The sequence below is a fragment of the Chroicocephalus ridibundus genome, chromosome 10 (assembly GCF_963924245.1).
Source record: "Chroicocephalus ridibundus chromosome 10, bChrRid1.1, whole genome shotgun sequence".
Lineage (NCBI taxonomy): Eukaryota > Metazoa > Chordata > Aves > Charadriiformes > Laridae > Chroicocephalus > Chroicocephalus ridibundus.
In genome coordinates this window covers 14633683-14881047 of record NC_086293.1, presented here as the reverse complement: position 1 = coordinate 14881047, position 247365 = coordinate 14633683, and the positions used below count along the sequence as shown (strand labels likewise).

General features: G+C 44.5%; 6 protein-coding genes and 1 long non-coding RNA gene across 20 annotated transcripts; 1 reads left to right on the top strand and 6 right to left on the bottom strand.

Annotated features, from left to right (window-relative positions):
• Positions 1-11314: 11314 nt before the first annotated feature.
• Positions 11315-16920, bottom strand: LOC134521463 (uncharacterized). Of its 2 annotated transcripts, none has more exons than XR_010072768.1 (5): positions 16521-16920; positions 15101-15263; positions 14002-14117; positions 11537-11787; positions 11315-11408 (listed from the first exon to the last, which is right to left on the bottom strand). It is a non-coding gene; the product is annotated as an uncharacterized LOC134521463 (long non-coding RNA). The 2 variants fall into 2 exon arrangements; XR_010072767.1 differs by having other exon boundaries at positions 11331-11405.
• A 1437-nt stretch (positions 16921-18357) lies between these two features.
• EOGT (EGF domain specific O-linked N-acetylglucosamine transferase) lies at positions 18358-38204 on the bottom strand. Of its 5 annotated transcripts, none has more exons than XM_063348183.1 (17): positions 38133-38204; positions 37163-37216; positions 36099-36325; positions 35040-35140; positions 34383-34491; positions 34197-34291; positions 32990-33094; positions 31737-31843; positions 29839-29942; positions 27108-27200; positions 26270-26341; positions 25640-25726; positions 24436-24504; positions 23061-23122; positions 21963-22082; positions 20959-21061; positions 18358-20580 (listed from the first exon to the last, which is right to left on the bottom strand). In XM_063348183.1, exons 3-17 carry the CDS (start codon positions 36306-36308, stop codon positions 20434-20436), a joined length of 1584 nt encoding a protein of 527 aa, XP_063204253.1. In that variant the 5' UTR covers positions 36309-36325; positions 37163-37216; positions 38133-38204; the 3' UTR covers positions 18358-20433. The 5 variants fall into 5 exon arrangements, with proteins under 5 accessions (XP_063204253.1, XP_063204255.1, XP_063204252.1 ...); XM_063348185.1 differs by lacking the exon at positions 38133-38204 and adding an exon at positions 37658-37943 and having other exon boundaries at positions 36099-36328; XM_063348182.1 differs by lacking the exon at positions 38133-38204 and adding an exon at positions 37648-37942.
• A 583-nt stretch (positions 38205-38787) lies between these two features.
• TMF1 (TATA element modulatory factor 1) lies at positions 38788-61077 on the bottom strand. The gene is made up of 17 exons (XM_063347870.1): positions 60752-61077; positions 56558-57795; positions 52168-52271; positions 51158-51284; positions 50043-50148; positions 49291-49433; positions 48545-48711; positions 48227-48383; positions 47637-47729; positions 46873-47029; positions 45911-46103; positions 45510-45579; positions 45325-45417; positions 44148-44258; positions 43347-43493; positions 42789-42914; positions 38788-41918 (listed from the first exon to the last, which is right to left on the bottom strand). The coding sequence occupies exons 1-17, from the start codon at positions 60891-60893 to the stop codon at positions 41775-41777; spliced, it is 3318 nt and encodes a 1105-aa protein (XP_063203940.1). The 5' UTR covers positions 60894-61077; the 3' UTR covers positions 38788-41774.
• Positions 61078-61522: 445 nt separating this feature from the next.
• Positions 61523-77204, bottom strand: UBA3 (ubiquitin like modifier activating enzyme 3). Of its 5 annotated transcripts, none has more exons than XM_063347655.1 (18): positions 77132-77204; positions 76952-76993; positions 73911-74031; positions 72871-72951; positions 69769-69851; positions 69121-69201; positions 68448-68491; positions 68087-68151; positions 67086-67241; positions 66857-66959; positions 66238-66351; positions 64750-64803; positions 64251-64287; positions 64090-64171; positions 63120-63220; positions 62917-62980; positions 62768-62822; positions 61523-62296 (listed from the first exon to the last, which is right to left on the bottom strand). In XM_063347655.1, exons 1-18 carry the CDS (start codon positions 77149-77151, stop codon positions 62208-62210), a joined length of 1392 nt encoding a protein of 463 aa, XP_063203725.1. In that variant the 5' UTR covers positions 77152-77204; the 3' UTR covers positions 61523-62207. The 5 variants fall into 5 exon arrangements, with proteins under 5 accessions (XP_063203725.1, XP_063203727.1, XP_063203726.1 ...); XM_063347657.1 differs by having other exon boundaries at positions 77121-77170; XM_063347656.1 differs by lacking the exon at positions 76952-76993 and having other exon boundaries at positions 77132-77188.
• Positions 77205-78014: 810 nt separating this feature from the next.
• On the top strand, positions 78015-88288 carry ARL6IP5 (ADP ribosylation factor like GTPase 6 interacting protein 5). The gene is made up of 3 exons (XM_063347660.1): positions 78015-78301; positions 86041-86258; positions 86560-88288. Exons 1-3 carry the CDS (start codon positions 78126-78128, stop codon positions 86730-86732), a joined length of 567 nt encoding a protein of 188 aa, XP_063203730.1. The 5' UTR covers positions 78015-78125; the 3' UTR covers positions 86733-88288.
• A 2024-nt stretch (positions 88289-90312) lies between these two features.
• LMOD3 (leiomodin 3) lies at positions 90313-96358 on the bottom strand. Its single transcript, XM_063347956.1, has 3 exons — positions 95921-96358; positions 92742-94109; positions 90313-90840 (listed from the first exon to the last, which is right to left on the bottom strand). The coding sequence occupies exons 1-3, from the start codon at positions 96206-96208 to the stop codon at positions 90814-90816; spliced, it is 1683 nt and encodes a 560-aa protein (XP_063204026.1). The 5' UTR covers positions 96209-96358; the 3' UTR covers positions 90313-90813.
• An 11513-nt stretch (positions 96359-107871) lies between these two features.
• Positions 107872-244305, bottom strand: FRMD4B (FERM domain containing 4B). 5 transcript variants are annotated; one of them, XM_063348068.1, is made up of 23 exons: positions 244176-244305; positions 171475-171540; positions 170617-170711; positions 168353-168445; positions 163934-164018; positions 151878-151934; positions 150876-150898; positions 136940-137023; positions 135684-135749; positions 134583-134640; positions 133543-133629; positions 123946-124022; positions 122715-122853; positions 122056-122197; positions 121095-121228; positions 120880-120999; positions 119400-119628; positions 116132-116188; positions 114655-114802; positions 113291-113416; positions 111718-112523; positions 111004-111136; positions 107872-109585 (listed from the first exon to the last, which is right to left on the bottom strand). In XM_063348068.1, the coding sequence occupies exons 2-23, from the start codon at positions 171538-171540 to the stop codon at positions 109465-109467; spliced, it is 2946 nt and encodes a 981-aa protein (XP_063204138.1). In that variant the 5' UTR covers positions 244176-244305; the 3' UTR covers positions 107872-109464. The 5 variants fall into 5 exon arrangements, with proteins under 5 accessions (XP_063204138.1, XP_063204139.1, XP_063204137.1 ...); XM_063348069.1 differs by lacking the exon at positions 244176-244305 and adding an exon at positions 206541-206588; XM_063348067.1 differs by lacking the exon at positions 244176-244305 and adding an exon at positions 192803-193377.
• Positions 244306-247365: the final 3060 nt, after the last annotated feature.

The window sequence follows — 247365 nt, the reverse complement described above, 5'->3', positions numbered from 1 at the left end:
GCCAAAGGGGGACAGGGGAATGTACCAGTTAAGACAGATATAATTTCAACACACAGTGAAGCAGAGAGACAAATACCTATTTTTTTCCCATTTTTCTAACAAGGAATTAATTTTTAAAGAGAAGACATTAATGTACACATTGCTTGGTTTTGCCAAGGGATTGACTGAAAGGGGGGAGCGTTATCTAGGGGCAGAGCCTGAGCTACACGGGACCCCCCACTGCTCAAAATTCATTTCCCAAGTTTGGTGATGAAATACTCTAATAGATATCTTAGTGACATCCTTTCCCGAGAAACAGTCTGGGGCAGTAATTCTAACAGGACAAGTCAGCTGTAATGAATCTCTTTCCTCGGCGCAGATGGGGCCTCACTTTACTCACATGCAGAGCTTCTTCCCCTTCCTAAGACTACAAGGAGACAAAAGCAAGTGGCTCTGGCCTCTTATCTTACCTGCCTTAAACAATATAGTGGCAATCAATGAATGAACTTCATTTTTTTTAAATATGCAATTACATGAAATAGATTTTAGACGTGACAAAACCCAGAACAACTCCGCAAACACAGAGCTGGGCTCTGATTTCTATCAGTATGAGATCAAAGTAGCGTAGTTGCTCATTTACAGCTCAAAGATGCATTATTTTCCCTAACTCGGGCTGTATTGCTAGTCGACTGAACTCTGTAAAGCAGAAATATCAAGCCGTCTTGATATTCCTTCCACAGTAAATAACGATTTACAAAGGAGGAGGAAAATCTCCCTTCCCCTCCCTCTTTCAATTCATTAAGTTCAACTGCAATAACCAGTGAGGCGTACAGGAAAGGGTTAGGTATCTCTGCCTCTGAATATTTAATTCGGGACTAAATGTAATGCACAGCATCCTTATACCCCTGGGAGTTCAGCAGCCAATATGCCAATGAATATATCCTGACAATAGTGATATTCTCTGCACTTTGGAGGCATGAGTGACATTTGCTCGCCACATATGTTCCATCGGATGCTGAGGTCTACACTTGTGAGAAATTAATCAGATTCCATCTGTTTCCCTCTCATCCTGGACAATTTCATTACAACTTAACCAAAGATTATAGGATTCCCATGTCTGCGTCCCCAGCCCCCAGCCCAGTCTTGGTGTTTCCATACTCAACGATTAAAGCTGCTTAGTTTAAGTAAGGTCAGAAACAATCTTCCTTCCGGTAGGGAAAGGCATAATGCTCATGAGCGGGGTCCAAAATCTGCTCTAAATTACATGTAGGTAAATCTAGAATATCCCCACTGAACCAAAGCGGCGTTAGATTTATCGTGGAGCAGAATCTGGACCTTGATCCTCCAATGCCTGTTTCTGGTGGCTGATTTTGATGGGCATCGGGCTTGAGATGGCACAAAGCCAGTCACTCGGCAGGTCCCCTGTTACATTTTCATTTACCTGTCCAGGGGGTGAGCAAAGGGATGGCTCAGCCTTCCTGCTGCGTAGTCCTGTGCTACTGCTGGGGAAAGAAATTGCTCTTTCTTAAAATGTTCCCTGTACTTACACATGCAGCTTAGCAAATTCTTTGCTTATATCTTATTTATTAGTACTTCTTTAATTCGAGGTAATAGCAAGGAAGAACTGGACATAAAGATTGCTTGGACTCAGCTGATTTATAATGCTAAGTGTTGCACAAAAATGGATGTATTTGCTTAAAAGTGGGGCTTTCTAAGAGTTCTTTGGACGAGGCACAAAAACACAAGGTATAAATATTGGTGGGAATCTGGTACCCGATTGCTAGGTAACAGTTGCAGCCAAGCCTGCCAACGTGAGGTTTCCTGAATGACAGAGAAGACAAAGCTACGAACCAAAAAGTGAGGTTTCCCTTACAGGAACTATTGACAGAGAGATTCTGAATGGGAGGCCTGGGAAAGCCCAGTAACGAGGAAAATGAGTTCCTGTGATAAGGAGCTGAGAGGCAGGTGTAACAACACCTGGGCTTTACGTGACAGGGAGGCAAAACTCAGGATCCAGAGGGCTGGAGACGGGAGGCTGGCGGCTGCTGCACGGGCAGGAGCAGGGGCTGCACCACCAACCCGTGCGGGAGATGGCAGGTGCCTTTTTAGGGGAGCAGCATCTCCTGTACCTGCTACCAACCCAAAGGCCTTCAGCCACTTACCTGCGAGTGCTTTTGCTGCTCGGCCAGAGCGATGGAGGGTACTCAGAGACGTGAGCTTTTCCACCAGCTACAGCAGGACCACTCACCTCTTCCAGTCGTGGCTGGTCCCACGGTGCAACTCAAGGTCCAGACCCGTGAGATGGCAGAAAGCAGGCGCTGGTCCCACTGAACATCGAGCTGCTGGACAGGAGCAGCAGGACCCCAACAGCGTTAGGTTAACATGGTTGCCCTAAACTGGGCAAACATCTCCCAGCACAGCAGCTTCAGGGACCAGTCCCAAAACCTGAGCACACTGGCAGTGGGAGAGGAAGGATGCGACCAAGCAAAGCTGTGCAGGACCAGCTGGAAAGAGCAGCTATAAGCAATAGGTTGTGGCAATGAGGTTTATCTGCAAGCAGAGAAATTCATCCAGCGGTGGGGAGGTGGCAGCTGAAGGCAGATGAGATCTGCAAAGCGAAATGCCGTTCAGCCAGTCCGAGATGGGAAACCGCGTGAAGATCCCTGACCCCGTTTGGAGCCGTGCTGCCTTCCCCACTTCTCAGAGCTATTATTCCAGCTGACTTACAGATACCCAATAGTTATTTTTGAAATGAAGGTGCATTCAGCTCAGGCTGTCACAGCCTGTCTTTTCAATCATGAGTTACTTGATCAGATGCTTTTTTGCTGTAACATAATCACATGATGCCAGGGCTTTAGACAGGACCTATATTCTAGCTCCAGTGCTGGGTACTTCCTTGCCAGAAAGATATTGACACGTTGGGAGATAGCTATAAAAGAAAAGAAAGATCTTGCATAAATTAACTTATGTTATTTATAGACACGGAGAGCAGTCTATCCATGGGACCATCTGCTAATCTATGTCCCATGGCAATTAAAGTCAACATTTCACCATATCTTCTCCATCAAGGGCTCAGATTATGCACTGAACTCTTTTTTTTGTGTAACACCGATCTTACATCTGTGCTGTTTAGTGCCTCTTCCAACTTCCCATAACACTTCCCATATCCAGCCTCTGAGTGCCTGCTACAAGAAAGAAAAAACTCAAACTGTTTATTTTTATTACTATGAGGTCGAGGGGCCAGCAGGTGACAAAAGCTCTATTTATTGCATTGATTCTCAATTACTTTACTGTTTTAACAAAAAAAGGAAATGGACATTATGTGCTAAATTAATGAATTTATAGATTAGATACAGAGTGGACTTCATACAATTTAATCTTTTCAGTGCTCCTTGTTACAAACATCCCACATACATTTTCAGAAGTGACTTACGATTGCGGACACTATGTTTTTAAGCATCCAACCCAAGATGCTTTCCAAAATTATCAAAAACCTGTGAGCAGATCTCTCACCGTCTCATTTTTTTCAAGGAAAGCTGGAAGCGTAAAAAGTATGGCATCAGAACATTTTGCTTTAGAGAACATGCAAAGACAAAACCCAACTCTATTTAATGTATAGCTTGCCCATGTTATAGATACTAGAGAATTTTCTGAAGTAACTTAAAAGATTGTGTCTTACTGCCTTGTTCCATATCTTTTTATACACAACACATTTTTATTACTCTATGTAATTTTAATAAGTTACACTGGCACCGTCATTTTAGCAACTGCATTCGCTACATTTAGCAACAGGAATTACTATAGAAGCAAGGAAGAAAATCTAGAAGACTCAATTAGCAGGAAGATTTGCCAGAAAGGCAGCCTTGCAGCAGGACTGAAGGACTCGTGCTCAGGTGAAAGAGTATTTTACAGAAATGGAACTCAGAGATGCACGTTTCATGGCCACTAATACATTTGGTTAATTAAAAAAAATAAAAAATTAAAGGCTTTCTTAGCTAGCACGTTGATCAGTCACACGAATGACATCTCAAGCAGTGCTCCACCTCTGTCATAGCTGATATTACAAAAAGCTTCTTTTTTCCACTTACAGGGGGACGTGCGCGTGAGACAGAGAATTTGAAATGTTAAGCAGCGACACAACCAAATATTTTCTATTTTGGGCTGAAACTTATTACAGTCACAAGACAATTAGAAGTCGTGCGAGCACAGAGATACCCAAAATGTTTTGCTGCCTGAGCCACTCTGTATGGGAACGTTCCTCTCCCAGCTCTCCCTTCCCCTTCCAGCCTCCCCAAAATTTTCCTCTCTCTGGTTTCCACTTTCCAACACAGGATACAAAACCTCTGAGAACAAAGGTGCTGAGGATGAGCTTTACGACCATGACCATCTTCCCAAAGGTCTACACTCTCTGCTCAGAACCTAAAGGTTATTACGCAAAGTCCTAGAGGAGAAAAACTGGTGTAATACCTTCCCCTTGGCATCTAAAAAGATAGAACAGACCATTACTGGCTACGGATATAACATATACAAAGTCTATCAGGGCACAGATGTATTTGTGGAGAGGTTTTAAAGCCATTGTTGTCCATTTTTGCACATTAAAACCCACAAAGAGATTTATTTAGAGCACTAAATCATTTCATTTCTCTCTGGCTACATTTTTAACTATTAAAATATTCATCATGCACTCCAAGAATCTTGATGCCAAGTATTTATTTTATTTTTTACAACCTTTTAAATAGCTTCTTTAAAATATCTTCAGGTATACATGTTGGTCTTAAAAAAAAAAAAAACCACTGATAATGAGAGCTTATTGTAAAACATCAAAGAGAGAAGTGAGGCATCGGGCACTGCTGAGACTAGAGAACTGCCCATCTGCAGTGGCCTCTGACCACAGTACAACAAAGGGGTGGATTCCATGAAATTCAGTGCTCAGGGTAAACAGAAAGGGTATTTTTTTATTTTTTTTTCCCAAAGTGAAATTCTCAGGGCTTCCCATAACTAGATGTAAATTTCACCTGCCAAGAAGGCTGGGAGGGTAAAAAAAGGCTTCTATAAAGGGAATATTTGTGTCAAAACCCCCCTTTTAGATTTCCCTTCAGATGGATGATATTTTTTGTAAGAAGGATAGGTGGCACTGAGAAATATCCCTATTTTCTGTTTGAAAAACCTCCCCCTCATGTTAGTCTCTTTGACCAAGAGGATACCCCCGGCCCCGAAACACTGCTCGGAAGCCACCAGCCCCCTGTGCGCGCAGGCCGGGTGCTGGGCACGGTGCCGGTGCTGCTGCTCTCCCCCCTGCACCCCAAAAACAGTCCGTGCCTCCGACTTTCTCCAGCCTGACTGAGCGGAGAACTGCACGTAGGTCCTGTTCTCGGTAGCCTGACGTAGGCGGCACCGATGGGCCCAGGCTGCGTTTGTCAGAGGCAATTACCGAGCTGCCTCATCCGAGGTGAGTATCATATGGCCGTGCACGAGGTGCTGTTCCCACAGCCAGCTGGCCCCGCGCGCCTGTCACCGAGGGCAGGAGGGGCCACGTGCCGGCAAAGGGGATCTCTTACCCACAGTGTGATGGCATGAAAGGCACGGAGTGGTAATAGCTGGGTCTGTAGCTCACCAGCTCATCCCAGCACAGGTTTCCTGGCCAAAAGATCAGCAGCACCAGGCAGACTCAGCCCACCTCGCCCTGGAGCTTTCAGGACGGTGGCTGAACGAGCATTTTCTGCCCGGAAAGACACTTTGGATAAAGCCTCTGACAGAGACCGAGGCCAGGGCTGGCTTGGATGCCTTCACACCCCGGTGACATGGCTGCTCCTCACCCTGCAGCCTCCTCAGCTGGAGATGCTGAATGTGACCAAATACGGTTTGGCAGCTGTAAAGCTCAGTTACAAACTGCCTGGGAAGAGATTACCTTCGGTTTCAAGAACATTTCTTCTAATCTGAAGAGAAGCAGAGACCTCCCCTCTCCTCCCCGTGAAGCCTCTGCTTTACGCATGGAGCCAAGCTCATTCTCGAGCACTAGAGTCTGAACCATTACATTCCTCTCTCTATTCCCACATGTGATTTAACTTCTTCCACTTGAAAAAAAAATTATTTTAACTGTTCTTCTGTTTCTTCTCACAGAGAAAGGAGTCAAAGAGTGAGGCACGAACCTAAAAAATGATACCAAACTTTTACCAACTGCTTTGGCATCTCCTCCAAGAGCTCTCTGGCCACCGTGGCTCCTTGGAGGACAATGGTAGGCAGCACCTTCAGGCAATTCCATACAGAATTTGTGCCGTTGCTTCTCTGTCCAAAGGGGTTTCATTCTGCATCTATATTAATGTAGAAAGCTGAAGAGACTGTTTACCATTTACAGTCTCCAAGGAATCAGGGATGTGCTTGCACATAGTTATTCCACCTGTTTTGTTTTCTCTCCCAGACACGGAGATTAATGAAAAAAGGCAAGTAAGACTGCATTTGTAGACACTGACTACATTATTCCTGAACACAGAACTTAACACTGAACGTCTGGGTCATTTAAAAGGTGACACGCATTTGTGAGAAAACGCGTTTAGTTTATTTATGGATAGAGACACACTGGACTCACTATATCATAGGCTTTCCCAAGCGAAAGGCTCCAGTCAAGATAGAGTAAGTGAAGATGTCTCACAACTGGGGAGGCAGCTTGTTCTTTTTCAACAAATTGCAGGTTATATGGCATATTAGGTACCATTAATGGATTAAACATCTTTTACTGAAACATGACCTGCTATTTCCACAAACAAGTCTCTTACCTTTACCACATTTATTTCCTACAAACTCTTTGATTTTCATTTAATGTCTATCTAAAAGGCTGAAGACCCAGGCACTCCACTTAGTTGCACTGACATTATCTTTTAATTAGCAAAGGTCACTTAATGCTTTTAGTACAATCAACAGTTGCTTTCTTTCCATGATCAACTGGAAGAGCATCACAGTTAATGCAGACTGATTAAAACTTGAAAATTCTTTAGCATAGAAGTATCTCAGGACAAATATAATCAAGCCATTGCATGTAGATCATTTTCCTTGACAGCTTTGATTGCCACTCCATTAGCCTGGGACTGATTACCACTGTGCAGTAGCGTTTTATAGAAAACGCCCCGATTTGCGCAGCAGTGCCAGTCGCAGGAAGAACAGCTCGGGATCTGCGGGTAAATGGTCCCTCTTCTTTACCGTGGGTCTCGCCAGAGGACTGACAAAGCTGTGGGTGAAATTCATCCCCAGGGCTGTCTGCGGCTGTATGTGTCCGACATCCTTTAAGTGCTTCCAAAACCTTGTCTCAGAAGAAGGAAAACTAAAATTAGGGTTCACATGTGATTGGTGAGGGATAAATAAAGCTCACATTGGACAGACATACACAGCTCGCTGCCCGGCATTGCAGTTGAATGCAAATATAAAAAAGGTGACCAATCGTATAATGTCTTGCAAGTATAAATCAGTTTCCTCAGACGAAGCTGGGATCCTTGTCCGATTTGAGGAGACAGACCTCTTGGGTGTTTGGTGGCGAGAGATTTGTCTGCAGTGAATGAGGTTTTGGGGAGTAGAGACCACGTTCCATTCAAGAGAGTGCCAGGTCGCCCCACTCCAGAATCACCTGCTCTTTTAAGAGACAAATTTTAAAAGCTAAAGATAAACAGATGGGGCTACTGTCTCCAATACCTAATAGTATTGTTAATCCTTATCCTTTTGACCCATGCACAAAGAAAATTATTCCAGGAAACCACTGGTAAGAACTCCTTTATATAATCCCTCTATTATATTATATTTGCCACCGAGTTTGCAAAGTCAGTAAAATGAGAAGAGCTCTTAGTATGCCTGCTACAAATTAACGAAGGCTTCTTAGTCTTGGTAGCTTTTTATTGCTAGACAAGGAGCATATGTCAGAAAACATATGGCAAACAACAAAACCAGGATGAACCAGACCCAAAAAAACAGAGCAAGCATTTCTATTTAAAAAACAATTACATAAAGCTCCCTTGGAATGGCCACATCCATCCACGAACCAGCCGTTTTCATCTCCTCTGCTGCATTTAGGTTATGAAAGGATTTAGTTTCCCAAGAAAAGTATTTGAGACATAAGGAATGCGGACAATTTTAAATTAAACAGCATGACTATGGTAACATCTGCAATAGATTGGGTGCCCTAAACACAGTACAGGAGATAACAGTCGCCTTATCTATGGTTTGGTAAATAATTTCTCCTACCTCAAGGGTCATTACATCTTCAGCTCTTTCTGTCATTTGTGATTCCACTGAGAGGCTGAAGAGTAAAGTCTCTACAGGTGCTTATGGTGCAAGTGAGCAGCTATAAATAACATCCGCGCGTTCAGCTGTGCAAGGACAAGAAACCTCATTCGCATCCTGACGTTCCTTCATTATACGCCAACTTTCAGCCCTACAGATCTCGGCATCTCCCGACATCAAATTTGGCAGGTGGCCACTAAGCAGCAATACGAGCCATTAGGGAAAAGGTTTTCTGCTTTCCTACATCCCCAAAAGCTCCATAGTCCTCTCCCGAGAGACATAGGGAGTTGGGATGGAGGGGGGAAATCCCACCAAGTGGCATTTTCCCAAACCCGTGAATCCACAGAAAAATCTTCCCCTCCAGTCCTAAAATTTGAACTCGTTAGGTGGGGGATAACATCAGCCGAGAGCAGATCCCCACTGCGGGGGTAACACTCGCACATCTTCCCCCACGCTGCCACTGGGTGTTTATCATAGGATCACAAAATGGTTTGGGTTGGAAGGGACCTCAAAGACCATCTAGTTCCAAGACCCTGCCATCGGGGGTGACACCTCCCATTAGACCAAGTTGCTCAAAGCCCCGTCCAGCCTGGCCTTGAACCCCTCCAAGGATGGGGCATCCACAACCTCCCTGACCAACCTGTTCCAGTGCCTCACCACCCTCACAGTAAAGAATTTCTTCCTAATACCTAATCTAAATTACCCTCTTCCTGTTTAAAACCATTACCCCCTGTCCTATCACTACACTCCCCAGTGAAGAGTCCCTCCCCACCTTTCCTGTAGCCCCTTTAGGTACTGGAAGGGGCTATAAAGGGGCTTTTGCTCCAGCAAAGTGGAGCACGAGGCTCCCTCCACCCGCCCAGCCAAGGACCGTTGGCAGTTCACTCTACGGCTCTATTGCAGACTGACACGTGTCAAAACAAACCCATAGGTCTGTGCCTGGAGACTGTCTTTCTGTTACTGGGGAAAAGATCTAAGCCCGGGGTGGTGCAGTAGTGTCCTCCCTGATGGTCCCCCCCACCCTGTGGACACAGGGTCGGCACTGCCTGCGTGAGGGACCGGCACAAAGAGCAGTTCAAGCACAAAGCTGTGGAGGTATCATTTTGCGTCGCTGCTGGTTTTTGGAGAGTGCCAAAAAAGCAGAGGGTCACCTTAACTAAAGAGAAGGGGGTGGAAGACCAGCGAGATTTAGGTGTTAAAACTAAAAGCTGAGGAGAAGGTGAGGGGGCACTTAGATCAGGCAGGCAGAGCTAGACACGTAAGTGATGCACAGAGATCTCATGGGACAAGGTTAGGACAGAAGTGACAGCTGGTCAGAAGAAATAGCATTTTAAGATCCAAACCCCTGTCAGGAAGACCCAACCGTGCGGCCGACAGAGAAGTTCAATAAAAACGGGCAGGCAGAAAAAGGACACGAGGTACATAAATACATGCTTATTCAATAAAGCAAGAAATGGAATGGCAAAATTGAGCCAAGAAGGCTGCCTGGTGATGGGAGACAGCCTGATTTATTTGCCTTGCTGAAACACGGAAGCGTGGAAAACACAGCAGGGAAACTGTGTTGTCTCGGTAGGAATTATTCAGCAAAGGAGGGTTAGGTCATGGCTAGAGCACCAGAAAGAGCCTCTGGAAACCAAGTTTCCAAGGGAAGAAAAAAAATCACACAGACAACACATAATTGATGCAGATGCACCAGATGCGTTGTACGGGGGGCTCCAGGGACAGAGAGGAAAATCATTTTTGAAAAATCAACAAACAGTTAATAATAAAGCAGTAGTAACTCCTAATTACTTGTATGCAACTGATGACAGCCCTGCCAGAGTGACAAGCTGTTTCTTAGCAACTCGGAGTCAGCTTTTGGAAGTTCCCATCTCCTGGGGACCAAAGTTTAGCAATAAGCTCTGCCCGGACCATTAGGCTTTAGGGGCTGCAGTATATTACACTGACATAATTTACCTCCCATAGGAAGAGATCACACTAAAAAGAAAAAAAAAAAATTGGGAACGTGGACAGGAATCAAGCAGTCCTGTAAATGAGGATATTCAAGTCTTGGATTGGGCATCGGGGATGCCCAGGCGTTTCTGGCAGAGGAGAGGTGCCAGCAGCACAGAGGAAAGTGCAGATTTCCAGGGCCAAATGGCTTCACCCAAAAGCTCTGCAAGGAGAGAGCAAGTGAGCCGCTAGCACAGAGACCCCTTCTCATTATCATCAGGTGTCGCCCTTTTTTGAGTGAGAAATGCTCGAGACAAATCCATTTCCCAGCCACGATTTTTTTTTTTTTTTACCTTCCACAAAGTAGTTGATTATTTTGAGAGGTCGTTACACACACCAAGGTGTGCAATATATTTCTGCAGAGGAAAACCGCACCTTTCCGCAAGTTAATCTGCAAAATAAGGGCAACTTACATATAAATCGTGTGATCTTTGGAAAGGTCTTGGGCAAAGGCAGTGGCGAGGGTCTGTTGATGAGCTGAAGTATCCAGGAGAGAGGGAGTACGGCCGTGGCTCAAGAACTGCTTAAGAGACAGGCATAGCTGGTTAATTTTTAAGGGGATCAAAGACCTGCATCACCATTGATGTTTTATAAATTAATGAGCTAGAAAAGCACACAAAGAACAAATGTCAAATACTAGAGAGAAGCTAGAAAAACTCCAGGGGTTCGGGAAATCTGCATGAAAATACAGAAAAATAAACACACACACTCAGAGCACGACGCAGCCCTGCTCCCCGGTAGACATTAGTCTCTTAATTCATTGGAAGCTGCTTTCAATAATATTTAATAGAGAAAAAGAAAAAAAATGAAATTGAGCTCCCTTCAATACCCCTGCCAAAACTTTTTTCTGTGACGTGCTGGCTGGGAGAGTGGCTGCTAGAAATGTCACCATGTAAAATGACATCAGCCCCTTCCTTTCGCGCAATCTTAGCACCGCTGACGTCCCAGGAGGGGCGAGTTGTAGAGTTCAGTGTGGCCTGTGCCAGCCCCCACCCTCCAGCTCGGACTGATGGCAAAAATCCAAAGTGTACCCCCTTCCAAAAAAAAGGAAAAAAAAAAAAACACCTACCAAAAAGCAGTCCAGGTTGGTTAACTCCAAGAGGAGACAGGTGACAGAATATCCTGGGGATAAGTTGACACCTGCCCCCAGGGAGAGAAACTCAGCATCTCTTCTTAGTAAAGAGGGAAAAAATAATAAGAAAAAAAGACTTAAATAAAGAACTTCAATGACAGGAACTTAAAAAGTAACGGGAAGATACACTGGGGGACAACAACGCCGCAAGGAACGTGCTCTACTTACTTTACAAGACGTCGGTGTCCAGCAGGATTTCGCCCACAGCAGGATTTGCACAAGGATCTACACAGGGTCCGCAGCCACATTCCTATTTATCCTGCTTCATTTAAACGTCCCACGCACAAAGTCTGATGAGCAAGTCGCTGTGTTATTGCATTCAGGAGAAACCTTTCTGGTACAGCAGCGCTCTGATACAGCATTGCAATGCCCACATCCTCGTGAAAAACACTTTAACAAACTCCTCGGTTAAAAGTAATCTGCCAACAGAAGAGTTTCAATTGTGTAAATACGATATTGGAGTAGTTAGAAAGTAAATATGATAACAAGTAAACATTGTTTTATGAGGAGGAGACAAATCCCAGAAAGTCTTGAAAATAAGCAAAATTGTTAAGTGTTCGTAAAACATAAGGCAAAAAAATGTAGCTGAGGACTCGAGTCAGTGGGGTCTGAGATGTCCTCAGCCAAGTCCCTTCTGCTGAGCCCAAGCCGCTGCCAGGCAGACGGGGTTTGTACTTCCCACTATTGTCTCCAAGTCACAACAGCATCCTCAGCTGATGTCATTGCTCCTAGCTAATATTAAATGCTTTCAAATCTCATCAATAAAATACAATTTACATTAAATGACCAGAAAGCTGTCAATTTTGTTTTTTAATCCTCGACTTTCTCATGAGTTCCTGACTTGAAAGGAAAACATTATGGTTATTAAGTAATGATTGATTTATTACATACCTTTGGGAAATGTTTTCTTTGAAGCATAAGGTAAAATATTCCCAAGTTTTTCTTTGGGTGGAATGTTAAAGACATCGAATAGATAATATCCAGGGCAGTTTTGCAACCAAGGGCACTAGAAGGACGTTTGGAGTATCTGTGCTCCTCTTGATTTACTTTGCTTTTTTTTTTTTTTTTTTTAAGGAAATGTTTTAATATTCTGCATTGATCTAAGTACACAGTTTTCTTTGTTAGGGAAAAGTAGTGCTACAAATAAGCATGACTCCTTCCTCACTCACCATTCCCAGATGTAGACATTACACACAAAACTGGGGGGGGGGCAGAAATGGCACATTTGGCATCAATTCAAACACGACGCCCAGGGAGCAAACGGATTGCTGGCAAGAATTCAAATCAAAGCATCGCTCAGACTTCAAAATGTACAGACGCATTTTTCAGCTGCAATGGTTCCTGTTGACAGTTATCCAACTTTGTAATTAATGACAAGGCAAGGAATACTTTGTACTCCAAGCGGAATCCCCCGCATTTCAGCGGTGATAATGCAGCCGCTGCTGCAGGACGCGATGTGCCAGGACTGGAGGTCCCAGCAGGAGCGCGGTTCCCCCGGCCGGCCGGGTACCGAGAGCCGCGGTGCCCCGTTCCCTAAAGTGCCACCAAGACACTTCCTACTCAGAAGAGCTCCTGGGCTCCAAAGCACCACACAGCTGAGCATCACCTGAGCACTCCAGTGCTTTGCTGGAGTTGTGGCGCTCCAGTTAGTTCTGGCTGCCCAGCTCCTTTCGCCAGGGAGTGAGGGCAGAGGGACCGGAGCATCCCACCCTGCCCCTGGCCTGCCGGAAAGCTGCTGACGCAGATACAAGAATAACCGATAACATTAAGTTACCGGGGAGGAGGGCGTTTTGTAAAGCAGAATGCAGGCTGCTTAAATAATGAATTAAGAGGCATCAAAGAATGCGTATGTAAAAGGACGGAGAGGGAAGGTCTGATATTTTAGACTATGCTAGACCACAATGAATAAATTATAAGAAAGGCTGAATACTTTACTAAGTATAAAGACGTCTAGCAAAAGAAAAGTTCCTACACTTCTCATCCCTCACTGGGTCCCACATGAAGACAGAGCTGGGGGCTCAGCCAGTCCGTGCGGGCTCTTCCATGCACATTTTCTTCTGGACTGAGGCATCTACATTTAACAGCAGCCGTCCTGTCTTTAAGCCTTCGATCCTTTTACACCAGAGACGAGCTTGCTTGTTTTTCTGACGCTACTGAAGTTCTCCCAGTCATAACAAACTAAGAACACCCAGTCAGTTTGACGAAGACGAAGAGATAGGTAGGAGGCATATTTCATTACGCTATCCAGGCTTTGGCGTGGTAATTGGTGAAGAAACAATTCCGAGCTGTCAGCTCGACACACACGGCTTTTCACTGACTGACGGGCCAAGTCCTTGACGGGGTAATGAATGATGTCCAAGGGCTGTCACCGCTGTGCTCACACCCTCTTACCTGCGGCCCTCATAAAGCCCTGAGCAGCACGACCATCCCTCCCCACCACGGACACGGCCCCTCAGGGCCTCCTGCACATCCCAAGGGCACGTTCCTGTACCTCACATGTGACCCCAACAAGGATTTTAACTATCTGCAAGGTGCGAGAATCAAATGCCAAGCAGGGATAACCCCTGCTGCAGCCTCCACCCGAGCTGCACACAAACTACCTTGCGCGTTCAGGGTCTGCCCATGTTCCTCACCTGATGCAGGCCCGTGGGTGACGGCGGAGAGATGCCAACTCGTGGCAGTCAGTTCTTGACCTTCATTGTCCATGGCGGCCTCCCTCTTCCCCCAGGGTCTGCCCACCCTGGCACCACTGAAAGGAAAATGGGAGTTTCCAGATTTCATCGCGTGTGCCCATAGAGGGACTCCAAAGAGCCCCAATTCAAACACCAAAGTTAACAATGGATGTGTTGCTCCTGCGTCACGGAAAGGGGAGCATCTGCCATCTTTCAACACTTCCATTGTATTACAAAACTCACCTGCTTTCCATCATTCTTCCTCAGTAATTCAAACAATTACTACCCTGGATTAACTTTTAAAGCTTATTTTTATTTTGCTCAGATGTTGAAAGCTGCAGGTCAGACGTCAGGCAGAGAAATCAACTCCACCAGCTCTAACCGAGGCACTGGGGCAGTGTGGGACACCGCACCCCTCCCCAGGGCAGCTCGAAGGCTTTCAAAGCCGCAAAGAAAAGTCAATCAATTCCGTTTTTAACGACTAACTGTGGGATAAGTTTGGTAAAGGGGAAAAATCTGCAAAGCACAAATATTTTTATTTAAAAACAAATGCCCTCACAGTAACTGGGTTTTTTAAACAAAAGAAAAACTGCCATTCATTTTCCATCTTTTTTTTTTACTATTTTCTAAGTGTCAGTGGTCTACATTTTCAATGACGTCAGATGCAGCAGATGCACACGCACCCCTCAAGTGAACTAAGTGGGATTAGTAATTAGGTACTGGAAGGTGCACAATATATTGCACAACTGAGTAATGTATTGCGTAAATGAAAGTCAAGACTTTGCAGCAGAACAGGAATTGCATTAACTGCTAAAAATTGATGGTTTGGCACAAAATGTTTTTACCGAAGAAAAAAAGAGAAAGAGCATTTTGCTACAAAACGATTAACTGAAAATTCTTTTCAATCACCAACTAAATTGCTTGAAGGAAAACCGAAGAAAAATATTCTGATATTACAGCATCCGAAGAACTCTAGGCTGAAAAACTAAACTGTCCCTTGATTAAGTTTTCCCAGGCATTTCCTTCTACAAACAGGACGAGGGAAAAACAAAATCCTCACCTGCGGGAGCAGCTGGGTTATTGCAGCCCTGGGCGAGCTGAGCCTCCGCCTCTGGCAGGAGATTCCCTCCGCACGGCCAAGAGCAGGTGGGAAAGGGCTCCAGTGCCACCTACCGCTCTCCGCTAAGACAGCCGGTAACGCCGCTCTGCCTTCCCTGGAAATCCTGCCAAATCCAAGGCGAAACGCACCTTAGAGGTTATACACATTCAAAACAAATTCAAGTATTTTTCTGCTAAGCAATAGTGCCATTTTTCTTTTTTTTTGCTACTTCTCCTCCTTTTTGATTTGCCAATGGGAAGATAGGAAGGGGAAGGAAAACCAAGAAAACGTAAGTGGAAGTAAGAGATACAGTCCGCTCTTCATTTGACTTTTATGCCCTTATCCAAAAGACAATGGTAATAACAGAAATAGCTGAAGTTATACTATATTTTGTATATATTTATATCTATTTTATTTATTATATTTTAAAATGTTATTTATATACTAACATTATTTTTATATTTTATCTATTTTTATATATTATAATATATCTATTTATATATTATAAAAGTATTTCACTTTTCTAAGAGAGGACAGCAGCATATAAAAAAATACATTGGAGAATGTGCTGTCAGCTCTCTCAAGCTGTGGCAAACCCCCCCGGCCAACCTCCCCTGCCCCCTGCAGCACAACTTCCAAGTCACCACCCAGTTTTCCAGCCCCGGCCCTTCTCCCCGAGCCCCACCTGGCTGGGGATGCTGCCCCCGTCCTCACCCAGCTCAGACTCAGGGGATTCAGGTCCTTTGGTTTCTCCCTCTGTGCAGTTTATGACAGAAACATTCTTGCTATCCTCATTCTTGGCTCTGTCCCAACCGGGTTTCCACACGCTTCACTGGATTTATAATTGCATTCACAGAGGTCTTCTGAGCCTCGGGCTTGGGAGTGACTCTGTCCATTTTGCCCCTCTGCAGCCTCTACACTTACTCATTGCTTCCTCCTCACCCCTCTCATTCCCTCTGTGCATCTCCCTCCCCACCTCCACAAAACACTTTTATCAGTCGCCCACTGTAAATTGCTCAGTTCCACCAACACAGAAGCTACTAAAAGTTCAGACCTGGGCTCACCAAGACTGGCTCAGTCGTTTTCTTCCAGCTCCAGTTTCTTCTGCCCAGGGAAGCTGTAGAATCACCATCCCTGGAAGTACTTAAAGGATGGGTAGGTGTGATGCTGAGGGACATGGTTTAGTGGTGGTTTTGGCAGTGTTGGGTTGATGGTTGGACTCAATCTTAAAAGGTCCCTTCCAACCTAGATGATTCTATGGTTCTTCTAGAACCTTTAGAAAGGTTACCCCAACCACAACCAAGACCCGTCTACCTGCTCCAAGGCACTGCCACACCAGAGGAGCAGCTCACACAGCCAGCCCTTACACCACAGCCCTTACCTGCAGGAAAAGAGTGTCTGGCCAAGAGTTGAAGCTGCAGGTTTGTGCTATGAACCAGCTGGCTCGGGCTGAAATAAGGCAGAGATCCCTCACTGAAGTTGACCGACACAGTCCGTAGACAGGAGGAGCGGCTCCCATTCAGACTAGGTCAGTAGCTCCAGTAGCTGCAGGCTTTGCACCCGTGCTGTGAGATGAGGAACTGAAATGCAAGAAGGATGACGAGAATTGATGGAGGGATCGTGAAGAGCCATGCTACTATGGCTGTTTCAGGGCCAAAGCCAGGAGAGGGTTTAGTAACAGTTCTTTAATTTTGGACAAAAAGCCCAATCCATGAGAAATGTGTGTTCAGAGGAGCGGAAGTAAGAGCTCAACTTCAAGGCAAACACTGCAAATTGAAACAATTATTCAACGTTGAAATCAAAGAAAATTATCCCCTCACATTTTACCCTTCTGAGGAGATGAAAAGCTCTCAAGGAGAACGTTTCCTTCAGTTTCTCTCCTGCTTAAAAAAAAAAAAATAAAAGATAAAGAGACATTCTAAACCCTGAGTTACCTTATTAATGGTACAACTGGCAAGATTAACAGCAAAAATTAAACAATTTCATTATTATTTAATTGCTTTTAAAAATGTATTGCCTTAATATTTATAATTGTACTCTTAAGATTAATAATCCTGATTTGCCACCTCCCCATCACAAACCATTTCTCACACTTACCCAACTTCTACAGAACTTCTCCAGAAAAAAACTGAAAATACTTCTTGAAGACTTGTGAAGTAAAAAGGAAAGACACCATGTGCATCCATAAATTTTTTATTTCTGATCCAGCTCTCGGTTTACATTGTACCTGAAACACAGGCAATCCTGCAGGCATTCAGGATCAGCAGCACTCGTTATGTTCCAAAACTAAATACATCATGCTGATGCGAATGTGTTGGTTAAAGACAAACTCTGAAGTAAACTGGAGAGACACAAAAAAAACCACCCACAGAAGTCACAAGGAACAAGATTCCTATAGTCTGTTAGGAAAATATAATCCAGAGCTATATCCTGCCTAAAGAACAAGCGGCCCAAAACTCTCATGGATTCCCTCAGTTCCCAAGCCAAGGCAGACTGAGATGGCCCAGACCCTCTTCGAGAAAGCCACAAGCCAGATGTTTGCTGTTGTCCAAATCCTCTCTCGGGATTTATCGGCAAAACCCCATTAATCCAACAGAACCTTCTTCTGCTGCCAAGATAGTTTTGTCATTTTTTTTGTAAAGCTAATCAACCAAAACAGTGTTTTCATCCCAGTAATATTAAGCCATAAAGGCTGAAGAATATGTTGGCCATCAACTGTCAACACTGCCCTCAAATTTGCTGAAACTGGTGACTGTTGGCAGGACGTTTTGCCCTTGGATTAAGTCCCCACAACCCCTCCTCCACCCACTCAGGCATATGTTTGACCACTTGTTTTAGCGACTCCCAACATCGCTTGAAAGAGAAGCTCCTCATCAGCTGCTTCTGTAGAGATTCAAGCACATGCCTGCGTTCACACACTGGCTTCAACAGCATCATCCGCAGCCCAGAACGTTAAACGCATACAAATATTTTCCACAATCCACTCTTAAAATATCTGGCAACAAAGCCATTGGTGCAAGGCAATGGCGTTCTCTCGGAATGATTCCCAGATAAAAAAATCTGAATACCAGGTTTGAAACCTCAGAACATCAGGTTGCCATAGCAGGAAAAAGCAGACACACGTGACTATGCAATTAATAGTATTTAAAACATTTGCTTCTAAAACCTGGCAAACTATGACCAAAAATTTTACACCTTTTTTTTAATTAAAAAACTTTTTATTAAAAAAAATTATCAGATATCTGTGCACAGTTCATAGTTAAATGTCTTCTTTATTTTGAGTTGGTTGCATTTGAACTCAGACATTTTACTGACTTAACGTTTTATACATTTTTTTTCTTTAAAAATCCCACAAGGTAAAAAAAAAACCCACACATACACCACATATACAGGAAACTGTATTTTTCAAAGGCGCTTTTTTTTTTTCTTTTTTTCCCCCATGTCAAGAAGTGCAATTTCGCTTCTACGATTCTTTAAAGTAAAACAGTTTCATCCATCAGTAAAACAATACACTACACCAAGAATTGCACCAGATACCTTAATATATCTCATGTATCAGCTGTATCTCGCTTCTCCTATGCACTGGTTAAGGTCGTGAGAGATCTATATGAAAATTATGCTTACAGTAACTCATCTTTACCAGTATAGGCAGGTCAGTAAATGTACCTACACTCTGTGAAATTGCCTATGACTGTTGGAGAATGGAAGTCAATAATATCTACAATTACACCAGTGAAATGTTTACATTTACTGTAACCGTCTTACTTTTGCATACAACTGTGTGCTCTGCTCCAAGCCACTGAGACCTTATGATTGTACTGCAAGTCTATCATGGGAATACATTCTCAAAAAAAATCCATAATTTAACATAGAATTCTGGTTTTTATCTCACTGAACGTGATTCTTCCACACATCCCTCTGGCCTCTGGCTCCATTTAAAACAACAGAACTACTCCCTTTTTTTCCCCCCCACCAGCATCAACGTATCAGCTCTGGGGAAAATTTCATAAAGAACTCTGCTTTGGCTTAGTATTTCCTTCACTGAAAACAGTGAATTACACTACTGGCTTTGGAGGGATTTTCAGAAGTTTTCTAGATTGATTCTTCCACATTTTGAGAAAACAAGAATATGAACAGGCGAGGCTTTTAATGCCTCCGAAACCAAGGTTCCTCGTGACGTCATTTCCTTTCGGCTCCAGCTGAAAGACACCCTGTATATCTTATCATAAGATGTGTATTTTTTAATTTGTCATGAAAAACTAAAGTCCATTCCCTTTAGCATCCTTAAAAAGATTCGTTTTATTCCATTTTGCTGAGTTGTTCCATTGCAGAACGCTGGTTTATGTGAAAAAGTAGGAAATGCACAAATTACCTGAAGTTTTAAGTATTCACTTAGGAAAAGATTTACCTGCTTTGAGATAGAAGACTGAACTAAACCTACTGAGCAGACCCGTTACATTTTAGCATTTAAAACTACAAGAAGAGTCAAAGTTTATGTTTACGTGCACAATCATGAGACTCTGCTCTCCAACTTGAAAATGTTTTTAACTCGAGATATAAGTTTGCAGTGTCTGTTGAATCAAACGACAGAAGTTAAAGCTTCCTTAACCACTTCGTTCTTACGACCACTATTTTACAAAGAAAGATTTTCAAACCTAGGAAGAACAGAGGGACAAGCACAGCAATGACATGGGTGGTGATGGAAAGGAAATAACCGGCCATCCCAGCACCACTGCATCATGTAACTCGACTGCAAATGACACACTGGGCAGTGCCTTACAATAAGAAGGCGATTCCTGTTCAGACTTTTACTTACAGGTACAGGACTATAGTATAAAAGCATCCAGCTTCTTAAAAAAGGGGAACCAAGAAGCTCTGACAGGTCTAGGTCATCCCAGACCATACTGAAGCTGTAACCCTCTCCATCCTCTAGCACGTCCTCACATAATAGTAGGCATAAATTATTACAAGATTAGTATCTACCCCAGAAAACCCTATGTGAAATGGATGGACATATCTTTGTCTAGACAAGTATTTCAGAACTTGGAATACAAAAATACAGTGCAAAAAACCGTAAGAGTTCTGAAAAATAGTTTTTACATATCAAAAACTCCCAGAATTAAAGAGAGGGATTATAAAGATAAGGTATGGTGCTAAGAAGTGGTTTGTCAAGTTAATAATGGATTATTTCCCTCGTAGAGGTTTACGCATTTCACACCAGCATTTTGCTTTATGTTGTTACAATATTTTTATGGAGCATTATTTAAAAGTAATAATTCAGTCAGAAGTCTAATTTAGAATTCATCATGTTTTACCCTAAACGGCCACTTGGAATGCTGTGAAACATGATTTGCAGCCAGAAGCACCAAGTACATAAATTCTTCCACATCAAAGGAGTAGTTCGTAAATTTTGGATGTTCTCCCAGTGTTGGGTGGTGTCCCTAGAAAAATGAAATAAGGCCTTTTAAGACGGAAGAAAAAAAAAAAAACAACACCTCTCCCATTCGAGAAGCAAGAAAAAAATTGAGCATCTGCCATTTTAATTTATTATTCCTGATCCACTGATCCGCTCTGAGGCAAAAGAGTCAGCAAAAGAACTGCACAATAGCAATGTTATGGATTAATGGCCAATTAATTTAATTTCTCTTCTTCCCTCAGCCATTAATATCAAATGATTTCTTGCTCATAACAGGGAAGTTAATTTGGTCTAAAGAATGAAAATCATATTTTAATTATCAGAACACAGATAGGTAAAGCAAGCTCACCTTTAAATGCTTCAAGTTATAGCACCCCACCCTTCCCCCAGTGACCATCATTACCTGATCTTGAGGGAATACTTTATTCCTTTTTCGCCAAGTGATGTAGCGAATGCCTCTCAACCTTGCCAAATCCAAGTAACAACGTTCATCTTCACAATTGTATCTATGGGCAGGCAGAAAAATCATATTTACCTACAGAGATTGTGCTGAAGTTTACCAGGGTGAAACAGGAAAAAAAACCCCAAAACTTCAGGCCAAAGTGTTTGTTGTCCAGTTCTAAGGCTCCGAAACCATGGACAAATTCTACTCCACCGAAAACAACAACAAGGGCTACCATCTGCTCCTAAGATGTGGCCTAGGAGGCAGTTTGAGGCACATCAGCACGTCAGGCATGCCCCGTCCAGCTGCAGCGGCTCTTGGGCAAGGGGTTCTGAACTTATTTGGAGACTGGACAAAACGCCCTCCAGCCACGAAGATGGGAGACTGGACTAGCTGGTCTTCAAGGTCCCTTTCAACCCAAAGTATTCTGTGATGTTAAGAAAGTAAGTTTAAAAGAAAGCTACCAGAGAAATTTAGGTAAAACAGAATGGACAGCTAAGCTTGGCCAACAAAGCTGGTGCTCATATCCTGAGCGCAGAAAGGAGTATGTAACTAACCTTCAGGGGGATCTTTAACACCCTGGACATACATCCTATGTAATCAATTCACCTGGATCACCAAAATACTACTAAGTCTCAGACTCAGCAGCCAGAATCTGGCCAGCGAAGCTTTCTCTTTTTTTCCCATTTTCCCCAAGCAATTGCTGACCAGGCTGCTTTTTACTTATACCACAGCATCTTAAGAAATCACAGGCTAAACCTATATGATACAGTTACACTATATTTTATAATGAAAGCTTCCTCGCATTCGATTCCCAGAAGAGACTGTCAAAAATGAAGCCTAGACAAGGATGCAAGACAAACATTCCCTTGCTAGTGTTTGACTATGAAAGTGCTTCATTAACACATATCAACAGACATCAGCAGTTGTGGTATAAGAGGGGAAAGAGAGAGAAACAGACTTACAGTTCAAAAACAACAGCCCAGTCCGGTAGAAAGAGCAAATGGGTAAGCCCAGCTCCATGCATCCCAATGAATATATCAGAATTGTGGGTAATTCTCAATTGCTCCGAAAATTCAAGTTCCCTGCAGACAACAGAACAAAAATGGTGATGTGGCATGCCTATCCATCTCAGCAAGAATTAGTTACATGAAGAAAGCGCAAAATTAACTTAAGGGAATACTGAAAGGGAGAATTGATTTTTTAGGCAACAATGCTAAGAATCACAAATGCTGCAGCCAGCAATAACTCAGCATGTAATTAAAAGAAATGCAGACAGTTTTCAAAACTTCACAAGAGTCTGTTGGTTGGTTGGTTTTTTTTAACAAGTTAAAGTTTTTGTAAGTTTGAGGCTTTTTTACTTGCTGTTAAAAACAATTGCATCACCTCCTCAAAAAAAAACCCCAAAAACCAAAAAACAACAAGACAACAACATAAAAGACCTAAACTGTTCTTAATGTAATGTAGAAGTATACAATTCCCGCAATTAAGATGTGGATATCGAAGCTGAACTTATGCATAGGGCATCAAGCAGAAATAAGGAGGCCAGGCTTGTTTCAGCTCCTGGAACTGTTACTCTCTCCCATCCTTTGACTGTAAGCTCCAAATAAAGTATTCTTTTTAAATAACCAGGCGTTCCCTGAGCACACAAGGAAAGAATGGACTAAAGATACTTAATTGTAAGAGAAGACAGACAACTGGAAAAGGAAATTACAACAGGTTTCATTTGTGTACGAACAATTCATACGTTAAGAAGGAAGAGAATAACGTCCTCTCTGACCATTTGGAAGAGAGCAGAAAGAAAATGCCTTAAACTGCAACAAAGCAGTTTAAACTGCTTAAACTGCTGTAAGGGCAGACATCAGAGAAACCTTCTAACTATGACAACGGTGATGCTGCAGGATAACCGTGGAAATCTGTAGTGCTGAATGGCACTACAAACAGTTTCAACAAGCATGGGAATTCTGGAAGTAGCACTTGGTCATGCTTTCAAAGTGGGAAATGACTGACAACAGCCACAGGCAGCATGAGATCACCCCAGTTTCTTCTACCAGCTTACGTACTTGTATTTGTAGTCTACCACTTTGACCTCCAACGTTGATACTGTTTTCAAAGCATTCACAAGCTAAGGAGAAAAATAAAAACACAATGATTAGGTATTCTCCCTCAACTAATTCCTCCCCTGCGCTCCTGATCATTTTACATGCTCCTCCTCCCCACCAGGGAATTACAATGAGTGAGACAAAACAAAGTGTCACTGCCATATAAAGGAGCAGTTCCCCTCCTTTTGTGCCTTCCCACCTAAGATACATCCATTATTCCCAGCAGAGCAGCCCCTGGAGGGGAGACCTGGATCTCCTGCACTCTCACAGAGGCTACTGCTGACTTTACGTGCTCCAGGACCCAATTCTAAACCACTCAAACTAGCAGGAGTTTTGCCAGGAATAGTGGGAAGATGTGGTTGGATTTCCAAGAGATACTCCAATACCTAAAGAAGCAAATCGGTAGCTAGAAGGATTTTCAAAAATACCTCACTAGGCCAGACTTCTACTCACATGAGAAGTGAAACCAGGTTAGAGCCTGGGCTTCTAACCTAAGAGGGCTTTTTCTAAGTCTCCAATCCATAGCCAGCAGTAGAGGGAGAAAGAGTGAAGTATTTTCTTTTACGAAAGCATAGTAAAGGTAAGATTGACTTCTCCCTTTCTGTCATGTGTACCAGAAAACACAGCACACGTAGCAGCACTAGGCGTGCGCTGTGGACAGCCTAGCAGATGAGGCACAAATACAGACATCTGCACTCCATCTATTCTGCCACTAAACTGTTGCATCAAACAAGCCTCAGTTTCTCCCTACACAAGGTGGAGGTGACAATGCCAATTCATTTTTGTCAGGCACTAACAGCTAAGAATAAAGACAGGTATGAAAACATTAGGTATTATCATTTTACCACAAGAGAAGCTACACCATAAGTCCACTAAGTTGCATGACTCAAAAGCGTGAATCAATATGAAAATTCATTAAGTTTTGAATGCACACACTCAGATAGAATAGCTTATGCATTTTAATCTGCAAGCATAACAAAGCTTTTTGTTAGAGTCTTCAACACTGGGGATGCTAGAAATAAAAGATAATTAGAAAGCGAAATAATTTAATTTTATCAGAAGCTCTGCAGCGTCTGTTTGTTAAGAGGAAATACTTTTAGTATTACATCTCTAATCTTCCACTGGTTTTTTAAAAAGGGCAGCAAGGTTCAGTGTCTGGCGTACAGAAAAAAAGACCGGCTAGAAGACATATTAGAAGAAATTAATATTAGCACTGAACATATTTGTCCGAGATTTGCCAGCAGATAGATGTCTCGGCTGTACCTGAAAAAAAAAAAAAAAAAATCAAGTAAATGAGCAAAATTTAAATTTGTTTTAAAAATAAAAAGGACCGCACCTCATTCTGGTTTAATATTTTCCGGTAATCTGTACTGCGTGCAAGTATTGTGACTCGAATTTTCCCATCCTAAAAAGAAAGAAGCAGCGGTGTATTAGCTATGAGGCAGACCTCACCAAAATAAAAACCAAAACAAAACCCTTCCATGTTTACTTTTGGCTTTTTTTGGAGCAACTAAATATGTTCCTTCCCCGTGTAATAGATGATGTAACCACCTTAAAATTCACATCATATTTTCCAACAGATTAAAAGTGTCAAAAAATTTGTGCAAGTCCAATAACAAAGAATAAAACATTTTCTGAAATATCTATTTTATTCAGTACAAAAGAGCCTTTGTGTTACACATTATATGGCAGTTTTTGAAAGCAGGAAAGCAGCTTTCAGGATGGCTTGTGCACAAGATCCTTGAAAAAAAATATTTTACTTCTACAACAGTTCCTCCTTTTACCTCTTTAAATTAATTGGACTCACAGGGGTAAGTGTTCCAAGTGACATAAAGAGATTTAACTGCATGACTCCCATTAGTGTCAGCGGGAGAGGCATAACTAAATGCCTGTGCAGTGCTTTGAACGTGTGCCCCTCAGCGATAATATGAGGCTACTCTCTAGCAAATACTTCAAGAAGCCCAGAACTGCCGTATCCATCAATGCAGCCATTGCAACAATTTGCAGCGTGTACAACAGAGAAGCCCAGGGCCAGACAGATGGTACCGGGCAAGGATCGGAAGGACCAGATCCAATCATTTCCTCCTCTGATCTGAGCTCCGCGGTACCTATGAGGACTGATAAAGAGCAAGCACTGCATTGCGCTGTGGGATCCCCTCTGCTGCACCCAAGGACAGCACCTTGTCAGCATGCTCCAGAAGAGACCATGCACCATGTATCTTGCTTAACTAGGAAGCACACAAAGGCCTTGAGCAAAGAGAATGGAGATGGGGAAAGCAATCCTAGCATTGGAAGGAGGATGTTCTAAAGGCTGTCCCATGGAAATAAGACAGGGCAACTCTCACACACATATACAAATGTTTGCTGAAGGCCTTTATAGAACAGGCTGATTTATTGGGGAAAAAAATCCCAAGCATCACAGCAAAGGACAAAAAGCGCATGATACGTCCTTATTCCGTACTGGGTCCAGCTTGCTAATGCTGTTTCTCTGGTAGGAGCCGTCAGCTCCATATTACAACTTTATTATTCAGTTATCATACCTTGGGTCCTTCTTGTGTGATATTTAATCTGTGTAACACATGCTGAGAAAATGCTCTAAATAGCCCTGTACCGTGACAGCCAGAGATCTGAAATTTAAAAAGTAGCTGTTAATACAAAAAGTTATTTTGCTCAGAAAACCTCTCTTTATGATCAGTCTTTTGCCATTCTTGTGGAACAAAAGCCTAGTATCATGCACTGTGCTAAACATGTCACTATTCACTGCAACACAAGTGGCACTTTCATTTAGAAAGAAATATAACACTCTAGAGTATTACAGCCTGAATGCATGAGCTAATACCCTGGAGAAAGCCCGTCATGTACAAGCTCTTGTGCTCTGCAAAAATACCAGGAAGTCCACAGTGCCCACCCATTAAAGAGGAATAATATGATAATATGCGTCTCAAGAGCTGTGACACAGGAGATTGCACACAACCCGTTACTATCAACCAGCCAAAGTAACTTCAAAATCCTAATCTTTAGGGAAGACCGTTTCATTTGGAGTTGCATAGACCTTCAACGCAGTACATTTCACGATAACTCAGCTAGATAGTTGAGATATTCTTTAGCTCAGATTTTATACTGTCACACACACATCTACTTAACACAGTGGATGGATAAAAAGGACTTACCAATGGTGTGTTATAGAACAAGCCATATCGCATTCGAGGCAGTAATGAGAAGACTGCTTCTTTAAAGCATACCTGCAAAGGAAGATCACAAGAAGTTACACTGCACTGCTACCTTCCGCTGGCACATCCCCTGCTCATTCAGTGAGATCACTGCTTATAATGAGCTAGCAATTACACACTCCTGTCAAGAACATCCTCACTTCCTTGACGGCGCAAATGAATAGAACAAAGACAATCCTGATCGCAAAAGAGCTCTCACTTCGGATGCTACAGTGCAAGTGCAGGAAGAGGTAAAAAAAAAACACCCCCAAAACGGAACAAACAAGAACTAAATAGAAGAAAACCAGTCAGAGAGTAGAGAGTTTAAGACAGGCTTTAAGGGATATAAGAGACTAAAATGAGCTCTGAATGAATGGGTACATATTTTGGTAGGAGTAACTTTTTTTTTTTTTTTTAAAATGATGAGCAGCAGGTGTCCTAACAGTTGCAGGGGAAGATAAACACCTCAGTAGGAGCCAGAAGACTTAGAAAGACAGTAACATTTAAAAAACCCTTAACTGTAGTAGTAGGTCCTGCAGAAGAGAAATCAATACATAAATACCACCTCTCATAAGACACAAAAGTTAGGTCCATCTATATAAAGCATAGACACACCACAGAATTAGGTTACAGCTCTGTCTCTTGTTTGCAAGGTAGAATACTCACATTACACAAATTAAACATGCATGGAAAGTATCAATGCTTTCCCCTGAAACACCCATATCCACAAGCAGCTTGAGAAGCTGTCACATTTGCTACCTAATGACTACAAATTAAATCAAAATATAAAATTCCATACCCTTTTAGAGTCAAAGGTTTTCAAGTGTATTATTTCATAGTCAGTAAATACCTTCCATGTCTCACTGAACAGATCACCATAGCCATAGGAGCTCTAGGAGGAAAGGAAAAAACACAAGGGCATAACGATTACAGAAATGCATATAAAAACTCTTTTCATGGTTTACAAGTTCTGTATATGAGTTTTAATACACAGTTCATATGCGGTGGAGATGATGACCTCCACAGGACCTAAGACAGCCTAGCACAGAACACAGACATTACAGAACACCAAACCCTGTGTTTACAATGGCAGTTAACTCAAATCGCCTGTCAGTAGTTAATTTTTTATAAAGCAGTTCTATAAATTAGCAATCTATACAAGTTCTTCAGCAGTAGATTAGAATTTCTGAGTTAGAAGCAAGGAGTACGTAATACTTTCCCCAGAGACAACAGAACATAAATTTGAAGTAACAGAAACATTGGGATGGTAGAAGGTTTGAACCTCGACTCCTGAGACTAAAAAACCACCTGGGAGTTCAAACGCAGCAGTAATGTTTGAAGTAAAAAGTCACAACAAGCCTGTTTCATATTTGCCTCTTTTGGGATCATCGCTTGCATGTTGCACGTGTATCACAAATTGAAGGCAATGATCTGATTTGATAGAAGAAACAGCCAGGAAACTATGTTTTGCATTACTTTGACAAGCTACCAAGGCATTTCTCTACAGGGCAGTATAAAAAGCTTCCCCCTTTGCAGCAATGCTCTATGGAACCTTTTAAAAAACCATGCACCCCCTAAAACATTGGCCTAGCAGCAGGGGCGCTTGCCTCCGAATTTGTAACATTTCCTACACACGTGAGGGCTAAGTCACCATCTCGTGCTCTTTGAATACAATTAAATGGGACCTCAGTAGCCCTGGTGCAGATTCTCACTTAAAGCTTCCTTTCGACTCTGGAGCTGGTTCAGGCTGCTCAGACAGTTATATGGAAACATTCTCAACAAGAAATTTTGAAAATAAGACTACAAGTGACTGCAGAAGAGAGCGGATATCTAGTGAAATGTAAAAGAATCTACAGGGCGCCAGATTTCCTTCAGTTGAAGGGGTGCTTCCTTCCCCTTCTTCTGCCATTAAGTTTTAATGAATTTTACGATCCATACTGCTTTCTGGCCATCTATATTACAAGAACTGCTCTTCCAGATTAGAAGAGAGAGCTGATCTTCAAAGCTGGAAGTACTACTTTCTAACCCTACCTGTTCTCCTTAAAAGTGCTTTATAAACATTGCTTTCCTGCATTTGCAGAGACAGTCTGCAAATCAACACCCAGTGGATTTCCTACTCATTTTCTGCTTTGTTTAACCTACATCTAAGGGCATTACTGTTTAATAAGACCTGTGCACTGATTCTACAGTAGCTAGAAAGTATGGACAAATCTAATTACATCAAGGGGGGGGGGGGGGGGGAAGAGAATGACTAATAAGCTCAAGTCCATCTTTCAATCGGCACAGACAGTTCATCAGCAGTTAGTTGGTGCCATCATCTGGTTGTATATGGTAACGAACACAAGCAGACTGAGCGGTTAAGACCCATTTAAAATGACAGTACTGTGACAGTACTTACTTTGAATGGTACAGTTGAGTTATGTGGTTCAACAACACGATATAAGACAAAGAGCCGCTTTTCAAAGTAATTTACAATACTGACACACCTGATCTTTCCAGAAAGCCATCAGAGCTAGATTAACAGGCCCCTGTATAACATCTAAGAGATCTTGCTTATCTGGAAGGCATTTTAGCTTTCAAAGTGTAAGAGAACTAGAAAAAAAGAGTCTCTTCTAGCCAAAGAGGTTTTGCATTAAATACCAAGCAAGGGATATTTGCAGTTCTTTGTTGAATATTAGTTGTCCTAGCAGTAAATACTCAGAAAGAAAACGCAGTATTTTATGAGAATAAGACATGGGACAGTATCATAGTCAAGAACTGTGTTATTTCTGGACCTGATTATACATGTTATCTGGCATATTACAAATTGCCTCGTTTTTCGTTATTTAGTTTAACACTTTCCAACACAACATAAACATTGGCCCGTAAAACTAATATTACTCTTAAACACAGTAATGGTTTCACCTCAGCAGTACAGCAGAAACAGCCCCACTTAAAAACTTGTTTTATATGTCATTGTGGCATTCTAAGAGGTGACTGCGAGTAATAACTGCAAGAAGGCAATTTAAGGGCATTAAGTATTACACTCTGTTTTGACATATTCTCTGATAGAACAGATTCTACAATATCTAAGGATTTTATTTAGTTGTTTTCTTTATTACAGGGTGCACATTACTGATTTAGAAAGATACAAGGCTGCATTTCTTTTTAAATCTAGAAGAAACAGTTTTGAGTAAATCTACTTCAATATTATCAGAGAAAAAAGTCTACAGAAAACAGCATTAAATGTTCTAATGCTACGTATTAGAAATACAGATCATGTTATTTTTGAGATCACACCAAAAAAATGCATGATTACGTACTAGCAAAAGATGAGCTAGGGAATAGCGTTCAAACAGCATATGGTTTATTGTAGAAAATCTGTTTCCTAACTATTGCTCATGCACCTGTATTAACAGGATCCAAAAACTTATCAGTTCCACATGGCGAAGCCCACAAGAAAGCTAAGGATTGGCTACTGCAAGCTTCAGAGTCTCTATAAAGCAGAAATACAACCCATTAGAAACATGTTAAAAGCACAGCAGACTTACAGTGTCCCACATGACTATGTTGACATCAGTACTGAAGGAATTATTGATATGCTGGGTAATATAAAGATTGACGAAATCACAGAAGTGATGGTACATATTAACACCTGGGAAAGAAAGAATTGTTAGCGAAATACTACATTACTCACTTCACTTTTTATTGGTTCATGCATTTTTTCCGTAGTAGTGTCCTGCATTTTATATTAGTTTTCCCCTGCTTCTGACTGAACATTTCTTATACACCCTAAAAAAGCAAACCTTTAAAGGGAAGGAATCAAGATAAGAAATCTTAAGTAAAACATGCTTTTAAGAATTTCAGAGAAATCAGAAGAGCAGCTAAAAGACAGCATAAGAAAGAGGTAAGTTTCATGTGCTATTTCTCAATAGAGTCTGCAGCTGCTTCCTGAAGTGTACAAAAGCAACAACTGCTTTACCGATAGCTAGTTAGACATAAAGGAAACATTAAAAACAGGCCTTCAGCACTGATCTTTGTTCTGCTTTAGTAGGGTTAAGGGAAGCTCTGTCTGCAGGACTACAAGACAGAACTTGTACTTGCACACGAGCCAAAGCCTCAGTAATCCCTCAGGTTTTCTGTCTCGGAGCGTTCTTGTTCATTCTTGGTTTCTTAACCTAATACCTTAAGACCAAGGTGCATAAAGAAGTACCATGAAACAAAGGAGGTAACTTAGTCCAGTTTCCTTGCTAGTGAAGACCGGATCCCTGTTTTGGAACCATGTGTGCACAAGCCCGTGTTTCTAAGCTTCTGACCAGCAAAAGCCGTCACGATAGGAACTGGCTGCCAGGCTTTCTGTACTGCTCAAACAGCAATTTTCCCCACCTCCCCTAAAACAAAGGGGTTGGACAAAATCTCCTCATGAGCCACAGTTAGACCACGCTGCTCAACAGTACAGACTGACAGCACAGCAACTCTTCCACGGTACCGGTTATGGGGTCTGCAACGACTTTGCTTAAAATATAAGACACTGGCCTGCAGGGGAAGAGGGGCAACACAGTCTACAGTTGCAGTCTCTCACACGGTCAGAGCACAGCAGACAACTATCCAGTTTAAACCACAGCTCACCCCACAGCAGCTTGTCTGTGTGGCTACAACCCAAACACCCCCTTTCATTAACATTTGTCTGCAAAATAAGCTGCATGAACAAAAAGATTCGTGAGCTTCAAAAAATGTCCGATACCACTGGCTGATTCATGAAGATGCTTAGGTGCTGCCCCTCTTGTGAATTTTGGTATAGTGCTGCACAGCATTCACCACAGCTCTCTGTAGTGAGATAGCTAATTTCTTTCTTTCTAGCCTTTCACCTAAATTTGAAACTTTAAGATTGAAACAGGATTGCTTTTAGGTTTGTGTGTTTTGGCATTTCTGGGGTGGGTAAGGGGAAGTATTTTAATCAACTATCAGAATTTATTCCTTTGAACACCCCGCTTCCTCTTCCATATCATTCAATACACATAGAATCCTCAATTACTGAACACATACTACAAGACAGTATACTATACTTTGTGCTTCATGGAATGAAAACTCATCCAGAAACAGCCAAAATCAAAGATTCTGTACAGAAGAGTCTTCGGAACAAGCTCAAAGACTCTGTCAAAACACAGTCAAGACTCAATGACTGTGCTAAACGAGTTGCAGGATTTTTTTTCTAATTTATTTACTTATTATCTCTGGCAACATGTAAGGATTTAAATGTAGGTTTCCAAGTTGATGAAGAGAACTACAGAAAAAAGGAATTGAAAAGTCACATCATTTTTCAATAATAAAAATATATTACAAGTGAACTTGACCATCACAAAGGCATAAGGTAGATGGGCAAGCTGGATATGAGGTCTTTTTACTGCAGTACTGTAGGATAAAAAAAATGACTAAAGATACTAATTACCTGCATCTAATTTCATGAAGTATGTTGGCTTTTCAATAACAATGTCACACTTCCCATCTTCCAGGGGTCTGAAGTTTAATGCAGTAAATGTCTGGAGTTCTGCAAACCTACAAAGATTCAATCACACAGAACATGCTTTGTCATTAACACGCTTAAACAAACGTACTTCATACATCTAAGATTTAGTAACTGTTCAGCCAGTCCATTTGATTTAACAGGACTGCTGAAAACTGATAGAGTCTGACAATTAAAATGATTTGAAGTTGTAATGGAAGGTTCTTCAGGTTATGAGCTTCAAGAGGTTAACCACCACCTTTGATCTCAGGAGCAAACAGCATCTTTGATCTACAAATCAAGGCAGCAGAGATGTAACAAAGAGCATTAGAGCCTAGATCTGTGGGTCTAACCAACTTGATCTGCATTGCCAAAGACATTTCAGCAAGATCTTCATGCTTTGGTCACAATAATGAGTGCAGATACAATATTTCTTATTCATGGATCTAAACAAGGACGAGCAGTTGAGATGACAAGAGCAGGTAGAGAAGAAAAGTCTCTTCCTATTCTGCAGCTATTCTTAACTGAAATTGACCATCACTGCAAAATGAGAAAAAAAAAAAAAGAAAACAAGAGAAAACTGAATTCTTATATGGACCTTAATGACTCCAATTCCTTCACGTTTCATCAATTAACTGGCAATGAAGCTTTGAAGTGCTAACGTGCAACCCATGATACTTAATTGGCTACCACAAACCACCTTCTGCACCTCCTACTCAGCCTGTAGACGGTTGCCCATTTCACATTCCAAACACAGGCTCCCTGGGAACACCGTATGATAACCATATATCCAGATCAGTTGTTGCATTAGCCCCAAGACCACCAAGGACTGTGTGAACTAAGACACAAGTGCAAACTTTAAGGCATTTCACAACAAAACAATTCTCTCCTCCTATCAGGCATACAACTGGCACCTTGTCCAGAAAACACCTGAAGGTTAGAACTTCAAGTTAGAAGACATTTTCAGATCTTTTGCTGCCGTAAATCAGGCAGTACACAATTACACATAGCATAGTTCAGAACATTCTGCATAGATGTAATTACCAGAGGTACCTTACACGAACTCTCAAATTGACCTTAGAAAGGAGCAACTACTCCCCCAGTATGAAATTCCCTACACACAGCTGCTAGTGCCAATGACAAAAACATAAAAGAATTAGTAAGTGGACTTGGAAGCAGCCTTGACAAGTGATTCTTACCAAGACTGCAACGGGCTCTTGCGTTGACCTTCAGACAAAAACGCTTGAACGTCAAGGGTGCAATGACCTCCAATTTCTCCCTTCTGTAAAAAGTCTTCTTTGAATCTAATGCAAATTAGTAAAAGTCTATCAGCTTTTGTGCAACAGTGCTACAAGTGCTCTGCAATCTTGATTACATACTCAAGCCAGTGCTAGTCAGTCTCACCCAGCAAGGTACTTCATACATATTTAAAACCTGAGTATTTTCTTCAGCATAAATAAGTATTTACCACAATTCCCAAATAAAGACGGTGGTGACCTTGGAGTTCCACACATCAATTTAGAAAACAGCACTAATCCACCCAGAATGTTATTAGGAATCATTCTCACATACCCAAATGAGTAATTTGATTAGATTTTGCTACATGATTACCTACAGGAGCATCATTAGTTAGGATTTTTCTTTGTTTGTTTTAATAACAATTTCTTACTGAAATTCACAACCCAAGAATTTTATACAACATACGAAGAGTAAGATGCAAGAACCAGTTTCATGAAAACAAATTGCCAACTAAAAGCACCATCTAAATTCGCTTTTAGGATAGGCTGAGAAGATGACAAAACCCATTCTGAAGAGTATCAGCATCACAGTCATGAAGCAGCTCTTTTCGAGTCAGGTGCCCAAGACACTGACTTCAAAGATAAGGCAGAAGGAAAAACGAGTGATGCCAGCATTAGTGGTATGTGGTTTTTTTACCCATTTTTCCAATACGTAGCATTTTGTGATGTGGGAGATCCAGGTTCAGATCTCTCTTCAGTCTCACTGTACCTAAAAATGCAGTTCCCGGTTCTGGTATAAAGGCACCTAGCACAGGAAGGGTCTTCCTGGCACCTCATACAAAAACAATTCTACTTTGCACAACACCTGATCAAGAAAGGATATGACTGAAAACACAGGAAAATCTTCCTCTCTTCCCCCAGAAGGGAGGATTTCAATCACACATCATCACTCCATAAAACTGAGAGTTTAGCTTTTCAAGTAAACCTGTACTGCTGACAGCAGCAGCAGACAGCAATCAAGAGGTGTCAATCTCAACAGGATATCAGCAACAAGCCTCTGATCACAGTAAAGCCCATGGCAACAAGCACATCAGCTTTGTTAAACAAATTCTGAAGTCCTTTTCCCTGCCATCCCTTGGTTTTACTATAACATAAGCAAAACAGAGACCTGTCATGGTTTCTCTTTACAGTTCGTAAATCAATGTACAAGTTCGTTGCTCTGCAATGCTGAAGGTACTGAGAACAGGACAGAGATGAATCTCCCTGGTAAGAAAAGAACAAGTAGGATTTTGTCAATAACAAAAATTATGTTTAAGAACAAGTGGAAAGTATCATATCTATCAGAAATACCTACTGTTACTGCAGGCTTACAATGGGTTTTCATTTCATTGAGCCTCTCTCGAATGTAACCAAAGTCAGCTTGTTTCCAGAATATCTGTTGAGCTGTCTCAATGTCACTTGCCCTGATGTACAAAGGAAAAAAAAAAAAAAAAAAAATCAAGGTCTATTGCTAAATTCTAGTAATAACTTTAACAGATAACATTTTTTCCACTGAAAGTGGAACAGAAGAGCCAGCCTGTTACTCTTTGACATTTGAGATGCAAAACAGGAAGCAACTTATCAGCTGCATGTAAGTGAAAACATCAATGACAATTTAAAGCTATTCTCCCGTAAAAGGGTATAAATCTTTTTTAACATTTTTTCCTCTGTTTTTTAAAGCTAAGAAAGGAAATCCAGAGTTATTTTAGGAACCTGAATTCAAAGCTAAACCAGAATAATGAAAACGTTGTGGCAGGAAGTATTTCAAGCAGCATTTTCTTCCTTAAAAAGTCAAATTTTTAAAATCATGTTGAAAGATGTAAGTTATCTATAAAAACACACATATCTCCACAAAGAATCATCCTTTAAACTCTAAATATCACAATAATGTTAACTTCACAGCTAATAGGAAAGTGAGCACCATACCCTTTTTTTAACATACTGTACTGTATACATTTTCAATGAAACTTACCATCCAGTTTCAACATAATCACACACTGGGTAACTGAATCTGTAATCTGATTTGCAAGATTTCTCATAACCCCAGCAGGATCTTAGTTTCTTCAAGTATTTCTGTAACACAGAATAGCTGAATCAAGTTATGCAACAGCAAAATGGGAAATGGCTTTAGTTAGTTGTTAGCTTATAAACCACCTCTTGATAATAAATCTTGCATTAAAGGCTTTTGGTTTGGTCTGTTTTCAAAGACAGCTTCAGAAATAACACACAACAGAGGCTGCAAAGAGGACACGCATGCACAGCGACGCTATCCTTGTCTTTAAGATGTCTGTTCCAGGACAACCACTTTTCCTGACCCACTGAGTAGGATTCCAAAATTTTAACATCGTTAACAGACATAGGTAACAAAGCTAAGTTCACACAAAGCACAGTGCACCAAGCTCCAGGCTGAGTGTACCACCGCTCCCCAGGCAAATCTAGACGCATCAGCTTCTGCAGTGCTGTAGAGAGACAGAGAAAAGAGAGCACAGGTCCCGCTCCCAGCCCTACAAAGCGGCTCCTGAGAGACAGGAGAATTGCTCCCGAGCCACGTATGGCCCAGATCCTCAGGTTCACAGTCCCTGCTTCAGGTGAATGAATTACATGCAACCACAGGATAAGATTAAATCAGCATTTCATTGATTTGCCTACACTCTTGGCACTTCCACAAACGTACTACTACTGCATGGTAAATATCACAGGTCTAGAAACTCCTAACTGTACTTCGGACAAACACCTTTCACATGCACAACAGTCATTCAGATTAAGACCATCATTTCAGCTCTGTAACAATTAGAAGGGGGGGGGGGGGGGGAAACGTTGCAAACCAGTACGTTAAAAATATAGTCTTGTAACAGCATCAGATTCAGGGAGAGCCCTATACAACTATTTCAAAAGCAGCAATTCCAATTCCCAGTGGAACCGACTCATCAGCAAGGAGACCAATTCATTACCATCTTTAACTGCTACAACTCCAAAAATAAACCACCCCAACATTACATTTGAACAACGAAACAAACAAAAATAAACCTACTTTATATGGGCAATGAGAGTCCTGCTTACAGACGCCAGCAATATGCTGGTTATTGTGCAGAAAGTACGGAATATGCTCATCTGGCAAGTTGAGCGCTTTGTAGCTATATAACGGCTCTTCTGGAATGTTTTTGAATTCAGTAAGATTTTCAGCTTGGGAATTAGCCAGAATTTCTTGCAGTAGCAATCCAAACGCAAGCAACATGAACATGGCAACCTATGAGTTCTCTACTTAGATAAAAAAAAAAGGGAAAAAAAAAAAAAAAAGACACTTAACGTATCTCCAGCATAGCACATTTCGAGCATAATAGACAATATTCAGCCAAAGTCAGTCATATACTCAAAGAATTTGTATTTGTACTGGTGTGGTTTCTTTTTCCTATGAAAAATAAACTCTCACTGAGAGACTAGACTGTACAACCTCAGGATTATCTTTGAATCATTACTCATTGAGGGTTATTACGCCCTACCAACTCACAGTCAAACTAAAATGGGTGTGTTTACTTTAGCTAAATCCCCAGGGATCCTGAGAGTTCAAATGTGGAAACGAAGCATGGAGCATATAATATCCAGACAGTGGGGAGAAAATGTAGAAGTATTGTGGGGGGAGGGGTGAGAAGAGGAAGAATTTTAGTTTAAAAATATGTATTAAAAAAAAAACCAAAAAGCATTCTCAGCTTTGGAAGAAACTAATCATTAGCTGAAGGAAAACTACGCGGCCATAAATAAGTGGTCTAACTTAAGTCTGTTTGAGGATGCTTGTTTTTAGTAGTTAACATCATGTTAAAGAAACTTTGAATACTGAATTATGTATTTAAAATTAACTACAGGCCCACGCATATCTATATACTCCACGGCAAACTGGATGCCTTTCTGGTAACACAGCCTTCCCAGCAAACACCCCTGCTTGGAACCATTAAACTTCCCGAGGGGAAAAAAAAAAAAAAAAAATTATGGATGGCCTGTATCTAAAAATCCTTTTTTGGCATTATAATTTGCCAAAATTTGCATGCCTGCTTGCAACCAAAGCCTTTAGCGATATTCCTACAATACAAGTAGTTTTACCTGTTTAGTTTGAGGAGAACTGCTTCAGATTTCCCAAGTTCCCAAACCTAGAGGCTGGGGGGGGGAGGAAAGCGGAGTTAAACAGGTCCTGCCGAAGGCGGCTTCCTCAGCAACTTCTTGAGGAACCTTCACAGGAATGAGAGCAACCTTCCAACAGCCCGGCAGCCTTCCTGACCAGCCTGGGGGCTGGGATCGAGCAAGACAGCGCTTCCCTTTTCCTACCCCATCCCCATCCCGAACGCCTCAGGGCCCTGCGGTGCCCGGCTCCCCAGAACGGCGTCACCCCTCACCCTGACTGAGAGACGGTCACTTCGGGAAGGCTCCCGACGCCCACCGCCATGCCTGAACCAGCGCCATGCCCACACTGGACCCACAGCCGGACTCGGTGCCTGGCCCACTCCGGCCAAGCCGGACCCACCCAGGCCCACGGCTCGCCCCGTGAGGCGCCGCCCCCCGCCGCTGCTCGCCCACGCCGGGCGCCTCACCTCAGCTCACCTCAGCTCAGCCCCGCCGGCCCCGGGGAGCCCCACGGCCCATGGGACCGGCCGCTCCTCCCGTTACGCGCTCGCCGACGGCCTTAATCCTCATGCCGCCGCCGCGGCAGCTGGCGGCCGTGCGGAGAGAGGCGGGGGAAAGAGCGCCCGGCCCGGGCTCCTCCGTGAGAGGGCTGCGCCCGCCCCTCCTTCACACCCGCAGGGAGCGGAGCGGGGCGGGCGGCGCCGCCACACCCCGACCCGTCCCCCGCAGCGGGGAGCGAGCGCGGCCTGAGGAGAGGGCTGCCGCCGCCGGGCCCGCCCCACCTGGAGGCGGCGGGAAAGGAGGGAGGAGCCCGGCCGGGCCGGGCCGGCGGCGCCGCTCGCCGGAAACCGGGCGCGCGTCGGCCTCTGCCGCCGCTTCTTTCTCAGCGCCCCGTCAGGTGGAGACGCGGCGGAGGGAGGCTGCGGCCGCCCGGGGCCGGGCCGTGCTGTACCTGCGGTAGCGGGGGCGGGCGGGCTGCCCCCCTCCTTCTGCTGCTGCCGCCGCCGCCTCGCACCGGGACGCGGAGGAAAAAGGCCTTTTCCTGCCGCCGCCCCGCAGGAAGCGCAGCCTCCGGGCACCCCATTGTTCGGGGCGGCCCCCCCGGGCGGAGCGGAGAGGTTCCTTAATCCTCCCGGTCAGGCTGCCGGCATCGCCCCTACGCGGCCTCGACGGGCGACACGCAGCCTCTGTCGCGGGTTTTTTTACACAATTCCCGCTTCTTCCAGCGCCGCGGGGGCGGGGGGCACCAACCCTCGGCTCCTTTGGTCCTTCCCCCGCAGGGAAGAGCCCTTCTCCCCTCCTTGACAGGTGACAGACGGCCGGGAGAGCCGCGGGAGGGGCGCTGACACCACGTCAACCAGCCCTTGTACTTGAATAAAGGAAATAAGTCTGAATTTCACATCACCTTTAATCCCATTACTGCGGTGTGTTTATAAATAAACCAGCCTCTGTCACCTAAACCCACTGGCATTTGTAACTCTAACTTCAAACTACATTTGGTATATTCTAACTTCAGCAGTATTTTCCTTTCATACCACCGGGTTCAGACATACCCACTCACCCACCAACTATTTTTAAGCCTTTTCTCAAAGAGAACCAGAGCACACTCTTAGCACAAAATTTTATTTTACCCGGACCCCATGCTTTTTACAGTTTATACACATTTTACAACCAGAAAACCAAGGGTTCCAATTTCACCATGTGATAATCCATTTTTGTTTTGTATTCAGGATCTTTATAGCCCTTAGTAAAACACAGGTACATAAACTGCAACAAACTTGTAGCAGGACAAAAAATGAACAGTGCTAACCTTCTCTCTCAGGTGTGGACACATAGGATTTTGAACGCCACCATCTCCTGTGTTGGTAAAGGATGCAACACAACCCCCAGAGAAGCGGGTACGAGCGCAGGCTGCACCTCATCCAGACCCACCGGCATTACAGGAGGCCTTGCCGCAGACTAGAAAATACCCTCCTCTAAGCTTCACGTAAACCTTTAAACAGCGTTTCTTCATACTTGCATATGCAGTGAAAATGAGGTATAAATTAGTTGCTTTCATAAGGAATATTAGTATTCTGACCTAAGCCCTTTCGTTCTGCATGTTACTTTTCTAGGTAATCTCAGTAATAGCAATGAAGTTAAGGTGTCCAAGCAGACATTAACGTTTCTTTAAAACAAGAATACAAGATTTATACCAGATGATCAAAACAGAACACTTTAAAGTCTATGTTACCTTCAAGAGCCACTTTGTTTCCTAAGGCTTTGATGATTAAGACACAGTAGGCCATCTGATTCTCATGGGATAGTAAAGGTTGCACTAAATGGGAATAAAGAATCCAAAAACAGTCAATACAAATATTTACATCTACTTCTGTAAAATTTAAAAATCTAATACTCTGACAAATGCTTTTATACCTAAAACAGTTAATGCTGACTGCATGTTAAAATTTCCCATTTACCTAAGCTCTTCCTGAAAACCAAAGATAGTCTGAGTGGCACCTGTATCAGCCCTTAAGGAGTATCCACTCACACAGGAAATGGTACTTTCAAAAGCACTGGCAGCAATAGGTTCCAAATAAAAGCTCAAAGGATTAATTAAAAAAAAAAAAAAAAAAAAAGTGCTCCATTTGTCTGCCAAGACTGTAAAAAAAATGGTGAAAAATCAGCAATTTATTGATTCGCTGTAGTAGAAAAAAAACTTAATAGAATTACTAATCTTTGACCATCATAAAAAGTTGTTTCCTTTTTTTTAAGAAAAGCCTGAACTCTAACATTTGCACATCATAATTCTAATACGCAGCAAATTAGTAAGTTCCAACAACGGGTTTTATACTGAATGTGCTTTTGGGTTTTTTTTGTGTGGATTTGTTTTCTTTTGCTTTTAAACTTAGAGCAACTATCCATGCTTCAATACGAAGGCAAAGTGTTGAGTTTTTTAGGAGAAAAATGGTTTCACCCTGGTTTCCAAAACTGAAACTAAGACAGTAAGAGGGTAGTTCCTTCCAACCTCCCCATGAAAAAAAAAAAAACAAAACAGTCTTTTATTTTATTAAAACAGTTAAAATTTCTATGACAGACAGGGAGTTAAGACAAATTTTAGTGTCCTTGCTCTATGGCTTTATTGAAATCCTTAGAATAAGTGCCTGAATCTCAAACTGAACTAGGCTTTTCCATGAACTTGCCTGTGTAACTTCAGTGACTAACTGCTCTCCCAACAAGGAACAAAATCCCTAACACTTGTAGAGAAGTCCTATTACCAAGAGGCTTTTCTCCAGAAGCAACTTCTCATCATTCACATCCTTTGTCTCACTCAGTCCACTGAATACACAAGCAGGAAGAGAGTTCTCCAACACAGATAACGTGCACAGATGTGCAAGAAACCTCTTACAATAGAGGCAATGGTACGATAAGCAAAGAATTTCAACTGCTGAGTATTTCACACGAGTACCTATCACAGCCACAGTTCTGAGAAGTAGCAAAATAGTTGCTGCCTGGAATGCAGAGAGGAAGATGCAAGCTTCTTCCTCCGATTCTTAGCATTCCCAAGGGTCCGATTCAAACACTTCCTCTGACATTACCAAAAATGTAGATCAACATCATGCCATGTGGATGCTATTTGACCAATGCCTTAAGGAATGACATGAGAAATACTTTGCAGCCACTGGAGATTTGCTTGAAAACTATATTAAGTCACAGTACAATTATGGAAAAAGTCTAAACCTTGCTACTTATATACTAGGAACCGTAAAAGCAGCAGCAATAAATTTAAAAAAAAAAATAATTCTGCATTCTTCTGAACTGCTTTAACTACTGTTAAAAATCAGCATCTGGCCCTAAAATAAATATTGAATAGTTCAGATTTCTGGTGTTAAATGTTAAACACATTTAGAATTACAAGCAGAGCTACCATCTCTAGACAGCTCATGAGACAACACAAGCAATATACAAGATGAAGCTGTAATTTAAAGTCTCATCCGAGTCCCACACTCTGCTTTAGAGGGCTTAGTGTAAAATAGTCAGACTAATCTGATTTGTCTAAGAATAGAGAATTATCATCCTAACATGTTCAGATGTTGTGAGTACAAATACGAGATTTTCCTGTCATAAAAACATCCACCAATTATGCTTCAGACAGCAAGCCACTGCTATTGTGTTATTAAAAATTAACTGATGAGATTTTAGAGAAACAATCATATTAAGAATACTTAAGAAAGACTTCTAATGTAATTTTCATAAGTATACAGAGTTTATGAATCAAGGGCTGCTTTAGTAAAACTCATGCCTTCCAGTGCTGTCTCATGAGGTAACAATCATCATTTCTGCTACTGTTGACAAGTAAAATGATCCGTTTAGCAAAATCTTAAATAAAGGGATGACTGAAAAATATTTTAAATATTGCACAAATAATTTAACTGCAGACAGTACAAGACACTTAAAGCATTGATTTTTTTGTCAACATATGAACTCTATTATATAGTCACATTTTCTATAGTACAGGTTTGGGTTTTTTTTACAAGACATTTAAATTCAGCATTTACATAAACAATTATCTTTACAATCTGTTATAATATAATGTTAGGAGTTCCATCAGGAATTAGTTTTGCCTTTGTTTTAAAAGTTCATCAATCTGAGTTTTGTACATGTTTTTCACATCTTCGAGATCTAGTCGGAGTTCTTCAGCTTCCTCTGCTTTCTCTCCATACATCTGAAGAATTGTATTGTACCTTTGATCCAAATCCTGCAAGGACATGTAGTTTGTTATTTGACTGTTTTTCAACATAAAAAAAAGTTGCTGGTAAGATAGTGTTTTACACTATTAGGAAAAATAAGTGTAGTGTTATTTTATCAAACTACTTCACAATGACGCACATAGTAAACTCTTCAAAAATACTTTATGCTTTGATTCTCTGAATATGGTTAGATTTGTACTCTACGTATAAAAGGAGGATACTCCAAAGACAAAGATCCTTGACTACAAAGAATTAGTGCTGGCTTCAGAGGACATACTGAAGCACCTTGAAGTTCAGCTCCTATAAGCATTAAAAACAGCTGGCAAACTGCACTAAGTTTTACTACAGGAACAACCACAGTTTGTGAAATGCTTCATCAGAAAATTTAACATCCTGTATTTACAGAACAAAGATCATTTCCAAAATTATTCCAAAGCTATTTGCAATATTTCTACTTAAGTTCTTAAACATTCAGAGGATTAAAATATTTGTCCTAGTACCTGTATCACTACGGCACACTCATTCAGCTTCTGCATCAAACTCTCATAAATCCCCACTATTTATCAAAACCCCCCCTTTACTACAAAGGCTACTTCCAGATAAGTATCTTAAATGAGAGAAACAAAGAAGTTGTTCTCTCCCTGACTTAGCACGCCACCTTATGCACCGCACGCATTTCTAACAACTGCATTTTGAAGTGACTACCTAGCCATGGAGTAGGCATTTTCAGATTCTACTACGTAAAAAAAAAAAAAAAAAAAAAAAAAAAAGGCTCTTCAGTTATTTATGATTAGGGATGGATTTGAATGTAGGGGTATTCCTAAAAAAAACCCAAATCTGTTGATTTTACATCAGATTTATAACAGAAATACACTTACCTTTAACTGTGCACGTAATTTTGGTATTTCCTTCACTTTTTCTTCAAGTTCATCATTTTGATTTGTTAATTTAACCAGTTCTTCTGCCATTATTGATCGAGTTTTCTCAAGGTTTCCAATTTCCAGCTGCGGTAAACACTTCGAACAATTAGGGGGAGGCAAGAATTTACCGTATAAAAATATTTTGATATGGTAATTAAGGCTGCTTCTTAAACCAGACTATGAAATAGCACACCCCAGAAGCACTCTTACTTTCTTCTCAATCTGATCAGTGGTTTGATATTTTTTTCTTTTTCAGATAGACAAGTTAAGTGCTCTGGATAGGTCATTGCCAAAACAAAAAAAGGAAGCAACAAATCCTTCTCTTACTCATTCCTACGCATACCTCCAGCAGCTATTCAGGTGAACAGAGTTGTCATGAAAGCGGAAAAGTGAATGCACTCTGCTGTGAGGAGAGGGACCAACTTTTTGAATATAAAACCAACAATATAATATTGATTGCATTAGTATTTACACATACAAATGCTGTATTTGGTTATGTAAGAGTAACTAAAGTACCTGTAGATGTGAAATCTCTCCTTCTCTTAGTTTTAGCTGTGACTGAAGGTTTTCAATTATACTTGAACCTGCTCCCATCCTTATAGCATCATAAAGATTGCTCCCACTAGTAGCAATTGGCCCAAATGAGTGATCATGAGGATCATCCTACAAACAAAAGGTTAGAGAAGCTTAAAATTGGACAAAAATGCGCACCCTTTGGAATCTTCCCTCTCCTGAAGTACTACATCATTTAACATTTAAAATTACACTGTTACTAGGCAAGCATTTCAATGCTTAAAATTTGTTTTTAAAACAAAAGCGTATAGTGAATAGGTACAATTTGATATAGCTCCTTACTGGCAAGTTCTCATATCACCTGTACAACTGTCATTTAACTTGGGCATTAATAACCATATACACAGGAAAGCAGCAGAAGCAGTAGACTTCACACAGACCACAACAGTCAATGATACTGCCTAGGGAGCAGGGCTGTGCCCTGAACCAGGATTGCTAGTAAAAATAAATCAATTTACTTGACTCCTACTAGTGTTATTGAATTCTTCTAGATGAAATTAGACGTGTGAACTCAGTACCAATACACATAAATATTATTCTGCAATAGAAGTTTCACACTTTCACAGATGTTTTACCATCATAGACATCTTGTAAGCAGGTTTTAAACAAGGTAATTCCTATGCAGAAATGTCTAAGGCCAATATACTCTTGAAGAGTCATTTTCCACATTAATAAAGCTTCTAGAAGAGGAAAGAAAGCAGTCTGTTAAAAAAAAAAAAAGCCAATATAACTGATATATGATACCTGTGAGAGGAAAGATGTCTGAAGACCTGCCATGTCAACTCCACTTATGGAACTAGAGCGTGACATAGTTGGAGTACTTGAAACAGTTTCAACTGTAAATGACTTCCGATCCTTAAAAAAAACAAAAAAACCCCACACAAACAAAAAAGCCCACCACACCATCACCAATTAGATAAAGAAAAAACTTTATAAGATAGTGAGAGACAGATTCTGTAAAGAACAGACTGCCCTTTTCCACCAACAACTACAGAACACAACGCGACCGATAACCTTTCCCCTTCCCCCATTCCTAGAACATATAAAACTTCAATAAAGAATTACTGCACTACTAACACTTACAGCCTATGTTCAAGTTCTCAGACTTTTCAGGAAACGAAGACAGAAGCTTTAAATTACACCAAAAGAATTTCTTTTCAAGTAGCCAAAGGAGATTAAGAGGCAGTTTTGTATGCCCAAATGTATTACAGGAAGAATATCCTAAACCCAGAAGTATGTCTCTTTTTAGAATGCATGCTAATACTATTTTTTTCTTTTTTTTTTTCTTTAAATAAAGTGTATGAATTAAATTCTGAGATTTCTCACACGCTAATACCTTACTGATATACCTTCTGAACAGACTGACCTCTTTTTACAGACAGCATCTGAAAGTATGCTAGCCTCTGAAGGATAAAGCACTTAGATTTTAGAACTGGAGATGGTAAGAAACCAGTAATAGAAACAGTTTTACTTGAGTATCAATTGCTAATTAGCAGTAACAAAATTAGTGACTATTGAGGACTGTTCTGACTTGTGACTTAAGCTGGAAACGCAAAACAGGAATTCAATGGAAGCAATGCTAGTAGCCTAAGCAAAGAAAACAAGTAGCTTCAGAAGAAAAAGAATCCAAGCGCGTTCAAAAAATCAGAAGATTAAAACAATCATTATCTATATATTTGGTCTCTTCTCAGGTTAAATGGACTATTACTCAAGACTCATTTCAGTGAGTATAACACAAGCCCTTACTTCACTGGAAATAAAAGGCAGCCACAATAAAGAGAAAGCCAAGTCGCTAATGCCTAGGCTGACAGCATATACTGTACTGCTCTAAGTCCGCTTTGCTGCTTTCAACAGTTTCAGGCTCTAGATATCTCCTTGAATAATGATAGTATCAGTAAGATTGAACATTAGCTTTTAGTACCTTCTCCTTTGCTGCTTCTTGCATGAAAACTGCTTTCTTTCTTTCCTGTTCAACTTTCATCTTCTCCATTTCCAACTGAGTAGCTAGCAGCGTCTACAAAAATAAATACAGGTTGTTAACCTCCTGTTAGCTCTTCAACAACAGACTTCAACAATAACATAGATTAAAGCTGAAGTAGGCAATACCTTTTCTTTCTTTGCATCTTCCAAGGTTTTTGCATACTCATCTTTGAGCCCTTCTAGTTCAACCTCATACCTACACAGAGGAAAGAAAGAGGTAGAGAAAGTCAGTAAATAAGTATTCTGTGTTTACTTTATATTGATACAGTTTTAAAACAAACATAGCTTCAAGGCTTTAAACCATTATGAAAGTAACATGCTTCAATCTTCAGCATGAAACAAGATATCCTTAACAAGCTGGGCAACTTAATCAATAGCTGACAACATTTTCATAATTGTATTAACACTCAAAAGAATCAAGTCTTTTGACTTGCAAACAGATCTGCTGCAGATGGTTATGTCAGAGACAGCTTACTCCAATTCACTACAATTTTAAAGAGATGCTGTTAACCAAAAATGCAACTCACCTACTGTTTTCATCTTCCATTTTCTTCAATTTGTTTCTCTCCACTTCTAGCTGAGCCTGAAGGCGCGTATTTTCTTGCCTTAAAAGACTGTTCTGAGACTCAGTAGAAGACATCTGAATTTTATTAGAAAGAAGTTCTTCTGTAGCAGCCCGTTCTCTCTCAGCAGCGGCTGCTAGAAGAGTTTGAGACTCACCTAATATTAGGTAAAGAAAAACATGGAATTTAACCTTTTTGATCAAACATCTATAACGTGGGCCAATTATTTAAGCATCAAAACGGAATTTAAGATTTTTTAGAGTAAACTAATGTTTCTTTTTCAAACAAACAACAACAACAAAAAAAGAAAACCAAACCCAGAACTGTTTTCTGTTGTGAAGGAAATTACATATTTTCCACCATACAGTTAGAAGAACAATGCAGAATAAGGAGACATCATACTCTTTCAGAACACAGCAATATACCACTACAGATTGCTTCCAGAAAAGAAGCAATTTCTCTGGGTCCACCTTTGTCCATTTTATGCATTTTTCATTTAAAATAATATATTACTGCTGTATCAACAAATACATGTGTCATTACCCATGCAGTTAGGTAAGTAAATGATTCAAACCTTTACAACACAGAATCTAAGCAACAGGCTCGACAACTGAAAATACCGGTGGTCTTCCAATGTCTCAGTGTCCATCCTTCCTTTAGATGCTGTAAGGACATGTACATCTTAACACCTCTGTCCTACGATCTTATGTTACACCGTGTTTTAAAGAGAATCACTGAATTACCTGTCCGAGAACCTTGTCAGAATATCCCACAGACCATTTCCTTACAGAAATGCATTTTGTGCTCATCTCTCCTGACCTACCGCCTACGCTTTGGGCAAGTGTCAAGCCCTTTTCATTTACTTTCAGCCATATTGTGTCCTCATCAAGAACCTCATTGTTCAGTAAAAGCTAAAAACATCTTACCAAGTCTGTCAGAAAGGTTCTTTTCCAATTTTTCCCACGCAGAGGTCTGAGCTCCTAGTGTGGCTTGCAGATTTTCTATCTGCCGGAGAAGTGGCCGTGTAGCAGACGTAACGCTTTGACTTAGTTCTTGGTTCCGGCTCTCTGCTTCTTGGAGTCTCTGAAACCACAAATTAAATGTAACTAAGCCTTAAAGTCATATGAGGGATTAAAAGATTTATACAGAATTCAGCTAAACATGTAGCAGTTGCTTTATATTCTAAAATTTATATGTTGAGACTCACAATAAAGTATGAAATTTCAAGACAGAGGCCTAAAATTTTTAGATAAATGATAGAGCAACAGCCCAGAAATCTGCATCTCAAGAGACCTCTGGACATCACTTGAAACATTTTGGCAACAATCTATCTATTTTCTGGACCTTAAGAACAAGGCCCTTAATAACAAATGTTGTTAAGAAGCACCTAAAGAGTAAAATGTATTTGCTAGCAAGTTTAGAGGCCTACTACTTAATGGCTGTATTTTGTCTTATACTCGGAAGATAGCATTACATTTAAAAGGCATCATAAAAATTATGATTTTGTTTTCAATATGTGATTAAAAAACCCATTTCCATTAAGATTTTTATTGTTGTTCTACACCGGACAAATACTGCAGGTAATGAAAGCCTCTTTTTCAGGTTATCAGTGTCACACTAGTGTTTCATTTTTAGCTTTTAGAAGCCCTCTTTGCAGATACAAGCTGTCAGCATCTGTTTGCTATAGTACCTGTTGTAGTTCACCGATTTCTTGACGTAAATAGTCTTCTTTTCTTGCTGCCTGCTGTTCTGCACGTTGTAGCGCTAGCCTCAGGTCTGCCACCTAAATAAAAAAAGACATCATCACTAATCCCTTGCCAAAAGTTATAGTACCAACTATTCATTGCTACAGTCCTACACCATTTTAAAACACTGTTAGACAGGGTATGTCTATTTATAAGTTAAAGGCTTAAGTTTTGCATGCACACAAATAGTTATGCTCATTTATCTATCACTAAAAATTTTGTCCAATTACATTTCTTGAACTCTGCATCACGGTAAGACCACTACAAACTTAACATAGAGCCTGTCAAAGTCACTTAGTTTAGACAAGTAAAGTTAAAAGTATTTTTAAATAAAAATAATATTTTAAAGCTTAGCACAACTACCACTAAAGGCTGAATAAGTTCACAGGAAAGAAATCCACTGGTTATTTGCTAAGTACGCAAAAATAAGTTCCACCTTATATTACATCTGGTTCATTATGTCAGATGCATACACCATCCAAGTACTTTCATTTGTTCAATGAAAAAAAATGTATTCACTGCATTTAAGACCCACCTGAATTGCCAAAGCTTCTTGTTGCTGCCGCGCTTCATCCTGGGCTTTCTCCAGAGCTAACCCAAGCTCTTCCTTTGCCTTCATTTCCCGACTTAGGGCTGCTTCTTGTGCCTCACTGTCCTTTGTAGCATTTGCTTTATGAAGATCCGCAAGTTCCCTGGGGAAGGACCGGGGAAAGCAATGCACTTCCAGTTTATACAATGCCAACAGTGACCATGAATAACTTTCTTACATATTAGCATTTCACAAGCATCACACAAGAAATAGACACAGAAGCTGAATGTATGGTTGAAGACAGGCATGCAAATATCTGCTTACTTGTATGCACTGTCAAGTGCTGCCTGGACACTTCTGTTCCGTTCTTCAAGGTCTTCCACTTCTGCCTGAAATTTAGCCAGATCCTTTTCTTGTCGCTCCACAACACTGTTCAGTTGTTTAATGCTGTCTCGATGCTGCTTTTCAAGGTCTTCCTTGCCATCGAGCACCTATTAGAGTGCAAACAAGAAGCGTGAGACTAATCTGAGACTAATCGCAGCACGTGGGGTAGACAAAGCCATCTGAGAACAACGACAACTGGGACAACCAATTCAGGATGAATTTACACAAAATTACTAAACCAATCTAACACTTCACCAAAAGAGAAAGGTTTTGTTCCCTGGTCTTCCCCAAAACAGGGGGCTCTTCACCACAGTTTCATATGCGTCCTCATACTGTGTCTGTTGCCTCTAAGGTCTTGATTCAATCGCTAACTGAACAAAAAAAAAAAAAAACCTGCCCAAATTCTGCTGATACAGGTTTTCCAACTGAAATTTAGTGAACAGAATTTGGTCAGCCCACCTGAAAACCAGCAGTGCAAGTGCAAACAAGCAGCTGGAGAGATACCTGACCACAGCTGTAAAGTGTTCTGAGAATACACCCAGAAATTACATCACAGCATTCCAATAGTATGAAATAGAAAAGTCTCTCGGAAAAGAAAAAATCTGTCTATCTAGAGCCTCGCCAAAAGGCTACTCTGCAGCTAATATTTATTTTTATTTAAAAAAAAAAAATTTTTTACGTCTCACCTGTTTCAAATGCTGCAACTCCTCTTCCAATTCCTTAATCTTTTTGTTCTGTTTTGTGTTAATATTTTCTCTCTCTTTCTCCTTGGCTCTTAATTTCTTAATAATGTTGGAATTGTGCAGCTGCTGTTTGGAAAGCTTTTCTCCTGGGAAAAAAATTAACACAAAGCTAGTGCATATTGCTATTATTCTATGAACTGTTTCTATTTACATCTCCCCCTGCTCTTCAGTCCCGTGAAAATAATAAGCAAATATATATTGAAATACTTACTTTTATATTTTTTCATGCAAGTTCTTAAGATTTAAGTCTACCTTATCCTGAGACAACCCTGATATAATAAGCTATAGTGACATAGGATAGGAAAAAAATCAAAATGGCCTGCTCATTTAGTAACTATATTTTACTTTCAAAATTAAAAAGCAGTAAGGGAGACACTGTAGAAATGCCTTGAAAGATGCCCTACTTAGATTTCTGCTGAATGGAACATGGATTGTTATACTGCATGCTGGTTTTATCTCACAGGACCTTTAACGCACGCTGCAGAAAGTACCCCCCCAGCCACCTCTATTCGACTGATCGTTCCTGTTGCTCTTTGCTGTTAACTAGGTGGTTTAAATGTTCAGAAACATCTAACATGTTTCAAATAAGGGTTTCCCCCCCACCCCCTCTCACAAAGAATGCTCATATGTGAAGGCAGTACATTTCAAATTATTCTACAAATTTTTACTATTGATTTTTCTTTTTTAATTCTCACCTTCCTCCAGTAATCCTTTGATTTGCTCTTCTTTTTCTTTCAGTAATTCGGCAGTTTCATTAGTATTAAGTCTAGTAGCCAATTCTTCTTTAACAGTCTTTACTTCCTAAATAATAGGATAAATGCTTAAGACCACTTATTAAAATACTTTGCATTTATGCATAAATATAAGTTACACTGATCACCTTTTTGTTCTCCACTTCCTCTCGAAAGTCTTTCCTCCAAAAACAATTTAGATTGGAAGAGAACTCTGGGGATTATTTGATCAAATCTGATTCCATCAAGTTTTAAAAACTTCTAAGGATTGAGACTCCATAAATTCTCTGTATAACTTGTTCCAACTCCTTCTTCCATTTCACTTTCTATACTTTAAACTTTTGCAATATATTAAAACCAAACTGTTATATTCACACACAGGTACCAAATATTTTTTCTATTCCAGCTTACTACTGTGGCAACACAGTGACATATACAATGACAAAACAACTGTGAAATTTTTTTTTTTCCAGTTACAGATTTGAATTTACTTTTTGGAGACTAGCAATAAGCTAGAGAAATGTAATGCTGTGATACGAGGTCAAGAACATTTAAAACTCCATAAACTCCGTTGCTTCAGACTTCTGTGCCTATTCCAAATGAATCAGTCTTCAGTCCCTAGTTTGCCCACCAGTTAATCCTCTAAAGAAGCCATTCCCATTCTTGGTCACTTCCCCACACCCCCAGGCCATTCTTCTCTCTCACACCAATGCAAATGCATATACGGGTACAAGGGAAATGAAAGCAGATGTTAAACCTTTTTCTCCCCAAAATCAGACTAACTTTAACTTAAATAAGTTCCCTAACTCGGTTGACAACACAGCTGCAAGAATAACATGTGTCAACACAAGGAAATAACAAGCAGCCTCAGAGGCTAGAATCAACTTATGCTAGTTACTAATACCATGAGATAGACGTGTTACTCTTGTGCTTTTAGAATCATAGAATGCATTGGGTTGGAAGAGACCTTTAAAGGTCATCTAGCTTTCCCTAGCTTAATTTTTTTAATTAATCTACCTCAAGAAATACAATTTTGTTCTAAAATAATAAACATTAATTTCACTAAAAAGCCAAATTACCTTTTTAGCTGCATCTCTTTCCTTGCAGGCTAGCTGAAGCTTCTTTTCAGCATCCGCAATTCGCTGAGCAAACTCTTCTTTAAGAGATGAAAGACTACTGCTCTCTTCTTTCATTCTAAACATTTCACTACATTTAAAATTAACATTTCAGAACAGTTGCATGGTTATGCGACATTCCAAGCAGTCTGAGATAGGCTGTCTTAAATGCTTTTAAAATGTGTTTTTTTTATTTTACGCACATTAACCAGAGTCAAAAAACACATCCATATTAGAAATACTAATCAAAGATCTTTATTAATTTAGTAATTTACCCATGAAAACAATGAAATGCTTGATTTACCTTAAATGTTTTGCCCCTTAAACAAGTTCTTTCTGATTAACCATAGCCTGTATCATATACAGGGCAAATGATTAAATGTATTAAGATCAAGTAAGTCATTATATAGTAAGTTAAGATCAACTTAGTCATTACATATTTATCTGTAAATTTTTAAACTTGATATTTGATTAGTAAACTGGTAAATCAAACTTTTCATTTTTTTTTCCTTTTAAATAAATTAAATAAGGAATTCAGGTTTTTCCCTACAACCAGCCCTTCCACCACACTTTCACTGCCTCAATTTTAGGCAGTAAATTACTTAGTAAATCAAGTTCATCCATCTGTATCAGAAAAGTCAGTCTCCCTTAATAGCTGAATCCAGTCTTATAACAAAGGTCTTTATTAATAACCAAGTCTGACTCTACACATCTGTTCGTTATTCCTACTGCTTACTCACTGAAGAATCTTTCACCAACCTCTTCCCAAAAGAGACTTTGGCCCCAAGAAGTAACGTCTTTTAAAAAAGACCATCACAGTACATGCAATCATTATTTCCACCTTTCCCAAACAGTGCACATCCCTTGCAACCTTTGTTCTGGTTATAAAGCTACTTGTTTTACAATATTGTCTACTGATTGTATCACAGCAAAGTTACAGTTACACCCAGTATTGTGTATCTTTTCATACTTACTCTTTTAGGTTATCATAAGCTTCTTCCAGGCGCGCCTTTTCTTTACTAGTACTTAGTAACTGTATTTCCCTCTTCTCCAGTTTCTCAGTTAATGAATCAATCATCTGGACGATGTTTTTAAAGATAAAGATCAGATGAATGGGACAATTAAAACACAAGAGGGTCAGGCTTCCCCTTTCCCCCAAACCATTCCCTCCCAACACTATTTAAAGCTAAACTTGTCAATGTTTTTAGGAATTTGAGGTAAAAGCCAGTGAAGATTACCACATTTCTGCCACATTAATTTAGAACTACGCAACATTTAAACACAAGACACCTGTTTTCTACAGATGTAGAAATCCTACTAAGTAAGCACATGTGGCTCAGCTAAATTCCCTAATAAAATCATGAAATAAAATATATTTAATTATAAATTAAGTTTTAAAACAGAGCTGATAACCTATAAAACTATAGCTAACATTAACCATTAAGACTCCCAGTGCTCCTTCTACCACTCTTTACAGAATCACAGAATAATTTACACTGGAAGGTCTCTTCTGTGAAATATTAGCACAAAGCAGCAAAACAGCATCAGATTAGGGAAGAAAGCTTTCAGGGAGGGTCAAGAGATCTCAGGTCACACCATCAAAATAATTTTTAATACCAGATTTTAGAAAGCTAAATATAGAGAATGAACACAAACATACATGCAAATATAGAAATATAAACAAATGAAACATATTCTGTAAGTGTAGATCAATATGGCCAATGAAAGACAAAATTTGCCATGGTCCATTATAATGTATAACCATTTAAGTTAGGAAAACTTATGGATGACAGTCCATGGCTTTGGAGTTCCTTAAGAAATGTACACTGACATTCTCTATGCTTCACACAAAAAAATGTTTTCCTTACAACACAGATTACATTGGGGTCTTATGAATTCCCATAAGCAACTGCTTTTCCCTTATTACTGTTAGAAACAGCATCAGTGTTGCAAACATGCCTACAGGGCAAGGCCATGAGTAGGGCCCATTTATGTCACATACTAGGCACACAGACTATGAGCAAAGCAAAACGCAAAGAAACAGAACACACCTCAAAGGAGCTCAGAAATTAAAAACAAGGATAGACAGACAGGAAGGTGACAAAGGAAATGGAAAAAGATAGTGCGCACTATACATTGGTGGAACTGGACAAAACACATGGCTTCATAGCTACAGTTTAGCCTTCCACACACTTGAGTATCCTACTTTGCCATATTTCTAGTCATTCTATTCATCTAAACTAGCCATACAAATTTCTTTTAATCTATTCACTATTCATAACTATGCTTGTCTTCATTAAAAAGCCTAGCGTACCTTCTTTTTAAAAGTAAATATTACTTCTGCTAAGTAAACCCCATTAATTTATCTAGTAAAAAGCCCTCATTTACAGTAACTACTGCTATCCTCAAAGAACATGCATAATGCTCCTGGAATGTAATCAAGTTTTGAGGGTTTCTAAGTCTGTGGAAAATACGCTTGCAAAATATTATCTTGATTATTGCTGAAACACTAAAGGCTTGTAGTTTCATAATTCTAATTAAAACACTTAGGAATCTCCTTCACCTTTCACAGAAAAAAAAAATTACAACAGAGAATTAAAATAACACATTTAACCTATCAAGGCTTCCTGTTTGCTAGCACTACTCACAATTCACAATAATAACTAGGTGGATTAGGTGCAACCTGAAGCTATTGCTGGGAGAAGTCTCAAGATCGCGAGCTCTTGTCCTCGTGGGGGACTTCAATTTGCCAGACATCTGCTGGGAATACAATACAGCAGGGAGGGAACAGTCTAGAAGGTTCCTGGAATGTGCTGGGGATAACTTCCTGACACAGCTAGTGAGAGAGCCAACTAGGGAAGGTGCCCTGCTGGATCTGTTGTTTGTAAATAGGGAAGGTCTTGAGGGGAATGTGAAGGTTGGAGGCTGTCTTGGGAACAGTGACCATGAAATGATAGAGTTTTCAATTCTGCGAGAAGCAAGGAGAGGGGTCAGCAGAACTGCTACCTTGGACTTCCGGAGGGCGGACTTTGGGCTTTTCAGGAGCCTGGTTGACAAAGTCCCCTGGGAGGCAGTCTTCCAGGGCAAAGGAGCCCAGGAAGCCTGGATGATTTTCAAGAAGGAAGTCTTAAAGGCGCAGGAGCAGGCTGTCCCCATGTGCCAGAAGACAAGCCGTCGGGGAAAAAGGCCGGCCTGGCTAAACAGGGAGCTAGTGTTGCAACTTAGGGAAAAAAAGAGGATCTATGGCCTCTGGAAGGAAGGGCAGGCCACTCAAGACGACTACAAAGAGGTAGTTAAGCTATGTAGGGAAAAAATCAGGAGGGTCAAAGCCCAGCTGGAGCTAAACCTGGCTTCTGTTGTCAAGGACAACAAAAAAAGCTTCTATAAATATATTAGCAATAGGAAGAGGACTAAGGATTATCTCTGTCCTCTAGTAGATAGGGCCGGCAACATAGTGACCAAGGATGAGGAAAAGGCTGAGGTACTTAATGAAGTCTTTGCCTCAGTCTTCAGCAGTAGGACCAGTTGTTCCCTGAGCACCCAGACCCCTGAACTGGAAGACAGGGATGGGGAGCAGAATGAAGCCCCTCTAATCCAAAGGGAAATGGTGAGGGACCTGCTTCAGCACCTGGAGGTGCACAAATCTATGGGGCCGGATGGGATCCACCCAAGGGTATTGAAAGAGCTGGCGGAGGTGCTCGCCAGGCCACTTGGTATCATTTATGAGCAGTCCTGGACAACCGGGGAGGTCCCAGCTGACTGGAGGTTAGCAAATGTGACACCCATCCACAAGAAGGGCCGGAAGGAGGATCCGGGGAACTACAGGCCAGTCAGTCTGACCTCGGTGCCTGGGAAGGTCATGGAACAGATCCTCCTCAGTGCCATTACACGGCACATGCAGGAGAACAGGGTGATCAGGCCCAGTCAGCATGGGTTTGTGAAGGGCAGGTCATGCCTATCAAACCTAATATCCTTCTATGATAAGGTGACCCACTTAGTGGATGAGGGAAAAGCTGTGGATGTTATCTACTTGGATTTTTGCAAAGCTTTTGACACTGTTTCCCACAGCATTCTCCTGGAGAAACTGGCTGCTCATGGCCTGGACAGGTGTACTCTTCGCTGGGTAAAAAACTGGCTGGATGGCCGTGCCCAGAGAGTGGTGGTAAATGGAGTTAAATCCAGTTGGTGTCCAGTCACAAGCGGTGTCCCCCAGGGTTCGGTGCTGGGGCCGGTTCTCTTTAATATCTTTATCAATGATCTGGATGAAGGGATTGAATGCACCCTCAGTAAGTTCGCAGATGACACTAAACTGGGCGGGCGTGTTGATCTGCTTGAGGGTAGGTTGGCTCTGCAGAGGGATCTGGACAGGCTGGACCGATGGGCTGAGATCAATGGTATGAGGTTCAACAAGGCCAAATGCCGGGTCCTGCACTTCGGACACAACAACCCCATGCAGCGCTACAGGATTGGGGCAGAGTGGCTTGAAAGCAGCTCGACAGAAAAGGACTTGGGAGTGTTGGTTGACAGCCGGCTGAATATGAGCCAGCAGTGTGCCCAGGTGGCCAAGAAGGCCAACAGCATCCTAGCCTGTATCAGGAATAGTGTGGTGAGCCGGACTAGGGAAGTGATCATCCCCCTGTACTCGGCACTGGTGAGGCCCCACCTCGAGTACTGCGTTCAGTTTTGGGCCCCTCGCTACAAGAGGGACATTGAGGTGTTGGAGCGTGTCCAGAGAAGGGCTACAAAGCTGGTGAGGGGCCTGGAGGACAAACCTTATGAAGAACGACTGAGGGAGCTGGGGTTGTTTAGCCTGGAGAAGAGGAGGCTGAGGGGAGACCTTATCACCCTCTACAACTACCTGAAAGGAGGTTGTAGAGAGATGGGGGCTGACCTCTTCTCCCTGGTGACAAGTGATAGGACGAGGGGAAACGGGTTCAAGTTACGTCAGGGGAGGTTTAGATTAGATATTAGGAGACATTTTTTCACTGAAAGGGTTATTAAACATTGGAATAGGCTGCCCAGGGAGGTGGTGGATTCACCATCCCTGGAGGTGTTTAAAAAAAGGGTAGATGGGGCCCTTAGGGACATGGTTTAGAAGTGGCTCTTGTCAGGGTAGGCTAAAGGTTGGACTCGATGATCTTAAAGGTCCCTTCCAACCTCAACACTTCTATGATTCTATTTCATCAGAAATTTCACCAGTATTATTCCACTGCAGAATATCAACGAGTTTTCTACAAGGTAAGGTAGTTCAGCATCAATTAATTAATTCAAATAAGGTGACGCTGATATCTACATAAGGAGATGATAGGAGTTTCATTTGTTTGAAAAAAAGGGTGCATTTGCAAAACATATTTTACATGTTACCTTTTTAAGCTCTTGCTTTTCAGTGTCCTCTTCTAACAATTTTTCAACAGCATCCTGCTGCGGCTCAGTCTGCTCTTCCACAATCTGCTCTTCAACAGTTTGCACAGTGGCAACCAAAACATCTGGCTGCTCAGAATTAACAGGGGTCGCGCTTCTCCCACTCTCTTCCATCTCAGCTTCCTCAGCATGTAAAACAGGAGTGTCATTCAAGTTTTCAGATTTATTTTTCGGGGCATCAACCATTTCTGTCTTTGGCACAGAAGGACTGACAGCAACAGACGCTGAAGCAGAAGCTCTGCCTGATAACTCATCATCTGAATTTATTTCGCTTACACTTCTACTATCTAAAGACTGTACACTAAATGAATCAATTCTTTCAAAAGCATCAGAGGAGCAGCAGCTCTCGGTCATTTTTTGAAAGTCATCTAAACGATTATAATCTGCACAGGCAGATGCAGATAAAAGCTGAAATGATGTTTGCATTAGATGAAGACTGGATTTTGAATCTGCGGCTTCTTGTCTTGAACTTACTGAGCTCTCACTTATTACACTTTCATGGTCCAGAACTTCAATATCACTAGTTGTAGATGTCCCGGAGGAGAAAGTGCTAACTGGAGGTGACGGTGTATTGCTTTGCCTGTCCTCAGTCTTTCGCTCCTTAGTTTCCAAACCCACATCTTTTGTGCCTGCATGAAGAGGCTGTGAAGTAGTCTCTGATGCACCTCCCGTTACACCCCCTCCTACACCGGACTTTTCATTAAGAGCATCTTCAGGTACTTCCAGATTTAGAGCAGACACCTTTTTGTCAGTAACTTCATTTGTGCTTTCTTCATGCTTGGCATTAGATTTAAGTACAGATTTCTCTTCTAATTTCTCCTTGGGAACATCGAGGTTTTTCAAGTCCACCAGGCCAGCTACAGAGGAATCCTTCACTTCTGCCTCTGTCACTGGTACTTCCAGCTGACTGGGGTGTTGAGACTCCTTTAAAGTGCTTTTCACCTCCTCTTTGGGTCGCTGTGATTTGGCTGGAGGTTTGGACACGACTGGATTTTTCTGTATACTCTGAACATCTGTCGGAGAGAGAAAGGCACTGAAGAAGTTCTCAGATTCATCTACTACCGTCCTCCTCACTGGCTTAGTGATTGCTGTTGGTGATATTGGCTGATTCTGTGGTTCTGTATTCGAACTTAAGCCCCAGGAAGACGTATCCCATCCTCCGCTTATGAGGGAATTTGTTCCTAAAACAATAAAAAAAGAAATAGGTCAAGAACTCTTAAAATGTATTATTTTTCAGTATTTGTCTTTTTAGATGCAACAATTCAGAAAAAATATTTTCAATATCATATAACATAAAGTGAATATTATACGTGATCACAAACAGCATTATTTTTGTTACTACTTCCTTACAAAGCCTGGAACCAATTTTTAGACAAAGCAAAAGAAGCTTAAGGGAGACACAAAGTAATTTTAAGACTTAAGGTAGACACAGACACCTCTAGAAAGCAGGAGTACCTGAATGTAACCAACTCACTCCCTCCCTGTTAAACAGGAACTTAAGCAAAGGCAGAAAGAAACCATACACAAATGCAACAGTAAATCCAAGAGTGAGAATTTCAGAAAGAAGACGGAGAGAAGTGTCTGGGAAGAGGAAACAAGCCCACACAGCATTCTGAAAGCTATAAGGGCAAGCCTGGAGCGTATTTGACCACAAAAAGCAAGCATTTCCTTTGCCAAGGGTTCCCTTGCAAAAGGGAATGTGGGCTCCTGCTTCCTATAGTGAGAGGAGGCTAGGCAAAACAGTCTGAAAAACTATAGTTTAATAGTGTAGAATTATATAGATTACAAAAGGAGGAAACAATTAATAGGTCTTAAAAGTTATCTGCCAGTAGCACACAAATACTTCACACACCACACAGAAAACAGAGGAAAAAGCTTTAAACATTTGTGGAATTTACACTGTAAGAAGGCTTCTTGCCCTTTCAGTTTGTGACAGGCTTCGTGTTTTTCCCCTCACACACCAAGCAACAGCAAGAAGCTGACAATACACACTGTCAGCAGCCCAGCTAAGATGACAGTTTTCTTCTCCTGTGGACAACTACTGTCCTGGTTTCAGCTGGGCTAGAGTTAATTCTCTTGCTAGCAGCTGGTATAGTACTACATCTTGGATTTAGGATGAGAATAATGTTGATAACACACTAATGTTTTTAGTTGTTACTAATCAGTCAAGGACTTTTTCAGCTTCCCATAGAAGCTGAGAGAGAGCACAGACAGGACAAACTGGCCAAAGAAATATTCCATACCATAGACGTAATGCTCAGCAAATACATGGTGGTTGGCCGAGGGGAAGGATCCAGGATCACTGCTGGGGATAGTCTGGGCATTGGTCAACAGGCAGGGAGCAACTGCACTGTGCATCACTCATGTTGTATATTCTTTTATTATAATAATTATCTTTTCTTCCTTTGCTGTCCTATTAAACTGTCTTTATCTCAACCCAAGCATTTTAACTTCCCCCCAATTCTCCTCCCCATCCCAAAGGGCAGAGAGGAGTAAGCGAGCGGAGGGAGTTAAACCATGACAATGATTAGTTCTGAAGCTGCCCTAAACCAACATCAACAGTTTTTATTATTGTATTTCTTGCGGGTTTTCCAGGACTTCTAAACAGCAAGGATAATAAGAATTTCAGCATCAAATTTCAGTAGCATCCCAAGTCCAAAAATTGATTTTGTACCTATGAACATAATCTGGGTAATGTAACGATTTCAGGCTACTTAAAAACAAGCTCACTTTATACAGTAGCATCTATTAAAAAATGCCAAGTTATAATACTTAAAGCAGACTACCACTTTCAGAAACTGTTGATAGCTATTGGCCTAAAGATCTCAAATTCAGATAACTGTTGCCATCATTACCAAAAATACTACAAACATCTGATTTATTACTACCTTGTCCATGATTCAATAGCTTCGGAAAAAGCCCTGTAAATGAACTGTAACATTCAGAAAATATTTTTACTTCTTTTATGAACAAATATGTTTTCCCTGAAAAACAGATGCAGGCTGATCTTTGCTGCTTTCCTTATGAATGACAGAACTACTATAAATTCTAAGATATAAGTTAAATTTAAAAAAGGTTTGGACAAGTTTAAAGTTTTAAGAAACTTATGCACGACACAGCCTTCTATAAACAATTCCTGTAATTTAAGATGACACTGGACTATGTGACTGCTGAGCCCTTGCTCCCACAAAGGGACAAAGACATGCCAAACTGACCATACGCTTTGCTAAGCGGCCAACCCAGAAAATATTTTCATTTGTTAGTTTTCAGAAATCTAACTCTGCTGTGGGTATACCTGGAAATAACCTCATCAAAGACGTGCATTTCTTCTAGATACAGTTGCAATAAGGACACCAATTCTGGATGACTTAGTTTCCCACCCTTTTCTTCATTCATTCTTATATTTAAGCTATTACTTATGGGGAAAAAAAGTTTCTAACGAGACAGCTCCTTTTTGCTCTTTCACTTCCAAACAGCAATTTAGGAGTAATCATTCTTTCAGGTTCTGCACTAGCACACGTACCAAGGAGATACTTCCTCATAACCAAACTGTGACATTTTTTCCACCAACACATTCCTTTCAACAGATGCTGCAGGATCATGAACTTAACGCCACAAAGTGGAAACTTTACTTGGTTTATGTGGACCAGACTTTCAGCTTGTACTCTGCTCTTCCTGCCAAAAGGTGAATCCATGCATACAAAGAACGTAATCTCCTCTTTTTTATTAACAAAAAGGTTTTTATCACCTATTAGTCCCTCAGCAAAAAAAATAATGCCTTAAGAAATACGGGTATGAAGCATGGAGCTGCCCAAAGCACGACACTACTGACAAAAACCAGGTATCGCTTGTGCTGCTGAGGCTTCCTCAGCTTTTTGCCACTATTGTGCCTCCCTCACCTGGAAGCGGGGCACGAGAAACACCACAGGCGCTGCAGAACGGGCTTTGGGCAGGAGGGCCCGGTTAGACCCCCACAGGCGCAACCCCCCGGCCCGGGTTACGGGGGAGACAGGGGAGGGGGGCGGAGGAGGCGGGTGAGGGGAAGGCGCCGCCCTCAGCAGGCCGTGAGGTGAGGCGGCCCGGCCCGGCCCACACGGGGGGCTGGGGGCACGGCCAGGGCCGCCCGCCCGCGCTTACCGTCGCCGTAGTCGGGGATGACGGCGTCGGGCCAGGGGCTCTCCTCGGCCTGGATGTCCAGCACCCGGTCGATGGACTTCTGGGCCTGCGACAGCGCCTGCTTGGCGAAGCTGGAGAGCTGCGAGGCGTTGAACCAGCTCATCCTCCGCGCTGCCCCACGCCCTGGCCCAGCAGCGGAGAGGCGGGCGGGGGGCGACCCGCCCTCAGAGCGCGGGGCCCGGCTGCCGCGGCCTGGGGCTCGGCTCCGCGCGGCGGGGAGGGGCGGCCCCGCGTATGCGCGGCGCGCGGCTCCACGTCGCAAACAGCCCCGCGCGCAGCCGCGCGCCGTCCCCCTGACACGTCACGAGGGGGCGGGGCGAGGACCGTCATGGCGAAGGGGCCGGCCCGCCTCGGGCCCATCATGGCGGAGGGGCGGTCCTGGCTGTTGTGACAGTTCCTCCCCATTAGGTGCTAAAAAGACAACTTTACTTCCCACTCTTCTAAACCCCAACGCCTCAACTCGCTGTTTAAAGTCCCACGGCCTACGTGGGGCCTTCTCGATGCTTCCAAAGGTGTTAAAAATTATTAAAAGGTGTTAAAAGCTGAAGTGTCCCCACCTCAGTTGAAGTGGGAGGCTGAACAGGGGAAGTTAAAACACGGTTCATAGGCACGCTGAGGTACCCGCACCACCCACAGGAAGGTCTCTGACTGAAGCAGTCAAACAATGCCATAGAGTTTTTAATCAAAGTTATAAATGCTCAGGAACGTCCACTGATAAGCCACAAACTAAGGTATCGTTATGATTTTTTATTAATAAATACCTTAACAGCACCAATGATACTTGAACATGACCCTGCATCCTGTGCACCGTGGCTGCCTGGGGACTGCGAGCAGACATGTCCCTGTCACCTGCAGCTGATCACCTTGTCCCTCCCTGCTTGCTTGTAAACAATCGTCTCTCCCACACCGAACACCTGTCATAAAATTGGTAAAATCAATACCAAATATGAGGAAAATGCTCATTTTAATCTACCGCCCTCTTTTGGTTATAAGGTGACTCAGCAAGCATAGAGGAGTGCTACAATCTAAAGCCATATCACTGTGGTTCCTTTTTAAGGGTCTTCTCTTTGCATATACATTTGTACACATGTTGAAAACAAGACTTTTGGCCACCTTAAAATTTCCATGTGTCTGAAAGTATATTAGCATTAACATTTTGACAACAAAAACTGGAAAAAAGTGTATTCCTATACATCGGAGTTCTGTACATTAATAAGCATTTATACAAATATAATCCACCAAATATTGGCTTCTACATACAGTTCTGAAATATGGTGATTCATTTGTATTACCTAACCTTGAACAATGCTAGTACTAACATGAACATTTCAGGTTGCTTTAACACCAACAGAGTATGTTTGTTTTACAAGGTGGTACAGACTTCTCTCGCTGTATTTGCAGTTTTCTTATGAATAAATTAAGTGGTAAAGTGAAGCTTGAACAACATAGTCTGTGGTGTAGTAACATCAGCAACTGCAAGTTCCTGGCCGTCCACAAGCCCCAGTTCTGAAATAGAAAGAAAAGTTTAAGTACAGCAAACTCATATGGTTTGTCTTTTTTTAAATTAAAAAAAAACAAAAAAAAAGTTACGAATGCCATTCCTACAAACCATAAAGATGATGAAATAAAGCTGCAAACAGCTCACTAGCTAAACTAATATTCATCTAATTCAACCAGGAAACTAACAGACCTTGTCAAGAAATGTGTAAAACACTACTGAAGTGGGTTTAATGCACATCAGTTATCAGCTTGCTTTGTCGCAATGCTTTCCTCTGCATTTGCCCACACCTTCACATTTAAACACTTCAAAGCTCACCCTTGAGCAACCTGCAAAAGGTGTATTGCACGTAAAAGGATAATGAAGTACATTCTGCCACATAGTGAGGAATTAAACCAAACATGCCATATAGAGGGATGAAACTGACTGACTGTTTAGAGGAGTATCTTGAAAACCTGCATGGGACAACTGCATGATACCTTTTAGTGTCTTGGAAAGATTTGGCCTTGTTCGTTCTTCAATTGAAGCTACTGTCTGAAAAAAAAGGAAAAAAAAGCCAAAACATTTCCTTTCAAATTCAGGAAAGTAAACTTAAACCATTAAAGAAAATTACATATGTTGAGATTACCTGTAAATAAAGTGTTTTATTTCCCCCATACATAGTTGCCGTGATTGCAGGAGATTTCATTTGCCTATATATAAAACATGTCAAAAAAACAAAACAAAACAAAACAAAACAGAGAATCAGGGAAAAATACATTTAGAAATTATCTTTTTGGAACACTAAACTAACAAAAAATATTAAACAAGTCAGAATAGTTGCACACTTACAATGAAGCATTATTTGTCAAGTAATCCAAGATCTCCTGTAATTTAGCTGATGGGGAAATCTCTATGTTTTGGGGAAGCTGGCTGCAGGCTGGACAGTTCTCCTACAACAAAGTAGCACAAGAATGCACGTTATGTTAAACATGATTTTTAAAATGCTGCTAATAAGGTCTCAAAACTATTTGTGTGGTTTTTTAAAAAGAAGTTTTAACTCTAGAAATATTAATACGGTTGCAAATATTAATGACAAAACCCAATTCCTCGTGAAGCCTGTCACTGTTCGACTGGCTCCCAACAGTAGCTAAGTGTTTATGAACTACAAATTTCATCTGACATAAAATTTAATATTACAAACTTTCAAACAATGGTTGTCATAACCTCTTTTTGAGAAGATTTGCACATGAGTCTTCTTAAAATTGTGTATGTTATTTCATATTACAGGGGAAAACTTCAGGATTCACTTTCAAAATAGTCAAATACTGTTTTCCTCTGCAGGTGGCACAGCAGAAACAGTTGAGATAACACTGTTGCAAGAGCAGACAACACAGAAACACCTGTCTGAAGAACCCATACCAGAAGCAACAATTAGATACACCATTACATATACTATGCAACAGTTTTTGGTAAACTGATGGGTGTAAGACAGGGTTTCATTACCAGGTCATCAAATAAAACATCCATTGATCTGGAGGTAAACAGACCTGCTACTCTACATGGACGGACTGCCACTGTCATCACTATTAGATGCCAAAAGCACAGAAGTTTAAACAAAAACATCCTACATGCTGAAAACAATACTCTGGAGAAGCAGCAGACTAATAACATTGTAGTTTCTGCTTTTAAAACTTCATAAATATTATTATTCAGTGCTAGGGACCAAGAGATTCAATACTGGGTTTCAGAAATACAAACAAACTGCATAAGTTCAATAAAAATCAAGGAAACAACCCTGCAAGCCTTTAATGGCACTAACCTTTCTTTCAGCTTCAAACGTGTATGTGTATAATCCATCCACATCGTTAAACACCAAGTAGTTGTTAAGAGGAATGTATGCACTATAATGACAAATATGTTAGTGTCAATACATGTCATTATGTTAGAAACCATGTATGTTATTAATAAGAAATGAAATACCTTGTGGCTATTTTAAAAACTTCAGTGGCGCAAACAGCTGGAATGAGAAAAAAAAAAACAATTTCTTCACTTTCTGTCTCAGAACATATAGATATCAGTGCACAGAGTTGTACCAAAGAAGTGACAAAAAAAAAAAATCAAGTATAAACAACTTGTAAAGAGAAAAATAAACATCTGAAGGCAGCTGGTAGCTCTATGCATTAACACCAGAGATTTGGCACTAATCTGAGACTACATTAAGCTTATACATACCCTGTTTTTCAATTAGTTTTTTTTCCCCAGTCTAAAATGCTTTTGCTCACTCCCACAGTCATACATAAGCTTAACATTTATACAGTCACACACAGCTTCTCTATGGAAAACAAAAACAAGACTGTAAGAATAAATCAGACCCATGTAAAAATTACTACTATCCTCACTGAGTTCTCTATTACAAAATGCTGCCTTACAAAACTCTAAAGCCTATAAAGCAGAAGTGAAATGAGTTCTTTTAGCATACCTGCAATTACTGCATTTGTAGAAGCTACTGCTGGAATAATTCGTTTAACCACCCCTGTAAAAATAAACCATACAACTTTGTCTTTTCCAAGAAACTACACTGAGAGACAACTTGTAGCCAGATTAATTACAGAAGCGTGTGCCCAAAGGTACTGTAAACTCTCCAGGAATTTCTGTAACAATAAAGTGTAACGGCACGTTGATAGAGTACTTTGGCATTGTTTTATTTTAGGAATGAATCAAGTATGTTGAGAAAAAGAAAGTATCACAAAAAGAGAACTAGTGAACAAATTCTACAAACAAGTATTTTGCATTTAGCACTGAAAATTAATTTAAAACTCAGTTCTATTCCTGTTTAACTGGATAAATGCATAAAGGAAAAATACTTGGTTTTGGTATTCCTTCTGCAAGAACAGGCTTGCCAAACTGTATTGGCATCTTCGTCCAACTCTTATTCCTGAGCCCATCCAGTCAAACAGCACACTATACACACCGATATAAAATAAAATTTCCCAGGCGGGCAAGTTTGTACATGGGGGCGAATTCCTAAGTAGTCTGAAGTTCCTCTGCCTTCTCATTATTGACTTGTATCTCTTCATACCCAAGAAAACCTGCATAAAACTTTTACCTTTGCCTTCTTTTTGCTATGTACTTCATAATGAAGCCACCTTCAAATGCTGAAAACTGTGCAGCCATTTGCAAGTACATAATTATATTTCATAACTGAAGTTCACATTTATCTGTACAAAAAAAATACTACTACAGAAACCAGTCTAAACTGCTCCAAAGAAAAATACCGTCTGCAATATACTAGGTGGAATCTGAGGAAGATACACAAGGAATCAGTTCCCCCTCTTTTGACAGAAAGGCACATATTGAGGTTCAAGTGTGGTATTTCAGGCCCAGCATTTCAAATGCATTCTCAGTACTACAAATCAACAAATAAACAGAAGTTACCACAAATTCTGGAGATTGTGTATCAGATTCTCCACTTCTTTTCTGTTTGGTTAGCGTTTAAAATGCTGATTAAATGCGTGGCAGCATTCTGCACTTGCTTGTGAACAGAGGCATACACAGCAGTAAAGAACAGATGCTATAGTCTTAACCAGACTAAACTGGCATAAAGTGTTGCTGTTGCTAAGAGGCAATCACCGTCTTTTGTTCCTACTCTTTGACCCAGCAAAAGTGGTCACAGTGTAATGCGAACTGTGGAGCTGCTCCAGGTTAAAAATAAAACGGCAAAAAGAATGTTCAGTTTTGTCCCAGATGAGTTCCTCTGATTCATCATGAATGCCTAAACATCTGATTCATCATAAAATATTTGTGCTGGCACAGGAAACAAGCTGCTTGTTTCTGTTTTAAGATGTTAAGGGTGAAAATAACTATTTCTTTCTCAGCAGAGCTGCCAGCTTATTCATAACAAATACAAAGAATGACAATCCAGCCTAACTGCAAACGCCACAAAGTTAGTGAAATGCCATACCCTTACCTTGGGTGAGTCTGTAGGTAACACCTTTAATATTAAATTGTGATGCTCTTTCTAAAGACTTCTGGTAAATCCACTGTATATGTTCAGGGTCATCTCCATCCAATGTAACACCCTCTACAGCAAATTTAAGAATGTATAGATAAATTACAGTTATAAGAGTTCTTCAAAAACACAGTGTTCTTTTTGTCTAAAAAAATAATCCCTTCGTTTTAATTTGGGTTAAAACAAATACCCCACTAAACTACTAAAACTCGACACTTTAAATAATCAAAATATAATTTCTACAAACATTTTAAGTTCTAACACATTCTATATACAAACTATCTTCGCAGATTTATAGAGCTGTTACAGGTTACGTTTTGAGTCAGGGAAGACACTGTGCAGTATTAGAGAGAGAAACACATGAACAAATATGGAACTGGAGAGCAAGCCTGAGAAGAGAAAATCCATCACCAGCTCAGAGGAGGCCTAATATTCAATACGACAATGAGTCATGTAAGGTTAAAAGGTAGGAGTGGTTTATTAAAAGTAATATTATTAAAAATTGTGTACACTTAATTCAAAACAAATTCATTAAAATGAGAAATGTCAAGTTTAACACCAGTGCAATAACAATTACCTCCAAAAGGTTGCTCCTTTGGCCACTGCAATATCCTGACATACTCAATGCAATGCTCCGGTAGTCTGGGCATCGACGCAATAGTACACATGGGAAAATTCACCTGGTGTGGTGTGGGCAGGGAAAGAAAACCAGACGAAAGCATGTAACACATTATCTATAGTACCAGGAAAAGAAACAAGCAAATCAGAGGAATACAAATAAAGGAAATATCACTGGTTGCACTTACCTGGGGCGGATAAAGCTCAAGTGTGCATTCAACACATGCTGTCATACCAGGAATAATCACACGAACATTTCCTTTAAAACCTTCTGTCCCTCCATCTATTAATGGTATGATGGAACTTGGATCCAGTACACCATCTTCATAATGTAAAAATGACATCTAATGAATAAAGGGGGGGAGTTGTTGTTTTTTGTTTGGCTTGTTGTTTTTTTTTTTTAAACAAGTTGCAGGAGGAAAAAAAACCTAAAAATGTTATTCTTAATGGTACACCACAAGACTGAATGCTTAATATACAGTTTATTTTAAGGGTACGTAGTGTATAAAACACTGCTTATTTGTCAGTGTACAGGACTTCATCTACCACCTTCACCCTCCACCTCCCCCTCCCCTTATCCCCCTGATAAATGCTATTATTTCCTTATAGTATAGCAGAACAAATGGTTGGTTAGTTTGAAGGATTATTCTTGGTTTGTTGTTTTGGTGTGGTTTTTTTTTTAATACTGGTAAATAATCAAGATCATTATTTTATAAACAAATTCACAATGATACAACTACCTAGTTCAATGACCAGCTTTCTACTACTCTGAGGCAGTGGGGCTCCAAAAGATGACATTTACAAGTTGCGGCAGGATAAATACTGTCTGGCTAATGAAAAAGAATGTTCACAATGGAAGCATCCAGGGAGGCTGCAGAACTTCCCTGCTTACGATTTTCAAAAGCTGACTGCACAAGGCCACAAACAATGTAATCTAACTTTGAAATTACCCCTGCAGGGCACTGCACAAATGTTGGCTAACACTCCTGAAGAAAAAGGCAGGAAAGAGAGCATGCATTTTATCCTGTTCACAAAAAGAAAAAAGAAAAGAAAACAGAAATAGATACAGAAAGCTGTGAGTTTCAACAGTCCTCATTTCTTTGTAATGACACATTCTAGACAAATCTGTTCAATTTTAGTTATCTACACCCAAGCAATACCCAGGCTTTAAAAAGATTGAAGATTTTACCAGCATTCCATTTATCCATCTTCTTGCAATTATAGAGTCCAGCCCACAAACAATAATATGAAACTCTAGGGGAGAAAAAAACATTATCTAAACTCTATAGTAATGCATACTTCTTAAAACAAGCAAAGTATTCTGTCCATAACAGTCCAGAGGAACTGACGGCAGTTTAACTATGTTGCTTAGATTACCTACATGACAGATGCTTTTAAGTTTTGTCTATTTTTTATTTCTACTTCCAGTACATTGTAGAAGACTGAAATAATTAGCAATCTAACTACCAGGAAAAGCAGCGAGCAGCAACAACTGCAATGTTCCCCTAAAGCAGCAGTGGGTGTTTGGCAGGCAAACAAATACTACTTACGTCGATAGAAGCTTTCATCCATGTCTTGAATCTTTTTAAAATACCTGAATATAAGCCCAGTAAAGGAATATATTTATAAAGTAGTTAAGTTTACTGTTTTCTATTTGCTATCCTAGAGCCAGAACATTATCTAACTTACTACTATAATTTTATATGACACTTTTTAAAAAAACTAAGTAATTGAAAGATTTGAAATTCCCACAGTTGAAGCTGTAGCATCTGACAAAGGACATAATGTAATAGTCACACACAGGAGAAAGCTCAGCAGGCAAACTATTTAGGAAGCTCAAAACATGTGCTCTCACAAAGCCCTGTATCAGTAAGTGCTCCTCTTCTAAGCTGACATCTCCTACCAGTACATACTCAAAACACTCTGGTGAACAGACTTGTAATTCTACTGTCTCAGTAAAAATTAAAATATTGCATTGGAATAAAAAGACTCAGTGGAAACATACAAAATAGTTCCTTAAAGCTTAGCCTTCTTTCCCCATGCGTATTTCCTGTATGCTAATGCCACTGAGAAAGAATTCTCAATCACCAGCTGAATGAATCTGTTCTTTATTGTATGAAAAAGAGAGGATGGCAGCAAAATACTTTAGATAGTCTTACCACCTACAGAGTTTGCAAGGCTTTTTGAAGCTTTCAGGGCCACTACTTCTCTATAAAAGGATACGCTACAACAGCACAGTTGGGAATGCGGCTGTTTAGAAATTCTGCTGCAACTTCTGCTTTTGGTCGCCCAACATCCTTCGGTCTGCGGAAAAAACCCAAGCAATTTCAAATGCACTATTTTGGTAGATTCAACCTTTCCAGACTCTACACATTGCAACACTGAATTAAGTGACTAATTGTTACTTTAGGACAATTTATTGATATAGATAATATTAAGACATCCCTGTAAAGCATCACATATGAGAGCCCCAGAGTTATCTAAATATGTCCATGTAACTACAGTTATCAGCACCAAAAAAGCCAACAATTTTTCATTTTGCTTGCAAGAAAAGGGTACCAGAAAAATCAATATTTCAGTCTGTGTTCATTATTCTTCAGTGTCGCCTTTTCCAACACTCATTAGCTGTATTTGAATGGTAAGTAATGTATGTTAATTTTCTTCACACTCAAACTATGACACCACAGATCTCAAAACAAGAAGGAATCACACACAGCATTTAGTTAATTATGAGTACTATTATGACACGGAAGTTCAATAATCTTTAGTGACATCTTGTTCAACCAAAATAATGATCATATTCACATATTTTGTTTAGATACATTTTTCAAAAGAAAAAAAAAAAAGTCAAATCATGAAAATATCACTTACCGAAAGAGAAACTGTCGGTTAAGATTAGAAACATCTATAGTGTCCATGTCAATAACATGGATCTGTCTGAAGCCAGACAGTGCCTGTGAAAAGAGGTAGTCAACTTCATTTAATAGGAAACGAAATGCTTACAGTGCTCCAGAATTCATTCCAGCTGTCAAAAAAGCAACCTTTGGAGGAACAAACATATTGGCTCTTCATTCTCTGTGCAGACAGGTATATGGTTGTTCTTTGTTAAAATAACGTTCTTTGTTGGGTTGCTAATGCTGATATTTAGACAGACGGAATTAGTAACACTTCAATGGTCAAAGAAAATGTTCTATTGAACGCAGTATTGCTTTAGCCTACCTAATCATAACACAGGGAAGTCAACGGTAGGCTGATCTAGAAGGGGAATTTGCAGCATTCCCTCACAACTGGAGTAAATCAAAAGCATTCATTGGGAGAGAGAACACATAATTTGAAGAAATGCCATAAGCTCTGCCTCGCTTAGCAGGAATAGAAAAAGAAAGTTTAATTCCTCTAACATTTTAAGTTTTTGAACATTCACCATTTTCACAATTGGCATAAATGAGTCTCGTATGTCCACCCGTAACTCACAGTTCAAAATAAACCAGCATTCCCCACTGCATTCCATGCTAGAACAGAATGAAAACACAAAAAGTCACCTCACTATCTAAGAACATGCCAAACTTCTGACAGAAGTTCTGCCTGATCTGTTTGCATGCAGCCCATCACTAGATTTGGCAAATAATAACTTTAAAGTAAAACTGACTTAAAACTGTATTGTAGGTCTGATGTGATAAAGTAATAACATCTGTCGCACAAAAAACGAATGTGAATTGTGGTTAAAGGGAAATATATGCTGTAAAACACTGGCTTTAGAGAAAGGAAATGTGTTGTGATATTCTGAAGCGACCTCAAAAAATGTCAGTCCTGTCCGCTAACTTTTTTCCTTTTAGACTCAATCTTGTTAGAAATAAAGACTTACAAACTTTGCATTTTACATTTTCTCAATAAACAGAGCCATCATCCCATGTGTAATAAGAATTTAAAATGCTGTATCGGGAAACCACTTAAATTAAAAGCAGGACTAAATTTTTTCAGAATAGAAACTAACTTCTGTAATAAAAGCAGCAAGAATTTCTGTATGTCATACTGGATATCCCTGGTGCTGAACAATCATTTTCTTCCATTGATAAATGTTCAGCTTTTGCTCAATATTATCAAAGCAGGCCAGAAGAGCATGCTAAAGAGAAGAGCAAGCCTGGGACATCATGAACATACAGACTGGAGTCTTTATCGAATTTATATTCATTGACCCAAAGACATGAATACATATGAACAGAATCTAGATTTACTTATGTGCTTATCTTTCTGAAAATTATAAATCATGATAACTTAAAACCTTTTTGAAGAGATGGGAACTAAGCGCACACAGCAGACTTACAAAGTCCCTTAACACATACAAATCCTCCCTCCCAAGGAGCCATCAACAAATTGAATCTGTTATGTCCCAGTAAATCCATAAAACAGTAGCTCTGGGCAAAGGTTAAATCCACTAGCAATAAATTCCCAAAGAAAGAAAACTGCCTTGGAGCTGTCATAGTTTCTTTAAGTAAAATCCTGCTTAAGCATTGCAGTAACAAATCAGCAACCAGAACAAGAGTATACGTGAGTGCTGGAACTGTAAAACCACTAAGTTAATGGATCTGGAATGCCTGGCTTTAAATGAGGCTATTGATTTATCAATCACCTCCAGCTTGGAGGTAATCTGGAAATACTGAAAAAGCAGTACATAAATATCATAGTAAAATACACTAATGCGTAAGTGCTAGTATAAATTAAGGAAATAAATTATTTCATAACTTATTATATCGATCCACACATTTTCTATGGAATCCGCAAAGACAGAAATTCTTCTTATTAAATAAAAGCATGGAAAAGTACAGTATTAGTCTAAACTACCAAGTTGTGGTGGTAGTGATACACTATGATGTGATGGTAAGTGATACACTATGATAAATATGAGCGTCTGCGAGGATAAAAACCATATTAATAGGATAATTAAACTTATACACATTTTTTGTGTCTGACAGCACATGATCCCATGACTGCATCTTAAACATTTAAAAAAATCCTTTTCAGAACACGTAGTGAGCAAATACATTATAAACTAACACCCTACCATGAAAACTACAGAATACCTTGTGGTTATCTGTGCACCAGGGAAGTACTGTAATATTCCTTCCCTGTTCTCACACTATTACCTATTCCTCCTTAGCCATTTCTATACAGGATGGTGCGTGTTGGTCTGACTCAATAAAGCTGCCGATACATAGGCTGAATTCAGCAATACAGATGCAACTCTGAGGGAGTGTTCAGGCTCCGCAGACAACCTCCCATTTACTGATCTCGAGGAACTGGAAAAACTGAAAGCTGCTACTTGGGAAGGCTAGACAGACTCCACGGATGGGAAGGTCACCACAGACACAGAAAGCCTGGCTCTACTAATTTCACTATGAAAGAACATAAATAATTCCAGCAATTCTGAGCTCACTTTGAATTAATCCAAAGATGTAAAGTAAACTGAAATTAAATTCAACTTTGACTGTTAATACTAAACTTTGTACTAGCTACTTCTAGCAGTTTAGAGTATGGCTTTTCATCTGAAAAGATACATTTTAGCCATTGTATTCCAAACAAGGCTTATTTGTATCATTATGAGCATGATTTGTTCTCAGTTTACTTCATTTTTCTACATCTGGTAATTAGGAAAAATTACATCATATCTAGGGCTGCAGGTGAACTTTCGTCTACACTTCATGAACAGCACCATGTTGTCCCTCATGAAAAGCTCTGAGATAGCTAAATAAATACCATGCAACACATCAGACTACCACCTTTCAAGCTTATTAACAAAGTGCGTTCTTCAAATTTATTGTCTGTATTGTCATGTATTTTATACATTTTGATTAGAACTTAAAAATACATTAGCTATATACAATCAAAAATGTCAAGTTAACAAAGCACAAAAGATAATTTCCTCAAGGGAAAAAAAAGACGATTCTAAGAAGCAAAGGGTGAAAACTGGGTAATTACCAGGTTTTTCAGGAGTTCGCATCCTAATCCTCCTGCTCCAATAACTAGTACTTTACATGTGCTTAACAAAAACTCAAGAGCCTGCAGAAAATATAAAACAAAAAATTAATACACTAAATAGGAAAAAATATAATTTGTCCTTTGCTTCACAATCCTTAAAAATGCGTTATAAATTTTCAGTATCTAGTAAGTTTCACATAAAACAATTCAGATCAATAAAACAGCTTGTGTTTACAGAGGTAACTATATACTGGACTTTAATCGGTTGTTGAGTTCATGCAGTTCCTATATCCCAGCTTACAGAAAAGCAAGACCTTTGTCAGTATCAGTATTCTCTTTATATTCATTTTGACCATGAAAAAAGCAAGTTCTATCTTTATAATTATTTGGTTTAAGGAGGTGTTTTCTTCCTCCAAAAATTGTACTGATGCATAATACAAAATAAATCTAAACAGACAGAAAACATTGCTGGCCAAAAAGAATTGACTTTTTTAACTATATAAATGCTTTCTGTGAACTGTTCTATTAGACTCCTGCCTCAAACTAGTAAATAATGGTAACAGTAATTCAACGGTAAGCTGTGAAACAAAATGTACCAAAAAAGGAAAACAGAAGAAATAATTAAAAGTCTAAATTTTGCTTTTCCCTACTAAAAATCTTTCCCAATTCTCTAAGTACTCACATTAACCTTAATTCCTTCAAGTACAAGGGATTCCTTACTGCATCTAATTACTTAAAAATGGAGAGACAAATGCTGCTGTGTTTCATGCGGAACTCAAAAGCAGAGTATAATTCATATGTTGTTATACATTTATATATATGATGACAGCAAGCTTGTAGTTGACAGTGTACACTTTAGAAATACAAGCTTATAACAAGGAATACATGTTCTTCTAGCGACATAATGTTCAATTGATTAAAATAGAAGCTTTTCATGCAGTTCTATCATTTGTACACTGCTGGTGGTCAATTAATGAAACTGTTTACATTAGTTTGCAACACACGCTACAAATTTTTTATTTAAAGTAAGTGTTTCTCACTTGAGTGCCTGGCTCGAAATCAGGATGTGTGAATGGTCCAGATCGCTCGAGGAACTTCTTTACATGGTTCCAGCGACCTTCCCAGTCTCCAGTGTCCCCACACCCACCATCAACAGCCATTCTGCACAGAACACAGTAAATTCAGCTGCAAAATCATAGAGAAAAAGCCACACCTCTAAAATGTATTTTTTTCTTTATATATCTTAAAAATACCTAAATTATTGACCATTCATACAAATGCATCTGCCTATTTTTTATGCATGTAAATTATGTGCATGAACATTTGCATCAGTGAGTTTTATTTGTGGAACTAGAAAGCAATAATACAAATATGCATAGAGGGGAAAAAACTCAGGCATTTCAATCAATCCCACTGATGTAGCTGTTACTAGTAAAAGTTGACCTGAAGTGAGAAAAAGGGTCTAGTCTTTTTGCTTTTATTTTCCTTATATTTAAATAGGACACAGAAAAAGAGTCTGTCCCTTTAGATTTTGAGGGTGATTGTTTTTTCAGAGTCAAGCCTTGTATCCTTTCTTGACAGGCTTTTTAAGTTCATAAATCATTTTAGAATTATCCATATGTAACTACAATTGTGAGGCACTGAACAAATAACAGTATCATGCACGAACAGTCTCCTGAGTCTTCATAGGAGTTTATTTAAACAAGTGTTAAAAAAATACAAATCTTGAATGCTCTTCACCCTCAATTAATACTATGTAATTTAGAACACCCCCATTTTTCAGTCGTGTCCTGAGCCTGTCAGCGGTAGCAATCTGACTTGAAAAAAATGAATGCTGCAGCTACCTTCTTTTAAATTTCTGAGACAGAATTTTACATCAAATGCTCCAGTACCCCTTCTTCCCCTTCTGCAGGTCACTTTTAGTAGTCGATAATTTTAAATCTAAACTCTTAAGAGACTTACTGGAATGGTTCAAAATCAGCTCACCGAAGTAATTTTCTAACGTAAGATCTCTGCCTACAAAGAACAAGCCCTTCCTTAACAGAGCGCAATTCCCTTTTTAAACAGGGGGTCCACTCAATATATAAGAACAATTATGTTCTACATTAATACAAAACTAAGCTCTAATAAAAGAGCTTTGCCAATTCTGAGTATGAAAGGTTGTGTCATCATTGATAAGGAGGGTTATTTGCTTCCTCCTATAAAGTAATATGAAGAACGCTTGTATCAATGACTGTTGGGTAATATTTAGAATATATTATTACTTTCTGGTGACCAATCTCGAAATAAAAGGAAAATGTAGTAAAAACATCTGGACAGCAAATGCCTTAATCCTCACAGAATTCCGAAGACGGACAACACAGTATGTCCATAGTAATATTAGTTTCTAGGCAGTAATTCTGCAAAAGATCTTCAATAACAGGGAAAAACTTCACTGAAGCGCAGGAATAAATACATCAAAATTTGCCTATGTTTTGATTGCAGACTGAACTCATTCCTGGTTAACTATTGACTTTAGGTAAGTTAACTTACTGCATTAGCAGTTAAATAAGATCTAAAAAAATTATTTGAATTCACAAACGTCTTCTGATCTCTGACTTGCACTTTTGTACCTCCCCCAGTTTTCACAATAATGTGAAAACACACATATTTCACATAACGTGAAATAGCGTGAATAAATACAATGCTCCCACCGCTGAATCCTGGACTCATCTGTTGCATACCACTGTTCAGGATGTGCATTAAGCACTGACTTAAGCAAATAAAATGGGTCAATATACATCACAATAACTGCTTCTATGGGTTATATTATAATTTTTAATTTTTCTGGAAACAAGGGCAGAAGCTTGGTGACATTAGGAATAATTTTTGTTATCCTTTTACACAGTCCATATAAACAGTCATTAAGCAGCAGTACTCCTATTTAAATGTGTATTTTCCTTTATAAGTGATACAATGGTAAGTTGTAGTTTCACTTTTGCGATTATACTACAGTTTGGTTTTTATGGGGTTGGACATTGTGGAGATCTGAAAAACATCAATAACACAACCTGAGATTTTATGTTTAATTTCAGAGGCTTTTTTTTCAAGTGTTTATTTATGTGTTGTTACAGCATCACCAGCTATCTGTATTATTAGCGTCTAACAAAATTCTTATTTATTTCATCAAATTACTTTCATTTTAAATTTTGTTTAAAATATCAGAGCACCACAGTCGTTATGTTGCTTTAGGCCCAGACTCTTCCCTACCACCTTTACATCTCTGGAGCTCCATGCTTCTGAGGGACTTGGCATGCACCCCCCCAATCCAACATGCCCAAGGATTTTTGTGACCCTCAGCACAAGACACACACGCACTGCCTGCGAGCCCACTGCTTGGGCAGGCAGGTCTGCTGGATGATATTTGGGAAGAGGGCCACAAGCAGATGGAAGGGAATGGTTAGGGGATGGAAGCAGATGAGGTTGAAGATTTCTGAGCATTAGTTTTTCAAGGCCGTTAAGACAGATGCGTAGAATTTAGGGTTTTAATAAGCACAGGCAACTGCTCTGTAGCCTGAATTATTAATTTTCAGCCAAAATTTAGTCACCTGCTTCTAGCCTAGAGCCCCTCCCCAGGTCCCTGACTGGCAATGCAGCTTTTTCCGCTCCTGTCACAAAGCCCTCCAGCACACCAGCCTTTACTCATGCCAAGCTCCAAGCCCGCGACTCCCATCCCCACTGCGGGTGAGCCCCTGGGTCCTCTCCCCAGGAGGTTTCTCTTCCCCAGTCCTTGCTGTTCAAGCGCCCCTTTCGCCTTCCCCCTCCTCACGCTGACCTCTCACCTCACACCTCTCCTCCGGCTCCCTCCTCCCGGTCCTGGGCTGTGCCACCGCCTCCCCTCCGGCCTGCCGGGCCCCGGGCCGCTCAGCCACGGTGGCCCCAGCAGCGGGCCCCGCAGCCCTGAGCTAGCCCCCAGCCTCCTCCCAGCCCACACCTCTCCTGCGGGGCTGCGGCTCGCCCTGACCTACCAGCCGCCCCTCAGCAAGCGCTGCCTGCCCCTGCCCCGGGCCGGGAGCCCGCTGGCCCGCAGCCCCGCACTAACCCATCCGCCAGCAGCTCCTCTAGCCTCCTTCTTTTCTTCTCCCTAAAAGAGAGAGAATAAAAGAAGGGTCAGTATCGCGCTACAGAGACCGGGGAGGAGGGAGAGGGGACCCCGGAGCCCACCCGTCCCCGGGAAAGCGGAGGAAAGGGGCGGCCGAGCACACACATACAGGCTACTTACGGTTCTTCACCATCCGCCATATTTCCCTCTGCTTCCCACAATGCCCCGCGGCGCCGGGATGGGCGGTGCTTTGCCCAGGCGCCGCCGCGCCGGGGGGCCTGTGGGCATGGGGCGCTGATCACCACGGCAACATGGCGGAGATCCCCCTCCTCCTCCAACCCCCGCCTCTGTTTTCAGGTGTTTTGTGTCTCCAGCGCTCCCCGGGCTGAGGCCGGCCTCCCCCTGCCCTCGGGAGCGCATGTACAGCAGCTTCCACGGGCAGTAGGCTTCACCCTCCGCAGCCCACAAGGGCCTCGCCTCAGGCATGGCGGGACGCACACCAGCAAGGATTACCAGGGTTGTGCTTCAGGGCTCAGCCTCCCAAACTTAAGGGCTCTAAACCCTCCGCAGATGGAGCTGTGCGAAGCAGCTGCCAACCTCTGGCACTGCCGTCACACCTGGCTTAACCACTGGCCTCCATTTTGGGCTGGGCTTCGCTGCCCGGCATGGCGGCGCAGGGACAGGCTGCACAGGAGCCATGGGGAAGTGCTGGAAGAGCCTTTCGCTGTCCCACTCTTGCAGGCACTGCTGGGCTTCGAACCACCATGGCTGCCAGCGCCGGCCTTCCCCTCAAAGCGAGGGTTTGGGGCACTGTCGCCCCACCGGCAGGGTCTCCCCGCCATGGCTCCACACCCCCGTGCCTCCTTGCCTAGGGCGGCCGCTTCGTGGCCCCCCTCCACCATCAGACCCCGATTCCCCGTTTCGCAGAGGATACTAAGTAAACATCGTCTTTCTCTGGAGAAACAATGAGCGCACAGCGGCCGCTGACAGCAGCAGCGCCACGCCCCTGCCGGCTGCCTTCCCGGGCGTGTGTAGGGGACGCAGGCGGGGACGGGTGGCAGCGGCGGCAGGGCCGTTTGGTGGCGGTGGCGGCTCCGCCGGCCGGGAGCCGCCCCGGGGCGGTGCCGCGTCGCTCTTAGGCCTGCGCGGCGGCGGGGCGGGGGTGGCGGCAGCCATGGAGGTGCAGGTGGCGCCGCTGCGGGCCTGGGACGACTTCTTCCCCGGCTCGGACCGCTTCTCCCGGCCCGACTTCAAGGACATCTCGAAATGGAACAACCGAGTGGTCAGCAACCTGCTCTACTACCAGACCAACTACCTGATGGTGGCTGCCGCCGTCGTCTCCATTGTGGGGTCAGTGTGCGGGCCTCGCCCCCGCCGGGCGAGCGCTGGGCCCGGCGGTGGGTGCCCCCGTTCCCCGGAGGGGTGGCCGGCCCAGGGGTGGGCGGCGGCTGGGTGCCCCCGTTCCCCGGAGGGGTGGCGGGCCCGGGGGTGGGTGACCCGTTCCCCGGATGGGCAGCGCTGCGCTTCGTGCCGGTGCCGCGGGAAAGGGTCCGGGCCGGCCCCGGGGGCCCGGTGGGATGGCGAGGGGTGCAGGGAAGCTGTCTTTCCTTTCCTCTCCCTCTCCTTAAACCTCTGATTTACCTGCTGTCGCTTAAAAAATGAAGGCCTGGTTACAGCCTCCCTTGTGGAGGGCGAGGGGCTGTTAGATTAGGAGCAGCATTTAGGATTTATTTATTTATTAGTAGGGGTCTAACAGATCTGAAGGCTTCCTCTTGATTTCCTCGTCCACGGGTGGCTCATCAAAGCCCTTTGCCCAAGGGATTGGCTCCAGACACCCACCCGGGCTGTGGCTGGGCACCGTGCGCCCGCAGAAAGCAGCGATGGGTTTGCATGCCGGATGCTACTGTGCTCTGAAAAACTGAGCTGCGTCCTGCGCATCGCTAAATCTGCCCAGTGTGACTGCTCAAGCTGAGATAATCTTCACTTTGAATTTAAAAAAAAAAAAAAATCTGCTCTCAGTTACAGTTCTAAGCTTATGTCTAGGGGACAGAGCAAGCCTTTCTTACTTCTGAGCTAGCTCATACCAAAAACCCTTTAATACAAAATAAATAAGGTACCCATTTGTTCCATTTTGGTGGGCAGGATTGAGACCTTTGAGACAGGACCATCTGCTGGTATGATGTTCTGTCGGGCCCACCTTTCCAGAAGAGAATTGTGAAATAACCTTATAATCATCATCTTTTGAGTCAAAGCTTCTGTGACTCTTCTTCAAGTATTGCTCTAGGGTCTTTGGTCAGAAAGCTCTTAAAACATGCAGCAGAAGCTGATGATTAAGCTTTTAATATGGAAACTGGAATACTCCACTCTTCACAACAAACAATGCGCAAATGCATAAATTGGAGAATTGCCCAGCCACTAGGCCAGAGTGGTTTTTGCTGAAGTGTATCTTATGTTGTATGTTGCACAGGCTTAAAATTCTACACCTAAATCCGTGGGGGTTTTTGTTAAACAGTCGGCATCTTGTTAGGCCTTCTGAAGCTGTTGACCCAGCATCTAAGTTGGTGAAGGTTCCCCGGATTGCAGGGGGTTTAGGCTTGTGCTCTGTGAAGGGAGGGGCTGAGAACCCTGCTTTTTCTTCTTGTTGCATATGATGGTTAAAGTTTTGGCATAGTGGCATAGGCTTTCTTCTTAATTTTGTTGGGATTATGTTGCAGTCAGTTCATAGACTACTAGACTGGTAAAATGAGACTTCCATGGTCTTGCTGTTCTTATACCACCTTGGTCTAAACTTCTGTGTTCATCTACTTTTGTTTATCAGTCCAATGCTGCGGCCAGCTCTGAATGAGTAAGTAAATCACAGTGGCCCTGGAAAGCAGGGGGACAGCTCTCTTTCCCAGGGAGGGGGGAGTAAACAATTTTGATATCTCCTGTTGGATAACTGGGATGGCAGCATCTTTTACTCAGTCTCCTAAATTCCTTCCTGCTTTTGAACTCTGATCTCTGTTCTTCAGATCAAGGGTGATATCTCCCCCTTATTTCCCACTGTTTTGCTGGGGTGGGAGGCGGAGGAGGAAGAGAGCTGCAGGAGATAGAGATTAATATAAGAACTGCAATTCTAATATCTTGAGTGGTAAGCCTCCGAGTTGAAAACTTACGGGTGAGGAACACCTGGAGTGGGATTTTGATCTTGAATATTTATTTCTTTTTTTTTTTGCATGTCTTAAAGCTTTTGGTGTATGATGAATCTGATTCTCTTCTAATACTGAAGTAAAAGAGGATGGGAGAAGAAGGCAAAAGGAAACAGAATAACACCTCAATAGAGGAAAACCGTTCATTTTTTATATTAAAAAAAATTTCGCTTGGCCACACTTTTGCTCTGAGAGAAAGTTCTCCTGATAAATTTAAATTGATGATTAAGTTGTTGTCTTGTGCTTCATTCCGTAATGGGCAGGAATCCCTGAGTGATAAATGATGAATCATGGCTTTTTAGGAACTCTAGGGCTGTATGCAGGCCTAAGGGCAGGATTATTGAAACTGCTAATGAATGCAGTGGTCTTCCTGTGATCAAAACTAATCTTAGCCCAATGACCAACTCTACCTGTTCTTAAAGCATCTAATTATATAGACAGACTTGTAATGCAGAGATGATATTTTGAGCTAGTGTAGTACTTGGTAGCTGTGGTCATGCTGGGCTGACGTGGAAGTTGTAGCCTAGAGCTTTCTTGATACTGGAAGTACAGTGCTTATTGCCATGGCTTCGGTTTACTGCCTCTCATACAACAAAGTTGAGAGTCTTTTGCCATCTCTCTGCAAGGTGTGGAATAACCTTAATGTGAGTGTGGTGGAATTGTAGTGGTCTCTACTGCATCGTTTCCCTGCCTTTCCCCCTCTGTTTGCCTTCTCTGATAGCTACTGTTATATGTAAATGAAGTTGTGTGCTTTGCAGTCACGTAAATTTTACTTTCAGCCTACAGGACTAGGTAGAAAATAATAAATGGGTGAACAAGAAACTAAAACTACTGAATTAGTCCCACTCTACTAATACCGGCTGGTGGTAGCAGCCTTGTCTCTTCCCCCCTCCCCACCTGGCAAATTCATTTAAGAATTAATCTGGACTAGCACTGTGTGGTTTTCTATTGCAACAACTCTGTTGCAATAGACTGCTGATTAAAAAAACCAAGTTCTTTACTAAATCAAATTGTGCCCTTTCTCCCAGTTGTATAGGAACTGGACTGCCCATTCTTACCCTGAGCCAGGGCCCTGTCATTGTGAGTGCTATACTGATATTTATTAAAATTAGTGCCTCCCACAACAGCCTGCAATTCTCCCTCAAACAATCAGTCTGGTTAATAAGTGGAACTTGTCTGTGCTTTCACCTACTCCAACAAGGCTTCTCTGTATTGCGGTTCAAATTTAACTACTTAAATTGATGTAATTTCTTCTAGGCTTTTGTTGCCATGTACTTGGTAAAAATTAGTTTTTAAATCTGACAGTACTAAAAGGTGTACTAGATTTCAGAGTGCTGCATCTATGAGAGCCTTCATTCTTTTCTGGTATAATGTCTTCCCTGCAGCCTGAGGTTCGATGTCTCTTTTCTTTTCCAATTCTTCTCTAAAACATCTATTGTCCATCTGCACAACCCCTAGCAACCAACGAGTGTGTACTCTTTTATTTGTGGTGGTTTTTTTTTTGTCCCCAGAACAGTACCTTAGCTGACATGCTTGTAGTGATTCCCTTGCCAAAAGGAAGACTCTAGAGCAGCAAAATACTTAGATTCTCTAATGCCTAATGAAAGATTAAGAATGACTGAACAACACACACTACTCTAAACATATGATAAATAATAATATTAGTATGTAACTTCATAACAGTCTGGCGATTCTACAGAAAGGAATCTGTCTCCTGTTCCTAAAGCAATGTAAGTGAGCAACAGTAGGTAAAACAGCATTGCTAAATCTGTGGATGCTAAAGCCTATCACCTGGGACAACATACCATATGTAGTTCTACATACTACCTTTAGTTACAGCTGTATAATCTCACTGAAGCTAGAAGTATGGGGAGAGAGGAGGCAGAGCTTTTATCTTTAGTATTATTTGAGTTAATACAAATGAGGAAAGAAGCATTTAAATGCTCTCACCTGCCCATCACTTGGAACATGGTGGCACAACAGGTCTTCTAGAAGGGAATTTTTATGCTTGTTTGATGTAATGGTCTAGCTGAGCTGCTCTAAGTAAAAAGGTGTTTTTCTCAATGACTGTCTCAGTGCTTTTGTTCAGACTTGCCTGGTCATATGTGAAAGAAACAGATGTGACAGCAACTGCTGAATAATCACCCTGAGACAGTCATCTAAAATGGAGATGATTTAAGGATGGAGCTAGCTGCTTTTGCTTTTTATGTGGCCTGTCCTATTCTGGGCTCATGCTGCTGGAGGCTTCTTGTTTTACACAAAGGACGCATCTTGCCTAGCTCTCTCTTCCCTATGATATAGCCGTATATTCTCCAAGTAAGTGCTCACCTCTCCTGCCATAAGTCTGTGCACAAGCTTGCAGTTAAGTAACTTTTCAACAGGTGATGTGGTAAGTTGCTGAAAGCAGAGCTCTTTGGACTTCCCTTACACCTCTATGGGAAATGTAACCTGTCTTGTGATATATTTAGGGCTAGACATATGAATCCAGAGAACAACAATGAAAAAAGATCTAAAGGATTCTCTCATCTTAATCTGGTTTTGCTGGCCAGAGGTAGCTGCTTAGCTACTGGTACTTCTTCCCACACAACTGCCCCCTCAGCTGCTGCATCTGTGCTGTCTTCTGACACTACTTGCACAAATACAAAGTGTTCCACAGCACTACTTGGCACAGGACAATGCCTGTGTCCCTGCAGCCAAACGGGATGTTTTTTCTACTTTATTGATTTTTCCCATCTCTTTATTTTGTATCGAAGCGGATGCTGAAGGAAAGCTGGGCTGTGAAGGGCAGCAGGAGTGCAATTGCAAGTCGTCCTGCAACACTGCTGGAACTGAATCTAGGTGACAGCTCTTCCATGCCAGTTTGTCCCAGCTGTACTGGAGGTCACAGCATCCTACCAGGGTGCTTGTCCACCACAGAGAGCAGTGCAGAAGATCAGCCAGCTAGGGTGCTCTGGGCTGTTAGCACCCCCAGATGCTATTCAGTTCTGCCATACTGACTCCTTTCAAGGTCGTGAAAGTTAGTGGTTTTCTTCTCCAACCCTAAAAAAGTTTTTCTTCCCCTGTCATCTGAGCAGTGTAAACTTAAGTTACTGTACCATTACCATACTAACAGTTCCGTGCATTACATTTTTAGGTATTTGAGAGGTCTCATAAATCCCTGTTAAGGGGAATTATATTTAGAAAGTATCTTGTAACATACTTAATGTCTGGCCACTTACCTTGCCTCTGCAGCTTTGAAAGACGTTTGGCCTCCTTGCCTGAGCATGAATTTGGCATATTCTGTTCTGATCTCTATATAAATAAGGCCAATATCAATGTTTTGCTTTAACTATAAAGTGACTTCTAGGGGTGTTATACAGCTTTCTTTTCCCCAGACACTAGTGTTCTAAAATAAGACATCCATGTTTTTTCCTTTCTAGTCTTCAGCTATTGTGTTATCGAGAGCAGTGCGTCAACAGATCTGAGCAAAACTGGATAACGGAGTTCTGCCTTCCTGAAAAATGCCATTGCTGGAGAATAAGTTTCTATATACAAATTTCTAGGAGACTCTTAGCTAGTGCTGTGAATTACACTGTGGGCAAGTCAGGCAGTAAAGGGGAGCTTGGCATGTGATACCCTATCTAGTACTATAGTCAACAGTATTAAAGTCTGTGGACACATGGCTGATAATTTGAATACCAGTTTTTTAGCAGCAACTGCTATCCCCATCTGTTTTCATGTGGCTTTGAATAACTTCATTTGACACTTATGTTTGCTGTATGCATTGAAGTGCAGCCCACTTCAGAAAACATGTAATTCAAATAACTTTCCGCAGGAAAGTGGGATCTTTTGAAGCACTCTTTTTTTTAATTTTTTTTTCTTTTCTTCACATCTGTTAAAGCCAGTCAGTCATACAGAAGCTGTGTAATACCAGAAAGAAGCATAGAGCAGAGAAGTCTTTGGTGTCCTCCTTATAAATATGGAGGGATAGCTCTTCATCACCAGTTTCTGAAGTTGTAATGAGAGTAGAGGGAAGGGTAGGGAAGATAAAGCTTTGAGAGTATTTACCTTACACATGGAAAATGTAGAGTAGAGCTCTGCCTAGCCCTTTGTTGCTTCCAGGATTATCTTGTCTGTAGATTTTTGGGAACAAAAAATAGGTTGCTGTGAGTTGTCTGAGTAAGTTTGGCCATTTCTGCTCCAAGCTAGCTGTGATGCGGAGGTGATTTCTACTTTAGGAATCTCATGTCCAGTAGTACGTATATAAACCAGGCAGTAGTGTGGTCCAGTCATGAGTCACCCTCCTCCTGCTGCAAAGGAGCACAGATGAAACTGATTTCTTTCCAGAGCGATGCTGTTCACTTTTTCCAGCCTGGAAACTTAAGACTGACAATTCAGAGCTAAAAATAAGCTGGCTGGCTACGGGGAGTGACTCAGATGCAACAAGCAAGTCTGCCCTATCGCCACTTCCAAAAAGCCCTGTTGGCTTTTCAGCATGAGTAGCAGAAGCAGGTGGGGAACTAGTTTGAATTTTAATCTCTTTCCATCCAGTCGTCCCATCTCCTGTTGGCACAACTGACTTAAAGAATCAAGAGCCAGTCTCTGCTCTGAAATAATTCTTGGGGGTTCTTCCTTCTCTAGGAAAATGCTCTCTGGCACTGCAGGTAGAGCGTTGGCATACCAGTCCTGCAACAAATTTCTTCCGCTTGTGCTGGGTATGAAGCACAGACCACAAACCATAGCATCCTCCTCAGCAGTGGGGTGGAGTGATGAGTCACTGTGCCTGTTAGCTTTGGAACAGTAAGACTGACTGCAAAATCTACAAGAGGAAGTCTTGCTTTATTGGGGCAGTTTTATGCTGCCGTCATAGCAGCAGCAGCTCAGAGCACTCAGCTGCTGTGTAATTAGATCAGTGCGCATACAAGCAAGTAAATCAGAATGCATATGGAATCACATACCTTATTACCGTATAAGTGAAATATAATAGAGCCTAGAATTTGTGTGAGTACCGAAACAAGCTAAGCAACATCATTGCTAAAAGCTTGACTCTAAACAAGCTCTGAATACTTGGGGAAGTGGTTTGAGCAGGTGATGTTCTCGTGCTGGTCCAAAAAAGGGACTTGCTGTTTATAGCCCAAAGCTGATCCAGTCCATGGCTTGGTTTGCTTGGTAACTCCAATAACAATAATAGAACACAAACCTCCAAGTGACCCTCTTGCCAGGCCTGGCTCTTTTTCCTGCAGGACCTTTATCCCATACTCTGGTTCCTTCTGACTCTCAAGGCATGCTTGCTTGGGGCTGGGCTCCCATCTGTTGTGCTGATAGTAATAAGCTCCTTCTGCAGGTGCACAAAATAACTTTGAGTGTAAACCAATAAGAAAACTTATTCAGAAATAAGAAATAGTGAAGTAACTTCCTGTACTCAGTGTTCCCCTGCCTTTCCCATTTTGCAAACCTAGAGAAGACAATATGAAAAGCTAATTAATCTGAAGGCCTAGGCTGATCCTGCATTTGGTCATGTGTAGGGAAAAGATCAATCCCTTGGGCAACTAATTGGTCCCCCATCTGTTCTTGGTATTTGCCAACTCCGGGTCTGATACCAAGTGAGTGTGTTGATCGCACAGATAGGAGGGGTCCTGGTTGGTAAGTGCTTCCGTCACTGAGGTGCTACAGAAACTCTCATTATCCTGAGCTATGCTCAGGAAGAGAACATAAGGATTATCTAAACTCCCTGATAAGTGTTGCTTGTTGAGTTGCACTTGTTGCTTCTGCCTGAAAATCAGAGGTTGATGAAGGTCTTGACAGCAGTAACTGATTTCTTAATGCCTTACTTCCCTAGTAACAAGTTACCAGTAAGCTAGATGTTTGCTCTGCGGACACAAGTCATGAAGGCTCTGAAATGGGACTTTTTTTTTTTTCCAGATTTCTGAGTCCCCTGAATATGCTTATTGGCGGTACTGTGGTGGTGCTGGTGTTCATGGGGTTTGTGTGGGTATCGCACAACAAGGATATACTCCGCAGGATGAAGAAGCAGTACCCAACCTCATTTGTAGTGGTCATCATGCTGTCTAGCTACTTCTTGATCTCCTATTTGGGAGATGTCATGGTGTTCATGTTTGGGATCACACTTCCCCTCCTCTGTAAGTATTTTTCCTCTTCTTTGGGGGACTAGGGGTGTGTGATGAGCTTTCTCAAATAAGTCTGAAGAGTCTAAAGTGGCTGTTGCCTTTACTATCTCTGTTTAAATGATCCCAACACAAAACGGCACAAGCAGTCTTTAATGTTATTATTAAATGGGTACCTGTGGTTACTTAAGCGGTCATTGAGACTTTATCTTCTTCCAGTGATGGCATGGCATGGTAGTGTGTCTTAAGATGAATGCTGCAAGAACTATGCATTCCTTGGGCATTAACAATTAATGTGTGTATTTCTGTCATGCAGTGATGTTTGTCCATGCTTCTCTGAGGCTCCGGAACATAAAGAACAAGCTGGAAAACAAGATGGAAGGAATAGGCTTGAAGAAGACCCCGATGGGCATCATATTGGATGCTCTAGAACAGCAAGAGGATAGTATCAACAAACTGGCTGACTACATATCTAAAGTGAAGGAGTAAGCAACTGCAACGTGGCATTTTTACCTGTTGCAGGAGTGTAGTTGCTATTTACTATTGTTCAAGCTTGCTTTCAGTTTGTGTACAAAACAGCAAATGCACGTGGTACAGAGTAATAGTTGCAGGATACAGGTATTCCAAGGTCTTCAGGGCTCCTCTAAGAACATAAGAGCAGCAACTTTTTTTCTATTGTATAGCAAAATGTTCTGGTGTTTACACAAATACATACTAACTTAAACATGTTTCCTTGTCTCTTCTTCTGGGGGGTAGAGGAGGAAGAGATGGAAACCTAGGGAATGCAGTCCCTCAAACTGTCTTGTAGCAAATTTGTCTATTAGTAAGAGTAACACCCCTTTCATCTCAGTTCTACAAGATGCTGGGTAGCGCATTCAGGCTGGTGATGTTCAAGGTGAGCTGGAACGTATCAAAAGTAGGTCTCTTGCATCCTCCAAATCTCCCCCATGAGTGGTCTGCGTTGAGGCCATGTTGCTGGCTTAACTGACAAGTGGTAAAACAGTGCAATACTTATAATGAATATGGGTTCCTGTCATCACCTTGCATTCCTCCTCTAGCAGCCGGGAAGCAGTCTAAATAGATCTAAACAGGAAGAATATATGGCACTGTGCCTCTGTCAGTCCCAGTAAAGTGCACCTTTGTTCTCTGAAATCTCGATGAATAGAAACTGCTCCTCTCTGCAGGAGAGCCAGACTTCCTTGCATACCAGCTAAGCTATGGCCAAGCATGGGAAGGAAGAAGTTTTCAGATACATTGGATGATCTAGGTCTCTACCCTATTGATGTTTTTTAAATACTGCTACTTTAGGACTTACCTTGTTCTGCTTTAGTCTGTTATAGGCTGTTTTGTAGATGGAGGTGTATGTGTGTTCTCGAGCGTGGGTCATCTTTTTCTTTCTTCTTAGCCAGAATGCAAAGATTTAAGTAAAACATGCATCTCACTGACTCAGTACTTCTGACACTCTTCAAAGGAATAAACTGGATTTCAGGTTTACAAATAAAAGCAATAAATGTCAAGATACAGTTTTTGAAAACCCATTCCAAATTCATGAAGATACTTGCCTGTAACAACTCCTGAAAACGGTGTGTGAGATTCTTTTATATGTATTTTAACTTAACTGCCAGCTCTGATGGAATTAACTTGATAACAGGAGCCTACCGACAACAGCGGGGGAAAAAGTTGTCCAGGTGACACTCCATTTCAGATATTGCATTTCTCTTTTCTAACAAAGTAATTAATTAAACAAGAAAGCAAGGATCCTTAAAGTTGAAGCTTTTATGTAACTTATCATGCTGTTTTCATAGTGGACTGTGTAGAAATCTGAACATGTCATTCCATTTAAGTGTTAAAGTGATCAGTATTTATTGAAAATGTCTGTATATTCCAGCTGAAGAGTCAATGGCCTGTTCCTCACTTGTAGTGCATGGTCTTTGTTTTTTGAAAACTGTTTCCACACTTAAAGAACATAGTAGCCTATGACTTCATCATTACTGTAGAATTTTAAAAACTGCACAGTTATGAAGAAAAATAAACTCTAATGGTGATTCCTGAGTGCATTTATTTCAGGTTGGGAAAGTGGTTGGAAACTTGAGCTTGTCTCTGTTGGTGGAACTCCCTAGGGTGGTGGTGGTGGATCTGTCACCCTACAGGTCGTGTTGCAAGCCCATTTTTGTGATGAGCTGATGGCTTTGCAGGCTCTGTCTAACTTTGTTGAGGCATGAGGGACCTCTGAGCTGCAGGAGTGTTAGGGCCTTGCTCTTGCATCCTTACAAATGCTTCTCTACAGCTGTGGAGGACTTGAGCGTTTGTTCGTGCTGTTTCAGTCTCTCATATAACTCAAGTGGGGTTTTACATTTCTTTTCATTACCTCAGAGGGATTGCTGTTTCTAGGCTCACGGGGAGCTGTGCCTTGAGCAGTGCGAGGAAGCCAACTCTGCTGCGGTCAAGCCAATGGTGCATCTGTATGTGGCCGCTTCCCTCCTGTGAGCGCTCGAGAGGCCGCTCGGTGGGAGAACGCGGATCAGAGCAGGGCTCCACAGTCCTGCTGTGTCTACCCTGGTAATAGGTGTTGGCTGCTTTGGCTGCTCCTGGATGTAGCAGTAATTTGCGCCTGGCAGCTTGATGGAGGTTGTAAAACACTGTATTTTCCTTTGTACTTCCCTGTCCCAGCTGCTGAAGTCTTGGCCTGGCCTTTGAGCCAGTACAGAGAGCAGCGTGCTCCGAGAGCTTTCTGGGGGAGTTGCTTTTTGCACTTGTCATTTGCTGCTGTGCCCCATGTGATGGCTTTGATAAAAGTATCAAGTTCCTTCCCATTCCTACTTTCATCCTTTAGCAAAAGGGAGGGCTATACAAAACGAGTGCAATGGAAACGGTTCTTCCTTTTTCATGTCTCTGCCATGCAGAAATAGCTCTCCCCTCCCCTTCACGTGATAAAAACTACTTGCTATGTATTAGGCAATACCTCTGCCAGGTTTCCCAAGTCTGCGGAGTTACGGTTGCAGGCAGAAACAGAGCTGAGAAGATTTACTAGTTTGGAAGACAGAGGATTTGAAAGAGACCAAGTGATAGATACAAAAAGGACAAGGAGAAATGAAAACGTGAAGCAACAATAGTGGAGACTACCTTGGATGCAAAGAGGTCCTGTGCATTGCTGTACTACAGGAATATTATAATAAATGTGGGGGGAGCAGGGCGGGACGGGATTTAGCTGCCACGGGAAGGATGCTGAGAGTCACAGGCAGGAGCAAGAAGCGACTCACCTAAAGGAAATCCTGGCAGGAGCTGCAAAGCTCTGCTTTTTCAGCAAGTGTATCAGCCACAAGAAGGGAAGGGAGCTGCATGTGAGCAAAGGGAGAGGCTTTATTCTTTCCCTATGCCTTGTAGCTTTAGATGTCTGTCTTCAAAAAAAAAATAAGAAAAAAAACCAAAACAACAACCCAAGCAAAAAACCACACCACTAAACAAAAACACCCCAACAAAACCAACTGGTCTCTTGTGGGTGTCTTCCACAAGAGCATGACTTACCTGTAGCTGCTTTACAAAAGAGGCTTGCAGCAAAAAAAAAAAAAAAAAAAAAAAAGTAAATCTAACATGATTAAAAAAGGGGAGGGAAAAAATTTCACAAAAATATTACGGAAAAACTAAGTTGTGTATATGCAGGTTTAACCCCATCATACCCAGCTCTGCTAGGGGTGAGACATGCTATTCCCACCCCGTACCAGCAGCAGTGGTGAGGTTCTCAAACCCCAGGCAGAGAGAGGGGTAGGGCTGGTCCTCCTGCCGCGTCAGAGTAGTGCGGAGAGAGACCCGAACCAGCATTTCAGTGCGCTCCAAGGTGGCTGCAATTAAGGGTTACACCACGGACAGAGGTGAACTGTGGGGAATGAAGATGACAGCCCCCAAACCAGAGTATGGCAGCATCTTTTATACGCTGATCAGGTTCGGCACCAACTAAACTACATTCTGCAATAGAGGTAGCTTGAAACCACTAAGCCGAGGTGTTTGATGTACCAGAGCAGTCGTTCTGTTCTGTGAGCATCTTGTTAGCCATGGAAGTGCCGCACACATCTTACGGAGAGAGCTTTATTTCATTTCTGTTTCCTTAGCCTGAAAAATTAAGCTGTATACATGGAAACCAAATACATTTCTCAGGGACAGGAGAATAATAAAGGCGCACGTGTGTGAAAAGAAAGTTAAGATAAAGCACAGCGTGTTCCTGCAGAATCTGGCGGCAGAAGGACAACGTGGAAGCAGAATAGTTTGCTGACAAATTAGAAAGACAAGGTTATTGATGCCTCTGAGAAAATACTTCCACAACAAACTGGAGCCTCAAATCCACTGGGAGACAGCTGGGACGAGGAGTGTTTGATACCTGATGGAAACACTCAGCACTGACTTTTCCCATGCCAGCCGTTTTCACCACACTTAGAAAAGTGGGTATCGCATGCTTTGTTTCCAAAGAGTCATATGTACCACCTGGGTTCTGCAGAAAACATCTGCTGAAACGATTGTAAGCAAAAACTTGAATAGTCTTTATTCCAAGTTGTTTTCTTTGGGTCAGTCTGGTCTCTCACTCCAGCTGCTTTGGCAATGGCACCTGGACAAGGACAGTGAGTATTAGGAGGAGGAAATTTCTCAGTCTTATCTCCCAAACCCGTTCAGTTTAATACAAACCTTCAGAAACTGTAAAAAGAGCAAAACTATAACAGCTGGGAACTCCAAGGAGCTCTGGTTGGGAATTTTTTTGGTTTGTAATTCCCCACTTGCTGTTTGCAATTCTTAATGCCCAGGAAATCAATTTGCAAGCGATGAGTCCCACCACGGAGCGAACAAACACCCAACTCTGCTCAAGAGGAAAACCCGAATTTAGAGATGAAGCTGTGGATATTGCGGCAAATAAGGAGTTACCAAGATCACACAGGCAGGTGAGAATAAAACCCTAGTGCCCCAAACCTAAACCCTTTTGGCCCAATGACAGATGAACAAAAAAAAAAAAAAAAAAATCAAAAGCAAAAACCAAAAAACACCAAACACAAAACAACCCCAAAGCCCCAACACACGGTTGCTTCACTTTCCATGGGCTGTGATAGCAATTGTTGTCTGGCCCATTTAGGATGGACCATGAACTGATCCCTCCACCCCAAGCCCCACAGCCCTCATTTACAAAAGCCTCCTGAGGATTTTGGGGGGAATGGCTGGGGTTCACTATTGCCCCCTGGCACCCGGGTTTCTTAATCATCCCTGTGCAAAGTGAGGGCTGTGCCCGGCCAAGCACCAGCACCATCATCCTCCATCGTCCTGAGAGGTGGGGAGGCAGCAGGTCCCACCACAGTGATGGACCAACCTGCCATCACAAGCACCATCTGGGCATCTACGGATAACCCATGACCTTTACAAGGGCCGGTCCTGCCGTCTGAGACGTGGCACCGAAATGCAGAGCGTGGACTGAGACCTAGAAAGGCCAGAAATGCCCTGAGGAGAGGCCCCGGCTGCACCCGGGTGAGACTGGCCAGCACAGACCACAGCCCCAGGACTTGGTCTGGGGGCAGAAGGGTCACGTTAGTCCTGGACCAGGGTCACAGCAGGACCTGCCGCTGCCAAAATTTCAGGACAAGCTACTCTCTCTGGAATTACTGAGGGAATAATTATTTCTGTGTAGGTATAAAAGCAAGGAAAATGTGGCCCAATAAATAAAAGTGTCAATTATTAAGCAAAATACGAACTACAAAATACTACTTAAACTTTTTTAATTGCAAAGGATTTTCTGTCCTTTCTCTAGCCTTAGCGACACAAACAGATTCATCAGCGTCACTAACTACAAACAGATCAGTCAGCTTTTAGTGTTTCTTGAATAATGCTACAATGCAAAGAAGCATAACATTTCAGGGAAGCAAGGGGTTAAATCTGATGACCAGCATTTTGGGAAGCGGCCCATGAATTTGGTACCCAAGTGAGAGCATCACCAAGAGGCAGTTATCACAATTGTCAGTTTGGGACTTCCCCCTCACACTAAAGCTTTTCATTTCGTTTAAACCAGACCAACCAAAGGCAGTCCCGGACCTTTCTTAAATGACCTTGGGTAAGTTTTTTTGTTTCCTGTCTTTCAGTTTACCCTTCATCAAACGGGCCAAGCGTCGGTGCTTTCTTGTGTAAAGTGAGAGCTAAAGCAAAACAGGGCAGCCAAAAAGACAAAACATGTTTTTTATGGGGGACTGAGGACAGACTGATGTGAAAAATAATACCTGTTGCTCTCCTGAAGCAAACGGCTTATAATAGCATTTGCCTGTTGTAACTAATTATGGTTGGACTCGATGATCTTAAAGGTCCCTTCCAACCCAGATGATTCCTGCGATTCTAATGTACTATTACTCTTACGCTAACGTTGAGTTTCTGTGGGTTTTGTTTACCTCCTGAGCGAATTTCCTTTCTTTTACCGTTACGGATGCAGACAGGGATGGAGTCGATTCCCTCCCCTCGTGGCCATCACTGAGCACTTACCGGTTTAAGATAAGCGACGTTACTCTGACGAATGTCATTTAGTAGCTGATCTCTCGGGGTTATTTCGACAAGGGGAGGCGGCCTTCTCCTGGGAACTGGTTTAAGCGTTTTGATGACGTCTTTGAGGTTGGTTTTCTCGGTGGGTTCCACGTACTTGGGCACAGCGGGTTTGCGCTGTATCTTCTTCAGCTTGACCACCTTGAAGCTGACGGGCTCCCCCCTGCACGCCTCCTCGGGGGCCGGCTGCCTCCCCCTCTCCTGCCTTTTGCTCAGAGATACAGCCGCGGGGACGGGCGGTTTTGGGGCTTGTGGGGGTTCGTGCATCCTCGGCTGGGGCAGCGGTCCCCCCAGCATTTCCCACATGCCAGGAGGCAACCCAAGTCCATTCTCCAGCATCGCTATCAACTCCCTCTGCTCTTTCATTTGCTGCTGCCTCTGCTCTTCTTGCCTCTTTTGCCTCTGCTTGTCCAGGTTTCTGCTGAGCAGGTTGGTCACCACCATCCTGGGCCCCGGCAGTTCGAAGTGGTACCCCATTTTAAGGAGGGTGGCGTTGGCTTTCAGCAGCCTGGCGATCTCCATTTCTGCCTGGTGGCCCAGCATGCTCCGCTGGTTGTGGAAGCGGAGCTCCGTCAGCGTCTCGTTGTACTGCAGGCATCTCATGATGGCAACGATCCCTTTGCCAGAGATGAAGTTGGAATCGATGTTCAACGTGGTGATGCTCCTATTCTCCCGCAGCATGTTGGCCAGCGCGAAGGCCACGTTGTCGTCAGCCCCCACGTTGGCCAAGCTGAACGTTTTTATGTTCTTATTCTTTTTCATGGCATTGACAAAGTCTATCAGCATTTCTTTGGGGATGTTTTCTATGTTGTTCAGGTTGAGCTCTTTCACGTCTGGGTTGTTTTTTCGAACTTTCTCCAAACTCTCTTCTAAATTGGTTTGATTTCCTGAAGGCCTGGCACTCAGCTTCATGAAGCTGGTATCCAGCGCTAACTTTTTGGGGATGTTTAATTTTGATATTTTCTTTTCATTTTCATTGGGCTTTTCTATGTTTTCTGCTGATTCTGTAACAGGTTTCTTACTTATCTGATTGCTGTGAGGTTTTCCATTGGTGTAAGTCTCCTTTGTTTCTAATTCAGACTCATCTTCCTCTTCCTCCTCTTCATCATCTTCCTCTTCCTCCTCTTCTTCTTCTTCCTCATCCTCATCTTCTTCTTCTTCCTCATCTTCTTCTCTCTCTTTATCACTTCCATCATTGTTTGTCTCCCCAGGTTGTGTTTCCGGGTTGGACAAGTGCTCATTTTGGTAATGTCTCTCTTTTCCCTCTGCTCCTGGCACCCTCCCACTGGCCGCCTCCTCTGCGGTGCTTCTCTGAGGAAGACAGAAACTCACAGCTGAAATAATCGAACATGGCTTTGTTACATTAACTTGCTGCTCAAATAAACACGTAGCAAGTGGATTTGGATACCTCTGTGCCCACGCTTTATAGAATAACCCTTAAAAGTGTCATTGCCTGTAAGTCAGGGCTGTGCCGGCTTGCTGAAGGAACACAGGAACAATTGTTCTTAAAGTGGCTGAAAACCAGTTTCCCACCTTTGCCTATTAAGCACACTGACAATTAAATCCTGTGCCTATTTAATGCTATGTTAAGGTGGTCCTCGAACCCTTCTAGGGGTTAAGAGTTTCTGATCCGAAGACTCTTTCTGGATTTTGTGTAATTTTTATCGTTTCCTTGACAAGAGAGAAAGTTTATTTCGTATGACACAAACCATTGGAAATCTGTGCTAACCCCTGCCTGTTTGCTCAGCCCCAGGAGGGGCGACGAGGCCACAGCCTAACAGCAGCGGGGTCACCCAGCACGTGAGACAACGAGGCCACCCGCTCCGGTACCTGCCAGAGCATCCCAGCTAAGGAGGCACGTCGCTGAAGGTGAAGCAAAATATGAGCTCAGTTTTATTTTGAGCCCAGGGACAGGAAGCTGGACTCTGCACCCAGCTGTTGCAAGGCTGTGGGGCTTTAGCATCAAAATGTAATTACAAACCATCTCCAGAGACTCTCCTAGCTGAGATGGTTGGGTTTTTTTCAAGCATGTTTTTGCAAGTGGATCCGTCATGACTGAGAAATGCTAATAAAGTTAATAAAGATTAAGATATTTTCCTAAAAGATTTGCACCAGTTCAGGCAGGGCAGTGTCACAGCTTGTGCTTCACCAAGAGTCAGACAAAATGGTGACAAAGTCACTTCTTCTGCCGTCGGGGCCGTGGTTCCTATTTGCTGCGGCGGTAGATGGGTTTAGTACAGGGGTCGCTTGACCAGCTCTATGCTCGAATTCCAGATTTAACCTCAGAAACGTTAAAAAAAAATAATGTTTCTTTGAGGGTAAGAGTGTTGCAGTAGGGAAAAACACACAGATTTCTCCCCCTCTCCAGAGACAGCCCATGGAAGCTGCCCTGAGAAGCCCATGGTGTACTGTGCTGCTGTGTGTCAGCAAAAACACCAGTGTTTAAAATAAAACATAAAAATTCACTTAGGTTCAGGTATGGATGTGTTCCGTCTGGCCAAGTTTCCATTCTCTTAACTTATTTTTAAGTGTGGCCCTCATCCTGAAAAATATCTAAGTCTGACCTTAACTTTATTTCAAAGTCATAGGGACAGTAGAATAAATTTAAGTACTGTATTGAAAAGGGTTGGGCTAGTTCATGGAACGTGCATGCTTAGGCATTAGTAAATGTTCCGTATTGTTAAAATGCAGTGGTTTGGGTTTTTGTCTAATGCGACATTAAATTCTGTCAATTAATTAGTTTATACATACGATTAACGTAGTCTTCTATGGGAAAGCAATATGGTGTTGTTCCTAATGCAGAGTCAAACAAATTTGAGTTACGTTCTCCAAACTGATTTTATGACAATTTCTCAGTGATTTGCTTTAATGAAACAGAATTAGGATTTTTCCTATATTAAAAAGCTTAAGTAAACATTTAGGAAAAGCAATTAAAAGATTACCAACCCTGATGTCAGCCCAGGATGGATCCTGACATTCCTGAGGCTTTTAGGGTGGATTTAAATTTGTTTGTACCGTGCCTTCCGTAAGGGATGGAAGCAGAGGCAGGTTAGGGTACTAAAGCTATAAAATAGATCCCACAGCAGATGCATAATAAATATTTGTGATTTTTTGCTTGTTACCTCAGAGGGCAAGAGGGTGACGGGAACTCTCTCGTCCTCGAGCATGCGTCTGGACGCCTTCTGCCAGTACAGGTAGTCAACCAGGGACCGGTGGTCGAAGCTCCCCGTGGGGGGTTTCTCCGTCTGATCCCTCTGTATCATCCCTGTTGGGACCTGGGGGTCCGGGGCCATGACTTCCATCTCACTCTGCAGCTCCTTTAGCTCCTCGGGGGACAGGTTTGCCAGGATTTCATCTTCATCGATGTCCTCAGGACACACTTCATCAGAGTTTTGGCTGAGTTCAGACATGTTCTTTCTTCTCTCCTTCCTCTGTAACTCTTTAAACCTAAAGAGAAAGATAAATTTCAAAGGCTATTGGAGTTTTTTTTCCCCTGTCGCTTGCAGTAGTTCATTTAGTTAAATCAACAACTTCATGTTTTGGCCATGAGCTGCGGCAGCTCTCGGTCTCAGTGCCGGAGACAGACCGTGGGCTAAGTCTATATTAAGCTGCACTTGGCTGGATAAGGGGAATTTATGGCGATGCTGCCATGCTCCATTTTCAGCAACCTGTCAGCTGTGCAAACCCTTCTGACATTTCAGTGCAGCTGGTGCGTCCCCCATTGAGTAAGGTGGGAGGCACCATCTTCTAGAGGATTCCTGGGGATTCTCTACGCCTTCCAGGGCTGCGCCCGAGCGGGAACCACCAGAGGTGGGTGCCCAAACATTCACGGCACCTGCGAGGTGTGCAGGTGAAGTTCCACACCGCGGGAAGAACCAGCACAAGGTCTCCATAAAGTCTCAGATATCTCAACAGGGCTGGGGACTTGCAGGCTTCTCGCTGCATTTAGACAGGTCTAAACCCTGAGCAGACATTGCAGCAGGTGGTCTTGGTGTGAGCACAGCGCTATGGTGTGAGAAACCCACAACAACTTACTGTTGTTTAGACAACTATTCTACCACCTGATGACCCCTCCCCACCTAGGAAAGGGAATAACAAGGAAACCCGAGGGTTGAAATATAAATAGCTTTAATAGGGTAAGACCAAATAATTAACATTAATAATACTAAAGAACCAGTATTGGTCCCGATACCAATATAAAATTCACAAGGACTATACCCAGCCCATTTATCTTAGGAAGCCGTGTGCTCCCAGCAGGGGAGTGTGGGACACTGCGAGCGCTGCGGATTCGGGAGGAAGGGAAGGGCTCTGGGCCCGGCACCAGGGTGAGAAGTTCTCTGGATCAGTGCCATCAGGGGAGAGAGAGAGCTTCTCAGAAAACTTTCTAATTTATAGTGAATGTGCCGTTCATGGTATGAAATAACGCTGTTGGCAGCTTGGGTCAAGTGCCCGGGTCCTGCTCCTCCTCATCCCTGCACCTGGCGAGCTGGGAAACACCCAGACCTTGAATCCCACATAGCCTAGCTGGTTATAAAGTAAATATTTTCATGAATTCAGACACTAGTCTTCTAAAAGTACAGTTTTCCCAAGCATTGAAAAAGAAATTAGTCCTGTGCCGCTCAAACCGGGACACACAGCCATCGTGCAATTGATGAGCTCTCCCGAATGCCAGATCCTGGTTAAGGTAAAATCCTCCAAGATGGCAAAAGGCAGGTGAACAGTCAGTAGAACTGGGGTGCCTGGGGACAGGGGCCCATGCGGGGACGGGCACCAGCCCTTTGATCCAGCCTGAGCGGTCCCATAGGGAGCATTTCCCACCCCACATCCATGTCCTGCTCCCACCCAGTCTGCCCAGGGGCGAAGCCAATGCCCTGTTTCTTGGGTGGCCTGTCTCTATCATGGATATTATTTGCACCGCCAATAGATTTTTTGGCTGACAGTTCATCTCCGGTTCATCCTTTTCCTACTTTTTACCATTCTTTCTACAAAACTAATAAGCAACTACAAAGATTTACTTTGCTAATATTTGTAGACATGATCTAACTATAGAAAATTACCTGAAATTTATTTTTTTTTCCATTCACAGTGTGCATTCCAACTAAGAAGTACCACCTTTGTTGTTCAGGGTATTTTATAGGCTTCTAAATTTACATGGCAAACCAGAAAGCCATATCTCCGACACCACCGCACTCATGGCTGCTGTGCAAAAGCAGAGTAAGGTGGTGGGTGGGTAATTCTTCCACTACAGTCCCATTTCAGTACGCCGCAGTTTGGACGCTTCATTTGGTTCGGAAGATTTCCTCTCGTAACTTCAAATATTCTTTGCAGGGGGTATCGAATCAAATCCTCATCTTGCAACTACGAATCCGTCTTTCATAGGAAAGAAACCCACAAGCCAGAGGCTGTGAAACCAAGCCCCACCAATTTTTAAGCCATATTTCTCATTACAGACTCAACCACTCTCTGCTGGAGTCTGCCAGCAGCAAAATAGTCTCTGCGTGACGATGGTCTCTCTTTGCTCCTTTGTAACAAGAAACACGGTGTTCAAAGCCTTGTTAACCTCTATTAAAAAGCCATAAACTAAAGATCCTCATTTAATTTACAGTATTACACCGCAGGGAAGAGGGCAAAAATTTAAGAACGAAATAAGCAGTAAAGGAAATAAATAACAAAAACCCAAGCCAAGAACTTAATGGCTTCATTTGCCCCTTTCGGTATTTCAGGGGACATTCTTATTTTATATTATGCAGTAGCAAGCACAACAGCAGACCCACACATCAATCTATCTGGTCTCGCAGTTTTAACCCCCAGCGATTGCTGTCCGTAATAGAGTCCATAAATGGTTTCCCGATGTTATCAAATAAATCAATGCTCTTCGGTAACTGGTATGTTACTCTCCCAGACGATGCTGTTTGGGTCACAGAAGCTGTCTATTCAGTGGTTACTTATCGCTTGCTAATTTCTTGACTGTAAATAAAGCCCCTGGCCACCTTCTTATATTTCCACGATCTTCAGCCAGGCCATCTTGGGCCACGGTCTTGTCAGATCTGCTAAGCTAAGTAGGGTCAAACCCAAGATGTCCCCATGAGAAGGAAAACAGGGATACTGAGAACACTATCAGGTATTTGAAAAGCAATTTTTCTTCTAAGTAGAAATATATCACTTGTCAATACCACGATTAGGAAACACTATACTTTTGGGAGTGATGCCTTCTCCATCAGATGCAGAGCAAAGGGCTGCCCGGTGACACCTCTCCTGGCGACATGGGTGCTAATCCCATAGATTTCCAAGGTGAGTATCACATTTTGCCTACTTTAGGTCTCCATAAATCACCTCGAGTATAGGATTCACTTCCTTTTCTAACACGTTGCTTAGCATTTTGGTGTGCTGGAAACGGCACGTTAAGGCAACAAATGACACCCTCCAGGCTGGGGACACACTCACAGCCAAACCGAGAAGATTTTTCCCAAGGCAAAACTCCCATCTTCTTTCCAACAACATTTGCGGGTACTCCCCTTGGAGCTTCCCAAACTAATCACTCATTCCTCAACCTTCATTAAGACAGGAAAGCCACTTCCATGGGTAGCACTTGCTATTTTCACGCCAATTTGACACTTGCTCAGGAATGCCCCGACTAATGAGCTGCTGCAGGAGGTGCCCCGTTACCACAGGGCAGAGCTGCGCCAGCAGCTACACACCAAGCACAAGTGGAAGATCACAAAGCGATCCCTATGGGTAGCAGCTCAAAATTAATGGTAACTAGGTACCTGACAAGTGTTAAAGGCACTTTAGGAGCAAACCGATAGAGGAAAAGGTCTGCCCTCGGTAACGAACAATTCATACTTACTGCTTACTGGCTGCAAGGCAGGTAGTTGCATATGAATGAACTCTTGCATGAAACCCAGCAGGGTCTCATGCAGGATTGTTTCACTTCATTGCTTTTTCTCATTTGCGCATTTTCTTCAAAAGGTCCAACCTATCTTTCTTGAAAGCAAAAGCACTGAGAAGTTTCTAACTCAAATATCAAGAGGGGCTGACTCCTGTGTCACCATTTGATGCGAGGCAGGCCATCAAACCATGCTTCGAGTGCCTAAAACCTGTTCTATTTTTAAGATAATTGATGGGACACATGCTGATGCCAAATGCTTGAGAGCAATTTCTATAATGTTGGCTTTCATATTTTTTTTTTTTTGTGTATAAACCCCACATATTTATTTCCCTCTATTACCAATCCATGGCATTTGTAAGTGCCAAGACATTAACTGGAATGAGCTGGAGAATGTGCCTGTGTAACGTAACCTTGCATCACTTTTAAGAAACTCGTAGGCTTGATGGGGCAGTCTAAAATTGACAAACAGTAGCATACACCAAGTATGTCCTGCAATGCAGTGTAACGCAATATGTGGATTATAAAGGGTCAGATGATGGGATCTTAACAATAACAACCGCTGAGTAACGAAAGCAATCGTAGAGAGACACCCTGTGGGAAAAACACCAGGGGAAAAAAACCCAACCCACCACACCTCCAAACAGTTACAGAAATAAATATATCAGATTAAGTTGGCTGCTTAAATACAGTAAGGACATCTGACTTTTGAGGTATTTGCCCAAGTTTCCTGGCAGGGAGCTGCAAAGTCAAGCCCCCGTGGGAAGCAGCAGGCGCGGCAGGGGCTGGCGCGGGGACAGGGTGGAGCAGTGGGGACGGGCCACGAGCCCCTTGCCCCCATGGTCACCAAATCACTGCGTCTCACCGCGTGGGGGTCTGGCAGATTCCTTCAGCTCCAAGAGGAGCAAATGGAGCTGCACCTCCTGTTTCGGTGGGACCTGGATGCCTCTAATTTGTCCCAAAATAAAAGAACATAGTGATTTTTAATTTTTTTTTCAGTTTCCTTTTTCAGAAAAGTCGGAGAGCAGCTACACTGAGTACTCCCTATGCAGCAGGAAACCACCTCTGTCATCATCCACATTCCTTATTATGAGAAAAAGAAAACACTAAAACATGTAGAGAGGGAATCATAGCGTACCAGGTTGGAAGGGACCTCAAGGATCATCTGGCCCAACCTTTCCTCAGTTCTCGGTTTTTCTCAGTTCTCTCAGCCTTTCCTCATGCATCAGCCTTCCCAGTCCTTTGATCATCTCGGTGGCCCTTCTCTGGACCCTCTCCAGCCTGTCCACAGCTTTTTTGTATAGCGGGGACCAAACCTGAACACAGTATTCCAGGTGTGGCCTGACAAGCGCTGGGTAGAGTGGGATAAGGACTTCTTTATCTGCTGGTGATGCCCTTGTTGCTGCAACCCAGCACCCCGTTGCCTTTCTTTGCTGCAGCAGCACATAGTTCACTCGTGTTGAGCTTGTTGTCCACCAGGACCCCCAGGTGCCTTTCCACAGAGCTGCTCCCCAGCCAGGGAGATCCCACTCCTGGGTTATGTTTTCCCACCTTACACCTGTCCTTGTTGAACTTCACAAGGTCCTTGTGAGCCCACCCTTCCAGCCTACACAGGCCTTCCTGCAGGGTGGCTCTCCCTTCCAAAGTGTCCACTTCCCCACTCAGTTCGGTGTCATCAGCAAACTTCATCAGGGCACACTTGACCCCATCATCCAGATCACTTATGAAGATATTAAACAGTGTTTAATATCCATCCCTGGGGGACACCACTTGTGACAGGTCTTTGGTCATGTCAGAAATTAAGGAGAGAACATTTCAGCCTGGGGCAGGGTATTGACCCCCCCACTGGCGTGTCCAAAGCAATCCCACAGGGAAAAGCACAGGTGCATCAGATATAAACATCTTGGTTTGCATCAAGAAGGGTTAAATAATTTGCTGATGGATTTCTAAACAATTTCAACTGTTTAAAACCATTTTAAAAAGACCATGCAAATCCCCATGATTTTGGGGAAGGAGGCAGCTCCACATACGAACACTGACAGTGACATTTTGCTGTGGGGGGCCTGGGGATGACACTGAGGAGAACGGTGCTGGTCCTGGGGGTCTGGGCTGATCCGGGGCAAACCTTCGCCCCATTCAGAGCCAAAACACATCCCAAATTTCACCCTCAAAGCCCGAGTTTCTGTGCTCCCTTGCCAATGAACAATGCTACGCCTCACCCACCCTGCCCCCAGCCAATATAGATGCGCATTTTTTTTTTTACTGACCATGTTTTGACGTGGTTTGAGCAGCACCCCCAGCACAGAGGGCACGTGATGCCTCTTTGCACCGTGCTCATTTCCAAAGCAGCAGGTCTGTGGCTACAGGAGGGAGTTTCTAGTCCCAGGTATCATTCACAGCGCAATCCCAGGCAAAACGCCGAAACACTCAGCACTAGTTCCGTCCCTGCTAACTCAGTATTTTACTCTCCCAGCTCGTCTCATTTATGTGACCTTGGCAAAGCACTTCCACATACCTGGACATTTTCATCTCTGGGTGGTGGCTCGTTGCCTCGTCTTCCCGAAGCACAGCACTAACAGCTGCCAAACAAACGAACCCAGCCTGTGGTGAATGAAAACGGGTCTGAGAGAGACCATGAGCAATTTTCTTGTTTTATGGGGAACAGGCAATTCGTGAGGGGACGTTGAATGTGTGATCACGACCTCAGGGACTGAGCTGTGGCTCTGCCCAAGACTTTTTGCCAATGGGCAAAAGCAAAAGGTGCCCTGAGCTGCTGCAATGTGGCTTCACCTGGTCTGGGATGGAGCTGAGGCTGGTCATGGCCTTCAAAGGGGACACCAACCCCCTGCGGCAGGGACCGACCCAGGACAGAGACCCGTGGCTGCCCCGGGGCAGCGCTGGCTCCCGTCCGACGGCCGCAGCTTGCCCGAGCACAGGGCAGCGCGGGCACACACGGCAATGAATCGCACACGACCCATCAGCATCACACAGGGCATTTACCCAAGTATCGACTATTATTAACCAAGGGCTTGTTATTCCAAATCTGTGTGCAAGACAGGCTCGGAGACTCGATACTTTGCATCAGAAATGCAAGCTCGGACCCTCGGAGAAGACATTCATTCCCCACGCAGTCTGCACAAGAACCTACCTGTGGCAGCATATCCAATTTATCTACTATTTACTATTAACTCCACCTTTATTCTTATGATTTAACGATGCTCTGGGTTTGCATGGTAGAGCCTCAGGAGCGACAAAAGCCTCCCACTAACACCAGCAGCTAGAATTAAACTTTAAAATGCCCTCTCCCCTTTTCAGCCAAATTTATAGTTTCCCTCCCAATGGTGCACAGCAGTACTATTAAATCAGAACTGTTATGACACCACACCAAGGACTCTTGTGGGAGCAACAGCCATCATCATCACCTTTCGAATGAGCGATAGTCTCCACATTTATATGAAACACTGAATTCAGCACAAGCCAGATCAGATATGGTAAGAAACGGAGTCATTCTAGGAAACAATGTCACCCTTCACATTAAACATAAGGTGTCTCTTTTACAGCGTTCAAACCTGTCACAGCCCCATACCTCGTATCAACCTGCCGCTAAAACGTGCCGGCAGGCAATGATGCTCAAGGCCACGTGGCGATTTTGTTATGTATGTGCAGGGCACGTCCTTCCCTAACCTCACCCCAGGAACAGGTGGAAGGGTTTCTTCTAGAGTTACTCCAGCTGAGCCCTGGCTGGCTGCAAATCTTCTCCATCTGCAGCTCTTCAATGACACTCTAACGATTAAATATAAATTGAGACTCATGCCTGCTGCACTTCAGATGGGCAGGAGATGCCCTGGGAGATGGAGCACATCCCTCTGGAGTCAAGGACTTGATGAAAGATTTATGGCGATTCCCTTCATGATGGACAGACACCGATAACAAAGTTGGATGGATGACAAGGAGCTGCTTCTTGTTAAAGGTCTTGCTTCTCTTTCATGAAGGCCCTGACATCCTCCTGGGCTACCACCACTGACCACAACTCACATTGTCCCTTCTTCCAAGGAGGAAGCATCACATCAGGTTTGACTTGCTGCATCAGAGCATGGGGTAATTGTCTTTGATGATAAATCCTGCCCCAGGAGATGATCCATGTGGTCCTGAATCTGTGTCTGACAGCTACGAGGGGAAGGGGAAGGTCCTGCAGACAAGGCAGGGGGTTGTGCCTCAGACAGGGTGTCACACCACCCTTACCCAGTGGTACTGTGGGCATCACAGCGACGCTGGGAATGGGAGACAGTGTTTTCTTTGGAAAGCTCAGCCGGACACTGCGGACACACTGTCCTGGCATGTGAGGGCGCTTGGCCAATTTGTGACAGGACAGGGCAGGTGGAGGAGAGAGTTAAACAGGAGGGAAAGAGGGTGGACAACAAGACAGCAAACGTACAATTGCCTCCTCTTCCTCTGTGCAGGCCTAGGGTGGGGTCAGCTCTGAGGTCCCAATGGCGGGGTCAGGTTTCAAGACCAGAGACTCCAAAGTACCAACCAGACACTGGTGTGGGCGAGGAGCAGTTCTGGAAACACCAGCCACCACAGAATCCATCGTACCTGATAGCTGAAAACATGAACAGATGCCACATGCAACCTCATCCCTTCCCCCAGCAACATCATCTATACCCGCACAAAGGCCCATTTTGTCACTGCTTGGTGAAACAGCAAACATCCGTATCTGCAGAGTTACCCAAATTACATAAATCCAAGTGCTAACTGATTCTCATGAAGGTGCATTATGGGGGAAAACGTGGGCTGCCCCCGGATGAGAGCTGTAGGTCCCCTTCCCCTGCTCTATACAAACGAGTTCATTGCTTCACTCGACTGCAAAGCCAGATTCTCCCCGACCGACCCGAGGAACACCGCGGGGCTCCGGTGCCTTCAGCAGGAGAAGAGCAAGGGCAAGAGCCTGGGACACGGCAGGGAGAGACTCAATGCCCAGCACAGCACAATGAGAAAAAAAACCCACACAGCACAGTTTATCTCTTCACACATTTGCAAAATAAGATTTATTCCCACCACCCCCCCACTGTATTTATCTCAAACAGCTGCAAAAAGTAATTTGAAAACCACTCTGGGAAGTTTCTGTTACCAACGAGATAAAACAGTCCTAAGGACACAGAGATTTTCCCCTGGCACAAGATCCCTAGGAAAATGAAAAGTCCACGGAGAACAGGTAATTGGACTTAAATTAATAAACAAAATTAAAAGTTTGCTCCTATTTACTTTAATTTGATAGATTCCAGTATTTGTGTAAAGGCCTTGCTATAGCTGAAATTCTCAGGTTCCTACCTTATTTATTCTACCATCTTTCATATTATTTCTAAATATGATAGAAAAGCAAAAAGGAGATGTAAGAGTGGTGTGGAAAGCAGAAGTCTTCCTAGGAAAGGGGTGAATTTACCCATAAATTGCCAGGCAAGTGCAGTGACGGGGAGCTTCTCCCCGCCTGCAGAAGTGGCTCTCTTGCATTAATCCCCAAAGCCCAGGAGATGGAGCAAACCTTCAGCCTTTCTAGGATCTCCTACAAAGGTTTCCGGACTGGCTGGGTCACGGTGGAGGCTTCTCACCCAGCCCTGGAGCCACGCAGCCTTGCTGTGTACAAAACTGCCCCAGCCCCGCTCGCATTGAAGCTGAACAAGTCCGAGATCATAAATGAAAAGTCAGCAGAAACCTGCAAGAGTCACATCACGCATTGAGTCACCTTGGCCGACAAGTTTCGTATATGTGTGCTCGGGTGCACGTTAAAGATTTTTGACTTTAATGATCTGTCCGCGTTAGGGGAGGGGGCTGCGGGTCTGAGCCTCATCCCTCCTCGTCCCTGTGCCGCAGGAATGTCCAACACCAGCCTCTCCCAGGGCTTGCGGCAGCTCCCACGGGAGTTTGTCCTCCCACATCTCGGAGTATTTCTGGTCAAAACAGCAGAGAAAAAGCAGGCGGCAATTAAAAACATCAGGCACGGCTTATTTTAGCACAGTGCCCTAATGCCTTTTTAAGGACTCCTGGCAAGGACTGGTTTTTCTTCTTCATCCCTCAACTGAAAAGCACACAGAAATGATCCACTACATGCCGTTTTACGTGGGCTTTTATTTCCCCTCCACACTCTCATCTCATCATTTAGAAGGCATTTTCTGCCTTCTAAAGAGAAGAGACATTTGTGACGCTGCAGGCCTGTGGGATTGTTCTGGATCACACTAAATAAGAATTTCTAAATATTTCTTCAAAGTGGAAGGGGCAGGAAGGATTGGAGAGGAGTACAAGAAGCAGGAAGGCTCTTCAGTTCTGCTGGTCAGGCACTAGATGTCCTCACTAATCCTGGGCTGTGGTTAAGCAGCAGAAAGCACAGAGGAGGTCGCAATTGAAAGCGAGCACAGGTAATTTGTATTTGAGCTGTGACCAAATACGGTAAGTTACACGAGTGTGTCTTTATTACCTCTTCAGCTGCATTATCCAGACCTGGCCTCTGTGAACAGCCACGCACATGCACCGAACCACCCCTCCAGAAATGCAGTGCCACATTGTCAGCAGGAGGTCTGCAAAAGGCAAAGTTAAGGTTCCTGGGGAACAACTGGCAAAAATCAGGTGTTGCCCAAGCAGCACAGCATTGTCAGCTCCCTTGTCCATGTCCCTTGTCCATGGGGACATTGTGTCCTCCCTCTCCCTCCCTGTGCCACCCAAGGCCGACCCCAGCCCTTTGCTACCTGCCCCAGGCAACATCTGAGAAGTTGAATCTTCTTATTCTCTCCTTTTCTGGGCCTCCTTCTTCATTCTGTACCTCCACCCTTCGTAGAAGTTTCTAAGAGCACAACTCTTGCAGGGCCAGGCATGCAGAGAACGACAAGAGGGGTGACAAGTGCTGCACTTGCCACGCTCCTGCTCTTGGATTTCCAGCTCCTCTGCAGCTGAGTTCTTGCCTACTGGAAGGTACAAGCAGGCTCCGAGGTTTTATGCCCAATCTCCCCAAATACAGCAAACCTCATCCCAAACCCACCTCAAATTCCCATCTTCTCAGTAATATCCAACTGTCCCGGTCCTGTCTGAGCAAGCCAGGAGGCCAGGCCAAGTGCCAGCGTTGTGCCAACACGGATGTGTTAGACTAAGCTAAATCCTGAACACCAACAGAAAAGCCAATACAAAACTCAATGGCTACAGCATTAAAACAAAGGAATGCAAACAACGCTTTAAATGGGGCACAGACCTTGTCACGCACCTCATTTCCTTTTTTAAACAAAAAGCTTTGAAAGCGCCGATAAATAACCGCCAGCCTGCACCGACACCATTAGTTCTGGCTAAGGAATTGGACTTCGTACCAGTCAGCTTCCTGCTCAAACACCAATGTTCTGTAACAGCAGCAAGCACGACTCAAGGAATGAAGAACCTGCAAACAGAGAAACCTCAAAAACTACTTGGAGAAATAGAAAAGTATGGTGACATGGGAGTACTTTTAGTGTGCACATCTACAAGTTCTTGTTAACGTCTATCGTCACCAGCAACCCAGAAACAAGCATAACATTCAGTGGGGGTGGTGAAGATTATGGATCCCACAAGATGTAGGAAATGACAAATGACTCAAAAAAAGTGAGTGAGATGTAACAACCCCAACTGCTTGACGACCAGGGTGCAAAAGGAGCTGCACACCTAGAAGCCAAGTCCCTCCTCCAGAAAGGTGGGTGTCTCAGAGGGCACAAGCCCAAAAGAGGACCCAGCAGATGAGCAACACAAACCCCAAGAGCCACGCTCCGAACGGGAAAGGCTGCAGCAATTTTTAGGTGCAAGGACAGATAAGCAAGAAGCATTTCCAGAAACGTGAGGCCACCTCTGTCTGTGCACGGCTGCCGAGCTGAGGCTGGGCAGCAGGTCCAGGGACAGTGACCGTCCTGCGGGGATGCTGAAAGAGCACCACTCCTCCCTCCCCTCGCACCATCCCAAATTCAGATTTACAGACGTTTTTCGGGAGAGTCTGAAGTGCCAAGTTTCCCCCGGGCGAGGCCACTGACCCTCTGCACCCAACCTAACATGCAGGCCAAAAGAAATCAGACCGCGGTGATTTACTCTCTTACTTTAAAGCCCTGAAATAACACACACTGCACTTTTCCAAGCACTCAAGTAGAAACAGGAGGAATGCTGAAGTGGTTTTGGTAAGCACACTTTTTAGTTTATTGACCTATACAAAATAATAGGTCTAAAAAATTCAGAAGTAGTAAAAGAATAAGCAAAAAGAGCTTTCGCATTTCTAGGAGGCTATACAAATATGCAAAAAACAAGGAAATAAGTTATTTTTTATTTTGTTTTTGTTTGTTTAATTCCAAATCGCGACTCTAATAATACAAACGACTAAGTACCAGCTTAACAAGTGTGTTCTTCTGTATATATTACATGCTCTGGAATATTGGTAAAAAACGTCAAAAAAGTTTATCAGAAACTTTTCTATTCACAATATGAACAAGGTGTAACTAATCCTTTGTATAAAAGAAAAAGAGCACCATTTACGGAATCCTGAAGCACAGTACAGCTGAGAAACGAAAGAGATTTTACTGAACGCAAACGACTCGTCGGAAATCACGCAAGATAACCCATGCCAATTTGTTCCTACAGATGGACGACGTGAGGTAGGTTTATCCCTCTTAGATCAAGACTGCAGTCGCACTTTTTTTTTTTTCCCCTACACAAATGGTTCCGTGAAAATGCTGTTCTGTCACTTAGTGACTTTGCAACGCACCTGGCGGTTCAGATGACTCATGGTACAGCCCTAATGCCCCTCATTTTAAGGCACCCGCTTGCCTGTTTGTGTTTGCATCCACCTTAAAATACTGGCCGGTACAATCCAATTGTTTGCTGGGTGATCACCGGAGCTCCCCACCGTGGATCCTCGATTCACTGAGGCAGAGCAAAATGTCACCGTCACCCGACGAACGGGGGGTCACTGAGCAACCACCGAGAAAATTTGCCTACTCCTCCGCACAGTGAAGTTGTACCATGGAAAAGGTCATTAAATGGGAGGTTATTAATTACATTTTATCATGGAAAAGAGTTCAAAGTTTACTGCTTCTGTTTCCAAAACCCCACAACTGCCTACAGTTTTACAAGACGTACTGTGTCAGCAAATTCTTTTCTTTCCAGAACTTGCTCATGGTGCTAACAAACACTCTTAACGACACCCCAAAAATTGGATAAACTCACTCAAACCTCCATAATAAAAAAAAAAAAATCCAGCCTTCCTTCAAGTAATGTTCCAATACTGATTAAGTCATCCTTTGCCTCACACACACACAGTATCTATCCTTCATAAGCTTACGAATGTCCTTCCAGGTCACCATAAGCCATGGCAGTATCAGTTTTCATTTCTTCTTCTTTCAGACATCAGAATTGTGCTCCTAGAATTCCTGGTTTTTTCATAAGAGTCTCTTTTTCACATTTATTTTTTTTCCTCTGAGGTTTGCCTTCAACATCTTCCAATCTTCCAAAAAAGTGCTTGCTAAATATAAATACTTCAACCAAGTGCTGCATCTAGTCAAGGATTAAACTGTGGCTTGCTCTTGCTCGCGTAGGCTATCCGGATTCACAAAGGAACGCCATTCGTGGTAAGACTTTACCGTTTTGCTACAGTCTCTCAATGCTGAATTTAACCTTTCCCAGCGAAACAGCCCGCTTCCTTTTCTTGTTCGGTTTGGAAGTTGCCCCCGAGATCTGCCTGGGGGTCACAGCGTTTTGTGCAAGGCATGCAAGGGTACGAAGGCGGGTCTACACGAGCGTCCCGGGCTTTGAATCCTCATGCCAGAATAACCTCTGCTCGTTGCTGTGCAAGTCGTCTTCCAAGCGGCTCTCATCCTCACCACCCAGCTGGCTCGTCTCCGCATAGGCTCTGTAAGAGAGACACGGCATCAGGGACCAGCGAGAGCCGAGGGGAATCCCCAAACTGCACAAACTCACGCAACCCCCGTGGGCTTTTAAGTAACGCTGGTTATTGTGACTTCAACCCCAGTGTAATCTGCACCCAAACACAAACCCAGTTTTGGTGCTGTAATCAGACAAATTGTGTGCGACAGGATCTCAGCTGCTCAGAATTGTCAGGACTGTAGAGCGTATTTGATTGCTCGTTTGCCATAATTGCATTAAAATAGAAAATGAAACAGATGAACGATCAGACAAGTGATTCACAATATGGAAAATTAATAGCTAATAAACCTTATATAGAAAAAGCTGCCAAAATAAACAGAGTTTCCAAAGCCTAACTGTAGGAAGGATTTAGCAAAACCTGTATTTTTAAACACTGTTACAAGTAGATCTTCTAAATGACTGCAATAAAAAAAGCCCATGGCATTTGGCTTAGAAACAAGGATGTAGCTGAAAGCTTTTGTATCTTTCCTTACACTTTCATTTATTTTAAAACAAACAAAATTAAAAATTCATTAATTTCATGCAAGTCAGCCTGGCAGCAAGCACAAGCTGCAACCCATGAAGCAGGAGACACAAAGATGGGGTACTTACTACAGCTGGCTACACTTAGCATAAGTGTACTTAAATGTGACAGCATTTGTGGGGCCAGGGCCCTTCCCCAGCCAGGAGGTCTCCGTTCTCACTGGGAACAGCCGACGTCGGATAATGGGGGGAAGAGACTGAAAACATCAAGTAGAAGCAGCAAGAGAGCTGCACGAATTTCTGGAAGGATCAAGCAGACCCTGGGCTCCCGCAGTCCTCATGAGAGCCCCCATGAGCAGCATGTCCCACCTGGTTCCTAGTGGGACCTAGGAACATCCAAGTGAGATGATCTTGGCAGATGGGGTATCGGCTTTGAACACCAGCACTCAGACATGAGGCTGAAGAGACACGTTTCCTTTCCTTGTTTTTCCAGAAGTTTATCGGCACAGGCACTACAGCTTCAGAAACACAACAGGACTGTGTCCTGCTGGACTGCTGATGGGGTGGCAGGAGAGACCTCCTGTCACAGGGGGCGAGAGAGACTCAACACTGCTCCGAGCATCGCAGCCACCAGGGAGAGCGAGACCTTCGATGGTCCAGCACCAGCCAGAGGAAAAGGCTGTGCAACAAATGAGTTCATCCTTCACTATGACCACTTCCCCCTTCCTCGAATATTGGTGGAACAGTTAGTAGTGGTACAGGTCATCTGCTTCACACAGAGAGGACTCGCTCTCACAAAGTCAATTTTATAATTACTCTTCATCCTGGCCCTTTGAAATCAAGTTGATTTCCTCAGAAGTTTTAACAGCCTGTGAATTGCAGGAGGAAGGGCAGAAAACTCTGGATATGCTCTAAACTCACCTGCTCTGCAAAGGAAGGTTGCCATAAACATTCCCGTAACAGCTGGCATAAGAGGAATGAGACAACGAATCGTAGTCTGAAAGTCCCAGTGCAAGTGGGTTTCGCCAGTTCCCTGCAGCGTTTGCAGAAGATGCTGGAATTAAACAAAAAAAAAAAATTACAGCAAATTAGATCTTTCTCCAGATAAATCAGCTAAGACAAATGAGACAATTCTCATTAGTGATCTCTACGGGTTTCTGCAGGACACTCAAGCAGACAATGCAAACACAAAATATGATTTACAAGCCCTGTAGGGAGGAAAGCACTGGGAGGGTGGTATTTTGGAGCCTGGGAATCTCTTTAAGAAGACTTTGACCCATTCAGTGATGCTCATTGCACTGTATTTTGGAAGCCACCACAGCAACTGCATTGACATGGCATGAAGTTTTCCACAGGTAAACACGCCTGTTTGAAAGCCATATGGCGCTGTGCTTTTTTTTGGACTACTGCACTTGCAGAGAGTAAAAGGCAGTTTTACCCACAGGAGAAGGCAACAATCAAGTCTTTCTTCCCAAGCTTGGAACAAGTAGTTCCTATTCAATTCCTCTTCTACCTTTAAGGACAGAGCTCTAGCCTGACTTCTACTCTGCTGACATCAACGAGGCAGAGGAGGGGGGCAGAAGTTGATGCAGGGACTTACAAAAACACTTAAGCATAGAAGAAATCAGACATTACCCGAAGAGAAAGATGACACTCGACTGCTAGGAGAGCACGGCACCTGCAGACCAGCAAAGCCCAAACTCCTTTGAGATCCTCTGTCAGACTCAAAGCCCGCCTGCAGGCTATGACCCTGTTCCTTTTGACTGGAGGCACGTTGGTACCAACCACGGAGATGCTCTGCTACTAAGGCCTTGTGAATGTTTTTGGTTATATGCTCCGTTTTAGCAACTTGCTTCCTTGGAAGCCTTAGGGTTGCATATGGGTTGTGCGGTACTCTGTCCACTTCATCCTCATGGTAAGACCTGAATTCCCTGTAACGGTCATATCCGTAATGTGCCGATGAGCGATAGGAAGGATTGACACTGTACTGTCCCTCCGTATCACTCTCATAAACATATCCTCCATTGTAATAAACATCAGATTCGGTGTATGGGGAGTATCCAGAAATATAGTAGCTAGAAGAAGGCTGCTCCTGACTTTTGTGGTAGACACCATTGCGGACATCCTTCTGAGCAAGATTTGGCATACTTCCTGAATTTGCAGCAGAAATGTTATGTTTCTTTGACCGTCTTCGACCCCTGGTCCTGTTGTCGAGCGTCTGAGTAGTATAATACGGGTTGGGAGTAGGTGTCACACAGTAATATTCCGCGCTTGACTGGCTAGTGTAGGATGATCCGTCATCGAGGATCTCTGTGCTGCTGCTTCGCTGGGACTTTGAGAGGGTGAAGGCTGCCTTTTCAGCAGGAGTCTCGGACAGCAGGTGGGTTTGGGATTCCAGGCTTCCGCTGCGCTGCCGGCAATGGTGCGGGGAAACATCTGGCCTGAAACAACACAGATGTCGGTGGGTTAAAGGCAGTCACAGGCAAACACACACAGAGTTGGAGAGAGCACGCACGGGCAAGTCAGGCACGCTGCCTCCCCAAAGCACAATACAAACACAGTCTTTGCTTTCCACAAAGAATATCTGCATCACAAGAAATTCAGCGTGGCTGAGTTTTAGATTTCCTGCCACAGTAGGAGACCTCTTACATAAAAATCTATCGTGGTGAGCAAGGTTAATCTGTGACAGGGATACATGCAAAGCTCACACACTCACATTTTTGAATGATTTACAAGGCGGCTCTCAGTTTTTATGTAGGTAGAGTCTACACAAGGAACTGAACTAGGAGCAGCACATGGGAAGATGGGTTTCCTGTAGCTCTGTCTCTCAAGGCTGCATTACCCCAGCCAAATAAACCATGAGCTCTTCATAACACTAAGATTTATAGCATCTCTCCTTCCCCAGCCCGGCTTCTCAGCTGTCTAATAACACAGGTGAGCTCACATTGCAGCTCTCTTCCCACAGCAAGGGCACTAATTGCGATCTCTCGCCTCTATCTGGCCACTTTTTCAGGAGGCTTGTAGGAACGTAATCCACAGACATCTGTCAGCTCGTGCACAAGTTTTTGTGGGGAGACCACTAGCTGATGGACAATACAATTTCATAAGCCTCACTTTGTTAGAAAATGAGGCTACAAAGGAACCATAAAATAAATTCTGTCTATCTTGCAAGTGTTTAGGACGGACATCACATTTAAAGTCTCCTTACTGTAAGTGGCTGCTACTGTAGGCATTGCGTGTGAGCACGGGGGTGGTAGGCATGCTTCTCCCTCCGTGGGGCTGGGGCGGCCGGTCCAGGGTTCGGTAAGGACTGCTATGAGTCGAAAGCGGGTCCCTGTAATGAAGGGGATAACCCCAGATAGGTTAAACGACATGCAAGTCACAGCACACAGAATACGTGCACCCTAAGTCTCGAAGAAATAAAACGAAGAGCATAAAAAGCAGGTAAGGGTGTAACTGGATATACTTCCCATATAAAGAACATATTTGTTATACAGGGAAGAAAAATTCAATCCCTTTTTGTGGTTCACAGGGGCACCACAGCAAGGGAGGCCCTCACAGGTAGGAAAAGCTGGCGCCAAAGGACAGAATTATGAAGCAGAAGAGCCACAGCAAGTAACAGAAAAGCAAAGCAATCAGGTTTTAAAGTGAAGCGCATCACAGCTAAAGGGTTACATATGGCTGTAATTCAACTTCTAAACATCATGTGGAAGACTCTTCTGCTTATCTTGAGGGACAGCCGAAAAAAATGCAATGACATGACAATGCCCAAAACTTCAAAAATACTCCAGCTTGCTTTCAACAGCTTGCTCAAGCAAGACACAGTCCAAGAAATATCAAGATCAGCAGGAGTCCTTACAGAGAGAACAACCAGCAGCACATCAGACCCACAGAACATGATCACACAACCACCAGTAGAGCTGCTGCTACCAACGCACCCCATGGAACCCTTGTTCTAGCTCAGAAAGTGCCCAAATCCCACAGATACATGCAGGAACCCCACAGCCGGCCACTGCAGCTGGCACTATGGTGGTAGCTAGTTGAACCCCAGTAACTCTGCTCTCACATGGCGAATTGCCCATCAGGACTTAAGCGAATTCTGTATGCTTTGACAACGGTACCTGCTGAAATACCAATCCCATCTGGAGGGATGGGTATGGTTTGGTGCTATCTGAAGCCATTGAACACAGTCATCAGGAAAACTACAAGTTGTTTAATTAATACTAAAAACAAACCACAGAAATGGAGACAAAGGGTGACAGTACTGGTGGGCATGAGCAATTCCTTAAATGCAGCCCTTGCTATTAAATTTCTCACCCGTCTCAAACCTCCTTCACAAAGACTACACTACCCTACAATTTCAGAGACCATGACAACTACTTATACACACTTATCTACACTTTTGTTACTGAACAGGAAATTTAGCTCCCATCACCTAATCCTGCAATGGCAGAGGAGTGTGGAGGCAGCAGGCTCCGCTGGAGTGCCTGTAGTAACAGAAGCCTTGGCAGGGACAAGACGGAGCTCACGGCAGCAAGGCGGAGAGCACGGTGGCAGCGAGACGAGCCCTACCTGGAGTGTCTGGTTTCCAAGAGCTGCTCGTTTATGGATGACTTTCTAAGGTGAATCCTCTCCACCCCGAGGGACTTTGGTGGAGGAAGCCTTGGAGAAAGCTGCGCAGAGCTGGGTCTCTGTGCTGGCACAGGAAGCGATTCACTGACTGTTGGAAAGGAATGCGTATTTTGTTAGCAAAATCCTTGATATTTTTGCCCTATATGCAAATCTGTGGCCCCTAAAGCAGAAACACTTTGCACTACAGAGACAAGCTGTGAATCTAGAAGGGCTCTCCTGCCTGCCCCGAGCTCTCCTCCACACAGACAGGACATCGTGGAGGCTCGTACAGATCTCAGCAGCACCGACTCCTATGGTTACTACACCCAGGTTGGGACTGTGCCAGACCAAAGTGGAACTTCCTTGGGAAAACACCTGTTTGCAGCCCGATCCCTCCCAGAGCCGCGCAGGCAAGCTCAGCCTCTGCAAAAGCCAGTTCCTCTCCCTCACCTTCCAGGTCTTTACTTGAAAATGACATTTTAAGAATTAGTTTTGGAACACAACCTAAAAAGGACTGACTTCAAAAGCGACTGAATGAGCAAAAGACAACTGACAGACGAATTTGGCTGAAGGCAATTGGGAAGACGCTGGTTTGATCCTTGCTCTCGCTTTGCTTAGGGCACAACCCAGGTCCCATCAGAGTCAAGAGGAAACTCCAACTAATACATATAAATGCAGGACGAGCATCACAGAGAACACTTTCAGAAGCCGAAGCGCTGGCTCTACTTCTACAAGCAGGAATCAGGTGTTACTCCATTTTAAAGCACAAGATGGGTTGTACAAGTCTAAAACTAGGACAAACTAAGATCAGAATCAGGCCGTAACTGAAAAGTGAGTAACAATTTAGATAATGTTTGTCCCCAGATGATGATTATCCAGTCGAAGGGAGAGGCAAGCCAAGTCCTTTCCACCTTGTGGAACAGGGCGTGAATGTGTGTGTCTGTGGGTGTGGGTGTGAAATGAGTAAGCTGAGCAAACACCATACCCATGCAAGATGCAGGCTCACTAGGTAACAGATAAACACAAACTGATCGTTAATATTTGTGCCTATTCTACTTTTTTGTAAGTTTTAGAGTAGCTGTGAGGACAGAAGAGCTGGGCAAATCCTCCCAGCTCGTACCTCCTCCAGCCACTCATCTGCCTCTGGCCAGGTCCTAGGGATGAAATATTTGTTTGAAATTCAAAGCCTTCAGCTCACAGGCTGGGCACGTTAAAACCAATCACCTTCTCTAAAGACAACTCAGATCAGCTCACAGAGCAGACACTTTCAATAATTAACCCATTACGAAGACCGACATTCCTGGTTAAGTCTTTTCTCCTCCACTATAAAGTAATTTGTCATCGAATGCCACCAAAACGTGGTGGCTAAAGGAGATTAAGTCAAAGAAATGTCTCTGAACAAGCACACTTCATAGGAAGAAAAAGATAAGGAACGTACCATCATCATAGGTGGTTGTATCGGACAGGGAGCTGCTCTCAGATGGGATTATATCATCTGTGAATGAGAACAAGTACTTTAAGCATAGGAGACCCAACATTAATTTCCAAATATCACATACAGTTTATTTTCTTCAGCTTCAGAGACAGCTGCTACTTGTAACACTACAATCTGTATGCTTTAGCCCTCAACAGCCTGAAGACAGCCCTGCTTTGGAGTACAAGCATGACCTAGTTGTGCTCACTGCAGTTCAGCAACCTGCCTACGTAAAGGAGATTTTTTTCAACTGCAGCAGGAATCAGGCCAAGGTTTACAAAGGTGTTTTCCACCCAACTTCCAACAGATCTCACAGGGTGTTTTGGTGCTTCAATAGGAGTCAGGAGCCTACAGAGACATGTAGATCTTGGCTGCTAGCATCCAGTCTCCTCTAGGTACACACGAAATCCCACCAGGTAGGTACGAAATGCCTTTTGAAATTTGGCATTCACTTTTGAATGTTTCATCAGCATGCAAATTCTGTTTCAATTAAATTAGTATCAATCCAGAATAATCCCACTGATTTCAATCAAGTTATTGCAAATTCCAAGAATGCAGAGAGCAGTAACTGTTGTACGGGCACTGCAATTTTTTTCTGTTTCTTTTATGTTTTGTTATTTATTCAAAGTGCTTTACTGCAGGTAAAGCTGTCCTCTCACCTTGGTATTGCACATTACCACTTGTTCCTTGCTAAAGTTTAGAATAGACCAACAGTGGCAGAGAAATTAGGCTGGTGATAAAAAGCAGCACAAGAGAATTAACCCAGGGAAAAAAAATCTGTTCCTAGGCCATTTCTGGCAAGACACGGTGTTGATGGGATGAAAAGCCTACACGAATCTCCATGCAAGAGAGACGAAGCAAGAAAAGACGATGGCGGCAGACACGTTGTGTATTACACCTGCTTCCTCCATTGCTCATCACGAGCATACACAACGTACGTTGCTCCCTCGGTGTCACACTTTGCTGCGAGGAAAGGTCTGGTTACAAGAACTCAGTAAAACAGAGCAGCTTTTCAAGAACAGCAAAAGATGAGGGCTGGCCCCGGCCCTGAGGGGACTTGTCAGACCACCGAGGATGGGCTGCAGCTCTGCTTGCAACCCGACACTGGGAAAAAGCTTCAGGGGAGCTTATTCCCATGAATTTGACCACATGGTGGTGAAATATGGAACTGGGCCCAGTGCAAGGAGGAAAAAAAACCTACCTAGAGAAAAAAAACATCCAGTCTAAAGCTACGCAGCTGGATTCCTGTGGGGTCTGCAATGCTGACGTATGTGGGAGCTCTGAATTTAAATCCTAGATCTCTGCAATTCCCTGCAAAAGTTGAAGAAACTCTGGGCTACAGAGGAAGCAATGGAAAGGGAGAGTGGAACACGAGAAGCAGGAGACAGTCCGGTATTTCCTTCACTTCCCATCCCTTGGGATTTGGGAAGAAAACAGCTATGGCTTGATTCAATAAATCAGTGTTACTATTTAACATGTTATTTCCAACAAGTCATTCCCCAAATTTACAGATGCAAATGACTCATCATGGCTCAGCCTTCCGAAACCTTGTACCTTGAGCCCGAAAGTACAGAGAGCGACGGTGAAAAGGTTACACACAAAAATCAATTATTGAAGCAGATGACAGTTCTGCTCTATGTAAACATATTCACACTGCAGCGTAAGAGCCAGGAACGGAAAGGGAACACAGCTAACATTGCTGGCTAACTATTTGCTGTCTTGCAGTCCCCACCTGCAGTGAGACCCTCCAACACACAGAGTCTAGTCCTGTCTGGCTGTGTCCACCTTCCCAGACAGCAAACAAGGATGTCATACATCAACTGTTGCAAAATTATGGCCTAAATGTATAAGGACCAACTCCTAAGTTGCTTGTTTGCACAACAGGGCAAGAAACTGCCTGCAACAAAGAGCAGTGACTGTGCACGGATGCTGCCTCACGGGTCTTCAGTGGCTTCCTGGTCGTCACTACACATCACGTGCTCCAGGTAATACAGGACCTCCCACAATTAGTATCTGGATTGGTGAGCAAGACACTGGAAAAACAGATGTTTTCCTCATCTCTGTCAATCAGGAACTAGCTGGGCCACATTAAGTAGTGATCATCAGCCTTTCGGAATAAGCACTTTGTGATGATGGATAGCCCAGTGCTGCCGTGGTTTGTGCTGGGTAAGAATCCAAACCAAGCTCTCAATGGGAATGGGATCCCCAACAGAAACCTGGGAGCACACAGGAGAAGGGTCTCCTCCGGGGAAAACACATGTTGGCAAGAGGTCTCACCTCAAGGGTCAGTAAAAGGGTATCAATATAAACAGCATAAAAACCTTGCATTCTCTTTCCCACCCGGCAATTCCCAGGAAAAACCCCACAAAACAGCATTTCCTCTGGGACAAAGGGAAAAAAAGAAATCAATTAAACATTAACAACTATCCATATATATTTTCCACAGATGGGAGAAGTAAAACATATCCTAAAACTGTTAATCGCTGTGGAAACTAGAAAAGCCTGCAATACCTATGAGGTTTTACTACTCCCAAACTCCTTCAGTTGGCTGGGATACTAGCAAGTTTCCATACTTTATCCTATGAAACAGCAAAACACCTCACCTCCTCAGGAAAAATCACACTTTCAGAATGGAGGGGCCAAGGGTATCTGCTTTCACTGTGCTCATCAATGGCAAATACCTTTAGTCAAAAATCTATTTGACACTACTTGCATTTATAAACTCTTGAACTTTGCTTATGCCTTCCCGGAAATCAGTAATTTTTAATCAAGAAGCAGAGTCTTTGATCCTTATTTCCTTGATCTTGTAGAAAAACTCACAGGCTCTATTTTTGCTCGAACTGTAGCGTTGCGGAAGGGAAGGGAGAGAGATCTTGCACATGGCAGCTCAGACATACAACTGCACCCAACACACTAAGAATTAAGACACCATACCGGTTTCGGCTGAGATGCTCCTGCCAGCCTTTCTAAGCGCAGCACCTTCCGTCCCTACCTGGTGCTGGAACGAGTCTCCACTTGTTCCTAAAACTGCAGCTTATTCTGCCCTCAGCCTGTAAGCAGTGCACTTATCCTATCAGATGCAGCAATTGCATCTCTTCTCTCTTTTTTTCTTACTTAACTGCCTTGGAGAAGATAAAAATCACATAGAGGAGATGTAAACAAATCTTTTAAGTGAGCCAAATTACTTTTTTCTTCCTGTTTTCATCAGAATATGGGGAATTCTCTTGTTTACCTGGTAGAGTAAGAGCTGATTTCTGGGTTGGTTTTTTGCCACACTTGATTCTGTACTCATTTATGGAATTTTCTATCTCTTGCAGCTTTTTTACAGCATCAGTATACTCTTGCTTTCTTTTTTTCTTCACATTTTTGCAGAGGTCTGGCTCACTGGCAAGTTTCTTTGCAGCTTCCACCAGCTTTTGCTGTATGATAAAATTGCTCTCCAAGTCCTGCAAAGCGGGATCCTGCAAATTTGTGAGGTAAGTTATTTGCTTGTATTCTGGGTAGAAATTATCAAGGAAAGTCATTGAATAAATAGAAGATCCATTTTCGTGGTAATGAAGTGAAATCTTGAGCACAAAACACAGAAATACCGAAGTTTACACAGAAGAGAATCTCAGCATATGAAACTCTTAGACTAGTGTAAGATTGAGATCTCTTGAGAAAGGTCCAAAGTTCTCGAGCCTGGGTGACGCAAGATAGACACCTAAATTCAGGTTTACATCGCTAAACCTCTTGCTCTGAGTCCGAGCCTGAAAAGATCTGTTCAAAATCTCAAGTTTGGAGAAAATAAAAACGGAAACTGATGCCACCATACCTACGTAACAGGGAGTTGGAGGCTTTAATTAATTGTTTGTCAACAGCTTTGAGATGCTCAGATGAAAGGCATTGCAGCAGTGCTAAGCGATATATTATTAAATGTGGTCAGCAAGATTTTATTTCAATAGCTTTTAAGCAGTCTACATAAAATCAGTTTGCTGCAGACACGGATTATACCAGCCCTCTAAGCCAGGGCAGTGAGTTTTTGGTAAAAGACTGATGCAAAGTGCCCAACACCTACTTGGTACTTGGATTAAACAGCTTGTTAACAAATCTCACAGGGAATGAGGGGGAATGGTATGTGTCCAGAAACTGCATATATCTGCATTACCATATCTCCTGAGTCAGGCTCTGCCAGCAAAGTTCACGTTAGCTCCTTGAGCAATATAGAGAGCTTTAACTTAGGTGGAACTTGCATTAAGCCAGAGATAAATCTCCTCCTGCTGTCGCCTGTCACATAACTATGCTCACGGACAGATGATTTTGCAAGGGGGACAGTGCACACCCCTGCCACATTCTGGGTGCAAACACAATCTCAACCCGACACAAATCAATGCTCGAGAAAAGCTCATAGCCAAGAGCTGCCAAATGGCATTACACACCTCCTCTGCTCTAATTAGCAGCAAAGCATCCATTAAAATTCAAGCAGCATGGCCAAATCAGGGGTTCAGGTCAGGGGATTTTAAGGGCTTTTGAAATGGCCAACTTCCTGATCATTTCAAAGGCAGCACAGCTGAAATAAGGGCGGTACCTGTCTAAATTTCCCAGCCTATGCAAGCAACTGTCCCAGCTGCCTCCTCTTAAACAATCAGGGAAGAGCTGGATTATTTACAAGCAGCTTTGGCCACCAGTCTGGCCACCCCACCTCTGCCATGAAAACAAACTGCAGTACTCACCTCCTCACTCGGGAGCAGGTTGTCATCCAGCTTGAATGCCGTGCCAACACGTCTCCTGACCTGGGGAGGTTCCTCTCCAGCACCCAGAGGATACTCCTTGGGCATCTTGCCTGTCAGCTCCTGGGGAACAGAGGGGGCTCCACGTGAAGGTTCGGAGGGAGAGAAGGGCTCTCTCTCACCCACCCCAACCCCAGCGCGTAAGGCGCAGTTCTCACCGCCTCTCGCAGGCAGATTTTCTTCAGCTCCTCAACTTTCTGAAGCAGTTTTTCCTGAAGGAGTTTCTCTTTCTTCTTTAGTTCCATAATTTTCTCCTTCTTTTGTTCTTCACTGACCTCTGAATCCTGAGAGCCTGAAAAAAACACTCTCTGTATCAGAGGATATGCAGATAAAAGCCCTTTTTTTTTCTGGTCAAGTAAGCTAAGATCTCCCCAAAGCAGTATAGCCCAGCAAAACAACGCATTATTCACAGTGCAACATCCAGCTCTCGTGTCACCCAGTAAGCAGGCTTTTAGGAAATCCGCACTTTTCAAACCCCCAATGTATATACTGGCATGATAAGTCCTAAGTATACACCCCAAAACCCCACCACCTGAAATATAAATCATTGCATTAGGGATATCTACAATATACTTGATGTTTGGGCTTTGACTTCGCTTTTGAGACAGACAGTGAGGCTCCTCACTTGGGCTTCACCTCAAGGCACCTGCATGTGGCAGCCAGGCTTTTACCTCCTCCCTTTCCCGCTTCTCCCCAGTCAAGGGACAGATCTAAAGTCCAGTCCAGAGCTGAGCTTTACTTGGAAGCATTTATCATCTTTGTTCATTTTTGAGGAAGTTCGGGGCAATTCAACTCCTCGAACAAGTGCTTAAAGTTAGCCTAGATCAAATTTCTCTCAGACTTTGATGAGACTTACAGTGATTCAAGGACTGACTGGTAAACTGATATCAACTGATATTATTCACGGACCAAGAGTATATGGGTGCTTATCCATCTAGCATAGTTTTATTTCCTCACTTAGTTACGGGGGGGAAACTGCAGGTTATACCATTGCTGTTACTGTTGCAGATACATAACTAAGACATGTCACTGTACGTACAGTCATCTAGCCTCATTTTCCCTTTTCACATACACAAGCCCCACAGTACTTCCCCACCTCGCATTTACACGAAGTATTACCTGATGAGATCAAACTGCCGTTGCTGGCCATAATAAGCTGGTTCTTTGCCTCCAAAGTCACTAGCTTTGAAACTTTTGGTGTTCCCATCTCTGTCAGATCCATGGCGATATCATCCAAACTTCTGGCTGAAGGAATTTTTGCCTGAAGCAGTTAAAAAAAAATAAAAAAAATCCAGCCTCATCAAGTTACCTCTAAGTTCAGAGCACAGAGTCACAGAAGATGACGTTTCACACATCTCCCACAGAATTAAGGGCTAAGGCAACAGGATCACGCAGGAACTCGCGGTGCACAGGGCTGTGCTGGTGTTCCTCTCCCCCTCTGTCCCAAAAGCCTGAGCCATCTCCCAACCCAAAAATCTCTTTGCTGTTTGCACTGTGTTCAAAATGAACACGAGAAGGGGATAAAAGAAAGAGCAGATTAAACACTGAGACGTGGGAATTCCCTCTTCTGTGATTACACTTCCACAGCCCTTAATCACAGGCAGGCTAAAATGGATCGAATTACAATACTGTCACTAATAGACGGCTCAAAAAGCTGACAAAAACAATTTGTAGTTCTTCTCTGGAGAGTAATTCACCCATGGAAAAACATACACCAGAAGATACACAGGAAAGGTGTTGAAACTTATGCCCACAGTATAAAATGCCTTACAACTTACTTTGCTTTGCTTTCTGTCCAAGTAAAACTGGTGTTGACTGATTGCCATCACCCAGATGGACTTGATCAGGGAAGTGTTTGCATACCAGGTTTGCACTACCAGTCCACTCTGACCAAAGGTCCTTCTTGACACTGAAATTCTGAGGAGGTGAGAAGAAATGCAGTTTCAAGACAGGTCTTTGAGGTTTAGACTCCAAAATGCCTCTTTCTTAACCAGGCGAGGCTCAGCCTTTGTTTTACAGACACGAAAACTCCGATTTCCTTCTCCCCACCACCCTGTGCTGCTGCCTTTCCTCCCTCCTAACCTTCCCTTAATTTTACAAAGTTGAAGTTGAAGTCCCTCCTGGTTGAGCTTTGCAACACAGAGCAGCAGCAACTGTGGTGCCTTTTAGTTCAGCAGCACAATTGTGCTTCTGAGACCTACGGTGGGGCACGCTATAAACCTAGAAAGGGTGAGCAGACTGTCAGGGGATCCTGAAAGGAGAGATCAGGCAGGATGAGGGATCAGCAGAGCATCTCGCAGATCCTCCTGGCCCAGCGGTCCTGTACCAGAGGCAGACAGGATGGCAGCAGGAGAAGCAGAAAGGAAGGTGGAGTCAGAAATTCACCCTGGGCAAAATCTTCCTTCTTGGGAGGGATCTTGAGGGGAAGGCACAGGGAAGCAGCCTGTGGGTGAGCTCCCACCCCAACCGGTGGTGCTCCTTCTGGCCCCTGAAGGCTCAAGTTCAGAGAGAGCATCGCTGCCAAGGCAGGGGAGGGCAGAAGGTGAGCGAGAAAGTCATGTCCAGGTCCTGCCTGCAGTCCATGTGGGCTGCATTCCCAGGTCTCCTACTGCACAGGCACGTTACAGCAGGCTCTCGGGGAAGAGTTTTCTAAAGTGAGCAAATTTGGCCGTGACAAATAGTCCTCCCTCTGCTCCAAGAACTCCCTCGGTGGACATCACAGGCAATCTGAGAGAAGGACACCCAGAGCTGTAACACATCAGCAGTTGCTCTGGGTTGCTCACTGTGGCTGTGACCTTCCCTCTGCAACGTCAAAGCACTACTTGTCCATTACCCGCAGCGTAGATCCAGCCCTGGTCTGTTCTGCCAAATGCAGGATCAGGCTCAGCGTCACACAGCCCAGAGTAAACTCCAAGGCACCTCCCACTCCCATCTGCTAACACGAGATGACGAATCCCCAATCTGGGTAAAGATCCATCCTGCTGCTACAACCGCCTCCTCCAGCCTTACCTGCGGGGATCGTGTACTTCCACAGCAAACTTCTTTTCACGGAAGTAGAGATTTTCCAGCTGTTTCCATTGAAATAGCTAGGAGAATTGGAAGAGAGAGAAGCAGAACACCATCACTACAAGAGTCACCAGTCTTCTCCCCACAGTGTTACGTCATTTCAGCAAATTACTATCCCTGTGTATCTTCAGCTATTACACGGGCTCAGCAATCACAACATTCATAACGTCAATAAATATAAATACACACATAAATATAGATGTAAAGGATGCCCCTGAAGTAATTTCACACTCTTAGGGACAATGCAGTGCAAGCTGAGGATTTTGCCTGTGACAACATCTGTTTCCATCAATAGCACATTTAATTTCACTACTAGAAGTTCAGAGAGATTTTGGGAGGGCAGCTAAAGTTCTTTTCTCTCTGATTAAATGCAAAAATCTCTACACAAAGTAATTGCATAGACACCTGTGGTCTGTTCCCTCAGTCAGAACATCCCCAGGGAACGGCAGCAGCTGGGGGAAAACCAAGACCTTTCTTCTTCTGAAGACAGTGGGTGAAAGATTCAGCATGGCATTTTGGAGCAAGGGTACAACACGTACAGAGAAAGAGCAGCTACAGGAGGAAGCCACCCCACAACGCACACTGCTGTAAGGAAACCACAGATTTCCTGCAAAGTGCCAGCTGGGAGAAGAGATCAAAGTCTACCAGGGCTTGGCAGCTGCACCCGTGGGATCAGAATTTCATACGAATCCGCTCTCCCTTTGTGCCAGCATTAGCCACCCTCCAGGGATGATCCATCTGGGGTTGCATCTCCTCAGCCCAGCTTTGGCCAAGCTGTTCCCCATCCCCCGGGTGCAGCATCCTGCGGTGCCACCTCCTGTCCCCTCTCCAGCAGTGCCTAGGCCCATACAAAGACCTGTACGGCTGCCCCAGGGACGTGTCACCTGAAGATGACGGGGTGCACCAGAGCATCAGCATAGGCTGTGCTTCCTTCCTGGAGCCAGAGCCCAGGCGAAGGTACCTGAGGTTCTTCCACCCCGGCTGGGCAGGCAGGACCAGCATCAAGTGGGAGAAATCAGCTTGCAAAACCCACGATCCAGCCAAGGCACCCGGGCCACCACAGCAACCCCCTCCCTCCCCACAGCTGTTCCAAAGCCTCCACGGGAGCAGCCACCACACACCAGAAGTCCCCAGGACATTCCCCCTGACCTCTGCCAAAGCCCCACACACCACACTTCGACGATGGAGGAACTTCAAGTTTTGTAAAACAATTATGTATTACACCATGCTGCACTTGAAACATTCTTAACACAGATTGTAAATGAAACAACCCAGTGCATGTGTTTGTGGGGAAAACTCCAGCTCTTTCAGCAACTTTTCATTCTGTTTAGTTAAAGCTTGCCTTCCTCGTACTACAATTTATTATTAGATCCTCCTATATGAAAAATGCAGCAAGGGGAAATGTCATTTACTTGAACTAATAAGTTACTTTCTTAAAGATTGTGGAAGTTTTACTCTGCTGCTTATGTAAGTTTATCTTTGTATTAAAAGCACCCTGACCAGTCCCACTACTTTCAGAACTGCCCTCTCCATAACTTGGCATTGAACTTTTAAATAAATACTTCTAGAAAAACCCCAAGAGAACAGAGCTCAGGCAGCATGTCAGGGCGTTGAGCAATAGCACCTGTGGGTGCTCAGGCACACAGGGATCCCCACCTCGGCCCCGATGCCCCAGCCACCCCCGTGTCCCCACGCAGCCCCCATGTCCCTGCACTCACCTCCCCGCAGCACCGGCCCCTGCTCCCTGGCCCCTCTGGACGGCTTTAAGGGCGACATGAGAAGAGCAGAGCGAGAGGCTGCCGTCGTCCTGCCATCCCTCCCCGCTCCGCTCCCGCCGGCTTCGCCTCCCACTGCTGACACACGCCTGACATCACCCGCCTCTCCCAGCAGCGACGCCTCCCCGACCCACCCTCCTCCCTCTGATAAAGGGAAAACTGAGCCCAGGAGGGAAGAAGAGAGGGTTTCTACAGAGGGGTCGCACCCTTCAGAGCCCCCCGAGGCCCAGCGGGGGGCTGAGGTGGGAGGAAGCCTGGCCAGGGGGCTAAAGTGGCCAAGCCCCGGCCCTGCCGCCATGGACTCACGCCCGAGAGGTAACAGGTTGGACCAGAAGCATCGTGCCGCATCGCCGGCTGCCCGGCTCCCACGCTCGTAAAACACGATGGGCGTGCTTCAAACACGACCTGTGGAAAAAAAAACTGCCTCGCTGCCTCTTTATCGGTTGCGGGTGATGACTCCCTCACTTCCTCTGGGTTTTTCCCCCTCCGGACGTGCTCGGCATTCCCCAAGACTGCGGGAGAAGGGGTCACCTGGCCTAGGGGCATTCGGCGAGGGGACAAAACACAGCTGTCCCACCACCTCGAGGAGCCTCCTGCCCGGGCAGGGTGACACACCAGCACTTCAAGGGTCTGGGTGGACCCTTCCATGGGGAGCTGCTTGTGCGAAACCAGCGCCAGCCCTCATCCCTGATCACAGACCATCCCATCATCTGTGATGCCAAGAATGGGAGAAAAGAAAAAAAGCCTTTGCATTTGTAAAGAAACCTGCATGGAATCGCCTCAGGATGTGGGTAGAGTTTTGCCCCATTTCCTCCCCACCCTGCGAGATCCATCCCAGCCCAAGAAGGAGCTGACAGGCGCCCGAGGCATTTGCAGCTGGGTACATTCAGCACAAAGACATTTGCCACCTTGCCCAAAGACACACAGGACTGGGACAACTCCGGCTCCCCCCTCTGCTGCTCCACTGCAGAGGAGATCAGAGATGGGGACAGAGACGGGGAAGCCGCACCTGAAATGCTGCGCACAGGACACATTTTTGCTCTTATGGACTGAGAAGTGCCGTATCCTTAAGCTATCTCACTTAAGAGCAAAATAAGCTCTTAGCAATCAGCTCCTCAGACAAACTCCTGCAGTCAGGTCCTTAAAAAAACCTCACAGTGATTATATGAGTGGTGTCAGAATAAGTTGCGAACTAATAATATTTATATAGGTGTACTTAAAAATAATCACGAATGAATGTATCAGTGAGTTTCTGCCTAACTTGTCTGGATTCATGAAGACAAGAGGAAAAAAAGGCCTCAATACAAACAAGGGCAAAAAAAAAAAATACTCAAGAATAAGCCAGAGTAAACCAAATGAAATTCTATAAACTCCTTCAAATAATTTTTTCCTGAATTATGGACAAAAAGCTATATGCAGGAAACTGTCACTGCACTAGAGTTTTCCTGCCCCCTTCAAGTACACCCTAACTCTGTACGGACATGTTTCTAAATCATTCCTAATTTCAATCTTACCTAAACTACATGCATATTAAAAGACAAAAGAGCTGTAAAAAAAGAAAAAAATAACCAGGAAATTCCAGGAAATCTGGAACTGGTTTTTGAGGGCTGGAAGAACAATTAGGAATAATTAAAATGTTTTTTTTTTGTGGACATTTTGTAATGTATGTTTCCTTTAACCAGATGATTGGGTCCACCTGAGCTAATGAATGTTTTCTTAATAGCCTTCACATCTATTTAGATTGCCAGATCCTTAAAGGCTCCTGAAAACTCCCAGTAGGCACAGCAGGGGCCACTTGACCGACTCCACAAGCAGAATTTGGTCCAGGTTTGTTTTCTGTGTCTTTTTGGAGAAGATGGAGGTGCAAATCTCCCCAGTCACACTTCATTAATCAGGCACCTCTCTGCACCAGCCTGACTTCTGCCACCCGGATGCTGCTTTCGCAAGCCCATGCGTTTAAGCTTCCTGCATTTCTTCTGCGATTCTCTTTCAGATACTGCAGAAACACAGCAAGGTATCGCCCTCCCAACCCTGTTTTCCCATACAAAGAGAGCTGTAATTGTCGTCTAACGAGGCACAAAGCAGACACAGGCTGCTTCAGTTGTGAGACAACTTAATAAAAGAAGCAGCTGGTTTTGTTTTTTTACCTGGCCAATCTTGCATGCAAGTTTTGAATAAAATGCAAGTTTGTCTGGGCCCGACAGCAGGAACTCGCCAGCTCGAAAAACGGCCCCATCAAGATCGCAGGCAGGAGCTGGCAGAGCCCCTGCCTGAGAAACATGCAAGAGAGCTTCTCAGGGGCCCTTGCCTTAATATTCCTATAAGCCTGATGCATTTTGTTTAAAAAAAGAATTATTTTTTCTTTGCAACAGGGCAAAAATCTGGGTTGTGTGTCCAACCACTGCTGCACCAGCCCCAGGCACACCGCATGCCCAGGTTGCTCCCAGGATGTTTCCAAGGTTGATGGCAAATTCCGACCAAGAGCTAAATTACACAGATCTTTGATTTTTCCACCCAGAGGTAAGGTCAGCATGGAAGCAAGAACCATGCTGCAGCATTTGCCCTTCCCTTGGGAAGCACTTTCAAAGCACCTCTTGGTACGTGTGGTGCCTGTAAGGGGGTTCGGCAACCAGCACCCCAGGAACTGGCTGGGAACAGCAATCTCCAGACAAATCTGGCAATTCAGACGAAGGAAACATAAAAGGTTTCTGCTCACAGGAATGTACCCCACCCCGATGAAGGAAATTACCGCCCTGCCGGCAATGCTGGAAGAACGGCTGCGTTGCAGCCCCTCCGCTCCAGTTTGCTGTCTGGCATGCTACCTTCAACTGAAATCTTTTTGTTGTAGGTTGCTGTGCCCGGCCATGGAGGGAGGCACTGGGGGAGATGGCAGGAGAGCCAAACCGCCCCACCTGCAGCAGCTTCTGAGAGGAGGCAGCAGACAGCTCCCACCTGCGCCAGCAGAAATTGGCAGAGCTCACCTGGAGGCATCCTTCATCTCTTACATATTAAGCCATTCCTCTAAAAACATCTTCAATCACATTTTTTTTTTCCTAATGCATTGCAGTCCACCTTTACTCAGTTCTCACTAGCATTGGCATTAACAAGAATCAGAGATGTCTCAGCATCAAACTGTCCCAAAACGCATGTTTTGGGGCAGGTGACACTCAAGCAACTTTCTGCACATCTGGAAAGAACTGAATTTCAGAGCACTCTCATAACAGCTATGTGCTTATTTTAAGTAATTATGCGAGCTTAGTGTCTTATGTCTAAATCAATGGCTTCTACTTGGTGAGAAACAAACACCATAAAAGAAATCTCTGCCTAATTAGATCCGCCTGCTGAGAAGCCTATACAAATGCTGTTGTGTTTCGAACCATTCAGCAAAGCAGGACAGCAAATTTACATTATGTAAATGTTCTGCAAGGGAAAAGAAAAAAAAACTTTCAGCATCAGCTCTTGGTATATACTGAGTTAAAATAATATCATAAATATTACCCATTTCAAACCTAGCATAGTCTAATAAAAAACACTTCTGAGAACATAATGTATTCAAGACAACTCGCATTAGAATGAAAATTCTTGTAGATTTGAAGCAATACCACAGCAAGATTAGTTGTTCTCTTCAGACATTATAGTTCATTTATCACCAGGGAGTCGCCCACAGAAACACAATGAAGTGGGAGAACGAGTCAAAAAGCCAGCAAGCTGCCTTCTCAAGTTCCCATCCCTCAGAGGATCACCACATATTGGCTGAACACAGAATAAACCCAACTCAGACCATAATACACACTCCATAGACAAGACAAGGCATTGTTTATCTCACCAGCGAGAAGAATTGGAATAGAGATAAAAGGTAGGTCTATTCTGTTTTGAAACAGCATACAGAGTTCCTGGGACCTGTTTTATGCTTTTCCTAATTGATTCAGAGGAGATTGGGGACAGGATCTTGGCGTGCCATCCCATAGCAAGCAGGAGGCATCTCAGTATTAACTGCAGCTGAAGGGAGACTATGTTTGCAAAGCAGCAGGACTGCAGAGTTAATCCCAGGTCTGAGCTGAAATCTGAACAAGTGTTGCCAAACCCAGGCTTTTTTATGCCCTGTGAGACTTCAGGATTATAAACAACTGAGCCCAGTGTAACCTCCAGCCAGTGTGGAGCCACTGCTTTTATCTACAAAGAAAAAGACAATTTTCATAAATGACACAAAAAAGAATTCTCCATTTTCAGTCTATTACAGCGCTGGAGCACAGCACTCCCCTCGGCTCCATGAGCTCACAGTCCCAGGAAAGGTGTAAAACACGCGCCCGCTTCGCTACAAACCACTTCCAAAGCGATACGAGCTCTCAGGAGTGACTTACAGCAACAAAACTCCTTTCTTCAAACCACCTCAGGTCAACCAGCAAAATGTTACCAGCCGGACTCAAACCTCCCCAGCCAGCTTTACACAGACAGACAGGGCAGGTTCTCCTGGTCCAGCCCCGAGTTACACACTGTCCTCTCCAACAACACACGTTCCCCTCACAGATGACTGACGGGACATGCGCAAGCGTTGGCAGGGCTGGGCGATACGATCTGGAGATTGCTTCATCCAGGTCTGTCCTGCAAGTTGCTTCCTGTGAAGAGTTCTCAGCCTTGGACTTCACACAACTGTGTTGATCCAACAACAAAATCTTGGGATAAACACTGTGCTCCAAGGCTCATATTTAGGTCTCTCTGCCTAAAGACCTACTTGGATAAAGCCAAACAATTCCAGTTTTTGAGGAGGATGGTTATATTTGTTGGGATTTAATTGATACTGAATTAATGGGTGCAGTTAATTTTATAAGTATTATTTTATTATTATTTTTAAAATTTTATTTGAATATGGACTTGGGTCTTGCCACAGCCTTATCTTGGCCTATGATGAACACATTAAACAAATGCAGCTACTTCTGACTGCAGCCATTAGCATTGCAGAAAAGACACAGTGAGCAGAACAAATCCCTCCTGGTGTGAATTCAGCTGGAGCACAGGCACCAATTCCAGTTCAAAGCCTCCCACCTGAAACCCAGCAGCTTTCCCACTGCAGCCAGCATCAGAGAGGTTTGAAAACCTAGAGATCACCTGTATCTTTAAAATTAAGAAAGACCAGCTTCATTAGACTTGGACTCAGCCCTTCCCTTTTATTAGCTTAATCAGCTGCATGTACATTTAAACATCACTAACTGGAGAAGTAGAGCATAATAAGGATGCTCCTTCCCAGATGGCTAGGGATAAACACAACAGCACTTTTGATTCCCAGTATAAACAGCAGGAAAACACCAGCACGTGGCAGTTGTGAAACTGCCGTTTTCCATCCCAAAAAGCAAAGCAAGAAAATTCTGCTAAGTTGAGCAAAACTAGCACCTCTGCTCCAAAAGACAGGCATAGCTTACATGCGTACTCTCCTCTTGCCTGTTGCTTTGGAAAGGACTGTGCTCGCTGACTCCTTGGAGATTCATGCAAGCTGTACAGACTCTTCTCCCTCTGAAATATAGTCTGATACATTCATAAATATGAACAAACGGCAATACTGGTTAACAGGAAACCTCTGCTTGCCGCCATCACAGGCAGCAAGGCTATAGCTACACTGAAATGCACAGCAGTATCGCAACACTTTAGCTCCAACCCAAGCCTGGACGTGGTGCCTCTCTAGACCCAGCATCTGCTTTCCCCCCCGAAAGCAATCTGATTCCAATTACTTCCACGGATCACATCAGAAGTGCACTTTGTATTTCAAACCCTGAAACTTTTTGTATGGAAGAAAGCGTTCGCATATTTAGCCGCGTGTTAAAAGGAGTCACGACTCAGGACAAGCTGTGGCTTAAGTCATTTTTGTCCCCTCCTATTAACACCAGACACAAATCGATAAGGATATACAGCCACATCCATCCCCACTTTTTCAACCAGCTTATTGGCATTAAGCTTTCCCTCTGCATATCGGCTCCTCTCTCCCATCTTCCCTTTTAATCTCTACCACGTTGTATAATTATAATTACAGCAAAGCAGACAACTATCATCATTCCCATTGTAACATTTCCAATGCAGAGGTGATCTTAGTTTTCTGTTTTACTTTTCTTAAACACAATGCCTGCTGCATTCAAAGGCAACGCCTCGTAACTAACTGTAGCAGGGTGTGACTTGGTATCTGGGCCCTGCTGACCTTAAAAATTTTTCTTAATCTGCCTGGTTGATGTTGTAAACTGAAATCCCACAAGCAGAAAAACTGCTTGGTGAAACAATGCTTCTAGCCAGGCAGATTGTATTTTCTTGGAGAGCGTTGCTGGTCACAGCTGGACATCTTGGCTAGAGAATGATCTGTGTTTGACCTGACCGGAAAAATCTTGTAGATGTTGCCTAAGAATAGGGAAGTGCTCAAGAGCAAGAGGAGCTCCTTGATGCTCTCCTTTGACCATCAATGGCTGCATTAACATTGACTTGATTTTCTAGGGTTCCACTTGTGTCGCTATCATCTTAGAACAGGCATGGTAGGAGAGATCTGGGGCTGAACAAACTGCTTTACTAAACAAAGCAAAGCAAAGACATATGAGTTCAACCTTGGACACACAGGTATATAAAAATACACCAAAAGAAACCAAGTCATAGCCTGCTCTGGAAAAAGAGAAAATCAAGTTGGGAGCTTGAAGGGGAATTACTCGTACCAAGGAAGTTTTGTTAAGCTGTGTTTTTTGGCACAAATACACTAAACAATATCATTTTGCAAATGTAAAATTCCCTGGCAGGAAGCACACACTTCATGTGAACTCCTGCCCAGATCATTCCTGGGGAAGAACAACAGCAAAACTCCAGGTCTCCATCTCCTCACAGTTTAGATGTTCCAATGAAGACATGACCAGAAAGAAACCACACACATCCAACCCAACAGCACGGCCCCTGATGTGCAGTCCTGGCTCGTTTCCCCAGCCAAGAGGGTTAAATAACTCTTCAAAGACTTTCAGGGCTCAGTCCCGTCGCAGGGAGATGTATGCGGTTACAGGACTGGGCGAGCTCCCAACTCATCGTGTGCTTGGGCTGGGTGATGGGCTTCCAAGGCCGCTGGCAGAAGAGCCTGTTGGGGCTGGCTGACAGAGCTTTGAGGGAGCCAAGAGTGCGATACGGGACCCTCTGCCCTCTTTAAACAACAAGGGGGGCTGTTGGCAGAGTTCGCTCTGCAGGAGACACACTGGGGAGGCAGGGGGGTGGAAAAAGAGAAGGACAACCTCCAGCTTTTGGCATTTACTCTCAATTTCCCCCTTACAATTCATTGCATCACGGAAACGTACAGTTACCTAAACAGGCGTGCAGTTTCACGCAGTCCCCCTCGTATTTCACGGATATCAGTGGAGCCTTTTATCAATCACTTCACATACAAAAAACAGCCATGAAAGCCAAGTGAAAACACTGGTCGGGTACAAGGCCTTTAGTTTGGGACCTGCAGAAACTCAATAGCTTCATAATTCTGTAGCAATCCCTGGAGGCTGCCAAAATTCCTGCCCAGGCTGTCCTGAGACCACCAAACTCAAGACGACACACGAGCCAAAGCTCCCAAATGGAGTTTCCACTATCAGCGTGAGAGGGAGAGTTTTACTGCCCCAGTGCCAGCAGAATTCTCCTTCTGCCTCCAACCCTTGGTCTTTTGCTCACTAGTCTAATAAGCAACAGCTTAAAGAAGTATATTCTGACATGCAACACCATCCCATATCCTTCCCTCCCCCCAAATAAAAATCAGATGCAAAACACTTACTTTTCTGGGCTTAACTTTGTCTTGTAAGTCGTACTGGCCTATTCCTTTGTAACTTATTCCAAGCCACCATGGGATTCCTTGTTTATCCTGAAAAATGGACGTCTACATGAACCAAGAGCTACTTAAGAATTAAGCAATTCCAAGATTACAGCCCATTGCATTCTGTGACAAGTATGAGTGGGTACAGAGCAAAGATATTTTTGCTAACAAATTGATGTGAAGTGGAATGCTGCAGTGAATGTCGAAATTTTCTCCCCCTGCCTTCTCAGGCAGAGGCAAGAAACCAGGTGGCAGTTGTGCAAAGTGGACAAAAAAGCGGCAGTGCTGCTGAGACAAGGGGGTGTCACTTGTTGCAGGAGTGGCTGTGATGGGGGAAGGATATGGGACCAGAAAAAAAAAACAAAACAAAAAACTGTGGCCAGTGACTGCATCCACTAAACTCAGGCATGGACAGCCACAGGAGGAGAACAGTGGAGAACATCAGCTTCCCAGGTACCACAGTCATGGCCATGACTCAAAAGTAAGGAGACATCATCTCTGCTGAACTCTTCTGCACAAAACACTTTAGCCCCGGCTCTGCTCTACAAATGGGAATAAATCGTGTATTTCCATCACCCTCCAAAAATATTTCCCAGCATTTCCCCACTCCAAGTACACACCCACTAATCATCAGCCACTTAGAGGCAGTTCTACATTGTGTTCCCCCCCTGCCCCCATCTTGATTAGAAATGTCTCTAGGGAACCTATTAACTGCTTCGGATCTAGAAGTGATAGCCAGTTTAATTAAGCTGATATGAATTTAGCTCCTGATAGGATTACAGAAGGTTTTACAAAGATTCCTCTCTGTCTTCTGTAGCATGTAATGCTTTGCTGCTCTCTGGAAACAATTTTTAAAGAATACTGAAGGAGGAAAAATTCTAGAGGTTGAAAAATGAGGGGTTTAATTCTGGTAGAAGAGTATTGAATCATCAAATTATTCCTATAGGAATGTAATCATGTAATAAGCTAAGCAACCACATTATCTATGGGCATTTACTAACCTTTACTCCATAGTAATGAACTCCATATGTTGGCAAAGCTTCTACCACTTTCATGTACCTGTAGACAGATTTATAGCGTATCAGATGATTTTCTCTGGAGGGAATAATATCTATTAACGTATTTTTTTTCACACATACGTTCAGGACATGTCATTTATCATTTGCATATTTTGAAGGTCTTAATAATTGAAGGCCCATGTTTTCAGAAGAAACTTAGCATCCTGGCTCAAGGAAAGATGTGATATTTTGGCCCAGCTAAAGCGAATGGAAAAATCTCTCATACAACAAAACATTCCATCTCTTATCAGGAGGTCAGAGAACTGAAAGTAAAAATTCTGAACTGGACATGTGAGGCTTTTGGGAAGTGTTTGCGGTAAAGACCTGTCGATAATTATTCCATTACGGTGCTTTGGTTACAACAGATAGGCTCCAAACGGAAGTGCTTATGCAGTTGTACAACTGCTTCATGAGGCAATTCAGACAGCCACTGAACAGACAATTTTTTCCCTATTGAAAGAAGCCCCTAAATTATTGAGACGGAGTTACAGGCATCGAGGTATGTGAGAAAAACTACAAGTTGTCTACATCATGCAACCACGGCAATCTTCTCAAACTTCATGGTTTCTAACACCGCCCACTGAATTTGCCTGTAGGAAACACATTAATATTAACTGTAAATTAAAAATAAAATTCCACAGGCTCTATATGGATCCTGTTCTTTTGAAAGCCAAATTCTGAACATTTCAACAAACATGCATTCTTTTTTTTTTTTTTTTTTACAGGACCTAAGGTAATATTTGTCCTCAGAGCTCAGTGTGAAAACTAATTGATGGCAAGTGGGGTATGGTGAAGAGTCTTCCAATAAAGTCAAGTCCAAATAATTACTTTTATAGTTGAAGTATCTGAATAAGGACACATAAGCTTAACTGGAAGCCTATGAAATCTAAAACTTCAAATAATTTAACTTTGAAATATAACTCAATAAAAAAGAACCTGTCAGATACAAGCAATAATGACCAAAACAGCCTGCATTGCCACTTCTCAACAAAAAAGAAAAAAGTAAAAATATCATCTTCATAAATTAACAAGTGTCATACTCACTGAACAATGGCTTGTCCTCTGCTCAGACCTTTAATTTGTGTATAATGCTCTATTACTCTGTCCTCACTGCAAAACAAGCACAAAACCCAATTTAGAGGCTCAGTGACTTTTTTCATGTGTGACGGCATCTGTCGAAATTCAGACGCCTGCTCAGCATGCGGTGAAGCATCCCCTCTGTACAGTTCTCGCTCGGGTTTTACATTCTGTTTCTTACTGATTTCTTTCCCACCCTTCATTAAGCAGTGTGGAGCTGCCTGGCTGATCCCTGCCATCGCATGCCACGCTCCAGACTAATTAACGAATCATTTCGGATCAGCCTGCTCTGCCGCAGATGCTGCTGCAGAATAATGGTACTAACTGTATAAATTCATTTTCACATTCTAAAGGACCAAAACTTCAAAGGATGGTTAATGGTCCATATGTAAGACAGAAGAAGTTAAACCAGAAATGTTTTCCTTCCATTGTATTTTCCCCTGACATTTCATAGGTGAAGAAATATAGATTTGTCAGCAATGACCTTTTTGCATTTTTCCTGTTATATACTTCAAAATTTTGTTCTAGTGGAACGCGAAATAAAATATGCATTTAAGTGTCAGACACTTGAAAGCAAAGAAAAACCCAGCAGTATTCATTCTGAAAAAAACCCCCAAATCATAAGTAAGTACTGGTAGACTTAAAAATCCATAAGGTACACACAAAAAAAGCCAAACAAATGAGGGAGTCAAACTTGCACGAGGGCATCAATTACAAGGAAACAATACAGTTGACTCATCCCAAACGCCGTGCTCCTTTACAGCAGATTCAAGCCACAAAACTGGACCTTTCTGTTTCCAGCTTTTCCACCGTATTGTCTCCCCATGTCCCGTTGAAGAGAGCGGCTGGGTGGGCATCCGGCAGCCAGCCAAGGTCAGCCCACCACAGAGGCTCTGCTGCGTGACAGCTGAAGAGCAAGGTGCTCTTTGCAAACCCAGGTTTGGCTGGAGTTCAGATTTCAGCTCTTTCTAGCCATATAGTCCCCACATATTCTAATCCAGCAGTTCCTCATCCCGCAAGTTAATTTGAACAAATATTCAATGAGGGATTTGCATCAGATTTCACATAGTTTATAACCTTCTAAAAACTGGAAATGCTTGAACATGAGCTATTAACTCCGAGTCCTATGTCATACAGGCTGAAAGAGTTTGCAAAACTGTTTAAAAGTGATCTTGTCAGTACTGTTCATAGCAACGATTTACATTTTAAATTAAATAGCTCACCAGTAAGCAAGCGATGGATGCTCCTGCAGTGTCTTGGTAGGAAAGACAGGCAGTGTCTTCAGGTCTTTTCTAGTGTTTTCATCACTAAAAAACAAAAATGGCACAGCATCACTGCTAGTGAATCATAGATGCTATCGCTAGTTTCATCAGAAGGAAAGGGCTGTATTTGCTACCCAAGAACACGGTGCATTGCCCCATATCAGGCTGTCATAGCAACGTAACTTTATAGGCCCTCTCACATGACAGTGATGTATATGGTGTCATGCAGACTCATGGTGTAACTCGTTATACAGCCACGTGATTCTCAGGCCACTGCGGCGGGAGCACCATATCAGTATTTACTTTGCACACACTCACTCTATTTGCTGAGTGCAGAAAGAGCCCTGAAACAGCTGCAGACCGAAAGCCTCTGCCCAAAAGCAAGACTTGTAGTGATAATTTTTGCTCTAGAATCCTACCTCTGGACAATACATTTCACGAAGCAGCGTGGTGTTTGTCAAATCTCAGAGTTCAGCACCGATCTGATTCAAAACAAAGGGTTTCAGTTCGTATACTTTCAAATATTTTCACTGAAAATAGTTTCCCTGGACTGCTTGTTCTACAGAAAGTTCAAATATTTTGGACTCCAGGCCCAGCCTGGAACAAAATAAAAGGGGTTGAAGTATGCGAATGCAATTTGTCACACAAAACCCCCAGCAGAATATTTAAAAACCTATTTACAAGCACGAGTAGAATGGTTAATATTTTCTCCTTATATGCTCCATTAATTAATCAGCTGAAACCTGCACGCCCCATTTCTGCAGGATTTCTGCGTGCCTTCGCAGAGGCGCCAACAAGCATGAACACGACTTTTCTATGTATGGAATGCATCAGTCATGTCCATCAGCATCCGCCTCGACCTCTGCATCCAGGCTTTCCTTGAAGGTGTTTTCCTGCTCCCGACCTCTGTTTTCATCTGATTCCACTATTAGAGAGTTCATCTGAGCTACATTCCCTCTCGTCCCCCAAAACGAGCACCCTGTGCATCAGTAGAGTGGTCCAGAGTACAGAAATCTGCTCCGTGGGCACCGCGGATCAACCCCCGCAGACAGAGGAGGCAGCAAACCCCTACCACGTTTCAGTCTCACGCAGCAGATGTCACATGGAAGACACAGTAAATTAAAGCTTTTTGTTCCTCGGCAAGCACAGGCTAATCGCTCTGCAAGCTTCTTCCCCAGCCCTGACAATGCGCCTCAACCCTGACTATGGGAGACCACCTCTGAGGATGAGGAAACAGTTCAATCAACAGCCTATTTATTCTTCAGCGTCTTTGATGAAGTTGCCAAGAAGGGGGTCAATTAGCACCAAGGAGCTGTTGCTGCTGAGCTTTGCCGGGCCGGCGCTCTTCTGTCAGGAACATGCACTTTTCTTTGCAAGCTGGCCAGCACCCAAGTGCCACAAATGGGGACATCTGGGCAGAAAATCAGGATCTCTCCTCCCAACACTCAAATACAGCCAACGCTCACAAAAGCCAAGGGGATTTTATTCACCTCTTAAAAGCCCGTTTTGATGGGATCAAAAGGCTGTAGGACATCTCAGCTTGCAGTGAGAAGGTAAATTGCCAGCAGTTTGTAGGGACACATTAAAAACACAGACAGAGCACACCCTCCTGAGGAATCAGAAACCAGAGCAGAAAATAAAAAAAACCCCAAAACAAAAAACCAGGCCCTGAGCAACCTGGCCTGATCTCCCAGCTGATGTCCTTAGAGCAGGAGGTTCGGCCAGACAACCTCCTGAGGTCCCTTCCAACTTAAGTCACACTTAAGACTCTCAGAATAATTGATTATTAAAATAAAAATCTCCTCCTATTTTTAAGCCTGACTCATCGCTGCAATGGCTGCTGTAGCAGTCAGGGTTGGCAGGGAAATGCAGTGAAATAGGAGAGGTTTTGGAAGGAAGCAATAATAAAAAAAGCTCATTTTCACCAAACGAAAGGGCTGGTCCTCTAAATATAGATTCTCAACCCACAATACTCATAATCAGAGGTTTAATGGCTGGTCTCTAAACCCCTATTTAGAAACCTCGTTGGTAGTGAACAACAAAACACCCAAGTGAGGGCTGAAACACTAACGAGACTGATGCTAGGAGGCAAGAGCTGACCTCCAGCAGAGGCAGCTGGGCAGGGGGGACAGGTGACTCCCCAGCTGTCACCACCGCAGCTGGGTGGAGAGGTCCCAAGCCCTCCTTTGCCAACCATCACAGGGCCAGTAGCCTCCCCGTCACTAAGACTCCACAGAAATGCCATGAATCCTGCCAGCTATACACTATCGTGCTCTGAAATGCCACCTTTTGCACAATTTGTGGCCTCCAGTGGGGCTACTTGCCTTCCCGGTTGGCTGTTGGTCCCCTCACCGCTGGACCTGGCTGAGTAGCTACTTACTTCATCCCCATCAAATGCCAAAACCAGGGCGCCAGTTAAGCTTGAGTAATGAGTAGCAGCTCATCAATATGGAAATGTCTACCACTGAATTTAAACCGAGCACCAGACAGCACACCCACCTCCCCGACAAGGTCTTTGGGCTCTGAGCTGGGACATATAGTCACCGAAAGGGCACAGTCACGTCTGTGCCATGACACAGGGCACGTCCCTCCAGCACTGACCCGGAACCACGGGCGCTGGTGCAGTTTGTTAGAAAGCAGAGTCCAGAGACTTACAGCAGAGCCGGACCTTCTCTGTTCTTCTGCCAACCTACAAACCCATCCAACTTCTCGCAACAACAGAGAATACAAGGGCAAAGTTGGCCCTTGGGACTTGCCTTCCCAAAGGGACTCAGATTCAGACACACGGTCCCATCCATCTGCAGCTGAAGGGAGTCCATCAAAACAGATTTATAAGACCTGAAAGTCTCTGAGAAGCCACATGAGGATTTGGGGTTTTTTCCTGCATAATTGTAAGATAAATCATGAAACAATCCTAGAAAAATGTAAAAGACCTGGGAGAAACAGGGCACAGCTCTTTGTGCGCTGTATGCCTTCAGACAGCACAGGCTGGCACACAGAAAGCCCTGATCTGCTGACTGTGCACCCAAGGATTAGCATTTGGGATGATTCACGGCTTCAGGGATAATAAAAGCCTCAAATGGTCCTCCCCCTCCTTCCACAGAGTTCATTATCACTTCATCTGCACCGAGGAGCCCAAGCACGTCTCCCCTTGACCTTCAGGATCACTTTCCCAAGCCCTCCAAGACCCAGCCGTTCCCCAGAGGTGACAACTCCAGATAGCAGGAGAGACGGTTTGAATTATTACCTGTTCCTGTTTGGTTTCACAACGATCACAAGGCGATACAGGAATCACAGGGCAGACAGCCGCGGCTCCAGATGTCCAACGGTCTATGCTATCTACCAGCCAAACACACCAGTGTTGTATCTGGCATGTCCATGGTCTCATCAGGGCAGGAGGACGACTCGGCTGTCAGGCGGAGAGGCCCACTTGCATTTAATCTGACCTCTACTACGGATGGGGGCTTCTTGACTGGTGGTTCTTGGCATAATTTCAAAACATAAACTTAAACCGCCCAGAGTCAATGGGATTGAATACTTTTGGCAAAAGGTTTGTTTATTCCCCAGAAGGGGAATATAGGAAACTCATCTGAAGTATTTTTCCACTATGGAGAAGGCTTAAAGAAACCCAGCAGATGGACCCTTTCCTTCCCATTCGACCCTCTAAATGGGAATTTTCTCTCTATCAGACATTCAAGCAGAACTTGAATTGACCTGGGCAGTGTAAATGAAAATCTGCATCAGACCCTTCTCATGCCGAACTTCAGCTTACTTTCTTGGTACTGTCCTTATTCGATTTTCTGTCCTAACATGAACAAACATAGGGCAAGATGCTGTCCCTAGCAACATGCCCTGCTCACCAGTGCCAGCTCTATGGAGATGGAAGGGAAGATTGTCTCTAAAATAACCAACAGCAATATTTAACCACGTACCATACCATGAATAGGAGTTCCCACATTCAAACTTACTATCTCAAGCAGCAAACCAGGACCAATCCCACATGCTTCCCACAACCCACTGATGTTACAGTGAAATTTCAGGCATCTTGCTAAAACCCCACCAGAAATCTGGGAAGGAACCAAGCCAGACTATCGTGGGGTGCTCTGCCTAAAGCACATTACTGAAAATTAAAGAGAGACTTGCATATTTATGGTCCCAGAAAGTGCATCTTCACAGCTTGTAATCAAGTGATAGGACACTCCCTGCCAGGCAAAGATTTACAGAACTGTGCTAATTAGGACCATTTACCGATGGCTACCCAGGCTCCTCCCCACGCCCACTGTCAAAAACATCTTATGCCTGTTGCTAACACAGGTAAGAGCTAAGATGCAATAAGATGTGATTAATGAGATTAGCATAAAACGTGAAAAGCAATAGACACACCCAGAGCACCAACTGTACTGGATTACAATATAAAAGCTTATCAGCCCACATCATCTTTGTAAATACTAACAACTTGATAAGGACAGGACTTCAGACAACTTTTAACTGACTACAGTGATGGCAGGTGTGTCTGCCTCTGCTGAATTGTGTTGATAACACTTTATAAAGTAGGAATTTATCACCTGGGAAAGTGCATTCTATAGTGATTTTCCTCTGTTCTCAAAGCCCCTTGACCTGACATAAATACTTGCTCTTGTGTTGCTATGTGATCATTAGAGTAAGTCAACTCCTGGGTCTTTCTGAATGTCACTATTTTATATTTGGCTAACTCTTCAAATGAGCTTTAGGCACAGCATAGGTAGAATTTAGAGTGGCCTTGTTTTTAGAAAATAACAACCAAACTCTCAAGTTAAGCTGAAAGTTATTATTTCATGGACACCTAAAAATTGGCAGACACTTCTGAGAATCACATGTGAGCTACAAGGAAATACGGAGTTTCCCAGCTAAAGGGCAATATGGTATTACCCTGCATCATAAAGATGCTTCCAAAACTTTCCATTAGGATTTTTCTTCTTATTCTGTTCAAGATATTTAGAGATAGCAAAACAAATAGAAACAGCACACAATTAGATTTGATACTTAAAAGCCAACAACCTAAGTTTTCAGAAGGCTGGTCAAGTTACTCATATGATGTTAGTAAAGGTCCAATTTCTTCAGAATAACCACTGAATTCCTTTGCTATGTGATTACAAGCAATGCTATAACAGTACAAGAACATCCCGTGGTGCTGCCCACACCTCAGCTTGCTCCTAAGGTGACCTTCTTGAAGTGACCAGACTTGGGGTAGCATCACCAAGGTCTCCAGGGTTCACAGATGAGTGCCGGCAACACGGCCCGTCGCACTGCAGCTGGACTGCTTCAGCAACAGGTGCCTTTTCTGTAGGCTTTTGTTTTGTTCCAAAATAAATGGAAGGGCAGAGCATGGCAACCTCACACTCCCATGGAGGTTGTTCTGCCTTTCAATGTACCACAAGAAACAGCTGTGAGGAGGAAGCAGCAGCATAACAGAGGGGAGAAAAAAAATAATGAGTGGGGTTAGAAGTGCAAGAGAAAAGAGGCAGGGAAAGGAAGGCAGAGCGGGGAAGGTACAGGGAGAGCCGATGGATTTAGCAGCTTTCGAGTATGTCAGAGCAGCAGGATTCTGAAACGCGCTCTCTGACAAATCCTCTTTTGTGACAAATGCCAGACGTTTCCCATCATTTCCCAGCCTTACAGTTTATGGTCTGCTGGCACACTCAAGAAAGTTATTTTTCTATTGAAGGAAGACCAGGATCCGGAAAGGCCACGAACAAGGGGCTCCCGTTGGCACAGGACATCCAGAGCCCAACCTTAACCCCCGGCCAGCGGGGAGCTCAGCCTGGGGCAGGGCTGCAAAGTCTGCCACTTGAATACCAGATAGGAACCGCCTGCTCAGAAAGGTATTTGAAGGAGCTTTTCTAAGAGCCTTCCAAACTCTGTACGTGAAAAAGAACATGGTAAGTAGCGCAGATGGCTTTTTTCAACACCCAGCTTGTCATACATCTACGCTGCGGCTGTGCTGTGGTGCAACAGCTTTAGTTTCACAGCTCGAGAGGGACCTGCACCGAACACAACACTCTGTGCTCCAGGAAAATCCGTGAAAAATCTGAGTCCCGTGGCTGTGGCTGGACAACCCTTCCCCACGCTTAGCACAGGCTGGAACACAGCCTTGGACCTCCAGGCCTGACCTCCATCTCCAACCCTGCTCCTTTAGGTTAATTCCTCTGCTTCCCCAGCCCTGCCTGACACTCTGAAAGAGCAGCAACAGCATCCACAGATCTCACAGGGGTCTGGTGACCCTCTGCATTGGTTTTGGGAAGGTAGACCAAGAGCACCATAGAAAGAGCAATGTTTCTCTTGTCAGCTCTATGTACACACCTCTCTATCTCAGGACACAGGGACCAGACAAACGAGAGCGCGAGCTGCTCCCAAAGCCACCTTGGTGGATGAGGCACCATTCATATTTCCACTTTGCAGATGAGGAATGGGGTGTTGAGGAAGCAGTTCTCCATGGCCGGGAAAAATCTGCGACCTGAACCTGCCCTAAATTCTCAGTTCTTCTACAGCCCTTGATGTGAAATAGGAATATTCCAAAGACAAAACCCTTTGGTCCTTGAGCACACCTACCACCGCAGATGGCTCCCAGTCCCATGGATCCAGGGCAGCACATCCATGTTGAGAGCGCTGCTCACACCGACAGCACGCCTCCCCAGCCATCCCGTCAGCCTCGACAGGAAGCAGAGCAGCTCTGCTCTACCTGGGGATTTACTACAGAGCGAAAGATGGCTATTCACAGTTGATACAGCGCTTGAAGGATCCCAAGCCCTCCCTCAGAACAACAGACTGTTATTTCTAACATTCACCCTTTCTTCCTGTTCACACAAAAGTCAGATTAGCCATATTAGTCGTGGCGTTTTAGCATGTCTGAGTACAGCAGCAAAGTTTAAAGCGTGTTATCACAGCCCTGCGTGCTGATTCAGAGATATGTGGAAGCACAAGAAAAATAAAGTATCCAAGTAACGATAAAGAGCTGACAAATCTGCAAAAGCAAAAAAGCTGAGGCTGAAAAGCTGTTGTTCCATTTCCTCGAAGCACAAAATACACTTCACGTGATACATCCCAACTACCACAAGGAGGAAAAGCAAAAGAGATATTACTCTTTTTTTTTGCCTTATTTTTTTTTAAAGTGAGGATGTTGTTCCGAGTCAGCCCAGACTCCTGCTCGCAGCCGATGGTGCAAGACTAGAGAAACTCTCTGTAGGCCTGACAAAATTTTCCAGACATGCAACAGAAGGGAGGCGAATATGTTAGAGCACAAAAGCCATGAAATCTAATTTGACAACAGGAAAAGGCATTGTCCTTTAAGGCTGAACCTGTACTTGAGGGAATTTCTAGCCATGCTGCTACTCCAAGCCTACCAGCTACGACAGCAATGTGTCTGACTTGTCCCCTATGTGGGGGACAACTTTGAGGATGATTTTTTTTCTGGCCCCGTGCTTGCCTCATCTCTTATCTGCTTAAAAAACAAACAAAAAAAAAGGACTGTAGAGGGGCACTTAAAGAGGACAAAACACAACCACCCCTTTGCCACCCCTCAGGAAACTGTACAAACATCATGTGTACGAAATCTAAAAATGCATGTTCCTTTACCAAACTGACACAGTTACATGTAAATATTCAATTTACACTGCCATATGCAAGTAGTAAATCCCATGAGATTAGGTTATTAAATTACTCAAAACAGCCTTCTTTTTTCCTCTCCACGTAATTCTTTGCTCATTTCACCCACAGTGCTTCCACCTAATTCATCTGCTGCATAATAAGCATACTATACAAATTCCTTGGGAGCCCTTGCAAAACTGCTTTAAAGTAGGAAACTGGAATAAAACATTAAAATTACATCATTGCAGAGACGATGCATGCTTTGGTCTGCCCTGAACTGTATGAATCTACAAGTAGCACTAGTACAAAAAAACAACTTGCTGTGGAAAGTCTAACAGCAAATTGGGGTCTTAGATACATATTTTTTTGCAACTGCACCTGGTTTACATAGTGAATTTGTACTTCTTATTGAAAAATAATGCAGCAGGAGACAACAACAACATTTTCACCTCAGAACTGCTAAGTGCTCTGGGAGATGGAGCTCAGCATCCCCCTGCCCAGCTCCCCTCCGCAGGCTGCTTTCCCTCAGCTACCTGTTCCCCATGGCACGCTGGGGTGTAGGACCCCAAAACCAAACTGCAGTGACTCCTCAAGAAAAGCAAGACTTGCACACTGCTACAGAAAAATTACTGCAGTTTTCAACCAGCTTTTCTTTGAAGGCGGCATAAAATTCCATTAAGCAGAGAGCTCTTTGGGAAAGCGGGTATCCAATACCTGTCAAGCAGGGGAATCATTATCATTGTATGGAATACATAACAAACATGGTTTTCCCTAAACTTGCTTATTAACTACTTCGGTTCATTAGATGTTCCTAAATAAAGTGAAATAAATAATCGATCCCCCCAGCAAACAGGTTCTAACTTAATACATCCTTGCTCATCTTGTTTCAAGTTAGTTATTTACTGCAAAAGAGCAAGCTCAGGAAAGCACACAACTGGGTTTGAGCCAGACAGAGTTAATGGTTCATGAGCAAGCGCCCAGCAAGGCATTTAAAGAAAAAGTGTGCAGAGTGGCAGCTGAAAGGCAAAATACACAATGACTCAACTCGGCAAACAAGCAGCCACGGAGCACAAGGAGCACAACTGCAGCGGCAGTGCTGCGCACTGATTTCCAGCGAGGAACCACAGCCCACGGGGAGCAGCGGGTCACGCTGGAGAAAGCCACTGCAAGTATCAGTGCGCAGGCATTTAAAGAGTGCACTTACACGGAAAAGGAAATCGAAAACTAAACCACAGTGCTGCCTATGACAGGCACCAGATGGATGCTTGGAGAGTGAATCCTACGGTGATCCACCAGCTCTTTTGTGTCTCCCACCGATAAACACGGAAGAAAACCCCCAGGGGCTGAAAGAGGCATCGAGACTGCCCAGATCCTTGGTCTCTCCTGGAGACCCACACAGATGTCCCCTGGCAACCCATCCACAATCCCAACGGTCCTGGAAAAGAGCTTCCAGTGAATGGTTCACAACTGGGCTCCTTCCCCAACGGTGCAGCCTAAGAGGAGCAGGTCTGTGGAGCAACAGGGTTTGTGCTGGAGACCTGACACCCACGCTGTACCCATTTCAGGGCTTTCTTTAGGCCAGCTCTATCCCAGCCCCGCAGCCTGAGCGCCTGTCAGTGGCTGGCACACACGAGGTGGGCTCCATCCATGCCACCAGACCCACCTTGAGCCCTCTGCGACGTCTCCAGGATGCAAACCTGGAAGAGGGGAGCAGGAACAACTGGGAGATTTGGTCCAAATTATGGTCCTGCATATGGCCACACCTGGAGATTTGGTCATATGAACCTGGCGAGATTTCCAAAAACAGGCTGGACAAGCTGCCTCGAACAAACCTCAGGTGTGTCCCGTTTCTGAAGCTACCTTAACCTTGGGGTAAGCAGCACAGTGAACAGGTGCTCTGCCATCAGACAATTAACAACTTCTTTCAGACAGCTAATTTCTAGCACTGCCCACATTATCCTTTCCACATTCTATTCTATCAAGAGATTTTCTAATTTGTCTGGCAAAATAGTCACCTTCCCAAACAAATGCTACACAAAAATCTAATAGTCAGCCCTCACTCTTAATTAGGAGCAAATTATTAATACCAGTTTTCTGCACCTAGACCAAGCACTTCATTTTTTCCCCCTTCAGTAAAGTTTTCAAATTCAGGAGTTTCTGAACCAATTACTCCATAGCTGCAGTTCACAGGAGTATCTTTCACACAACCCTTTTTCCTTTTACAAACTCTGTTTATCACCCATGTAATGATAAACCCCAGTGCCTTGCACATGTCAGCTATCAGGAATTCATTATTTTGTCTGTGTTATGTTATACCAGTCGGGAGTTATCTTTGCAGCCCACAGGCCAGAATCAAAATCGAATGCGTCAGCTATTTAAAGAAAATAGAAGCCCTCCTCCAGCAATTTAATTAACTTTCAGGGAGCACGGCTGGGTTTCAGTCCTGGAAACATTACTGGGGAAAATACGATCCAAGATTATCGGTCAGAAAATAAACTTTCTTTTTTAAAAGTTGCTTTCCTTATATAGTCCCTGTAGCTAATCTGATTTTAATAAACATTTTTCTAACAGTAGAAGGATAGCATCTAGGATATCTCGGTTGTAAACTGTCTCTTTCATCAAGCTACAAAGAAAAATAAAACTATATACTATTGTACAGCATTTTTGAGGGCAGATGTTTAGTCTGTAAACTAAATACAACTAAATCATTTATTTCCCAAGGAGGCAAGACTTTATGTGTTACATATTTACATGATGAATAATTACCAGACTATTATTTTGCTTGCCTGCCAAGACATTAGCTTTCTTTAAAATTTAAATAAAATTTCTAGAATAGAACATGGACTCTTTTCCCCCCCAAAACTGTGCCATGCCAGAAGATGCAACTTGAGTCAAATTCTCTTTTTAAAACCCTTGCATAGAGTTTAAAACCAAAGATTTTTGTAAAACCAAGCTTGCAGCTTTTTCTGTTTTGTTTACAAATATGAGAGTGGAGGAGTACAATTAACTCATGCAGAGTTTCAAAACTACTATTAATGACTAATACTTTGCTTTGGGTTCTTATTACAGGAGCTGGAGGAAAACTGACGGAAATTCAGTTTAAACAGATGCAATCAACTGGAAACCATAGATGACTACTGAAAAGTGAAGACAAAGCGTTACATCCCTCCTCTCGAGCAGAATGTGCCCAACCATCGGACAAGAAGGCAGAGGGACAGGGATCTCCAGCATCTCAGACTTGCTGGGAGCATCACAGCTGCAGGACTCTGGGAAGAACCGTGGCAGCCCTGACACTGTCCCATGGAAGGGGGAGAGGAACGGCTCACTGAGCAACCCTGCGACATGCTCTTCATCACACACAGGAGGGAATTATCTTGGCTAGGATCATCTGTTCGCTAAACAGGAAAAGGAACCGGGCATGTGGTGAGCTACACCGATGTGCGTGTTTGCTGTCATCTTCCTTCATTGTTCCTCCCGCCGTCATTTTAGACCGCCTTTGAGCAACCCGAGCTGCCCCAACAGGCACACAGGCAGTGGACGTGCTGCAGGTGCAATTTTGAAGCACGTACTTAAGTTTTATCAAGATGTCTTAAAAGCCAGGGTCCTCTCAAAGTGGGGCTTGGGTAGTTTATGTCACAAAAAGCCTCTTCAAATGATAAGGCGCATACCCTTGTCCTAACAGCCCAGCCCAGGACCCCAGGTTCTGCTGCAAACCACCTGCAATGGCCAAACCCCAAAGACCCTGCTGTTTTCATGCTGTCAGTGCTATCAGACTGCAAATCCCCCTCTGGAGTGATCTTTCTGGTGTAGAAATCATAAGTTTTTACTTTCTCCAAGCAGCCCACACGTCAGGTTTGCTCCCTGAAAATAAACAGATTTCAAAAGAATGCACTCAGCCCCTCAGCACGGGGTAGGGGAGGATGTTTCTCGGGAGATTGCTGCTCGCTGCGATCAAGACGTTATCTGAGAATTTGAGCAGTGGGCTGGGAGAAAGGTTACTGCAAAGCCGCAGGAGTCTGGAGCGTTCGGACACTGGTACTGATCTGCCTGTTCCCAGCTGAAGTCAGCGAGAATGCCGCACGGTGACCCCACTGCGGGACATGTCCCCATGGAAAAGCTTCCTACGGGATGTGTGAAAAATCAGCCAGGCAGAGATCCCCAGTGTTGTCTGGACTGGCCCATTTTTCACTTCCAGAAAGCTAATCTCTAGGACTTCAGGCAATTCTTGTATTTACCCGCATTCATTCAGCACTAATCCTATATTTAAAAAAATTAAAATTAACTCGTGTGTTCTCATGTAAGCAGAAATGGTGCAAGAGCCACATTCCAGAAAGTGATTCAAAGCGGAATTGCCAAACTACATCAAACACGCCAAACCCAAGACACTGCAAACAGAGGCACTGCTGCAAGGAGGTGTTCTTTGGATCAGGGCTAGTTTGGCAGGGGAGACCAGTCCCACAGTATCTTTAAGATACGCCGGTAATTAAGCTAGTACTTTATCAGCAGTGGTCCAAACGACCACTTGTGATATGTAACATGAAATTCCTTCACTTCTGGTGCGCTTGCTGGGCCTGGGACAGCTGGCTGTGCTCATTTGCTGTGGAGGCACAACACATGTTTTGTTTAATCGAGGAAACAATTGCTGCAGCTATTTTCATGCAACTGTTCGAGGAAGAGCTGCACTTGGGAAATCAGTCTTGTACCACAGTGTTCTTCCCTCCAATTTTCTTTAAATACTTTGGAAGGTAACCACGGGCAATCCACTCCATGCAACCTGTCCGCAGAGGCATGGAAAATAACCACAGACGCAGTTCTTGGGCATGTGAGGCAATACTTACAAACCTATTTATGGCAAATGATAAGGAGTCAGTGTGAAGTTTAAACCACATACGGGAGGCTTTCACCCCAGAGGCAGTTTTTTAACCTTAACCCCTTTTCTTGAGAACTTCGAGCACGTGCCACCAGTTGCTACAGCTTAACCAGTTACTTCTTGTCAAGTGAATGGAGGTTCCCTGGTTATCTGTGCCTAAACTCAGTTAAGTTTAGGGTGTCTTAGTGTGTCCCTGTGAGATCAGGCAACATGAGCGGTCTTTCTAGTGAAAAAAGCAGCACACTACAGCTATAAGCAATATCCCGTGGGTCACAAAGCAGGTATACAGCATGAATAGGAACAGAAATTGTACAGCCGGCCCATCCAGTTGATCTTGGTCACAAGGACATCTTTTCCTCCTGGCAGGCGTGACGGCACGCCAACAAAAAGGAGGAGGCTGTGATGGACTTCACAGAGCATGTCCTTTAGTGGAGAAGGGACATTTGGAGAAGAAGGGGTCTCAGGCAGCAGCACTGGCACTTACTTGACAATGAAGGGAAAGCAGAGCATGTCACTGCCGCAGGCTTTGGCAGTTGGACGTGACTTGCTCCCTGCATTTGAGCAGACAGCTCTTTACTGTGCGTTTCCAAAGTATGGCTCCTGAAAGCCACTGTAGCTAAAGCGTAAACACACCTCTCTTCCCATATGGAAACGCAGCAAGTAGTAAAATATTAACGTGACCAAAGCCAACCTTCTGAATTTCTATTTGCTTAGTGAGCTGTTGCTAATTGAAGGTCTTTTCCCCTGGCTCTAACAGGTCCCAGTGCGACCCCACCTCCTGCGGGGGGATTATTATAACCAGTGTGTGGTAAAAAGTGATTTCCATGGGTAAGACCAGTCTGATGATGCAGGATCAGACAGCTAAAGCCCCAGCAATGGGGTCGCACACCAGCTACAACAACTGTGGGGTCAAGTGTGGGAAGGGGGGAGGCCCCCAGGGCAGCTGCAGAAGAAAGCGGCTCATTGATGTCCAGCACGGGCAGCTGACAGGCTCTGTGTTCCTCCAAACGTGCTGCCACTGTACGGGCAGGGCTGGGGGCAAAGTCACCCCAGTAGACCCAAGCCACAGTGCACGGCATTTCTGGTAGGAAAGAGTGGGAGCTTTCTCCCCATCCCACTTTGGCGTTAGGGGAGGGGAGCAAAGCAGGATGGCCTGGAAAAAAAAAAAAAAAAAAAAACAAACAAAAAAAACCCCAAACCTGTTTTGACTCAGAGCCTGCTCACAAAAGGCATTACTCACCCTGCAGACTCAGATTTTATCCAGCCCAGCAGCACATATCACTTTCTTCAGCCACTGCTTGTGGCTGGACTTTACCCCCATTTCTGATTGTTTGCAATACAATGCCAACCCAGAAAAACACATCCATCAAGTGCAGGAGTATTAGAAAGGAAAAATGTTATTACCTGGAATAGTCCCCTTTAGCTTCCTACAATTGAAAAACAGTGACAGAATTAAAACATGAGCTCTTCAAAAGTCCTCGATTTTCCCAGCATTGTTCACTTCCCCACTCCCGCAGCTCCATGGCTAGATCCTGACCCCAGCTACGCTCCCTGCAAAGTATGGAGGCTGCCTGCACGTATTCAAGAACAGAACCCGGCCCTTTACACTTCCAGCTGTAGATTGTCCACCTACACCATAAATAAAACAGCTTCCAGAATGGGGATGAATTTCACGTTGCAAATCAAATGTCACTTTTACTGCACGAGAAGCGAAATACAATTCTCTCTCTGGCCGACCACATCCAGCTAAAGGTCGGCTTTACAAACAGGTCAGCACTTGAGAGGAATTGTGCTCGCTCGAGATGAAAACCGTTCAGGCGGATCAAGCCACTGCAGCTTTGCTGTAGCACTTTGTCACTGAGAAACTGTCACTGGGAAAGACCCCCCCTCAACATTTTAAAGGTAGACTTTTATTTCATGCAAAGTGATAAACAACCAGAGTTTAAGTCTGAGTACAACAAATCTCGATTACGAGAAGGAAAACCTGACATATTTCATCATAACAGAGGTATCAAAAACATATGTTCTGAAAGACTCACAGGCATAATATAGCAACTTTTGCTACAGTATTATACTCTTTTCTTCCCAAATCTCCAGAACATATTTAAATTAGAGTAAGTGATAAATTGGACAGAAAGCTGCCAAGGACTTCCCTTGATGAGTTTTTCCTCTTTCAATTTAAAACTCCCCAAATAGACATTTCTCTCACTTGCCTACAAGGAAAAACAGCTCCCAACTTTTTTAGACACCACCCCCCCCTCAAGTATAAACTATAAACAACGCTGCGTGGTTTTGTCTTCATAAAGGGAAGGGAAAAAAAAACCCAGAAAGGCAGCGGGGAGCTGAGCTAAAACAAGTCCACGTTGCCAGAAAACCGACCAAATCCCAGGAGGAAGAGCCGCTTACCTGCAAAATGAGGGCTGCCAACTTGAAGACGGTCTCACTCTCCACTTCAATCTGCCCCTGTCACAGGGAAAGAGCAGGACATGAAGCCTGTGTGTCTCTGTGTGTGTGTGTGTCCCGCACAGCCCCGCACCGCCCCGGCCCGACGGGGGGCTCCGGGGGCCGCTCTCGGCACTGCGGGAAAGGCAGTGCCACCCCCAATCCCCTCCCCGCATCCCCTTGGCAGCCACCCCCCTTTTGTCAGCATACACACAAACACAGCGGGACATCCCCTTTCTCCTCCCCCCAAGCCCTCCCCCTCTTTCTCCCCCTCGCGTGTTTTCTTTACAAATCTTTCTTTTATTGCGTTTTGCTGGACGCTGGTCTGCGTTCCCGCGCCTGGCTGCGCACGCCTGGTCAGGGACCTGATCCCGCACACTGCAAAAAACCCCCGGCACACTGGCCATTGGAGCAGGGCAGCAGGGTTGAACCAGAGGTATTTTTATGGCTTGAAGCACCTCCTCAGGGCAGGGACCGCAGTTCTTTGTTGGGATGGTGGTATGCACACCCCTGATGCTAGATAAGCGATATTTATTAATCCCAAGAACAGCAGAACTAAGCTTCCTTTGCCCCACACAATCTGGATCTCAGAGCCTCTGGGTTCTTTGCAAGTGAAGTGTAGTACAATGTTGACGAAAAACTGCATGGATCCCCATGCTGTAAATCTCCTGTGTTGACCCCACTCCAAAACCAGTCCTGTCCTGACAGTGCTACGCGCTTGGTGACAGTTGATAAATGCCAAAACCATCAAAACTACACAAGGATCCTTTTTTTCCCCCCCTGCTTGGAGGCTTAAGTAGAGTCTTTCAAAGTTAGTTTCTTACAAGCAAAACCCCTGGTCTTGGTTCTATACTGGGACTAGCAGTAGCACTGGAAGAGTAAAGGAGATGCACTTACAGTTGGACTCTTGGATTATCAAAGCTACTGCACCTACTGCAGTATATCATCGAATTGTTAGGGTTGGAAGGGACCTTAAAGATCATCTAAGTTCCAAACCCCCTGCCCTGGGCAGGGACACCTCCCACTAGATCAGGTTGCTCAGAGCCCCATCCAGCCTGGCCTTAAAAACTTCCAGGGATGGGGCTTCCACCGCCTCTCTGGGCAACCTGTTCCAGTGTCTCACCACCCTCATGGTGAAGAACTTCTTCCTAACGTCCAGTCTGAATCATCCTGTCTCTAGTTTTAATCCATTCCCTCTAGTCCTACCATTCCCTGACATCCTAAAGAGTCCCTCACCAACTTCCTTGTTGATCTTATTGATCTTCTGCAAGTGAAGATAGTAGACGCCATGCCAGTCTCCCACCACCAAGATCCCAACACATCCTTTGTCCCCAGAATGAATGAGGGGACAGAGCAGACCAAAAGCTGAAATAGTGCCAAAACCAGGGTAGCAGAAAGATCTACAGAATTACATACAGATACAGGGACATGACATCTCAAAAATATATAGGGCACATCTGGAGAGAGCTAATTTACCACAGCTGCAGGTCTGGCCCACAGAGACTAAATTCAAAGGTGAACAAACAAATAATTCAATTTTCATGGAAGGGAAGTTGTTTTTTGCCAGCTTTGTCATCAATAAAACATTCCAGCAGCAGCGCTCCCCCGGGCTGCTCTGCAATGGCAGACTACAAGGAATTTCCCCTTCCCAACAGGTGTGGCAACAGCTATGCAGAAGTAGCCTCCAAAGCATTCCCAGACATATTTTATTAGAAGAAGAGGAGGGGCACATCACAAATTAGGAGAAAAAAAAAAAAAAAGGCGCTACAAATTCATCCTTCCTTCAGTTCTCTTTCATGTTGATGCTTAAGAGAAGAGGTAAGGATTGCAGCCCAGACACTCTTCACGTAGGTGCAATTTTAAGGCAGTTTGTTACTTCCAGGTCTGTATCAGGTTAGTCTTTGTCATGCACATATGAGCTGCCCTTTTTTAGCTGAAATTGCATCTGCTCAAACAGCCTCTGAGGCCAACTGTGGGGCAGTGGAAGGATTACGGGAGATCAGGTCATCCCAGCCCCGTGCTCTGCTGCACCGGCATGAGAAAATGCCATCGCAGGGAACCTCCGCTCAGCAGGAAAGACGGGCTCTAGCTCAGCAAAGCTGTCCCTGCACCACAAAATCAGGGAAAACAGGGCCAGAAGGACCTTAAAAACTCATCAAGACCATCTCCCTGCCCCAAGGCAGAATCAGCTACATGCGGCTGGTCACCTCTTACACATACAAGAAACTCATCGAGATTTAAATACCTAAATGTAATTCTCACATCAAAGGCCCTCTTTGTTACTGGCTCCAAGGAAAACTGTGTTTTCCCAAAACTGCAGCAGCGAGTCTCTGCTGACCCATAGCAATAGCTGCTGCTGGCCTTACAGGGGTGTTTGGGGCCTAATAACCCAGCACCTCTTCACTTTCATCTTCAAAGCACCTCACCACCATTAACTAATTAGCAATAGTAATTACGAGGCTGCTTTTCTATGTTTATTTACGTGGTCCTAAATACAAGCGTTCAAGAAATGCTGGTCACTTTACTAGGCTGCTATGGCATTGCCACAAATGTTAAAAGCGATCCCACAAACCACTTAATTTAGGGTTTCAGGAGACCAGAGAGGCTGAAGGACTACTGCCTTCTTCGGGTGATGAAGTTTCAGTCCTTGCTTTCATGGCATGGGTTTTGCTGTGATGATGTCCTTGGTTTTGAACACATTTGCTTAGAAGATGTGTTGAGGAGCAAACAGGCAAGAAGGTCCTCCCTAACCTGACCTCTCTCCAACAGGACACTGAAGGCATCTTGACCTTCAAAGGGGACAAACAGGACATCCCAGATGCAGGGCTGCTGCCATGGCTCTCCAGCTGTTGCAATCCTCAGAACAGGGTAGACCAGTCCTAATTATTACCACGTGTCACCATACAATAACAGTGGCAGGAGACTGGGGCGGCTCTAAAGGAGGCTCTGCACCAAAAAAACCCACCCCAAAGAGCAATCAGGAGAACCCCTAGCCTTTAAAGAGGCCAAATGAAAGAGAAACGAGAAGAAAACAGATGCAGGGAGGCAAAGGGACTGCCCTGAGGTTACACAGTAGCTGAGTAACAGAATGAGGATTTGAAGAAAGGTATCCCAAAGCCCAGCTCAGCCTTTATCTAACAGACTAATGCCATATATAAGTGACGCTCTCTTGGACAATTCCCCTCTGAGCCTGGAATTATTTTCCATCATAATATACAATTATTCGCCATCTGGTTCCCCAATTGGCCATTGCTATAACGTAATCCAGCCCTGCCCTGGCTGTCAAGGAGTTTGGACAGCCCTTGGCTTGACACAAATCCATATAGCAATACGTGTCACTCAGGAGCGCAGGACCATGACTATTCCCCACTCCCTCATTGATTTTATAACCATCCTCCAGCCCCAAGGCCAGTAGATGGGGGTCTCTTTTCACATGCCTTTAACAGCAAGGTCAGATTTCAAAAATAGATGGGGGGAAACGGCTGTAAGAAGGTTCATTTTCAATGCCTGTAATTGCCAGCCCAATTTTAGCTGAGACTTCAGTGAGCAAGGGTGGGGGGGGAGGGGCAGGCCTAGAAGCCAGGGCAGTGACTGCTCTCGTGGCCACGTGTTGAAGATGAAGATGGAAGGTTTTCCTAGATTTATCCCAAGTGGCAAGAAGGTCACTAGCACGAGGTTAAGTAGATGGATGTAATTCAGATAATGGAATCTGAGACTTCTAGGTTTTAGATGCAAATAAGTTTAAACAGACTAGCGGGTGCAGCTCCAGGGAGGGAATGAAACTGATATTCTTCAATTAGAGTTTGCTCTGGGACCAATCATTTTAACCAACGAGACAGATTCAGCCTCTTATGTAGCTCTCCAAAAGGCTACTGGCTTATCTAAACACTGCATTTGGTCCAGCAGATTCAGGTGGTGGCTTTTGTTGTCCTGACAAACATCAGAATAATAAAAGGTTGTAGCAGATGTCCAAACTGGGTGGCAATTGCCATAGAGCAGGAATAGGTCACTATCTCTATGGCTAGTAAAGGACAACTTCTGCCTTCAGTGCCCATGGGCAGAATTTAGCCCCCAATTCAGATAGGAGCTCGAGTCTTTTGCTGCACAGACATAGACTTATGAATGTGATAAAAATCACAAGCTCGGTCATGAATAGAGCAGTGAACCCTCATTAGACACAGCAAAAACACTAGAATTTACTGTCACAGAGATACAAGTCTGAAATCCTGATGAAAACAGAGATCAAGAGTGACGATAGTCAGATGAGCATTAACTGTGCTAAGCAAATCTTTAGACTGTAAACTTAGATTAAAGCAGATTAAAAAAAAGCAAGCAACACACAGGAACTGTCATCTTTAACTCTTCAGAGCCAGAGCAAGAAATGAAAACTGATACAGTTCGTTCAATGCACACATAACCTCCAGAGGCTAAAGACTAACAAAAACATTTCACGTGGAGATTTGAGAATTAAGATACCAACACACCTCTTCCCTCAAACCAACCCCTTTAAAAATTTATATTAACCAAAGATGCCCCCAAATATACACACACTATGATTGAATAGCCTGCAGACAGCCACAATATTGTACATAATTACTTGCGATGACTGAAAGGTGTTTAAAAAAAGCTGAGAGAAAGAAGGGTGCAATTAGGCAGAGGGAAAGGAAGGATCCAAACGCGTACAACACGACGTTCAAACCGAGGGAGGCAATTAGCTGGGTGTGGACGCAGCACGAGTGAAGAACGCGATGCCTGCGCCTGTGCCCTTACCCAGCACCGCTGTGACTTCCCACAAGAGATCCATCACCCCCGCGATGTGTCCCGACAGCCAGAGGATGCAAAAGCAGGTCTCTGCAGTGCAGAAAGCTTAGCAGCTTTTCAGCCTTGGAGGTTTTTTTGGGGGAGCAGAGGCTGCACAAAGGTGGCCTGAGCTCCTGGGATGGGCTGGGGAGGGGAGGGGTTGTTGGCCACAACTTGTTACACGACACAGGCTGAGCAGCACGGGAGGAACTAGGTCAGGCAATTCAACAGCTTGCTCTGTTGGCATGGCTGCGCTGGGTAATTATACTAAGGAGGCAAACAATGGCAGCAAACGAATAACCCTCCAACTTTAAAGTGCCCGTACCGGTTACCAGCATTCACACCTACGTCTTAATCCCTGTGGTGTCACCTGCTGTTCACGCTGCCCAGGCGATACACCAGACACCCCATCCCATTCCCTTCTACATCGGGAACTCCAAACTTTATTGAGCATCTCAACTGGGACCAATTTCCCAAAGACAGAAACACCAGGCTGAGAAAAAGCACAGCAAAGCAAGTGTCCGCCTGCAGTGCATTAGGCAGGGGAAAATAAGGCACTAAACTAGCAGGAGATGCAGAATACGAGCTCTTATAAGAGCAAATTAAAGGCTGGCCCTTCTGACCTTCCTCAAAAGGGCACTTCAGATTTGCACTCATGCTGCGTCTACCCCATGGGGAGCACAGCCTGGATGGCTCAGGAGGCCTCACAGCATGTAGATGGTCCATGACATCTTTCATTTCATCCACTAAGCCCCACAGCCCTTCCTACCGACATGAGAGCGCCTGACCTGAGGCCAAACACAGCTCAGTGCCTATGCACTGGACACCATGGTTCTCTCCTGGCTGCTTCCCACCTCAGCAGCTCAGGCCAACCCAGCCAAAAGAAAAGCTGGTAGTGCCTCACGGTGAACAAAACCTTCAGGTTTCTCTGTTAAGCCCTTTATTTTGCTGTCTCTGCCACCCAGCCTCACCCATAGCCTTTACTCGCATTTTGTGCTTCAGCCAACACTTAGATGAAACTCCAGGGACAGCAGGAGCTACTGAGACTTGTCTACACTGTTCTGTGTAACAGGAGCACATTTAGTTCTGCTCTTCTTGCATTAATATAAGACTAACAGCAGAGAATGGGGGAAGGACATAAAGGACTTCCCTGTTTGCAAGGCAGGGTATATGGCAAGCGTCACTAGACCCAACATATAATCACAGCCTTTCGCTTTCCTACCGCAGCACCACAGTGAGATACCCAACACATACCAACAACAGAACTAGCTGAGCTGTCGCAGCATCCTGTGGTCAGGAGATCAAAGGTGCAAACCTCTCCATTGCAATTAACACTTGTAGTTAGACCCAGGAGGAGATGACTGCGTCAAAAGATGCAAGGTATGAAACTGGCTGCAAACCAATTAAACCTCCTATGCAATGGGCCAGCCCAGCTAGGACGCAACCTACACCTCCCCTGGCAAGGGCCTCAACAGGTCCCTGGGGCACCATCAGCCTTTACAGCAGGCAGCCTTGGACCAGACTCAATTGCTCTCAGAGGTGCTCTGTAGAGTCCCTTGACTATACCCACACCATGGCCAAGTCCATCCCCAAGCCACCAGCACAGCCCCATGCGAACAGGGCAGCCCCACGGAGATCTGCCAGCTTACATCAGCATGGGGGTCCTACCTCCTCCTCCTGGCGCATTTTGCTCACAGGCATAACCATGCTCCATCCTTCTCATCTGCTGACATGATGCTGGGGGATTTGGGCCAGGGAGGTGGCTGCCAGCACCCATGGAAGACAGCAGCCCTGAAGGTGCAGAAGGCCAGCTGGTCCTCCTGATCCTAGTCCTGGGTTTTGCACGTGCTGTCTTCGGAAGCAGAACAGCAAAGACAGGCAACGGCTAGAGCACAGTTTAACAACCTTGGCTAGGATCAGACTACACAGTGTTACAAGGCTACATGGGAACGCTCCCCTTTCCCTAGAGATGGGGGAGAATTAGGAAATATCTGTCATAAAACTTTCGAGAGCTCTCTGATATATGACCGCTTTGCTCTGCACAAGCTGGAAGCCAGCCAGGCTTTATGCTCACACCAGGGGTCTGTTTCAACAGCTCTTCTTGGTAAGCACTGGTCTTCAGGCTGCCAAGTGCTCGCAAGCATTGCCGTTCATGAAGCTATCATGGTCACAGACTCCTCCAAAAACTTCCATTTCCTTTAACATTGTTCTTTTTCTAAAGCAATTCTTGCAAGTCCTTGAAACAAATGGGAAATTAAATAAATAACACCACCACCACCCCCCTGACACCCAAATATAGAGAGAACAAGGGGAACACTGCCAACTTGACCAAGATCTTAGTTTACAGAACATATTTTAAGGACTGGCAAAGAGTCAACCGTATGGCTGCAGAGCTATATGGAGGTTAGCTCTAATGCATAATAAACTTGACAGTGCTTCACTAGCCAAGCAGGGTGTTATTTTTCCAAACTTGGCTGTTTTGAAGAAGAAAAGACTAATTTATCTTTCCAAATTTATCATCAACATGTGTGTGACCAGTTCCGACCCACCTCCTTAAAAGTATCCCAACTATGGTCATGGGCTGTGAAATAACACACTGAACATGTTACAAAGCTCCCCTGTGCAAACACATCAATTCTGAGATACCCATTTCACCTGAAACTAAGTGCTAGGTTTCCACTATTTTAAATTCCAGCTGTACAGTAGATTTTAGAGATGGCTATAAATCTAAACCCAGCTTCTTACATTCAGTGACAGCAAAGAAAGCTTTTAAATTGAAGTTGTCACCAGTGAAAGTTTTCAGGCAGCAGTTCTCAAAGCCTTGAGAAGAGAGGCACGTAAGAAGACAGAGCCCAGACATACAAACAGCCTCCTTCCAACCATTGCATTCTCCCAAAATACATGTAGATAAACAAACTTAAAACCAAGTCAACTGGGAAGCCCTTCCACAGACCTGGAGATCTAAGTTTTACCAGCTCCTACCTCCTGCTCGGTGGCCCAAGCTGTTCCCGGCAGTGGATGTGGCTTCTCCAAGCTCCAGTCCAAAGAGCACGGATGCTGGAGAGCAGGAGCCAGGCAGCTGGCTGGACCACACAGGACTGAGAGGGCCTGGGGACTGCAGCATCAGACCGGGGAGGGGGGGGGAAGATGGGCAGCTCAACATGAAAGGAGGATATGGTGAGAGCACTGGCAGCATTTGTGGTATCGGCTGAAGGCCAAGGTTTGTGCATGCACCATCAGCGAGGAAACACCGGGTGCTCTTACGAGCGTAACAGCAAATGTTGCATTATATGCAAGAAGACAGGGGGAGGGCAAGCAAATGCTCAACGGGTCACATTGGCAAATCCAACACAGAAGGTTTATTCCCCAGGCCTGTAAAGCCGTGTTACGTTACACACTGCAGAAGGAAGAGGCCGGTGCTGATGCGGTGGTGGGTTAAGATGGGGATAAGACGGGGTGCAGTGGACAGAAGCAGCCATGGATGCCTTGTGCTCAGTGCACAGTGACGCTTTGCTCCGGGTGCAGAACTGTAATGCTGCTAAAACATGATTCGCAAAAGTAAAAATAAGGTCTCAGCCCTCTTGTGCTTTGGGCAAAGGGGAATCCCCCCCAGCTCCCCAGCTGCTCGCGGGGGATGAGGGCAAGGCAGAGCGGGGGACTGCACCGAGAACAACACAGGTCATAGAGGATGCACAAACCTGGCGTGTGGCAGCAAAGGTCCCGGAGGCACAAAGGAGCTTTGACTGTATAGAAGAGCACGGAGGTGGGGGAGTGGGTGGGGAGTAGAAAGAAATACATTTTTGGCAGCAGAGATTTTATTGTCTGTTCGCCCCTCCCTTGCCAAAATGTCTACAGAAATTGCAAAATGCACAAGCCCCAGATTCCCCCAACTCTTGGCAGAAGAAAGTGGTGCCCGATTTGCAGAAAGGAGCAGAGAGATTTGCAGGAAGGAATGTGGAGTTGAAAGGTGAGGAAGAGCAGGGCAGCTGTGTGCTACAGAGCACAAGCCACACTTGCTGTTTTCAGAACTTTTATGCAGGTTTTTATTCCATTATTTATTATTCAGAAGCCATACTTTGTAATATATTATAGAATTAATAATATATTTAATATGTTATATTATTTATTCTGAATTTTTATTCAGTTGGGAGCAAAAACCTCTCTGGAGTCATTTGGGACAAGACGGCCAACACACTGCCCAGCAGCTCCATCCTAAACCCAGAGATGACGGACTTCACTAGGGAGGTACCGTTCTCTGAATAGATACAGCCATTTCCAGGATTTCACACACAGGATTGCCCGCAGATCTCTCAAAGATTACTGTAAATACATTTATGATGCATCCCCTGAACCTGGTAAGCCACAGATAAATCCCCTCCAGAGGAGGGACTGGCACGAAGCTTTGCCAACGCACCGGCTGTATTTGCCCAAGCCTTCGGCTGGCTCTTGTGGTGCATCCCTACATGCTGGCAGGAGCACAGACACGCAGCATCTTCCATGCAGGGCAACATCACCCACTCGCCCTCTGCTCAGGAAAGCATAATTTTCCTTTAAAGCACAGGTACCTACACACTGCTGTGCTGTCAACACGTGCCAGTGCTCAGGAACGTCAAAAGAACACAAACACAAACTCCTTCAAGCATCAGGTCTCTGCACCACCCCAGGATTTGTGCTTTTCACACACTGTGTCCCCTATGGGGAACAAGGTACCGTGAAAACTTTGGAAACAGCTTTGTGAAAGCAAAAAACACAACTGGCTTTTAAGCAATCTTATCCAGGCAGGTCTTCTCACACCCCAGGTATTGCAGCATTTATCCTCTGAGCCACATTCCCAAGCCCACACAGAGCAGAAGCTTCACGTGAAGATCCAGGTTAGGATACGGCCCCGCTGTAGGGCATCCTCCAGCACACCCTGTGCATTGAGGAGCATCCCTGAGCTCTGGGCTGGGGGTAGGTTGCTGCTTTCTGAGGCACTGGCATTTCCTCACTCCGTGAATGCAGCAAGGAAAAAAGAAAAATAAAGAAAAACCAAGCTGAGGCAGGTTTAACCTCCTGGAGCTGGATTAACAACAGAGAAATGCCAGGGAACATTCCTCGCTGTCATCAGTGAGCATCAGCCACTTTGCTTCACCGGAGCTGGGGATCTGCTGGTATTCACTTCACACACTACTTGAAACCTAACGACTGACCATAAGTTTACCAAGTAGGGTAATTTATTTTTTAAAAGACTTAATTTGAAGGTTAAAAGCCACTGGACCAAAGTCACCTTGAAAGTAAATAACCTGGCTTCTGCTGAAGCCGGGCTGTGGAGCCACCCAAGCACAGAAAGTGCTGCAGGCAGAGCAGCAGCTCTCACCTTTCCTTACGTGTTGCCCGCAGAGATCCTGCTCTCAGGAGGAAGCGATGCTCCTGTCCCTCCGCTGCCCACAGAAACTGCACATGACAAAAAAAACCCCTCTCTGCTCCTGGCAGTTCTGCTTGCAGGAACAGGGAAGCCGGCACTTTGAGTTGGTGCTAATTAGATCACACACCTTGCAAGCCATGGGGGGGGATGGAAATATGAACCAGCCTTCGTTCAAACCTCTCCCAGCTCCCAAAGCCCTGAACTCAACTAGATGATGGACAGTCTGCTTATTGCAGCACTCCGTGCATCACCAGCGCTTCTCGTGCTATCAGCGCTTCATGTCAGTAATATGAAGTTATGCTGCTTGGATAATAATATTTATCCAGGCCAGCAGTGACTCCTTATTGGTTTGATGACATGTGTGTCTATGATCAGTGAGGGAGGGTTTTTTATGCTTCTCTCTTTGCTTTCTCTTATGCTTTATGCATATACATAAACACATACACTTGCACCAATGTTTTGATGTTGACAGCATTTGTTTCAAACGCAGTGGCATTTTTCACATTCCATCTAAAGCCAAACCCATTTTCCAATTCCAAAATTATTTGCGCTTTGTTTAAAGCGCTCCATTTCTCCCTGAAAGGATGACAAGTTGCCAAGACCCTTCATTTCAAATGGCAGATGTGCCAAATGGAGATTTGCTTTTTATTAATCTTAACCAGCGAGGCCCCAAGTTCTTCAAACATCTTTAAAACTTTATCATGCTGTAAAAAGGCCCCAATTTCCTCTACTCTTCCAGAAAGCAATTCCTGTACAAAGCGCAGTCACAACTTTGCCATTAACCACTTTCACATCAGGTTTCTGATCCCACCATAAAATAACAAATACTGGATACCGAATAAGAACCTCTGAAATATGAAGCATACTAAAGGTAAAAACTTTGTCTGGCTACACTGAGCGCCACCACCAGCTAATGATACAGGATTGTTTTCCAAGAAAAGGTTGTAAGAACCGAGTGACCCCTTTAGACTGATTGAACCTCAAGTTAAAAAAAAAAAAAGCCAGAGGCCTGAGTTTGACATTAACCGGAAAATCCCAGAAACATCAGGTATTGCTAAAGAGAAGTTCATTGAACTGCAGCTGCTAATAGGGCATGACAAAGGTGGCTGCCACACCACCCTTTCTTCAGTCCAAGATGAATCTGTAGCAGATCAACCTTATTTATTTATTGAAGGTTTTGGCTACCATATCATGAAGTAACTTTTAAAGGTATGTTCTACCAATTCACACATTTCAAGAAAACAGTGGAAGCTTCTTAGGCAGAGAGTAAATATTAAAAGTATTTTAATAACTTGTTTTGATTACTACTTCATAGCGTTTATTACTTTACTACTACACTGCATTAAGGCAGGAAATCAGGGAACAAGGAACCAAGTCCACAGCGTAGGACTTTCCTCAGAAAGCTTTTGTTCTTGAGACAAGTTTGACTTGAAATCAGTAAGAAGTTGCTTGCCTTAAGTGTTTACTATGCAGTGTATAGAAGGATACGCCACTGAGACAGAGCCTACCTGTGAAGTTACAACCCAAATTTCAAACAACTTAAAAGCTTTTGAGTACTTAAGACTTATTCTAGTGCAGTGAGCACGCAGCAGGGCTGCAAAAACAGGACAAAGAAACCATCATCATCCTTATCCGTTTGCTTGGAGCATCAGCATTTAAGTGAAGGAGGAGAGAAAGCACGTTGAGTTTTTAATACTTCAATAAGATCTAAAAATTAGACACAGCCCCTAGTGAGTTCGCAGGACTGTGTAGGTGGCAGAGGAGCAATACATGGGAGAGGCACAATAAGGAGCTCCAAAGGAACGCTGGGGCTTACCTGGTGCACGCAGGACTTGGCATTCAGAAAGAACAGCTCGACCGTAGTTTTGTCTTTGAGAAAGGAAATGCTTTCAATGTAGAATCTGAAAATTAAAAAAAAAAAAACACAACCAAACCCAAACAGTTACTTTCTTGAATAGGTGTCATCTTCCCCCCAAATCATTTTATTTCCTCAATGTTTTGTTCTCTAGTAATAAAATAGCACAGAGGAACTATGAGCTACTGCACTTAATTTCCTGCCCATTAGGAGGGCCAACAGCACAGCCGACAGCACACAAGGAATAGCAAACTCCTTGCTCACTAGATCGTAGATATCTGATGACTTTTCATCTCACTCGAAAACCCTGTTGAACGTTAAAGCAGCAAAAAACCCTGTTGAACGTTAAAGCAGCAAAAAACCCTGTTGAACGTTAAAGCAGCAAAAAACCCTGTTGAACGTTAAAGCAGCAAAAAACCCTGTTGAACGTTAAAGCAGCAAAAAACCCTGTTGAACGTTAAAGCAGCAAAAAACCCTGTTGAACGTTAAAGCAGCAAAAAACCCTGTTGAACGTTAAAGCAGCAAAAAACCCTGTTGAACGTTAAAGCAGCAAAAAACCCTGTTGAACGTTAAAGCAGCAAAAAACCCTGTTGAACGTTAAAGCAGCAAAAAACCCTGTTGAACGTTAAAGCAGCAAAGCCCATCCCTCCTATGCAGATAGAAACACAGTGGAAAAGGTGACTCCAAACAGCGTCTCGCAGGTCGGAACGCTGGCCCAGCACTAATGATCATCCTAATGATGATGAGAGGCCTAGAACAAATGGTTTACATGGAAGGGCTGCAAGCTGGCTCAGCCTTGCAGGCACCACTCTATGGAGCTTTCTCTGCCTTCCTCCCCAGCCTCTTCTTCCCCGAGTGCATCACAGAGGCACCACCAACAAAAGCAATCCCATTACTGGTTACTCTGGCCCAGCTAAGGCCAGCAGATGGGTCCCAGTTTGTTATAGAACTACACCAAACATCACATATGCTGCTGTCACTCTGAAAAATCGCACACAACCCATTCGTGCGCTTCTGACTCACTCGGGGCATCAAACCAAACAGCGCCAAGATGCATTAAATGGTGCGGAGAAAACACATCTATAATTTGAGGAGCGTAGAACTGCCAAGTCAGTTTAAAAAGAGACAAATTTGTGTGAAGGTGGTCCTGTCAATCCTCCTTTAGCTGGATCTGAAAGCAGGATACCTGTGCTCCAGCTCCTTACGGAAGATGAATGTGTTGGGTCCAGACTCTCCTACCCGATGCTAGACAGCAGGTACGGGTTTTTTCCCAGCCAAGAAAAGACTTGGGCCACCACCACCACTGCCCCAGCAGTGCAGGCCACACCGGGGCTTCTCAGTATCTTGCCTTTGCTAGCAGTAGGGTTGGATGGCCAACACAGGGCACGCAGCCCACTGTTTATCAGAACCAGGCCAATCCCTCCCACAGTCCCACGATGCTCCTAAGGCTCCTCACAGCCTCAAGCTCCAGCCACTGATCTCTTGGTGAAGATGATTTGCAAGACACTGGAAAGAGTCCCCAGGAGCAGCATGGAGCGCATGGCAGGAAGCAGTAAAGCTAGCACCTGCCGCACATGTTAGGAACGTACGCAGTATTTAGGTTGTGACTTGAGACAAGCAACACATTAAACAGTAATTGTTTTAATATTTCACATTCCTACAGCATGTTCCATCAAATTAATTTTAAAGTACTCCCCAGAACGCCTCTGCAGGATAAGGAGATAATTTACCCACGTTACAGGCACGCAGCCTGTCCAAGGGGCAGACCCAAGCCCAGCAGCCTGCCCCAGACATTTGAAAGGCTATTTCACATTTCCATGAGTCACCTTTCACCGAGAACTGTAGGAACCACAGGTATTTCCACCCTCTCTTGATCACACCCGATATAATTTACTTTTTTTTTTCCCCCCAACAGCTTTGCTAAACTTCACTTTAAGTATACTTGAGTGTTTCTCTCCAAAAATGCAGAGCACCAGAGGGCAGGAGCCTCACTCTTCATCCTTTCCCAACCTGCTGCCAGACCAGCCCTTCACAGCATAGACCTTCCTCAGCCTGCTGAAGCCTTCCTCCCTCCGCTGTACTAAAACGGTGATTTTTCCTCAACTAATGACCTCATTTGCACTTGCAGTTTCTTTCAACTAAGAGCCAGACGTGGCTGACATCCTCACAAGCAGGATAATACCTCCAGCTCTGCAGAGAGGTAGCCCCAGTCACTGGTGGTACAGAGTACGGATTTAGGGAGAGGGCACTGGGGAGGTGCTGCCCCTGCCCCAGCCAGGGGTGCGTGCTCTATTTCTTCCGTGGTACAAGCTGTACGCCTTTATCACCACAGTACAGATGGGGAACACTGGACCACAGAGATAAGGATGCTCAGGGGATGGCAGGCATGTTAGGGAACACCATAAAGTACATATTCTGCTTTTATTTCTGATGCTGTCAGCATCTTTGAAACTAGAAAAACACTTTTGTTAAGTCCTAAATCTGCATGTCCTATGTCTATAAATCCTAAACCAGCTACATGTACTATATGAAAACTCACCTGACTGGCTTGATTTTATGCCAGCTGAAGAAAAATAATTAAAGCCTGAAAGGATTTATCGTGTGTGTCCTTACTGAACGACAAAAGCTCACGGCTGGGGAGCTGTGAACAAAAGGAGGGTCATAACAGGTATCTGGAGATGCCCCCATTTCCAGTATTGCTACTGGAAACTGTCTGGCACAGCGCTGAAAGATACTGGGAACTGATGCTGTTGCACGTTTGCCACTTGCTATGAGAAGAGCGGCTCAGTGCCCTGCCTCCTTATACTTGCCCAGCCTCTCCATGCCACTTGCCCCACGCCCGACTACGCTTTTCCGTTCAAGCCACAGGCACACACAGCTACAGCTCTGTATTTGTCTGCTCTCAAGGGAGTTTAATTAAGGAATAGGCTATGACAAGGCAAATGTGTTCACACAAGATAAGTGTCTGAACAAACCACCCAAGGCATAGGCCGTGGCAAGGCCACCAAGGCATAGGAGCAAAGGCCTGGGGTCGCTTACTTATCCAAAAAGTTGTAACCAAGTAGAGTGCTGCAGGTTTTGAGGTGGCTTTTCTGTTGGAATAGTTATTTTCTACAGATCAGACGGTTTCTGTATTGCTAGTTATTTCTGTATCCTGCTCCACACTCACTGCCCACCTCCTTGGCTCCTAATTGCTTGGTTTGGATCTCATGACCCTGGAGTAGTCAGGCTTAAAAACAGCTTCTAGAAGTTGATCTTTCCAAGCCCACTCCTCACACATGAGCTCTTGCCCAGGTCTCTGAACAGCCTGTCCTGTAGAGGACCATCTTGCAACAGAGAGGGCCAAAGTGACCATCACGAGCCAACAGCATTAATCCCAACCAAAGAAATGCTCAAGGCATATTATCACCTTCACAGCTTTCTTGGGCACTCATAGATTTTTAGCCTCCCAGATCCTCATCAAAAACAGTGAATATATTGAAGAGCCCATCATCCCTTTTAAAATGGATTTTTTCGCAGCTCTGAACTCCATCACAAATAAGCACATATTCAACAAAAACAAAGTGCCACTTGTTTGAATGGTTCCCTCAATGACCAGGGTGCAGAGGACGTGGCAAGATGATGGTGCCAACCGACCCAACTACACCAGAGGCTCTGCCTTGGAAGCACTTCAAATAATTAAGCACACAAGGCATAAATTGACTGAGATATGAAGAGCGAATGAGGTCAGTTTGCTCTCATTCTCCTCATAGACTGCAAGGAAAACAAAAACTCCAACAATATTAAGAATATGATGCTTAGTCTTTTCTGCCAGCACAGCTCTGTCTCGTAGGACATGGTTTTTTTCAGGCCCTTAACCAGCAGAGCTTTGCCAGCAAAAGCCCTAAAGTAATGCAATTACATTGGCCAAAATCATCACTTTGCCAGGGATTTTATTCTCTCCTGGGGACTGGCTTAAGCTGTGTGAGCAAAGAAGCCATCAGCAATCCCTTTCAAGTACAGACAACCCTTAAGTAAACATAAGACGAAAAAGTACAATTGCTTAAACAAACCATATTAAAATTTAGCACTATTAAAGACAAGGCAGGCAAAGGAGATCTTTAAAATATGGAGTTTTAAAGAAAAAAAAACCCAAACCACAAATTAGGAACAATGTCCTAGTAACAGTTTAAAAAGTAGCAGGTTCCAAACGACTTTTTTTTGGTAGGTAGATACAAAAGAGAGCAGCACTTATCCAGCACCTAATCTCCTTCTAAAAATAATACATCGCTTTGACATTTATTTCCTTTATCAAATCGGTAATCAGTTCTTTTAAACAAAAACCTCTGGTGATAAACAAACCCAAGTGGCAATGTTTTCTTTGTGGAAACAATTACTCACCTAACGGCAAAGTACAAAGTTGCCGGGCCCGGTTTCTTGGGCAAGTCATGGTCCAGGACTCGGTGATCCAGCTGCAGCCAGACGCTCTGACCTCTGTGGAAACAGGTTGGGGAGGTGGTTAAAAACCGGGATGGGAAATACAGAAACAGGCTCTTTTCAGTGCTTGTGTTCACACCAAGTGTTACTTTAAAAAGTGCCAGATTCAGCTCTGAGGCAGGCAAACATCTCAACCAATTATTTCCTTTTTGCTTAACTCTGAGATTTTGATGCAATTCACTTTTGGACATTAGGGAACACTTTGCAATTACATTTTCAGCTGCAGCACAAAAGTCACAGCACACAGAAAAAATAAATATTGAAATACTCTCCTTTGCTAAAAATGGAGATGCTTCCATTGACTTCTCACGGCTAGCTGGGGGGGGGGATCTGATCAGCAGCAGAGGCTGGATGTTTGCCTGCAGCAGAGGTGTTCTGCACCGTCCCCAGTCCCAGCAAGACATAAATCCCTGTTTCAGGGCAGAGATGTACCACTGGCACACTCATTTAATGAGGCAGGTGTCTAAAACACAGTTCTCTCTGCAGCAGCTTCTTCGACTGAAATGTGAAGGAAGCCAGAAATAAAACTAAAACCCTCCAAACCCAAATAACCTCCCTGAGGACCCTGGGGCCGAGGGGGAGAGCAGGAACCTGTGGCTGCCCTGAAAGGCTGGGGCATGGGTGCCCTCCAGAGGCCACAGACTCCCTCTGAGCACCCAGCCCAGCCCTGTACACCCAACGCACAGCCTCTGGATCCCCACTGGCATTTCTGGGGATGCCAACAGCTTTTAGGTAATCCCCTGGCAGCACTTTAAAGCTCATCGTGAGGGAGCGCCAGCAACCAAAAACCTCCAGAAGAATTTCATGGCAGCTCTTCTGGTCTTCTGGGGGGGTGTGTGTGTGTGTGTGTGTGTGTGGAAATAAGCCAAGTACAAACAGCATCCTTAAGGGATTTACAGAAGAGCTGAAAGAAAGTATTTTCCAGCACTTGAAAGGAGAAGGATGTGGCAAAAATATTATAGGGAGAGCCCAAGATGAGAGTGGCTGGTAAAAATAACACACCCCTGCGGTCAGGGCCCCAGAGCGAGTGGCTCCTACCAGCTCCATAAACACCAACCCTTTCCCTGGGGCCAGTCCTGCACCTGCAGATCGGAATTGCCTCGGCCGGGGCCCCAAACACGGCTCCGATGTGGTTTGTAGGAGAATGCTTCCATCCAGGACACCGTAAAAAGCAGTAACAGAGAGCAGCAGGGACCATTATTATTCCCATTAGACAAGAAGAGGTTTATTTAGGGGATCCATTAATGCACAACTTCACCTCCCCACTGCCCTGGCTCCAGCTCTTTGGGGAGCTGAAGGTGACTCTTCTGGAGACGCTGGTCCTGCCTGCGGGCTTCAGTCCTGCACCCAGCTGGCGTGGGGAAGCATTTCAGTGCAACGCTGCCAGATGAGTCTAAAACACCAGCTTAGATTTCAATTAACCCAGATGACTCCGGGTTAATGCCACGGAAGCAGGTTTCCCGTGGCACTCCGGAGCCTGGCCACGGCATCTCATCCAGCCTGGCGGTAGCTGCTGGCAGAAGGTGGCAGGGAAGGGGCATTGGCAGTGACATGCTGCATCCAACATCAGCACACACTTGCATTAGTCCAGCTGCCGGGAAGGGAGGGTTGTGCATTTTGAGCATTTGCTGCTTTTGCAGCTCTTTCTGGTAGTCTGCAGAACAGCTTGGGTATCTAAAAGCAATAGGGAAGCTAGAGAGAAAGCTGTTTACGAGAAGGACTAACTTCATATTTCACTGCTGTTAGGGAAGTTTGGGTTTAAAAGACTCAATAATACATTTGAGATTAAAGTGCAAAGCAATAGGAGCAATTCATTTTGAAAATAAACGCAAGAGCTTTTTGTTGCTACTAAAAGCACAGAGTAGGAAAGCTAAGGGTGTTCATGTGGGAAATTATTGCTGAATCAATATTTTCCACCTTGTGAGACAAACATGAGAAGTGAAAGCATCAGGAATGTATTTTACAAGTATTCTCTGGTTCGTGCCCAGAAGATATTTTCCAAATATTTTCTGTTTTGTGCCTTCCCCTTTCCTCAGCTAAGCAGCACAAGCACAAGGTAGGAATTCTTTCTTCTTCAAAAGAAAGTCATTTTTCCATCACATTGAGCAGGGATAAGGTTTCACATTGCAATAATCACACAGCTGTTCAAAATAAATGAACATACTTACGTATCATCTATAAACGTTATCCCAAAATACTCCTTTTCTTTCAGGTTGAAGTGTGAGGCCACCAGATCCAGTAACTCCCGAGACAAAAGTTTGGGCTATTGAAAGAATGAAAATTATTTAATGCATTTCAGTCCAGGTTTTTCCATATATAATAAAAATTTTCACTGCAAATACTGACAGTTAAGCACACACAGCCAAGTTAAACCCCTGTTGTACAACTCAATACAGAAGTGGCTCCATCAGACTTGGGGCAGTCGGATACGATGTCTCTGTGGAGCCGCAGGGCATGTGGAGCACAGAGAGGCAATTATGTACTTAACCCACCACATCAAGCTCAAACACACGGACCAACCGCTGCTTTCCTCTTTCTGGGGAGAAATGTGGAAGCTCAGGCTTTCCTGCACTTACAGCAGGAGGGATTTTTCAACAAAGAAAATATTACGTACTGGAAGATCTCATGCTTTGGGTTCTGTTATGGGAAGAAAACACATCCCAAAAAATACAGACTTTTCTTCCCTTCTAAATTACAAAAGCACCACCAAGAGGTGTGAATTTAATATGCTTTATGAATTTTGGGAAAAACAGATGAAAAGCTGAATGCAGAACTGATGGCAGATATTCTGCCCACTGTGCACCAATGTCCAAAGGAAACCCTCCCGCTAATTCAGGTCTGAGGAGGGACGTGCGTGCCTGAACTCATACCTATTTCTTCCACTTTTATGAGTTGCTCCAGTAAGAGATACAACTTTTCTTCAAACGTTGCTTATGCGTCAGCCCTCGGCAATAGCACCGCTAAAGAAAATAGGCAGAGAGATCTGGCACCGTGCAACCAGTACCCAAAAAAAGCGGGGTCTTTACCTGAACCAGCAGCTCCAAGTTCCTGTCATCGAGGAGGTGCACCTGGCAGTGCCGGCCCTCTGTCATCTGCAAAGACAGCAACACAGCCCCTGAGGGACAGCAGGACCTTTCCTGGCTTGCACTTGCCCACCTGCGGCTCAGGGGAAGGACAGTGCGTAGCAAGCGTTTAATCTGCACTGATAAGGGAATCAGCTCCATCCTGTCCTTCTCCAAGGACTCTGTCTGGGGAGCTGCCTCAGCACTCTCCGCTCCCATCAACTTCAAGCCAGAATGAAGGGTGCTTCGCAGTGCTCAGGATCAGGTAGAAGTGACATAAGTGCTGTGAGAATTTAATTTGAGGATGAAGCAGCCTGTTTAGTACCACAGCCACTTCAGCAACAGCCTTTTGCTCCGGCGAGGAGCAGAGATGACCGGGGACCCATGAAACCCCCATCTATCCAGCCCTCCCTCCGGATGATGCCCAGATTGGTCTGTTGACAGAGAACCTGGTCTCCAGTCAGGATGGAGTCTCTACCAGCCCATGAATGCTCTCCTTTGAATAACTTCTCACAATCATTACAAATCATTGCCTCCATAGGATTCTCATATAAGTGGTTGCACATGCCAAGACAGGTGCTTGAAGTGAAGGATTAAGAACAGGATGAGCTTTGCAACCTTTGACATTGTATCTGGACCGCTTACTTCGTATCACATTTATCTCTTAGAAACAACGCATCGTTCTCTCTTTAAGAGGACAGCAATTCAGAAATAGCTGCACATTAGGCCCTTTTAATATCTGCCCTTTGAAATCTAATGCATTTCCATGAAAGATTTTACATTATTTAAAATTTGTTCTAATTATGGACCTCTTGCTGTCTTTGTCGAGAACCAGCTTTGTAGCGCTCTCTGGGCAAGAGCTGGTGAAGGAAACCTGGCTTTTATATTTATTCTCCCAGCTTCAGGGTAACTCATTTTCCTGACAGCAGAAGCTTCTCGTAGACTATAAATTCTGAGCTGTGAGCAGAGGCCGAGGGTGGTTTGCTTAGATAGGGGCTCCCGGAGGGATTAAACAGCAACACACAGCCGTTTCTCCTTTCACATCCCTCTGGCTCTGCAGGGATGGGGACAAGGACAGGCTGTGCTCTGCTGCCACCAGCACCCCCTCATCACCTCCTGCCCCAGGATGCTACACATCCGAACCTTATAAGACTTAAAAATAAATACAATTTATACCTGATTGCAGTATAACTGAAAAGAGGCCTCCTACCTCCCCCTGGGGCTGCCCCCGTTTCAACGCCCGGCTGTTTGCACAGCGAGGGCTGCCGAGACACAGCCTCTTCTGTCACCAGTCAGCCACAAGAAGCCAAATTAACAAAGCTTTATTGTTACAACTAATTGAGCTCATTTTGACCAAAACCCTGGAGGGATTCCCCTCCTGAGGAGCTCTGCAGACAGGTCAGAGACAAGCATCTGCGGGCACAACTCTGTCTCGTGTCTGGGAAGACATAGTTATGGCATCTGTGGCACCAGTGCTGGCAACTGGTGGCACTAACCAAACATGTATCATCACATCACTCATCAAAACGGCAACAGTGGTAAAAGGACCATTTGCAGAGTGAGTCTAGCTGGAAGAAACCCCTTCCTTTTAGTTTCTCCTACTGCTGTGAACATAAATTTGTACAGCAGTGCCAGATGAAGAGGGACCTTCTGTGCATGCAGAAGTGCAAAGCAGAGACCGCACCATTGCGGACATGGCAGCGATGTCCCCTGTGCAAACCATGGCCTCACCCCACGCTGCTGCACCCCCAGCAGGCATCAGCCCAAAGCTGCACCAGCCCCAGGCCCGTGCTCCCAGCAGGGTACCACCTTCCAGCACTTTATCCTTCAGCTTTTGGGAGCAAAGCTGCAGCATCCCCATTCCAGCTTCCAGCGCGCTCCCTGCCATTCATCCACTCATCCAACACACCACTTGGAGCCCTCAAATCCATTACGATCTGATCACGGGTCCATTCGTTCCTGAGAGCTGCAGGTCTGCCACTGCACCATCATAAATAAGTTGCATGTTACCATCAATTAATCATGTCATCAGCACACCCTTCAAGGTGGTGCATATTTCTGGCTCTGACATACTGTTACCAATCTGCCCCTGTTGCGAAGTGTCTGATCCAATAGTGTTTTTAAATCATTTCCCATCTGTTGCTCTGAGATAGCACAAGGGTTGCCATTATTTAATTGCTAGCTGCTTTAGCTTTCACCCAGTGAAATCACATTAATCACTTCTGACTGTTTTAATTGCCTTGGTTGTCTATTGTTAAGTAAAAAAGGTTTCTATTATAGCAAACACATCCACAAAGCTTTTTGCTGCGGAGAAAGGAAGGTTGCTGGGAAGATTAAAACATAAAAGAAATACCAACCATAATCTGTGCTTCTATTCAGCTATCAAAAGTAATTGCAAAGCACCTTAGAAGTAATTAAACCTCCTGACACCCCTGAAGATAGGCAAGATATAGTTATCCCTGATTTTATTGATGAGAAACCATAAGGACACAGCTTAAAAGTCTGATTTACAGATATAGATACAGATAACATTTAGGACCTGAGTCTCCAGGAATCTCATGTCAGAAGAAATCATACAGCTGCTTCCCAGAGTACTGGAAAGCTCAATCAAGAAGGTGCAGAAAACACCAGGTTGTTTGGTAATAAAGCACAGTGAAATGCTGTTCCTGTGACAAACTGTCAGCTCCCGTGGACATCCCCATGTGGCAATGGGCTCGTGTCACCCCAGGAACGCTCTGTCACATGGTGGGATACGACAGTATTGTCCAGGGCCATGAAGTGTCTGCTGCTGCCTATAGCTCAAGAAAGAAGGCGGGGGGTCTCTGGAGCCCTTTCTATTTGCTGCTTGCACCCCTCTGCCCCCCCACCCCAGCCCATGCATGCCCACCTGAGGGCTACACCCCTGCCAAGATGCCTTCTCCATCTGGGCTGAGGGGCACAACATGGATACTCACTGTGTGGCACCCACAGCTCGGTCGAGGAACACAAATCTAGCAGGGTGACTACCAGCTTTGCATTTGCAGGCTCCAGCCGCTAAACAAAGCGGCAGTAACCAGGACAGTCCAAACATCAGCCCTTATCCTCCTCTTGCAGACCCACGGCTTCAGCAACCAGCGCCCTGGTTTCTGCAGCTGTTGAAGAGCTCTCTCCAAGTATCCCCACCCCATTCCTGATGGGGCAGAGAGCACTTCACTTGGCTTACTCCGTACTTAAAAACACAATCACAAGAAAATCACTCCCAATTACTATCACAGAGCAACACAAGCCCATCCTGCATCAGGAATGTCGCCCACCAGAGAGGTCATCTCCAGGAGACAGCTCTCTCCTCACATGGAGCTTCCCCCCTGTGCAGACAGGACTCCTATATACAAGACAATACCCACATTTTCCAAGCCTCGTTCGTACAGGGGCCAGAACCAAAAACTTCAGAGGCTATCGCAGCCGCAAGACCACCTCACAAACTTTGGAGTATCAATCAACTTCCCCTGGCCCCGTATTGTCCCAGCGCAGTGACACAGAGGTGTGACATGACTGTGGTGCAGCAACACCACACGCTCAACACTGCTATCGATGGTCTGGTCCTCTCCTCTTGCCTGAAGATGAGCTGGGGAGCTTCAAAAAGAGGACTTCACCACCATAGCATCGCAGGACATGTATTTGGCCATGGAAGGGTGCCTCCAGCTCAGCAACCAGAGACCCTGAGCTTCTAGAGCTGAAGCAACAAAGGACTCGTTTCTAACTCCCCCGATGACACGAGTGTGATTTATTTCCTTGCAGCACATCCGCTCACAGACATATTTCCTTGGGCTCTGGAAAGAGACCCACGTTTGACTCCCCAGCTCTCAGGGCGCTGAGGTCCTCCTCGTCAGAGACCCAACGCCCGAGAGCCCCTTGCAGATACATTTTCATCTTTAATTCAGTACGCCTCACTAATCTGAACAATATAATTGATTTTCTATGAAGCTGGACCAATCCATCACGAGATGAGCACAGCTGTCTGGCTCAGTTAAGAGGCAACGTGAGCAGTCTTGAGATATATATGCACACATCTATGTTTTCAGCTTATTCTCATTGATTTTGCATTGTCTGTACAAATGAATGATTTTGTTATATTTTTGCAACATGCCCCCAAGTTGGTCTTTTTAGCAGTTATTTTTAAAAGCCTGCAAATACTCAAGCTATTATCCAGTAAAAGAAGTAGCAGCATAAAATAAACGAAGTATCCTTACATCCCATTCCTAATAAGAAATTAGCAGAGCAATGTAACACAGCCTCATTTTTAGCAAAACCATACTGAGATACTGGGAAAAAAATAAGAATCCAGCATCCCAGAGTCACTTGTATGCTCTGTGCACAAGTAAGCAATAAAAACTCAAACATGGAGAAGAATGAAAAGGAGAACAAACACTGCCCAATGTAATATTTTGGTATCAATGCACTTCTGCAGCCCTCCTAACTTCCAGACTTTCAGCAAGAAGCTGATTTACCCAGATCTTCAATGAAAAAGGAAGATAAAGGAAGAGAAACGCACAATTCTCAGAATCTCCATGTGTGGAAATTAAAGTACAGGGTGAGACTGTAATTCTATACAGCAGGTTAAAATGTCCAGAAAAGTTTCATCTAGCTGGAAAAAAATCCCCATTTTTTCCTCCATCTCATTTGTGACACAAAAATTAAAACAAATTCTCCACCTAAAATCATGGAAGCATTTTCCAAAACATCAGTCCTTTTGAAAAGAAAAAAAAAAAAACAAAAAACAACAAGGCAGAGAAAAAGCCTATTTCTTGGCTATTTAAACCAATTCCCTGTGATATCCTGAGCCTGAATATTTACTTGGGGGAAAAAGAAAGCAAACATATGCAGGATATTTATGCTATTTCTCTTCAGCAGAAACATCCTTCTTATTCGAAGCTGGTTGTTACATGCAATATTTTTAGACATCCATGTGTGTCATCCACTTAGGAAAAAATAAGAAAAAGAAAAAAGTAATTAGACAGGGTGTAAACAGGAAACCTCAAAAAATTTATGCTTAAAAAAAGTTGCCAGAATACCATATCTCCTGAAGCATAGTTTAGGAATGGGAAGTAAATAAGGGTTTGGGTCAGATGCAAACCCAAACGTGTTGTACTCCCTCCAGACCAGATTTCACCTCCCAGAACTGGGCAAATTACAGAGACATTGCTTAGTGTAGCTGGCCATATCTGTCACTAACTCCTATTTTTAAGCCTTTTTGTTTTAAGAAGGTCTGGAGTCTTCACTACCAGGGAAAGCCAAAAAAAACCACCAAACCCTAACAACTCTGTGGCCGAAGTAAGAGAGAATTATACATAAACTGCACATAGTTGAGACAAAATTGGGAACTGTTTCTACCACCAAAATGCTCAGCAGTCCATGCATGTATCCCAGCTGCGCTCCTTTGGGATGGGCCATGATTTGGGCGTCAGCAGCCCACATTCACATGCTTCTGGCACAACCGCGTTGCACCAATGGGTAACTGCAACCAGCCTGGGGGCAGGATGGCTATGCCGGGGGCCTGCATCCATGTCAATATGAATTTCTGGAAGCTTTAAAACCACCCCCCCATCCAGTGAGGCTTCACATCTTTAATATCCTGAACTCCACAAGAAATCTTTTGGAAGTAGCAAACCTCTTCCCCCAGCTCTCCTCTTCCCTTCCTCTCAAGACCATGGAATCATAGAATGGTTAGAGTTGGAAGGGACCTTAAGGATCATCTAGTTCCAACCCCCCTGCCATGGGCAGGGACACCTCCCACTAGACCAGGTCACTCAGAGCCCTATCCAGATAAACTCTTTTGCTCGGGCACAGGTGTTACTGGGCTCTGCCCAGAAAGCACCCAAGTGTGGCACCGGGGATTTGGTCCCAGCTGCACAGAACTGCGCATGTTATTTCCATAAGCTCCTCACAGGGGAACCACAGGAAATCAGCCTTCACTGGCAGGTAAGCTCCAGAAGATTTTTTACAGGAATAGAAAAAACTGCACTGATGCATCCAGTGATGAGAAAGAAAGGGGAACATTTTCACTAGATAAGTGGCCAGCACACAAAGCCTTAAACCTGCAGTTTTAAAAGTGAAAAATTGGGCTGCAGTGCGTCATTAAAACACAGGTTGTAAAAGTTGGCTCATTTATTCCTGAAACAGCCACATCACAGGCTTAGTCAAGTCAGAGAGCCAAAGAAAGTCATATAGATTACAAAAACCAAAAGAGCAATATTCCCACTCACAAGAGTCAGTGGTCAGTTGGGACGTGCCGTCCTTTTGCCACAAAGACCCAGCTTCCACAAAAGCCTGTGGAATAGGGGGGCCCCCAAAATCCTGCCGTCCTGCGTTTGACCAGTGACTCAGAGGCAGCAGGGCTTCTTTGCAGGTGGAGGAGCCCAGAGAACCAGCCTTGCACTTAAAAGAGAATTTCATCTCAAAATCCCTACCTGAGCTGCAGTTAACCAGCAGTAATTTCCTGTAAAGCTTTTTTTTTCCCCTAACCCCTCTTCCGTAACTCGTAAGCCTGTAAGAGATTTCAAAGCTTAATATTGAAGCCCCTACACTGACCTCAGCATTTAGACTTTTTTTTTTTTCCTTCAATCCTGAAGGCATTTAGGATCAGATCCTCAGCTGCCTTAGATCAGCATCGCTTCATTGACTTTGATACAACCGGCTGGCTTACGTCTGGCCCGTAAATGAGCATGGCTTGATAAAAATATGAAATAAGATTTAAGAATGTATTGCAATATGGAGCTGCCCTAACTACACACATCTAAGGAAAATAAAAGCCTGTGCCTGTCCTTCTGGAAGGAAGGGGCCTGCATGCAGCTGGGGGGAAGAGGGGAAAAAGTTATAATGCTTGAAATGACCTCAGAGTTTCCTGGTGTGTCTGTTGGGAGAGCAAAGCCTCGTCATGTTCCAGCACTCGGAGTTGCTCAAAGCTTTAAGGAATAAGCAGAAAAATAACAAACAGGAGTTTGGTTTTATACCAGCATTCCTATGGAAACTTTTTAAAGGATCTGCGTAGGTCTCCAAAAGTGCCTTGATGCACACTTCTTGTCGTCCTGTCTGCAACTGATGGGTCTTCCCTGACCCAGTGTAGGTGCCCGTCACAGAGTGTCCCATTGTGGGAGATGCTCAGGGGGAAACAGATGGGTGGGCGGTTGGAAATGTTCTACCCTCCCACAGGTGAAGATCTGGGGAAGGGAAACATGCCTTCATCCCACTGCCACATCGCACCTCACTGTGCACCTCTCCACCACCTCCTTTGCCAGCAAGGGGTGCAGCACAAAAGCCCCCATGTGATGTCTCCTCTGCATGGCCACCCTCTCCTCAAAGTCTCCTGGACTCCCTGATACCTCCCAGAAAACACAAAGGGTTGGCTCTGGGTCCAAAACCTCAAGGTTTTGGGCCCAAAAACTCAGGTTTCCCCATGGGCTGATGGGTTCCCTGCTGCAGCACCACAGCGTGACTCATGTGGACAAGATAAACTTGCCCTGATCCCTTCCAAGGCAACCACACAGCTTCCACCAGCTTTACAAGGGGTCACCATGTCTCCAGACATACTGCCTCTCCTTCCTAATCTTCAAGTCATAAAGAAAAAAAACCTTTGGCTGAAGTCCTGGCTCCAATGTAGTCAATGAATTTTGCTGTTAACTTTAATAGGGCCAGGATTTTGCCTTAAATCATTTGTTATCTTGCTATTAACCTTAACAGAAGCCAGATTCTGCTTAATGTTAAATAGCCAGCGATGCACTGAAGTGGCTGGCCATGTCTCCCAGCCCTTTGTGCTATGGCAAGCCACCTTGTAGGACTCATCTCACCTCATCAGAGTGACCCCAAGTGCCATCCCTGTTCTTCCCAAGGGCTGCAGAGTGCACCGTGGCTCTGCACACTCCCATCCCAACACCCATGGGGTGTTTACCTGCAGGGACTGTACAGAGCCATTCCTGACCTCAGGGTGTCCCCATGCCCCTAGTCTCAGGAGCAGCCAGGTGGGGACAGACGCTTCGAGACCAGACTGAATGCAATGCGCAGAGAAATAATGTTTTATGATGAGACAGGCTGGAGAAAACTGACTTAAGCGCGAGCTGGTACAAATACCCCTTTGATAATGCTTTCCATGGAAATGTTGGCTCTGCTGAAGTTTGGCAAAGAGCTGGAGATAAAACACAGTGCCTAGAACAGAGGGCTGGGAGGCTCTCCGGGTTGCATGGCACCTTCCTAAAATAGCCACATGAACTGAAGATATGATGAAAAAAACTGGCTCCTGCAGAACATCAACTGACTTTCATGTAAGCCCCACCAGCTGAGCCTGTAAAAAAGTCTGGCAAAGCAACAGCCCAAGTGCTCTCCCTCACTGCAGGCACTGTGGCTTTTCAGGGCCAAGTGCCAACACACTTTTCCGTGCGATTCTCCTTTTTCCGATTTGTTCTACTATTTGTCCTTGCAGGGGATGGCAGATCTAAGAGACTCTTTCACTTGCTTTGTTGATGGTTTGCTGATTTGTACAGGACAACAGGCACAGCCTCTTGCAGTCATTAGAAAGATCCCACTGACTGGAACAGGTCGTGGGGCTCTAAATCTCATCCTCCTCTTCCAAAATGCTGAAACGCAATGCTCAGAAGTAATTACGAGCAAACTAATAAAAGAACCAAAACCAAAAACACTGACAGATGAAAATCCAGGGAACAAATTAATTCAGTCTTCCTCAAAATAATAAATACAGTATCCCAGCCAGGAGATAAAGCCCTTTGCCAAGAGCAAAATGTAAACAGGAGAGTTGCTGCTTTTTGGACACTACCAGGAACATGCAAGGTACAAAACTGGGATGTACTGGTTCATGGCTCTGCTGGCCCCATACTTCTCAGCTGACAAGCGGCATCCAGAAAGCATTTCACCTCTCCTGACACTGCTAAAGGCCACGGGATCTTGCCAGCAGTGTTATCAGTAGATGCTGAGTCCCTCTGACAGAGGGGGAGAGGTTAGCTATCCTCTTGAAGGAACAGCCCCCTTGTTGCATCAGTATTCTCCTTATAGTAAATAAAGGTGTCTCATATTCAAAACTGAAATGTTTCTCAAACAGGTCATGTCATTCCACAAGTGCCGATGTTGCCATTCCTACTGCTTTGCAATGTACTTAAAATAACAGCAAGAAAATAATAAGCAACTCTACAGCTAATCCTAAAAATCAGGAAAATTAATAGGAAACAATCAGTGCAAATCTGCCACAAATATCAAGTCAACGAAATACTTCATCCAACATCTGCTTTCCTTGGCAGAACACAGCTAATAAATTAGTGTCTGGTGGAGACATGCTTATCACCAGCAGCACTGAGACACTGCAGTCAGTTCATTACTGCACACAAGCCCATGGTGATGTTTTGTTCCAGTGCAATCTCCTGGGAACTTGGGGGGAAAAAAAGATCCTGTGGGATCAGAGAGCCTTCCTGACGCTACCCAACGGAGCAAATGCAGTGTTGGCCCCAGAAAAGGGCACTGTGTGGAGACAGCAGCATCCTCTGCCCTTGAACAAGTGGTACCCACTGGGGGGCAGGACCAGACTGCCCTCCTGCGACCTGCCCTGACCTTCACTCCTCAACCAGGAGGTCAGAGGCAAATCAGTTAAGCTCCTGCTTCTTTCCTTAAGTCTCTACAACACATGTGTCAGGAGATATTCTGCACAGAGCTGCTGGTAACTTTTCCTGTGTTTTACTCACCGCCACCTCCCCCCCCAGAAGCCATCCCTAACCCCCTTGAAACAGAAAAACTCAGCTTTCCCTGTTATGGGAATAGTTACAGAAGACTAAAACAAATCCCTTTAGAGAAGAGTTTCTCATCCCTAGGGATCCAACAGCCTGCCCTGGATGCCTCTTTACCTCTCCCCAGCCCTGAAGCTCTCCCCCATCTCTTTGATGGCTTCTTAAAGGCTGCTCCTCCATCCCCTCCCACTGCACTTCTTGCTTCTCCACCACCACCACCCTTGGTTGGCTTTTTGTGGGAAGACTCCTGAGGCAGGAGACAGGCAGAGCAAGCCTTGATGAAGTACCTGCCACCCTCTCCAAGCAGCACCACATCCTCCGGGGGCATCTTGCATCTCTTACCCCCCAGCCCATTGAGGTAACTGCCCCCAGCACATCCCCCATCCTATCCCCATGCTCCCCCTGGACTTTTCTAGCCACTCTCACGCTTGGCAGCAGCCCCTCGGGAAACCCAGACACCAGCCTTGAACAGACATTAGGTAAGCAGATGATGAAAAATAATTAAAAAGAAAAAAGGCTATATCACAAGTCCATATGAATTGCCTTTAACTTCTGTAACTCTAAAAAAAAAAAACACCACAAAAAAACGCAAAGAGTAAGCAAATAAAACAAGCAGAGCCTGAAATCCTAAGCTCTTTGGAAGAAGTCAAAATAGTGGGTATTGGCTGCCCCGGGCGCTGAGTGGCGTTTCTGCGGTGAGGAGCCAGCCTGCCCTGCCACCAGCACCTTGCCAGGCACTCGCGGGGTTTGACAGATTTGGACCGCTCCGCTTTTAAAGAAAAACAAGCCCTTTGGATCAAAGACTCTTTTCTTAACAGCCGTTAACAAGCTCCATGTGCACTGCTGCGTCTCCAGTGCCAACCTCTTCACAAGGGTTTGGTTTTTTTTTGGGCAAGAGGGGTGGGGACCTTACTGATGAGACACTTAATAGTTACATGCTGAAAGGAGCTACTGTACCAGGCACTGACTGCCTTTCCTGGGGACTTATGAATCTGTGCTTTGTTCGATTTAAATCATATCTCAGAGCAGCCTATAAGGGTAACCTCTGAAAATAGGTTTTCTCTGTAATCAGACACTACAGACCTGCTCTCCAGCTGCAAAGTTACCAGAATCAAGCTTGGATTCAGCACTTTCCTAAGGCAGCGCTTACCACAAAGGCAGGAAAAAGCAGCTGTAAATGCTGGGAGTAAACAAACAGCCCCTTATCTCCACAACGGAGTGCAAAAGATGCAAAGAAATTTTTATGGACTGATCTTCCAGGGCAAAGAAACGAGCAAGCAGAAAGGTTTCAGCCTGCACTTCTGAACTACCCCAAAGCAAACTCACTTTGCTCGTGCTGCTTTCGGGCTGCCTGCTTGCCTGCACTCACAGCTCAATGTTTAGGTGGGGGCACAACATAACAGCACTAAACAATGTTATCTGCCACTGCTAAGCATCAGAAATTAAAATATAGCCTCTTACCTCCAAGTCACACGCCCTGCTGGTTTAAAAGGACTGGAGAAACCCAAGAAGTACTCAACAGCGTGCATGTACTAAGCCTTCATGTTTTCTGTACATTCAAGCTGGGGGAAGAAGGGAGACACGATCCCGGACTTCTTCCGTTGCCATATAATCTCAAGGAAGTGACCTTCACATTTGTTGCTTTGATTACAGATTCAGAAACAAAAGCCTTTCCAGCATGAGTCAGGGGACACAAGACGCTGAAACGTGATTGTTAAAAGCGGAGGTGAGCTGGGAAACCATTACAATTATTTCTTTTTTCCTTTGTAATATTAACCCCTCTATTATGGAACAAAATGAAGTTTAAAAAAAAAAAGCAGTAACCAATCTAAGAGATAGCATAAGGTGCCAGCCGTGGGGCAGTGAGATACCTCGCTGGGGGACCACGGGTCCCTGCCACCCCCCTGTGCCACGGCAGCTGGCCAAGGACCCCCACGCCAACAGCTCTGTGTGTGCTGGGAGCTGTCATCACCCCTCCAGTTCTTCCTCCCCACCCAGGGGACAGAAGGGACCTTTATGCTAAAACTTGGCACCATACAAACTTCAAGCCGCCTCCACTTTCAACCCCCAGGAGTGGGGGCTGAGCCTCGCAGCAGCAGGGACGCTCACCCACCCATCTGAAGGTCTATGGCTAAGTGAAGATACCCAGAGCTTGTCCTCTTGGTGTGCCTGCCCTCATTTTACACACTCACGTCTCTACAGTCCCCTCCTGTGACAGGTATCCCTGGGTTCAGCGTTTCAATGGATCCCCCCAGCTCCTTTCCAAAGCACACTTTGGGCCAGTGCCTCCAATGTGGGCTACCACACATCGGGGAGGGAACTGGGAGTGTGGACAGAGTTTACACCCCCTTGCACCCCCTTGGCTGTCCATCTGAATTTGTTCTGGCATCAGGGTTGGTCTCCAGGCATGCAATTTGCTGCTGGTAGAGGTTTAGAAGAGAATCGTCTACCTGCTGTTCCCTTCACAGGTCTGTTTTCAGTGTGCAAAACATCAAGTTATACTTAAAGGACATACAGCTCCTCTCTCTGATTTCTCCTGCTCTGGTGCATCAACCTACAAGGCTTCACATACCACAGCAACACTGTGTCAGACAGAGCACAGGTATCACACAAAGGCACAAAAACTGAGCTCTCCTCCAAGTGTCAAACAACTATATAACACCACTTTCTCTGAAAACAGAAAATGGAAGAACTGTGCACCCAAATCCAGGAGGCTGTAAACCTCCAGAGCTCCAACCTGACCTCCAGGCATGTACACAAGATCTCAAATTCACTCATGCAGTTACTTGAAAATCTAAGAGACAAGACTGTTCCTCCTTCACAAACACAGCTCAGCATTATTAATCTCCTTTTATGTGATGTGAGTATGGGTACCCAAGCTTTTAAATCACATCCTCTGGCTGCATAAACTATGGTAGGAAGATTGATGTCAAGGGAACAACACAGCCCAGGACCACAACATCCAACATAGGCTGGAAGATACAGACCAGGGGGTAACATCAGAAAACACTACCAGAGCAGGGAGGAGCTCTGGGCACAAGACAACCTCACCTGGGAGCAAGAATGGACTTCTTCCCTTTAACTGGATGCCCTCCTTTGGTTATTTATGCTTACTATGCTCAAAGACGACAAACCACGAAGACTTTTCCACCCCAATTTTTATAATCCATGGATCTATTTTAACAGAAAATTAAGTTCAAACCCTGAAACAAACTTGCTTTTATCAGAACGGGACGCAAGAACCTCAGGGTCAAACTTTTGAAAGCAACACCTGATTAGAGACACAGGGTTCCCACTTCTTAGAGGTACCAAGCCCTCATGGTCCAATTAAACTCCCCCAAACAAGAGGCTCCATGTACTGAGCATTTGAGGCCAACAACAAGCCCTGTGTAAAGCCAGAGCCTTACTGACACTGCTGGGAAGAGCAGCAGGGCTGCCTGGTCCTCAGGATCAAACAAGTGAGTCAGCTCTGCTCCCCCTGCCTGGGGCTGCCTCCCTAAATTACCAGCAATCCAGACACCTCCAGAGGGCAACTCACCCCAGCTACCCCAGACACCTGGGATGCAGTGGGGTGCCAGAGGTGTCTCGGTGTCTCGCCCTCCTTGTTTAATGCAGAGGAACTAGCTTTGATGAAATATCCACCTTTTAAATAGCTGCAGACAAAGAGGTGTTTTTTTTTCCCCCAAAGTTACTTCGTAAAAGCTAACGTTCTTATAGTCAGGAGACTACAAAAGCTCTCGACACAATGCTCAATATCACAGGTTTCATGAAAAAACCATAAGCTGGCCCCACATCAGGAGGATGCCAAGTCAGGTCAAGCCAGCTGGTCCAGACTGCACTGGCAACCTAAGGGGTGGCAGCTGAGACAGTTTTGTCTCCAAAACACAGACTCCAAAGCCCAAAAATAAGATGGAAAACAGACAGTGAGTCATTTTTCCTTAGAGAAATGACGTGAAGGTTACCTGGGTGGTGCCAAGTCCTGCCCTGCTGGGATAACCATAAGGACAGGAATAGCTGGAAGAGGGGAAGAGCACAGCTCCTCAGAAGATCTGAGGCCTCCAAACAAACACAGATTGGGGCTGTGTAATTCAGCTGGGATCTGGGCCACAGATGTTTTTTCTACAGAAGAAAAAAGAGAGTTTAAAAGAAATACAGCCTACCCGTAAGAAGTTCCAGCAGTAGGAAGCTGTTGGAGCAGCAAGAGTTGAGCAGGGAGAAGCCTCTGCAGTTCAGAGGCCACCAGAAGAGCTCTGAGCTGGGGTTTGGGGATGGCAGTGCTGTGACTCCTCACTAAAGGGTACGCAACCCTACAGCAAACACAGCACACCCCAGCCTCTCGGAATGTGGTGAACAGATGCAAAGTGCTTGATATTAGAGAGGAATTACTCACTCCCACTTTCGCTACGGCTTACCAAACACCGACTTGCACGTCTGCTGAGTGCACTTGCTCAACCAGATTCCCAATGGGCTTCATCCACACCAACATACCTGCTCTCCCAAAACAACTGTGGCAACCAGACATGTCCAGTCCAGCGTCAGCCAAACAACTCTGCACTCAGCATGATAGGGACCTCTTTGCCTAGGGCAGTCACCTTTCTGGAGAGACTGTTCCCCTTGTTTTCTTCTCATCCATCTACAACCTCAGTTTTCCTTTCCTATTGCACTTCCGCTGCCTCTTTTTTTCCTACCTGTTTTCCCACACTTTCTTGCAAGTTTGTGCTCAGTTTGGAGCATTGGGGATTTTGACATACACCTGAATGGGGTCAGAATCTTTTTTTTTTTTTTTATTCCCTGGTCTCCCCCCTCTGTTTCCTTACTTGCACAGCCTGTACTTTTAACACTATGTAATTCTTCCACTACCCTCTTCTGCTCTTCCCGCTTCTTCACTCCCAGTCCTTCGGCATCCTCACCCACGCACATGCCAGCAGTAACCTGCTGCATGGGATACCAACAAGCATGGCCTTCTCCACGCCGTACACCCTCTGCCCAGCCCACAACACCCTACCTAGAAACCACTGGCCCAACGAAAGGTAAAACCAGAATGCTCAGAAAACAGCACATAATTAGCAGCGGCTACACGTTATTAGTGCTGTATGCAGTAACTTCACCACTCCCAGCTCTGCTGGCACCGCACGTTTGCTCCCAATGGGGAGCAGGAAGATGAACACTGGGGCACCCAACACCAGGACACCCATCACCGGGACAGCACCTATTCTACATCAGCTGGAAAACCAACCACAGGAGCATCACTGTCTCGAATGTAATATTGCTTGGACTGTCAATGATGGCTTTTAATGGCTCAAAACAGCACATTCAGGCTATTCTCAGCATTTTGATGACCCTTATGCTCCCCACCTCTCCTTCCCCAACACACAGAGTTGATGCATGTTTAAATGAATGACAGACCAATTAGCAGGGAAAAGTGTACATGTGTATTTGTGTGTGGGAGGGTATTTAAGCTAATATATTCCAGCACTGATAGCTTTATCCTCTTTGCAGTCTCTGAGAATGAACTGGCCTCCATCTGTACAGAAGATTAGTAGAATTACTAATCACTAATTATGACTCAGAGGTTTTAAAAGCAATGCAGACTGTACAAGGGTGGCCTGATTTTTAGAAAACGAGGAGACAAAGATAGCACAGTGTTATTTTAAGCACATGGACAGTCCATCCAAGACTGCAAAGAACTGCAACAACAGCGCTAGCAAAAGGAGTGACAGAAAGCTAAACACGCAGAAGGACAAAGAGTGAAGCATGGAAAAAACAGCATGTGCCTGAAACACTTTTAATTTGCCTTTTCATAAGCCTTTTGTCCAGTCAGAGCAGGCTGGCCAGCCTCTGCACAAGACTAAAATGGAGACTTATCCAGGGAAGTTCACACAGCAATACATTTGTGTAGGAGCCTGGTTCTGAAAAGTGGCGCCAGCGACATTTGAAATCTAACGTATTTTGTGAACTGCGTCATATTGAAAAAAAATATTTATACAGGCCAACGTGGGTAGTGAATAGAAGGCACTGTTTGAAACTGGCACCGCAACACCCCAAAGGAAATGAGATGAAGTTCACAGTCTGGTTGTGAAGTTTGTCTGCTAGGGTAGAGGGAGGAGCGGTAAAAAAAAAATTGTATTTTTGTTTGAATAAACTCTCAAACAGAAAACGCTATATCATGAGCTCAAATGGAAATATGTCTGGCAGAGAGCTTTGGAAAGCTGCTGTTGGAAGCATGTAAAGCCAAGTTTAACTCTAAGCTGTCAGGAGGCGGTGCCCAGAGCCAGTCCCATTCTCAGCTCTCCCTCATGCAAGAGGCTCCCCCCGAAGCCACAATCCCAGGGAAAGCTTCTGCGTGTTGTGCTCAGATGGGACAGGGGTTCAAAGCAGAACCAAAGCTCTGCAGGTGATGTACGAGCAGTGTCACAGCATTAGATCAGATCCCTTCAGAAAGAAATACAGCTGGATAAAGCAGGCAGAGCAAAGCTTTTCCAGAGCAACCAGTAATCCCCAGTTCAAATGTTTGAAGGGGCACATATTCAGCATCCCCAAAAAAGGTCTTCAAGCTTCCTTTGGAGAGCCCTGACCCACAAAGATGCCCGAAATGCTTCCTCTGAGCATTGCTGCCAGGGCCTGTCCGGTGTGGAGGAAGGAAAGCTCTGCCCCTTTGTGCTCACCTTCACCGCTCCAGCACTGCTTTCCACCATTGTGAAAAGAGAAGGAAAAAAAGGCATCTCCAATTCGTTGTCAGCATTTTTTTTTTTTTTTACAATGAAAAGTTAAGGTGTGGTAGCAGAGGAAACATGGTCCTCACTATCCAAACCAACTACATTAGCACCATAGGAAACAGAAGTCAACTGCTTCCTCTCTCTCCTCCACCCCAGGTACATATGGGATGGACACATGTACAAAGCTTGTTTATTGTGCTTCATCAGCAAAATCTTTTTCACTTCACACGGAGGAAGTGACCTTTCAGAGGTTAAAAAGCACTTGGTCCAAGAAAGCCATGTGAATTCAGTTTACACTTTCACACCAGAGATTGTTAGCCAAATTACCAGTGTAACTGAACAGCTTAATCACAGAGATGCTCCCATACCTGGTTTCATGTCCAGCAGATATTAATCACAACGTGTCATCATATTCCACAGGGATTTGGGGGGATGGTTTGCCTGGTTTCTCTTTTCCCCTTTGAGTGAGCAGACTGACATGCACTTTAGCCCTGACACTAAGGCATTCACTTGACCAGTTTTTAGTTTACAAAAAATTAGCTGCATGATCAAATAGACTTTGATGCAATGTTTCTTTCATGCTTAAAAGCATAGGGGGTGATGAGGAATGACTGTGATGTGGGATGTATAGGTGAAAATTGGTATTCAGACCTCGGGGAAGACGGGCACCAGAGCCTTGTAGGGTTGACATCCCAATGAGAGTCAGGCCAGTGGTGACACATGTAACTGAACATAGGATAAATGTTGATCCTGAAAGCTTTTGGCTGTGCCGCTGCTTATTAACCTCATTTATATGAAAATTTCACTTTCTGTTTTACTGCTTTATAATTAGGTTTAAGGCAGGTGGTCTATAAAACCAGCTTGTGGAGAGCCCTGCCAAAAGCTTTATTTAGGAAGAACTATCAGGACACCCAGAAGGGCCACACACTCCCACTGTGGGCATTTGGGGGGGGGCGGGGGAAGAGGGACGACTCTGGGAAGACCCCAAAGCCCAGCCAGCAGGCCAGATCTCCACAACATACAGCCCTCGCTCCTTTCCCTCATAGGAAATGGGTACCTTGCATGAAGGCATCTATGCTGAATTCTCACCTAGGATTTCTTCCAAGCCCTAAGAGCACTAGCTTGTATTGACTTGCTGCAGTTAGAAAGAAGATTGTGCCAGCTCTTCCATCAGCTGCCTCTGCAAGTCTGTTTTTTCTAGGACAGGCTTTCAGATGCTCTCTGCCACAGACAAGACAACGTTGCCTGGCATACAACCCAAGCGCTCAGAGACAATAAATCCACATACTGTACAACTCTCCTCCCCTCGCATGGGTTCAGAGGTTATTTCAGAGTGAAACGGGACGCCCCCTCAGCACTGTGGCTCACAAACTCCCCCAGATGAATAGGCTCTGGGCAAATAGAACATCCCTTCTTTGGCAGACGAGGCAGATGATGGTAAGCACTCTGGAGCAGAGACCATCTCAGGGAGGCGCCTGAGCTGGGGCAGAAGTCCCTGCACCAGGGCCCGGGTGAAACAACAGCCAGTAAGACCTTGGAAGGTGTTTCCTACACACACACACACGTGTTAGAAACAAGAAGGCTAAAGAGAAGGTGACTGACAAAAGCTGCTTTGTTCTTGTTGGTTGGGTTTTTCCATGCTCAAAGCTGCTAAGGCAGGTGAAGGCTTTACACTGGCAGAGTGGATTTCAGCCTCCCCTGGGCAGGCGGCTCTGCCCGTGTGAGAACCTCTGTGCCTGCCAGCTTCAGAAGACATAGGTGAGAGCCCTACGTAGAAGCATGAAGGTGTCAGTGCCTTCTCCATGCTGTGACCGAAGCTCAGGTTTCCCATGAGGCTAGCAAGCATTTTATATTAAAAAAAAGACAGACCAAGAAGTCCTCCCCGGGCTGTTAAGTTTGTTACTGTGGTGACAGAAGCAATCCTACTGTCTCTCCTTTCACCACAATAATGTACTGACAATTAAAAAGAGACCTGCTAGCAGTGTCCAACTTGCCCGAAAATAGCCACTGATCCACTAAACAACATAAACCCCAAATACGGATGAAAGCAAACCGAAGCCTCCGGGGCTGACCCAGCAGTGCAAGTGTCACCTCGCCCTTCCCTGCATGTCCCTGCAGCTAAGCTCAGTGACAAAGCTCTGACTTGTTCCCTAGTTTGTTACACCAGGCACAGTCCAGGGAGTCCTCATAGAGGGCAAAAGCGTAAGTTTAGTCAAGAGAGCCTTCATACACACAACCTATGTTATTTTTCACACCTAGAATAAGAATATGAAGGAGTTACATAAATATGAACATTCTTGATGAAGCCAAGGTGGGAAAGGACTTTGTTAAGCACCTGCCCAGATGCCAATATTAATAAGAACACAAGGCAAAAAGCATGCTTCCATCTGGCTACACCAACTACAGGACTTTTCCCAGTAAAAAATATTAAGACGACAAATAGCATCCCTAGCAGGTAGGAGAGTGCTGTTATATCCATTTTACAGACAAAAACGGGGGCACAGAGAAGGAAGACAATTTGCCCAAGATAATGTAGGATCTATGGTAGCAATAGGACACAAAATTTCATGTCCAAAATTAGAGCCTAGTCCCACAGACAATGCAGCATCCACCTCCTCAGAGAGACAACCCCACGGAGAGCTCTGCACTGGGTCTTTTGCTCCTGTATTGCTCCACAGAGCCCGAGGCTCAGAGTACATCTCTGCATGCAGGGGTCATCCAGCTACCGCCTCTAGATGCTCCCATAGCTCTAAGTGTTTAAAAAAAATGGAAAAGAAAAATAACACTTGATTCAACCTCTTACAGGGCTCTGATATCCAAACAGATGGGTGACATTTAATGCTGCATGCTTAGTCCCTCACCCCCTGGATGCAGCTGGGATACCACCAGTGGTTTGCACAGCAAAGAGCCAAGATTTCAGCACAAAAAAGCAGTGTATTACACAACCCAAGGAAGAGCTGCATGGCATTCTTTCAGCCATCTCTCTTTAATACACCCCAAGTGACCACGCTAGGAAATTCCTGATATTAAAATGTGAGAGTCACCTTGTTGCTGCCTGGTCTCCCAGGGATGACCTCCAGGGCGATGCACATGGAGCAACTGGTCGATCACTGCGTGTCCCCAGCAGTCTGGCTGTGACAAGCTGTGGGCAGAGGGGAGCAGGAAAGGGGCACTCCCCATCCACCCCCAAGCTCAATAGCCATCTGGAAGAATGACAGAAGGACCAAATCCCCTCTTTTTACCTATTTTCACATCCCCACTTTAGGCACAAGTCAGTGATGCTTTTCATAAAGGCAAGAAAGATTAATCCACCAACAGCCACTAGGACACAGTAAGTTTGGGCTGAGATACAGTCACGCTTTGTTTTTTTGGGGAAAAAAAAATTCTTTTCACTTCAAGCCAACCATCAGAGAATTGCAGCTGAACAGGCTGAATACAGCTGTTGTCAGAGCTGGTCCTTACTGAGCCACTATCCCAGCCCTGGAGGGATGGGGATGCTCCATAGGGATGCAGCAGGGAGCGAAGGCAGCCTGAGCTCCATGTCCTTTACTTGAACAGACTCCAGAAATAACACCCACGCAGCACAGGTGTAGCTGGGTTTTACTTACAGAGAAAGAAGGGAGCCGGAGCTGCATCCCACATTTCTTCAGGTCAGTAAAGGTGGGAAAACAGGGAGCAGTGTTGCCTGTACTCCTGCGTTCCCTAACTATGCATGATCCCTACTCCACAGGTTACGCACACGTCGCATATCACAAAATGTTTACATCCATCATCTTACAAAACGTCAAGATGCATGCGAGCACATGGAAGCACTTCTATCAACATAAAGCTATTCTTCCAACTCCTGAGCATACCTTAAAGCTAAGTAGCAACAGATCCCTTTGGGATTAAATAGGCATACATGTCCTTTTAGCATGCCCTTCCCATGGAAATTACAACCTGATGGTTCTGGAGAGCTGTTTGCTATGAGCTGTGTCATTCTCCGTATTGCAACGCACCAGGGAGGGGGGAGAAGCAGCTTTGAAATATTTAACATAATGTAGCAAACATGCACACTGACACTGCAACCAGGCACACAGCACAAGCTTACACGTGGGACAAAAATAAATAGACACAGAAAAATAAATAACTGCCAGCAAAAACACACACCAAGAAGAGTGACATCATACTAACGGCAACTGGATACCACAGTAACTGCAAGTACGGGGCTGTACTTTTTTGCCTGCAGAAAGAGGAGTCTCCGAATAGTTGTTTTAAAACTCACAGCCCCCCTCCCCCCCAAATAGCAACCCCTTTATGACACAAGATACTCTCATGTTACAGTCTGCTACTATTCAGTGACACTAAGAGTGGAAAAAACTACATGGCAGCATTGTGCTCCGAGTGCCCGATGGCAGCGCAGGCTGAGAGCTGAGCTCTGTCTCCCAAATGAGAGCTCGGTGACAGCAGCGAAAGGGGCTCCCTGCAATACGGGGGGCAGTCGGCTGCCAAACCAGTTTTAGGCAAACTGGCTGATAAAACACATTTAACAGAGAATATCTCCCCCCAAACCCTGAATTTAAGACAGATGCACAGTGCTGGCTGTTTGAAAGCAAACATAAACCTGCTGGGAGCCTTCGCACCTCACACAGGGCTGCGTGAGCTGTGGCTCCAGCACGATGCCCCTCGCCTCCCCCCATCCCAGGCACCTCACCCGGGGTGTGCACACTGAGGCATCACACAGGTGGGCAAGCATGTGTCCGTTGGGTGGCACCATGCTTTTCTAAGAAGACCTGGTGCAAATACCAGGTTGGTTTGTTTTGTTTTTTTTTTTACCTGGTAGACATCCCGGAGGCCGCACCACGCTCGCAGGGCTTGCCGGCAAGCCCGCAGCCGAGCAGCATACCACCTCCTCAGCGCTGCCACTGTCACCGTCCAGACGAAGCGGCTCCCGCTGAAGAGCAGATCCTCCACCCCGCACATGAACACCGAAGCCATGACTTACTCCAAAACAAAATCCCCGTCCCGGCTGGCTCCTGCTGGCTCTCCCTCCCTCCTTCAAATGCCTGGCATGACGGCAGCCCGGCTTTATACTGCAGGCAGAGGGCAGGGGTGTTGCACAGAGCCAGGGTCAAGCCTTCAAACAAACTCCTCTTTCACGGCGCTTCCTGGGCAGATTCCCAGGCATGTCCCGGCGCCTGCAGCCCAGCCAGCGGCTGCAGTAGCTCAGCCCTACCAGCAGCTCACACAGCAGCCTTGTCCTTCTTAGCAGCTTATATAAATCTCCGTTAAGCTCCGGTAGCTACCACGATGTTTTCTAATTAAATTTTAACCCTTTTTGCCATATGCCCTGACAAGAGCCCCATTTAGAGGCGACAGGAGGAGCAGGAAGCCACTGGGCAGCATTGATCGCCGCCGCACATTGGTGAGCCGGGCAGGCGCTTCGCACACAGCTCCCGCCAAATACCCAGCACTATCTGCCTCTGACACCTCCTTATCTGCCAGGCAGGGAACAAAGCTGTCATCATTTTCTCCCAGCTGAGCCCGTGTTCAAATTATACACTAGAAATCCTATTTTTTTTTTTTTTTAAAGAAAAAGCACCTCTGTGAGCTAGCAAGTGGAGGAAAGGAAAGAAAAATAAAACCACCCCGATCAGAACAGTCCTGCAGAAATAGATGCACTAACTTCTCTTACAGCTGACATCACAGTGGATGCCCACAGCACAGAGCCATCTCTCTGCTCCACACCTCCCCCTTGGTTGTTGCATGGTACCGATTAAATGCTGAACACCTGCTAAATAGATGATTTTGCTGTACTCTTAAACTAACATAAGTCCATTAATGCAGCACTTGCTACATGAGAAAAAACAAAGCTGCCTGTGCTAGCTGAGCTCTTCACAAACAGCCCACAGCAAATAAACACTGAAATAATAGCCCACAAGAGACTCCAGCCTTGCCTCGATAGTCAGTATAAAATTAAGCAGCACCCTGCCCTTCTGGGGCTTAAACTGTCAGTGCCAGCAAGCTGCACCTTTCATTTGTTAAAACTCTTTCCTATTAAAAGCTAAGGGATAGATGGAGTCAAAGGGCAGTTAATCTTTTTCAGACCCCTCAGAGGATTTGAAATTTCCTAAGCTTTTTGGGACAGAAGCTGCCGGGGGGCCCCACATGCCACCATCCACAGCTTGCTGAAGGAACTCCTCAGAGCAGAAGGAAGGAACTCCTCAAGGAGCAGATTTTTGCATAAAACCATCAGCAAGATCAACCTCTCTGTAAAAGTACTCTCTCTTGTGCAACGAAATGAAGGAAGAGGGACCAGGAACAGCTTGCAGAAAGGCTGCATGGGAGAGCTAAACCCTACAGTGGTGCTGGTACTGCTTCCCCAAGGGCACTGTCTGCAAACAGCCCCTGCACCAGAGTTGCAGTCGTGCTGTTCCAAGTGCTCTTCATGGGAGGGAGACACCCTACATGCTCGTAGCACAGCACAAGTATTCACAAAACCCATTTCATTCCATATTAATCAGCCTTCTTCAAATTGCAAGAGCCTACAGTCATGTACAGTCAAACCCTGTGTTGTAGTTGGGGTGATGTAGCTCTGCAGACAGATGACTGCCTGTCATCAGGCTTAGACTGGCTTTAGACCTGTGTGTCTCCAAGCATCACACTTTTACGTATAACAACGCAAGCGCAGCTCTGCTCCTCTTGGTGCTGCTATCTACTGGCTACGCTGCTGCCAGGGAGTTTAGTTCTCTCCAAGACTTGCTTTCACACAGGGAAAAAAAAAAAGACAACAATATTTCAAATATTATTAGAAGCTGTTACAAAGTAAGCTGCTGCAGAGAGAGGTCCAGCTTGTTATAACAAGAGGCAAGTAAAGACTCGGGGTCTGCAATTGAAATCCAGCATCCATATACCCACCCCAGGAGTTTTCCCCCCCGCCCCATTTGAATGCTGTCTTAGAGCCTGTGGCCACAAGGAGGGTGTCTTCCTCCTCCTCCAATGCTACCCATCATCACTGTTCTGTGCTTAGAGGACTTTAACGTCAACATGAACACACAAAATGGAAAAAGTTTGCTTTCCACCAGGAGAACGCAGTGCCAAATATCTAGAGAGAGTTACTGCAATAACCTAAGCCAGTACCAGCGCCAGGCTTGGCAGCGGGTAATTGCCATTCCCTCAGATAACACCACTTTGGAGAGCAACCAGCCAAGAAAACCTCCAATGGCATCTGTGCATTATGGTCAAGTCATATCCAAATTTAAACACTGAGATAAAAAAAGAAAATCCAATTTTCAAGTTCCACTTCTGAAAGAAAAGAAAAGGAGCTTTGTAGTTAAAGAAACAGGGCAGGGAACGGCCCTGTCCTGCGCCAGGAAAATCCAACCCACCCACTACGGAAAGTTTAAATGTTTCTGCTCTCTCAGTGCCTTTTTGTGTTCCTTATCACCTAATTAGACTACAAAAATTAACAATGAGGATTTTCTCCTTTAACACATCACAAGGTTTTGGGGGTTTTTTTTGGTTGGTTTTTGTTTGTTTGTTTTTGTTTGGTTGGTTTTTTTTAAGTTGGTCTATGACCCATGGTATCTTTAAATTAGAACTTACTGTTTTGTGCAGTTACTCTTTATACTTCACAAGTCACCGTGTGCCTGAGCGATGGCCTCGGATGGCTCCGTCTCAGAAGGCAGAGCCACACGTACACTCAGGCCCTCCCCTCCTCACTGCTCCCAACCACTTTACCCATCAATACTTCCATTACCTTGTGTAGGCTTTATGCGCTTACAGTAAAGCTATAGCTCCACGTGTAGGCTAGAGCAAGGCAAGAACCTCTTCCCCACCTTTACTTAGGGTACGTGGACTTCAAGTCCAGTCTCGTGAACAAAAGCTTCACACATCTTGTCATCTCTTTTGCAGACAAAGCAGGTGATAAAAGTAGTAGTAAGTGTCATCTGGATTCACCTTCCCTGTTACGCAGGGCAGTAGTTACACCATGGTCCCTTGAACCTTGGGCATCTGTTGAACACCCACAGAACAAAAGAGCAAAGCGTTTGTGATACATAGAGAAGCTAAATGCTATTTAGAATAATTTTGGTGTTTTAATAGGTAATGTATTACCCATTTAAATCAGTCTTTTATTGACTTCCACTTTCAGAACCTGATTGCAAGTGGGTTAATTTGAAATACCTAAATCATATCTGGACTCCTTAGAGTCAGAACAGAGATCACAAAATTCAGCAAGGGAACGTCAGTAAGATAGCCAGATGGTTTCCAAAGGCTGTGGCATCCGCATATCTATTCTGTGAGAAAAGAGGGAGAAGACATATCTCAGAAAAGGTCTTTGTAGGTGTATGTACCACTTTCAAGGGAACACAAGAGACAACTAACTGCAAATCTATTTGATGTACAGCCATATGAACAACAGGGCATTCATTGCTAGTAAGGGATAAGCCTCCGCAACAGGAATCTAAGGAGAACATCACTTTAAAAGACAGTAGACAACCTGTGGCAGATTCATACTTTTCCATACATTATTGATTGTAGTTCCAGAATAATGAATATTAAAAGAGAACAAAGGTTTGCTACCAACATAACAGGAAAAGGTGATCCCAAGTGGATTCTCAGGCTTCCTTGCATGTTATCTTCTGTGCCAAAGTGAATGGCACAAGGCTTAGCTGACTTGCTGCTTTTCTTTTCAAAGTAGCTCATGTGAAGTTCACATGGATAGAGAATTCATCTACCTGCGAGACCACAGGACAAGAGCATCAAACTTCCCCTATATCTACAAAGCAGTATTGCCCCTAGATACAACTTTTGATTAGACATATAGGAAAAAGGACACACACACACAGTCCCTAGTGGCAGGTAATAAAATTAAAGCTTTGATCATTTTTGGTCTCTGAACCTTCAGCAGTAAAAGGTGAGTTATTGTGCAGCTGCACAAAATGCCTAATTATACAGGCTAGCAGATGTCTGTCCCAACCGGTGCATTAAAACACACTTTAATCCATAGTTTGTCCTCATATATTGACTACACATGATTGCAAGCAATTTTCATAACGTTCTGTTGAGCAAATAGTAAAGTTCAGTGAAGAACAAAAAAGCACCAAGACAGCCCTCAGAAGGTTATGAGAAGCAGTTCTGTTTCATGGCACACATCGCTATTTTGAAATCTGCTGTTACTTCAACTCCCAGGGTTCAAACCCTCAAGGCCCGATACCCTGGGATGGTCTCAGGGCAAGGATAAGCATCATTGAGGTCCATGCTTGGACCCAGAGCACTGTGGTACCAACACTGTCCACCAAAAACCAGCTGCAGTCCCATCTCACTGCCTACATCCAGTCATGGTTCTCCTTTCTGCACAAATCCATGTGTTTGATTTTCATCAAAACTTTCCCATTTTGCTCCAGTTACAAGCCAACAGCGCATTATGACACTGCTTTTAAAAATACATTTCCAAAAATGCCCAAAGGTGCTGATTTTTAGGAGTTTTCATAAGCATGAACAACAGGATTACTTGGGAATTAGGCCTTTCTCAGACAATGCTGAAGCTGCATATCTCCCTAACGTTTTTTTTTTTTTTAAAATTCTTGTCATGAAACAAGCCTGTCAAGCTGTGAGCATTAATGCAATTAACCCCAAATAAAGATGAAGTGACTTTTCAAAAATCGTTTTTGCTACACTCTGGCCCTTAATTACCAACTTAATAAAGATAAAGTGAAATATAGTCATTGGGTGCCCTCTCTTTGATGTTGTAACCTCTCACTACATAAGATGCTTAAAAAGCAGCACTGGTGCATAGGATAAGTCTGTAATCCAACCTGTCCTGACCAAGAGCTTTTGAAGCAAGATTCAACTTCTGGTAAGAGGTGTTTGCAAACCAATTTTGTTCTTTGAGATTATTGAAAAAAAACCCACAAGATATTCTTAATCTACTTTAATCCTTTATATTGTCACGAATTTTGGAGGCCTCTCAGAAATAAGTCTACAGTTCCACAAAGATTTATCTACCACCACTCATGTTATCAAACCTTGATTTAGAAAGCAAATGAAATCTGCATGAAAGGACCATGTCACCCTCCTTTAAGGCTAATAACAGCATCTGATGTAGGTATTTGGACCTCTCATCAGGTGCTACACCAGGAATTTGGATTCCCAGCTTTTGGCCACTGAACTGCACTTAAGTCAAGTGACTGATGTATCTGAAAACCACAGCTACACCGAAAATGATCCCCAGTTGCAGAGGGAGACTTTGGTACCTACTGCTCTCCTCTCTGGGTGAGGCACAGCCTCTAATAAGCTCCTTTAACAGCAGCTTTACATACTTCTAAATGAGGTACTGCCTTTTTTCCTCCCCTCTGAGAGCTCAGGCTGTACATATATTGCTCTACACTAATGATATAAACATAATGCCATGACAAATAAACACACTTTTAAAGACGAAGAGCTGCTGTGCCAGAAACATGAATTTCCTGCAGTCTGTATCCCATAGTAAACTAATTAGCGCTTCACTTCAGAAGAAGTGCCACTGCCTTTTAGCTTTATAAATGATTAAGCAGCTTGCAGTCTGATTCCTCGAACAGCAAACTTCCCTACCCGCTATACCTCGAACTCCAAAATCAGGTCAGGTTCAAAACAAGTAGCATATGCTCCAGTTTCACAAGTCAGGGTTTATCATCTTTTGTACCATGCCATCAGAACATGTCACCCAGTTTTAATAACACAGATCTAGTTCCTCCAGTAGCTTATGGTCGGTGCATCAGGGGTGTAATTTGGCCCAGCTCCACTGACTTCAGTGAAACCTCACACGTTCATACGCATATAATCAGGTGAGGATGTAGCTCAAGAAGCTTATATACAATTTGGCAGCAGTGAGCACGACTTCTAAGGCGTGTCACTATTTAACATATACCCATATACAAACTGTATTTAAATTTTATGCATACATATTTCTAAATCAGTAGAAGTCTACAGCCCCAGAAAGTCGGTTTGCACAGAAGAGATACGTGATGAGGGAAACCACTCCCCAGACTTCTGGGTAAAAAAGGATGAAAAAACATTAAAAAAAAATTATTTCCACCTGAAAGAGGATTTGTTTCTATCACACACACAGTGCCTGCAAATGCTTTCAGACAAACTGCATTTTTATGCCCTTTCTCAGCAGCCTGGGTGATGGCAGGCTGGGTTCCCACAGGAAGGTTGCCATCTACTCAGTCACCAGCACCAGTGTCTGCAGCTCTCCAGGCACGGAGACCTGCCCCAGGGACACTGCACAGTGGGTCATGACATTGTGGGATGCTGCCTTCCCCACTCCAGGACTGGGCAGGAACCTGGAGAACCACCCTCCTCTTCTCTGCTTTGTGGGAAGGGCTTCCTTTCTGGGGAAAGCTTCACCAGGAGAGGAGTCACCACTGATGACGTGGGAAATCATCCTGCACTTGGTGCTACTCCCAAGTCACATCTGGAGGAAAGAAGAGATCAAACAAGCACAGGGTGGAAACCTGGGGCATCCTTAGAGCTGCAGAAAAAGTGACACCACCACCTCCTCCTCCCTCCTTCCCCAGAGAGGGCTTCGCCCAGAGCCGCACTGTAAACGGGGTGGTGACAGTACTGCTCGAGGAAATGATTCACGCCGTGCCAGCCCGATGCCAGGCCAGGCCCTGGCGAGAGGGAGGCACCCCCGACCTCCGCCTCTGGGCCATCTCTCTGGGGAGCACCCATGGGAAGTGACGGCACAGAGGAGAGGCCGTGGCTGCCTTTGGAAGCTGCAGCAGGAAAAGCGATTTCTCTCTAAGCTGCTGATTTTGCCATCCTCCTACCCAGCCCCATAGCAGGTCACTCTCGCTCACATGCAGACTGTGCCCATGCCTCCTGACCCAACCACCAGCCCATGGAGATGGTCCCCAAGCCTGAGAGGGGACAAGGAGCCTCCACCCGCAGAAGAGGGGCTGAGACCCTGCAGAATGAAGGGACAGAGCTGTCACACACCAAGAAAATAAATGATAGGAAGGGACAAACTCACATTTTCCTCTACACCTGCACTCTCAGTGGTCTCATGCCTCTACCTCCACCAAACTGGCAGGAGTGTAACCAAGTGCACAAAACACTAATTTTGTAGGCAAAATTATAATAGCTTCTGTGAACTGACACACCAATTCTGACAAAATTTCCAACTCACACGCCCAAATATTCAGGAGAGTCAGCACAGTCTCTTCCACCTCCCACCTCGACCTGGCTGCAGCAGCTTCCCAGCAGCTCAGAGCAACGCCACATGCCTCTGGCTTGTGTTTTAGTGGATGTCACTCTTCCTGTCCATCGCCTTAATGGAGCCATGAAATGCTTCGGGGTCTTATCACAGGAGTGGCAGGTTCAAAGTCTGGAGGACTAAGGGGCTGGAGTTCCACACAGGGTGACACATCCAGCCCCACCGGTTTGTCCTGTGCTTCCCACAGCCCCAGCAGCAGTGGGAAGGTTTCTTGGTCACTCGGACGGGCACTGCATTCCCTGACAGCTACCAAACCCACCCAGCTTCCCTCGGGCCCTGAGGCACTGCTCCACGATGGATGCTGCCATCGCCCTGCTGCTGTCGTGGCCAAAAATGGGGCAGCGTCCCCTGCATTTTGAGTCGGCAAGGAGTATTAAAGGGATACTGAATAAGTCAGGTAACCACATTTAGATGACGTATTTCATGGTAGATATAAATATGTGAGGAGAGTGAAAATCCAGGGCTGCCCCAGCTTTATGATTATTTTATAGCCTCGTTAATCTATGGCAAATGGGGTAGAATTACTACATAACCTAAATACGGGGTAGAGATCTACAACGCTGTAAGAGAAAGCATAAATGAGCTAGTAAAGTTTCAGCATTTCACACGATATATATGGCCACGAAGACAAAAATAACAACCCAAACCTATCAGTCTCCTGACAAGAATCTTTTAAAGAGTGAGAATAAATGATGTCTAACTATTATAATTATATCCTCAGTGCATTCATTCTCTCAGGATGAGTAACCCAGGATGCTGTAGCCTCCAGAAAAATCATGACTCAGGGCAATGCTCTGCCCTTGATTAGACTTTATGGGTCACGCATAGCCCTGGAAAGGACTTGTCCTTCCCTATATACATGCTCAGATGACAGAGTTTAGAGCACTGCATCCTATCAAACATGAACCAAAAGACCATCTTGGATGCCTTTGTGCTTCTTCTTCCTACCCTCAGTTTCAGACCATAAACCCAGCAGAGCAGGATTCATTTCTGTGTGTCCGTTGGGTATGCGGCACACCAGAGTACCAATAATGATATAAGCTTTTCATCAAAATGCACATTTAAAGTAACCAGGACCCACGTCCTCTGTGCTGGTTGGCAGAGGTCAGCAGGGATGAGGGCAGGAGCATGGCACAAGCTGCTGATGCTCTCCCAGGGCCACAGGACTCACCTCATCTCCCCCAGACCGGACCACCAGCATCCAGTCCCACTGCTCTGGCATGCTCAAGAGAATGGTCCTGCTGCTATTTTGATTTAGGGCTTGATCCAGCACAATCAGAAGTCAACAGGTCTTTTTCTACCTGCCATGGATGAGTTCAGTTCAGAGCCTTTCAAGGCAGAGCAATGCATTTTCCCAGCCAGATTTTGCAGAGGGAGAATCGCAAACCAGTGGAAAGAGACAGCAGCAGTAAATAGAAGAGGCAAAAAGGAATTGGTACTGTGAACCTATAAAATAAGTTGCCAACACTCTCAGTGCTATGGAGTGATGTTGTCTGAGAATGCAGGTCTACTGCGCTATGCTTCTTGAGCTAGAAAGCAAAAAAACATCATTTCACAGTGTATCATCTCTTGCTACAGCAATTAGTGCCTCATTTTACTAACAAAGTACCTGTACAGCGCACATTTGTCAGCTCTGAGCAAATAAATGGGGAATAACCATCTAGAATTTGAGAGGAGGCAAATCCGTATGGTTTGTTGTTAGAGCAGATGAGCTCTGGCATTAGTGTGTTATTTCTTGAAGGTGAGTCTCAGTGCTGAGTGTTTGACCATGGAAGTGGAAAAAAGTCAAGGAGCTCGTAGCATTTCCCCACAGAGGGGCCACGATGCTTATACAGGGCACTAAACATTGCTGTGAGTAAGACTAAAATCAAGCTTTCCAAACCACACGAGCTGCTGGCCCTTCAGAAAATAGGTGTGCGTCCAACTGCATGGGGCTGCAGGGCACAAGGAGCCACTGAACCGAAGAAGGAGAAAGAGCAGCCATTAAAAGGGTGCTTTTATCCTCAAAAGGCTCCCAAAATAAACAAACAGCATGGCATGGGCTTGATCCAAAGCCTATTGAAGTCAACGGAAAGACTCAAACTGCGCTCAATAGGCTCGCAGCAGGGCCGGGCATGCCATGAGAGCTCCACGTGCTGCCCCACCAACACACCGACCCCCAGCAGGGGACTCTTCACCACGTCCCACAGCTCCTTCTGCCATTGCTCAATTCTCCTCTCCTTGGCCTCAGGAGGCATTCTGCAATCATAAGCTACTGAAGCCATCCAAAATTATTTATATTTAAAAACATAACTATATTTTGAAATAGGTATTTTTTTTCTACCCATCCCCCGGAATACAGGAACACAGACAGGTCATGAATCAATCACCCACGTAGCTGGGGCCCACAAGATCTGTCTCTGCACCAAAAGTCTGAACCATACCTCTGATCTGTACTTCATGAAGTGCCTTCTGAGGCCACCACACAGGTCAGTCCTCCCCCAGCTGCCACCCTTGTATTTGGCCTGAAGCTTTCAGTATTTGGAGAAGAAATCTGGACTGACGCTACAGAAAATGAAAGTTCCTCTTGCCAAGAAAGACGGTCCAAGTTAAGACAACATGTATTTTATGCATTCAAGCTGAGCAGAGCCCCTCCAAGAACAAGAGCAAGGAGTCCTGGTCCAATTTTCCTTCCCTTTTAAAAAAAAAAAAAAAAAGCACCAAGAGAAAGGCCTGACGCCAGCAGCAGCTGTATCAGATGCCCCTGGGGTGGGAGCAGTGACATCAGGAAACATCAGAAAAAACACAAACAATGAAAAAGGAAGCAGGGAGGGAAACGCGGAAGGGATGGAGGGATGGACAGGGTGGCTGTGGCCCCAGCTGCCGAGTCAGCCTCTTCAAAGCAGGAAGGCAGGACCTCACCCCTGCAGAAAGCAGGGTGCAGGACACAGAGCCAGGTGAGGTTTCCCCACATCTCACCCCCTTCTCACAGCCCCCCACCAGACACGAGCGTGGCACAGCACCGGGGTTCTCACCCATCCCAGGTCCCCACTTGCCACCACAGCTGCGGCCAGATCCCACAGGTAAAGCTGTGCAGCCCCTTATCCTGGTATAGGCAGAGCGTGAGGACACGGGTGCAGATGGGTGGGTTACCCCAGAACTTGCTTTGTAGCTTACTGGGAAGAATAAGAGGGGAGAGGCGATGGCATAAAGGGAGAGAGGACTTTACCAAAGGGCTCTTAATAGCACAGACTGTTAAAACTCATCTTCAACAACAAAAAAAAAAAAAAAAAAAAAAAAGAGAAAAGCTTTGCAATATAGTTTGGATCCAGCATTTTGTTCTGTTTAACCCCCTTAAACTTTTCCCTAGTCGCCTTGGCAGTGCAGGGAAGCCAAGCAGACACACTGGGAGCAGGGCTTTACCCCAGCCAGGCTCCCCACAGTTTCCTCATCTCTCTTCTGGCTGTCCTGCAACAACATAAATTCCCCGATGGGGGTCAATCAGAGACCATTTGTAAGTTTAAAAAAGTTACTCGTGCTATAATGGGCACAAATGAGAATTCAGCATTTGTTAACAATTATCCCAGGCAATAACTTCAGTCTCCCCCTCATACTTCAAATGGAAACAACACAGTAACTGAGCAGTACCTGTTGGCAGAGAAACTTTTAAATGGATGGATAGGAGTGGCTGAAATGGCTTCCTAAAAGAAAAATTCTCTTTTTTTTTTTTCCCCTTTTGGGATATAAAGTAGGCTTGCAAACTGCCCTCGCCATTATCAGTGCTGTGAGCATTTCATAGTCCTAATTAACGGGTATTTGTTTTCATGGGCGTGATTCCTCATCTGCCAAGACTGCAAAATTATAATGCATTTTTCCCCATCCTCCTTGGAGAGGACATGAGAGCTTAGCCAGGGAAAGGAAGCCATTTGGAGCAGGAAGAGGATGCTTGGAAACAGAGCTGGAGTGCTCATATTAGGCCCTTTCTGTGGTCAGAGGATCAAATTGACTTTTTTTTTTTTAAAATAAATAGCTGCTATTCTCATTCATATTAATGGGCAAAACTGTAGCACAAAAAGCCCTTTGCTTGCCTTTTTCAGCAGGTCATGCCATCCTGCCCAGCTACTCCTGGAGGACATTTCCCAGGAACCCTGCACCCATCCTGCACATGTGGTTGGAAGGGAAGGGGACAGCAGACATCAAGCCCAGGGAAAACAGAGCACCCAGTCCTCCTCTTCCTCCGGTAGCACATCAGGAGGAAGAAGGAGGACTCCCAGCTACTGCTGACCTGGCCCTGCTACACCCCCATTGCATTACCTCCTGACCCATATACCTGTTTCTCAAGTTTTGAAACACCACACAAAGAACAGAGGGGCCAAACTTCCTTCTCCTCACATGCACCTGCCCCTCACAGTGTGGGACACCACACACTGCGGGATATTGGGTGGCCTGCCCCAATCTTCAGCATCCACCAAAGCTGAAGTTACTGTATGCCTCTTGCCCTCTACATCCTAAACATAGTTTTCATCCTTCAGGGAGGCAAACAAGGATATTTGGGCCACGGGAAGGGGGGAAGGAGGAAGAATTTGGAGGAACTGCCAGGAGACAGGCAGTAGCTTTAGGGTGGGAAAAACTCCAGGATGAGGGTCTTGATGAGTAGAGAAAGCACAGCTGTAGGCTGAAAGGGGCTCCAACATACCATAGGCTGCCTGTAGAGAGAATAACATCTCTCAGTAGGGGCACAGCTCTGAGGCAGGAACACAGCACAGACTGTCCCTCCCCTACACAGCCCTGTTCTTTCCATCCCTGCCCACCTGTAGCATTAACTGTCCTTGGCAGGATACAGGGGCATCTGCCCCTTCCCCACAGAGGCAATGAGCTCCCTCAGCACACACATCACAGCACAAAACTCATTCCTAGGACTTGCGTAGAAATGGCAAGGGGAAAATAAATTCAGGGATTCAAAAACAAATCTAGTGGATGCTACATTTCCAAATCCTTTGGGAGTGAGAAAAAAAGTTACATATAATATCCTTTACCACTTTCTCCTGCTGATTGTGAAATCAAATAAAGAAACCCCACAAGAACGCCGCAGCCACTGGAATACAATTCATGTTTCTCTACTGCTAAATTATGCATTGGCCTTACAGCAGGTAAAATTGTAGCACAGCACCATCTGTTCCTCAATATGCTTGCTGCCAGCTACCGTAGCAGGGATTTACTCGCATATCCCTTTCGAGGTACGGCTGAGCTGACGGGCAGAATGCCTGTCACCAAAGCAAGGGATCTGTCACCTGCTGACTGCACATTGGGATATATCCCATTTGGGATATACCCTACTGAAGGGTAGGGACAGATCATTCATTTTCTGACATACAATATAGGCTCACAGCGCCAGCTCGAATGAATGGCCCTTGATGATGCTACCCATCCTTAAAATACTGCGGGAGAAAGCACATTTTCCAGCTGCTTGTGCCTTATGCCAGAGCACATTTATATCAGCAATTTCATTTCTAAATATTCTGATGGTTGCTGCAAGTTTTTCCATTATGACACATGAAGGGGAAGGAGAAAGGCAGCCAACATTTCCACATCTTTAAATTGAAATTTAAGGGACTTGTACACAAGCACACATGAAAGTCTCAGCCGTTAATCAGGGAGCTTCCAACTTCTTGCATCTATCCGTCTCCAGCAGACCTTGCATAGTAACCGAAGCACCAGGGAGCTCAGTACAGAGCAGGCGTGAAGGTGACCATCCCCAGGGGGTTTTGGTGGGTGCTGGCCCCATCCTGCTGCTCCCTCAGCTGCATACAAAGCTATTGCTAAAGGTCAGACCTGGCAAGCAAAGGAGCAAAACCCAAACCCCTGATTTGCCCCAAATTCCTGCTCTTCTGCCTGCAGAGCAGCTCAGAGCAAGGCCAGCAAAGCCCACCACAGCCTGGGGCAGTGCTGGCTGCTGCTGCAGCTGCCAATGCTTTCAGGCTGTGAGGTTCTTGGTACAGGTTCCAGCACCCAGCCCAAGGAAGGAGAGCGTCCCCACATAGTCAAGCCTCCATCCCCTCGAAATCCATGGTAGGCATTGTGTCTAAATGAATGCCTGACCCACCAGCCAGGCTGGCATCAGGAACTACACCAGGAGCGGGTCTGCTGCTGGCAGCACCCACAGAAAGTGAGCTTGGGAGAAGCTTTCGCATAGCGTTTGTGCTCAGTCACTTCTGATCTGAGCTCCCAGGAGCATCTCCAACCACAGGAACACACGCCCCCAACTCAAAAGGCAATAACACTCTCCTAGGCTCAAGCAACTCAACTTCACAACTCAAAACAAGTTTCTCTCACCTGAGACTCAGGAGACAGGTACGTTCCGGAGCCGAAAGCTGCTTGCCCACCTCACCCTCTGCCACACGCCATAAAAACCTCTCCTTAACTCTGCATCCAGTCCCCCAAGCTCAGCTCGGATCTTCTGCAAAGCCTCCTCCGTGGGCTGCCACCAGTTGAAGGCTGCTGGCCACACACCGCGGCGCCCGAGCTGGTGACTGGAGGCAGGGGAATTCCTGCAGCGCTGGGAGAAGAGACCAAGCACCTCCCAAGGCGTCCGGGACAAGAGAGCGCCTGTCAGGAGACAAAGCAATGAGCAAACTGGTTCAGCCTGTTGCTGTCTACGCTGAAGGCCAGCTCGGCACAGGAGGTGTTTAAGTCATGTGTTTGCTCCTGCCCCAGTTTGGAAAGAAAGGAAAAAAAAAAGAAAGTGGTTTCATTGGATTTAAGACTTTCACCTAACCATTTTCCAAGGGGATATTTGATGACCGAAATAAGAACAAAACAGAAGTTAGAACTTCAGTGACAGAACTGTAATAAAACAAGCTCTTCCTTCTCCCAGATTTTGTTTTACATATATGAACCTCCTCTTCTACAGCCCTAGTTTTACTGTTCGGAGTCAGAAATGAGGGGGTCTTATTTCCACTTCTCTCCCCTCCAGCCTCATCTATCACTGAGGTTCTAAGGAGTCAAGACAACCAGCAACACTTTACAAATGACCAGCCCTCATCTCTTAACTTCCCACGGAAGTAAAGGAGAGAATCCATGAATGTTTCAAGAAAGTTTCATCTGACCTAGAAATACAACCCGTGACACCCTTCTTATGCCTTAAATATTTCAATTCCCACGGTTGCAAGTTTCAGTAGCTGTTTTGTTGCATACGGGATGTGCCATACAAAGGCACCGAAGCATACAGTAACTGGCTGCCTTTGTTCTGTGCCGAGGGAAAGGCTGATCCAGTACCAGCCTGGCTGCATTCAGCACCAGTGAGCAGAGGACCCAGCCTGCTCACGGCTGCAGGACTCCCCCTGGAAACACGCTCAGGCTTCAGCTCCACTCAAGAAGCTCAGACCTCAGGCCACCTTTCCTCGTTTCCCCCAACCAAATGAGTTCCTAGGGAGAAATCGAGGTATTAGACGTCTCATTCTTCATCATCACAGCCCTGTTAGTGTTTGTGCTTTGCTGTATTTTAGCCACCACCACTTTCTAGTAGGGAACTGTTGCTATTCGGGGAGAGATCCATCCACTTCACCGGGTGTCCCTAGAGGATGCATGTAAAGTCAGCCCCCCCCAAAAGGAGCTGCTGGCTTGCCTACAGAGTCCAGAACACTCAGCTTGGGTAATGCAACATTCAGGATTTAAAGTACCTTAAAGCATCTCCATGTGAGCACAGCTCTAGCATGCTATTGGACTGCTTTGCTAGGAGAAGGCTTTATCAACCCATACCTGTAGTTCTGCCTTTGCTTAATCCTCGCTTTCTACTACGATATATGGATTTCTTCACTCTGCCTTTTATCCAGTCCCTTTGCTGGGATACTACAGTAAAGACAGGGCATCAATTTTCCCTTACAAAAGTCTCATGCATCCTAAAGGGGTAAATTTTTCCAAATTTTTTACAGTCACACAGAACAACCTTCTCGTTGTTCGAGCCTGCTAATAGCAAACTGCCTGCAGATAAAATCAGGTATGTATTGCCAAGACACTGGTGCACAGATTGGACTGCAGCACGGCTCCCTGATAATGTTCCTGGTGCCCCCCCTTTCCAGCAGCTACAACTGCTGCATGCCTTAGTTCATTCCAGATGCAAACCCAACCTTGCTTAACATCTTTTAAGTTCATCTCTGCATAATCCTTCCCTCCATTAGATTAATGAATGAAGTGTTTCCAAGGAACAGAAATATACTTGTTACCTAATTACAGGAGTCAGGCTGAAGCAGATCCTTTAAACAAACATCCTGACTAAGCTCTTCTAACCCTGCTTACCCAATCCTTCCCCCCGCACCTCCAGGTATCCCCTACGAGCAGCTCCTCAAAGCAGCAGCAGTTTGCTGCTGCAGGACCGGTATTTCAACAGCCCAGGGCACCGGCGCCTGTTTCAAGCCCGCTCTCATGCGGGGAATCCATCCAATTCACCTCCCGGGTGAATTTTGCCGTGATGCCCCTCCTGCACCTACACACCTGCTCTTCAGAGAGGGCAGCTCTAGCACTAAAACCACCCAACACTGCTGAGATGATCTTCTTTCTCTGGCTGTTCTCCTTGGTGGGCTGCAGCACACATTGGCTACAGTTTTGGGGACCCCCACATGTAAAACTCAAGCCTAGGGGAACTGCCCAACACACTGCCTGGGCAGCCCCCCAGGGATTTGCCAACCATGCCTTAATAATTGTATTTTGAATCCTAGTGACCACAATGATGATGGTAGCTGCCAGACAGGACTTGCACCAGTTTCAACCCTCCCCACACTCGTACCCACCACGATCAGCACAATATGCAAACAAGCCAGAGAAATACAGGATTAAAAAAAAAGACCACCCTGAAGTATCTCTGGAAACAGAGCAAAACCTTTCCCAGAGCAGGAATGGCATAATTGACACCAATGGATGCCAGCTGCCTGTCCCAGGGGGCAGCATGACTGGGGGGAGGACAGGGTACAGCCCCAGCAAGGGCTCTCACCACCAGGCACAGCACCCTGCACATGGGGCACGCACTGCCCGAGCCGACTGCTTCACTCCTGCAGCTCTTAAAAGCCACCCTACAATTTTATTATAACAGCTAGTCATCTGGTGCAGAAATTTGCCATTCACCTGAGCCAGCAGTTCCTCCCTGGGATCAGTCCCCAGCAACGCCACTGTTCACACCAAAGAGCACAGGGCAGGGGCCAGAGCAGCCCGAAATGGAAACGCAGAGGTTTGCTCCTTCACACCTCCTGCAGTGGTGATACTCTCCAGATATTCAAAGTTTAACACACACACACACACACACTCCCTTGCCCTGTTTAACACACACTAATTAGTCCGCAATCAGATTCCTACCAGAAAGATGGAGCATCATCAGGTTGAGATTAAGAGGGATTACGCTGATCACAAATTTTAAGAGGCTGGGGATGGAGAGCCAGGCGCCCTGCTCCTGTAGTGATTTACTGCGGGCAGCGGCTCACTAGAGGGCAGCCGGCACACGGCTGGTCACCACCCCAAACCTCCACAAGCCCAGAACCTCACCACGCACAGCCTTGGAGGGCTGCAATATAAACACATAAATAGTACCATAGAATTTGCACAAGTGATGGTGTGGGAGAAGTAAGAAAACTTATTAACCCTATGCTATGCGTGTGGCATGGCTCAGACACAGGTTTGGACTCTTAAGCAGAGGCTCACAACCTGCTCCCAGGGCCCTCAGCGCTCATACCAGACCACCAGCTCCAATAGTCAACCCCACTTTTGATGGTTTTACCCATAAAAGTGCCAATACTTAGTTAACAATATAGGACTTTCACCAAACATTTATATTTTTCCTCCATGACCCCAGGAGATAGAGGCAGTGAGTTATTCAGCTACCTACAAAGAAAAAATTCATTAAAATTCTTTAAAAAAAACCAGGCTATATTTTTGTTTTCTTACTTATGCCTGACAAATATAAATTAATGAGCCAGCACCACCACCAACTACAAGCACATCCCCCTGTCCCCAGGAAAGTCCCCCTCTCACATGGGAATACCCACAACCTTGCACTTGCTGAGTTCTTTCATGCCAGCCAGAAACAGTGAGATCTAACACCACTGCTGGGAGATTTACTCTGTTTTTTAACTATTTGTTCTCTTGGTAAATTCTTACTAGGGTGTAATTGCCTTTGTATGGTAACAATCCGTTATCCTATTAGAAAATACCATGATAATAGGGATTTAAGGCAGACAGTGCAAGTTCTCACCGGGTTTTAATAACCTCCAGTGGGACTGATTTGCTTTATCAATAGTTAATTAGATCAAATATTCCCAACTGACCCTTTTCTGATGGCATGTTATTTATGTGAAGGACCAGCAAGCTGACCCAAAGCTGGAGGCACTTCCATGCCCTCCAAGACCAACAGATGGTTCTGCAGGGGCCTGAACCCAGCACAGCTCCACAGATGAGCCCAGCTCACCTCAGCAGTGGCCACTCTTCAATCAGTTCTGCTCCATGCCTTAACTGACCAAATTCAGTTCTGTTACAGCTAAAAGTCTTCACAAACTGGTATCTAATAGAAGAAAATTGTTCTCAGACTAGAAAGAAGCATAATTTAAAACATACCAGAAAAAAGAACTCTTACTTTTTAAGGACAATTTTCCTCATTATTTTATAAGCTGCTCTCAGCTATTCGTGCCACGATGTTCCCACTTCCAAACTTAGGTCTAAGTCAGATCCCAAATGTCTGCTTGGATCTCAGGAATGAAACACAGCATATCCAAGAAATTCCCTGTGAGAACCTGGTCCTTTCCACAGTCCACAGCCCCTCTGCAATTGATGTTTTCCTGCTTTGTGTATTTTTAAGAGCATGTTAGCAACTTGGAATTTGTTTCTTACACATTTTTTCCAGTCTGTCCCTTAATTCTCCTGAAATCACACAAGAATAACTGGTCACTCTTTACTCCGTTACTGGAAAACGAGCCCACAGCAATCACACTATGGGAAAGAGTTCGTAAGGTAGTCACTGCTCGAGACACCTGCAGTAGCTTAGATACTTGGACAGAATGAAAAATTAGCCCTTTTCCAGGATTGCCCATTATTATTTTACCTCTGAATGAACAGGGATTTTCACTCATATAGACACTTACAGATAGATTAGAAATCAAAAAGAAAGCCAGTTTGAATTGAAGACCATCCTGTCACTTTATAAAGCAATACTCACATGCTAAACCTCCGATTGGATTTTTTATTTTATTCTCTAACTCCAGTAATTTAGCAGTGCATATTGATTTTGAGAGAATGGACAAAGCTAAGTAAGCAGGATGCAGTGGCAGCCAGGAGTAACTGCTGAGCAAGAGAAAGGACTAAGAACAAAATAAAAAAAATAAATCACTGAAAGATGAGAGAGTTTACGTCTTCCCCCGCTTGAATGGCAAGCTTCCCATCAGTTTAAAGAGGCTACTTCAACAAAATTTCTTCTATTGGAAGTCTAGGAAAGTCTGGGTACAAAAGGAAAACCAGCCCATGTTGTCCAGAGGCTTGAAGATTGTTTCAGTTTATTCTAAAAAGAGACAGTTTTTTTAATGTAAAATTTTGGAGTTATTGTTTTTCCATTAAAAAAACCCACTATACAGCAGTGTCCCCAGTGCTTCCATGCCCAGTACAGGAGCACCCCCTCAGCTTGCTCCCAGGGAAATGACACCAGCAAGGGCTACAATACAGTTGAGGGTCAAGGCAACATTTCAGGTGAACCTTCAGTTTCACATGTTGTGGATGGGCTTTCTGAAAGCCTCCCGACTGCACAAAAACTAACTGCTGCACAGGCAAAACCTCCCCCAGCCCTGGGGTCAACGGGGACAACACAACCTGCTTTCTTTTGTAACATAGCAAAACCTGCCCATCCTCTCCTTGGAACAGGACTGTATTCTACTATCTAAAAACCATAAGAAAAAAGAAACAGTGTACAAGGAAGGGATTAGTGTTAGAAATTAATTAACACATAATGCCCAAACAAATGAGTTTCATCCCAGTTTATTCACTCCATCCCAGAGGGAGAATATCCTTCTTATCAGAGCAGCAGAGAAAGCGAGGACAAGTCTAATAAAAAGGCAAGCTGGGATTCTGAGAGTTATTTTTAACTAATTCTCCCTTTTTGTTCCATGTTATTTGAATTAAAGGGTTGAGATTGTAGGAAGAGCCCAGTCTTGCACCAGCATTAATCTGCAGCGCCCTGCAAGGCAACGAGGATCTTGGCTCAAGTTGCTAAGCACAATTTCTAAAGAGGCTGTTTTGATACACAGCACAATTTGAAGTCTGCCACGTTACCTCAGGAGAGGAAAAACCCATGTTCCTGCAGAGCCGTGACTCTGCTGTATTTGTCATGTAGCGTTATGTTCTCCAAACGATGTTTTCTAACCAGGCACAGAAGAAATGTGCAGCAACAGTGAGGTTAACAAGACAACTCTTGCTTTCTTCTGTTACATTACACAACCAGAGTTAGGGCATATATATATATTTATTAAGAAAAAAAACAGGGGAAAAAAGTACTGATGTTACATCTGCTCAGGATGAGCATCTTGCATCAGCTGGGGAGAAGAGGGGGATCTACAGCAAAGTGACAAGAGCTCACACATGCACAGACTCACTCGATACTCTTGGAAGATGCCGCCTCCCAGCTACTCCCATCTCATCCCAGGGAGGGAGACCTTGGCTGGTCTCACTCCCAACTGCACAACACAGAGCCCACAGGGACATGGTGGGACCCCAGTAAGAGGACAGGTTTTTCTGTCTGTTGTTAAAAGAAGTCTCAGCAGTCAGTGGCCTGGGGTCATCATCCACAGGAGAGGTGAGAGTGACATTTGAGAAGGGACTGCATCACATAGAAAAAGACAAGCATCCTCTGTCCACCCAGCAGAAAAGCACAGTGTTAGAAGAGACCCCTCCTGGTTGCAGTGGTCCCATGACAAATCCCACATCAAGGAGGGCACACAAGGGCAGCCACTGTGCTCAGGCTGTTCAGAGCTCTTCTCCTTGTGCCTCATCATACAGGAAGGAAACAAGGGGCCTGAAGTCACAGTTTCCATCACTTGTCACCCACCAGCCAAGAAGAGGCCACAAAAGCTCTCATTAACACCTGCCACATCAGCAGTGAACAAATCATGCAAAGCAACCCCTGTCCTAAAATTCAATGCAAGGGGCGGGCAGACGCCAGCCTTGCACACTGCAAAGAGGGGCTCAGCTGGAGGAGCTCAGGGTCCTGCATTTCCCAACGCTTATCTCCTCCCAGCACAGGAAGATTTAGTGTGGAGAGCCAGAACGGCTGCCCTGAGAAACCTCCTGCCCAGGGCTGCAGCCTTGTATTTATGAGCTGTTTCCTTCCATGCAGGCTGGGAAGTTACCAGGGTGAGGGCTGGGACAGACCCAGGCTCAGCAGAAGCAGAGCAGAAGGCTGCAGCAGCACTCCCAGCTCCCCGGGTCAGTGGCAACCAGCTCCCGAGAAGGAAAGAAAAACGAACTTGAGTGATTTTTGGGTGATTTCAAGTGATTTTTTCACTTGCCACTGTCTGCCCATGGCCTCTGCTTTCACATATTTTTCTACCAAGGCGGCCCATTCTAAACAAAGCATTGCTCTTCTCTGGTACTGTTAAAAAAAGCTCACCACAAAACCAAGATTTGGACTTAGCAAAGACTTAATGATGACAACCTGTGCTTAAAAGCCATGCTGCACCTCAGAGAGAGCACGGGCCTGCTGCGGGACTGGGGATTGTGCAAAGATGGCAGTAGGGCCCCTCCCAAGCACACACCTGTATGTACCCCCATGGATGGGCCAGTTTGCAGTAGTAGGGTACCAGGCACCCGAACTCATTACTGGGGTGGAAGGAAGGGAAAGATTTTGACACAGGAGTGAGGAGATTCAGCTGACAGCATCCTCCAAATGTAGTTTCCCATAGTGGAACAGAGATGCTCTCCTCTCCAAAAAAAAGACTGCAGCAGTTTCACTTCTCCATCTCTGCACAAGCCAAATTAACCCCTATGCAATCCCATGGGGTTCCTGCTGCTTATAGTTTTCCGACAAGCAGGGCTGGCAAGTCTTCAGCCCCTGACAGCCTGCAGGACCCTTCACAGCATGCTGAGGGCTCAGCTTGGCCAGAGCCCTGGTGCAAGTGCCAGAAGGACCTTGCTGGAGAAACAAGATGACAACAGGCAGCGCCCTGTGCCTTTGCTAAGGAAAAGCTGGAGACTTCTCTCTTCAATTTGGATTCTGATAAACTATCATGTTTTTGGGCAATAATCACTAATCCTGTAAGAGGAGACCTTGATGACAACAGCAGTGAGTCATCCCCCCTTGCATATGAGCCCCCAGTTCCTTTCACTCCCCCTTCCAGGACTTGATTCAAACCAGTCCCTTCTGTTTTCAAAGCCTCTTTTATCTGTTTATCACTTTAGCCTGCAGCTCACAAGCTTGCTCTTTTCCCCTCTCCTTTGGGAAAGGCCAGGGACCAGCTTGGGCTGTGGGTTTAAGCAGCAGCTAGGAGCTATGAGTGGACTTGGTTTCTATAATTACCGGTCTGACGGACCACTGCACCCTGAATCACATTTCTGAGCCACTCTGCAAGTGTTGTCCTACAGAGCCGCAATTTAATTCAGCCTGGAAAAACATCTACTCACCACCACCACCTATTGATGTTTATTTTCTTTTATCAGGAACCATCACATATAGCATGATCTAGAAGATGACAAGCAAAAATAAAAGCAGACATTATAAAAAGCAAAATGCATATAAAGTGCAAAATATTAGTTCCAAGAGGAAATAAAAGTTCAGCCGTGGGTTCTGCGCATTTTCTGGGACGTGTATGAAAAGTTTAGCCCTTTTTGAAAAAAATGGCTAAAGAACAGGCTTTTGGTGAAATAAACTCAGTACAGATGAAACTGAAGGGGAAAGTGGGAAGAGGAAGCAGCCCCCTCCAGCAGCACATTACTTAACCATATCGCTTACAAATGCAAATGCGGACAATCCTGTTAAACGGGCTCAAAGCTAGTCTCATAGTGCAGTTTACTGAAACTATAGGAATTTGCCCTCAAAACTTTCCTTCTAGCACCATGTCTACACTTGGAGATCATAAAAAGCATCTAATAGATAAAATTAACACGTTCAAAAGCTTGCTTTAGGTTGCCCACAGGGAATCACATAATTACTGGATGAAAGATAAAGCTTTGTCTGGGATAAGAACATAAAGTAGTGAGAAATGCATTATAAAGTTATCATCATTTGGGCTCCTTTCCATTTGCCTTCTGAGATTTGTACCTCTGAGATCTCCTCAGCTACCCTGAAAGCTACAAAGCTACAGAAGGGAGAGTAGCTATTGCAGTATCAACACTCCTGGAGTTTGGAATTTAAAATCTAAGAAGAGAAAACAAAGGGCCACAAGCTGCAAACATCATGGAGATCATCATTCTGCATCATTACCAGGCAGGGCTGGAGCTGCAGCATCATCTAAAAACCCCGTGCACAGACAGTAAGGGCGTAAAAAAAAAAAAACACCAACATTCTTAGGGCACAGACCAACCACTAAATGACAGGGGTTAGGATAAAGACTTCCTCTAACGCCTGACTAGCCTATAGTTGCTCTGTATCAAGATGCAACTGTCAGCTGGCTCCTGCCCCTTAAAATTACTTCCATCTGCCTTCATCCAGACTGATAGCCAAGCTTCTGGCATAAACAAACCCCTTACGACCAGACACCCCCTCTCTCTCCATGTCCTGCCATGCATTCCCTGCTGGGAAGAGCAGTTTCCATGCTATTCTACAGCTCTGCAGTCAAGCTTCAACAATTCTGCCTCGTTTTTTTTGCAGCACAGCAGACAGTGCGGGCAGTTGCCTCCCAACAGTCTTTCTTCCTGTTATAGGGAGAGATGATGAGTTAGAGGATGGCTCCTCCCTGGGTCCTACCAGCTTCACTAAGAGACCAAGGACATGCCCCACACCAAAACTTACAGCAAAGTTAGCCAGTACCTAGGAAAGTCACAGGCATTTTCCATCTAGGAGCTGCTTCCATCCCATCCATTGTCATCCGCTCAGAGAGGGGAGCTTTGCCCCCAAGACATCCTAACACACACCAAGGACTCTTGCTGTGTCCTTTGAAGCACTCAGCAGCCAGATTCAGAACAAGAACAGAACCTATTTTGCTCCAGGGAAGACAGTCCTGGAGTGCTGGACTCAACATGTATAGGGCCAAATTACACAGTAATATCAGCTTCAACGCACTGTGAGGATGCTTCTCAGAAAAGTGGGTTAGCATTGATATATTTTGCAACTGAGTTGACACCAAAAAAATAGGAAGAACCCTATTCAACAGCTAGTCCTTTTAATAAAGTGTTAAAAAAAGCACTTTCCTACTCCACTTACCAGATAGATCACAGGCTGCCCTGAATAAACAGAGTGGTTGTAACAGCGGGACATTACCACCTCTATCACCTGGAGCTACAATTTGTATACCAGTGCTTAGGAACTGGTTTGTAGATCATCCATCTGCCATTGCTCCTGCAGCAGATTCTGCAGTATTTGACCTACAGCAAGCCAAGGCAGATATAACACTTTCTACAAAGGCAGATGTACTGGACTCCAGCATATGAAAGTCAGAGTGTATTTTCAAGCCAATGTACCAAGCTGAAATAGATAACAGTTCTTGTTTCAAAGCTAGATCATAAATGCTCTTCCATCACTGTGAGAACCTCCTCATGACCCCACTCCCTTCTCACAGAGGAAGTGAAGCACAGGCCAGTGGCCTGACAACACAAAAAGCAAGTTTCAGAGCTGTGAGCAGAGCTACATCTCATCCCGGTGCCCCATCCAGAGCTACACCGCCTCCTCCAAACAGTCCACTGCACCGTACTGAAGTAGCTTATAAAAAAGGTAAATCCTAAAATCCTGCTGTCACAGATTTTTTGTTACTGTATACTCCAATTGCTGTTGGAAAGAGATTTCTGATGCAGGCTCTAGGTCCATTTAACAATCCAACTAATAATTGTATTTCATTTCTCAGACTATTAGTATGTAATGGAGCAGCGGCAGTCTGGGCTCCCACTGTCTGGGAGGAAAGTTAGTTTGTGCCAAGGGGTATGTGCATCACCTTGAATCAGCTGGTCCCTCCAAATCCCAGAGCACATCTTCTTGGGAGCAGGAATCCCCCTGCTCTGCTCTCAGCAGGAACTGAGGCTTCCAGTTGCTTATCAACAAAATTAAGAAAGTATAAGCGTGTTTCCCAGTACTTTCTCCCCTTCTGTTTTTCCCCTTTTGTAGTTCTCCCAAATAACAGAAAGACGCTTAAGTGAGATGTGCGCACACATAAAACAAGTTAATTAACAGTCTCAGCCTAAATCAGTGAAGTCAGCATGCCTTAAGCAATAATTTAGCAGTTCAACACGCTGTGCTGCCAGACTTTCTCCTTCCAAGCAGTCCTTAATCTCTGTACTAAGATTTAGCTCCCTGCTGAGGAGCCACTTCCAAAACTCAAGCTCTTTGGGGACTTTGTTCTCAAGCTAGAAGCATCCCAGAGTTCCCACTGACCTTAGGAGCTGAAGCATCCGCAGCAGGCTGCAGAACTGAAAGGATGGACATCTGCTCAGGGCAGAGATAAACACGAAAGCATGGAAGAGATGAGCTCTCCAATCCCACTTAGACCAACTGAAGGGCCTTATTTTTGAGGTACCAAAGTTTCTACTGATGCTGGTTTAAAACTGAAACTTCTTCCCACTAAAACCTATTTTGATTCCACATCGTCCAGTCATCATCTTCTCTTGCAAGATGTATTTTTATCATCTTACATGAAAGAAGAGCAAAGAGGGGAAGGCTGGGAAAGCGGAAAACATTTCTCAGAGCTACACAGTTGTGTTTATCCAACACACTCCGATTCCGATTTGCAGCAATCGCTGTACCCAAGCATCTGTTGCGCACACTGGAGCGGACTGATGGCTGCTCTGAGGACCTGAAAGTCAGTCATGGCCAGGGCGAGCATCACTTCTGCCTGGGTCAGGCTCCATGTAGCAGAGGTGACGCGGACAGAGAGGTCTGTGAGCTGTGCACAAATAACAAGGAACCTCTGCACACTCCAGCCCTGGGCAGGAGCTACTGCAGACTTCAGAGGTCTTCCTACTGCAGAGGCTGAGTCCTGCTCAGCCTACCAAGGGGTGAGTTCCTTCCCTTCTTCCACAAGACCTGGCTGATTCCTGGAGATGCAAACCCAGATGGGGTTGAAGCAAACCAGGGTTCTCCCCACTCCTCTCCCCACATACTCACCTCCACTTTCCCGCTTCATCTCCAGGAACTCCAGGAAAAGCAGTGTGGGCAGCACAGCCCTGTTCTCTGCCCAGCTGCAAACACAATCCATCTTTGCTGGGACATAGCCAGTTAAGGCACCAGGTCAAGGAGGGGACATGGTGACAGCAAAACCCCAAGCCATGTAACACAGCATTTTGGTCCTCTCTGACTAAAGGAAGCCATGTAAGCAGTTCTGCACAGAAAGCTGCTCCAGCACTCACCCAGTTTTTATCTGGTTATGAGATATTTTTTTTTCCTTCCCCAAGAGGATTAAAGGAACAAAGAGGGAGCACAAAGGGAGAGGTGGGAAGACTGCAGCAGCACAAGGGAGATGAGAAACCAGGGGCTCCTGCCTTTGATGTCTGGATGATCATGTCATTGCAATTACTATGTTGAGGGCTCTGATATGTCACTGGTAAATAAATCATCCAAGGAAGTTAACTGTGCAGGGAGCTTGCACCACAAGCCACAGCAGGTAAAAATGGTAACAGAGAAGTCAAAGCATTTCAAACAGAGGAAAAACTCCAAAATACTAGGAAAATATATTTCAAGTAATTTCTGTAACAAATATAACATCTGGGTAGGTGCCTGAATAGGGAGGATAGTAAAGACTTCAGATTCATCTACTATTCTGTGGGAAATGAAGCCATCAGTTAATCATGTGTACTCTAATGGAGATACAAAGAGGATGAAGAACTCAAGAATTTGTTTTCTATAAGGAAGAATCTGGCACTTGTTTTTCTCGATACCTGTCCTGATACAGCATTATAAACTATGTAATACACTAATTATCTTCTTCATTACAGAAAACCACACATATTGGCTGTTCTCCCCTTCCCCTGCTATCACAGTAAGTGAGGTCATCCATAACACACGATTACACAGAATTTCATACCACTGCATTTCACTTGGGAGTGAAGTAAATGCCATCCCAAGTACTTAATGATAATCAGTTGATTCGAGTTCCCTAATATGGCTGCTGCTCATTTCACAGATGAGCACACTGATCCATACAACGTTTAAGATCTTTGGGACTAGGAGTAGCCAGAGCTTGCAACCACCCTCCTCAGCCTAGATACCTGACAGAAACCATCCCAAAGCCCACTGAGCAAACCAAGCATAGCAAACACCCCTGGCACAGGCAGCACATGGGGTAAGGCACCACTGACCCATGGACATTTGGCCACTACCTTCCCTCTCCCTGGGGCCTTCTGCTCTCATTCAGTCTCTCCAGGCCCAGCCAAGTCTAATTTCCTCTTAGCTGCTTGCCCTAAGCATCACCCTCATCCCTCCCTCCATGTGCTCCCAGCCCAGAGGTGCAGCTCCAGAAATGCTTTCTAAATGCCTGCTTTGCAATTCAGAACATCCTTGAACTCCTCCATCAGCTCAGTATTTGACTATAATCCCCTTTGGATCTGAAGTGTTTATACAGTATTACTTGCAAGATTTAACTCAAAGATGATTAATTTGGTTCTGTGATTTTTGGCTTCATTTTGATTTCAAGGCAACAACAGAAAGCTTGGTTTTCAGTATCTTATGGACTTTGCCTTGAATCAAAGCACTCATGAATGTGACAAACAGATTTATAGCTCTGAAGAGGACTCAACTTTTTTTTCCCCTCTTTTATATACAAACTAGTTCCACTTTTATCCACCCCCTCTTGTTTAAACCCACCCAGCAGTGGTGGGATTGCAAATTCCATCATCACATTCATAACAGCTGTATCATGTTTCTTTTAGCTCAAAATCCAGCCCATTCCACCTGCAAGTATTTAAAGCCCAGAACCAACGTAGGAGGGTAAATTAGAATGAGAACAGCAGCAGAAGTGATGGCACCCACCAACATGAACAAACACCAGCACCTGACACCGCTCTGCAGCCCGCAGACCACAGGGCAGGGGGATGAAGAGGGAGATATTTGGCAGAGCATTGCACCCCACGGTGCAGGATTAGTGCAGCAGTGTCAGGACCAGCTTTTGAAAAGGCTAATACAGATGCTGCAGTGCATCACTGGATGTCAACCACTGCAGCTCTTTCTCCTGGTTCCCAGTTCTCCACATGCTTAAAGAAAAACCAGCTAGATCCTTAGCTGATAGAAATCATTAAGATATCATTAAGTTATTGGAGCTTCTCACGTACACCATCTGATGCTCTAACCCATGCTACCACATACACAGGCTTCTGCAGATCCGCAACAGCAAACAGCCCACACAATTTTCCACTGCAGAGTTTAGGGACCAGGCTTAGCCCCAGCTGCTCCAGATAAGGTGTCTATCTACTTCAGTTGCAAAAGCACCTGCTTTACTCCAAGGAGTATCATCTCCTCAGCATTTTGTGAATTAAGCAAGCATCAGTAAATAACTTCAATCTTGATGACTACATAAAAGTGATAAGTTTTAGCTCAAGCCAACTGCAGCCAATGCAGAAGGTTTTCCCTCAGTCTTTCCAGAGAAATTGGTTTTGCCTCTCAAAACCCTGGATTCCTTCCCTTTATATCCCCAATACAACAAAGCAGGAACAACACTAACAGAAGGCTGTTCCAGTTTTGCCTGATAACTTTGATGTTCCTGTGCTGTCAAACAGTTAACTCACCTTCTGCAAGTTTTAATGAAATACCAGAAAGGCTTTGTTATTTACTGGCTGAGACCGTTCACAACATACAAGAGAAACAGTTCCTTCTCATTTGAATTTTGCTAATTGAATATCTAATCATTCAAGTTAAGTTTTTCAGTCTTCAGCAGTACCAATGGAAGCAAAAGCGCTCAAGTTTTGACAGCAGCCTTCAATTGCTTGCAGGCTGAAGCACAAATATTGCATCCCCAACCTTCATCACCACTCTGCTACTGTTTCACATAAAAACTTACACTTAAATGAAATCTAAAAGACCTCAAGCTCCCTCTCAGCAAGATCCTCGGGCTAACACCACATCTTCCCTGCAAGAACTGTGTTTAAAATTGCTGCAACTTTGAGCGCCTCTAACTTCTCAGACCAATGCAGCACCAGAGTAGTGATTCTTCCCACCTACGTGACCCTGCATAATAGAATGTTCCTAAAAAGCAATTTATCCTCAGAACAGAGTCAAGAAAGCCTTCCCTGGCAGAAGCCTCATTGCATTCCAAGTCAACACCGGTTACATTTTCACAGCAATAAGGAAATATGATTTCATCTTAGTAAGAGATCACAGATTGCTTTACAAATAGATTGCTTTACAAGATGAATCCTCACAGACCAAACTCTAACCAAATAATGATCCTTTCAAAACTTTAAAAGCGTAAAATATACCTGACACAAGCAAAGTGAAGGCATTTAAGATTACTGTAGACTCTTATCCCACTAGAAGCAGTGTTGGAAGCGATGAGGGGGAAGCTGCCCACAGATTTCTCCAGTCCTTAGCCTGAGATGTGACACAAACCAATTCCTTCACAGCTTTACAGGGTGACTGCGTTGCTCTAGACCTGCGTCACACACCAGTATTGCAGCACACCTTCAGCCTTGTGCAACCGCCAGCCAGGGCTCAAGGACCAGCACGGAAGACACACAGCAGCCCAGCTGCAAAACACATTAAAAGCTCCAAGAACCTGGGAATGGCCCTGATCAGTCTTCCCCTAAGGGACTACTTTTACTGCAAAAAAAATGGATTCATTATTTATAGCAGAAAATAATGTGGCTCACTGCAGCTGGGGAAGCCACTTTCAATTTAGTAGATGTCTTCATATGGTGCAGTATGTAAATGACATAAAATTGTCTAGGTTGGAAGGGACCTTTAAGATCATTGAGTCCCACCATCAACCTAACTCTGACAAAACTACCACTAAACCGTGTCCCTCAGCACCATGTCTACCCGACTTTTAAATACGTCCAGGGACAGGCAGCGCAAGAGAGGGAAGAGACAAAATAAAACTGAAATTTTTAGTGTCTTAGGTGGGCTGCTCGTGCACACGCAGAAGCTTCTGTTGCCACAGTGAGAAGTTTTCCCTGTTTTTAATCAGGAACACAAGTTTTTCCCATTAATTTCAACAAAATCAGGGTCTGACCTCTAGATCCTTTATAAGCTTGATGGGTGACAGCCAAGTTCACTTCTCTCCACCTGAAGTTCTCAAAGCTCTGTGTGCCAAACTCCTGTATCTGACCACTTTCCAGTCAATGAACACGATTTGATTTTCAGCCACTAATTCTTCACACAAAAAATTCTTCAGACACCGGATAGCGAGTGTCCCCAGATTTGCACTCCCACACTATTTACAGTCAGAGTCATAAATTCAGTGCGCATACTGTGACAACCAACTGTTTTGATGTAGCACTTTGTCAAATAGTTTAGAAAATTGGACACTTATAACCTCTCTAGGACTCGACACAAAAGTTCAAGCTGTTTTATTTTCCACTAACTAGTAGGCACCAAACCATGGCACTTCGCCTAGGCTCACTGTATTGCCTCCTGTCCTTCAGAGTCAGCAAGGTTCTTAACACATTCTGGAGAGTTCAGATTTTTCCACCAGCTTCTTCATCACTCAAGAGATACAGCTTCACTTAAGAAAATCAACTCTTCCAAAGACTGCTTGTTCTCATTAGGAGTTAGTTTATGTATCATTCCCTCTTTCAGATGGACGTGGGAATCCAAGACCAAACACACTGGTCATCTGAAAGTACTAGATGGTTTGAATCACTTAGAAAAATGAGATCTAGAATGACCACATGTGGATTTGTTTCTGGAACAGACAGGATAAGGGATTATTCCTCCTCCCTTGCAAAAAAAGAAAAGTACTATTTTCTAGGAAAAAGAACCTTAAAAACCACTTTGGGCTGTACTCTTACAGGATTATCACTAAAAAGAAACAGATCAAGTGATGTGAATAAATCCAGACACCTTCAAACGAGTCCAAGAAAAGGTGACGTCAGAAACGTAAAGTTCTGATCACCCTGCACACAAGCCCGCTAACAGCACTGGGGCTATTCAGGGTGTGCTGTGCCGATTTCAGGGTGAACCATAATCTGAGATCCTCACTCTGGGTAGATTAAGTCCACTTGCAGAGCCCTGGCTACATATACCAGCAACAAACATGCACAGCAGTTGCGTTTGTAAGAATTTATAACACTGGTTCAAATCTAGTCCCTCTTTTTTTGCCAATTTCTTGGTTCCTGTGACAAAGCTGGGAAGTTGTGAGTCTGTTCAGATGTTGACAGCTCAGACTCCTGCCTGGGTGACCAGCAGCAACTGACTGTTCCCCATGGATGCCTGACCTGGTGTTGCTACATTTCTAACAACACAGCTCAATAAAGTCCTTGCAAAGGTCCTAAGTAAAGGTATGGGGAACAAAAAGAGAAAGCACAAAAGCAAAAATTAAATCATAGCTTTAATTTATTGTTTTCAACTGTGTGCTGCAATTAGGCTAACGCAACAAACCTGCATTGCACTATTATGGTCCCTATGACCACAGGCTTTGGGAAGGGGATGCTCTGAGCTCACATCTCCATTTTCTGTCCTGAACATCTCCACAGAAATCAAATCAGGTACTCTGCACAGGCACAAGGTAACTGCAGTCAGGCTCTATGCCTGCAGACAGGAATGTTTTAAACATCTGCCCCAGTAAGGAATATGGCAGATGAATCCAAAATAGATTTTATTCTATTCCTTTCAGAAGAAGGGAAGGAAGAGAAGAGCTCACTCCCTGTAATGCTTTTCTGTATTACTGTCAGCAATTGTGTGGTGAAAGAAAGTACTTTTTTAAAAAAAGCTTACACATGTCTATTTTGTGAAATTCTCATCCATCACACAGCATTATAGATACTCAAGGGACTGCTGTGGCTCTACTGTGATTTAACATGGTTATTGCCCCTCCCTCTCCCCTTTATTTTACAGTCCTGGGTGACATTAAGCTTTGATGTTCAGTAGCTCCACGGGGGGGCCTTCTAGTTAAAACCACTCTTACTGCAGGAAATTCTGTTACATGACATTTTTTAAAAATACTTTTTGGGGAAAAAAAGTGTCAGATAACTTGCTGACTTCTGAGACATGCAGATGCAATGAGCGAAAAGTACAAATCCTGCTCATTCTCTATGTTTGACCCAGAAAAAGGCACCCTCTAAAGTTTATGAATACAGAACATCAAGTTGGAGAGAGAAAAGAAAAATTTTAAGCAAAATATTAAAAATCCACAGCTACTGGCAAAGAAGCAAGGGGAAAAGAACAGGCATGACAACGTGACAGAGAGAAAAGAGATGGGAAATTCTTCTTCATTTTAGCTTACAGGGGTAACATTACAATACACACACATAATTACACACAATATTTTCCCCTGGGAAACCCAAATTTATGCCTGGTCTGTATAAGACGACAGCACAGCTGTGACAGAGAACAGACCTGTAATTAGGTCTCTGTTGTGCCATCAACAAATACAGCATTTATGAACATACATCCCCAGAGATGTGAATCCCACGCACATGTAGCTGAAAGCTCATACATCTCTTGTTTGCAACCTTTCCTTCTTATTATGCATTTCATTTTGCGTTTGATTATTAGATGCCCACAAGCACCTATTAAGTAGACAGAAGAAACCCATGGCAGACCAAAACCCTGCTGTTAGACAGGTTCAATAAACCAGGAACAAAGAGTCTGCAGCAGCGCACGCTCGCCCTGCCCCTACCAAGGCACCCACAGATCCAGGAACGAGGGCTGTGCCAACCCCTGCAACAAATGGCACCAGGACACTTGCTCCCCTTGATGGCACACTAAACATCACATCCCTGCTTTAGGGGGACTTCTGAAATAATTTACCATTGCTCTTGCAAAGGTATGGGACCTGTGATCATTGCTGAAGATACAATATATATTGCAATGTCTCTTAAACAAGGGATGTTTAAGGGACAGCCCAGGCAAACCAGCCAGGGATCCTCCAAAGGGGCACCTGGGGATAACGAGGCTGCTCTACAAAGAAGAAAAATGAAAGCTTACCCCTTTGCAAATCAGGGGAAGAAAGTACAACTGCCATAAGGAACTGGGGATGAGGTACAGCAGCAAGTGAATGTCACAGCCCATCCAAAGCAGCTGTCCCCAGGAGCTTGCGTGAGAGCAGGAGTGGCCAATTCCTGTTGCCTGTCAGGCTGCTCATCCATCCGGGCCAGGAGCTCATCTCCCAAAACAGAAAAAAGGGCCCATCCATGAAATGCCCTAGCCCTAGCCATAGACATCCAGAAGACAGGGTGTACGAACAAGCGAAGTACATTTCCTACAGCTGCAGCATGCTCCTTGTTTCCTACAGCAGTAGCCTGCTTATCTGCCATGGCAGAGGACCCCAATTATCAACAAATCAGAGCAGCAACAAGCTTTCTGTTACAACAAATAAATCTATCCCTTAAATGAAAACCCAGCTCCAAGATTTGTCTGCTGCTTATATTCTTTGCCCTATCCTAAATGAAGGAAAGGGGCTATTAAATGATTTATTTTTTTTTTTAGACCGGCCCTACAACTCCAGAGCCCCTCTCCCCCCTTTCTCCAAACCCTTCCCTGCACCACCATGTGCACAGACACTGCTCCTGGGCGAAGGAGACCTCTTCATATCCATTGACTTGGGGAGAACACATGCCACAAACATGCTCATAAAACAAAACCCTTTTGGGAAGACAAGTGACCTTGCTGCTCTTCCCTGCCGGCAGCCCAAGAAACACACACAGGATATTGCTCTTGTCCCTGTGCCCTTGGCAGAGACCTCCCTGGAAATATATTATACCTACTCGCATTGGGTTCCCATTGCACAGCTATAAACTTTCACATTATGCAAATGCACAGGTAGACATGGAAAGATAACTAGCTTTATATATGTTTTTGCTCTTCCCTTTACAGTCAGTGGCAGTGCAGCAGTAATTCAAACACTGTGATTTGGTTCTTTTCTGCAAGTGCCCGCACTGATTTTAAATAAGGTAGGTTTGGCCATAAACCAGCCCTACAAAAGGGGGTTTTTCCTTTGTCTCAGCAGTGCAGGAAGCAAAAGAGCTACAAGGAGACCCAGAGACCACATAACGATGGATAGGGTGCAGAGGGTGAAGAAGGAAAGATTAATCTGAAAATACCTTGTGACAGTTTCCAAATCAGAGAGCCTAAAACAAGCGGGACAAGATGACACAAGAGTTAAGACTGTAAGCAACAAGAAAAACAAATGGGAACATTTCGAGTGAGCAGATCACTGCAGGAAAGCAGAGCCACCAAAGAAGCTGTATTCCCACAGCAGTGATTGCCATCGCCGAGAGCATCCGGAGGAGCAGCACGCACACACCAGGATAATGTGGTCGTAACTCACAGAAACATCAGCAAAAAGCAGTTTTCCTGCTCGCTGCAATAGCTCCTTGTATAATTTAGCAAAGACACAGACACTGGTCTACCATTTCTCCTCCCTCAAAGCAGCAACATCACTTACTCTAGGGTTGTTCATTGTTATTCTGGAGCTGGCTTAGATTTTCTTTCACAGACAAAGACTCCACAAGAATGTAGTCCTTAGCACTACACACAGTGCCATGGATGCATACCACAGATTGAAAAGTCACTGAATTATTGAAAAAATAGAAGTGAGGAAAAAATATATTTATATACAGCTACTAGTGTGTAACATTTCAAATTTGAAAATCCTCAGTCTTGAAAATTTGATTCTAAATTCCAACTGAATCTATCTATTTGTATGAACTTCGGATTCAGCAGCCTTTTTATGGAAGCAGCAGCCCAGGTTCATTGGTTCAGAGCAACCCTGAAAGGCAGATAGCAAAACCTGAAACTGTTCGGAGCTAAGCAGCTCTGATGAGAGCACCTTGGCATGTATCCCCACGTAACAGCATCGACATGCCTGGAAAGCCTCGAGAATTCATACTCCATTTAATCTGCTTTCAGAAATACAGGGACACTGGAAGAAGTCTCCTTACACACAGGGCTGTGCAACCACCACAGCCCCCAGCACAAGTGGCTAGATTTATGAGAACTCCTGGATAGCAGCCGTGCAGTTATTCCTGCACACATCGATGTGCAGCCCCCATGGAACGGCTGTGCATCCTAACTTCAGATACCCCAGCGGTAGGTTTTCGCCTGTTAAGAGAAACTGCATTTGAACTGAAGTAGTAAAAGACACTGGAACAGGTTGCCCAGAGAAGCTGTGGATGCCCCGTCCCTGGAAGGGTTCAAGGCCAGGCTGGATGGGGCTTTGAGCGACCTGGTCTAGTGAGTGGTGTCCCTGCCCGTGGCAGGGGGTTGGAACTAGATGGTCTTTAAGGTCCCTTCCAACCTGAACCATTCTATGATGGTCAGAAACCCTGGGGCTTAAATCCTAGCTCAGAGCCTACATTTATACATCCTCCTTTTGGAAGGGGAGGGGGGGACACCAAGACCACTAGGTCTGTTATTCAAACCTAGGAGCAGCTACGACTACAGAGCAGCATTGGACAAGTACCTGCCTGTCAGTTCAACTTCGACATGGGAATTCCTCCATCTCCTCTATATGCATTCATTTCACGCAGCACCAAAGTCATACAAACCTCCTGCTTGACTGCACTCAGATCCGGAGAGCTGCGCCCATCTCCCATGGCCATCCTCTCCCTGCGGCCAGGTAACAGGCTGCCAACACTTCTAGGAGTGCCGGGATCCACAAGCAAAAGCAAGCCACAGCTCGCCTGCCACTTATTACAGCAGGTACCTCCAAGGCCACTGAATGAGGGGTCATGTGCTGTACCTGCCGGTAACACCTCTCCTCCAGGACTTGTCATCTTCCCATTTAATTCTAAGCAAGAAGGAGAGCAGTGCAGAAAGGGCAAGCTCAAATACAGTACTCTGCCTAACATAATGGCCATGTGAGGAATCCAGGCTTACGTGCAGAGACTGTCAAAACATGGAGCAGAAGTAGTAGTTTACACTGCAGAGCTGTGCATGCATTTTAAGAATGCATGAACTGCTTTATGTTAGCAATTTTTCTTCTCTAAATGAATCTTTATAGGCTGCATCTTGAGGGGGGGGAGGGTCCTCCTTTCTGCCCAGCTGTTGTTTTAAACCAGACCCTTCCCACTCAAAACATGCTTAATCCCAAATAACTTGCACAGCAAAGAAACCAGGAGGTGCCCAGGGCTATTTCTAGAAGTGGGGCCTCAAACCATTTTGCAGACAGGTAGCTGTTTTCTGAACTGACATCTCAAACATGCACCTCTGTATCATGCAGAAGAGCTCCCCTACCTCCTCCTCCTCCGCACACACCATTTTCATCCTGCTTGTGTACACAGAGAGAAACCACATTGGGAAGATAAGAATACCCTGGCAGGGGTATTGCCTGCTTTGGTTTTGCAGTATTTCTGTGAGCCAACTAGGACTTTGTTTGCTAAGCAATGACAGAGTATTTAAATGGTGCTGATTAAAACCATTCAATCAAGGCATCACGCCTTTAGAAATACTGGCTATGTTTAATTCATGCTACAGCTTTTTCCCCCCCACCCTCTTTCCTGAATTCAGCAATTCAGACTGTGCTTCTCCAGCAAACTGGAGCATGCACATGATAAAATTCTTGCAAGTCCAAAGCATAAAGACATGACAATATTTGGCCTTTTCCAGAGCACAGTCTAAATAAGTTGGAGTTTTACTCGGACTCAAAGCTCCTTGGACACTTCTGGAAACAAGCCAGTTTCTAACTAACTGGGAGTCAAGAAAGAAAATTTCTTGGGAAAACACATCCCAACGCATACAGAGCTTTTGAAATATCAGCTCCTGAAGGAGCTGGTACTGGCTGCTGTTGGAGATGGGATACTAAACAACCCAATTCATTTGTATCATTTCTACAGGCTTCACTTGATACTTTAAATTTTGTGCAAAGTTTTCAACACCTTCACAGTGGTCAAGCCGAAAGGGCATTTCACAGGAGAAGCACGTGAATTTCATGGGGCACCAATACAGCAGCACAGAGCTCACAAACATAAGCACTGCAAACTTGCTAAACCTCCCAGGCAATTGTACCCAGTTAAAGGTACTCGCTGCCTCTCATTCAAATAACCTCCTGTGGTTTTATTATCTGGGAAGAGGAGTGCCTTGCTTTGGGACAGTGATTTCTTGAGAATCAGAGTGTCTCTCACCAGTTCTGTCCCACAGGTAAAGCCACCCAGATCCATTCTTGGAGCACGGACAACACAGAGGGACACTCACTTGGGGACCCCAACCTTCCCCATGTTTGCTCCTCCAAACTTGCCCTCAAACAAGCCCACACCTCATTTTATGAAAATTATCAGATTATATGCATGAAAAAGCACTATTTAGTCCCATGGTGGCAACCTGCTTGCCCCTCCTGACCAGCAGGTAACTCCATACTGCCAAGGGGACACACTCACCAATCTTCTGAAACAGAGAGACACAATTAGAGCAACCCTTGTTGAACCATGGTGCAGCCCTTGCTAAGGGGAAGCCCCCATTTCTAACTACTCCAGCAGCCAATAGAATGGTCTGTCAAGGCTTTTTCTTCAGGAACAACGTGAATTTAGTCCTGAGATGAGTATTTAATTGTCCGCTGCTTCGCAATACCTTCTATACCCCATCACCCGACTCTACTTTTTAATAAGGAATCTGCAGCAATCCAAGACACAAGCCTAGTTTGATGACAGTTTGACTGAGCACTACTGGAGGAAGAAAATGCGTTCCTGTCATGACAGCAATTAGCAGAGACAGCCTCTGCACCGAGCCCTCAGTACTGTGCAAGACAAGCTCAACACACCGCTGCTTCCACTGCTCTAGGTCTGATACAGCCGTGCACATAAATAACCAACAGCCAACCAGGTAACTTCTAATGTTTCGGAAGTTGGAAGCTAAAACACTGGAGGCCTCAAACTGCTTCTGACTTGGGCCAGTTCCAGGAGTTTAACTGGTCAAATAAAATATTCATGGAGTAACTGGCCTGGGACCCATGTAACCACGTACATCACACCTGCACCAGAGCCTCCGACCAGCTTTGAGCTGTCTCAGGCAGACAGGAGACAGAAAAGCAAAACCAGAGCAGTGCAAAGAGTTTTTGGAAATGTTTTGACAACAGCAGTTATGAGCCACCACACTCTGTCTTACCTCAGCTTTCACAGGTTTCTCCAAGTCAGCTCCCTCCCTTCAGCCCACAGCAAGCGTTACGGCTTTTCTTCCTTAAACCCAGTATTCACTACAAGCTAGGAACTAATTTACGGCAATTCATTAGGCTACTGTAATTCAGGGAACAACAATTCATGCTGTAACTTTCTGAAATGAATTCTTAACAAAAATACTACCCCACCCTTGCAAAAAGTTAATTAAGGATTCTTTTACCTGCTCTCAGAAGATCACAGGGCAGATGCTGTCAGACAGGTTTGCTTTCTGTTATTACCAATTTCTGTAGCAATTCATCTCTCCTAATCCCATTCTGAATATCAGGGACTCACACAGACACATATTAAAATGAAATAAAGAGGTTTATTGTAACCACCCAGGCAGCAGCATTGGTTGGGATGGAGCTTACAGAGAGGACAAGACACAACTGAGTACGTGGGGATGGCTTGCTTTTCCTAAAATCTGGAGGACATGCTGTTCTTCTGAAGCCCCCCTGGCCCTCCAAATATTTGCCTGAGGTTTACTTTATATGCACAGTTTCCTAGCGGAATGGCGAGCATGCAGAGCACATTCCTCTGCTAAGTATCTTCTTCAAAATTTGGGTAAATACCAGCACATTCCTGCCCAGCTCACACAAGCAATTTGGATTCTAATTGCAGGAGCAGAGTTCGAAAGAACAGCTGACTATCGTCTTGCCGCCTGATATCCACTAAAACCAAGCACACGACTTAAGTGATTTTGTCCTTTGCTAATCAATATTGTTAAATTCACGCAGTGGACATACTTATCACAGTAAAAGATTACTCTAAACTATATTATTTAGACAAAAAGGGTAGCTGTAATCATGCCTCAAGTTTCTAGCAGGTAAAAAAAGTGCCCCGGATGTAGAGAACTATGCTTTATGGTAGTGAAGCCATTGCTAATGTATTACCATCATTTGTACTGAGAATTTACTACACAGTGGTAAGTTTGAATTTAATTTAATTTTTCTTCCTGTCTTGCCCCACCCTCCCCTTGGACACAGGTGTTACAACTGGAGAGAAATCGCTTGCTTGAAATAATTACACACTGAAATGGCGAATGCAAAGCTTTCAAAGCCTTTTGTGCTCCAGAAGGGCAGAAAGCAGCATCGAGTAAGGTGCCGTACCTCACCCAACACCTTCGTTGGTGTTGTTGGGCACAATACCAGATCATCAGGATGTAGCACAGAAAAGCTGTTTGAAGCAAAACAGTCACAATAAACCAGAAGACAACCAAAACAGTTACACATGGACAGAGTTACACACACAAACATATTTCTTACAGCCCAGGCCAGCCACTAGGAGTGAGATACTAATGTTGACTTTATACTAATTTATAAATTCACAAAAAAGTCCACCACCTTGGAGGCCATCAAAATGTCTGCTCCAAGATCAATCTGCTTTAAAGCCACAGGTCTGCCTCAAATACTCTTGTTACTTTTTCAAACCAGCTTTCTAGGGCCTGGCAGTGATTTTTATCTGAAGAATTCCCTAAGACAGAGCAAGCCCAAAGCAGGCTTGTATCTGCTTTCTGTGCTATCGCCCCTTCTTACACTATATTGAACAGTTCTCCAGCCTTCAGGTTTGCACTCAAATATTCATCATGGGATCTCTTTGCACTGCCCTGTGCAAACCCCCTCTTGCTTTGATGTTTATCTGCAGACCTGGCCTGTGCTGTGAAGAGAATTGCAGCCCTCAAAATCATTTACTCCAGGAGTTACCACACCAGTTACAAGAACCAGCTCATATAAGAGACCACGAAAACAAGGAAGTTACTTTAAGCAGATATTTCCAACTCCTCAAAAAGAAAAAACACACAGATTTTGCTTTGGTTTTAGCTTTCCGTGATTTTTCTCCCTATGCACAAGCATCTTCCACCTTCTTTATCCTTCCACACAGAACTAACCTCTGAATTTAGAGTCACGAGCCTCGGGACAGCCTCTCACATTCCACAAATGAAGGCAGCGGCCGAAAACGTGCAGAATTTCTCAAGATGGAGAAACCAGTTAAGGTGAGTTAACTCCACATGAGCCTCTCCTCCTTTTTTCGGGGGTAGGCCACACTAAGCCAACATGACAACCAGCATCAGGACGGACCCTGGCACCCCCAGAGCTCCGCGGGGGTATGGCGTGAGCTGTGTGGGCCCAGGCAAGGCCTGCGCAGGGGCCCATTAGTGATCCCAGGGATGGGGTGTGGTGTGCGGCCTTAAAATAACAACCCCTCCAGCCTGAGGCCGTGGGCATTGCTGCCGAAAGCTACTCTTACACCTGCTGTAGCCCCAGAGGGAGAAAGGAGGCTGCACACAGGTGTTACGATTCACCTACCACAGAATTCCCAGTCAGACGCCACCTCCTCCTCACAAACCTTTTATTCTCTTCCAGAAGCGCGAGATATCAGATGCTTCGGGCAGAGTAGTACCTGGAGCGTTATCAGACATCTTCTCCTGTAGAACAGGAGTTTCCACTCCCACCTGCCCCAGGAGCTGCCCTGAGCCCCCTCCCCAGAGCTGGGAGAGTCCCCAGGGTCTGATGGCTCCAGGGTACAGGACTGGGAAGTGCTGGGAGGAACAGCCGGAGAGAGCACCAGGCAGAGATCTCCCTCCTGGGAGGAACAGCCGGAGAGAGCACCAGGCAGAGATCTCGCTCCTCTCCATTCAGCGTTCATGCACACACACTCCTGCAGCGCACCCCCAGTGCTACCGTCACGCCATACCCAGGATGGTACTTTCACCCAGAAAAGCTTTGCAGAAGAAGACAACAGGCACAAACAATAAGTTGCCAGCAAAATCCATTTTAAGCACAGTATGATCCTGGTGAAACACCAGCAACAGCCCTTTAGTGCAAAATACAGTATACATATATGGTGTGTTTTATAACTGCATGCCATACTGTCCCATATGAAGCTCACAGGAAACAAAAATCCTGCTTTCCCCCTACTCTCTTCAGTTTGTTGTGTAAAACAACCTACTTGACTACTTGTTTTAGTAGGGTGAACAGGCTGCTGCAGGAACATCCCAGCCCATGGTGTCACCAGTAGACACCACACTAGGACCACCAGTGTGTTCTTCTAAATGGAAATGGCTGGAGTTTATCCCTGCAGCTCCATCGCGTCCTCCTGAGTTCAAGGAAGCAAATAAAACTCCTCCTGTGAGAAAATAATCAGGATCTCAATTTTTGCAGATAGCTTCATTTGCCATTTCCTTGTTATGGGTGGCAGTTCTGCACAGCACCGCTTTGCAGCCTGAGGCTACAAACCCACATGGGCAGAGGGAAGCTTGCCAGGTGTGTGACGGCCAGGTCCCACAGCACTGTAGTTGGAGGGGTGTGGAGGACACCGCAGCTCAGTCAGACCATAGTCTTCCACCTTCCTCCTCCCCCAGGAACCTGCTACCTCCCTGCTGTGCACTGAAGGCACTCCACCACTGAGTAAAGTGTGCCCACTGTTGTTTAACATTAGCTGTTACAACACTGACCCACACACCTAAGCCTCAGTCAGTTGGGCAAGTAGTTTGCAGTAAGACTTAAAAGGCTGGATTGCAACTGTAAAAAGTACTGGCACATCAAAGAAAAACAACATTAAGTGCAGTTTCTAGCAGCTCAAAGCAGAGGTTTGAGCCTACAACTACTTCTCTGTCACAAGACTCATCTCTAAAAGAGCCGTCGTGTAGGAGTTGCACCGTTAAACTCAGACAACAGAGACTCACTGCAGCCTCCCACCCTGCTCCCCATCCCGGGCAGTCGGCATTTCTCCCTGCAGTTTTCACAGTTCAGGTCTCAGCTGAGAAAACAGACCACATCTCCCAGGCCTATTTTCATGCTTTGGCACAAGTAAGGAATAACACAACAACAGCTTTCTTTACTGAAACAAAGAAATAGGCACAGAAGCTGTAAAGGCATTCCCCCCCACCTTCAGCCAGGCTGCACACGCTCAGCACAGCCATGGTCTGGGATAGGAATCTCAGATTAAGTTTCCACTTACCTGGACTCACCGGGTGCAGCTTTCTAAGGAAATGCCGCCAGGCAGTTCATTCCCTGCAGCGTTTCCACACTTGCTGCTCCCCACTGCGTTCATGTAACACCGCTCGCTTTTGTTTCTCCTCTGGCTGCTCTTCCCAGCTCAGTCCCACCCATGGCTAGCTGTTCTTAGTTGACAACTTTTTTTTTTTCCTCCCCCCGCATTTTATTTTAGGAGGACAGGACTGCAGAACACCACTAGTATGTGAAAACAAAACCAAACAAGTACAACTTTGCAGAGGAAGCGCCAGACATACAGTCTGCCACACGGCACAACCTGCCACCCTCTACTTACACAGCAGAGCTGGAGACAACAACTGTTAAAGCAAACTGGGAGGCTTATTCCTGATGCCACTAAAATCCCACGCAGCTATGGTTTAGTCGAAAGCAAAGATGACACACTCAAATCTAGTTAAATAAACATACCGTATCTCAGCTGCTGCACAGCCCAGGCTCCATTCAAGGACTATGGGGGAGTTTGAAGCAGGGGAAGGGATTGCTCTCACAGGGAGAAAAGAGGTGCAGCTTGTCCCAACAAGCATATGACGCTGTGACAGGGTGTAACTTCTGAAAGTCGAGATGTTAATGCATTGCTAACAACCATTTCTGCCATTAAGCAACAAAGCTAGTCATGCTGGGTTAAAAAGGAAAAAAAAAAAAAAAGCAATGCAGGCTGAGAATGAGGGGGTTAAAATTATAACAGCAGCTCCCCAGTGCTCGAAGTGGAAGGAACCAAGTTAGCAGCCAAGTTAACTCAAGGTAGCAAGATACCTTCAACATACTCCAAAATGGGGTTAAAGATGGAGCTTACTTCAGCCTGGCTGAATAGTTTTTCCTAGAGATTTCTTGAAATACCTTTATTATGAAACTTGTTCGTTTAACGATAAACTGAGATGTGATACACCACGTGCCATGGCAGGACCTTTTCCCTTTTTCCTCCCAGGTTTCTTCTTCCTCCAGGTTGATTTTTTTTTTCCACATGCAGATCTAGATTATACACACACATGCCAGAGGCCCTTCTTCTCCCTTCTAAACCCACCACATACCCACGTCTTGGACCCACATCCCCGCCTTGACCACGGTGGACAAGCAAGAAACCCCCATCCCTAAAGATCATTAAAACAGGTAGTGCGGTGCGTCCCAACAAGTCTTCCTGCAAGTCTGTAGTACTAAAGCAGTGGTCACTAATGTTTTTAAAGACAAGCAAAGTTTGCAAGGGATAAGTAGGATCTTTTATCACACCAGTAACCCCCCCAGTCGGTAAGCATACACCCCCACCTTCCCTCCCCACACTCATGTGCCCATGGTTTTCCTCTCCTTCCCCCAGTGATAATCGATTCATCAGAGCAACAAACACAGGAAGCCTTGACACTAGTGTGTTTATCAGGTTCACACTATTGCCTACAACAGCTGTACAGGTTTGCAGGTGTCCCCTGGATGTCCCAAGCTAACGAGGACACATTTATTAGATTTCAACTTCTATTCACCTTCTGTTTCATGGAAACCTGTCATTAAGTGACTCCTCTCTTGTTTCCAGCAGATACTCATATCCAACCGTTATGTGATTTACTTGTAAGTGCAACGAAGGCTAAAATATGGAAAAGGAGTTATGCTGTTGCCAAGAGAGGCAGACTCACATGGCCAGCATTAGGAAATACTGACAGATAAACACATAATCGCTTGCTCTGTGCCAGATAATGCATCAGCCCTGAGGCTGCCAAACAGACACCTCCTGGAGCTTCCTATTTCTGCCTCCCATGTAAGTGAAATCAGGTGGAGCTGGAGAAGTGATTAGGAAAGGTTCCTTCTCCAAACTTTCTCCTCTGCACAAGAACACAGACTATTAAATCAGTTAGAGATGTAACAGATTTTTCAAGATGATTGAGACAACAGCAAAGTTAGAAAAATTTCAGTTACCTAGATAAAAAAAACAAATTATATTTGGAAGACAGAAGGATGAACCAAGTCCCAGCATTCAGAATCTCTAGTACATCAGCTACATGATATATACACATCTCTCCAACCCACTAACAAGGATGCTTACAATAAATGCCAGTTGTATTTTAGTTGCTAAAACATTAGGTTCTGTCAACTCTCTGCTAAGCTTTTTTGACACTGGAGGAGGAACGCTTTGAAACGATTTGAAACGCTTATTCTATTTTATTGTAAAATTGAGTTATATGGTAGAGATTAGAAAGACTCCTACTGCAGCACATCCTTTCACATTTCCCACGCCTCACCTTTCTGCTCCGTATGCAGCTTTCATGTGTGGTGCAGTCATTTTACTGAAAGAGTATTATTAAAATTTTGGTCATTTAAAATTTGCTCTTAGCCAGGCCCTGCTCTCATGCAGCATTCCTGCAAAGACATTTCCGTCATATTATGCACAAGAGGGAACTCAGTGTCAGAGTTAAATATGCTTAAATTGCTGGATCTTCAACCCAGAGGGGTTTGTAGTTTTCTAAACTAGGAACAGAAGTCTAAACTAAAATAGAACAAGGAGAAAATGTCAGAAGAAAGTAAGACGGAGAAAACCCCAAATGACTAGACATCTGCAGCTATCTCTGTGCACTGGGGACACTTTGGAGACACTTCCTGAGCTCCAGACGCACATTTTCCATCATTATCGCCTTCGGGGACAAACAGCATGACAGACCATGTCAAGGGTTAATCTTACACACGCACCCTTTTTTATTTTAAATCTTTTGAGATTTAAGACATTTTACCTTTTATAAGAGCTGCTTTCTTTACTGGTTTGATTCAGTCACAGCTCTCGCACAACAGCTACCGAACACGTGTACATCTGCTTTCCATAACATCCAAGCAGGACTGTTAAGACAGATGCAGCAACTGTATTCACATAACCTATACATTTAGCACTGCAACGCCTCTAGAGATATTATGTCACATAAAATACATCAATATATTATGATCTCATCCCAAGGCTAGATTACAGATGGCAGCGGCCTTCTGTGCGGTGCCCAGCCCAGAACGATGACCCTGCCTAGCTGCTCTCCTCCTCTTCCTCCTGCTTTTCTAGAGGAAGAAGTTACCCGTTACCAACCTGGGTTTGCTTCCTGCTCTAAAGCAACCCTACATCTTTCTACACCATCTCTCATCCTCCACCTCTCCCTTACACAAGCCTTAAACCAAAGAAGTGGGCACATCAAGCATTGTCATATGAAACTACTCCACCAGGTCTGACTAAAAGCAACAGCCTCGGCTGAGTTCTCAGGGCCAGGGCAGGCTGACTCAACTGAAAATGCTCTCCAAAATATCCACTGATTATTTTTGTTAGTTTCAGACTTGTTTCTAAACTAGAGAAAGTGGTCTCTGCCCAGAGATGCTTCTAATGTCTCTCCAAGTCCTCCTAGGACTTGTTGGGAAAGAAGGAAAAGGATGCACAACTTTTGCTGATGCTGTTTAACTTATTATTTAAAAATAACTGAAATGTTCCAGGACCCTGTTTCCTAATCTTATGCTTCACTTCACAGGGCAAGGGGAGAATCCGCTGGATCATTTATGAATAAAGCTGCAACACCTGGGAAATGGTATTTCAGTAAAACTCTGCAATTCCACATCTCTAAAAGCGCATAAATACAGTATTTCCAAGGAGATACTTAATTCAAACTCCAGACGAAATACTGGCTTTAAGATTGCCATTAACTTCAAGAAGGTCAAGAGCTCATCATCGATTCTGCATCTTTTGCCACTTGATTTTCTGTAAGATTTTTCAGGATTCAAAGCCTTGAAAGTAGCCTCTTTCTTGAGAAGTTTTTGGGGAGAGAATAATTCTGAAATCTTATTTTAACATCATACAGCAATAATAATCAAGAACTTGCAGAAAAATGTGTCTATATTTTTGTTTTGTTTCTGCTTTCAAGTAAAAGGGAGTTGTTTTCAATGCAACACAAGGTAAATGGATTTGTTTCTAAAACCACCTCTCCCCTACACTGGGATCTGAGAAAAAAAATAAAGGATTAATTGTATGAAAGGGATTTATATATGGGGAGATTAACCAGTCTATGGAACTCTCTTTCAAAGGAACTAAAGATAGCTCAAATATTAGCATGAGAAAAACTGTAGGGCTACTTTTTTTTTTCTTTTAAACTCATATTAGAAAGGGTTTTGGACACCCATCTCCCACTGCGAAGGCACGGCCACACAGCGGAGTGCGACCAGGCTGCAACAATCTGAACTGATCACTGCTGATCAATAACTGATCACTTGCTCCAAGACCAACAAGCAGTGGCTGAAACGATTCTTGTGGTTCAGTAACTAGATGATATGATCTCAAAAACATTACCTAAAGGGTTTGGAAAAAAATTCGGCTTTGAACTACAGGAGTGTAGCAGTGATCAATCCTGTCCGGGCAGAGGAGTGAAAGGAGCCAGGTGGATTGGGACTTCAGACATGTGAGTTCTGGGGCATCTTGGCAAACATTCTTGGACAACAGTTTTTATAATAGTTTGTTAAACTGACAGATAACCCCAGCAGAACTGCATTTCTTCTCCCCCTTCAGCATCCCCTCTCCCTTGCGCTGAAGTTTTGACAACTGCTGAAAATCTGAAGCTCTTGTCAGCTTTATGTACAGCTGACCTACTAGGAGTTTAGTCTCTAAACAAAGAGGCCGTCACATAAAAGTATATCCTATCCCGACATCGCCCTGTAAACAGACTACACAGAAAACAAAGGACTGAAATTACAGTTTGCATGTATTCAATGTGCAGCCTATGTTTTCCAGAAATTACTACAATTCTGAAGGAACTACAGTTTGATGGTTTGTTGTGTTGTTTTAAATAGCAAAAGAAAACAAAAATCCCTGCTTTCTGTGACCTATACCATTTAACCACAGAACTGTTAACCATTGCTGAAAGCACTGATGCATCACAACTGGGGGCAAGAGGAAGGCTTAATGCTTTGAAATGGCTGCAACCAAACAATAGCAGCTTTCCCTGTGGCTTTTCACCATTACATCGGATGCAAACTGCTCAGCCTGTTAAAAAAATAGATATACACGCTCTAAGCCGGCCAAGGAATTGTTCTTACAACTAAACGTTGTCATACAATACTGCTGGTGACATACACAAGATAAGGACCTAGCTCATTTATCAATGATGCCCAGCGACCTACTTACTGCACTTGACTTTTGACTTAATCATATTCTCAGCAAATAGTTTTAAGTATTGACCAATCTTGCAGCATATGGCATGTGCTGGTTTATCATCTGAAGCCTGATTACAAACGCGGAGGTGCCAAGCCCATGCCTCCCGTCAATCGGTCCTTCCTGTGATGACGCAGTTATCTAAAAAGCTTGATCTTTCTTTATCTCTCATGTAGTTGCGTATGCTCTACAGCTGTCCTCGGCTGCTCAGAAACCCTTAAAACAAAATACGGCTGCTTTATGAAAACTGTTGTCTGCAGGCAACTCTTCACATTTGCTCCTCAATCAATTTCCATGTTAAACACAAACCCATTTCATTGTGGTACTCCAGTTAGGAAAAAAAAAACCCAGAATATAAGTCAAAACCTACTATTAGCCCCTTAGAGAATTCACTATTTTATTTTTCAGATTTTGGTATATAATCCAAGAGCAAAAGTCTGAAATGTGATTTAATCACAAGGCCTCACAGCAAGTCAGCTCAGGAAGAGCTGTAACTTTTATTGCCACTCAACGAACACACAATGTCTTTCCTTCCCCATGCCATTCTTGGGAAGGATGACACGGAGCATCTCCAAAGTCAGCTCCTCTCCCAGCACGCTGCTTCCCTGGGCTAGCTGTGCCACCCAGCTTGGAGCCACAGAAAGGCAGAGCCTTGATGCTGCCAACCCATGTCTACTCCCGAGTCAAACCTGTCAGCTGAAACCAGCATGGAGGGGAAGAAGCACTGAACGACACCAGCATTGCGGAGGAATGACTTGAGCTGGAAGGATCACAGCTCCTCCCACGGCCCTGGGGTGGCTCCAATCACAAACTCAATTATATTCCCAATAGAAACAGAAATCTACACAGCAGAGTTAAAGACAAAAAATTGATGGCCTGAACATCTTCTCATTTATCCGAGTGTTAAGTCAGGCATTTCCAGTTAGATGAATACAATCAACATATTAAGAAATCAGCCATCCTCCCCCTTCCACTACTCTAGATTTTAAAGCTAGCCACAGGCTTACAGGAAGAGTACTGCCACCTTGGCTGGGATGCTGCCTGACAACTTTAGGACCTAGAAATCATTTTACACTGCATTAGAGCTCCTTCTCTGCTGGTCTTCCTGGCTAGCTTGTACAATACCACATCTAATTCAAAAGTTTCTATTAACCCTAGGATTTTACAGCTCTGTGTAACAGCCAGGGCACGCTGCTGGCTGTGGCTCAACGATCACCATCATCGATCCATGGCACTGAGACCCAGAAGACACAGGGGTGCCAGGTCCTCCTCTGACTGAAATCACCTGTCAGCCCACCCTAAGGACCATGGCCAAGGTTTCCTAGCCATGTTTTCCAAATAGCCATGACTCCCCCACCCCTTTTGCTCCTCCTTATATTCATGTAACTGCTGTAACATAGCATCCCAGGGAGGGGGAAAAAAGTAAACAAAAGACACTATAGCCAATTTGTATGGAAAATCAATTAAGTTCAGACATCTCATTAACCTTCTAACCTGTTTATCCCCCAGCTTTAATTTATACTACCACTTGCAAATGGATTTGACACATCAGCCCACCATTTGCCTGGGAAGGTACAACAGGCACGAACAGAATCCTCGGATCCCAGAATACTCCATTTATCCAGGTCCTTCCCTCTATCCCCCTGCCATTCAATAGATGCTAAGGAGCACTGGAGGAAGAAAATAGGATAAAATACACAAGAGCTCTTTGAAAATTATGTAAGCCCTGCAGTGGGCCTCCTTTTTACCTTCTTCTGCTTTAATTACCAGGATCTGAGGGCTGACTTGCCTCCACCAATACCCATCCATGGCCACATCAGCTGAGTCCCACAGTGGTGACAGAGCCATGCTCACAGGAGTCTTTTCATGCCACACTTCACTTCCATGCATTCACAAGACTGAACTTAACATGCACTGAAAATAAGTTATAGGTGGCAGTGGTGGTAGGGGGTGTTTTTAATGTTGTAGCACAAAGCCTAGGAAAGAGCCCTCATTTCTATAGCTGAGATGCATTCACAGCCTTTACTCTGGGGAACTAAACAACAATTTCTTCTCACTAGCCAGAAAACACTCTAGCTTCAGTGAATACGAACCCAGTATCCTCACAGTAAACCACAGAAAAATGGTCACCTGCATGTTAGACCGCAGGAATTCATTCCCTTCTGTCATGTTTTCAAAAATTATGGGATTACAGGGCTTGTTAACACATTGAAAGGTTTCTGTACAATCCCCACCTTTTGACTAAGATGACATGCATTTCTAATGGACTGAAGTGCACGTTCTTAGTAAGGGTTTTCATACGTTTAATACATCAGAATCAAACAAAAAAGATCCAAATCCAACATAGCTGCACCCATGAAAGTCCAAGGAAATCAGCAAGATGAATCTCTATGTAATAGACTAAACCTTGACATTCAGGCAGTTGCAGGCAATATAAATCTTTCCAAGGCAAGGATTGGTAACTTCTGCAGAATAAGCTCTTAAAAGAAAAAAAAGACAAGAGAAAAAGAAAAGCTTCAAGAAAATAATTTTTAATAAGCAAAGTACACAAGTGAAAACAGGTACATTTTTCTAAGTGTATGTTCCTGCCTCTGTATGAACTAGGCATAAGTAAAGCACTGCAGTCTCTCCCAGCCTGCAGACACGGCTCTCCAGCCAGTGCCCCTGCAGCTGCTCAAAGATTTCCCAAGTAATAGCCAAGTAAAAATTGATTAAAGACTTGACTCTTTCACTGCGGCTATTGGGAATCCTGCAAAAGTTACAAGAATGAGCTCAGCTGCTCTTTGCTTCCCATTAGGCAAAACTCTAAATAAAGGCAGAGCTTAAAGAACACAATCCCCTAAAGGAAAAGCCAACAAGTCCCCCAGACAGCAGCTATGCACTGCCCTCTGTTCCAGCAGAGACGTGCAAACACTGTCATAGAATCATAGAATCATTTAGGTTGGAAAAGACCCTTGGGATCATCGAGTCCAACCATCAGCTTCAAAGTTCTCCCTTACACCATATCCCTTAACACCACATCTAAACGAGTCTTAAACACATTCAGGGATGGTGACTCCACCAGCTGCCTGGGCAGCCTATTCCAGTGTCAAATAGATCTAAGACTGAAAACCAATATGCTACAGAAGATAGGGACTGGACCCTTTTGGAGACATTAATCTCAGCAGCTCCTAACCTGGCCTCTCCCTACATCTCATCCTCCAGCCACTACAGGCACGCTGAAACTTTTTTCTAGGAACAGTGCGTTCAACATTCAACAAAGCTACATTCATTTAGCCAAGGACCACCTAATCCCATGTATAAAAAACAAAAAAAAACAACCAAAGGGAGCAGTAAGGTCAAAGGTAAAGCATTATGTTATTTTACATCATATCAATGGCTGGGTTAGACAGCCCAGTCTACAAGCACACAGTGATTAGTATAATTTAAACTTATATAGAACCATACATACGCAACCAGAAATCTCATCCTCATTATGCAGCAGGTTCTAAGTGAAGTTTATTTCAATTTAGTTCAAACCCATGTAAGGGCAGTTTGAGTCAAATTGAAACAAGGCTGTTGCACTCAGTAAAAAGGAGAATTTTCTCAAAACAAGTAGTCTGGACTTAAAAAACTAGATATGGGAGAAGGAAAACGTGTGTCAGGGTATCATGTCCGCAGAGGACCCGTGGCTAAGGAGGGGTGGAGGAAGAGAGAGGCGAGAGGAAACACACCGAGAACAATACCGGGAAAGGGGCTATTCTCGGCGAAAGGGAGGATGCGAGGCCAAGCCGGGGAGGCAAACAAGGGTAACAAAGGCAGAGGAAGGGCCCTGGGCTCCCCCGGAGGGGCCCTGCTCCGGCAGGGATGTCCGTCCGTCCGTCCGTCCGTCCAAACGTGCCTGTTCACAGCCCTGACGGATCCCGGGCAGCGGCTGAGCACGGCGCGGTTCCTGCCTTGGAGGGGCAGGATGACAGCGGCGGCGGAGCCCCTCCTGCTTGGCCGACTAAGTTGGGGTGGGAGCTGGAACAGCCCTCGGACCCCCCAGTCCGCAAGCGGCACTCATTGTCCGGAAACCAGCAAATATTTGCCATCGCCCGAGCCGACACTCGGCTCCTCATTGGGAATTTAATCCCCCACGCCAAGAGCTTCCAGGTTTGCTTTCCTAAGCGGTCCCTTGCTCTGCCAGACACCGAACTTCAACCAAGCGGGACACGGGGCGTGCGGGCAGCACCCGGCCCCCCACCGCCGCTCCCGCCTGGGTGTGGCCGTGCCTTGTCGTCCCCCCCCCACCTTGTCACAGCCGGGGGGGGACCCCGCATCTTCACGCCTCCCACCCCGCGGCCAGGGATGGGCGCGCCGTGCCCCCGCATCCCCCCCCCGCCCCGGCTCCGCTAGGGAGAACAATGCGGTGCCCGCCCCGGCCCTTACCTTGGCTGGGGCTGCGCGGTGCGGAGCGGTGCGGGCTGCCCGGCTGGCGGCCGCCCGCCGAGCCCGGCCCGCCCCGCCCGGCCCCTCGCATCCACCCCCGCGGCGACCGCCGGCTCCTCACCGCTCGCCCGGCGGGGCAGGGCTTAGCGCCGGCGGGTCCCGCACGCCCGGCGGGGCAGGGCTTAGCGCCGGCCCGGCTCCCCCCCGCACCGGGGGAGTGAGCGGGAGCGCTGCCCCCCGAGGCGGGTGGCGAGGGGCAGCTCCGCCCCTGGCTGCCGGGACCCCGCTCCCCCCCACCCCTCCAACGGATCCGCAGCCCCTCCCAGCAGCACCAGACCCGGCGGCGATGGATGCTCAGGTCGTGTTTACATCCGTGCGTGTGCAGGCGCGATCTCAGCCCGCACAAAGCGCCGCAGCCGCCTCCCAGCGCGGGGGGGGAGGGGGGGACACGACACGGGGGAGTTGGAGCATCCTCCTCCTCAACTTCAGCAACAGCCGAGCAGCGGAGGGACGGGTTAAGCCCCGCTCCCCACAAACAAGCGTGGTCAACAATTCCCCCCGGGTCGGCGTCCCCAGAGCCGCTGTGGGTCCTCCCCCTGCCTCTGATTTACCCCCGGCTGCAATTCACGATACTGGCAGAAGACGTGTGTCATCTCCTCCTGGATGGTACACGGATATTTCTACAGGGCAACGGGAAGGGGGTCTGGATTTGCCCAAATCCAGCTACCTCTGTTCATAAGGGCCTTTTGTCATCCTTGCAATGTGAAGCAGAACAATAAAAATTAGTTCGTGAATATCCACGCTGGTATGTTACAAATGCAGGCTTCTAATTACTATATGGAAATGGGCTGTCTAAAGTACAGTGATGAATTGCAGCCTGGGTATTGTTTGGGGGTTGTCAGATAAACTGGAGGTGCTGGCAAATGATGTTAGAAACCAGGCTTGCCTTTTGAAGTGAGCAGCACCATAGCAAGTGCTACCTATTCCACGAAACAGATCACTGCAGCTGAAACAGCAATTGTGCTGTGAGGAAATTCAGTCTAGTACTTTGCCATGAAGAAATATGCTGCTGTTTTTCCAGAAGTTACACAAATCCTTGTTAGTTCACTTAACCAAAATTAATATGATCACAAGATCCTCCTAGGTAAATAGGATTATTCCTCCCCCCTCCCAGAATCCTCATATCAAATAGCGGTTATTAGCCCCAGAAATGCCAGATCTTCCTATTTGTCACATCTACAGTAGCGAACTACCTGGAGCTTTTCTTAAAGCAGAGGATTAAACACACCTTGATTTGCTTACGTATTTTGCATACATCTCCAGCTCTCCTCATGTGGGATTCCTTGGCTACATTGCATCCATGCCATTTTAGCAGTGACCTATTCATACTCTCCTGGTACTTACTGCATCAGTCAGGCTAATACTTTTCATCCAACTCAATCTCTTGCCTCTCTTCCCTCATTTCAGTTTACACCCGAGGGCCTCCATGCTTGGTTTTTGCCACCATCTGACTTCCCTGGCTTTTTTTTTTTTTCCCTTCCTTGTCTTGTTGTAGTTGTAGTTTGGGGGACTGAGAAGCTCCCAGATGTGTTTCCTGTTGCCAGGAAGGTGGCCACATTTGCCTCTCCTGCTCCAAGTTGCCACAAGTCACAAGTGATGCAATAACTCCAGGTCACTGGTTTTACACATCACCATCCAAAGCTTTCTCCTGTATACCCTGCATCTTACAGATCCTTAGTGCCTGCTTTACCCGCAGGATCTTACAAGTTCCCTGCACAGTCACACAACCGAGAGTTTATCTGCTCCCTGGAAATACCAAGCAGGTGATTTTAGCTACTTCTGCATGTACCACTACACCAGTAGTCTCATCCCTGCCCAATTTCCAGCTATCATCAATTGCCACCCCCCAGCAGGCTCTGTACTGCAGAAGATGAACAGCCAGTAGGCAATTTCCCTAAAAAGATTGTTCCATATCACAAGAAATTCTAACACTACCTATTATTTCAACTGTTAAAATTCACCATACCCTCCTTCCTGCATGTAGTGCTTCATTAGGGGAAATTACACTGACTGATATTTTGATGTGATGTATGCATCCATTTGCCTGCCACAAATAATCCTAAATCAAAGTCTAGAGACAGAGGAGTGAGCTTCCTGTGAACAAGAAAGGTCAGCCAATATTTATAGTAGCTGGAAAAAAAATAATGCTCTTTATCTGGTTTATAGCTGTATTATAATAAAATCAAAAGCTTGCAGAAAATAGTGCAGATGCACCTGAACCAAGTATGTACAGAAAATGAGTGATAGCAGTGCATGACAGCAGAGAAGACCTTCTGATGTGATCGATGAAGGGATGCAGGGCAAAATTCTTCAGCTGAGTAGCCTGTGCTGGCTTTGCACTTGACCCCGTAATGCCAACCTACACCAGGTCCCCATTGTAGTAGGTGTCTGACAAATCCACAAGGTCTCTTGTCCTCAAGAACAGAGAGACCAGACAAAGCAAGCACAGAGTGAAGAACCTGAAGATGTGGTTTGCCTGGGGTCCCATCACAAGCCACAAACAATTTATCCCACTTTCTAGCTCAGTCTACATGTCTCATTAAGATGTCTCAGGTTTAGTGAGAAATCCCACTTCTAGTCCATGATGGGGAGCAGAACTTAAAATAGGACTTTACAATAAAATCCTTTTTGCCTTCTTTGGCCAACAGCTATTCACACAGTTCAAAACTCCAGAGATTAAATGCATTGCAGCACAGTTAGTCAACATATCTATTTCCTGAAGGTTTGGCAGTCTGAAAAAAAACCAAACAAACCCCACCCTACATTCCTAGCCCTGAAACATTATTTTTTTGGATATCAACTTAAGTAAGTATCTAAAGCCTATGGACTTGAAAGTCAGATTGGGTTAAAGGTCTCTTGGGAACAGTGGCTGAATTTATGCTACTTTCCTTATGTGAGAGACGGACCCCAGCACTGACCATAGCTCTTCACAAAACCCCTTTATAGCAAGGGAGGATTATTAATGTTTAAAAGGGTACTTTGCCTCTCTGCTGAGATCTGCCGCTGATGTTAATCTGTACAAACTGCCAGAGCTGGTATCATTTATTATTTAGGATGAACAGTGCAATGCCAGGCTAAATGGACTTCTAGTCTAACCTATTGCAGCATTCTTCTGGGAGACCCCAATAAA

Coding starts and splice junctions, on each gene's coding strand:
- EOGT (XM_063348183.1), bottom strand. CDS start 36,308: ATGTTCATGTTGCTTGCGTTTGGATTGCTACTGCAAGAAATTCTGGCT. Junction 27,201..29,838: donor ACATAGTCATGTGGGACACT/GTAAGTCTGCTG, acceptor CTTTCCTCCTAG/AGCTCCTATGGCTATGGTGA. Junction 20,581..20,958: donor AAGTATTCCCTCAAGATCAG/GTAATGATGGTC, acceptor TCATTTTTCTAG/GGACACCACCCAACACTGGG.
- TMF1 (XM_063347870.1), bottom strand. CDS start 60,893: ATGAGCTGGTTCAACGCCTCGCAGCTCTCCAGCTTCGCCAAGCAGGCG. Junction 50,149..51,157: donor AAAGAGATGCAGCTAAAAAG/GTAATTTGGCTT, acceptor CCTATTATTTAG/GAAGTAAAGACTGTTAAAGA. Junction 48,384..48,544: donor GCACTTGACAGTGCATACAA/GTAAGCAGATAT, acceptor GTCCTTCCCCAG/GGAACTTGCGGATCTTCATA.
- UBA3 (XM_063347655.1), bottom strand. CDS start 77,151: ATGGCGGATGGTGAAGAACC. Junction 76,994..77,131: donor ATGGCGGATGGTGAAGAACC/GTAAGTAGCCTG, acceptor TCTCTCTTTTAG/GGAGAAGAAAAGAAGGAGGC. Junction 64,288..64,749: donor TACAAATGCAGTAATTGCAG/GTATGCTAAAAG, acceptor TTCTCATTCCAG/CTGTTTGCGCCACTGAAGTT.
- ARL6IP5 (XM_063347660.1), top strand. CDS start 78,126: ATGGAGGTGCAGGTGGCGCCGCTGCGGGCCTGGGACGACTTCTTCCCC. Junction 78,302..86,040: donor GCCGTCGTCTCCATTGTGGG/GTCAGTGTGCGG, acceptor TTTTTTTTCCAG/ATTTCTGAGTCCCCTGAATA. Junction 86,259..86,559: donor GATCACACTTCCCCTCCTCT/GTAAGTATTTTT, acceptor TCTGTCATGCAG/TGATGTTTGTCCATGCTTCT.
- LMOD3 (XM_063347956.1), bottom strand. CDS start 96,208: ATGTCTGAACTCAGCCAAAACTCTGATGAAGTGTGTCCTGAGGACATC. Junction 94,110..95,920: donor TCACCCTCTTGCCCTCTGAG/GTAACAAGCAAA, acceptor TGTCTTCCTCAG/AGAAGCACCGCAGAGGAGGC. Junction 90,841..92,741: donor ACGTCGCTTATCTTAAACCG/GTAAGTGCTCAG, acceptor GTCCTTGTCCAG/GTGCCATTGCCAAAGCAGCT.
- FRMD4B (XM_063348067.1), bottom strand. CDS start 192,964: ATGGCTTCGGTGTTCATGTGCGGGGTGGAGGATCTGCTCTTCAGCGGG. Junction 116,189..119,399: donor ATCAGCTCTTACTCTACCAG/GTAAACAAGAGA, acceptor TCTCATTCACAG/ATGATATAATCCCATCTGAG. Junction 112,524..113,290: donor TACAGTAGCAGCCACTTACA/GTAAGGAGACTT, acceptor GTGTTGTTTCAG/GCCAGATGTTTCCCCGCACC.